General features: G+C 37.4%; 1 protein-coding gene and 2 long non-coding RNA genes across 4 annotated transcripts; 1 reads left to right on the top strand and 2 right to left on the bottom strand.

Moving 5' to 3' along the window:
• Nucleotides 1–6,183: 6,183 nt before the first annotated feature.
• Nucleotides 6,184–8,842, bottom strand: LOC122687077. Its single transcript, XR_006339009.1, has 2 exons — nucleotides 8,462–8,842; nucleotides 6,184–8,109 (listed from the first exon to the last, which is right to left on the bottom strand). It is a non-coding gene; the product is annotated as an uncharacterized LOC122687077 (long non-coding RNA).
• A 22-nt stretch (nucleotides 8,843–8,864) lies between these two features.
• Nucleotides 8,865–213,060, top strand: TDRD3 (tudor domain containing 3). 2 transcript variants are annotated; one of them, XM_043892526.1, is made up of 14 exons: nucleotides 9,597–9,783; nucleotides 68,328–68,412; nucleotides 72,863–72,928; nucleotides 102,084–102,244; nucleotides 107,031–107,172; nucleotides 113,762–113,833; nucleotides 116,477–116,626; nucleotides 134,163–134,303; nucleotides 138,387–138,543; nucleotides 139,303–139,428; nucleotides 160,771–161,621; nucleotides 168,476–168,601; nucleotides 205,477–205,602; nucleotides 212,804–213,060. In XM_043892526.1, exons 1-13 carry the CDS (start codon nucleotides 9,743–9,745, stop codon nucleotides 205,591–205,593), a joined length of 2,235 nt encoding a protein of 744 aa, XP_043748461.1. In that variant the 5' UTR covers nucleotides 9,597–9,742; the 3' UTR covers nucleotides 205,594–205,602; nucleotides 212,804–213,060. The 2 variants fall into 2 exon arrangements, with proteins under 2 accessions (XP_043748462.1, XP_043748461.1); XM_043892527.1 differs by lacking the exons at nucleotides 68,328–68,412; nucleotides 72,863–72,928 and having other exon boundaries at nucleotides 8,865–9,783.
• LOC122687078 lies at nucleotides 49,325–60,689 on the bottom strand. Its single transcript, XR_006339010.1, has 3 exons — nucleotides 60,679–60,689; nucleotides 52,602–52,609; nucleotides 49,325–49,450 (listed from the first exon to the last, which is right to left on the bottom strand). It is a non-coding gene; the product is annotated as an uncharacterized LOC122687078 (long non-coding RNA).
• Nucleotides 213,061–243,793: the final 30,733 nt, after the last annotated feature.

Raw genomic sequence — 243,793 nt, 5'->3', positions numbered from 1 at the left:
CTTCTGCCTCCATTATTCTAGTGTTGGTTCCCGCCAGAGTGTTTGTGATCTCATTCATTGCATGATTCATTACATATTGACTCTCTTTTATTTCTTCTAGGTCCTTGTTAATCATTTCTTGCATCTTCTCAATCCTTCTCTCCAGGCTATTTATCTGTAACTCCACTTTTTTTCAATATTTTGGATCATTTTTATTATCCTTATTCTAAATTCTTTTTCAGGTCGACTCCCTATCTCCTCTTCTTTTGTTTGGTTTGGCGGGCATTCGTCATGTTCCTTTACCTGTTGAGTATTTCTCTGCCTTTTCATCTTGTTTATATTACTGTGCTTGGGGTCGCCTGTCTGTATTCTGGCAGTTTGTGGTTCCTCTTTATTGTGGAGGTTCCTCACTGTGGGTGGGGTTGGATAGGTGGCTTGTCATGGTTTCCTGGTTAGGGAAGCTTGTATCGGTGTTCTGGTGTGTGGAGCTGAATTTCTTCTCTCTGGAGTGCAATGAGGTGTCCAGTAGTGAGTTCTGAGATGTCTATCGGCTTGATGTGACTTTGGGCAGCCTGTATATTGATGCTCAGGGCTATGTTTCTGCATTGCTGGAGAATTTGCATGGTATGTCTTGCTCTGGAACTTATTGGCTGTTGGCCGGTGCTTAGTTTCAGTGTAGGCATGGAGGCTTTTGAATGATCTCTTGTCAGTTAATGTTCCCCAGAGTCAGGAGTTCTGTGTTCTCAGGTTTTCGGCTTACGCCTCCTGCCTCTGGTTTTCAGCCTTATTCTTACAGTAGCCTCAAGACTTCTCCATTCACAGATAACTGATAATAAAACTTCCAGGTTAGTGGTGAAAAGATTCTCCACAGTGAGGGACACCCAGAGAGCTTCACCAGGTTACATGGAGAAGAGAAGAGGGAGGAGGGAGATAGAGGTGACCAGGAGGAGAAGAGGGGGAATCAAAAGGGGAGAGAGCAATCTAGCCAGTAAACAATTTCCTATGTGTTCTCCACAGTCTGGAACCTTCATAGAGGTTCACGGAGTTACATAGAGAAGAGAAGAGGGAGGAAGGAGATAGAGGTGAGCAGGAGGAGAAAAGGGGGAATCAAGAGGAGAGAGACAGATCTAGGCAGTACTCTGTTCCCTAAGTGTTCTCTGCAGCCCAGAACACCCACAGAGATTCACATAATTGGGTTGAGAAGAGAAGAGGGAGGGAGGATATAGAGGTGACCTGGGAGAGAAAAAGGAGATTCAAAAGGGGGAGAGAGTAATCAAGCCAGTAATCACACTCTTGAGTAAAAATGGGTATGACGATTGGATTCTTAAATGCACAAAATTGATATCAAATACTATAAAACAAAGATTAAAAATCTAGGGTAGAGGTTACACTCTTAAAAATACAATATTAAAAAAAAACAAAATCACAAAAAGTATAAGAAATACATAAAGTTTGTTTTAAAAATAGGGTCTTTTTTATTTTTATTTTTGCAGGGTAATAGTGAGTTATAAAAATGAAAATTAGAAGAATTACAGAGGACTTCAAAAAATAAAAAAATTTAAAAAATGATAACAGTAAAAATATATCTAGGAATTTCTCTGGAGCTATTGTGGGCAGTGTGGTGTCCATTCAGTTTCAGATAGTTCCTTGTTCCAGCTTATACTTTGCATATCTATAGGCCCTTTTCTATGTAGTCAGTGCTAACTACAGGGTTTTAATCTGTTGCACTTGTCCCTTCCAAAGCGGTTCCCTTTGTTTATTTGGCTTCTGTTTGCAGGTCCCTTCAGTGTCTAATTTCCGCCCTGACACAAGGGGGTGTGGTGGTCACTTGTTTAGGTTCACTTGTTCAGTCGTGCTGTGGGGAGGGAGGAGCACTGCAAACAAATATCACTGGCCTGTGTGGGGAGCACTCGCAGTGTTCCAGCCACTCTGGGTTTGCCCCTGCTCACGGCATGTGCGCTCTCCCAGTCTACACTGCTCAGGCTCCAAGTTGCTCTGCAGGGAGCGGGCTCTGAGTTGTGTGCACATCCCAGATCTAAGCCGCTCAGGTTCAGGTTCTTGGGTACTCCACAAAGGCGCAGACTTGGTTGGGCTTGCGTTTTGTGCTTTCCCCGGCTCCAGCAGCTCAGGCGACCATCTGCTTGGCGAGCACACTCTCTTCAGGTGCATTGAGTCTTATCACCTCCCTGGTCCCAGCCACTCGGTTTCCTGGTGCACCCGACTCTGGTGTGCCGTGTGTCTCTTCTGGGGAGCTTATCTCTGGCTGTGATCCTCCTGGCGGATGTCAACCATCCAGAATCTCAGGAAGTCTTTGGTTAGAAACTGGAAGCCTGTTTGCAGTTTGGCAGGGGATGCCCTCTATGGGGCCGAGTTTGCCCCTTTCCGGCTCTGGCTGGCACACTCCTGCCCCCTGTGACCGGCAGGGGATGGGCCACTCCACAGCTGGCTAGCTCTTCTCTGGTATTGCTCAGTCCCTTGTTCTGTGAGTGGGCCGGCACTGCCTTAGTTTAGGGCTTTTCGCGGGATAATTCTCTCTCTCTGGCTATCCCACAGTTTAAGTTGTTATTTCACATTAGCTCCCTAAGATTGCCCTCAGGGCATTCAGGTCTGGTCCTTACCTTAAGCAATGTCACCCGCTCGTCTCCATTCAGCCCTCACTTGCTGGTGGCGGATGTGAGCGTCTAGGGCACTTCTCTCCTGGGACTTGCCTTTAGGCACATAATCTGTGGGGTTTATTTATTTATTTTTCCTCCCGGTTATGTTGCCCTCCGAGATTCTAGCACTTCCCCCAGACACGCCGGTGAGACGGTTTCCTGGTGTTTGGAAACTTCTCCTCTATTAAGACTCCCTTCCTGGGATGGATCTCCATCCCTAAATCTTTTGTCTCCTTTTTATCTTTTATATTTTGTCCTACGTCCTTTCGAAGACAATGGGTTGCTTTTCTGGGTGTCTGATGTCCTCTGCCAGCATTCAGGAGTTGTTTTGTGGAGTTTGCTCAGTGTTCAAATGTTCTTTAGATGAATTTGTGGGGTGAAAGTGGTCTCCCCATCCTAGTCCTCCACCATCTTAGGATCACCTCATGAAGATTAAATTATCTAATTTGTTTTTAAAATTGTGCTTGGTTGCCATTATCTATTGCCTAACCCATTGTCGTGAAGATTTGCTTTAACATTTTGAGTATTATATTTTTAGCCTTTGCATTTAGACCTATAATCAGTTTTGAGTTAATTTTTACATATGATGTTAAACGGGGTCCAACTTTTTTCTTCTGCATGGGAATACAGAGTTGTCCCAGCACCATTTGTTGAAAATACATATTCCCTTTTTAAGGGAATGAAATTCCCTTTTTAAGACTGAAAATATTTTTTTCTTGTTTACAGGCATGTAGCACATTTCTTGATGTGCTCAGCAGTTCATCAGAGCTCCCTGGCACTGGCTCATCTAAGTCATTCAGAGGTTATTCTAGTATTCTTTGGAATACAAACCGTTTAAGGTCAAAGATTTAATGTGCCTCAGAGGGGCTATAATATCATTTTTTTTTTTATTGTGGTTTTTACCTCCTTATCCAAAGCCTTCTATCATTTTCAATCTGAGAAACTTTTCTTTCACTGAAATGAAACAGTTGAATGGATTTTCAGTCTTTCTTCTCTTAACTTATCCCATTGACTCCAAATACATTTAATTCCTCCTTTTTGTCTTCTTATACCTAACACCCTCCTCCAACAACACAAGAACAGACTCTACACATGGACATCACCAGATGATCAACACCGAAATCAGATTGATTATATTCTTTGCAGCCAAAGATGGAGAGGCTCTATAGAGTCAGCAAAAAAGACGGGGAGCTGACTATGACTCACATCATGAACTCCTCATTGCCAAATTCAGACTTAAATTTAAGAAAGTGGGGTAAACCACTAGACCATTCAGGTATGACCTAAGTCAATCCCTTATGACTATACAGTGGAAGTGAGAAATAGATTTAAGGGACTAGATCTGATAGACAGAGTGCCTGATGAACTATGGATGGAGGTTCGTGACATTGTACAGGAGACAGGGATCAAGACCATCCCCAAGAAAAAGAAATGCAAAAAGGCAAAGTGGCTGTCTGAGGAGGCCTTACAAATAGCTGTGAAAAGAATAAAAGCAAAAAGCAAAGGAGAAAAGGAAAGATATACCCATGAATGCAGAGTTTCAAAGAATAGCAAGGAGAGAAAAGAAAGCCTTCCTCAGCGATCAATGCAAAGAAATAGAGGAAAACAACAGAATGGGAAAGACTAGAGATCTCTTCAAGAAAATTAGAGATACCAAGGGAATATTTCATGCAGAGATGGGCTCAATAAAGGACAGAAATAGTAGGGACCTAACAGAAGCAGAAGATATTAAGAAGAGGTGGCAAGAATACACAGAAGAACTGTACAAAAAAGATCTTCATGACCCAGATAATCATGATGGTGTGATCACTCACCTAGAGCCAGACATCTTGGAATGTGAAATCAAGTGGGCCTTAGGAAGCATCACTACGAACAAAGCTGGTGGAGGTGATGGAATTCCAGTTGAGCTATTTCAGATCCTAAAAGATGATGCTGTGAAAGGGCTGCACTCAATACGTCAGCAAATTTGGAAAACTCAGCAGTAGCCACAGAACTGGAAAAGGTCAGTTTTTATTCCAATCCCAAAGAAATGCAATGCCAAAGAATGCTCCAACTACCACAAAATTGCACTCATATCACACGCTAGTAAAGCAACGCTCAAAATTCTCTAAGCCAGCATTCAGCAATATGTGAACCGTGAACTTCCAGATGTTCAAGGTGGTTTTAGTAAAGGCAGAGGAACCAGAGATCAAATTGCCAACATCTGCTGGATCATTGAAAAAGCAAGAGAGTTCCAGAGAAACATCTATTTCTACTTTATTGACTATGCCAAAGCCTTTGACTCTGTGGATCACAATAGATTGTGGAAAATTCTGAAAGAGATGGGAATACCAGACCACCTGACCCGCTTCTTGAGAAACCTGTATGCAGGTCAGGGAGCAACAGTTAGAACTGGACACGGAACAACAGACTGGTTCCAAATAGGAAAAGGAGTACGTCAAGGGTGTATTTTGTCAGCCTGCTTATTTAACTTATATACAGAGTACATCATGAAAAACGCTGGGCTGGAAGAAGCACAAGCTGGCATCAAGATTGCCGGGAGAAATACCAATAACCTCAGATATGCAGATGACACCACCCTTATGGCAGAAAGTGAAGAACTAAAGAACCTCCTGAGGAAAGTGAAAGAGAAGAGTGAAAACGTTGGCTTAAAGTTCAGCATTCAGAAAACTAAGATCATGGCACCCGGTCCCATCACTTCATGGCAAATAGATGGGGAAACAGCGGAAACAGTGTCAGACTTTATTTTTTTGGGCTCCAAAATCACTGCAGATGGTGACTGCAGCCATTACATTAAAAGATGCTTACTCCTTGGAAGGAAAGTTATGACCAACCTAGACAGCATATTAAAAAGCAGAGACGTTACTTTGTCAACAAAGGTCCGTCTAGTCAAGGATATGGTTTTTCCAGTGGTCATGTATGGATGTGAGTGTTGGACTATAAAGAAAGCTGAGTGCCGAAGAATTGATGCTTTTGAACTGTGGTGTTGGAGAAGACTCTTGAGAGTCCCTTGGACTGCTAGGAGATCCAAACAGTCCACCCTAAAGGAGATTAGTCCTGAGTGTTCATTGGAATGACTGATGTTGAAGCTGAAACTTCAATACTTTGGCCACCTGATGGGAAAAGTTGACTCATTTGAAAAGACCCTGATGCTGGGAAAGATTGGGGGCAGGAGGAGAAGGGGACCACAGAGGATGAGATGGTTGGATGGCATCACTGACTCAATGGACATGGGTTTGGGTGGACTCTGGGAGCTGGTGATGGACAGGGAGGCCTGGCATGCTGTGGTTCATAGGGTTGCAAAGAGTTGGACCCGACTGAGCGACAGAACTGAACTGATACCTAACACAGCTCTTGTGTGTTCTTTATGCTCTTGCCCAGCTTTCAGCTCATTGTAGACTTTATATTTTCTTTAATTCAATGATTCATCTTATTAAAAATGGTAATCTAATTTTTTGTCTAGTCAGCTCCAACCATATCACATGGCATTAACTTATGTACATACAGCATAATCCTAATTCTTGATGTGAAAGAAATTAGTATATTCCATGCTTTTCCCTTCAATTTTTATTTTGAAAAGTTTTAAACTTAGACAAAAATTTTTAAAAATATATAATGAACACTGGACCCTCCAATTAGATTCCCTGTTAAACATTTTGCCACAGTTACCTTCTTTCATAAGCACACACACACATAGTTATAAACACCACAGCTCTTCAGCCATAAATATTTCACATAAAATTTGTAATATTAAGGACTACTATCACATCTAAGAAAACTATAATTCCATTATACTATCCAATATCTAGTCCATATTGAAATTGGTGCATTTGGCCACAAAAACCTCTCCTTCTGTTCCTTCCCCTATTCTTTTTGAATCCATGATTGCATATTGTTGTCATGTCTTTTTATTACTTTTAACCTGGAAGAATTCTTTTTCAAAAAAATTAATTTTTACAAATGTAAAATTTAAATTACATTTGTACAATCCATGCCAGGTTTTTTGTAGAAAATGCCAGATTCCAGATTTATCTGCCTGTTTCCTTATGTTTTACCTGTTAAATTCCCTATGTATCTCAGGCTTGGCACTACTGACATCTTGGACAGGTAGCTATCTTGTGTGTTGCAGGATGTTTACTATTTCCCCGTTCCCACCAGGTTATAACCAAAACGTCTCCACACATGCCCAAAAGTGCCCAGGGGCCAGGCGTGGTTAGGGTAGGGAACTAGAAGTTCACTCAAATTCAGGGGAAACAACTTTATCAAGAATATTTGTCATATGACGCTTATTTCTAATTGTATCAGTAAGCACATAACATCCGATTGTCCCATTATTGATTAGCCTTGATCACTTATTTAAGGCAGTCCCTTTTTTTATTTTTTAAAGATAAAGGTATGTTGTTCCCTTTTATAATAAGCAAGGGAAAAACAGACTTTTAATACTTTAACATCTTGATACCTTGATACCAAGTGAACATCCTGTACTCCTACTATCTTTCACCCAGTGACTTTTGGCATTCTCTAGTCCGAATCAATTGTGACTGATTTGCAAAATGGTGATTTTCTAATTATATTATTTGTTGTACATTTATTCTCTGGCATTTCTATGAAAGAAAAGTTTTCATCCATCCCTTTATTTATTTCTACTGGCACTTTTAAATTCATGCATTTTCTTTATCCAATTTTTAAATTCAATTATTCCAATTACTCTCTTTGAGGCTTATATTATCCCAAACTCCTCCAGTGGAAATCTTCAATCCATTCTTTAAGCATTTCTTACCATAAGATAATTTAATGTTTCATGGAGAATTTTAATAAAGTTATCGTTAAGTATCGTTAAGTAATAAAGTATCATTAATAATGGTAAATTCTTATTGTATACACTGTATATGAAACCATATGTGTAAGGCCTTATATTTAGCCAGTCAAGAATTCTGATTGGGACAACATATTACTTTCACACTTTGACTACTTGATGGAAGAGCAGACTCAGTGGAAAAGACTCTGATGCTGTGAAAGACTGAGGGCAAAAGAGGGCAAAAGAGGGCAGCAGAGCATGAGATCATTAGACAGCTTCACAAACTCAACAGGACATTAATTTGAGCAAACTCCCCGAGACAGTGAAGGACAGGGAAGCCTGATGTGCTGCAGTCCATAGGGCTGCAAAGAGTTAAGGACAGGACTCAGCGACTGAACAACAGAAAATTCTGTTTCACAACCAACAAAAATTATCAGCCATTTAATTGTGATTCATCTACGTGAAAGTGAAAGTCGCTCAGTTCTGTCCCACTCTTTGCGATCCCATGGACTATACAGTCCGTGGAATTCGCCAGGCCAGAATACTGGAGTGGGTAGCCTTTCCCTTCTCCAGGGTTTCTTCCCAACCCAGGGATCAAACCCAGGTCTCCGGCATTGCAGTTGGATTCTTTACCAGCTGAGCTACGAGGGACGCCATAAGGGATATTTTGAATGGTACCTATAAATAAAAATAAACATATAATACGTATCGCCTAAACATTGTATACAATTCTAAAAGTGCTTCAAAATATGTTTCATTAAAATCAGTAACTAAGCAATGTCCTTGGGCACACATTTCAACAGCACCCCAGTTAAGCAACATATCAATTTTAAAACTATGACTTTTGGGAAGCCCAAACGAAATACGCCAGTTAAAATGAAAACAAAATTAAGGAATTTTAGCTTCACTCTGTAATTATCCCCCTCTTTCTGTGAGAGTCGGTTTCCTCCTCAGTCTCAGGTGCGGCTCTGCCCAGTTTCACAGACTCTGCTCTAAGTCCGTGTTGGTGATGATGAAGCAGATGAGGTACCTCCGGTTATAGTGCTGAAGGTTTTAACAGTCTCCCTGCCGGACTTCGCAGCTTGGACCAGCGCCACTCGGAAGAACCTTTCTCCTCAGCGGCCGCAGGAAAGGACGACGGTGGAGGGTAGGGACAACTCTGAGGGAGTGTCCCCCGGTCTCACTTCCCCTTCCGACTGCTCCTTCGATTGGCTGGTGTGAGTCTCGGCCGCCCAATCCCGTTGGAGCGTCTCCCGCGCCCCTCGGCGCCGCCGCGGCGCATGCGCATTCCGGACCCGCCCCTCTGCTTCAGCCCGAGAGGTGGAGCAGGGCACCTACCCGGTGTGGGCGGGAACTAGGCCTGGCAGTACCCGCGCTAACGTCAGAGGGCAGCGCCGGGGCCTGCCCGGGCCGGGTGGGAAGACGGCGTGAGAGACAAGCACGACATAGCTCCCCGAGTTCCTACATCCCTTAGGTGCAGGTCTTCTTGGGTGGACTCATTCACTTTCATTGTAGCGCGCGGGACCTGGACAGTCCGATTTGACTCTGGGGAGTCGGAAAGATTCGATTATATTCTTTTTTCTGCACCCGGGCAGGTTTAAAAGGGGAAGGAATCGTTACAAGAAAGCAGCTTTTCTCCCGTGTTGAGTGGGCTGGGAACACCGTCCATTTGAGCTTCGCTGTCGGAAACGCGGCCGCCTCAGGGCCTAGCTGGCAGCACCTTCCCGCCGCCAAGCGCCTCAGCTCTGCCCTCGGGAGGCGGCCGCTTGTGCGCGCTGGGAACGCAGGCTTCCTTTCTGCCGCACAGAGGACCGCCCCACGGGTCTCCACGGCTTGAGGCTCGGGAAAGTGACCCCGGCGACGCGCAGCCGGCCCTCAGCCTCCGCCGCTAGGCTGCGCTGACAGACCGGCCCTCAGCTTCAGCCGCGAGGCCGCGCTGACAGACCGGCCCTCAGTCTCAGCCGCGAGGCCGCGCTGACAGACCGACCCTCAGCCTCAGCTGCGAGTCCGCGCTGACAGACCAGCCTCGAGCGGCCGGCCCCGGCCCGTCCTCCTCGCACCGCCGCCCCCGGAGAGCGACTGTCTCGCAGCCGCACGCCGGGCCGGCCCCCGCGGCCGCTCGGAAAACGCGGCGAGCGGAACCCGCACGCGGAAGCGCCCGCCGCACTGAGCATGCCCAGTCGCAGAGCCGACCGGAGGAGTTTTTTTCTTTTCTTTTTCCTTTTTCTTTCTTTTTTTTGGGGGTCTCAAGTGGCAGGCCTCCCCCAGCCCCCTAGCCGAGCCCCCCAGCACCCCGGCCTAAGCAGCTACCATGGCCGAGGCTCCCGGAGCGGCGCTGTCCCGGGCGGGTTGGTAAGTGGCGGGTCTCTCAGCAGCGGGTGCGGGCCGGGCCCGAGGAGGCCGGGGCCGGGCCCGGGGCCGGGGGCTCCTGGTGCGTGTCGGGGTAGGCGGAGGCCGCCGCCCTCCCCGGCCTCTCCCGGGGTCCCCCGGCCGGCTCCGCCCCCGGCGCCGCGCGGAACCGAGCGAGTCCCCCGGCTCCCTGCGAGGCAGCGGCGCGGCCTGGGCCCCGGGAGGCGGGCGGCGGGCCGCAGGGAGGCCGGGGCCGCGGGGCGGGCGGCGGTACAGACCCGGGGGCTCCCACGGCGCCGCCGCGGCGGGACGAGAGGAGGCGAGGGCTGGGGAAACCGAGCGCCGCCGAGTGGGGCGAGCGCCGGGTCCGAGCCCGCGCCCTCTCATTCCCAAGTACAGCACGGAGCAGGGGAAGCCATCCTCTGCGGCGCACACAACTTCTGAGGCGGAGAATGCCCATACTGGAGACTCGGGTGGATGCTCTCTAGAACTTTTCTTGAAAGGATGATGGTGTTCTGATTTTTAAGGAGGCTTCATGTCAATATTTTAGGATGAAAACAAACAAAATAAACGAAAGTAAGCAGTTCCTGGAACTTCGGCCATGAGGGTTATAAACATATAGCTTAATTTCCTAACGCTTTTCCAGGCCTGCATAGGCACAGTCTGGGATGAAAGGTGGCAAGGAGGTTGGAAAAAGATTTGCCCCGATCGCTGTCTTAGCGCTAAGAGAAGAAGGCGTTAAAACAGCGAACACACAAACAGGGGGAATTGTGGTCAACTGTACAGAGGTGCAGGCAAATGTGGTATGGAATTGCAGAGGAAGGAAAGTTAATTTCCTAGAGAAGTGGACTTGGAAGGCTGGTGAGGAAAAGGCTTTCTGGATACAGAACCGCTGGAGATAAGGCAAGGAGGTAGGAAAGAGCTTATTGGCTTACAGTACTGACATTAAATCCCTATGGTTCCTGGAAGTAGAAGGGTGTCCAATGAAGAGTAAGACTTTAAAAGTTTGTGGCCAGATTGTGCAGCCTACGAGTGTCTGAAGGGTGGACTTGATTTTATGAATAAAATTTTTGTTTAGAGTACTGTAACACCTGTGTTTTGAAGACGCTGCTCCTGGCCCCACAGATACCTCATTTTAGAGGTGTACAGATTGAAGCAGAGAATTGTTAAGTAACTTAAAAAAAAAAAAAAATTGACATAACTGGAAAGTGATAGAGTTGAATGCTGAGGACAGGTGTCTGGTTCCAGCTGTGATGCTTTTAACTCTTCCTGTTCTTGCAGCTTTTGCATAAAACACTGTTACCAACAAACTGTAACTTTAAAAAGTCATCTTTTTTTTTTTTCAGTTTTACTTTTTTCTTCTAACTTTATACATTCATATTCTTCACCTCACAGTGTTGTCTTGAATAATCTTGTATCACTCTTCTATTTGAGTTGTCCCCCATTCTTAGTGAGCCTTAGTTCTTCAACTAGTTGAATGGATTCATTTAGTCTTTAGTCTGCTATCCAGCATGATGATTCCACCCGTGTCAGAAAGACTAGTGTCCTTATTTTGGTTCCAAACACACACTAAATTGTTGTTTGGACTCAGAAGATTCTTAAATGTGGTTAAACACCATCTTATGTTTCTGTATGTCTGGAATGGTGGGAAACATTGTAGTTTCTTAGTAAAATCGGGTAAAATTGACCTTGGATGACAGTGCTCCTGCCAATCAAAATTCTCCAACCAGGGTCTCTACCCCAGCTTAGCATTTTTCTTGTCTTTATTATAATTTCTCAGTAATGTTATTTTGTGACATTTGCCACTTTATGTTACAAATTTTTTCTTTACATGTTTCGTAGTCCAAACTGCTGCTTTTGAATGGCAGGGATTCATAAAGGCAGAAGTAATAGGTGAGGCTAATAAGACTATCTTCCTACGAGTTTGGGGGTGATTCCTGATGAGTTTTGAACTCACAGTACTTGTGAAGAAGACAGGAGGATGTCCTAGGCTATAGTTGGCATGTGTTAGATCTTATATTTAAGTAGAGATTTATTATGTTAATATACAGAATCTCAAATGTATATGTAGAGAAGAGTACTGGAAGGAGAATTTCTGACCATAGAGCTGCTTTGACCAACTCATTCCAGTTCTGACATCTTGAGTTTCCTATGACTCTTGGGCTTCTCTGTTATTGTCACTGACAAAACCTTTTTTTTTTTTTTTTAGTACTCAGTCTATTCACTTAATTACTTGTAGGACCTCAAAAGAAGTAGATGCTAAAACACTTCAACTATTATTATCTATTCTGCCAGCCTCATCTGAAATAGTAGGTTTGAGAAGTGTTTAGTGCTGAGTAGTTTATGTTTCTGAAATTGTGATCTTCAGGAGGTGTAGATGGTCTGTATAGACTGGTCTGTTATTCTAGTTTATATTATTTTTTTTAGCACATTTTTTTTAAGCCCTTAATCTTCATTATAATTCCCACAAAAAGCCAGTATTTTAAAATATAATTCCCAATAGTAGCCATTCTGGCAGACTACAGTAATTTTTTTTTCCCCTTAGTGGCCAGTAGCATAGAAAATGCTAGGTTTTGCTGATTTGAACGTAAAAGTTCCAGGAACTACTCCATTATAGTGACTATGTTTAAATATTGCATGAAATTGTAACTTAAGTTGATTTAAGTCACTCAGTCATGTCCGACTCTTTGGGACCCCATGGACTGCAGCACATCAAGCTTCCCTGTCCATCACCAACTCCCAGAGCTTGCTCAAGCTCATGTTCATCCAGTCGGTGATGCTGTACAACGATGTCATCCTCTGCCATCTCCTCCTCCTGTCTTCAGTCTTTCCCAGCATCGGGGTGTTTTCCAGTTAGTCCACTCTTCACATCAGGTGGCCAAAGTACTGGAGTTTCAGCTTCAGCATCAGTCCTTACAATGCATATTCAGGATTGATTTCCTTTAGGATTGACTGGTTGGATCTCCTTGCAGTCCAAGGGACTCTCAAGAGTCTTTTCCAACACCACAGTTCAGAAGCATCAGTTCTTTGGTGCACAGCTTTCTTTATGGTCCAAGTCTCAAATCCATACATTACTACTGGAAAAACCATAGCTTTGCCTAGACGGACCTTTGTTGGTTAAGTAATGTCTCTTCCTTTTAATATGCTGTCTAGTTAGGTCATAGCTTTTCTTCCAAGGAGCAAGTGTCTTTTAATTTCATGACTGCAGTCACCATTTGCAGTCATTTTGGAGCCCCCCAAAATAAAGTCTGTCACTGTTTCCATTGTTTCCCCATCTATTTTCCATGAAGTGATGGGACTGGATGCCATGATCTTAGTTTTTGAGTGTTGAGTTTTAAGCCAGCTTTTTCACTCTCCTCTTTCACTTTCAAAAAGAGGCTGTTTAGTTCTTCTTTGCTTTCTGCCATAGGAGTGGTGTCATCTGCATATCTGAGGTTATTGATACTTCTCCCTGCAATCTTGATTCCAGCTTGTGCTTCATCCAGCCCAGCATTTTGCATGATGTACTCTGCATATAAGTTAAATAAGTGGGGTTACAATATACAGCCTTGACATACTTCTTCCCAGTTTGGAACCTATCTGTTGTTCCATGTCTGGTTCTAACTGTTGTTTCTTGACGAGCATACAGATTTCTCAGGAGGCAGGTAAGGTGGTCTGGTATTCCCATCTCTTTAAGAATTTTCCACAGTTTGTTGTGATCCACACAGCCAAAGGCTTTAGTGTAGGCAAAGAAGTAGAAGTAGATGTTTCCTGGAACTCTCTTGCTTTTTCTATGATCCAGCGGATGTTGGCAATTTGATCTCTGGTTACTCTGCCTTTTCTAAGCCCAGGTTGAACATCTGAAAGTTCATGGCTCACCTGCTGTTGAAGCCTGGCTTGGAGAATTTTGAGCATTACTTTGCTAATATGTAAGATGAGTGCAATTGTGCGGTAGTTTGAACATTCTTTAGCATTGCCTTTCTTTGGGATTGGAGTGAAAACTGACTTTTCCAGTCCTGTGGCCACTGCTGAGTTTTCCAAATTTGCCGGCATATTGAGTGCAGCAGTTTCACAGAATTGTCTTTTAGGATTTGAAATAGCTCAACTGGAATTCCATCACCTCCACCAGCTTTGTTCGTAGTGATGCTTCCTAAGGCCCAATTGACTTCGCATTCCAGGATGTCTGGCTCTAGGTGAGTGATCACATCATCATGATTATCTGGGTCATGAAGATCTTTTTTGTACAGTTCTTCTTTGTATTCTTGCCACCTCTTCTTAATATCTTCTGCTTCTGTTAGGTCCATACCATTTCTGTCATTTATTGTGCCCATCTTTGCATGGAATGTTCCCTTGGTATCTCTAACTTTCTTGAAGAGATGTCTAGTCTTTACCATTCTGTTATTTTCCTCTATTTCTTTGTGTTGATCACTGAGGAAAGCTTTCTTGTCTCTCCTGGCTATTCTTTGGAACTCTACATTCAGATGGGTATGTCTTTCCTTTTCTCCTTGCCTTTAGCTTCTCTTCTTTTCTCAGCTATTTATTTGTAAGGCCTTCTCAGACAACCATTTTGCCTTTTTGCATTTCTTTATATTGGGGATTGTCTTGATCACTGCCTTGGTCCATAGTTGTTCAGGCACTCTATCAGATCTAATCCCTTGAATCTATTTGTCACTTCCACTATATAACCATAAGGGATTTGATTTAGATCATACCTGAATGGTCTAGTGGTTTTCCCTACCTAAGTCTGAAGTTTGCAATAAGGAATTCATGATCTGAGCCACAGTCAGCTTTCGGTCTTGTTTTTGCTGACTCTATAGAGCATCTTCATTTTCGGCTGCAGAGAATATAATCAGTCTGGTTTAGTTATTCACCTTCTGGTCATGTCCACGTGTAGCATAGTCTCTTGTGTTGTTGGAAGGGGGTGTGTGCTATGACCAGTGCATTCCCTTGGCTAACTCTGTTAGGCTTTGCCCTGCTTCATTCTGTATCCAAGGCCAAATTTGCCTGTTACTCCAGGTATGTCTTCCTACTTTAGCATTCCAGTCCCCTATGATGAAAAGGATATCTTTTTTTGTTATTAGTTCAGAAGGTCTTGTAGTTCATCATAGAACTGTTCAGTTTCTTCAGCGTTAGTGGTTGGGGCATAGACTTGCAGTACTGTGAGATTGTACCTTGGTGTTGCGTGATGCTTACTTATATGCATAGAATAAGTACTGAGAGAAGATATTTGACTAACTTTGTCTGAATGGACAGATTTACGTCTCTTTGTTTCTCTTGAGATTTCTTTAAGGGGGAATTATGCACTCCTACCTACCTTTTATGGTAGGTATGTTATGGGCTTCCCTGATAGCTCAGTTGGTGAAGAATCCACCTGCAATGCAGGAGACCCTGGTTCAAGTCCTATGTCGGGAAGATATGCTGGAGAAAGGATAGACTACCCATGCCAGTATTCTTGGGCTTCCCTTGTGACTCAGCTGGTAAAGAATCCACCCACAATGTGGGAGACCTGGGTCCGATCCCTGGGTTGGGAAGATCCCCTGGAGAAGGGAAAGGCTACCCACTCTAGTATTCTTGGGCTTCCCTTGTGGCTCAGTTGGTAAAGAATCTGCCCACAATGTGGGAGACCTGGGTTCGATCCCTGGGTTGGGAAGATCCCCTGGAGAAGGGAAAGGCTACCCACTCCAGTATTCTGGACTGTTAGTTCATGGGTTTGCAAAGAGTCAGTCATGACTTAGCGACTTTCACTTTCACCTAACTTTTGACTTTTTTAAAAGAGAGAATCAGCCTTTCAGATTTTTCTTTCTTTTTTTTTTTTTAAATTAACAGAGTAATGTATTAATTGGGGGCAAAAAAAACAAATTGAACTGTATAAAGTGAGAAAAGTTGAAAAAGTCCACTCAGGATCACAAAGCTAAACCTTAAAGTGAAAACTAGAACCCAAGTCTTCTCATTCGTGAGAACTTTTTTTTTTTTTTTTTTAAATAGAAACATGTTAAGGGAATATAATCATCTGTATTTATTTTGGAAAAAGGTATTTTTTCTTTTTATATAGAATTGGTGATTGTATAGCTTAACTCCCTCAGTGTTCAGATCAGGAAGCTGAAACACTGCCATCAATAATTTGCTCAGAGATATAAGGGACAGAATGAAGAATAGAGCCCAAATATCTTGAATAAATACTCAGTACTGATTTTCATTAAGTCCTGGTGAGCACAATTAATTTAAATTGTTGATCAAATAGAACACATTTTAAAATTGAGAATTGGATTTAGCCATTTTTTGGTATGTAAATTTGCTTTCTTCTCTGGGAAGGATTGATGCTTATTCTGAGGAATGATGCTGTTGAAGTCAAAGAAACCTTTACCTTTTGGTGGTTCACCTAATTACTTAGGTTGGACTTATGTAAAAATATGGTGAATTCTGTATTTTGGAATCTAAGAATATCTGAAAGAGTAAGGCACTATTTTCGTATATTTGACGTATCCAGCAGTTTTTGAGTTCAAAACAAAACCATAAATAATCATTAGAAATAATGTGTTTCCATTTTATTCTTGAAAAAAGTGTATTTTCTTAGAAACCCCAGGTTTCTAACATCTGAAGTTTAACTTGGTTGTGCTTTGAGATGTTTTGTTTGGGTAGGGCAGAGTTGGAGGGAAAAGAGAGGATGAATACAAAGGTCATCTTCTTATCTTTACCCCCTTGAATTTCACTTCCTTTTGGAGTTCTCTCTCCTTGGTTACTGGTGCTACCTCCAAACTGATATCCTCTGGCCCAAGGGTATACCAGACTTCATTCCCTTGATTTCACCTTTGAATAAGAAAGGCTACAAGTATAAATGTCTTTGCCAAGACAGTACTAGAGGAGAGTATTTATGAGTTAACTATTATTTATGGGATAAGTAGAGGAAAAAAAGCACAATGTCAGTATAGATTATAAAGTAAAGGCTCTCTTGTGCTGAGAAGCCTGCTCTATTATTCGTTGTGTTGCTTTGAGATAGCTGCTCCAAAGAGCAAAGAGGTGGGACAATTTCAGGACATTTTGCTGGAATTTGGAATTCCTAGCTTTTGACCTATCCACAGATAGAGAGCTTCCTTTTACATCCTATCACTTAGGAACTTCCTCCAAAGCATATCGAGACCAAAGAAGTCAGATTCTTGTTCAGTAGCCACCCTTGCATTTTTCTCTTGCTTTTTTTTTTTTTCTTCCTGAGAGACACACCTATTTCCCAGGAGATTGCTGGTGAATAAGCTCAATTTTCAAGTCAGGAATGATCTTTGTAGCATCATAAAAATAACTATGCCTGCATATAATATACTCTTGGTAATAGTCAAGCATAAGAGTTGACGCAAAGGGTATCATAAGTTTTGGTCCCTCGTGCTTCCTTGGTGGCTCAGATGGTAAAGAATTCGTCTGCAAAGTGGGAGACCTGGGTTCCATCCCTGGGTTGGGAAGATCCCCTGGAGGAGGGCATGGCAACCCATTCCAGTATTCTTGCCTGGAGAATCCCATGGACAGAGGAGCCTGGCAGGCTACAGTCCATGGGATTGCAAAGAGTTGGACAAGCCTGAGTGACTAAGCACAACACAGCATTGTTCCAGCATAGCTCTTAGACATAGGTGTCTTTGTGAAGAATTTTGATAGTTCTTTATAAGGTTGTATGCTTAGTGCAGGATTTCTTTTATTTTCTAAAATTTTAAAATACTTCATCATTACCATTTTTTAAATCTGTATAAAATGTCTTTTTTTAAAAAGATGAATATTTTTAATGATAGGTACCATTCACATAGGAGGTAGACATCATAAACCATTAGACATCTTAATAATGAAGATACATAAAGCAAAAATCAAATAGATGTAAGGCAGAAAAGTATATAATCATAGACGTATTAGCATTTCTCTGAGGATATTTTGTCAAATACAGAAAAAATAAGAATAGGAGCATCTTGAATGGTGTCATTAATAATTTACATTTAATAGATTTATATCAGTCATATCCTACACAAATATATTCAAAAAATTTCCATCTCATATGTTGTTATTAGAGGTCCATAGGACATTTAGAAAAACTGGCATAAAGATAAACATTACTAAATTTCAAAAGTAGGATTCTTTTTTTTGTGTGTGATTTATTTATACATATACACATGTTACTTTTGCAGTTATTTTCCACTATAAATTTTTTATAAAATATCAACTATAGTTCCCAGAGCTATACAGTAAATCTTTGTTTCTTGTTGAATATCTGTTTTGTTAAATTAGAAATCTAGCATTCTATTCATATTAAGTAAAATAAGTGGAATCAAAATGTACATTTTTTAGTTAGGCAAAAATTCATAAGTTTTCTAAAATATGCATATTATATATATATATATATATATATACACATACACATATATATGTGTGTGTGTGTGTATAGATGTGAGAGTTGGACTGTGAAGAAAGCTGATCACCGAAGAATTGATGCTTTTGAACTGTGGTGTTGGAGAGAACTCTTGAGAGTCCCTTGGACTGCAAGGAGATCCAACCAGTCCATCCTAAAGGAGATTGGTCCTGGGTGTTCATTGGAAGGACTGAGGCTGAAGCTGAAACTCCAATACTTTGGCCACCTCTTGTGAAGAGTTGACTCATTGGAAAAGACCCTGATGCAGGGAGGGATTGGGGGCAGGAGGAGAAGGGGACGACAGAGGATGAGATGGCTGGATGGCATCACTGACTCGATGGACATGGGTTTGAGTAAACTCCAGGAGTTGGTGATGGACAGGGAGGCCTGGTGTGCTGTGATTCATGGGGTTGCAAGGAGTTGGACATGACTGAGCAACTGAACTGAACTGAACTGATGTATATATGCAAAAGCTTTTCTAGTGTGCTTGATAAAGACTTGGGAAAGAACCTCAAAAAAAAAAAAAAGTAGATGGAGAAACTAGAAAATATAAACTGAATGAAATGGAAACACTGAATATGAAATAGATAAAGTGAAACAAACTAGATAAAAGTAAAAGATCCTCATATAGTCCAGTTGTTTTTAAACATGGCTGCTCATTAGAAATATATCTGGAGCTCTGATGGGGAAAAAAATAAAAGCAATATCTGGACATTTGTATTTTTCAAAAAATTCCAAGATAATTCTGATATGCATCTGGATTTTAAAGAGTGATTACAGGTTTTTCTATTAAATGGTAGTTTTGGTGATACAGAATTCTATAATTTTCCTGTTAACCAATCATGATACAGTGGTATTAAGTGAGTAATACTTATGTAATCACAATAGTGAAGTGAAGTGTTAGTTGCTCAGTCATGCCTGACTCTTTGCGACCCCATGGACTGCAGCCCACCAGGGTCCTCTGTCCATGGAATTTTCCAGGCAAGAGTACTGGAGTGGGTTGCCATTTCCTTCTCCAGGAGATCTTTCCGACCCAGGGATCTAATCTGGTTCTTCCATATTGCAGGCAGACACTTTACCATCTGAGCCACCAGGGAAGCCCACAATCAATAGCCAGACAAAAAATAAAAGATTATTACTGTCAGGAGAGTGTATGCTCCTTGGTTCTGTTTCATTACAACAGAGATTTGGAGTGACGGACATTAAAGCCCTCGGTGTGTCACAGCTGTCGGGTCTTGGACAGACCGTGTTATAGCTCTTAGACAAATCAATGTTACAACTCTATCTTATTTCGAAAATAGCAGGAAAATCCATCCTCAAGGTGTGAGGGCATGCCGACCCAAAGACGCGAAGAGAAGAGAGTGGGGGAGCATGGCGGTGCACGGGAGAGAGAGAGAGCTCTTTGGCTCCTCTTTTTATATGTTTTTTTTTTAATGTTTTTTCCTCCCCCTGGGCCTGCTCTAAATGAATTGGGCCAGCCAGGAGTGCTGTTTCTTCTACCTGAGGTCTTCACTCCGGTCCTCGGACCTTCCTTTGACCTTCCTTTATTCTATTTTCGAGGGCTTTTCCCTTCCTTATCTTTTAGCCACTGCCGTTCTGGACTCCTGTTTTCTATTTTAACTACCTAACATTACCATTATTGGAGAAGGAAATGGCAACCCACTCCAGTGTTCTCGCCTGGAGAATCCCAGGGATGGATAGCGGAGCCTGGTGGGCTGCCGTCTATGGGGTCGCACAGAGTCGGACACGACTGAAGCGACTTCGCAGCAGCAGCAGCGATATTACCATTGCAAGCCATAATGGAAATGTGATTAACCTAATGATATAAAATAATTACATACAATTTGGAGGGTTAAGCAGCATACATGCCCATGTTTTCATTTGCTCAGCCAGTCTGTGTTTTTTGGTTGGTGCATTTAATCCATTTACATTTAAGGTAATTATCAATATGTATGATCCTATGTTCCCTGATGCTGGGAAGGATTGAAGGCTGGAGGAGAAGGGAACAACAGAGGATGAGATGGTTGGATGGTATCACCGACTCAATGGACATGAGTTTGAGTAAGCTCTGGCAGTTGGTGATGGACAGGGAGGCCTGGCATGCTGGAGTCCATGGGGTTGCAAAGAGTTGGACATGACTGAGTGACTGAACTGACCTGAACTGATGATCTTATTGCTATTTTCTTAATTGTTTTGGGTTTATTTTCTGTAGGTAGGGCTTTTCTGATAACTCAGTTGGTAAAGAATCTGCCTGCAATACAGGAGACCTTGATTTGATTCCTGGTTTGGGAAGATCTGCTGGAGAAAGGATAGGCTACCCACGCCAATATTCTTGGGCTTCCTGTGTGGCTTAGCTGGTAAAGAATCTGCCTGCAATTCGGGAGCCCTGGGTTTGATCCCTGGGGTTGGGAAAATTCCCTGGAGAAGGGAAAGGCTACCCACTCCATTATCCTGGCCTGGAGAATTCTGTGGACTATATAGTCCATGGGGTCGCAAAGAGTCAGACATGACTTAGTGACTTTCACTTCACTCTGTAGGTTGGGCTTTTCCCTCTCTTGTTTTCTACCTAGAGAAGTTCCTTTAGCATTTGTTATAAAACTGGTTTGGTGGCGCCAAATTCTCTTAAACTTTTGCTTGTCTAGAAAGCTTTTGATTTCTCCATCAAATCTGAAGGAGAGTCTTGCTGGGTAGAGTATTCTTGATTGTAGGTTCTTCCCTCTCATCACTTTAAATATGTCATGCCATTCCCTTCTGACTTGGAGAGAATCCACTGATAGCCTGATGGGAGTTCCCTTGTATGTTATTTGTCATTTTTCCCTTGTTACTTTTAATGTTTTATCCCTGTCTTTAATTTTTATCAGCTTCAATACTCTGTGTCTTGGTGTGTTCTTCCTTGGGTTTATCCTTCCTGGGACTCTTTGTGCTTCCTAGACTTTGTTGATTATTTTCTTTCCCATGTTAGGGAATTTTTCAGCTATTATCTCCTTAAACATTTTCTCAGGTCCTTTCTCTCTCTCTTCTCCTCCTGGGACCCCTATAATGTGAACGTTCATGCATTTAATGTTGTCTGAGAGGTCTCTTAGGCTGTCTTCATCTCTTTTCATTCTTTTTTTCTATATTCTGTTCTGTGGCAGTGATTTTCACCAATCTGTCCTCTGGGTTGTTTATCTGTGCTTCTGCCTCAGTTATTCTGCTGTGAATTCCTTCTAGTGTATTATTCATCTCTGTTCTTTAGTTCTTGTAGGCCTTGGTAAACATTTCTTGCATTGTCTCAATTTTTGCTTTCTTTCTTTTTCGGAGACCATAAATCATATTCACTATCATTATTCTGAATTCTTTTTCTGGAAGGTTGCCTGTCTCCACTTCATTAAGTTGTTTTTCTGGGGTTTTATCTTGTTCTTTCATCTGGGAAGCCCTGATAGCTCTGTTGGTAAAGAATCCGCCTGCAGTGCAGGAGACTCAGGTTTGATTCCTGGATCAGGAAGATGCGCTGGCGAAGGGATAGGCTACCAACTCCAGTATTCTTGGGCTTTCCTTGTGGCTCAGCTGGTAAAGAATCTGCCTGCAATATGGGAGACCTGGGTTCGATACCTGGGGTTTTGAAGATCCCCTGGAGAAGGGAAAGGCTACCCTCTCCAGTATTCTGGCTTGGAGAATTCCATGGACTGTATAGTCCATGGGGTCGCAAACAGTGAAACATGATTGAGTGACTTTGACTTTACATCATCTGGGGTGTAACTTTCTGCTTTTTCATGCTGATTAATTTTCTGTAATGGGGTTTTGTTTCAGTCCCTGTGGGATTGTGGTTCTTCTTGCTTTTTCTGTCTGCTCTCTGATGGAGGAGGCTCAGAGGCTTGTGTAAGCTTCCTGATGGGAGGGACAGGTGGTGGGAAAAACTGGGTCTTGCTTTGATGGATAGGACCTTGATCAGTAAAGCTTTAATCCAGTTATCTCCTGATAGGTGTGGTTGGGCTCCCTCTTTGGTAGTTTTTTGGCCTGAGGTGACCCAGCCTTCAGGTCTCTGGGCTCTATGGTCCGGTTAATTGCGGCCTCCAAGAAATTTTATGCCAAAGGGGAACTTTCCAGACAGCTGCTGTCAGTCCCTCCGTCCCTCCTGTGGTAAGCCCTGCCAATCCACGCCTCCACAGGAGACTGTCTAACACTAGCAGGTAGTTTTGGCTCCTGTGGAGTCACTGCTCCTTTCCTGTGAGTCTTGGTGCATGCAAGGTTTTATTTGTGCCCTCCAAGACTGGAATCTTTGTTTTCCCCAGCCCTGTGGAAGTCTTATGATCAAATTCTGCTGGCCTTCAAGGTCAGATTCCTTGGGGATTCCCAGTTCCTTTGTCAGGTCCCCAGGCCGGGAATCCTGGTGAGGTTCTGAATATTTAGAACAGTGGGAGAACATCTTTGGTATTATTCTACAGTTTGTGGGTCACCCACCTGATGGGTATGAGATTTGATTTTACTGTGATTGTGCCTCTCCATCATCTTGCTTCAGCTTCTTCTTTGTCTTTGGACATGGGCTATATTTTTTCCGGTAGCTTCCAGTGTCCTCCTGTCAATGGTTGTTCAACAGCTTGTTGTGATTTTGGTGCTCTCACAGAAAAAGATGAGCACACATCCTTCTACTCTGCCATCTTGAGCCAGAAGCCGTATCTTACCACTTTGATGTACATGCATTCTTGTACTATATTTTGGAAAGTATCAAAACAATTAAGACACTTTTTAGGTGAAATAGAATAACAGATTATGCTGAAGAACTCTAGTAGAAACCAAATAGTTTATATTTGGTTTTCAGGAGAGCTTATTGGAGACATCTTCCCATTTTGAAATATTTCTTGTTTGTTTAATGCACATTTGTTACTGTGTCTTTGGTTTATGTTGTTTGTTAAATTATAATGTTGAAACGTAATAAGTATTGTTGACCTTCTGTCTCAAAATATGTATTACCATGTATTACCTGGTTGCTTCTGTTGATACTGTAAAGTGCCAAAAATGACTGTGTATTCTGTTAAATTACTTAAGTTTTCAGGTTTGAAGGTGCTACTTGCAGTAATTTTTTTGGTGAATAACCTATAAATCTAGTTTCAACTGCCTGTAGACTTGACTGCCTCAAGCATAAAGGGGGTATAAAAAGAAACTTGCTACCTCAGCAAGTTGAAAATAATTTTCTCCTCATGCAGCAGTATTTGCTAGATCAAGTAAAAATTGCATAGTAACATTTAAGAACCATAAAAATATAACTATATCTTTTTTTGGCTTATGCCTTCTCTTTTTGACAAAAGAAGAATATTGGCATCTTGACTTATCATGTTAAGTCCTGTCTGTCTAGAAATTCTGACTTTTTGAAAGGTATAGGATCTGGAACTAGCTGAAGAACAGTTTACTTCTGTATAATTTTTAGAATAGGCAGACTGCACATTTAGCAATGCAAAATTTTTCACGTAAAGTTTGAGAACATTTGTGAAGTCATAAAATGACAAAAGCAGAGAAGAGAGCAGGAGAAGTGTGTGGTGATAAAATAATAAAGTAAATCAAAGATACTCAGAGCAGAAAAGTAGCACATTGGTCATGTAGAGAAAGAACCACATTATGCTCTAGGGCTGGACAGAGCCTACATGTGCCTTAGTACTGTAACCCCTGCATGGATTACACCTGTGCTCGTGGGTGTGACATATGTGAGCACTGCTCATGCATTTTTCAGTTTTACACCCTTTTATGTGGAGACAGTAGCTACTTTAATCTCAGTATAGTGCTTTTGAAGGTATGACATTTTTATGGAAGTGAAGTCGCTCAGTTGTGTCCTACTCGTTGCAACCTCATGAACTGTAGTCTACCAGGCTCCTCCATCTATGGGATTTTCCAGGCAAGAACACTGGAGTGGGTTGCCATTTCCTTCTGCAGGAGATCTTCCCAACCCAGAGATTGAACCTGGGTCTCCCACATTGTAGATGGATGCTTTGCCATCTGAGCCACCAGGGAAGTCCTGACATCTTTATAACAAGAAGTAAATTTATGCATTAATTCAGGGAGATATGTAACCCTGTAGTATTGTGTTGGAAAAGGAAATGGCAACCCACTCCAGTGTTCTTGCCTGGGAAATCCCATGGACAGAGGAGCCTGGTATGTTGCAGTCCCTGAGGCTGCAAAAGAGTCAGGCATGACTTAGCGACTAAACAACAATACTAATGTGTATACTGAAATACAAGTAGTAAATATTTATGCCTCTTCTACAACAAGGCACTGTGTTTGTTGTTAGAATGATGTACTGGACAGAATTTGAACATGTTATACCCTGGTATTTTGCTTCCAGGGTGTTGTTGAGAACAGTTAACCCGCATTTAGAAAGTCTAGAAGGTTTTCCGGAACTAGTGATGTATAAGGAGGGTATGTTATATATGCCAACTCAATTATGGTATCTAGTCTTTGGGAACACAAAAAGGCAGATTCCTTGATGTACACATTTAACAAATAATTATTGAACATCTTGTTGTGGCAGGCACTTTCCTGTAATAGTATAGTCAGATGTAGTTTTATGGGAAGAAATCCATTAACTGCATATTTAAACATATTGAATCTGTAGAATATACTGGAGAGGAGAAAGGACATGACTCCATAAAAGTGAAATTTGATGTCTTCATGGTGATCAGAGCATGCTTCCCTGAGACCTGATAGGTGGGAATTTGACCAAGTTCACTTCCTGGCAAATAGATGGGCAAACAATGGAAACAGTGACAGACTTTATTTTCTTGGGCTCCAAAATCACTGCAGATAGTGACCACAGCCATGAAATTAAAAGACACTTGCTCCTTGGAAGAAAAGCTATGACCTACCTAGACAGCATATTCAAAAGCAGAGACATTACTTTGCTGACAGAGGTCCATCTAGTCAAAGCTATGGTTTTCCAGTAGTAACGTATGGACGTGAGAGTTTGACCATAAAGAAGGCTGAGCGCTGAGGAATTGATGCTTTTGAACTGTGGTGCTGGAGAAGACTCTAGAGAGTCCCTTGGATAGCAAGGAGATTCAACCAGTCCATCCTAAAGAAGATCAGTCCTGAATATTCATTGGAAGGACTGATGCTGAAGCTGAAACTCCAATACGTTGGCCACCTGATAAGAAGAACTGACTCACTGGAAAAGACCCTGATGCTGGGAAAGACTGAAGGCAGGAGGAGAAGGGGACGACAGAGGATGAGATGGTTGGATGGCATCACCAACTCAATGGACATGAGTTTGAGCAAGCTGTGGGAGTTGGTGATGGACAGGAAGGCCTAGCATGCGGCAGTCGATGGGGTTGCGAAGAGTTGGACACGACTGACTGACTGAACTGAACTGAAAGGGAAAGCAGCATAGGCAAAGATTATATGATAGTAGGGAGTATGATTTAGTACCAAGGAATGAGGTACCGGTATTAGTGGGGGTGAAACAGAGAGGCGGTGTAGTGACATGGGGTGGGAGATACCTAGGGACTAGATCATGTATTTTGGGCCTCATAGGTCACAGTAAGTTCTGTTTTTATTTTTAAGCAACAGAAATCAGTTGAAAAGTTTTATTAGATGAAGGGAAGGTTGAAGTAGGAACCATATCTTCATTATATTTTGAGGTATCCTTGCATTGAAAAAAATGGATTGGAGCTAGGCAGGAGTAAATAGATAGAATGGTGGTGATGACTGAGATAGAGAGCAGTAGATTAATTTGAGAGATATTTACAGGGTAAAATGAATAGAACTTTTTGATGAATTGGATATGGGAGTGAGAGAAAAGGAAGTGTCAAGGGTTTGATTTCTTGATTTCTGGCTTGTATACCTGAGTTGAATACAGTACAGTTAGATAGGAACTGTTAGAAGAGGACCACATTTTTGAGGGATGAATCATGAATTGAAGGTGGACATTATTTGAGTGTGAGGTGCCTTTGAATCATCTAAAATAAGATGCCAGTTGGACATTAGGAAATACTAATCTTGAACTCAGAAGAGAAGACTGAGTTAAAGGTATACATTTGTGGTCATCTGAGTATAGTTCCTGGTGAAGCAGTGCATGGATGGTTCCAGGCTGCACTGTCCAATATAGCAGACACTAGCCATGCGTGGCTGCTGAACACTTGAAATGGGTCTAGTCCAAATTTAGATGTGATGTGAAGATAAAATACACACTGAGTTTGAAAGCCAGTACAAAAATGGAATATAAATATCTCCAATATTTATATTGTTTGCATATTGAAATAATATTTTCAATATATTGTGTTAAATATATTAATATTAATATTAATTTTACCTATTTCTCCTTTTTAAAATGTGGTTACTAGAAAATTTCAAATTACGTATGTGACTTGCATTATATTTCTGTGAGACAGCAGTGATCTATGATTTAAAGACCAATCTTTGAGAAGGAAGAGGCTAGTTTCAAGCAGTGAGGAATTTCAGCATTTTTAGAAAATAAGCCTTTAAGGAACAACCAGAGGGGGGGAAAAGCATATGAAGTCATTGACTTTTCTAAGAAGATAAAACGGATATAATCTCTAAGAGTTCTGTGACAAGATTATTTGACTGGGTTAGCATTAGTTTATTGACTTGCTGATATTATAGTTTTAGAGCAGTTTTTAAGACATACTTTATAAATTGAAGTTATCTGAAGGTCGTTTAAAAAAATTCTTCCCAAATCTCCCAGAACTCATTTAAATATAAGATGCAAATAAAACTCAGTTGCAGCTTTTCAGAAGACAATCTATCATGAATATAAAGTGAAGATGTTAAGGAAAATCATTTTTATTTTGCTAAATTTCTGAGCAGGACCTTGAGAAATTTGAAAAATATCTAATACGAAATAGCAAACTTGAATATTGATGGGAAAAGTTGCTAAATAAATTTACCCAACATTTTATAATGAATATTGGAATTGATTCTGTTCAAGTATTGTTTTGAGAGAGAGATAGTCATGATAAAGTTAATGAAATAATTTTACCTTTTTCTCTTAAATATATTCTGGTTTTAGAGTCAAACTAAATGAATATTTGGCTTTTCTAATCAGTTGAAATAGTTTGAGTTGTTGTTTTGTAAGCTCCTGTGAGGTGAGGATCAAGTCTATTCATATTTCTGTAGTATTCCTAGCACTTAGCAGGGTGTAAGGTATACAGTGGGAGAAGGCAATGGCACCCCACTCCAGTACTCTTGCCTGGAAAATCCCATGGACGGAGGAGCCTGGTAGGCTGCAGTCCATGGGGTCGCTAAGAGTCGGACACGACTGAGTGACTTCGCTTTCACTTCTCACTTTCATGCATTGGAGAAGGAAATGGCAACCCACTCCAGTGTTCTTGCCTGGAGAATCCCAGGGACGGGGGAGCCTGGTGGGCTGTTGTCTATTGGGTTGCACAGAGTCGGACACGATTGAGGCAACTTGGCAGCAGCAGCAAGGTATATAAGTAGGCACTTAAATGCTTGTGGAATGAATGTCAGCACAACCTTAACTATTCTTGATATCTTTCATCATATTATGTTTGTGTTTTCCAGGGACATTAGATTTCTTCAAGCTTTTGTAGAATAGGAAATTGTAATTTCTGAAATGAATGTTGTAAAATGAAAAAAACAGCCCTAGCAGTTTTATGACAAATGTAATCTCCACAGCAATACAGGCAATGATCTGTTACACAAATATTTCTCTATTGATACTTATTTCTAAATGAATATAAAAATGTATACTTACAAGTATGTATTTGTACTTAGTTAGATGTAAAGTTTGAAATATGTTGATAAAATTTCTTTGCTTGGGATGACCAACTTTTTCTGTAGAGGCTTTGAAATCTTCTCTTTCAAAGTAATATTAATAGAAACTGTTTTTAGAAGCTCATTAAGTTAGTATATGTTTATCCTAGGTCCTAATTATTTCCTCATACATTAAATAATTTCTGAGATATGTTACTAATTTTTATTTCTCTTTTTGATATTTTAGAATTAGTTGTTAGCTCCAGGTCCCTGGTTAGCAAGGTGTTAGGATGACGAGATTGTAATTTATTCTAAGGCCTTTGATGAGGCAAAGAAGTATGCATTTAGGCACTTAACCTAATAAGGACTGGCGTAGGCTCCCAGTCCACCAAGCACACGTTGCTCCTTTATTATTTAAATTATGAACATGCAAAAGGACTATGTCTATGTTACTAGTTAGAACGCAAAGCACATAAAATAGGTTCCTTCTCAGTATCCTGTTTCAGTGGCCCTTCCTGCCTGAGCTGGGAGCCTGAGTTGGTATAAAGGGACTCCTAGTTCTTAGCAGCAGCAGCAGCAGTCCTATGGGTTTACCATGATCTTTTTTCCGTTGCCTGCTGATTCCTCAGTCTGTGCCACTCTCAATTATGAGTAATAATGAGATTTCTTCAGGGTTGTGTTTATTTGACTTCTTTGCTCAATTGAGCTTTTGGGGGAGGGTTGGGGTAAGCTTCCCTGGTGGCTCAGACAGTAAAGCGTCTGCCTACAATGCAGGAGACCCGGGTTTGATCCCTGTGTCGGGAAGATCTCCTGGAGGAGGAAATGGCAACCCACTCCAGTATTCCTGCCTGGAAAATCCCTTGGATGGAGGAAGCTACAGTCCATGGGGTTGCACAGAGTCCGACACAACTTCACTTTCACTTTTGGGTAGACTAGTACCCAGGCCTCATCAGAATCCTCTTTCCTTGCTACATTTTGAAGTTTTACAGGATTGGCATGTACTATTTCCTTATTTTGGTTGCCCTGATGAATTTTTTGTCTTGATTTTTCTGGTTGTGGTTATTTTCTTTGTTTTTTACTTTTTTTCCCCCATGTTCATGTAATTAGTTACACATATACCAGCAGTCCTTATGAGCATATATATTAACTAGGTGTTTCTTCAGTAATTAAAAATTGATAAATAATAAAAGTATTATATATATCTAGTTAATTGCTATACCAGTACTGTGAAATTTCAGTGCTCTTGTTTGTCTTTCTTTACATCCTTGTTGTTACAAAGTGATCACCTAATGTAACTCTTAACTTTGTTGGTAAACATACCTAGCTGCTTTTTGCTGCACTTACACTCATTCAGTTTTCTACCAAAGACAAAATTATATTTGCTTATGAAAGGGTATTGTAAGCCTTCCTGGTTTAATCATGTTGCTAATACCTAATGTGGCATGTCAAAGAAGGATGATCATGTTTGTTATGAAATACCTTTCAAATGTATTCTGTAACTTTCTTATACTTTTATTTATCAACTAATATGAACTAATATTAGTTTACAGTTTGTTATGAGACTTACCTATGTCATTATCATATTAGCTAACATTGCTTGACATGGTTTGAATTATTCTTGCCTCAACATGTTTTTATGAAAAATAAAATTGAATTGGACTGTTGGTGTTCTTTTACATTGTTTTACCTTATCACAGTAATGTTCATGTGTAAATTGAATTATATATAGTTATTGGTAATGCTTAATGCTTTAGGCAAGAGTATATTTAAAAAATGTATGAGTGTATATTTTTATGTATTGAAGACGCTTACTGTTAAAGTGGAAAATGGCCTAATGTTTGACTAAATGTTTTGTTATATTCAGCATGCTTGTTGTTGTTTTGACCTGCCTCGTATTGCCCTGTGGCACCAATTTTTCCTCTCTAAGTACCTTAAATTAATAGGTCAACAGAAAGTCTGAATTGTGAAAATACTGCCTAGGTACATGTTTGCAAGCTTGAACCAATTTATGTTTGAAACTGAGATGAATAAATTACATGGTTTTGAATAGTTAAAAGTTTATATTAGAATTATTAGTTACTAGAATTAATTAGAATTACATCACAAAACTGGATTATCATGAGGAATTACAGAGGAAACAAAGTTATAAAAACACTACTGTGTACTCTTGATCTTCAGTTAGATTTAAAATTTTTTTTTGGCTGCACTGCATGGCTCGTGGGATCTTAGTTTCCCAACAAGGGATTGAACTCTCAGTTCCTTGGCAGTGAAGTGGTATGGTTGGTGTTTAAGAGCATGGGTTCTGAAGTCGTAGTCTCTTGAGGCAGGGTGTGTCTTGTTTCTGCCACTGAGTAGCTGTATTCTTGATCAACTGCTTGCTGCCTCAATTTCGTCATCTGTTAAATGGTGCCAGTTGTGGCACTGACCCCATAGCATAATTATGAGGACTGGTGAGTGAATACACACACAGTTTTAAAGAACATTGCTTGTTGTATTATGAATGCTCGATGAATACTTGCAGTTAGGATTGATTCGTTTGCTCTCCTTGCAGTCCAAGGGACTCTCAAGAGTCTTCTCCAGCACCATAGTTCAAAAGTGTTAATTCTTTGGCATTCAGCCTTCTTTATGGTCCAATTTTCACACCTGTTCTTGACTACTGGGAAAACCGTAACTTTTACTAGGTAGACCTTTGTCAGCAAAGTGACGTCTCTGCCTTTTAATATGCTATCTAGGTAGGTCATAGTGTTTCTTCCAAGGAGCAAGCATCTTTTAATTTCATGGCTACAGTTACCATCTGCAGTGATTTTGGAGCTCTAGAAAATAAAATCTGTCACTGTTTCCATTTTTTCCCCATCTGGTTGCCAGGAAGTGATGGGACCAGATGCCATGATTTTAGTTCTTTGAATGTTGAGTTTTAAGCCAGCTTTTTCACTCCTCTTTCGTCTTCATTGAGAAGCTCTTTAGTTCCTCTTCACTTTCTGCCACTAGGGTGCTGTCATCTGCGTATCTGAGGTTATTGATATTTCTCCCTGCAATCTTGATTCCAGTTTGTAATTCATCCAGCCCAGCATTTCACATGATGTTGTGTTACTTTCAGGAAAAATTGTTTTATTTTAGAATACCATACATAATCTCTAAAAGGGTTCCCTTGATAAAGACAAAAATCTTTATGTCTTAAGGATTTTTAATTTCATAATAAAGTATATTTTTATCATTTGGTAATTTTATAATATTAGTGTTTAAAGATAAAAGATACAGTGGTACAGATAGAGTATTTCATGTAATATTAATTATTTCACCTATAAAGGAAGAATAGATGTTTGAGAGAGGAGATTGTCAATATGCAGTCTTTTATTATGGATATGAATTTAGTAGGTGGCTCAGCAGTAAAAAAATCTGCCTGCAATGAAGGAGACAGGGGTGCAATCCTTGGGTTGGGAAGATCCCCTGGAGGAGGAAATGGTAACCCACCCCAGTATTTTTGCCTGGAGAATCCTATGGACAGAGGAGCCTGATGGGCTGGAGTTGGACATCACTGAGTGACTGAACAATAATAGCTCAACAGTAAGTCAGCAATAGCAATTTGCCTTATATTTTTGTAAATAAGGATTTCATTTAAGGGAAAGTGGGAGTCCTCAAAAGTGAAATGTTTGGATCCAGCTATGTAATATGTAAATTTATGGGACAATGTAAGTGCTCAAAATTCTCCAAGCCAGGCTTCGGTCTGTGAACTGTTAACTTCCAGATGTGCAAGTTGGATTTAGAAAAGATAGAGGAACCAGAGATCAAATTGCCAACATCTGTTGGATCATAGAAAAAGCAAGAGAATACCAGAAAAAACATCTACTTCTGCTTTATTATTTACACCAAAACCTTTGACTGTGTAGATTACAGCAAACTGTGGAAAATTCTTCAAGAGATGGGAATACCAGACCACCTGACCTGCCTCCTGAGAAATCTGTATCAAGGTCAAGAAGCAACAGTTAGAACCAGGCATGGAACAACAGACTGGTTCCAAGTCAGAAAAGGAGAATGTCAAGCCTGTATATTGTCACCCTGCTTATTTAACTTATATGCAGAGTACATCATGAGAAACGCTGGGCTGGATGAAGCACAAGCTGGAATCAAGATTGCCGGGAGAAATATCAATAACCTCAGATATGCAGATGACACCAACCTTGTGGCAGAAAGTGAAGAAGAACTAAAGAGCCTCTTAATGAAAGTGAAAGAGGAGAGTGAAAAATTTGGCTTAAAATTCAACATTCAGAAAACTAAGATCATGGCGTCTGATCTCATCACTTCATGGTAAATAGATGGGGAAACAATGGAAACAGTGAGAGACTTTATTTTCTTGGGCTCTAAAATCACTGCAAATGGTGACTGCAGCCATGAAATTAAAAGACACTTGCTCCTTGGAAGAAAAGTCACGACCAACCTAGACAGCATATTTAAAAGCAGAGATGTTATTCTACCAACAAAGGTCCATATAGTCAAAGCTATGTTTTTTCCAGTAGTCATGCATGGATGTGAGAGTTGGACTATAAAGAAAGCTGAGCACTGAAAAATTGATGCTTTTGAACTGTGGTGTTGAAGAAGACTCTTGAGAGTCCCTTGGACTGCAAGGAGATCTGATCAGTCCATCCTAAAGGAGATCAGTCCTAAATATTCATTAGGAGGACTGATGCTGAAGCTGAAACTCCAATACTTTGTTCACCTGATGTGAAGAGCTGACTCACTGGAAAAGACCCTGAAGCTGGGAAAGATTGAAGGTGGGAAAAGAAGGTGACAACAGAGGATGAGATGGTTGAATGGCATCACTGACTTGATGGACATGAGTTTGAGTAAGCTTTGCGAGTGGGTGATGAACAGGGAAGCCTGGTGTGCTGCAGTCCATGGGGTCACAAAGAGTCAAACATGACTGAGTGACTGAACTGAACTGATAATTGTTTAAGATTAAATACATTTTGAGAGAGGTGTCTTCTGAGTCTAGTTTTGAGGAAAGGTTAAAAAACTTTATCCTAAGTAGAAGGTTGGTAAACTATGTCCCACGGGCCAAATTTGACTTGCTGCTTGTTTTTATAAAACTTTTTGAAACACGCCAGACCATGCTTTTATACAATGAGGTAGATTTGAGTAGATATGATAGGGATCATATGGCCTGAGAAACCTACAGTTTTTACTATATGACTTTTCATAGAAAGTTTGCTGATGTCTGCTCTAAGTAATTAGTGAAATAGATTAGTACATTATTAGAAAACACTGAAGTTTAAACAAGTAGTACATATTATCTCCCCAGTATTTGTCAGCAATAACTTTGCAAAACAATGACAGTTGTTCTTGTCCTCACTCCCAATGATTGGTGTGGTTTTTCCAGTAGTCATGCATGGATGTGAGAGTTGAAAGGACTGATGCTGAAGCTGAAACTCCAGTACTTTGTCCACCTGATGTGAAGAACTGACTCATTAGAAAAGTCCCTGATGCTGGGAAAGACTGAAGGTGGGAGGACATGAGTTTGAGTAAGCTCCGGGAGATGGTGATGGACAGGGAAGACTGGTCCATGGGGCTGGGAAGAGCTGGACATGACTGAGTGACTGGACTGAACTGAACTGAACCTATAATAGGCAAATGACATTAATAAGAAAACCAGGCCTTGCATTTTAGCTATGTTGAATAGACCAAGGCAATCTTTATAGCTCATCCACACACTTATATAATATAATAATTTTGAACAATGCATAGTTTTTCTGTAAAAATTATGATTAATTTTGCATATCAAATTGTGAGATTTAAACAAATAAAAATTGCTTCCTTTTTTAAAATACCCAAGCTTTGTATGGATGACTTGATGAATTTCCTGGGAACCACCCTGGCCTAGAGACCCATTGAAAGTTTTAAATCAGGGCAATGAAAAGAACAGATTTGCTGGGTTTAAAAAGATGTCTCTGGATTTTATTTCAAGCATGGCTTAATTGTTACACAGGGACAGTTTAAAGAAAAAGATTTTTTAGAGGTAAATGTCATCAGTGAATTTATTCCTCCTAATTCCCTTAAGAAGGAAATGGAAAACTCTGGTTGACTGTCAGTGTCCTTGGCTTGTCTCTCCACCCTAGTCTGCCCCAGTTAAAAAAATCAGTTAATTCTGTTTAATCTGTAAGTGTTAGTGCAGGTTGTTTCTTGGTGTCCTTTTATAAGAGTTTCATTAGTTTGTTGGATGCTGAAAAATTGTGCTTTGTAACTTCATAAGTAGCGATGTAAGATTTAACATGTTAAATCATAGTAAAAATGACCTGCTTTATTTCAGTTGATCCCTTCAATAAATAAGGTATTTTTCTTAAGTGCAAAGGAAGATGAGGAGGTCCATAATATGGTTTTTAGATCTAAATTTCTGAAAAGAAGTAGGTCCATTATTTTTCTTAACTGGATCAACCACTAATTCCATTCTTACTTTAGTGCTATTTCCAGTTGAATTATGTGAGAGAGACTGTATATAAAACATTCATTTGATAAGTAGATATTTATTAATAAGCAAGACATTTTTCTTTCAAGATCTGAATTGCCTTTTAAAGAAATTATCTTGTGACTGTCTTTTCTGGTATTTTTCTTTGGTTTGAAAGTTGCTATTTTAATGTTGAGCACATGTATGATTGTGTTCATATGTAGAATTCTTTGAATCAGTCTTTATATTACTTTCTACCTCTTTACCTTTACCCCCTGTTGCATTTGTTGTCTGCTGCAGTCTGGCTTGTGCTTCTTCCACGCCACTGAAATGCATTTGCTGAGGTTAAAAATGACCTTCCAGGGAAGTACATTTCAACATGGGATGGTATTGGTCAACCTACTTCTTGAAATTCACTGTTTCTTGTATTCCCTAATGCTACAGAATTCTTGCTCTCTTCATCCATTTCTGATCATCCACTTACTGGCTTTTATGGTATTCTTGTCCTACCCTTCTCTGCCTTTTCTTACCTGTCCTGTTGGTACTACCAAAATTACATTGTTTCACTTTCTCATTCTTTTTACTTCAACTGATAAACCTCATTTGAATTCATATTTAAACTAATTTATATATGTTAATGATTCCTAAATTTGCCTAGACCTTTATTTGAAAAGGCACCCTTGTATAGGAAGAAAGTAGGGAAAACCACTAGACTATTCAGGTATGACCTAAATCAAAACCCTTATGATTATACAGTGGAAGTGACAAATAGATTCAAGGGATTAGATCTGATAGAGTGCCTGAAGAAGAATGGATGGAGGTTCCTGACATTGTAGAGGAGGCAGTGATCAAGACCATTCCCAAGAAAAAGAAATGCAAAAAGGCAAAATGGTTGTCTGAGGAGGCCTTACAAATAGCTGAGAAAAGAAGAAAAGCAAAAGGCAAAGGAGAAAAGGAAAGATATACCCATTTGAATGCAGAGTTCCAAAGAATAGCAAGGAGGGATAGGAAAGTGTTCCTCAGTGATCAATGCAAAGAAACAGAGGAAGACAATAGAATGGGAAAGACTAGAGATCTCTTCAAGAAAATTAGAGATACCAAGGGAATATTTCATGCAAAGTTTGGCACAATAAAGGACAGATATGGTATGGACCTATCAGAAGCATAAGATAATAAGAGGTGGCAAGAATACACAGAACTATACAAAAAAGTTCCCAGATAACCATGATAGTGTGATCACTCATCTAGAGCCAGACATCCTGAAATGCAAAGTCAAGTGGGCATTAGGAAGCATCGCTACTAACAAAGCTAGTGGAGGTGATAGAATTCTAGTTGAGCTACTTCCAATCCTAAAAGACGATGCTGTGAAAGTGCTGCACTCAATATGCCAGCAAATTTGGAAAACTCAGCAGTGGCCACAGGACTGGAAAAGGTCAGTTTTCATTCCAATCCCAAAGAAAGGCAATGCCGAACAATGTTCAAACTAGCACACAATTACACTTATCTCACATGCTCGCAAGGTAGTGCTCAAAATTCTCCAAGCCAGGCTTCAACAGTACGTGAACCGAGAACTTTTCAGATGTACAAGCTGGTTTTAGAAAAGACAGAGGAAACAGAGATCAAATTGCCAACATCCGCTGGATCATTGGAAAAGCAAGAGAATTCCAGAAAAACATCTGCTTTATCGATTTTGCCAAAGCCTTTGACTGTGTGGATCACAACAAACTGTCAGAAATTCTCAAAAAAATGGAATACCAGACCACCTTACCTGCCTCCTGAGAAATCTGTATCAAGTCCAGAAGCAATAGTTAGAACTGGACATGGAACAACAGACTGGTTCCAAATAGGGAAAGGAGTACATGAAGGCTGTATATTGTCACCCTGCTTATTTAACTTATATGCAGAGTACATCATGCAAAATGCCGGGCTGGATGAAGCACAAGCTAGAATCAATTTTGCTGGGAGAAATATCAATAACCTCAGATAGGCAGATGACACAACCCTTATGGTAGAAAGCGAAGAACTAAAGAGCCTCTTGATGGAAGTGAAAGAGGAGAGTGAAAAAGTTGGCTTAAAACTCAACATTCAGAAATCTAAGATTGTGGCATCTGGTCCTATTACTTCATAGTAAATAGATGGGGAAACAATGGAAACAGTGTCAAACTTTATTTTTTGGGGCTCCAAAATCACTGTAAATGGTGACTGCAGCCATGAAATTAAAAGATGCTTGCTCCTTGGAAGAAAAGTTTTGACCAACCTAGACAGCATATTAAAAAGCAGAGACATTTCTTTGCCAACAAAGGTCCATCTAGTAAAAACTGTGGTTTTTCCAGTAGTCATGTATGGTGTGAAAATTGGGCTATAAAGCTGAGTGCCAAAGAATTGATGCTTTTGAACAGTGGTGTTGGAGAAGACTCTTGAGAGTCCCTTGGACTGCAAGGATATCCAACCAGTCCATCCTAAAGGAAATTGGTCCTGAATATTCATTAGAAGGACTGATGCTGAAGCTGAGACTCCAGTACTTTGGCCACTGACTCGTTAGAAAAGAACTGACTCATTAGAAAAGACCCTGATGCTAGGTAAGGTTGAGGGCAGGAGGAGAAGGGGACGATAGAGGATGAGATGGTTGGATGGCATCACTGACTGGATGGACATGAGTTTGAGGAAGCTTTGGGAGTTGGTGATGGACAGGGAGGCCTGGCGTGCTACAGTCCATGGTACAGTTGCAAAGAATTGTACATGACTGAGCGACTGAACTGAACTGTATGTGAAACACTTGCTACATAATTTGAACTAGTTATCACAGAGGCACCTCACATTCCCCATTCCTGAGACAGTGCTTGTCTTTCCCACTTCTCTTTATACTTGGTCTTAGTTGGTGGCATATTCATCAGTCATGTTAGAGTCAGTTTTTGACTTATACCATTTTGTTGTATTTAAATTAGGTGTTGGTCCTGCCAGTCATGCTTGTAACTACTTTTCCACTTCAGTCTTTCATTCTTGGGAACATCATTATTGGGAACATTCTTGGGAACCAGTAGCCTCCTCACTGGTTTTCTTGTATCCTCTTTTAAATTCATCTTTTCCATGGCTATTAGAATGAGTTGTCTAAAATAGTCGTCTAACCTTTAGATCTTTTGTTACCTATGGAATGAACACTGTCTTCCTTACACATGTTTGTATGGCTTCTTATTGTTCTTTCTCTGGCCTTCTTTCTTGCTCCTATCTTCCTATAGTATGTGCTCTAACATCAACCTGCTTGTAAATCTTTTGTGTATGTGGTATATTGTGTCCTTCATTGTACCATTTCTCATAATCCTTTCTTCATTTGAGTCCATTCTTGCCTATAATTTTAAGCTGTCACCTGTTACTGGACTTCTTTTCTGATGGGACGTCCTTCCTCTGAACTCCTGTAACATTCTAGCTCTAGCTCATTGGGTTATAATTGTTTATATGTCTGTCTTTTCAGGTCAACTAAACATCACTGGAACTGAACGTATTTGAGGTCAATGACTGTGTTCCTTTCATCTTTAAATTCCAAGGACTAGCACAGTGTCACAGGATAGGCAGTCAAGAAATGTTTATTGAATAAAGTGACTGGACTTATATCAAGTGATATTGCTTTTATGTGGAATCTAACAAATGGTTCAAATGAACATATTTGCAAAACAGAATTGGAGTCACAGATATAGAAAACAACTTACGGTTAGCAGGGAGGAAAGGGGTGGGGAAGGGTAAATTGAGAGACTGACATTGATACGTATGCACTATGATATGTAAAAGAGATGATATAGGTCTGTAATATAGATAGGTAATCAGGACCCACTGTACAGCATGGGGAACTCTTGTCACTGCTGTGAAGTGACCTCGATGGGAAAGAGTCTAAAACAGAGCAGATATATACATACATGTATACATGCAGTATAGTTTACTGCAGCATATGAACTATACTGCAGTAAAAAATAAAGTGATTGGCTTTTTCTTTTTAAATTTCAGCATGATTAACAAACATTAGGGTATGCAGCTTTTAAGTGTTTAGTGTGGTAGATTTTAATAGTTGTTTACATTTAATGCAACCACCATCCTAAACAACAGACAAAACATTTCCATCACTCAAGAAAGCTTTCTTATGCTCTGTCCCTTCCACTGACCTGTGGCCCCAGGTCATCTTTGACATCTGTCATCCTGAATTAATTTTTTCTGTAATTGCACATCATAAAAATGAAATAATTTTTGTCTGACTTCTTAGAAGCTTAACAATGTTTTTGAGATTCATTCATGTTGTCACCTGTAGCAGTAGTTTATTATTTTTTATTATTGAGTAATATTTTTTACATGGTTGAGTATAGCATAATTTTTAAGTCTTTTTCCTGTTGGTAGACATCCTGGGTTGTTTCTGATTTCCAGTTATGAAGAAGACTTTTCTTGTACAAATTTTTTTTGTGGGCATGTATTTCATTTGTTGTGGATAAAATGTCTAGACGTGGGATTAGTTGGCCATATGGTAGATTTATGTTTACCTTTATTTCTGAAGTGGTTGTGACGTTTATACTCCAGCCAACAATCTGAGAGATTGATTTGTCTAGTTCCTCACCAGCATTTTCAGTCCTTTTAATTTTAGCCCTTCATGCTTGTGTGAGATGGTATTGCATTGCAGTTTTAATGTGCATTTGCTTGGTGACTAAAGATGTTGAGTACCTTTCCATGTGCTTATTGGTCATTTGCATATATTCTTTTAAAAAATTTTATTGAAGTATAATTGATTCATAATGTGTTAATTTCTGCTGTACCAAAGTGATTCAGTTAAACATGTGTATATATTCTTTCACATATTCTTTTCCATTTTGATTTGTGCAGGATATTGAATATAGTTCCCTATCCTATACAATAGGACCTTATTGTTTATCCATCCTGTATATACTAGTTTGCATTTGCTAATCCCAAAGTCTCAATCCTTCCCTCTCCTGTCCACCTCCCCCTTGGCACCTGCAAGTCTATCCTCTGTCTCTGAGTCTGTTTCTTAGATATGTGTTTATCTTCTTTTATGAAGTATCTATTTGAGTCTTTTGCCCGTTTCCTGGATTGCTGAACTTTTTCTATTGATTTATAGAAATTGTTTATATGTTCTGGATACAAATCTTTTGATAGATGCATATACTATGAATACTTTTCCACCTATGGTTTTTCAATTTATTTTACTAATGTTATTTTTTGATATTAGAAATGTTTAGTTTTGGTGAAGATCAACTTTATCAGTTTTTTTTTTTTTAATGAATATTGCTTTTATGTCCTGTCCAAGAATTGTTGCCTATCTCGTCTGTGAAAATGCTCTAATGTTTGCTTCCAGAAGCTTTATGGTTATATTTTGGTATGTGACCAGATTAATTTTTGTGTGTACAGTAGGAAGGAGGCTGAGTTTTATTTAATTTTTTATACACTTATTCAGTTTTTTCAGTAACATTTGTTAAAAAGATTTTGTTTCGCTATTGGATTGACTTAGCATTTTGTTGAAGATCTGTTGACCATATTTTATTCATCTGTATTTAGATTCTTTTCTGTGTCTTTGTTCTGTCTGTCTTCATGCCAGTATCACAGTTTCTTAATTAATGGAACTTTATCAATTAGAGTAAGTACTGATATCAATTAGTGTAAGTTCTCATCTCTCTTTTAAGTATAATCTGTCCTTGTTCCTTTGCATTTCCATATGAATTTTAGAATCAGTTTACCTATTTATTGAACAAAGCATACTGGCATACATGATAGTTAGAAAATGATGGTAGTGTGGTAAACAACCTCCAAAATTGCCTCTCAACCTATATTTATGACAATTCTATGTGAAAACATACTCTCAACTTATATGAAGATGAAGAATGCTAACATTGTCAAATAGCTGGGGGTGGAAAAACGTTAACAAACAATGGTACCATGGTTTCACACACTCCCCCCTCAGACTGTTCCATTATGGGGCTGGATGATTCAGGACCATAGGAAAAGCAGAGGAGAGATGCTTGGGGCTTGAGGGGGAACCAGGAAGGTGAAATCTAGTCTAAAGTTGAAAATTTTAAAGTAGCTTGACGTATCAGAAAGGTATTTCAAATTATGCATATCTTTAAGGGACACTTTCCAAGTCAAGGACCAGGTGGAAGATTTAAAGAGATAGTTGTTGTCCAGTTGGTCAGGCATGAAATTTAAAGAGAGAGATGGTTATATAAAGGAACAAGTATGTGATTTAAAAGGATAGACTTGTACTTCCCTGGTGGTTCATTGGTTAAGAATCTGCCTGCCAATGCAGGGAACACAAGTCCAATCCCTGGTCTGGGAGGATTCCATATGTCTTGGAACAACCAAGCCCATGTACCACAACTACCGAGCGCACACTCCAGAGCCCACAAGCTGCAACTACTGAAGCCTGCACACCCTAGGGTCCATGCTCCACAAGGAGAAGACACCACAGTGAGACCCATGCACTGTGGCTAGAGTGTAGCCCCTACTTGGTGCCATAGAGAAAGCCTGTGTAGCAGCGAAGACCTAGCATAGTAAAAATAAACAAATAAATAGAGCTGATAAAAATAAATAAAGTTATAAAAGAGAGAGACTCTATTTAAAAGATTAAGACTGATTTCAAAGAGCAGGCATTATTTGCAGGCATAAGTTTCCAAATGCATAGCTTCTGGGAGAGAAAAAAGGCAAAAGGGTAGCAAGTAGTTTTCTTTGGCATTTGGCTGTGAAGAGGAAAAAAATGAGAGAAAAGATAGAATCTTACAAGGCAGTTGAATCGCAAGTTGGGGGATTCACAAAACTATTTCTGCTCGTCTGCCTTAAGGGAACAGACCAACCAACCACCCCATTAAAGTACCTGGCTGGTATTGATAAGATAGGGTGACATTAGACTAGAAATACTATAAAATGGATCAACAGCACAAAATAATAAAAAAAGGTTTCTGAATCAGGAAACAATTTCCTGCACAAATTAACTGAGAACCCCCACTCCCACCTTAATACACACTGTGAAGTTAGGACAACTGTAAATTGATACTCCAAACAGAATTAAATTAACAAGAATTTGACAATATGAAAAATCTCTTTAATCAGAAATTAAAAATCTGAACACAGAAATGGACAACAAATGGGGAAATTAAAAAACGAATTGATGAAGTTCATAAAATAGAAGAAAGTGTCAAAATTATCCCAGAAATGAAGACTATATTACAGGGCTCCAAAGGGATAATAGACTAATATGAAAATTTAATAAGAGCATCAAAAAAAAAAAAAAAAAAAAGGGCAAGAGAATAACTATGAGAATTAAAATGACATAGAGAAGTAAAAAATGTCACAGAAAAAAATAGTGGAAATGGAAGACAGTCAAGGAAGGAATAATATTTGTCTTCTTGGAATCTCTGAAGAAGAGAACCAAAACAACTGAAAAGAGCTAATATCTGAAACTGTAGTTGAAGGAAACTTTCCAGATAGAACCTGAATCCACACTGAAAGTATATCAAGAACCTGGAAAAATTAATTCATAATATATATATATATATAATTACTAGTATATATCTTAGTAAAATTTTATTTCAAAGATAATAAAATCCTTAAGACTCCATGCAAAAAACCCAAATAACTTAGAAAGACAAAATAATTATACAGTTAACCTTTGAGCAATGTGGATGTTAAGGGTACTGACTCTACACACAGTTGAAAATCCACAAGTAACTCATAGTACTCTATATCCACAATTTTGGCATCTGCAGATTAAACTAACCACAGATTGTATAGTATTATTGTAGTATTTATTGAAAAAAAAACAAGCAAACAGTGTATACCTGTGTATAAGCAACAACCTGTATTGTTCAAGGGACAACTATACTAGCATCAAACTTTAAAACCAACATGTAAAACAAGGTAAAATGGAACAGCATTTTAAAAACTCAATAAAAAAAAGGATTCTGGATTTTATATACAGTGAAGGTGGTTTTTAAATACGAAGATTATGTAAACATAGTTTTTAGCATACCAGAACTTAGAGGAATGTTTACCTCTCAGTACTTGAGAAATCTAGACGATGAGCTTCATCCAACCAGATGATTGGAAAAACTTCAACAGGAGAACTGATGTTGAACATCTTAAAATTTGTAAGTATACATCTAACACTAAAAAAAGATGGGTGTGAGGATGAAATGCTAATATAAAAGTATTACATATTTTGACAGCACTGGAAAATAGGAGGAGAATGGAGAAGAAAAAGGGAAAATGGTGCATTAGGTATTTAAGAATATCAACAGTACATGGTAAATCATACATTAAAAAGTTAAATGAGAAAACAAGACTCAAGGGGATTTAAAAAGAATTATAAGTACAGAAGGCACCACAGAAACAAAAATACATTTGTAAAACCAAAAAATGCCTTTAAAATATCCTGTGGATAAAGAAACATGCTGAAAATAACAAAATACACAATTTTTAGAATATGATGATGAAATTGAGACCAGTGATCACTGTGAATGGGCTTTCCTCAAAAATGAAAACGAAATTTGGTTGATGTAACAGAACCCAATATGCTATTTACAAAAGACTTAGTTAATGTGATTCAGAATAGCTGAGAATAGAAGGATGGAGAAAAGTATACCAGACAAATGGAAATAGTATGAGAGCAGGGACAGTGATAGATAGAGCATATCTATCAGATATGTTAGAATTCAAGCCCAAGAACATTAAATGTGACAGAGAAGGTTAATGCTAAAACCCACATCCCACAATTAAAATGTTATACTTATGAATATTTATATTTATCAACCACCTTTCAGAAATAAAACCCACAGGAGATACATGGACACATAAATAAGAAGCATACCAATAATAGGAGACTGTAATATACTACTTTCATTATTAGATAGGTGAAGTGGACAAATACTAAAAGGAGATAGATGATATAAATAACAGTAGGATTGCTCTTCAGTGCAAACTGAGTGCTACAGTTTGAAAATAAAGAATACATGTTTCTATTGAGTGCCCGTAACACATTGACAAAGTTGGTTATATATTAAGTCTCAAAGAAAACAATAATTGCCATAAAGTAGACATATTACACAAAACACTGATTACAATGCAGAACATAACTAGGTTTTACTACCAAAAGCAAAAACAGCTTCTTTTGCCTGGAAATTAAAAAATTGATTGAACAGCTTCTTGGTAAAAGGGGAAATAGAAAATCCAGAATTAGACCCCATAACAGTGGAAACATAGTATATGGCAAAGGTAATGTATCAGTCTGGTTCCAATAAGAAGAGAGAACCCAACATAGCAACTTGAACAGAGGAAATTTAGTATAAAAATTATGAACTACAGCAGGAGATCGGAATAATGAGGACTTATAAGGAGCAAAGAGAATTTCAAAATATATAGGATTAGAAGATACAGGGAACAGCTGCTATGCCTAAGGAGAAATTTCCCTTATCCTTAGGTCTGAGTGAGAGTCATTCCTTATTGAAGAGGGTACTGAATAAGAGAGAAATTGCTGTGGTCCTGCTCTGGCAGAACTTGCTGTAAATCACTCCTTTGGAACTTCTAAGTGGAACTTCTAAATCTACCTTCTAAAGTGTCAACGAAGGCTGGTCACAGGAAAAAGTTACTGTGATTCTTACTGGAGTCACTCGACCATGCAACCACTGAGGGATGGTGCTGGGTGATGCTATTGGCCATGGTGCCCTGCTGCTTGGATCCTGTTGAGCAAGTGCACTGGAACCTGGAAGCCAAACTCTATCATCACGGAGTCCCTGATGCCCTCTACTGGCAAAGTTTAACAGGGTACCAGTTGGCAAAGAGAAAAAATTTAAAAGGCTCAGATTGAATATCATAATTCAGCAATCAAAAGGTGGATTTGGAGCTGAAAGACAGTAAACTGATAATGGTCCTAGGCAACATCTCAAAGCACTACAAAGAAGACATATTTTTAAAGGCAGTGATACTGGGACAATTTAGTAGCCATTTGGAGAAAGGTAAAATTACATCCATGTTTTAAACCATCCATTGTATAATCTCTAAATGGATTACTATCTACTTGTTATTCTATCCATGTAGTAGAAGAAACATGGATGACTTCCTCTTCAACCTTAGAGTAGGGAAATGCTTTCTAATTCTGACTCAAATCCAGAGGCAATAAAAGATTGATAAATTTGCCTGCATAAAAATAAAAAGTAGTTTGCACAGTGAAAAATACCATGAACAAAATCAAGGAACAACTGCTAAACTGAAAGACTCAATATATAAAACAGATACAGGGCTACAATTTTTAATACATAAAGAACCCTGGCAAAAGACCAATAGTCTGATAGAAAAATAGAGATTCCCTGGTGGCTCAAACTGTCAAGAATCTGCCTGGAATGCAGGAGAGCCAGGTTCGATCCCTGGGTGAGGAAATCCCCTTGGATTTCCTTGGAGGAGAGAGAGAGTCGATCAGAGGCAATTAGGCTTTCAGGTACAGAATGCTGGGGCCAGAGCAGAGTATCTGAGAGGCACTTTCTGAACACTTTAGGCTTTCAAATGCAAATGATTACTGGCAGGATGCTGGGAAAGAATGAAGGCAGAAGGAGAAGATGGTGTTAGAGGATGAGATGGCTGGATGGCATCACTGATGCAATGGACTTGAACTTGGGCAAACTTTGGGAGATGGTGAGGGACAGGGAGGCCTGGCATGCTGCAGTCGATGGGTCCACAAAGAGTCATACACGACTGGGCGACTGAACAACAATGGGCAGGATAAGAGAGAAGATCTCCCCATACTGTCCTGACTCCTGCATCTTCAGGTACCCTAAGCTTTAAAGTATAGGGGGTGAGTTCGGAGAGCTGAAAGAAACTAATAGAGGCTCTCCAGGCTTTAACAGAAAAAATGGGCATGGCAACCCATCCAGTACTCTTGCCTGGAGAAATCCCGTAGACGGGAACCTGGTGGGCTACAGTCCATGGGGTTGGGAAGAGTCGGACATGACTGAATGACTAACGCTTTCACTTTCTGATGAAAACCCGGGGAAAAACACATGCAAAAAACATAAAAAATGGCCTGCAAACATGCCTTTCTCAGCTGTAATGGTGGCAAAAAATTAAAAAATATATGACAGCACTTTTTGTTGGCAAGGTTGTGATAAAATCAGTTCAGTCAGTTGCTCAGTCACGTCTGACTGTTTGTGACCTCATGGACTGTAGCACGCCAGGTTTCCCTGTCCATCTCCAAATCCTGAAGCTGGTTCAGACTCATGTCCATTGAGTTGGTGATGCCATCCAACCATCTCATCCTCTGTCGTCCCCTTCTCTTGACTTCAATCTTTCCCACCATTAGGGTCTTTTCCAATGAGTTGGTTCTTCGCATTAGGTGGCCAAAGTATTGCAGTTTCAGCTTCAGCATCAGTCCTTCAATGAATATTCAGGACTGATTTCCTTTAGGATTGACTGGTTTGATATCCTTGCAGTCCAAGGGACTCTCAAGAGTCTTCTTCAATACCACAGTTCAAAAGCGTCCATTCTCTGGTGCTCAGCTTTCTTTATACTCCAGCTCTCACACCATGCATGACTACTGGAAAAACCATAGCTTTGACTAGATGGACCTTTGTTCGCAAAGTAATGTCTCTGCTTTTTAATAAGTTGTCTAGGTAGGCCATAGCTTTTCTTCCAGGGAGCAAGCATCTTTTAATTTCATGGCTGCAGTCACTATCTGCTGTGATTTTGGAGCCCAAGCAAAGAAAATTTGTCACTGTTTCCACTGTTTCTCCATCTGTTTACCATGAAGTGATGGGACCGGATGCCATGATCTTAGTTTTTTGCGTTGCTGAGTTTTAAGTCAACATTTTCACTCTCCTCTTTCACTTTCATCAAGAGGCTCCTCAGTTCCTCTTCACTTTCTTCTGTAAAGGTGGTGTCATCTGCATCTCTAGGTTATTAATATTTCTCCCGGCAATCTTGATTCTAGCTTGTGCTTTATATAGCCCGGCATTTCGCATGATGTACTCTGCATAGAAGTTCAATAAGCAGGGTGACAGTATACAGCCTTGACGTACTACTTTCCCTATTTGGAACTAGTCCTTTGTTCCATGTCTGGTTCTAATTGTTGCTTCTTGACCTGCATACAGATTTCTCAGGAGGCAGGTCAGATGGTCTGGTATTTCCATCTCTTTAAGAATCCACACAAAGGCTTTTACTGTGATCCACATAGTCAAAGGCTTTAGTGTAGCCAATAAAGCCAAAGTAGATGTTTTTTGGAACTCTCTTGCTTTTTCTGTTATCCAACAGATGTTGGCAATTTGATCTCTGGTTCCTCTGTTTTTTCTAAATCCAGCTTGAACATCTGGAAGTTCTCAGTTCATGTACTGTTGAAGTCTGGCTTGGAGAATTTTGAGCATTACTTTGCTAGTGTATGAGATGAATGTAATTGTGCGGTAGTTTGAACATTGTTAGGCATTTTGGCATTGCCTTTCTTTTGGACTGGAGTGTAAACTGAACTCTTCCAGTCCTTTAGCCACTGGTGAGTTTTCCAAATTTGCTGGCGTATTGAGTGTAGCACTTTCACAGCATCATCTTTTAAGATTTGAATTAGCTCAGCTGGAATTCCATCACTTCCACTAGTGATGCTTCTTAGGGCCCACTTGACTTCACATTTCAGGATGTCTGGCTCTAGGTGAATGATCACAGTATTGTGGTTTTCTGGGTCATGAAGGTCTTTTTTTTTTTTTTTTTTTTTTTATAGTTCTTCTGTGTATTCTTGCCACCTCTTCTCAATATCTTCTGCTTCTGTTAAGTCCATACCATTTGTGTCCTTTATTGAGCCCATCTTTGCATGACATGTTCCTTTGGTATCTCTAATTTTCTTGAAGAGATCTCTAGTCTTTCCCATTCTATTGTTTTCCTCTGTTTCTTTCGTTGATCCCTGAGGAAGGCTTTCTTATCTTTCCTTGCTATTCTTTGGAACTCTACATTCAGATGGATATATCTTTCCTTTTCTGTTTTGCCTTTAGCTTCGCTTCTTTTCTCAGTTATTTGTAAGGCCTCCTCAGACAACTATTTTGCCTTTTTGCTTTTCTTTTTCATGGAGATGGTCTTGATCACTGCCTCTGTACAATGTCATGAACCTCCGTCCATAGTTATTCAGGCACTCTGTCTATCAGATCTAGTCCCTTGAACCTGTGCCACTTGTGATGAAATAGACACTCCCATAAGTGGATGCAAATTGCTCTTCTGGCCCTGCTGCCTCTCCTGATTCTGCACTGAAGAGGTGGAATGCCTTGGAATGCATTCTCTAGTTTTCTGAGAGCCTTAAGCCTTTGGTGACTGAATGACTTGAGCATTTTAGGGACTCTCTCTCAATTCTCTTGCCTCACTCCCTACTTTTAGTAGTTGACAGCCTAGACAAAAAGAACATTACATAATGATAAAGGGATCAATCCAACAGGAACATACACATTTATAAATATGTATGTAAGCCACATAGATGCATCTGAATAGATAAAACAAATACTAACAAAATAAAAGAAGAAATTGACAGTAACACAATGATTGTAAGGAACTTTAATGCCTCCACTTGCATCAGTAGACAGAGAATCCAGACAAAATTAATAAAGAAACACTAGCTTTAAACAATACATTAGAGAAGATGGGATAAATATTAATGTATAAAATACTTGACCCAAAGGCAGCAGAATAAACATTCTTCTCAGTGCACATGGAACATTTTCCATGATATATCACGTTAGACCACAAAACAAGTCTCAGTAAATTTAAAAATCGTTTTAAGTGTTGTTGTTTTTTTTTTCCCTAACCAATCATATGAGACTACAGATCAACTATAGGAAAAAAAGAATACTTCTAAAAACAGAAACGTGGATTTGATCCCTGGTCAGGGAACTAAGATCTCACATGCCACTTGGCATGGCCAAAAACAAAAGAAAAAACATAAACACGGAGGCTGAACAATATGGTACTAAACAATCAGTGGGTCACTGAAAAAAATCAGAGATGAAATTATAAAAAATACCTTGAAATAAAACAGAAGCACAGCAATCCAAACTCTAGGGGACACAGCAAAAGCAATTCTAAGAGCGAAGTTTATAATGATACAAACCTACCTCAGGAAACAAGAGAAAAAAAAGTCTCAAATAAACAACCTAAATTTACATCTAAAGGAAGTAGAAAAAGAACAACAAAGCGCAAAGTTAATAGAAGGAAAGAAATCCTGAAGATTTCTCCTAAATAAGTAAAATAATTAAAATAAAGACCAAACAACAGAAAAGATCAAGGAAACTAAGCGCTGGTTCTTTGAAAAAATAAAATTGATAAACCTTTAGCCAGACTCATCAAGAGATAAAGGAGGTGGCCCAAGTAAATAAAATCAGAAATGAAAGGACAGTGACAACTGGCATGACAGAAATATAATGGATCATTAGAGATTTTTATGAACAATGTTGCAACAATAAAATGGACAACCTTGAAGAACTGGATAAATTCCTAGAAATGTGTGATCTTCCAAAACTGAATCAGGAAGAGTAAAAAAATGAACCAGTTACCAGTAATGAAATTGAGTCAGTAATTAGAAAATGCCCAGCAAATGTACAGAGCCAATTGACCTCACAAATGCATTTTACCAAACATTTTAAGAAGATTTAACATTTATCTTCCTCAAACTATTCCACAAAATTGCAGAGGAAGAATACTTTTGAAGTCATTCTGTGAGGCTCACATTATCCTGATACTTTCAAAACCAGTGAAAGATACCACACACAAAAAATTGCAGGTCAGTGTCACTGATGAATGTAGCTGCAAAAATCCTCAACAAAATATTAGCAAACTGAATCAACAATACAATAAAAAGATCATAAACAATGATCAAGTATGATTTATCCCAGGGATGCAAAGATGTTTTAATATCTGCAAATCAAGTAATGTGATATATCACCTTAGCAAATTGAACAATAAAAGTTATATATCATCTCAATAAATGCAGGAAAAGTTTTTTGACAAAATTCAACATCTACTTATTAATAAAAACTCTCAAAAAGTGTATGTAGAGAGAACATATCTCGACATAATAAAGGCTATATGTGACAAGCTCACAGCTAATGTCACACTCAATGGTGAAAAGCTAAAAATGTTTCCTCTAAAGTCAGGAACAAGACAAGGATGCCCACTCTTGTCATTTACTTTTGTTATAGTATTGCAAGTCCTGCAAGTGCTGCAAGTCACAGCAGTTAGAGAAGAAAAGAAAATAAAGGAATTAATATTGGAAAGGAAGAAATAAAATTATCACTACAGATGACATGATAATGTGTATAGAAAATTCTAAAGATATCACCAGAAAACTATTAGAACTCAGTAATAGTGTAGGTTACAAAATTAATATACAAAAATTGGTTGTGCTTCTATACACCAACAACAAACTCTCAGAAAAATTAAGAAAACAATCCCATGCATAATTACATGAGAAAGAATGAAATACCTGGGACTAAATCTAAGTCTAACCAAGGAGGTAAAAGACCTGTACTTGGAAATTTATAAGACATTGATGAAAGAAATTGGAGATGACACAAACAAATGGAAAGATACACCATGCTCATGGGTTGGAAGAATTATTGTTATTAAAATGACTGCCCCAAAGCAATTCATATTCAGTGCATTCCCTATGCATACTACTAATGGCATTTTTTTCTTGTTACAAAAATGAAGGAAATAATTTCTAAGGTTTGTATGGAAAAGAAAAGATCCTAAATAGCCAAATCAATCCTGAGCCTGGAGAATAAAACACTAGGTATTACATGCACTGATTTCAAACTATACTTTAAGCTATAGTCACTAAAACAGTATGGTACTGGCACAAAACAAGACACATGGGTCAATGGAACAGAATAAAGGAGCCCAGAAATGAACTCATAGTTATATGGTCAATTAATCTCTGACACAGGATGCAAGAATTGATAGAATGGAGGGAAAAAACTGCCTCTTCAACAGATGATTTTGGGAAAACTGCTTCATGCAGAAGATTCTAACTGGACTACTTTCTCAAAGCATATACAGAAATAAACTCAAAATGAGTTAGAGACATAAATGTAAGACCTGAAACCATAAAACTCCTAGAAGAAAACATAGGCATTATGCTCTTTGACATCAATCTTAACAGTTTTTTTCAGACCAGTCTTCTTAGGCAAGGGAAACAAAACCAGAAATGAAGAAATGGGGCTGCATCAAACTAAATAATTTTTGCACTGTGAAGCAAACTGTCAACAAAATACAAAGCTAGCATACTAAATGGGAGAATGTATTTACAGACATTATATCCAAAACATACAAAGAATTCATACAACTCAACATCCAAAATACAACCTGATTAAAAAAATGAGCAGAGGATCTGAATAGACTTTTTTCCATGGAAGACATCAAGTGGTCAATGGACACATGAAAAGATGCTTAACATCATTAGTCAGGAAATTGCAGATCAAACTGCAATGAGATGTCACCTTACATATTTCAGAATGACTGTTATCCAAAACAGCATTTAAGTATTGCCAAGAATATGGAGATAAGTGTCACCTCATTCACTGTTATTGGGAATGTAAATTGGTACAGCTCCTCTGGAAAAAATATGGAGGTGTCTCAAAAAATTAAAAATAGAACTACCATATGATCCAGCAATTCTACTTATGGGTATTTTTCTGAAGAATAAAAAACACTAATTTGAAAGATATATGCACTCATATGTTCATTGCAGCATTATTTATAGTAGCCACTAGGGAAGGATCCTAAGTGTCCAGCAGTAGATGGGTGAGTAAAGAAGATGTGGTTTATAGGATCAATGGAATATTATTCAACCATAAAAATGAAGAAAGTCTTGTCTTTTGTGATAACATGGATGGACCCAGTTGGTATTAGGCTAAGTGAAATAATAAGAGAAAGACAAATACCATATGATTTCACTTGTGTAGAATCTAAAAAACAAAACAAATGATGCAAGAGAGAAACATACTCTTAGGTACAGAAAAGAAGCTGGTGGTTGCCGGAGGAGAAGTGTGTAGGTGTTTGGGTAAAGTAGAAGAAATGGGTTGGTAGGTAAAAAACTATAGTTACACAATAAATGAGTGATGCACATGAAATATACAGCATAGGGAATATAGTCAATAATATTGTGATAACTGTGGTGATAGATGGCAACTAGACTTACTTTGTAATGTGTAGAAATAGCAAATCACTGCATTGTGCACTCGGAACCAACATAAAGTAATAGGGGAATTATACCTCAATTAAAAATATAAAGAACACATACAACTCAGTTAAAAAAACAACCTGAGTAAAATACTGGAGTGGGTAGCCTTTTCCTTCTCCAGGGGATCTTCTGAACCCAGGGATTGAACCCAGGTCTCCCACATTGCAGATGGATTCTTTACCAGCTGAGCCTCAAGGGAAGTCCCCAAACTGGGCAGGACAGCTAAATAGACATTTTTCCAAAGAAGGTATACATATGGCTAACAGACATGTGAAAAGGTACTCAATATCACTAATCCAGCTTTCCCACTTTAGGCTATCCAAAGACTATGAAAACAGTAGTTTGAAAAGATATAAGTACACCTCTGTTCCCCATGGCATTATTTACCAAGATAATGGAAATAGCAGAAGTACCCTTCAGTGGGTAGATTGATGGATAAAGAAGGTATGGTATGTTTATACAATGTAATTCTACTCATCCATTAACAAGATGAAATCTTGTGATTTCTGACAATATATGTGGACCTGGAGGATATTATGTTAAGTGAAATATGTCAGATGAAGAAAGACAAGCATCATATAGATTTTATTTCAATGTGGAATATAAAACAACCAAACAAACCCCCCAAATAAAAAAACCAAACCAAAGAAAAACATGAAGATTTAGAGAATAGATTTGTATTTACTGGAGAGGAAGGAGATGAAGGAATAGATGGTATCAAGTTTATGGTGAAGGAAGGAAACTAAATTTTTGGTGGTGAGTATGCTGTAGGGTATACAAAAATGGAAATGTATGTATGAAACGTGTGATGTTATAAGTCAGTGTTATCTCAGTTATTTAAAATTGAGATGTATTAATCTGTAACAGTTCCTAATTTGTATATGTTAGATATTATGAAAAAATGCCTTATTGCTCTTTTAAAATTAAAAGTCATACCAAGGCTTCTTTATGATTAGATTTATGAAGATGCAACTATTAGGTGAGTCATGTGTAATTTCTGGGCCAGTTCACAAGCATCAGAATGAATAAACTGATATAAGTATAAAATCATGAGTTTATACTGACAGTTATATTTGTAAACATTTTATATAAGAGACTTGAACATCTGCTGACTTTGGTTTCTGCAGAGATCTTGGAAACAATCCCCCTCAGATACTAAGGGACAAGCAGCCATTGAATAGAATGGGACTGGGAAATCTATGTTTGAAACGGAAGTTGACTGTGATCTGTTCTTAAATGAAAAGATCTATTGCAGAAACTTTTATGTACCTGAGTCTACTTCTATAAACAAATATTTCCTTCTAAAATCTACCCCAGTTTATGTGTATGTGTATTACAGGGATATACCTAACATTGTTAATAATTTATATTTTTTGGAATAATTGGGAAGGGGCCACTTTCACTTATTATTTATCTGTAAAATTGTATTTTATTATTTATTGACTTAAACTGATCAAGTTCACTGAAGTTGATCATTCAGGGAGAGTTAATGAATCAGGACATTTTAAATTGAATAGAGGTTGTTCTTCATAGATTCTATTGTAAAGGATGACCTTTCAAAAGATAGATTTTTATTTAGTTGAATCAGTACTTTCAAGTGGCTTAAATTTGTAATAGGTGCATCATTTTCCTGTGAATGCTGTACCAAATAACCACAAGCAGAGGGATTAAAACCATAAAAATGTACTCTCTTACAGTTCTGGAGGCTAAAAATCTGAAATCAAGGTGTGTGCAGACAGTCTAGGGGAAAATCAGTTATTTGCTGTGTCCAACTTTTTGGTGGTTGCTGGCATTCCTTGGCTTGAGACCTCATCACTCCAGTTTCTGTGTCCATCTGTGTCTTTTCTGTATGTATGTTTCAAAATTCCCTGGGCCTTTTTCTTATAAGGACACTTGTCATTAGATTTAGGATGCACCTGGATAATTGTTTCATGTCTTTAAGAGATCATTTTTTCCAAATAAAGTAACATTCACTGGTCCCAGAGATTAGTACATGAACATATCTTTTGGGGTACCACCATTCAGACTACTACAAAGAAATGGGTATTTAAATTACATTTTCTAAGCTGGAAAAAGAAAATTCTTAATTTATTTGCAACACTTCAATTTCAAAAACTTCAATACCAAGCATTTTCTATTTAAGGTGTATCTTAAAGAAATGACAATTAGAATTATTAATTCATATTTATCGACTGAGGGGGTATTTTACTCTTTTGCGAAAACTTCATTTTTATTTACTTATTTCATTTAGTATTTCATTCACATGCTAGGAAGATAATGCTCAAAATCTTTCAAGCTAGTCTAAAGTATGTGAACCGAGAACTTCCAGATGTACAAGCTGGATTTAGAAAAAGCAGAGGGACCAAAGATCAAATTGCTAACATCTGTTGGATCGTAGAAAAAGCAAGAGAATTCCAGAAAAACATCTACTTCTGCTTCATTGACTACACTAAAGCCTTTGATTATGTGGATCACAAGAGACTGGAAAATTCTTAAAGAGATGGAAATACCAGACAACCTTACTTACCTCCTGAGAAACCTGTATGCAGGTCAGGAAGCAACAGTTAGAACTGGACATGGAACAACAGACTGGTTCAAATTTGGAAAAGGAGAACATTAAGGCTGTATATTGTCACCCTGCTTATTTAACTTCTGTGCAGAGTATATCATGAGAAATGCCAAGCTGGATGAATCACAAGCTGGAATCAAGATTGCAGGGAGAAATATCAGCAACCTCAGATATGCAAATGACACCATCCTTATGGCAGAAACTGAAGAGGAACTAAAGAGCCTCTTGATGAGGGTGAAAGAGGAGAGTGAAAAAGCTGGCTTAAAACTCAACACTTAAAAAAGGGAGATCATGGCATCTGGTCCCATCACGTCATAGCAAGTAGATGGGGAAGCAATGGAAACAGTGAGAGACTGTTTTCTTGGGCTCCAAAATCACTGTGGATGGTAACTGCAGCCACGAAATTAAAAGATGCTTGCTCCTTGGAAGAAAAGCAATGACAAACCTAGACGATGTATTAAGAAACAGAGACACTTTACCAACAGAAGTCTGAATAGTCAAAGCTATGGTTTTCCCACAGTAGTCATGTACAGATGTGAAAGTTGGACCATAAGGAAGGCTGAGCTCTGAAGAATTGATGCCTTCTAATTGTGGTGCTGGAGAAGACTCTTGAGAGTCCCTAGGGCAGCAAGGAGATCCAACCAGTCAATCCTAAAGGAAATCAGTTCTGAATACTCATTGGAAGGACAGAGGCTGAAGCTCCAATACTTTGGCCACCTGATGCAAAGAGCTGTCTTGTTGGAAAAGACCCTGATGCTGGTAAAAACTGAAGGCAGGAGGAGAAAGGGACTGCATGGTTGGATGGCATCACTGACTGATGAACATGAGTTTGAGCAAACTCCGGGAGATGGTAAAGAGCAGGGAAACCTGGCCTGTTGCAGTCTGTGAGGTCACAAAGAGTTGGACACGCCTTAGCAACTGAGCAGCAGCAGCTTAATTTAGTAGCGTATTTTAAGTGACTGCCAGTTTTTATTTTAGGCCTCTTCTATTTTCATTTTAATTTTTGGAGAATTGTTAGGCTGTTAAATGGTAACATGTATGCTTACAGGTGCTAGAAACAAATAGGTATTTGTCATAATGGCCTGTGATAATCGAAGTAGGTTTTCATTTTTAAAGTTTTGAATAAGTGGTATTAATTTAAATAAATTGTGAGTGTAAATCATAAAATATCATTTTAAAACATATTAAAATTGTCATTTTTATTTTTTAAAATTTTGAATTCATTTTTTAACTGAAGGATAGTTGATTTACAGAATTGTGTTGGTTTCTGCCAAACATCAGCATGAATCAGCCATAGGCATACATATGTCCCCTCCCTCTTCTTGCTCTTGAACCTCTCTCCCACCTCCCTCCCCATCCCACCCCTCTAGTTGTTACAGAGCCCTGGTTGAGTTCCCTGAGTCATAGAGCAAATTCCCATTGGCTAATTTTAATACAATATAGAATATTAAACTTATTACTTCCCAAGTGTTTCTTGACATCATTATTTTAAATTTTGACATAAAATGATGGCAATAAAAAAAAAAGAAAAATGATGGCAATGTATTTTGCATTGAAAATTCTCTTTGGGCATAAATAGTTGCACAGTCTTAGGGAGTAAGTTTTTTTCTTATTGTTAAAAACTGTGTTTCCAATTGGAAAATGTCAACAAATTAAATAATACAAATCTTTTCATCTTGCCGACATCTTCCTTCATTTCTCAGTGAGCTCCATGTGAGGAGCATGTTGGGAATATGTATCTTAGGGTATTTTGGCTATTAGCTGCAACCTTTGAGGAAATTCCCTTTATTGATTGGTGAATTTCATTCTTTTCTTCTCTTCTCATAACCCTGAAGACTTTTTTTAAAAAAGTTGAACTATAGTAGATTCACTCATTGTATTAGTTTCAGAAGAAGGCATTTTTAAGGATCATTATCTTTTGGAGATATTTTCCAGAATAGACACAAAGGTTACAGTGTTTTAGAAGGAAAGAATCTAGTATTTATTTAGCATCTAACTTCATACCAAGCACATGATGGGTATTTCATTTATTCTTAGAACAACTCTAAAGATCAGCATTTTGTTAGAACAACTCTGTAGACCTTTTTTTTTTTTTTTTTAATTTATTTTAAGTAGGGAAGGCAACTGAGGCACAGGTAGATTGAATTAATCGCTTTGGATCCCACATTGATTAAATGGTGAGGCTGAGATATGCATCTAGTTCTGTCTCACTATGAAGTACTGATCAGACAGCCCAAGCTATTCATAAAATGCCTTCTAGTAGTTGTTACCATAGCTCACATTTTAAAGTAACATTTCTCATGTAAACTTAGAATTCAGTCCCTGGTCTGGTGTTGATCCTGGGAGGCCTGTGGCATGGCCTCTGCCAGCTCTGATGCTGTATCACAATAGTCAGTACATGGGACAGTAGTAGGCTTGCAGTGAGTCTTTCCTACTGATGTATGGTTTCATAGCTATCACCTTTGTGCTGAAGTAGAGATGACAGAAATATCAAATAAACTCATTTATGAGTTATTAAAAACTACTTCAGCTCTGCTTCAGAATTTAAAAATGAAAATGTTGAATTAGAGGAAGGACATAAATTATAACCTTCAATGAAAGTAAAAATATCCAGGCTTTCATTTTATACTTTAAAAATACGTAAGGGCTTGGTTTACAAAAATGAATGATAACATAGTTAGATTTCTTTGCTACTATTCCTTGTAATATATCAATTATGGAATTTCAAAGGAATATTTACAAATTTTTACTTGCTAGGGTGTTATAATAATTGGTGGTGGTTTAGTTGCTAAGTCATGTCTGACTCTTGTATCCCCATGGACTATAAGCCTGCCAGGCCTGTCTGTCTGTGGGATCTCTAGGCAAGAATGCTGGAGTGGGTTGCCAACCCACTTACTTATTAAGTAAGTATAATAATTACTTAATACCAAATAAGCCTTCCAGGACTAATGTCTTCATGGATTGGATTATATATAGGAAAAATATTTAAGATATCTGAAAATGGATCATAAAAAATAGAAGTTTGTGTTTTGTTATCACCTTTCTTCTTATGGTTATTATCTTAAAATACCATGTTTATTTGTTTTGATGTCAGAGAAAAGCAACAGTTGAAATGATGTTGAAAGTACTCTGTAATTATTCCACAACAAAAAAGTATTAGTCTCTAGTAATTTATATGTACTATATATAAATCTGTATTTCCAAAGGATGGACATAGGAGGGCATAAGAGAGAAAATTGTCTTTTGATATGCTTCAGTTTTGTTGTGTGTGTGTAAGAAATCTCTTGAGTGTCTGCTAAATGAGTTTCTTTTTTAAATCCTGAGTGATCTTTATAGCAAGCACAAATTTAGCACTTATAAATAGCTCATTTTATTTTTGATATATCTACTCTCCACCAGAAAAACCCAGTAAATGTTGGAAACATTTATTTTAAAGCCAGTTTAGTACATCTTTGGAGTCTTAGATTTTCCAGTAATAGGCTGATAATATTGTACTTGTAAAGCAAGGTTGTCATCTAGTGGTGTTTTCAAGTAGCACATCCTTCAGAATTAGCTCTCTAATACATCTTAAGCATTTTAAAGGAAATGCTTAACGAAACAATTCTAGGTTTCAATTTTTCAGAATTTAAGCACTTTTAAATATTTTACATTATTTATGACTTTACAAAGGCTTATTCCTAGAAACTTTTTAAAAATCTATATTTTAATCTTTAGTCTTGGGCCAAAAATTTCTTGTCTGGCCACTAAAATGTTGGTTTTTCTTTTTGAGTTTTTTTTTTTTTGAAAGTCCCTCAGTCACGTCCGACTCTTTGCTACCCCATGGACTGTAGCATGCCAGGCTCCTCTATCCATGGAATTCTCCAGGCCAGAATACTGGAGTAGGTAGCTGTTCCCTTCTCCAGGGGATCTTCCCACCCCAGGCTTTGAACCCAGGTCTCCCACATTGCAGGCAGATTCTTTACTGTCTAAGCCACCAGGGAAGCCCAAGAACACTAGAGTGCATAGCATAACCCTTTTACAGGGGATCTTCCTGACCCAGGAATCGAACCGGGGTCTCCTGCGTTATAGGTGGATTCTTTACCAGCTGAGCTACCAGGGAAGCTTGAGTAGTACAGATCTTAATCATGATGTATCAAGGCATTTCATAATGCTTCACATCTCTATGGAAATTACTTATTTAGGAAAAAAGATCCTTATGGAGTACTAAGTAGTTTCTTTTTTTTTTTTACCTTTTACATAGCTGTCCTTTCAATTTTTGTGCAGGTTAATTTTATGAAATGTTTGCAAATAAAATTTTAAGGTTGTAACGATGATTCTTTGCTTTTGGTGTTTTTATTTTTGTAATATAAAAATTTTAAAACGTAGCATAGAAGAAATTAAGATAGATTTTCCTGTGTGTAGAAAAAATTTAATGTCACGTATTAGCTAAATGATCGAAATCATATACATTTGTGCATCAAAAGAAATCATACAAACAAAAAACGAATGCATTTTTTTTTTTTTTAAAGAAAGGAAAGAAAACATTTATTTTCCAACAGGGCAAGAAAGTCAGACTTTGGAAGAACTGGCTGGCCAAGATATTTAAATTTAAAAGCTGCAAATTACCTAGGCTGCCAAGTTTACATTAGTCTGTCCATGAAAGAAAAAACAGTAGCTTTCTCATATGATTCTTGTTTTCCAGAGGTCACACTGTATCTTCAGACACCAACATGGCAAATGCCAAGTATAAAATAGTTTACAGGAAATGTTCAAGGTTTTCCTCAGCAGAGGCCAAACCCAGTCAAAGTGACCTTGTTATTTTTGGTGTATATCAGAGTTACATGTTTTCTTTGACTGTCATGTATGAAGTGCTTAATCATATTGGAAGTGGGGCAGAATGTCACTTTTTGCTTCTTCAGGATCAACATGGAATTTGCAGCCAATGAATTTGACACTGGTATTCAGTCAGTTGGTTGAAATGAGCAGAAGCCTCTGTAGATCTGAGCTGCTCGTGTTTTCCAGCTTCACCATGAAGAAGCTAAGGCAGAGGTGTCCACTGAGAGGCTCAATAGCATATCCCGCTGGGCCACAGTGTGCAGTTGACAGCATGGTTGTCCACTTCTCCAGCCCTTCTGATCGAGATGCATTTTTCAAGATAGTTTATATTTGAATAAAGTCAACCTTGTATTGGAAATAGTTTTCTGCATTGATTAAGATGAACACTAATGACTTATTTCTTAGAGCTACTTTTTTTTTTATGTTTTTATTCATCTGCCCATTTATAGATATATAACTCATAGAGAAAGTTAAATTTAAGCTAGTGTTGACTCAGGTCCTTATCATAATTATTGGAATAAAGATTGTGGTATTCATTTTGGCAGAGTAGATGGCCACTTTATCTAAAGAAGTATAAAGAAACTGGAAGTGACAGAAGGTGGTACTTGTTTTTTAGGGAAGTAAAATGGAAGACTGGTTTTTTGATTTTCTGCCATTTGGTGTCATAGGATTCCCTATTCTGAATTACTTGTAGTAGGATTCTGACCCTTCTTTATGCTGTGCTTACAGATTTAGTTGTGGAATCCCATAAAGTCATTGACCTTAATGCTGATGTGTCAAGTTATCTCTTGTGATTGGTGACTTCCCCCACCCCACTCCCTTAATGTATTTATAAATTGTATTAAGTGTATTGTTTAGTCTACACTGGGTTATTTGAAACAAATTGTGCACAAATTTTTATTAGGTTGACTAATCGGGGTCACGGAGAGTTGGACAACTTGGTGACTGAGAAAACAAATCATTACTCAGTGTGGTGTGGTTCATAAGTAGATGTTCATAAGCCATTTTCCTATGCCATAGAAAAGGGAAACTAATTTATTACTTCAGTGTTTTTGACTATGTACAGCAAAAGCCTATAAGAATAAGCAAAAACAATAATTTTCAGGAGGCATGTTTTATTCCACTTACACTATAGGCCTAGAAACAGGATAAGCAGAGTGAATACAGAGACCTTTACTTGGGTAGTTTTTATAAAAAATATAAATATGAAAAATATTTTTTAATGTTCTGGGAGAATGCAGTAGATTGGCCAAGTCTGTATTTGCTAAGATGAAAGATACCCTTTAATATAAGTATTTTAAAAATTACCTGTTATGTTTTATTCTTTCCTGACTCTGTGTTAGCTTGAGTAATTGGGAGTTATTCAAGCTAATATAGAGACAGAATGGGAATGTATTAGAGATCAATAGAATGGGAAAGATTAGAGATCACTTCAAGGAAGTTAGAGATACCAGGGGAACATTTCACGCAAAGATGAGTACAATAAAAGGCAGAAATGGTATGGACCCAACAGAAGCAGAAGATATTAAGAAGAGGTGGCAAGAATACACAGAAGAACTATATCAAAAAGATCTTCATGACCCAGACAACCACGATGGTGTGATCACTCACCTAGAGCCAGACATCTAGGAGTATGAAGTCAAGTGGGCCTTATTTAGGAAGCATCACTATGAACAAAGCCAATGGAGGTAATGGAATGCCAGCAGAGCGATTTCAAATCCTACAAGATGATGCTGTGAAAGTGCTGCACTTAATGTGCCAGCAAATTTGGAAAACTCAGCAGTGGCCACAGGACTGGAAAAGGTCAGTTTTCATTCCAATCTCAAAGAAAGGCAATGGCAAAGAATGTTCATACCATCGTACAGTTGCACTGATTTCACACTCTAGCAAAGTAATGCTCAAAATTCTTCAAGCTAGGCCTCAGCAGTATGTGAACGAAGAACTGAAATCTTGGTGCCTCGGCAAAGGGACCAGAGATCAAATTGAAAACATTTGTTGGATCATAGAAAAAGCAAGAGAATTCAAGAAAAACATCTGCTTCATTGACAGATAAAGGCTTTGACTGTGTGAATCACCAAAAACTGTGGAAAATTCTTAAAGACTGAAATACCAGACTGCCTTACCTGCCTCCTGATAAATCTGTTTGCAGGTCAAGAAGCAACAGTACAGCCAGACATAGAACAACAGACTGGTTCCAAATTGGGAAAGGAGCACATCAGGGCTGTATATTATCACCTTGCTTATTTGACTTATATGCAGAGTACATCATGCAAAATGCTAGATTGGGGAATGTAGAAGCTGGAATCAAGATTTCAGGGAGAAATATCAATAATAGCATACATGCAGATGACACCACCCTTACGGCAGAAAGTGAAGAGCAGCTAAAGAGCCTCTTGATGAAAGAGAAGAGTGAAAAAGCTGGCTTAAAGCTCAACGTTCAAAAAACGAAGATCATGGCATCCAGTCCCATCATTTCATGGCAAATAGATGGGGAAACAATGGAAACAGTGACAGACTTAATTTTCTTGGACTCCAAAATCACTGCAGACGGTGACTGTAGCTCCTTGAAAGAAAAGCTATGACCAACCTAGATAGCATATTAAAAAGCTGAGACATTGTCAACAAAGGTCTGCATAGTCAAAGCTATGGTTTTTTCAGTAGTCATGTATGGATGTTAGAGTTGATTATAAAGAAAGCTGACTGCTGAAAAATTGATGCTTTTGAACTTTGTTGTTGGAGAAGACTCTCGAGAGTCCCTTGGACTGCCAAAAGATCAAAGCAGTCAATCCTAAAGGAAATCAGTCCTGAATATTCTTTGGAAGGACTGATGCTGAAGCTCCAATGCTTTGTTCAGTTGATGTGAAGAACTGACTCATTGGAAAAGACCTTGATGCTGGGAAAGATTGAAGGCAAAAGGAGAAGGGGATGACAGAGGTTGAGATGGTTGGATGGCATTACCTACTTGATGGACATGAGTTTGAGTAAGTTCTGGGAATTGGTGATGGACAGGGAAGCCTGGTGTGCTGCAGTCCATGGGATCAAAAAGAGTTGGACATTACTTAGTGACTGAACTGAATTGATGTGGACTGGTAGTCTTAATGTGATAGCAAGTAATCATGTATAGATGTATAGATCAGAGACTCCCAAAACCACATGTGGCCATGTAATTTGGATTTTATTCAGAGACAGTTAATACTGTTCTGTATCACTCATTGTGCAGATATGTCCTTTATTTTTGATTGAGTCCCTATCCATTTGGGAATAATATTTTCATTCTTGATTTTTTTTCATTGCCATTTTAAAGAATTTTCATGCATCATCAGCCTAGTTTGTGTTTATGTGCAATAATAGATTCTCTTTTGGATTATCTTACAAATTCAATTCTCAGTTCAGACTTGAATGGGCATTCATTGCTTGGAATGGTAGAGGTAGGTAGAGGGGAAGAAAACTTCAGTGCACTTTTTCAATTATTTTGGACAATTCAAACATTTTTCCCCTAAGAAATATATGTAAAACATGGAAATAATGAGGTAAAGATGAGTTCTTACATGTGCAGTTTGTAAAGTATTTAGGCCAAAGTAAATGATTTGACGATGGCTCTAGTAAGAACATTGTTTCCATGCATAATTATGTTTATTGCTCTCTAAGAGTCATACAAAGTGACCTAAAATACACAATTGTTTTCCTCGTTTGCTTGAAAAGTGTGTCAGCCATGGGTGATATATCATTTGAGAGACACCTATAGCACAACCCTGCATGTCAAAGACAACTTGAAAGTGTATAGGAGCAAACAGGCAGATATAATTAATATAAACTAATATGATTAGTACAAAATATGTGTGTCACATGCAGACTGAAGTCTGTTTTGTTTGGCTAGACATTTCTTTGCAAAAAACTGAAAGCTAAAAATGAGAATATCTGACAGTAGCTGCTTAACCTGTCTTCATACAGATAGTCACTAATCTGCCGCCTTTCATTCAGTTCAGTTGCTCAGTTGTGTCCGACTCTGCGACCCCATGGACTGCAGCACACCAGGCTTCCCTGTCCATCACCTACTCCTGGAGCTTACTCAAACTCATGTCCATGGAGTCAGTGATGCCATCCAACCATGTCATCCTCTGTTGTTCCCGTCTCCTCCCACCTTCAGTCTTTCCCAGCATCAGGGTCTTTTCCAATGAGTCAGTTCTTTGCATCAGGTGGCCAAAATATTGGAGTTTCAGCTTCACCATCAGTCCTTCCAATGAATATTCAGGACTGATTTCCTTTAGGATGGACTGGTTGGATCTCCTTGCAGTCCAAGGGACTTTGAAGACTCTTCTCCAACACCACAGTTCAAAAGCATCAATTCTCCAATACCTCAGTTCAAAAACATCACGTAGCTTTCTTTATAGTCCAACTCTCACATTCATATGTGACTACTGGAAAAACTATAGCTTTGGCTAGATGGACCTTTGTTGGCAAAGTAATGTCTCTGCTTTGCTATCTAGGTTGGTTTTAACTTTTCTTCCAAGGAGCAAGCGTCTTTTAATTTCATGGCTACAATCACCATCTGCAGTGATTTTGGAGCCCCCCAAAATAAAGTCCCTCACTGTTTCCACTGTTTCCCCATCCATTTACCATGAATTGATGGGACCAAAAGCCATGATTTTAGTTTTCTGAATGTTGAGTTTTAAGCCAACTTTTTGACTCTTCTTTTTCACTTTCATCAAGAGGCTCTTTAGTTCTTTGCTTTCTGCCATAAGGGTGGTGTCATCTACATATCTGAGGTTATTGATATTTCTCCTGGCAATCTTGATTCTAGTGTGTGCTTCATCCATCCGTGTTTCTCATAATGTACTCTTCATATAAGTTAAATAAGCAGGGTGACAATATACAGCCTTGACAGATTCCTTTTCCTATTTGTAACAAGTCTGTTATTCCATGTCCAGTTCTAACTGTTGCTTCCTGACCTGCATAGAGATTTCCCAAGAGGTAGGTGAGGTGGTCTGGTATCCCCATCTCTTAAGAATTTTTCACAGTTTGTTGTGATCCACACAGTCAAAGGCTTTGGCGTAGTCAATAAAGCAGAAATAGATGTTTTTCTGGAACTCTGTTGCTTTTTTGATGACCCAGTGGATGTTGGCAACTTGATCTCTGGTTCCTCTGCCTTTTCTGAATCCAGCTTGAACATCTGGAAGTTCACAGTTCTCGTACTGTTGAAGCCTGGCTTGGAGAAATTTGAGCATTATTTTACTAGTGTGTGAGATGAGTGCAATTGTGTGGTAGTTTGAGCATTCTTTGGCATTGCCTTTCTTTGGGATTGGAATAAAAACTGTCTTCATAGAGATAGTCACTGGAGCTGCCCCCTTTAGATGGACATATACTGTTCAGCTTGTTGCTGCTCTCATTACATGTACATCATAGTCAGCAGTTAAGTTAAACTCAAGGATTTTACCTACTTTCATAGGAATGGATCAAAGGAAAATTGGTGCTCTTTTCCCTTGCAGTTAGGAATCCACTTACTGGTAATGGTGGCCCACTGTCTGGATCTAATAAGTGATATTAAACAGTAGTATTTGTTCTTATCACACTTTTCTGTCAGTTGAGATTCTTGAACTGTAGTTTGGGCATGTCTGTTTTATATGTCCAGGTAACTTCAGAACATGAGGTGAAGATAGTTTTAGTAGTGAGACCAAACTTATTTAAATATATATTCAGTACTTGTAATAGGAAACCACCTCTGCCGCAAATTGGTGGATAATAATTAGTTTTAAAGCTTTTACTTCTGAAGTAACAAGAGTTGCTCAGGATTACAAATTAAATGACTGTGAGAAAGACAGGATTTTACCATCTATTTATGGAAACAAGAAACACTTTCTGAAATCTTTTTAAAAAACTTGAGTGTGTATTAAGCTGTGATTTAAAATGGAATTATTTGAAGGTAAAATTAAGGAGAAATCTTAGTATATTTTGTATTATGCAGAAATTTAGCCCTTTACTGCCTTGCTTGTCAATAAAATTTATTTCGGTGTGTTTTTAGTTCAGAATGGTAATGAGTGGTTTTGCACTAAAATCTCCACCAGAGAAGAAAAAAATATGCTTCTGGGCTGGTTTAGTAAACAGGAGCTCTCCACGGTTTGTTTCATCTTTAAGGTTTTGCCCTTCGGTGACTTTAGTGTCAGAGATCGCCTATGGAAACTGATGATGAGTCTCTTTCCTTAAGGTCCATGTACAGATGTGCCCAGGGATCAGATCTGGCGTGCCTGCTCTGATTTTCAGTGCCCTTTTCCCTCCCAGTGACCACATTAAGGCTGGTGGTTTTTTTTGTTGTTTTACTCTTCTTTCAGTTACTGTGGTATTGTGGTGCATCTTGAATCTGATTTGGGCCTTACACTTTGCTTTTATCACTTGTTTTATTCACTGATGATACTGGAATCTTTAAATGTTTACAAAAACAAAAAAAGATTAATTTTCCAATCTCAAGTTATGTGAAAATGGCTCATTATTGACAGAAGGATCACCAAGATGTTACTAGGTAGACCTGTGAAAGGGGTCTCCTGTTTCTTGATATTTATAGAGTAAAGATGTAAGGCTCAAATCCTCTTATTTTTGAAAAATATTAAGGGTGAGGAAGGGAGACTTGTAAAACTTGGAAATTGAGACTGAGCTATATTTTATAATTTCTTACATTCAGAAAGTCTACAGCCTTCCCTTTTCATATTTTATAGGATAGGTTATTTTTTCATTGTTGTAACAATTTTTTAACTGTTAGTATTAGATAATATTAGTTTCCTGATTTTTTACCATGAAACTAGATCTATTCTTGTTTAATAAATCAATTCTTTGGAGGCACTGATTTAATTTGCCTAGTTGTGCTTTTTTGTGTGTGTTGATAAAGTGCCTAGTTGATTATGAAATTGGTATGTATAGATGTTGGCTTTTATTTATGAGAACAAAGTTATATTTCTGATATTAGCATTGTTTGTTGATAAATAAAAGCAGTATGATTCCCCTGGAGGAGGAAATGGCAAACTACTCCAGTATTCTCTGGAATATCCCATGGACAGAGGAGCCTGGTGGGCTATATAGTCCATGGGGGTCACAAAGAGTCAGATAAGACTTAGCATGCTCACACAATGAGAAGACTGCTACACTGAGAATCTAGAGGCATTTTTAACTTTACCTTACTTAGAAGTTAGACGTGTTGGTCACTCAGTCATGTCTGACTCTGTCCATGGGGTTCTCCAGGCATGAATACTGGAGTGGGTTGTAATGCCCTTCTCCAGGGGATCTTCCCGACCCAAGGAGCAAACCTGGGTCTCCAACTTTGCAGGCAGATTCTTTACCATCTGAGACATCAGGGTATTTTAGGGTAAAGTTTAGATTAACATCTTTGAGAAAAGAGGTGTCTTTTCTTAATTTAAGCTAAAGAGTTAAACTTTGAATATTTTTTTAAGATTATTTCCAGTTTATCTGACATCCTGTAGTCTTTTAATTCTAAAGAGTTGCCTTTTTAGAAGATGAAGTATTTTATTAGTCATTGTATTTTATTTCCCCACTGTAGGAATTTTGAAAGCTGTGTTTTTTTAACTACTCAGTCAGCATTTAATATAGCACCCATATCCCTCTATATACTTTTGCTTCCTAAAATTGGTCTCAACCTATAGTGACCTCTCATCTCTTCCCCATTTTTCCAATGAGAATGTCCCAGAATGTGTTTTATACTTTTTACTTCGTGGAGGTGCCCTTTCCCTGCATTCTTTTCTATTCCCCAGCCACTTTGAGCTCCTATAACATTTTGTTTATAGTTATTTTGGCCTTGTATGGTAGCTATTTATGTGTTATGTTATGCTTTATATGAGACTGTAAATGCCTTAAAGGAGGATATTTATTTTTCTTCATCTTACTTATTACTGGTTCACACGCATAGTTCTTTTCATATAAATCAGGGGTTAATTAATATTTGTAGAACTAAATTTGTAAGATGGTTAGTGCCAGATACAGTCAGTGGCTGTGGATGGTGAAAAATTATCAGGGTAATCAGGAGTGAACTTACTCATTCTGAATTAAAGCAGTGTTTCAGCCATCTACGCTGCCAGCAAACATTTGTATCCCATAGTCACTCATGTACAGTTTATCCCAGCTTCCTAACCACTTATTCTTAGTGACACATCTAAATACTTAGTGCTTTTTTTCCTGTCTCTGTAACCCACTTAACTCCTGGCCTTCATCCATCATTGTAGTTTAGCACTGCCTTAAGCTTTTAATAGTATCTAATTTTTTAAAACACATTCTTGCTTTGAATTTTATATACTTCCCTTTCTTTTACCTCCTTGATCTTATTCACAGGCTTATCAGCTTTAATTTTCTATTGCTTTTTGTACTCTCCTATTTATATTTCTTTTTGCTTGCTCTTTTATTTTTGAGAAATTCATCCTTTATTTCTTAAAGGCAAGTGTTCTTTGATTACTGTCTTCAGGTAAAGGTGTCTTAGAATCAGCCTAAGGTTGGGAGTTGATGGTGGAAGTGCTGACCATCAACTCTGCAAGAGCCAAAGCTAGCTCCCTCAGACTCTCACTCCTGTGTCTTTTCAGTGGGAGGGTATCTGGTGGCAGCGCCAGCACCAGGGTATCTGATACTGGTTACGGAAGGTGCCAGATGTTAATGGGCATCTTTACAGGTGGACTTTTGTGGGGAGATGATGCGTGGATTGTAGAGTTATCAAAGAATTTCAAAATGGTTGTGTTGGGTGTGGGTGAATTAATTGGTAGAGATGATTCCCACCCAGCCTTTGGATTCAATAAATTTTCACCCTTCAGTTAATTATTGCTACAGATGAATGGTTGGTTTGGACTTAATAAAAGAACAAAGGGCAATAAGACAATGAATAAAAAACTGAAAAGAGACAGGAAAAGTAAAAGATGTAAGGTAAAAAGTTGCCTAACTTTGTGCCACTTGGAATCAATAGTGTTTATTAAAAGATTCTTAGGAACATTATGTTAGACAAAGGGGAGTTGAAAAGATAATGTGAGAAAATATCCGAGAGCAAAGTTTTGTTGGATTAAATTTAAAACTATGCTGTTTTTAGTTCTATTTTTATAGCACATCTCTTAAGAGTTTACTCTGTAACTAAATATTTAAGTTGGATATTGTATTTGTGTAATAGCGTAGAGGAGCTCTTTGATTCCTTAAGAAGCATATTGATGTTTAAATAGCTTTTCTTAGAAAGCATATGGATACTTTTATTAACACAATATCCCTTTAAAGATGTAAAAGAGGAAAAATATGCATTCTCCATCCTGTTCTATCAGAGATGGTAAACAGGGAGTATCCAGGACTCTCTGGTATTTGTAGTAGAAACATTTCATAGTAGAGAACAAAACTACTTGTAGACTTAAGAAAATAATTTTGGTTAACTTTGATTTTAGAAAATATTAAGCCATTTATTTTATTTTAACAGGTATCTTTCAGATGAAGGCATTGAAGCTTGCACAAGTTCTCCTGACAAAGTCAGTGTAAATGACATCATCCTGATTGCTCTCAATGTAGGTTTTACTTATTAACTTATAAACATTTAAAATCTGGAAGCTATATTTATGAAAAATATGTCATAGAATAAACTGGATTTTATAAAGTGGAGAACATCTTTCATTTTTATTGTGCATTTTAAGTTGCAGCGATGTTTGTTGAATTTGGTAATCTCATATAAGCCAATTATTAGAAATATATATTTCTTTAATGTCTATTATATGGAATCAGTGAAAAAGGGGAAAGTGCAATTAAAACTTTTTCACCTTGTGATCAATTACAGAATTTCATTACATTTATAGTAGCTATATAATAGCAGTAAAAACTGATCATATTTATAGAAACAAATTGACATTTAATTTACATAGAAACCAGCTAGGTTACAGCTTCTTGACAGTTGTATTTTTTATTTTGAAGTAACTTTTCCTGTTGATAAAAGTAGGATATACTGTGCAGTATGACTACTTCAGAAAATACAGAAAAATAAAATAAGAAAGCCCAATAATTACTGTTAATGTTTTGATGCATTTTTTCCCCCTACTTCTCTCCCTTTACCCATCTGTATAGCATTGTCTTTTTTATAATTGAGATTGACGTTTAGATTTTTTTTGAAGAGTTATAAAAATTGTTTGAAGAACAGATGTGACTAAATGAATATTCTCTTTTCAGTCTTGTGGTTACCCCAGTGGGAACTTTTTTCTTATACCTTTACAATCATAGTCTATTAAACAATGAAATTTACATGCTATGATGTATAATCAATGAAATTCAGAAGAGAATTACTGTCTGACAAATCCATTATGTCACTGCAAAGTAGGTTTAGCATAAAACAGAAAGGGAGGGCAACTGATAACAACATATGAAATATAAATAAATATATAACTTTTTCTTTTTTGATTACTTAAATTTATATTTATATAATTAAATGAATTTAAAATTTATATTTTGAAATTTATCATTTTTTTAGCTGTTTGCAATTTTGTTCAGTAAGACAAACAAGTTTTTTAGAAATTATGTGTGTTATCCATGACTACAAATGGTATTATTTGCTAGACATTTTATCTTTCCTTGACTCGCACCCAAATTAGTGAATTTTATTTTCAAGAAATGTTACAAAGAATCCCAGTTCCTTTCTTTGTTCACTAAAAGCAAAAGACCTAAATAGGAAAAAGGCTTTGTGACAATCTTCTCTTCTTATTGATATTTATATATGTAGGTAAATAGCATTGAACTATCTACAAATTGGGTAAGAAACTAAATAAAATAAGTCAACACAAGATATTTGACCTGGTATACATAAGAGGTACATGATGATTATTATCTTAGTGAATTAACTTGTCTTTATAATTTTCTTTAAAATATATAAATACTCCAGTCCAAAGCTATCATGCCATGTAATAGAATTAAATAAATACTTTTAGAAGGATGAAGTCTATACCAGACAAGTAGTCTAATTTTCAAGTTCGTAAACTTTAAGTAAAATCAGGCACATACAGTATTCCTGTTGAAATTTTTTAGCTTTTGAGTGATTGCAGGATGTTAATTCCTAATTGAGAAAGACTTGCATTATTAATTCTTATATATAACTTATTACATATTGGGAGAATAATCCATGCACAAGCTTTCTTACATTCTCTTCCTCTTGTGGGGAACACACTAAGTTTGTTCTTGTATCTAGCAGTGAACAAAGCAAAATAGTATGTATGTAGAGTGTTTCCTGCCCAGGAAAGTCCAATAGGCTTTTATTGGGCAGTTCAAAAAGGTACTCTTTGCCTAGAATGAAATAAAATTCTAGACTTCTCCCCTCAAGCAGGTGTTTACCATAAATCACATTGTTAATACAAATAATTTAGGCAGTGAACCACATTTTCAGTTAGGGAATGGTTCTGGTACCAAGTTCCCAGATGCCAGCTTAGGGCCAACTTTGTAAGTGGGCCCTTCTAAAGGTAGCAGCCTTAGAGCTGCTATGTAACTCTTTTTAGGATTTTTATGTTGAAAGGAGGGAGGTTTCTTAATTTTTACTCTGTAAAATGAGGAGTAAGGATTTTAAGAATAATACAGAAATTCAGCATGTAGTTTTGAATTCCTGCATTAGTCAGAGCAAAATTAAGTGATAGTCTAGTCTTAAATTACTAAATAATGTGTAATAGTAAAAATTTTTAAAGAGTATTTAAAATTTTTCTTTAATATTCTGTATAGTATAAAATGCTTTGCCAAATAGATATTCTGCTGAACTTATTTGAAGAAATATGTCAGGAATGTTGTTTTGTGTGTGCACACATGCATCTTATGGGTTAAATATTTCTCCTGAATAATTAGTTACTCACTATAAATGTATTTTTGGACCCAGTTTTTCTAGTGATCCTGATATAATGGCATCAGAATCATAGAATTCACTTTGATTTTAGGATGTTTAAAGATTTTGTAGGTCATTTTCATCTTGCTAAAAGAAACAGTGAAATAATCATCCTTATATGGGTGTATGATACTTTAAAAGTTCTATGAACTTTGAATACATTGTTCCTTTCTGCATGACAACAATTTTGGAAGATAGAATTGTTAATATATTTTTGATCTTACAGAGGAATAAATTACCGGGATTTAGAGAATTTCTGACATGTCATATTAGTTAGTTATAGTATACAGTAAGTTGAAGTTTAGAATTTTAGTCTAGGGTTCATTTCTACAGTACTTTATATAAATGCCTCATTTTATTTTACATTTTATAATTAGTGATAAAACCGGAAATGAAGGACCATGATGTATCATAAAACGTGTATATATTCTTTTTCCTATATGTGTTTAAATATTTCAGCTTTTCTGTGACTTTCAAAATAATGACTTTTTATGAACTGTTAGTTGTATTATTCACTTGTTACATGTATTCAGATAATAACAGTATGCGTGTTTTATACTTACTAAACATTGTAGCTAACATTCATTAAATGCTTATTCTTTGTAAGTCATTGTGTTTAGTGCTTCACATGTATTATTTAAGCTTCAAAACAATGAAATGCCAGTATATGAATTTTCCCCCCATATATTGTTTAGTATTTTCAAAGTAAAAATGTGTGCAACTTGAGGTTTGGTTTATAATTCTTTCAGTCTGTTATTGGGTGGAGACTATACAAAGGATAAATCTGGAACATTGTTACACAAGTATTTGGATATGGGACTTAGTTTGCCTGGCAGTTCCATTCAGTGAATTGTACTTTAGGAATGATCCTTGCATTACATTGAGAAATAAATTAAAAGTCATGGTAGTAAAAAGACTGGAAAGGATCTATGAGGGTTGTATAACATGTATGCTTGTTTCTTTAACTGACTATATATGGATATTTCAAGTGAAATTGTATTATTGTAGGTGTTCAAAGAAGACTATCTTGTTTCTCTATGTGTTATCCTTTTATAAATAATACAGTAATTGTAATCATCTATTGATAACATTTTTGCCTTAAGTCTAACATAAATTTCTCCCTTATAATTTTTGTGATTAAATGCATTCTGATTCTCTTTTCTCCTGCTCTTGAGGCAATGAAGAGCTCTGTTTACTATTATTTAAGGAATTTTTAAAAAGTACAAATTTAGTTATTAAACTAACCTCACTGTCTCAAGCATCAAGATAATTTCTTAGCTTAAATAATTAGGCCTTTTTCATGAGTAGTATTTAGTTTTCTTCTGAATAAATTTCTTACCATTCCTTTAGTTTTCACTTCTTAAAGAAGACAGAATCCTTAAAAATTTTATGTAGACTGTGTGTGTAGTTGAAGTTTTGTTTTTGCATCAGAAATGCTACAGCTTTGTTTATCTTAGTCCTTTTTATGTTTTGCTTTGCTTTGCTGAGTAATATGTACATCTGGATTTTTGTGTAGTAAGTCATTTGTTCATCAGCTTCTATTTCTGAAATTTGTTCAATAAGCAAATGAAATATTTTTACTACAGTACAGTCTTATTGTGACTTCTTGCTTTTGTAGTAAAGAGTATTCTCTGGGATATTTGTATGTTATGTAGCTTTATTTTAGGAGTATCACAGCCTATAGAGTAATGTACTTTCATGTCTCTGCATATCAAAGTTATATAGAATTTAGTTGTCAAAAATATGCTATTTATTTGTTCAAAGTAGTCATTTGGTTTTGGATTGTGACATGAATTTCTTATAGTATACATAAAATCAAATTTTAGATTTTAATAAAAGGGTACCCAGAGAACTATGACCAGATGTAAGTAAGGCCTTATATATTACTGTTCAGTTTACTGGTATACTTTAAACAGTGTATATATGGGACTGAACATGGTTGATTTTTACATATATAGATCTCATAATCAGTTGAAATACAAACTATATTTAACATATAGTTAAATTCAGTTACTCAGACCTTAACTAATTTTATCTTTTGTTTGTGAGTGAGATTAGATTTAGAGTCATTTTTCTCTAATTTTATTTTAATAATAATATTTTTATTTTAGACAGACTTGAGAACAATTGGCAAGAAATTCCTCCCCAGTGACATCAATGGTGGAAAGGTAGAAAAGGTAAAGAAAAATGTTAACTTCCTAAATTTTGTTAAGTACAATAAATATGAACATATACTAAATTACTAGAATTATTTTTTGTCAAGGAAGACTGCAACTTCAAAATATTTTGGAGGGAACAAGTCACAAAGTTTTCATTTTAGTGACTTCCTATACACATGGAAAATTGTTAAAACAAACTTTTAAACTTTTGGTGACTTTTCAACATTTAAAAAATACTTTTGTTTTAGGAATTATAACTGTGACACACTTATTTACATGTTAGACTTATCAGATATTATTGGAACTCAAAGAGGACCTTTTTGTATCTTTTTATTTTAGTATCTGTTACCATGTTTATTTAATGAACTTATTGATATAGGAGTATAAGATTGTGAGAGAATGTTAGCAACAGTTTGGCAAAGCTGTGTATTTGGTTACTGCTGTCATTTTGCATAACATGTGTATTTATGTTATGAATTTTTTCAGTGATTTTTTGAAATACAAGGATACAGTTTTTGGATTTTAGACACCAACTAGTCAGTCTTTTACTTCTTATTCATTTATATTCAATTTCTTCTTTTTATTTGAAAATAATGCAAACTATGTCAATCAAAAATTTTATATATGCTGTTGCTCACTTTTTGAATTATTAATGAACATCTTTATAATTTGAAATACTTTGAATGTGTAATGTTTTGAGTTTGAGGAAGTATTCTTATCATTTTAATACTCATGTATTTAAGATAGTTGCTATACCTTAGATATTTTAAATTTTAGATAATTTCAAAAGATCTATAATGTTATAACATTTTTCACATTTTCTAAATGTTGGTCCTCATATGCAATAGGTGGTAATCATTTAGCTGGAAAGAGAACAAGAGTTTATAATCTGCTCTAGCTTTTGAAGCAGATACTCAGAGAAGAGAGTTCTACAGACTCCTCAGCAATTCATTTTAATGTTTAACAATACTCTGTGTCAGCAAATTTAATTGTGTTTTAATCTAAATTTCTTATGGTGCAACTTCAGTCTGTAATATCCTCTTTATCTTCCCTCAGGGAGATGGAGAGCATCTGGTTACCTTCCCTTGTGAATAATTGCTCATATACTTGAAGTCTTGTAAATGTCACTGCTACAGGTTTCTTTTTGCTAAAACCATCTATCTTGATTCCTCTGTTTATTGTGTCTCCGGCATTCTATTCATCTTCATTGCTCTCCTCAGAGTCCTCTCCAGTTCCTTACATTTCGTTTTCTGGTTGTGGTAGTAGTTCTGACTTGAGTGTGCATCTGAATCAACCTGAGGCCTGGCTACAGCATAGAGTGCCAGCCTCCCACCTCGCCCACTCCCATGTTTCTGACTCCATTGAACTGGGAAAGAGCCTGAGAATTTGTACTTTGAACAGGTTTCTGTGGGATGCTGATTCAGCTAATCTGGGAAACATACTTAGAAAACCTCTAGGGTGTAGAACTCTAAATTAGGCAGCAGTCTTGGACAGGTCTGATGAATGCAACAATTCCTCACAGAAAAAGTAACTAGTATCAAAGCAGTGCCTGCATATCCTTATACTAGTTTATTTAAGAAAACTGGCATTCTGGATTATTGATTTTCCATTTTTTCTTTTTATGTCTTTAAGGATTCTCAGAACCTACCACTGTTAAAAGCTCACAGGGAAAGGTACTGATGAGAGTTTTCTCTGCTTTCTCCAACTTCTCAGAGTATTTTTGCTTCAGAAAATTTTATAAGTAGTCTCTTTAGAATTTCCTTTGAATATAGCTAACAACAATATGATATAACTTATAATATTTGAATCTAGAATTTTCTATACCAAATTTTATCCTTTGAATTATTCTTAATGCTCATGTGGCTTTAGTTTGTACATAAAATGAGAAGATATAAAATAAGCCTTTTTCACATGAAACAGAAATTGAGTGAGCCCTTTTCACATGAAACAAACCTCTGCTCCTCAGATTTGATTATATTTTCCCTTTCATTACCTGCTTCTGATACCAAATATAATTCTCTTCACAGTATTAGTGAAGATGTTTTGAAAATTAATTTTAATAGAAATTTTAGAAGCCAACCCACTGGAGTTACTCATTTGTCTTTGGTTAAAATTTCATATATAAAAATGTAACTCCAATGCTTTGGCCACCTGATGTGAAGAACTGGCTCATTAGAAAAGACCCTGATGCTGGGAAGGATTGAAGGCAGGAAGAGAAGGGGACAGCAGAGGATGAGTTGGTTGGATGGCATCACCGACTGAATGGACATGAGTTTGAGCAAGCTCCGGGAGTTGGTGATGGACAGGGAAGCCTGGCGTGCTGCAGTCCATGGGGTCACAGAGTCGGACACAACTGAGTAACTGAACTGAACTGCTTTTAGACAATAATAAATGTTTAAGTAATATATATTTTCGACATGAATTACTTGTGCTCTTTCTCTGTAAAGTAAGACTAATACAGTAAAAGTTACTTTATTTGTGCCTTTATCAGAATGCTTTATTACCCAGCGCTTTAGCATGTTATTGGTGACAGAATCATTAAGACATGGCTCTAGACACTAAATTATGTATAACTGTTGTTTAAAATAAATTTTAAATAAAAATTTTAAAATAAATTTTAATCTGTGTATAAGATAAGCAGAGTATTTGAATAAGTAATTTGCCTGTTCCTTGAGCATGTCAGATTTTGGTATTAAATAATAATATTTTCTAATTTTCTTTTAATAATAATAAAAAAATGAATGAAAGAACTGAATTACCTAGTGATCTTCCAAATAGAATATGCTGGAAACTAATTTTGCAAATACTAATATGAAAATTTAAAGTGTGAGATAGATTAGCTATCTCAGGAAGCAGAGAGAGTTTTGATGAGCTTCAGATACAATGTGGAGAGGGAGAATAAAAAAATTCTGGTAACATACTGAACAGATACAGATTTTAGAATTTTTCAGCTGGACTTAAATCCTTATTCTTCCACTTATTATATTTTTGTGACTTCTGGCAAGTTATTTAATCTTGCCAGATTTTAATTTTCTTATCATTCAAATGTTATCTCCCTTATGACATTGACGTATTAAATGAAAACCTGTGTGACTACATTGTAAATGTAGTGCAATGTGTATGACGAATATTGAGCATTATGAGACATTTAGGATGGTGTTTTTGTCCTGGACATCTAAGAATGCATGAATATTTATTACGTGACTTGGGTATCTTGTTACTGAGAGATCTCCAAGTGAAAGTGAAAGTCGCTCAGTTGTGTCCAGCTCTTTGTGACCCCCATGGACTATACAGTCCATAGAATTCTCCAGGCCAGAATACTGGAGTGGGTAGCCTTTCCCTTCTCCAGGGGATCTTCCCAACCCAGGAATCAAACTGGGGTCTCCTGCATTGCAGGCAGACAACTGAGCTGTCAGGGAAAAAGGGAATCCAGTAAATGAGGTGAGGTGAGTGGATGCTTCATTATTGACTGTGTTTTGGCCCCAATCCCTAATGCAGAACTTCATTGCTTGAGCTAAGTTGATCTTAGTACAATGGAATCAAAGTAGGCCAAAGTCCTTCTCTGACTATTTCCACTAAGTTTCATGCCTGCCTGTGATATTACTACTTATAAGAGTGAGGAAGCCAAAGGAAAAAGAATTGGAGAGCATTTGCCCCAGCTTTAAGAAGCTAACACTTAATGAGCAAAAGAAGAGAGAAGGCTGTCTTTTTACGAGCTACTTCCATTAGTCAGTTGTGGGCCCTTTTAAAGGGCTATAGTCCTGTGTCTTCCAGCCCTCTTGGAAGTGTATTTATTAGGTCCAGGGCTCCATACAGTGTACTAGAGATTCCCCAAGACAGAGGAACAGTAATGCTTTTTAGAGGTAAATTAAAGGAATGTAGAGAAGAGTCTTCAATCTTCCTCTCCTGAGAAGTCAAAAGTAAATGCTTATGATGATGCTGTGTATTGTTATTATCATAATTAATAAGACTTAGATATGGCATTTTCAGCATTTGGAAAGGAGGCATGGAGAAGGCTATGGTTTGATAAGAGAGATGGCAGGACTATAGTAAGGAGAAGAAAGTTAATCCTGGAACAATGAATCGACATCTTTTTTTGCACTTAAACTGGGACCTTCAGAAGGGCATTGTTACCTAGAGTTTGAAACTGAAGTTTTAATTCTGTTAGTTATTACTGATTATTTGGGGAGGAAGTAAGATGGCAAAAATTGCAAGTTAACTTTGTTTTTAATTAATGTAATAGTTTTGTGCACATTCTTTTGTCTTCCCTCCCATTCACTTCTTAATAGTATTTTGCAGTTCACATGTTTTCTCAGTAAGGTTGCTTATAACCTTGATGCAGGGGTTTCAGATAAATTTAGAAAGTGGTGAGAGTGAGAAGATGAAACTTTTCTCCAGGCTTCTAAGTCTACGCTAGATTTTCCTGTAGGCAGTTTGTGTTTAATTTTTAGGCCATAAAATTTTTTTAGCATGGAGCAATATGTGCCAGGGACGCCATATACTGCAATTTTTGAATTTTTCAGGAGAGGCTTTCTAGATATGACAGGGCCCTAGAATATTTAGCTTCTGAGCTAAAAATCATGGAAAAAAGTCATGACAGAAAGGAAGTAAAGCATACACTTCCTATAAAACTGTTTAATATTTTTTGTATTCTTTTCCAAGTTTAATATTTTGCTTGTAGTTATTTTCATAGCTTTGCCTTTGAACCAAGGTGTAGAAGTTAATTTTAAAATATAGGTTAATGTAAAAATGCTTTATCACCAGTTCAGGTATGTGAGGACTTTTATGCTTTATTGTGGAACCCTAACAGGAAAGACTTTTCAGATCTGTGGGGTTTTTTTTCATCTAGGTTCTAGGACTGACAGTTTCTATGTGCATTTTTAAAGACCTAATTTTGGGGGTAAAAGTGACCTTCTTGAAGCCTCAGCAACACCAACATCAACCACAAGATGGCTTCACTGGTTTAAAATTCAAACTGAACGCCCTCTCACTGTCAGTATAGAACTTTGATGTTTTTATAAAGAAAAATAATTGAAAAATGTTTTTAAGTTTTCATTTAAATAAATTGCATCATGTTTCATATGTTAATCTATTATGTGCTAAATAATATGATTTACCAGTGTTTCTTTTAGTGAGTTATTAAAATTAAACATGCATTTTTAATTTGAGAAAAAATGATTACTGAAACTGATTTTACCACGCTTTATTTACAAGTGCTTGTTGGTAATTATTAGCAGGACTTCTGTGGAGTTTAAAAACAATGTACAAAGGTATATGTATAGAATATATATTAGACCGATACTCTGATAATTGAAAAACAAACTGTTCACTTTTTTTTAATTCTCTCAGAGAACAAACAGCTGTAGAGGCGAAGGATGGAAATGGGAAAATGACACATTGGGAAGAGTGTTACTTTTGACTGGAGTCCCACAGTGTTTTTCTTGTAATTGATTGGCTGCAATTACTTTGATTGAATAAGAGCAAATTCTGTGTTGTGCTGTTACTTTGATGTATAAATTAATGCTTTTTCAGGCAATCTCAAGGGAAAAACCTATTCAAGATTATGTTGCCTTTTTGTCAGTTACTAGGCATTTAAAATGCCTTGTTTTTAAAATTTCTAAGGGGTAGAAACTTTTAGATCTAGTATATAGCATATTTATGATTCAGAAAGTTTTTCTTTTATTATTATTTATTTGTTTAAACTCTTGATGTGTATGAATATCCCTTGAAAAATTTGAAATCAGTATTAAGGACTACCTTTCCAAAGCTATTTCTTTCAATTCCTTTTGCTTTTAACCTGTTTTCTTCTTGACCTTTTTTGGTACAAGCCCCTAACTTACCTTGGAGAACCCTGGTTTTTGGTAAACACGTCTTCTCCTCTTTCTCTTTATTGAGAATCTATTTTATGACAGGTCCCATGTTAAATAATTTATCTGTAATTTTCAGAACAGCACTGAAAAGTAGAAATTATTATCAACTTCTGTTTTACTTTAGAGATGAGGGAATCACAGCTGTCTAAAATCATAGTTTTTTGTTACTATAGGACTTTAATAATTTCTATGTAAGTGGGATGTTCTCTCAAATGCCTTGCAAACTGCTGTTTAGTCTTCAAATTCCAACTTGAATGCCATTCTCTTCTAATTTTCTTGGCCTCCTTTGAACAGAGTGAAATTTTAAGAATTAATATTCCCATTGCCCTTTTTACCTTCATGTTTTTAGTATGTAATACATTTTATCATAGTTTTAGAATGTGTATAGAAAGAAGACAGACTTTGGTGTTAGGCATATCTTAGTTTGAATTCTAATTCTGCCTCTTCTGGCTGAGTAACCTCTGTTAAAATACTTGGCTTTCAATTTTCTCATTTAAGACATGCAAATGATCCTAATATACTTTTCAGTTCTGCAGGTAAATTAACTTATGTAAAAATACTGCCACATTTTCTGGTGTATCTGCTAAGTGCTAAATAAATTAGAGTAAAAAACTATAGTAAAAAAAAAAACCAGGAAATTTATTTATCAAGCAGCTTTTGAATGTATATTTATGCTAAGTGCAGAGGCTTTGAGATCAACAGGGCAATCCCTGCCTCCTAATAAGAAATCAAGAAGCCAACAATTACCAGTATAGTGGAACAAATGCCGTGCATGTATAAGGAAGGGATGGCCATCTCAGCTTGACGAGCTTAGTGTGATGAGGTAGAGAGGTTGCTTTTCTTGCTAGATTGTTAGTTTTTAGGCTTGTAATTCTCAGTAAGAGAATAATAGGCAGATTCCTAATTGAGGTTATATTTAATATCTTACAATGGGAAGGTATATTTGGTGTGTGTTTAAAGATTATATATGTATACACATTCATACACCCATTATTTCTATTTCAATAATAAAGCTACCAAAAATAAGATTTTTTTTTTGGATACAAACTATAGAAAATAACATTTGACAAAATCTTCTTGGCTGATAAAAATACATGCAAGATAAATATAGATAACATTTATGATTCCTAGAACCTGAATCTCTTCCTTTGTTTGGGGGAGTTTCCCATTTTCAGAGTCTTCTTGGTGTAGAAGAAAATGCCAGTTGCTTCTCCCCAGCATCCTTTGCACCTATGCTGTGGACGTGGACCTCAGCTCTACTAGTCAGGTATAGCTGCAAGGATATGGGTTAGTTGGACAGAAAAGCAGGAACTGTGGTGAATTTCCTCTGGTAGTAGTAGAAGCTACAGCAAGATTGATGGCTGAAGCAGTGCTGGGGTCAGTGTCCAGGGCTAATGAGATTGATAGCACAAGGAATAGAGCTAGATGCTTGAGTGTGCTGAATCTAGCTTATTCCATCTCATGAATGTTGACTGTCAGCATCTTCTCCCTGATTAGAGGTCAGTAGTTGAAATCAGCTGTGGTGGTGTTGTTCAGTCGCTCAGTCATGTCCATCTCTTTGTGACCCCATGGACTGCAGCACACCAGGCTTCCCTGTCCTTCACCACCTCCTGGAGTTTGCTCAAACTCATGTCCATTGTGATGCCATCCAACCATCTCATCCTCTGTCGTCTGCTTCTCCTCCTGCCTTCAGTTTTTCCCAGCATCAGGGTCTTTTCCAATGAGTCAGCTCTTTGCATCAGGTGGACAAAGTATTGGAGCTTCAGCTTCAGCATCAGTCCTTCCAATGAATATTCAGGCTTGATTTCCTTTAGGATGGACTAATTTGAATTTAGCTATGGAAACTGACAAATGCTACAAATTAGAGCTTCTTCTCTATTCTTCATATCCCAAACTGTTTCATCACCATACCACTGCCATCAAACCAGTTCTGTGGTTTGACTTTCAGTTTTTCTTGCTGCGAAACCTACAGACCTAGTTCTCTAATTTTCTTGCCACTTCTGTAAACTACACAATGTCTTACTTTCAATATGTTATGTAAATTATTTGAGCAATTTAAATATAATATTTGATATATGCCAACATATATACTGCTATATATACTAGTAAAAGCCTTTAACTATGTAGATCGCAAGAAACTGTGGAAAATTCTTCAGGAGATGGGGATACCAGACCACCTGACCTGCCTCCTAAGAAATTTGTATGCAGGTCAAGAAGCAACAGTTAGAACCAGACATGGAACAACAGACTGGTTCCAAATTGGAAAAGAATACGTCAAGGCTATATATTGTCACCCTGCTTATTTAACTTGTATGCAAAGTACATCATGCAGAATGCTGGGCTGGATGAAGCACAAGCTGGAATCAAGGTTGCCGGGAGAGATACCAATAACCTCAGATACGCAAATGGTACCACCCTTATGGCAGAAAGCGAAGAAGAACTAAAGAGCCTCTTGATGAAAGCGAAAGAGGAGAGTAAAAAATTTGGCTTAAAATTGAGCATTCAGAAAACTAAGTTCATGGCATCCTGTCCCATCACTTCATGGCAAACAGATGAAACAATGGAAACAGTGACAGACTTTATTTCAGGGGGCTCTAAAATCACTGCAGATGGTGACTGCAGCCATGAAATTAAAAGACGCTTGCTCCTTTTGACTAACCTAGACAGCATATTAAAAAGCAGAGACGTTACTTAACCAACAAATTTTCATGTAGTTAAAGCTATGGTTTTTTCAGTAGTCGTGTATGTATGTGAGAGTTGGACTATAAAGAAAGCTGAGTGCAGAAGAACTGATGCTTTTGGATTGTGGTGTTGGAGAAGACTCTTGAGAGTCCCTTGGACTGCAAGAAGATCCAACCAGTCCATCCTAAAGGAGATCAGTCTTGGGTGTTCATTGGAAGGACTGATGCTGAAGCTGAAACTCCAATACGTTGTCCACCTGATGTGAAGAACTGACTCCTTGGAAAAGACCCTGATGCTGGGAAAGATTGAAGGTAGGAGGAGAGAGCATGACGGAGGGTGAGATGGTTGGATGGCATCACCAACTCGATGGACATGAGTTTGAGCAAACTTCAGGAGTTGGTGATGGACAGGGAAGCCTAGTGTGCTGCAGTCCATGGGGTGGCAAAGAGTGGGATATAACTTAGTGACTGAACAGTTTATCTGTTGTAACTTGCTTCAGATAGCTCTAACATATGTCTGTTTGTAAGTACCTGATATTCATTGATTTTTCTCTTTTGTATAACAGTAAACGATTCCCTGGTGGCTCAGACGTTAAAGGGTCTGCCTCATGCTGGAGACCCAAGTTTGATCCCTGGGTCAGGAGGATCCCCTGGAGAAGGAAATGTCAACCTGCTCCAGTATTCTTGCCTGGAGAATCCCATGGACTGAGGAGCCTGGCAGGCTACAGTCCATGGGATCCCAAAGAATCAGACACGGCTGAGTGAATTTACTTTCCTTTCCTTCAAACTATTTAAACACACATAGTTTATTCGTTTTCCTGTTGATGGATATTTAAATGTGTTTCTTTTTTTCCTCTTTTTTTTCTTTAAATAATAGATGCACTACTACTGATTCTAGGAACAAACATATATTTTTCCTGATGCATGTTCCCTTATAGTCTTAAGGAAATACAATGAGGAATTGAGGCATTGTATGCTAGAATAAGCCAGCATTCAACTTTACCAGATAATGCCAAATTATTTTTCAAAGTGGTTGTACTAATTTGTATTACCATCAGTAGTGTATGCAGGTCCCATTGATCTGTGTCTCTTGTGGCCCTTGATATTATGACATTTTCATAATTTTGGGGTTGTAAAATATGTTATTCTTCTTCAGGCTATTCTGTCCCTAATGACCCCCTTCCCCAAGAAAGATTTTACAATCAAATGATGAAGTTTGTTAAAATGGGTCAGAGTTTTGATTGAAATTGCGTTGAATCTGCGTGTGAGCTTAGAGACAGTTGACATCTTTATGATTACTGCTAATAATTATTAGTGAAATGCTGGTTAGCTGCCTTTCTAAAGAGGAAAAAATAAAGCCCATATATGTAGTATTTGCCACTATTTTTAATATAAAAATTCCTGCAATGGATGATTATAAGCTCTACCAGCCAACCTTTCTGACACCAGGGGTCGGTTTAGTGGAGGAGACGGTTTCAGGATGATTCTCTCACAGCCTAGATCCGTCACATGCACAGTTCACAGCTGGTTTCTTGCTTGTGTGAGAATCTCAGGCCCCTGCCAGTCTGGCAGGAGGTGGAGCTCAGTTGGTAATGCCAGTGTGGAGAGGCGCCTCCTGGGTGCATGGAGTCACTGCAGCGCTGGACACCGCGTGGTGACTAAGCAGCATGACTCTCGTTGTGGAGCGCGGGCTCTGGGCGCGTGGGCTTCAGCACTTCAGTACACAGCCTTAGTAGCAGTGGCTCGTTGGTCTGGGTGGGCTCTAGAGTGCAGGCATCTTCCCAGACCAGGGATCGAACCCGAGTCCCCTGCATTGCCAGGTAGATTCTTACCCACTGTACCATGAGGGAAGCCCTTCACAATTTATTGAAAGTATATAGGTTGTGTATCTTTAGCAAGCTTTATAACTGGAACTTCCTATTTTTGTTGTTGTAAATGTTATTTTTAAAAAAATACTGGTTTTTTCTCTGTTATTAGTACACAGAAAGGTAACTGATAGTTGGATGTTAATTTTAAATTTGCTACCTTGTACTTATTATTCTTCAATGAACATGAGTTTGAGCAAACTCTGGAAGATGGTGAAGAACAGGGAAGCCTGAGTTGGACATAAGTTAGCTACTGAGTAACAACAACTTATTGTTCTTGATAATACATCTATATTCTTTTATGTTTTCTCTATAAACATGCCTTTTGACACTTCACATGAATGGAATCACATAATATATACTTTGTTGTATTTGGCTTCTTTGACTTGGTGGTGGTTTAGTCACTAAGTTGTGTCTGACTCTTGAGACCTCATGGACTGTAGCCTGCCAGGCTCCTCTGTCCATGGGATTCTCCAGGCAAGAATACTGGAGTGGGTTGCCATTTCCTTCTCAAGGGGATCTTCCTGACCCAGGAATTAAACCTGGGTCTCCTGCATTGCAGGCAATTCTTTACCAACTGAGCTGTGTGAATCCATGATGTAAGCATGTGTCAGTAGTTTGTTACCATTTATTGCTCAATAGCATTCTGCTGTGTGGGCTTACTACTTCTTTCTTTCCATTTTGAGTTGATGGACTTTGAGACTGGTGTGCATAGGTCTCTTACTGTTTTTTCATTTCTACTGAAAGTATGTTTGTGTTTTTATTATTATTACTCCATAAATTGTTTAATTGCATCTTTACTCTTTGCTTCTTGGTCAGTCTTGTTCAGTATCAATTTCATTAGACTTTGTAAAGAATCAGTACTAGACTTTGTTAACCCTTTTTATTATATTTTTAGTTTGCTATTTCATTAATTTATCTTTATTTTCTTCTTTCTTGTACCTTATTTGAATTCATTCTGTTCTCTTTGCATCTGGTTAGTTTAACTCATTATTTTCCTTTACTTTCTAATATAAACATCTGGAGGCTATTAATTTTTCTTCTACCACTGCTTTAACTATCTTAATGGTTTTATACATGTTATTTTCAATATCAATAAGTCCTAAATATTTTCCAGTTTATATTAAGATTTCTTCTTTAATTGTAGAACATTACCTTTTTTTCTTTCTGTTATAGATTTCTATTCAGTTGTATTGTGACCAGAGAATTTTGACTGAAAGATAGCTTTATTTGCAGTTTATGGCTTGATATATGTTTATGAATTTCATATGCTTGCTTCAGCAAAATGTTTTATTTCCTAGTTCTTAGCTTCACAGTTCTATGTAAATTCTCTAGATTAGGCTTACTGTTTTGTAGTGTGTGTTTTATAATTCTAAATTCTCAACTCGTTGTTAGAGTCTTGAGTTTTTGAAAAAATAACCTTTTTGTGATTCTCAGGTTTCATGGATTATTTCCTTGTGTCACGATATTTTCTTATAATTTTATGTTTCTTTATCTTTCTGCATGGAAATCTTAGGCATTTGAATCATGAAAGCTGGTAGAAGGGATTATGGAGTTACTGTGGTACTATTAATTTACAATGAATTGAGATTCTGGCTAGGGTTAACTTTGTTACTTTTCCACTAGCCCAAAGCTGAGGCTCTCAACTGCAATGTTGTTACTACAAGAAGCAAATATAGATCTTCTCTGGAGGAAAATGTCTTCCAGATTGAGACTTACTGTAGATGCCTACATGGGTGACATGAGGAAAGTTATAAAATTTCTAACATTGTAATAAACAGTTCTTTTTTGTTCCAGGTTTATTGAGTCTGATACCATCCTTAGGATGGTAGAGGGTATGACAGATAATACTATTTTTTCCTGATCGTTTCCTGTCTTACCTCTATTTTATTATCAAATTTATAAAAATGATACTCAGTTATTTTGACAGAGCAAAGAAGTAGGTAAGAAGGAGGGCATCATAGAAATATATCCTCCAGGCTTTTAAAGCAGCTAAAGGGAGAACCAATATTTCATATTTCAAGGCAACTTGAATGATTACCCAGATGCTTGGATCCTCAGGTAGGGATGTAAATAGTCTAGCAAAAACTTCTCTTGATACAAATATAAGCCTATGAAAAAATGAGCCTCTCAAAATCTCCACTGAAACCACAGGAAATGCTTTCAGAAGTAGTGACAGAGTAAAGAAAAATAAATTGTGATTTTAACTACTTAAAAAGGACTGTGGAGGATAAAACTTTTTTATTCTCTTAATTTTTGCAATAATGATGCAGTTTGCAATAATGATGGAAGATTTATAAGAACTTAATCACACCGTCTTCAAGAAAATTAGAGATACCAAGGAAACATTTCATGCAAAGATAGGTACAATAAAGGACAGAAATAGTATGGACCTAACAGAAGCAGAAGATATTAAGAAGAGGTGGCAAGATTATGAAGAAGAACTATACAAAAAAGATCTTCATGACCCAGATAACCATGATGGTATGATCACTCACCTAGAGCCAGACATCCTGGAATGCGAAGTCAAGTGAGCCTTAGGAAGCATCACTACGAACAAATCTAGTGGAGGTGATGGAATTCCAGTTGAACTATTTCAAATCCTGAAAGATGATGCCATGAAAGTGCTGCACTTGATATACCAGCAAATTTGGAAAACTCAGCAGTGGCCACAGGACTGGAAAAGGTGAGTTTTCATTCCAGTCCCAAAGAAAGGCAGTGCCAAAGAATGTTCGAACTACCGCACAATTGCACTCATCTCACATGCTAGCAAAGTGAGGCTCAAAATTCTCCAAGCCAGGCTTCAACAGTGCGTGAACTGAGAACTTCCAGATGTTCAAGCTGGATTTAGAAAAGGCAGAGGAACCAGAGATCAAATTGCCAACATCCATTGGATCATTGAAAAAGCAAGAGAGTTCCAGAAAAGCATCTACTTCCACTTCATTGACTGTTAAGGCCTTTGACTGTGTGGATCACAACAAATTGTTGAAAATTCTTCAAGAGTTGGTAATACCAGACCACCTGACCTACCTCTTGAGAAATCTGTATACAGGTCAGGAAGCAACAGATAGGATTGGACATGGAACAACGGACTGGTTCCAAATTGGGAAAGGAGTACATTAAGGCTGTATATTGTCACTCTGCTTATATGACTTATATGCAGAGTACATCATGCGAAATGCCGGGCTGGATGAAGGACAAGCTGGAATCAAGATTGCTGGGAGATACCTCAGATATGCAGATGAAACCACCCTTATGGCAGAAAGTGAAGAAGAACTAAAGAGCCTCTTGATGAAAGTGAAAGAGGAGAGTGAAAAAGTTGGCTTAAAACTCAGCGTTCAAAAAACTAAGATCATCGCATCTGGTCCCATCACTTCATGGCAAATAGATGGGGAAACAATGGAAACAGTGACCAACTTTATTTTTTCAGGCTCCAGAATCATTGCTGATGGTGACTGCACCTATGAAATTAAAAGACCCTCCCTCCTTGGAAGAACAGCCATGACCAGCCTCGACAGCATGTTGAAAAGCAGAGACATTACTTTGCCGACAAAGGTCCATCTAGTCGGAGTTATGGTTTTTCCAGCAGTCATATATGGATGTGAGAGTTGGACCATAAAGAAAACTGAGCGCCGAAGAATTGATGCTTTTGAACTGTGGTGTTGGAGAAGACTCTTGAGAGTCCCTTGGACAGCAAGGAGATCCAACCAGTCAATCCTAAAGGAAATCAGTCTTGACTATTCATTGGAAGGACTGATGCTGAAGCTGAAACTCTAATACTTTGTCCACCTGAAAAGAAGAACTGACTCATTAGAAAAGACCCTATCACTGAGAAAGATTGAAGGTGGGAGTAGAAGGGGATGACAGAGGATGAGATGGTTGGATGGCATCACAGACTTGATGGACTTGAGTTTGAGCAAGCTCCAGGAGTTGGTGATGGACATGGAAGCCTGGCGTGCTGCAGTCCCTTAGGATTACAAAGGATCGAACACACCTGAGCGAATGAACTGAGCTGAATCATACTCAGGAAGTTCTTCTTTGTTTACAACCCTATTTTAGGGTTGACAGAAATTGTGATGCTTGTGCTGTTAGGTATTGATAAATTCATTCCTCAAGGAAGTTGATAAAATTATAAAAATAAATGGCTAGCAGATTTTTCATAGTATCATAGAATGTTTAAATTTAAATAATTTCCTGATCGCTGTGTTCAGACTATAGGTATGTGGTTCTATGTCATCCAAATTTTGGAGAGTCTGATTGTAAATAAGAATATTATTTAACATGATCAATAAATTAATAAATGAATACAGTCATTTAAATCTGATATTCCATATCAATTGACATGTTAGAGTTCAGATGACATAGATGACAAAGACACAGATGTCTATCAACCAAAGGAAAGAAAAGAATGAAGCCTAGATCATTTCTTTTTGGTCTCAGAGAATATTTCCAGTATATACCTCATATTGTTTATTAAAATTAGAGCTCTTCCTTCTTAACTATTGAAATTTTTGCAATAATTTCTTTTACTTGCTCCTTATTGCTCATGTAAAAGTGAATATCAAACGTTAAAGAAATCTTGGGGAAAAAGTAGTCCTTGTTTTTTATTACTTTCATTTAAATTGGATATCTTTTTTTACTTCAGGGTTGCTCTTGACACTAATTGAAGAAGGAGTTGCAAGTTAGTACTCATACAGTTTTGTGGATGCTTTTAGATACAGGGTTAAAGTTAGGATTTAGGATCTTTGCATTTTATTCTTTGTTTTATTAAGATCTAGTACTTCCCTATTTTTTGACTGCTTTGTATAATTAATTGCATATTATAAACATTATACTGAAAAAATCATTTTATCTGATCTTTTATTTATATTTTGGAATCTTTCTGAATTGTGTGGAATTAGTCTTAAGACCTGTTGTTTCAAATTGAGAATGGACTATAAAAGACTGTGTAATTCAGGAGTTTCTCAGGAGAGTCTGATCGACAGTTCCTCCTGTTTTACTTTGGTTTTGAATTGACTGAGAAGGAAAGAAGTGGCAAATGTGGGCCAGAATGTGCTGTGCATAGATGCTTAGTCGTCTGAGTCTATGCGGCCCCTTGGTGGGTTGCCATTCTCTACTCCAGGGGTCTTCCCGATCAACTTTACCATTGACAAAAATTAATTTGGAACATATAGCTTCTAGGAGAGACAAATGGATGCATTAATTGAAGCACAAACCTGGCAGATTTATACATTTACTATGGCAATGCCAGTACAGTGAAGAGGCTGAGTAGGTACCTCCTCTTCAGGGTCCCTACTTAGATCCCAAGAAATGAAGGGTAAAGATGAGCCCAACATTTACAGTATATTCTTCCCAATCAGATAAGTAATTCCATAAATGGGTATGTTAGTCTCCTGAAGCTTTTGTATCAAATTCCCACAAACTTGGTGGCATACAATAACAGAGATTTATTCTTTCATGGTCTGTGAGCCAGAAGTCTGAACTCAAGGTGTCAGAAGGGTTGGCTCCTTTTGGAGGCTCTGAAGGAGAGTCTGTTTTATGCCCCTCTCATAGCTTCCAGTAGCTGTGGGCAGTCTTCAGTGTTCTTTGGCTCCTAGATGTGTAACTCCAACTTCTGCCTCCATTTTTTTTCTTCAATGGCCTTTGTACCCAGTGTCTTTGTGTTTATTTCTCCTTCTCTTCTAAAGACACTCATCATTGTGTTTCTCCTAATCCAGGATCATCTCATCTTTAGATACTGATCTTAATTAGATATATCAAGTCCCTTTTTCCAAATCGGACTTTGTTTACAGGTTTCATGTGGACCCATCTTTTGGCAGGGCCACTATTTAATTCATTAGAAGAGATGAAGAGACTGAGAGTTGGAGTGAAAGTGAAAGTTGCTCATTTGTGTCTGACTCTTTGTGACCCCATGGACTAAACAGTCTGTGGAATTCTCCAGGCCAGAATACTGGAGTGGGTAGCTGTTCCCTTCTCTAGGAGATCTTCTCTACCCAGGGATCGAACCCAGGTCTCCTGAATTGCAGGTGGATTCTTTACCAGCTGAGCCACCAGGGAAGCCAAGAGTTGGAGTAATGAAATAAACGTGCTGCTTGCTAGGAAACATGGAGTTGGGAGCAAGTGTTCTTCCCTAGCACTCCTAGCTTTTTGTTCTCATGGTCAGTCACTTGTAGGAGATGAGCAAAACAGTCCTGCTTTGCGTGGTTGTCGTTGTCTTCAATTTGTGTTTCTTTGGCAGAATCTTTTAAAACCACTTTTCATTTTTGTGATCATTAATGGTTAAAACTAGGTCACATTATCAGTATATTCATTTAACTGCGTGCAAACAAATGTCAGTTTGTCAGAGTACATTGGAAACAAACAGACCACTCAAGGTGCCACGTCAATGCCCCTGTGATGGAGATTTTCCCAAATTCTGTTAAGATGCCTTGTGCCTGCAATTCATATGGACTGAGTGAGGGTGCCTTTGTTGCTCCAATTATGAAGTATTAATAGTATTTAATTTCTTTGTTAACTAAGAATTAAATAGAAACAGTTGTTTTCATCCCACACTTAAGTGAATGTACACTCCGTAGAATCATTTTTGTTCACATAGGTCTAGATCTTCACTGATTGTCTAATAGACCTTTTTGCAGTGATGTAGGGTAGTCTGTATTTGTGTTATGCAGGTATAGAATACTCAAAATGAGGCCTGTGTGACTGAAGAATTAAACTTTTAATTTCATTAAATGTTAGTTAATTTAAATGGAAATTGTAAAAGTTTTATATGGTTAGTGGACTCTGTTGGACAGCAAAGGCTAAACATATGTCACTCTCTAGGCTAAAATATTGGGAGTAGTAGAATACAGAAAATGATGAACATTATAAGAACCATAATATGCCTTTGGTTTAAATAACTTTATTTTAATGGCATTAACAAAAATAAAAGAAAAAGCTTATTCTGAATCAGTAGCTTATTGTTGTTAAAGGTTGGCTTATTTCAACTTAGAATTTTATTTCATAACAGAAACTTAGATGTAATTTTTGTCTCTTTTCTCTAATTATATTCTTGAAAGATCCTAGCCCTTCTTCTTTTGTTGTTGTTTTTAGTTGGTAAGTCATATCCCACTCCTTTGTGACCCGATGGACTGTAGCCTGCCAGGCTCCTCTGTCCATGGGATTTTCCAGGCAAGAATACTGGAGTGGGTTGCCATTTCCTTTTCCAGAGGATCTTCCTGACCCAGGGATCCAACTCATATCTCCTGCATTGGCAGGTGAATTCTTTACCACTGAGCCACCAGGGAAGCCCAGTTATATTCTCTAAGGCTCAATTTATAACAGAATTATTTCTTTGTGGGCAAAATACTAGTAAATATAGGGTAGAAATTTGTCAACTTGGGAACATGTATACTCAAGAAATTAAGTGTAAATGTCTTTTCATATTTCTTTTTCTCTTTGTTAAAAATACATATTGAACTAATATTACAATTTACAATTACTAATAAACCAAAAGATATTACATAAAAGTCTTTTTATAACAAAGAAGCTTTTTTTCTTTGTCAGAATGATAGTACTTAAAGGTATAATATTTTATAATGTAGAAAATATCAGCTTGTTAAATTTATTTTTCATACATATAAGCAGATTTTTCTCTCATTCTCCAATTATGCCATAGCATTTTATTATATTTGATTGCTAAGGAAGGCTTTCTTGTCTCTCCTTGCTATTCTTTGGAACTCTGCGTTGAAATGGGTATATCTTTCCTTTTCTCCTTTGCTTTTTGCTTCCCTTCTTTTCACAGCTATTTGTAAGGCCTCCTCAGACAGCCATTTTGCTTTTTTTGTATTTCTTTTTCTTGGGGATGGTCTTGATTCCTGTCTCCTGTACAGTGTCACGAACCTCCATCCATAGTTCATCAGGCACTCTGTCCATCAGATCTAGTCCCTTAAATCTATTTCTCACTTCCACTGTATAGTCCTAAGGGATTTGATTTAGGTCATACCTGAATGGTCTAGTGTTTTTCTCCACTTTCTTAGATTTCAGTCTGAATTTGGCAATAAGGAGTTCATGATCTGAGCCACAGTAAGCTCCCCATCTTGTTTTTGTTGACTGTATACAGCTTCTCCATCTTTGGCTGCAAAGAATATAATCAATCTGATTTCAGTGTCGACCATCTCATGATGTCCATGTGTAGAGTCTTCTCTTGTGTTGTTGGAAGAGGCTGTTTGCTATGACCTGTGCATTCTCTTGGCAGAACTCTATTAGCCTTTGCCCTGTTTCATTCTGTACTCCAAGGCCAAATTTGCCTGTTACTCCAGGTGTTTCTTGACTTCCTACTTTTGCATTCCAGTTCCCTATAATGAAAAGGACATCTTTTTTGGGTGTTAGTTCTAGAAGATCTTGTAGGTCTTCATAGAACTGTTCAACTTCAGCTTCTTCAGCATTACTGGTTAGGACATAGGCTTGGATTACCGTGATACTGAATGGTTTGCCTTGGAAACGAACAGAGATCATTCTGTCGTTTTTGAGATTTCATCCAAATACTGCATTTCGGACTCTTTTGTTGACCATGATGGCTACTCCATTTCTTCTAAGAGATTCCTGCCCACAGTAGTAGATATAATGGTCATCTGAGTTAAATTCACCCATTCCAGTCCATCTTAGTTTGCGAATTCCTAGAATGTTGATGTTCACTCTTGCCATCTCCTGTTTGACCACTTCCAACTTGCCTTGATTCATGGACCTAACATTCCAGGTTCCTATGCAATATTGCTCTTTACAGCATCCGACCTTGCTTCTGTCACCAGTCCGATCCACAACTGAGTGTTGTTTTTGCTTGGCTCCATCCCTTCATTCTTTCTGGAGTTATTTCTCCGCTGATTTCCAGTAGCATATTGGGTACCTACTGACATGGGGAGTTCATCTTTCAGTGTCCTATCTTTTTGCCTTTTCATACTGTTCATGGGTTTCTCAAGGCAAGAATACTGAAGCGATTTGCTATTCCCTTCTCCAGTCAGACCTCTCCACCATGATCCATCCGTCTTGGGTGGTCCCACAAGGCATGGCTAACCCTTATGGCAGAAAGTGAAGAAGAACTAAAGAGCCTCTTGATGAAAGTGAAAGAGGAGAGTGAAAAAGTTGGCTTAAAGCTCAACATTCAGCAAACTAAGATCATGGCATCTGGTCCCAACACTTCATGTCAAATAGATGGGGAAACAGTGGAAACAGTGCGGCTGACTTTATTTTTCTGGGCTCCAAAATCACTGCAGATGGTGATTGCAGCCATGAAATTAAAAGACGCTTACTCTTTGGAAGGAAAGTTATGACCAACCTAGACAGCATATTAAAAAGCAGAGACATTACTTTGTCAATAAAGGTTCGTCTAGTCAAGGCTATGGTTTTTCCAGCGGTCATGTATGGATGTGAGTTGGACTGTAAAGAAAGCTGAGTGCCGAAGAATTGATGCTTTTGAACTGTGGTGTTGGAGAAGACTCTCGAGAGTCCCTTGGACTGCAAGGAGGTCCAACCAGTCCATCCTAAAGGAGATCAGTCCTGGGTGTTCATTGGAAGGACTGATGCTGAAGCTGAAACTCCAATATTTTGGCTACCTGATGCGAAGAGCTGACTCATTGGAAAAGACCCTGATGCTGGGAAAGATTGAGGGCAGGAGGAGAAGGGGATGACAGAGGATGAGATTGTTGGATGGCGTCAGCGACTCAATGGACATGGGTTTGGGTGGACCCTGGGAGTTGGTGAGCGACAGGGAGGCCTGGTGTGCTGCGGTTCATGGGGTCACAAAGAGTCGGACATGACTGAGCGACTGAACTGTGCTGAACTGACTGATTTTATTATATTAAAACTTTTGAGTTAATAGCCTATCAATTTTCTTTTTGTCTTTGATTAAAATATGGCTAGAGAGAACATTTCTTCTCCTTATTGTCAATGCATATAATATTGCATTAGATTTAAACTCACTTGAGGAAAATATGAAAATAAATATAGTTCACACTTCTTAGATTTTATGTAGTTTAAATTTTGGAATTTTTTAACTTCCACAAGAGGGTGTACTTTATTTATTTTTAAATTTTTTTTAGTAAAGAGATTTTATTTAAAAGAATTATTACACGTTGGGGAAATGTCTCTTGTAATACAGGGAAGGGGGCTTTTGTAATAGGGAGAACACTTTGACTACAGATCTGCAAGTATCTCTAAATTCAATTTTAGAACTTACCTTTGAGGATACTGAAAGAGAAGGCATTAGGGGAAGTCAGAGGTCATGACTTCCTGTTGACCCTAGAACTGGACCTGGACAATCAGAGACTCTTCACTCTTTTCCTGTACTTGGAATGTATGTGCTGCCCACCATTACCACAGTGTGAGCTGGGTTTAAGGATGTAGCCCTGAGAGAACAAAGTGCTGTTGAGGCCATCTGGACAGTATATGTGACTGAACCCAGTTGAAACCTTCATATGCACTTTTAAGATTGTGATGGATGGCCACAGAGATCTGCTCACCTTGTAGCCACACAAAACAAACTTCCTGTGTACAGAATTCTCTTACTTATAAACCTTCCACTTACCTATCTGAAGTGAACGGCCTCTTTTTTTTTTTTTCTTTTAAATATTTTTAATGAGTGCATTTTTGCTATCTGGAAATCACAAAATTTTTTAAATTAAATTAACCAATTGCATTAAATAATTAAAAAGAAATAAACCTGCTACATCAAAGAAAGTCACAGCTGGCATTCAGTAATAATCTTGTGTATAATATGATCTATGCTTGAGGCCAACTTATTACCCTCCTCCATACAAATTTTTTAAATTAGTTTATTTTAATTGAAGGATAATTACTTTAAAATCTTTTGGTGATTTTTGCCATACATCAACATGAATCCCCCGTGGGTACCCATGTGTCCCCGCATCCTGAACCCCACTCCCACCTTCCTCCCCACCCTACCCCTTGGGTTGTCCCAGCGCACCGGCTTTGAGTGCCCTGCTTCATGCATCGAACTTGCACTGGTCATCTGTTTTACATACGGTAATATGCATGTTTCAATGTTATTCTCTCAAATCATCCCCCCCACCCCGCCTTCTCCCACATAGTCCAAAAATCTGTTCTTTACATCTGTATCTCTTTTGGTGCCTTTCATAAAGGATCATCGTTACCATCTTTCTAAATTCTATATATATTTGTTAATATATGGTATTGCTGTTTCTCTTTCTGACTTACTTTACTCTGTCTAATATGCTCCAGTTTCATCCACCTCTTTAGAACTGCCTCAAATGTGTTCTGTTTTTATAGCTGAGTAATGAGTTGACTCATTGGAAAAGGCCCTGATGCTGGGAGGGATTGGGGGCAGGAGGAGAAGGGGACAACAGAGGATGAGATGGTTGGATGACATCACCAACTTGATGGACATGGATTTGAGTAAACTCTGGGAGTTGGTGATGGACAGGTGGCCGGCGTGCTGCGATTCATGGGGTCTCAAAGAGTTGGACACAACTGAGCAACTGAAATGAACTGAACTGAACTGAATATTCCATTGTGTATATGTACCACAACTTCCTTATCCATTCATCTGTCCGTGGACATCTAGGTTGCTTCCATGTCCTGGCTATTGTAAACAGTGCTGCGATGATCATTGGGGTCACTTTCAATTCTGGTTTCCTCAGTATGGATGCCCAGCAGAGCGATTGCTAGGTCATATGGCAGTTCTTTACCAGATTCCAAGTTTTTAAGGAATCTCCACACTGTTCTCCATAGTGACTGTACCAGTTTGCATTCCTACCAACAGTGTAAGAGGGTTCCCTTTTTTCCACTTCCTCTTCAGCATTTATTGTTTGTCAACTTTTTGATGGTGGCCATTTTGACTGGTGTGAAATGATACCTCATGGTTTTGGTTTGCATTTCTCTAATAATGAGTGATGTTGAGCATCTTTTCATGTGTTTATCAGCCATCTGTACGTCTTCTTTGGAGAAATGTCTGTTTAGTTCTTTGGCCCACATTCTGACTGGGTTATTTGTTTTTCTGGTATTGAGCTACATGAGGTGCTTATTTATTTTGGAGATTAATTTTTGTCAGTTGTTTCATTTGCTATTATTTTCTCCCATTCTTAAGCCTGCCTTTTCACCTTGCTTATAGTTTCCTTCATTGTGCAAAAGCTTTTAAGTTTATTTAGGTCCCATTTCTTTGTTTTTTCCTAAGTATTTTATTCTTTTCATCACAATGGTTAATGGGATTGTTTCCTTAATTTCTCTTTCTGTTTTTTCATTCTTAGTGTATAGGAATGCAAGGGATTTCTGTGTATTAATTTTATATCCTGCTACTTTACTCTATTCATTGATTGCTGCTGCTGCTGCTAAGTTGCTTCAGTCATGTCCCACGCTGTGTGACCCTATGGACAACAGCCCATCAGGCTCTTCTGTCCACAGGATTCTCTAGGCAGGAATACTGGAGTGGGTTGTTATTTCCTTCTCCATATTCATTGATTAGCTCTAGCAGTTTTCTGGCTATACCTTTAGGGTTTACTATGTAGAGGATCATGTCATCTGCAAACAGTGAGAGTTTTACTTCTTTTCCAACCTGAATTCCTTTTATTTCTTTTTCTTCTCTGATTGCTGTGGCTTCCACAACTATGTTGAATAGTAGTGGTGAGAGTGGCGCCCTTGTCTTTTTCCTGATTTTAGAGGAAATGCTTTCAATTTTTCACCATTGAGGATAATGTTTGCTGTGGGTTTGTCATATATGGCTTTTATTAGGTTGAGGTATGTTCCTTCTGTGCCTGCTTTCTGGAGAATTTTTATCATAAATGGGAGTTGAATTTTGTCAAAGGCTTCCTCTGTATCTATTCAGATAATATAATGGCTTTTATCTTTCAATTTGTTAATATGGTATATCACATTGATTGATTTGTGAATATTGAAGAATCCTTGCATCCCTGGAATAAAGCCCACTTGTTCATGATATATGATCTTTTTAATATGTTGCTGAATTCTGTTTGCTAGAATTTTGTTGAGGATTTTTGCATCTATGTTCATCAGTGATATTGGCCTGTAATTTTCTTTTTTTTTAATCTCGCCTTTGGTATTTATTTATTTATTTTTTATTTTTTTTTCCATTTGTTTTTATTAGTTGGAGGCTAATTACTTTACAATATTGTAGTGGCTTTTGTTATACATTGACATGAATCAGCCATGGATTTCCATGTATTCCCCATCCTGATCCCCCCTCCCACCTCCCTCTCCACTTTTTTTGTGGCATCTTTGTCTGGTTTTGGTATTAGGGTGATGGTGGCCTCATAGAATGAGTTTTGGAGTTTACCATCCTCTGCAAATTTCTGGAAGAGTTTGAGTAGGATAGGTGTTAGCTGTTGTCCAAATTTTTGGTGGAATTCAGCTGTGAAGCCATCTGGTCCTGGGCTTTTGTTTGTTGGAATATTTTTGATTACAGTTTCGGTTTCCGTGCTTCTGATTTGTCTGTTCAGATTTTCTATTTCTTCCTGGTTCAGTTTTGGAAGGTTATTCTTTTCTAAGAATTTGTCCATTTCTTCCAAGTTATCAATTTTATCAGCATATAGTAGCTCATAGTAGTCTCATGATATTTTGTATTTCTGTGTTGTCTGTTGTGATTTCTCCATTTTCATGTCTAATTTTATTGATTTGATTCTTCTCCCTTTTTTTCTTGATGAGTCTGGCTAATGGTTTGTCTATATTATTTATCTTCTCAAAGAACCATCTTTTAGTTTTGTTGATCTTTGCTAGAGTCTCTTTCATTTCATTTTTTCCTGCTTTAATTTTTATGATTTGTTTCCTTCTCCTAACTTTGGTGTTTTTGTGTTCTTTCTTTTCTAGTTATTTTAGGTGTAAAGTTAGGTTGTTTATTTGATGTTTCTCTTGTTTCTTGAGGTAGGCTTGTGTTGCTATGAATATCCCTCTTAGCACTGGTTTTACTGAATCCCATAGGTTTTAGATTGTTGTGTTTTCATTTTTATTTCTTTCTATGCATATTTTGATTTACTTTTTTATTTCTACCGTGATCTGTTGCTCAGACATGTGTTGTTTAGCCTCAGTGTGTTTTTTGTTTTTTTAATAGTTTTTTTCATGTAGTTGATATCTAATCTTACTGCATTGTGATCAGAAAAGATGCTTGAAATGATTTCAAGTTTTAAAAATTTACCACAGCTTGATTTGTGGCCTAGAATGTGATCTATCCTGGAGAATGTTCCATGTGCTCTTGAGAAAAAGGTGAAATCCATTGTTTTTGGTTGAAATGCCCTGTGGATATCAATGAGGTCTAACTGGTCTATTGTATCATTTAAAGCTTGTGTTTCCTTGCTAATTTTCTGTTTTGTTGATCTACTCATGGGTGTGAGTGGGGTATTAAAGTCCCCATTATTACTGTTGCTGTTAATTTCCCATTGCATACTTGTTAGCATTTGCCTTATGTATTGAGGTGCTCCTATGTTGGGTGCATATATATTTATAATTGTTATATTTTCTTCTTGGATTGATCCTTTGATCATTATGTAGTGTCCTTTGTCTCTCATCATGGTCTTTATTTCAAAGTCTATTTTATCTGATATGAGTATTGTTTCTTCTGCTTTCTTTTGGTCTCCATTTGCATGAAATATCTTTTCCAGCTCTTCACTTTCAGTCTGTATGTGTCCCTAGGTTTGAGGTGGTCTCTTGTAGACAGCATATATAGGGGTCCTGTGTTTGTATCTACTTGGCCAGTCTGTCTTTTGGTTGGTGCGTTTAACCCCAAAATTTTCTTTTCATTTAAGGTAATTATTTTAGGTAACTTTCTTTACATTTAGGGTAATTATTGATAAGTATGATCCCTTTACCCTTTCCTTTGTTGTTTTGGGTTCGTTTTTGTAAACCCTTTCTGTGTTTCCTCTCTAGAGAGGATCCTTTAGCATTTGTTGAAGAGCTGGTTTGGTGTGCTGAATTCTGTCAGCTTTTGCTTGTCTGTAACACTTTTGATTTCTGCTTCATATCTGAATGAGATCCTTATTGGGTAGAGTAATCTTGGTTGTAGGTTTTTCTCTTTCATCACTTTAAGTATGTCCTGCTATTCCTTTCTGGTCTGAAGAGTTTCTATTGAAAGATCAGCTTTTATCCTTATCCCCTTGTGTGTTATTTGTTGCTTGTCCCTTGCTGCTTTTAATATTTGCTCTTTGTGTTTAATTTTTGTTAGTTTGTTTAATATGTGTCTTCGGGCATTTCACCTTGGGTTTATCCTGTTTGAGTCTCTCTGGGTTTCTTGTACTTGGATGACTTTTCCTTCCCCATTTTAGCGAAGTTTTTGACTACTATCTCCTAAAGTTTTTTCTTATCCCTTTCTTTTTGTCTTCTTCTTCTGCGACACCTATGATTTGAACATAGTGATGTTTAACATCATCCCAGAGGTCTCTGAGGTTGTCCTCATTTCTTTTTTTCTTTTCTCTTTTTTAACTCTCTGCTTCATTTATTTCCACCATTGTGTCTTCCACCTCACCTGTCCTCTCTTCTACCTCAGTTTTTCTACTGTTGGTTCCCTGCAGAGTGTTTTTAATCTCAGTTATTGCATTGTCCATTATTGATTGACCCTTCTTAATTTCTTCTAGGTCCTGGTTAAACATTTCTTCGTCTCAATCCTTGTCTCTAGTCTGTTTATCTGTAACTCCATTGTGTTTTCAAGATTTTGGACCATCTTAACTATCATTATCCTGAAATTTTTTTCAGGTAGACCCCCATTTCCTCTTTTGTTTTGGTTTGATGGGTTTTTGTCACATTCCTTCACCTGATGAATATTTCTCTGCCTTTTCATTTTGTTTAGATTGCTGTGTTTGGGGTTTCCTTTCTGCAGGCTAGAAGGTTGTGGTTCCTCTTAATTTTGAAGTCTGCTCCCTGTGGGTGGGGTTGGACCAGTGGCTTTTCCGGGTTTCCTTGGGGGAACTTGTGTCTGTGTTCTGATGGGTGGAACTGGATCTCTTCTCCCTGGACTGCAATCAAGTGTCCAGTAGTGAGTTTGGGCATGTCTGTGGGTTTGGTATGGCTTTGGGCAGCCCATCTTTTAATGTTCAGGGTTGTGTTTTTCTGGAGAATTAGTGTGGTGCTAATTAGCTTAGTTAGCTTGTTGGCTCTTGGGTGGAGCTTGGTTTCAGTGTAGTTATGGAGACTTTTGGTGGGCTCTTGTCTATTAATGTTCCCTGGAGTCAAGAGTTTTCTGATATTCTAAAGTTCTGGAGTTGAGCCTCCTGCCTTAGGGTTTCTTTCCTGCTCCTACAGGAGTGTCAAGGCTTCTCCATCCATACAGCACAGAAGATAGAACCACTAGGTTAATGGTGAAGCAACTCTGCACAGCCAGGAACACCCGGAGAGATTCACAGAGTTTTATAAACAAAAGAAGAGGGAGAAAGGGGATAGACGTGACCGGGAGGAGAAAAGGAAGAGTTAAAAGGGGAGAGAGCAGTCAAGCCAGTAATCAAGTCCCTTAGTGAAAATGGATAATGAAGATTAGATTTCTAAAGGTACAAAATTGATAACAAATATAAAAAAGCAAAGATTAAAAATGAGAGTAGAGATTTGACTCTCAAAAATTCAATATAAAAATACGAAAGAAAATCAGTCAGAAAAATGAAAAAAAATATATATATATGGAATTTGTTTTAAAAAATAGGTCTTTCTTTTTATCCAGAAAGGTAATAGTAGGCTATAAAAATGAAAGTTAAAGGAGCAATAAATAATTTTTTTTTTAAATTACAAAGTGATAATAGTAAAAATATATCTGGGGATTTCTCTGGCACTGTTGTGGGCAGTGGGGTCAGTTCAGGGTCAGATAGCCCCTTGTTCCGGCTTGTACTTCTTCTCAAGGTCTACAGGTGCCCCTCAGATGTGCAGTCCCAGCATTTACTGCAGGGTTTTAGTCTGTTGACCTTGTCCCCTCCAGGGCGTTTCCCCCTTCTTTGTTTATTTTGGCTTCTTCTTTCGCAAGTCTCTTCAGGGTATAAGTTCCGCCCTGGTTCGAGGGGATGAAGGTGGCCACTTTTTAGGCTCACTTGTTTAGCTGTCCTGTGGAGAGGGAGGGACATTGCAAACAAATACCTCAGCGTGTGTGGGGAGTGCTCGCAGTGGAGGGACCACACTTGGTTTGCCACAGGCCAGGGCGGCATGTACTTTCCAGTCTGCACTGCCCAGGCTCCAGGGTGCTCTGCAAGGGCACTGTCCCAAGTGGACCTTGTGTTTCGTACACTTCCCGGGTCTAAGCCGTTGAGGTTCTCGGGCGCTCTGCAAGGGCACAGACGCAGCTGAGCTGTACTTTTTGTGCCCTTTCCAGGTCCAGGCAGCTCAGGTGGCTGGTTGCTTGGCAAGAGCACTGTCCCACGTTAGCTGTGTATCTTATGTACCTCCCTGGGCCCGGCCGCTCGGTTTGCCGGGTGTACCACTGAAGTGCAGTCCCAGGTGTGCCGTGTGTCTCCTCTGGGGAGCTGATCTCAGGCTGCGACCCTCCTGGCAGATGTCAACCATCCAGGATCCCAGGAAGATGTGGTTAGCAACTGGCAGCCTGCTAACCGTTTGGTGGAAGAGTTTGGTGCAGTCTCAACTGGAGCTGAGATTGCAGTGGCCCCTTGCCTTCTGGCTCTGGCTGTCACACACTTGCATCTCTGCCTCCCGGGAGGGAGGACCCTAAACAGCAGCTGGCTTGTTCTCCTTTGGTATTTGCTAGGGCAGAAGCCTTTGTTCTATGAGTGTGCCAGGGGTCACCATGAGGCGTCAGAACCTTTAGAGGGAAAGGTCCTTTTTCTTTTTTTCTGTTTCCCTGGCAGTGCCGCGGTTTGCGTTGCTTTGTCACATTAGCCCCCCTCAGATTGTCCTCAGGGCATTCAAGCCCGGTTCTCACCCTAAGGACTGACAGTGCAGCCCACACCTCCCTGCCCGGCCTCCACTCACTGCTGGCTAACGCGAGTGTCTGAGCTGCTTCTCCACTGGTAGTGCGGTTAGGCGCATATTCTGTGTTTTTTTTTCTTCCTGTTACATTGCCCTCAGATTCCAAAGCTCCCCACTGACCTGCCTGTGAGAGGGTTTCCTGTTGTGTGGAAACTTCTTCACGACTTTCTCCCCAGGACAGATCTCTTTCCCTAAATCCTTTGTCTCTGTTTTGCCTTTTATTTTTTGTCCTACCTCCTTTCGAAGAGATTGGGCTGCCTTTCTGGGTGTCTGGTGTCCTCCACGAGCATTCACAAGTTGTTTTGTGGAAATTGTTCAACATTCAAATGATCTTTTGATGAATTTATAGTGGAGAAAGTGGTCTCCCTGTCCTATTTGTCTGCTGTCTTGGGACCCCCCCGAGGGTATACTTTAAACTTGATACTTTTGAACAGAAAACAGTCCTTTCCACTGTTGTTGTAAAGTTGATATCCCTTAAAAAATTGCCAACGTCTTTAATTCCAGAATGTCTGTAAATGTACATGGGTGGAAAAGGGAGGCTGTATGTGAACACATAAGATGAAAAACATCTTTTAATATAACATTAATTCAGAAAATAACTTTTTTCCTAACATTTTTTTCCTTTGTTTTCTGAAAATTAATTCAGAATTATATTTTAAAAAATCCTTCAAAAGACCTTTTTGAAGTTTTATCTAAATAAAAAACCCCTAATGTATGTAAAATTTGAGCTTATTTAATTGAAATATTATTATAAATAATAAATTATAACCATTAAGGAAAAGAGAATGATTAAAATGAAAACAGTGATGTGGCTAAAGGTGATACTTATTCCTTTGTCTTCTGACAGCTTGAAGGTCCATGTGTTTTGCAAATTCAAAAAATTCGCAATGTTGCTGCACCAAAGGATAATGAAGAATCTCAGGCTGCACCAAGAATGTTGCGTTTACAGATGACTGATGGTCATATAAGTTGCACAGCAGTAGAATTTAGTTACTTGTCAAAAATAAGGTAATTGGCTCTTTATTGTGTATATTTGTTGTGTTTAAAAGTACAATTCACAATGGATTTTGTTTCTAAGACCTTTGAAAAGAAGGAATGAACTGTTAAGTACATGTTACAGTTTTTCAGGATTGATTAGAGAGTTTGTACTATATCTATAAAGAGAAATAGTTTAAATTGGATTTAATTGCTTTAATATTAATAACAAACAGAAATTTAAGGTGGTCTTACATGGAAAGTAATCCTGTCAATTTTATCACTAAATTTTAGATCGTTAAAAATTTTCAGAACAGAAAGTGAAAGTGAAGTCGCTTAGTCGTGTCCAACTCTTTGCGACCCCATGGACTGTAGCTTACCAGGCTCCTCTGTCCATGGGATTTTCCAGGCAAGAGTAGTGGAGTGGGTTGCCATTTCCTTCTCCAGAGGATCTTCCCAGCCCAAGAATCTAACCCGGGTCTGCCGCATTGTAGGCAGACACTTTACCGTCTGAGCCAAATTTCTTTAAATATGTTACAATTTCTTCCTTGACAGTTGTGTCCATCACACTGTTTAGTGTTTTAGAAAAGTTATAGGCAAATGAGTTTTCTTGGGGGAAATGATTGAAGCTAGAGAGGTTTGTATGTTACTCCACTGTCTAAAAGGAGGAATAACTCTTTAAGGAAAAATTTCCAAATCCTTTTGCCTGTTTTTATAATAGGCTTTTAGAGTCATGCCTGTTGGAATGGAAAAAAGCAATGAGAAGCAAGGGAAAGTGTCTCCATTATTCTCAGTGTCTCCATTAGATCTGTTTGAACTCTTTTTTCTGAGATGGTAATTTTCAATGGACATTTGCAAACAGTCCCACTCCCATTTTTATTTTCTTAGTCATTTTATTTGCTTATGTTTGCTGCTCAGGGTCTTTTGAGCTTTTTCCATTTCATATTAATACTGAGACCATACTTCTTTCCTGCCCAAGCATTTGTTCTAACATTTTTATCTGGTGCTGGAGGGTCAAAGATAAAAAGAATTTAGATTTTGCCCCCAAGTAGCTTATGCGGCAATGAGATAAGCACACAGCATACAGATTATAATATACATATAATTTGAAATGAATAGAGGTTCAGGAAATTGCCTGTACCTAGGGGAGCCAGGAATGGGACTTAAAATATGAATAGGTGTTTTGAGAGAGATAGGGGGTGGAATAGCACATGCAAAGACAGGGTACCCTGACAACAGATGAGTGAAAAGTTATACTTAGCGGAGCTTAGGTGATTGGCATGGTGGTATATGGGAGGAAATACGGTAGATTGAGGCCTTGTATTCCACATTCAGCAATCTCATTCTTTCTTTCTTCCTTCAGCTAGTGTCTGCCTTTGGTGAGGGAGGCTCCTTCCTTAGAAGATAATATGTATGTTCGTCTAAAATGCCGATTTTCATATACAAAGCGGGGTGTATTGACTTTGTGATTATGTTGTCTTTTCTTTGAAGAGTAGAATGATTCCTACTTTTATGGAGAAATAGTCCTCCTTTGACACATTTAGTGAAAAGTGACTGAGAAGGAAAACTTGCTATGTAATGGCTCATTCTCTCATTTTACTGCTGTATATTTTTCTGCGGTAAATGAAAGCACAGATCGGCCCAGAGAAGAGAGTCTCTTATGCTGTTCACCATTTTCTTTTGTTGAATTTATTACATTTTGACAATTGATAAAAAATGTTGCTTCTTTCTCATTTGCATATCATTGAAACAGCATGACTACTTTTGGTTCTATAGAAACAACAGCTTACAGAAGTGTTCTCCCATGTGAACAACTTGGGAAGCTATTTTCAAATAAGTTTGGTGGTTAGTGGTTGTCTTAGAAGGGAGGTGTAAGAGCTCACTAGGGAGGATAAACCAGGAGTTGGTATAGAACGTGTTTTCTCCACTGGGCATTGCATTTCTCTGGGGTGCTTCTTTCCACTCATCTATTGTACCTCCAGCCCCACTTTACACCCTGGTTTTTTTGTTTTTTTTTTTAAATTTCAATGAAGAGAGAGAATAAAGGAACTTTGGAGTGCCAATCAAGTATTAGTTAAATTGCAATATGCTCTCTGAGTAAGTTATGACCCTGAAGGTGATATAATAAAAATTACATTAAAATTTTGGCACCTGTTTATTCTTTTGTGGGAATAGAATTGTAATTCAGTGACTATAACTCTTTGTCAATTATCCTAGTGAGATTGTATGTTTGACTTAAAATAATTCACTATCTTTTCCCTCTTAACCTATTAGAGAAAGAGTTTGGAAAGGTACAGTCATTTTACATAAAGATAACTCATTATCTGCTTTCACATTAGCTTTTGGTTTTAAAAATATATTATCATAATGGAAATGCCCCTGTAATTTACTTCCTACTTTTTAAGGTCTTATATAGGTTCTCATATTGCTAGTTTGTGATTTTTACATTTCATTACACTGTGCAATTTTATCAATATGTTAGAAATTATTGGCTAAAAATGGCTCTAAAGAACACATTGGTTTTCTGCAAATATTGTAATTCATTAATAATTTCTTTAGAGGTTAAGAGTAGGGCAGCCTGGTATTCTTGGTGCTTATTTTTTTTTAATTTATCCCTAAATGATGACTATAGAGTTAGAAAATCTGTATCTGCTGTTTACCTGGAACTGGGAAAAACTTCACTTAGTGTGTCTATATTCAGTTGTTGCTGATTTTGAAGTTTGATAGGCATTGTGCAATTTCCTACATTTATCACCATATAGCGCTCTACTTAAGAGTTAAGCTAGGCAAGACTGTCCATGACTATTTGTTTTGTTAAGTTACATAAAATGACTGAGAATGATTAAGCATGGGGTCCTCAGGATAATTTTTACCAAATAATGTTTTACTCCACATGGGATCTTTGAAACCTTAAAAATAGGCACATTCTGTTTCTTCTTGTTAATGACCATTTTATCAACCATTTTTCTTCAAAATAAGCCAGAGATACCAATGCTTTCATTGATTTGCTTTTTTAAAAAGTTAATTTATTTATTTTAATTGGATGATAATTACTTTACAATATTGTGGTGGTTTTTTGCCATACATTGACGTGAATCAGCCAAGGGTGCTCCCCATCTTGGGGAGTAACATGTGTCTCCCCATCCTGAATCACCCCCCACCCTCCCCCCATCCCCCCCACCAATTGGGTTTGCTTTTGCACTATCACCCACTCCAGTATTCTTGCCTGGAGCATCCCATGGACAGAGGAGCCTGTCAGGCTACAGTCTATAGGGTTGCAAAGCGTCAGACATGACTGAAGTGACTTAGTACACACACACATGCCACATGGTGAATTTTATAAATTTTTTAAAATGTGAGTGTGAAAGCCTTTCATCATGATTTTCTAATTTATCGTAAGTGCTTTAGGACTGTCTTTATTCCTCTTTGCAGTTCTTTACCCCTTGCTGCTATGTTTGAAGAGATGCAGTGGGGCTTAGTATATATGCTTTTACTTTAGGATAAACCTGTGTGATGAAATTGATTTCTTCCATTTCTTCCTTTACTGAAAGACTGGTAGGAGGATAAAGAATATTTTCTCTGGTTTTTGTAAAAGGGGTCATGGTGTGATAATGTTTGTCCCAAATCAGATAATGTTAACCTGTTATGGAAAAGTCCTTTTGAAGTCAGTATGCTTTAGAGTAAATAACTCTCATTTGATCTTTAACTGGATGGTTAACAAAAAGACCATTGTTTTATGTGGATTACAGTAGCTTATATAGATGTTAAAGGTCTCAGTTTCTTACGGATTTGTTATCTCTTTTGTATTGTAATTTAATTTTTTAACATAGTATAAAATGAGGTTTGGAAAAATGGGAAATTCTTTCCATTACACATTTCTCTCCACATGTTAACACCTTGTAATTATCGAGGCAGAATTGGTTAACATCCTTTGAGATCATAGACTCCAAGTATCCTAAAAGAAGGAGCTGTAAACATTGCACTGAAAACTTGCTTTAAAGCTTTACCTGACCTGTTAGTTAGGGTAACTCCAGGAGTTGGTGATGGACAGGGAGGCCTGGTATGCTGCAGTTCATGGGGTCGCAAAGAGTAGGACATGACTGAATGACTGAACTGAACTGAATTGAACTGACCTGTTAGTTTGTAGATGAACAACTGATAATAAGCTTTGAATGGTGCTAATAAGAGTTTAGAAATTCTCTCTATAAAAAATGGTTGCCCCTCCTCCCCAGGTGATGTAGTAAATTTAGACTATAGTTCAACTGTTATTAGTAAATGACAGTGGTGTCCGCAAAATTTTGCTTTGTACGTCTCCTTCAAATTTGATTATTTTTGTTGTGTCAGTATGAAGGAAAAACTTTAGATTTTTGATATACCATATTCATTAAAAGACATTTTCCTATTTGTATTGGTAATGTATTAAAAATTGTGCTTAATAAAAGGCTTCTTTTAAACACCTTAAAAAATGAGGTTTGTAAAGCTCAGGGGAAAAAAGAGCAAATCTTACATTTATACAATATGATAGAGTCGAGGAAGTACTTTCACATCTTTTGTTCTCTTTAAGTTTATGAGCTGTGATTTCTATTATCCGTATATTTTTACATGTAGAAAAAATTAAGGTAGAAAATGATAGTCTTGTACCTGGTCTTCTACTTCCTCCCTGATGACCTGTTCACACTATATAGCTCATCACCCGAAAAATAGTTTTCACATTAGTACATTTTGAAGAATTTTACTAGGTTGTAGTATGGGACTGAATTCCAATTTGGGGAAGGAGCTTAAATGTGTTTTAACTCTTTTTTTTTTCCCTTTGCTTTAGCCTAAACACACCACCTGGAACTAAAGTTAAACTTTCAGGCACTGTGGACATAAAAAATGGATTCCTGCTCTTGAATGACTCTAACACCACAGTTCTTGGCGGTGAGGTAGAACACCTTATCGAGAAATGGGAGTTACAGAGAGTAAGTGTAGACTAAGAAGAATGGTTTGAACTTTTAAAATATTACACTCTTTTTATTATAGTCTCTCTTTTAAAGGATCATCCTATAATGAATAGTAAAATTAGTTCTTTATGCTAGAGTTGAATAGAGTGGAATACAGTGATCTGTATAGAAATTATCTACCTTTGTTTAAGCATATTGTTCTTCTAAAACAGATGCCTTTTTTCAATATTTGTTATATTTTATTACATGTTTTATAAGTCAGTCTTTACTGACAAGTTTTTACAACTGCCAGGATACTAGTTATAAGCTATGTATAATATTGCTTTTGTCTAGTCACCAAGTCATGTTCAACTCTTTTGTGACCCCCATGGACCATAGCTTGCCAGACTCCTCTGTCCATGAGATTTCCCAGGCAAGAATACTGGTGTGGGTTGCCATTTTCTTCTCTGCGGGATCTTCCCGACCTAGGGAACAAACCCATGTATTCTGCATTGGTGGGCGGATTCTTTACCACTGAATCACCAGGGAAGTCCTATGTATAATATACCTGTTATTAATTCTTTCTGCAGAAAACAAGTGTTTGTGCATATGTATGAATAACGTCTACTTCTCTTATCTGTAAACACACACAGATGCAAATGAAAGCAAATTAGAATTTCACTATAATGAAAGGATTCTTGTTGCATTTAACTTTCTAGTCACATTAGTTGATGTTTTCACCATTTTTGTTAACAGTATCTTCATCCTCCTAGTCATCTATGTTATCTAATAATTATCCTTCTACTTTGCTTCTAGCCACCAGTTCTGTTGGTCAGCTGCAGTCAGATCTCTCATCAATGTCTTGCTCTCAGGTTCCATTGATATTACTGTAGTTTAAGTCTCTGGCCTGGACTATTTGTAGTAGCCTTTTAACTGGTTTTGCTACATAACCTTTTTCTATTTTCTAATTTACTGTACTCTGTATCTTAACATAACTCAGACCAATGCTACACCCTACTTTTATTTCACATACCTTAGTCGGGGATTCAGGGTCATTTATAGTCTAGTCCTAGTTCTAGTTTATCTTTTCAGCTTTCTTAATTTTTTTCACATGGGTTTTGTTTTAGCTAAATGGAACTATTTACTCTTCCTTTGATTCTCTAGGCTTTTCTCAGTTGTTCTTTTGGAAAAGAAGAAAGATTTTCCCAATTTTAAGATAATTTGTCTTAGTTTCTCTTTTATTTTTAAAATTATTTTATTATTCTTATTGTTATTTTATTTATTTTTATTTTTTGACTGTAATGTGTGGCATGTGAGATCTTAGTTTCTCAACCAGGGGTTGAACCCTTGGCCCCTGAATTGGAATGGCAGTCTTAAACACTGGAAGCAGGGTAGTCCCAGTTTCTCTCCTAATTCATGCGTGACCATATTGTCCCCATGCTTTTTTTATTTTGGTTTTATTTATTTATTTTTTAAAATTATTTTAATTGGGGGATAATTACTTTACAATATTGTGATGGTTTTTGCCATACATCAACATGAATCGACCATAATTTTAAACTCAAAATGCTTGTTTTTTCACATAGTGAAATATCTATTCCTTTATTGAATTCTTAGAATACTTTTTTTGTGATATGAAGCATATTATTTTTTTTACCTAGCAATAAAGTTATATTTACTTCTTTTTTTTTTTTTTTTTTTATATTTACTTCTTATATCCTTTGATTGTAAGCTTTTTGAGGTCAAAATTCCTGTTTTTGTTATTTTTATTCAGTTCTACAAATATCTGTTGAACAGTGTGTATGCCTTGTGCTGGACTCTTATATCTGTATATCATGTAATCCACCTAGCAGTCTTATAAGAGAGTGTTATGTCCATATGGATCAGGAAATAGGCTTTGAGAACTGTTAAACTTATTTTATGATTATAGCTAATAGGAGATGGATCTGAGCCTTCCTGTATCTCCAGAGTGATGGCCCTGAGTCTTACATGTAATAAATAAAGCGATTTGATAGTTTCATATAAATAGCCAAGTTTATGAACTGTGAATTTCCTAGAGAAATCTCACCCATTTCTTGTGATCTTTTCCTTTTATAAGTTGATATATTGTATCCTTAGAGATTTTTTTTAAAGTGTGTTAATATGTTCTCAAGTCACACAAACATATTATACATAATTTTTCCAACCCAGCCAAAACTATTAATAATTAAGCATGTATTCCAATATCAAATGGCAAAAGTTGATCAGTGGAAAACTGCAGTTACTTTTGCACCAACCTACTTCACTAATTGTAAAGTAGATCAAACATTCCTCAGAAATTGCTCATCTCCAACATGCAAACATACACATACAAACACATATACTCACACACACACACACATACACACACACATACACATGCATGGATCAGTGATAGTTTGACAGTTATCCTTGTAATGTTTTATTATATGTTTTTGCACTTTGTTTTCTCAGAGCCATGCTAGTATTTCTTTTTGTGCTGTGCTTAGTCACTTAGTCATATCCAACTCTTTGTGACCATGTGGACTGCAGTCCACCAGGCTTCTCTGTCCGTGGGGATTCTCTAGGCAAGAACTGGAGTGGATTGCCACGCTTTCCTCCAGGGGATCTTCCCAACCCAGAAATTGAACTGGGATTTCCTTCATTCTAGGTGGAGTCTTTACCAACCGAGCTACCAGGGAAGCCCTATTATTTCTTTCTAAAGCCTTTTGAACAACAACAACAAAAAAAGCTCTAGTATTTCTTCTTAGAGGGCAGTAAAAATTTACATGAAAAAGTTTTAAAATGTCTTAATATGATAATAGTTCTCTTTGGTTTTATAGTTTTTTGATTTTGGTAACCATAGTGATGGAGAAATCATGGAGAGTTCAAATTACTTGAACACCTGGCAGGTGATACCCACAGAAGTCAAATGTACACATAAAAATCCTAAACCATAGAGTAGATTTTGGAAGCAGTGGGGTTTTCTTGTGAAAGTTTTATGGGTTTAGCTCTTTGGCTCTTAAATTTGAGTGTTTGATCCATTTTTAACTAATTCTTAAACATGGTGTAAGTAAAGGGTAAAACTTCATTCTTTTCCATGTGGATATCCAATTTTCCCAGCACCATTTGTTGAAGAGACTCTCCTTTCCCTATTGAATGCCCTTATCACCTTCATCAAAAATCCCTTGACTTGAACAGCATGGAGATCAAACCAGTCAATCCTAAAGGAAATCAGCCCTGAATATTCATTGGAAGGACTGATCATGAAGCTGAAGCTCCAATACTTTGGCCACCTGATGCGAAGAGCCAACTCCTTGGAAAAGACCCTGATGCTGGGAAAGATTGAAGGCAGGAGGAGAAGGGGGCAACAGAGGATGAGATGGTTGGATGGCATCATCAACTCAATGAACATGAGTTTGCGCAAACTCCAGGAGATAGTGAAGGACAGGGAAGCCTGGCGTGCTGCAGTCCATGGGGTCGCAAATAGTTGGACACAACTGAGCAACTGAACAACAACAAAGTGCATGCAAGAATCTGTTTCTGGGTTCTTTATTCGGTTAGTCTGTCTTATTGCCACTGTTTTGATTACTATAACTTTGTAGTAAGTTTTGTAATCGAAAAGTATGAGCTTTTCACAGGATTATTTTGACTATTCAGGGTCCCTTGAGATCCCATATGAATTTTAGTGTGGATTTTTCCATTTCTGTGAAAAATATTCTTAGGATTTTGATAGGAATTGCGGTGAATCTCTAGACCTATTTGAGTAGTACTGATATCTTTACATTAAATCTTCCAAGTCATGACCCTCTCATGTCTTTTCATTTATTGATATCTTCTTTAATTTCTTTTAGCAATCTTTTGTAATTTTAATTGCATAGAACTTCTGCCTCTTTGTTTAGTTTATCCCTAAATGTTTTATTCTGTTTAATTCTAGTATAAATGGAAACCTGTAACTTGCTGTTGTTTTTTGCTTAGCCTAGTTCTCAGCAGTGACTTAACGGGAGATCCTGTGCAGGTTTCTGGAGCATCTTTTCTGTACGGGACTCTTCTTTTTCAAGCCTCTGCCCCAGGGCTTCCAATTATTTCAGTCCGCCTTGAGCTATGAGACTGATTTTCTCAACGTAGGTTTCTGTGCTCTCTGTCTGCATCATGTCTCAGAAAGGCAGAACTCATCTGTCATTTTTTCTCTCTTTGGACTTAGATTCCTGCATTACTTCTTGCCATGTGTCATAAAACATTTGTTTCATATGTGTTGTCCATATTCCTAGTTGTAGAGGGAGATTCAAGTCTTAACTCTTATACGTTCATCAGGATGGAAAGTAGAAATCCTGTAATATGCTTTTTACTATATAATGTGTATTGGAAAATGGTATTATTGGCAGCTTATGTGAACTATAAGAAAGTCATAGCATAAAATGACCTTGATTTTTTTGCTTTGGCTGGTCTTTTTTTTTTAATGTCTAAATTAAAACTAGGGAAAGGACCTCTCAATTATTTTACACATTTGTGTGTGTTTTTTTAAAAATAGATTAACATCTTAAATACAGCTTATCAAGAAATATGATATTCATATACAGTTTAAATTGTTCTTTAATTAAACTGAATATTATTGTTGTTTTTAGTCTTAGTGCTTTTTAATATAATGATATAAAATGCAAAATATACTATATATAATGCAGGGACTCTTGTTGTTCAGTCCCTAAATCCTGTCTGATTATTTGTGACACCGTTGACTATAATACACCTGCCTCCCCTATCCTTCACTGTCTCCTGGAGTTTGCTCAAACTCATGTCCATTGAGTCAGTGATGCCATCCAACCATCTCATTCTATGCTGCCCCCTTTTCCATTTTGCCTTCAATCTTTCCCAGCATCAGAGTCTTTTCCATTGAGTTGGCTCTTCACATCAGGTGGCCAACATATTGGAGTTTCAGCTTAAGTATCAGTCCTTCCAATGAATATTCAGGGTTGATTTTCTTTAGGATTGTCTGGTTTGATCTCATTGCAGTCCAAGGGACTCTCAAAAGTCTTCTCTAGCCCCACAGTTCAAAAGATCAGTTCTTTCGTGCTCAGCTTTCTTTTATGGTCCAACTTTCACATCCATACATGACTACTGGAAAAACCGTAGCTTTGACTCTTTGGACCTTTGTTGGCAAAATGATGCCTCTGCTTTTCAATACAATGTCTAGGTTTGCCATAGCTTTCTTTCTAAGGAACAGCATCTTTTAATTTGATGGCTGCAGTCACCATCTGCAGTGATTTAAGAGCCCAAGAAATGAAATAAAACAAATAAAATCTGTCACTTCTTCTACTTTCTCCCTTTCTGTTTGCCATGAAGTGATGGGACTGAATATCATCATCTTAGTTTTTTTTTAAATGTTGAATTTTAAGCCAGCTTTTTCACTCTCTCACCCTCATCAAGAAGCTCTCTAGTTCCTCTTCAGTTGCTGCCATTAGGGTGGTATTATCTGCATACCTGAGGTTGCTATATTTCTCCTGGAAATCTTGATTCCAGCTTGTGATTCATCCAGCCCAGCATTTTTGATGATGTACTTTGCATAGAAGTTAAATAAGCAGGGTGATAGTATACAGCTGTATTGTACTCCTTTCCCAACTTTGAACCAGTCTGTTGCTCCATGTCGGGTTCTAACTGTTGCTTCTTGACCTGCATACAGGTTTCTCAGGAGACAGGTAGAATGGTCTGGTATTCCCATCTTTTAAGAATTTTCCACAGTTTGTTCTGATCTACACAGTCAAAGGCATAGTCAATGAAGCAATTATTTTTCTGGAATTCTCTTGCTTTTTTTATGATCCAGCAGATGTTGGCACTTTGATCTCTGATTCCTCTGCCTTTTCTAAATCCAGCTTGAACATCTTGAAGTTCTCAGTTTACATATTGTTGAAGTCTAGCTTAGAGAATTTTCATCATTAGTTTGCTAGCATGTGAAATGAGTGCAATTGTGTGTTAGTTTGAATATTCTTTGGCATCGCCTTTCTTTGGGATTGGAATGAAAACTGACCTTTTCCAGTTCTGTGGCTACTGCTGAGTTTTCCACATTTGCTGACATATTGATACTTTAACAGCATCATCTTTTAGAATTATAAATATCTCAGCTATAATTCTATCACCTCCTCTAGCTCTGTTCATAGTAATGCTTCCTCTGGCCCACTTGACTTCACACACAGGATGTCTGGCTCTAGATGAGTGATCACACCATTGTCTTTATCCAGATCATTAATACCTTTTTTGTATAGTTTTTCTGTGTATTCTTGCCACCTCTTCTTAATCTCTTCTGCTTCTGTTAGGTCCTTATGGTTTCTGTTCTTTATTGTGCTCATCCTTACATGAAATGTTCCTTTGATAGCTCCAGTTTTCTTGAAGAGATCTGTAGTCTTTCCCATTCTGTTGTTTTCCTCTATTTCTTTGCATTGTTCACTGAAGAAGGCCTTCTCATCTCTCCTTGCTATTTTCTTGAACTCTGCATATGTTTTATATAGTTTAAAATAATTAATAGGCTTTTTTTTTTCTGTTTTAGCAATCTACTAAAATAATTGGATTTCTTGTGCATAAGTGTTGTTAAATATATTTTTAATGTATAAATCTATTTTATAACTCACTTTTCTCACAGAGTTTGTCAAAACACAATAGAAGCAATATTGGAACCGAAGGTGGACCACCTCCTTTTGTGCCTTTTGGACAGGTAATGACTTTCATTTTGGCAGATGCATTTTAATCAGCAAAAAGTATTTTTCATTTATATTCACGTTGTGCTCAGTTTTGTGCTGACCTCTTCACTCAGCAGTCATAGGAGTTAGGTGGAAATATATTAATTATACAAAATTGATAATTGTGTTTTTTTCCCTTTATTTTAATTAAAGTTTTGGTGTAGATTCTTTTCTTAAAAGCCGTTAACCCAAAGATTCAAAGAGTTAAGAGACACACCCGATGTTAATTTAAGACTAAGATAAGATGGTGGTGGGGGCTTTTGTTTTTTGAGAGAGAGAAATGCAAATGTAAGAAGACAAAAGTATGCTATGATTTCTCACTTTGTTCATTAAAAACAAAAGAGGGAGGAAAAATAAAAGCATCAACAGAAGAATTGATAGGAGACAAAAAAGTTGGAACAAGGAAGGGCATCATTGCACTTTAGGAGGACCTACTCTCCCAGCTGTCCCTTCCGAGACTCTATTCATCTGCCTTCATCCAAAGACTCATCTTAGTCAAAGACTTAATTTTATTTCCAGTTGGTATTTTCCTTTTCCACTACAGCAGCCCTGATCTTTCTCTCACATAAGCGAAACATTTTTATTTCCTAATTATTTCCTAATTTTCAACCACCTTGCTGCAGAATGTTACCTCAAGGTAGCTCCTCAGCTGGCCAGTATCTTGTCTTTCTGGTTGTGCTAAACATCAGATTGCATTCAAAAAAATCTCCTTTAGCTTGTCCCTGCTTTATACCTGAAGAATCCGAGAGTAATCCCTCTGACTGCTTGTTCTTTGTCATATGATGCTACTAAAATTTAGCACTTGGTAACCTGCCTTGCATTTGAGCTTTATTTCCTTCAAGAGTGCTGACTCAAAAGTGAAGATAAGTTGCGAACACAGCAGCTAGGAAATTGAGATGTACATCTCAGTAACAATTTTAAAAAAATTTGGTATGAGAATCATATTTAGTTGATCAGGAAATAAATGAACAGAATAAGTTGAATGGCATCCTCTTCAAAACCCTTTTTTGGAGGATCTACTCAAAATTAAATAATTCATTGTTGCATCATGGCTATTTTGAAAGTATTTAAAAACATATGCCATTTTTTATTGTGCTTAAGAACATGTGAAATTCAGTATAAAAGGAGGCATGATCTATGCTGATGATATTCTCATTTCTATAGTGAAAAATCCCAAGAATGAAAAGATTCTATTAACTTATATTTGAAAATAATAAGTGCTATTTTTAAAAATGTTCTTTCCTCATAAACATTTTGGGGATAATATTTCTTTCATAAATTGCTAACAGAGACTTTTAATTATTTTCAAGAATTTAAAGTATATATAGCTCTTTTTTTTTTTTTTTGGAATTCAGTTCAGCCTCTCAGTTGTGACCGATGCTTTGCGACCCCATGTTCTGCAGCATGGCAGGCTTCCCTGTCCATCACCAACTCCTGGAGCTTGCTCAGACTCATGTCCATCGAGTCGATGATGCCATCCAATCATCTCATCCTCTGTTGTCCTCTTCTTCTCCCGCCTTCAATCTTTCTCAGCATCAGGGTCTTTTCCAATGAGTCAGTCCTTTGCATCAGGTGGCCAAAGTATTGGGATTTCAGCTTCAGCATCAGTCCTTCCAATGAATATTTAGGACTGATTTTCTTTAGGATTTACTGGAATTTGTCTCAAGAGACTAAAATCCCACAACTTTGCAGCCTGACTGAGGGAGAAAGTATGTTTTTAGCTTTTGATTTGGTTTATAAGTTCAAAGACATCTTTCTATATGTAAAAGTAGCTATACTTTTTGGAATTAGGAAGTATGTTAAAAGTTACAGTTTCAATAATGTTATTTGTTTATGAAGTCCATTGTGAAAATCTCTTATTCAGCATCTTAGCCTTGTACATTGGTTAAAGACAGAGTATGCTGGCTGTGTGTTGGAATCAGCTATGTTATATGTATATTATTGAACATCTGTATTTATTTGAATTTATTTGAAAGCATATTTTTCTTTTTAAAATTATTGAGTTGAAAAAGGTTCATTTTATAGGAGTTTTGCTGCTAGGATTAAAAGGGAGCATTGAATTCAGGGCTTATTTTAATCATTGAGGGCTTTCGTCATTTGTCTCAAGAGACTAAAATCCCACAACTTTGCAGCCTGATTGGGGGAGAGAGTATGTTTTTAGCTTTTGATTTGGTTTATAAGTTGAAAGACATCATTCTATATGTAAAAGTAACTATACTACTTAACCCTCATGGATATTGTGACATAATGTGGAAATCAGCTCTTAAAAAAAAAACAAATTTTCTTCTTGTGCAATAGTCTAGACTGTTTGAAATTTTAAATTATTTTAAATCATTACCCTAAAATGAAGCTTAGAACTTTTGGTTTAATGAAGGTTTTAAATATGCTCCCCCCTTTTAGATGGCTATATTTAGTGTAGCTTTCATTTACTAGTTACAGTTAAAGTTACTTCAGTTAGTTTTCTACCTTTATTTTAAAATCTGGGGATAGAGTTATATTTTTATGGGCTCTTACTTGTTGTGATTCAGATACTTCTTTTGAAGATATACACTTTCTTACAAACAGTTGAATCCCTTCTGATATTACTGAAGCATTTTGTTTTTATTTGTTACTACCAGAAGTGTGTGTCTCATATCCAAGTGGATAGCAGAGAACTTGATCGAAGAAAGACATTACAAGTGACAATGCCTGTCAAACCTCCAAATGATAATGATGAGTTTGAAAAGCAAAGGACCGCTGCCATTGCAGAAGTTGCAAAGAGCAAAGAAGTAAGAAGCTAAATCATCGCAAATTTCTCTTATTCCTTGCCTTTATGTTCTATTTAGATTACTCACAATCATTATTGTCTTTTCGCATAAAGTAACTAATTGAACAAACTTTTGACATTCTTTTTCCATATTCTATCAGTAGAGAATATCCTGGTACCTTTTGGAGTCTTAAGCTTACACCATTTTACTTGTAAACATTCCTTTTCCAAGTCTCCTTAACAATTCCATTAAGTTGCTTTTGCTGACAAACCACCCTTCTTTTCTCCCTCTGTCTTTTCTTCTTAACTTAACAGTATACAACTGAACACAGTGAACACAGTAACCTTTTTTTTTTTTTTTTAAATGGTAGAGGGGTTCCTATTATTAGTTGGGATAGATGATACTTTCTGAGGAAAGTTTTCTCCTACAGTAGAAACCTTGGAGGGGTTCAGGTAAAAACTAGAAGGTAAATCAATGGCTCAGGATTAACAATTTTGTCAGTTTTCATTCTTAAACCTAATGTATAGTAAAAAACAATTTTTATCTTTGGATTAAATGTGCATTTATACATACCCTCTCTTATTTATCATTATTAGACAAAAGGTTTTCTTTTCATTATTTTTAATTTCTTACTTATTTGAAATAGGTTGTTTCTCTAGTTATTTATTGATTTGTAGCTTTTGATAAGAAATTTTAGTTCATGAATTAGTTGGTTGCTTAGACAGTATTTTCTTAACCAGTGATATTGAAATAAATTTCTTTATTTAAAACCAGCAATAAACTTTAGCTAAAAAATTTTTTCCTATTTAAATTCAAAATTTAAGAGGGGACTTCTTAAGTTTTGGTAGTTCTTCCCACAGTGTCATTCTACTATCTGTTTATGATAGGCGGACAAGAGCACAAATTCTGGAATCAGGCAGCCTAGGAGAATACACTACTGAGAACTTGGGTAGATGACTTACATTGTTTGCCGTGCTCTTTATCTGTGAGAAGGTGATAGCAGTGGGACAAGAGCACAAGCTCTGGAATCAGGCAGCCTCGAAGCATATGCTTCTGAGAACTTGGATAGATCACTTACATTTTGTACCATGTTTTATTTATCTATGAAAGACAATAGCAGTAGTACCTACTTCATATGTTTACTGTAAGAATTAAAATTGCTAATATTTAAAACACTTAGGATACTACATGGCACAGGTCATGATGTTGTTACCGAATTCCTGTTCAGCTGCTTATCATTCAAGAATCCAATACTGAGAGTGTTGGTTAAAAGGAAATATGGCTTTATTGAGGAGGCTGAAAATTCTGAAGAGAAAGGTGGGAGTATGTTCCAAAAAGCCAGCTCCCAACTTGCCAGGTTTTGCTTGGAGATTACATAGGGGAAAGAGGAAAGGGCTACGGTGCTCATAGGGAGGGGGCTGTCTTCTATTTTCAGAGATGATTGTCTTGATCACACAATTCCAAGTAGCTATCAAGTCTCACTTGTGATTGGAACATTATCTAAGTCATAAATCTTTGGTTAACTATTTCTGGAGAATAAGGAACAAGGGTGAGGTTTATAGAACAGCTAACTAATCTTTAGTCTCAGTGAGCACCAACAGTTTTCTTCATTCAGCAAGCTAAGCTAATGTTGAACTAGGGTAGAAGTCAGGCATCGCAAGCATAAGGTCACAGCCATATCCTAACTAAGGAACAGTGCTGGAATGATGCAGAGGAGCTGAGATCCCTAGTTGTAGCTTCACAGCCTCAGTTACAGTGTTAGGTTGTTACGTCACTTCTGTGCGACCCTGTAGACGGCAGCTCCAGGCTCAGGATTCCTTTGCTGTGCTGTGCTTCGTCCCTCAGTCGTGTCTGACTCTGTGACGCCAGGGACCATGGGGTTCTCCAGGCAAGAACACTGGAGTGGTTGCCATGCTCTCCTCACTCTTTTCCTAAAAGCCTTCGATAAATGTGACTATTGCTATTCCTCAGTGTTTTCTCTAAGGCATGTTTAAAAATCATTTTAATATCTCTGAAATTAATTCATTTTATCCAGTTAGCATAAAATGTATTTCTTCCTTTCCCCAAAACTGTTAAAATTATGGAGTTTCAGAAGAGGATATTGGGAATATATCAGTTTCTTAATGATTGTAGCAAAGGTATTATTTTGATTTACATATTTCTCAGACAAACTTTCTTTCCAAAATTTTGTTTGATGTCTATTTACTGGACTCTAGCTAATATATGGTAATAGGCTTCATTTTTTAAAGTCATAATTGATCACATTTTATTTTCCCATAAGTATTTGTAAGTAAAGAATCATAGTTTTCTAAAGCAGAATTTCAACTTTTCAGTTTATATGTAAGAGTTGATTGGAGGCTCAAAACTATAAGAACATGCCCAAGGTTACCCAGTGACAATTCTGGGGCTAACCTACATGTATTACAGTAGAAGATTATATCTGTGTCTATATATCTTTCTATACAGATGACTATACACATACAAATTCATATTTAATGAGTGTCTAAAAAGCAAAATTATATAACAGTGTAATTTACCTGGAAAGATATTTTATGTTCATCTATTTAACTACTTAATGTGGATTTGGTGAAATCTACTGCAGATGATCAAGTGATGTTTTTCATTCCTTTCTTCCTTTAGTCCTTCATTCAACAAATATTTTTTTGAGAACTTGTAATATGCCAGGAAGTATCTTAAATGCCTTGGTTTAAACAATGACTAAATATACAAAAGATTTCTGCCTTTATCAAGCTTACCTTTTAGTAAGTTAAACAGACTGGCATAGTAATAAGTATGTAAATTATATGGTAGGTTAAAAGTTGATAAGTGCCATGGGCAAAAGTAAAGTAGGATGGGCAGTTAGGAAGGTGTTGGTTGGTGAGGGGAGTTGGGGGGGGCGTGCAGTTGAAAATAGGATGGTCAGAGGAGGAGTACAAGACGGCAGAGGAATGGGTGGACGTGGAGTACATCTCTCTCCGTGGACACATCAGGAACACACCTTCAGACACAGAAGTGCACACAGAGCGCCAGCTGAGAGCAGACAGGAGCACCTGACCAGCGGAAAAGAATATATAGGACCACACAAAACTCGGTAGGACGAAGGAACCAGGGGGAAAAACAGGAGTGTTAGTAGGACTGGACCTGCCCTCGGCAGGAGGGGGAACTGAAGCAGGGGTCCGATCCCCACATCAGGGCAATTGTCTGAGGCAGAGGAGAAACATTTAGGGCTGAGAGTGAGGAAGCTGATCTGTGGCAGCCTAAGTGGAATGAGAATCAGACAGTCCTTGCCGCAGCCACACATACCCCAGACAGGGATGCAGGTCCCCTGGAAGGCTCAGCTGCTGGGAGATGGAGTCTAGGGATAGTGGAGCAGCCAGGGTAAGGGTTGCTGTTGACTGCAGAGAGACGGATTGAGGAGATAGGAGGGAGGAGATTGTGGTGGGACATGCCTGTGGAGGAAAGCCAGGCAGCCATGGAAGCAAGGGATACGGCTGAGTCATGCGTAGGGGCTGCAGCCATCACCATAGCCTCTCTCTCCACACTCCACCATTGGCAGCTGAACAATGGAGAGGCTGGCCCATCAAATACCTGATGCCCTGAACTACAGAGTAGGACCCCATCCAGGGTGCCCTTTAAGTGCCTGATGTGCCAAACTATAGAGTAGTGCCTGACCCAGGGTGCCACTTGAAGTGCCTGGCACACTGATTTACAGAGTAAGACCCCAGCCCGGGAGGCCCCTCTATGTGCCTGACATGCCGAGTGACAGAGAAGAACCCCAGGCAAGGGAGCCCTCTAGGTGCCTGAACAGGTGGAGCTACAGAAAAAGACTGGCCAAAGAGGCCTACTGATCACCAGCTACAAGAGGCTCGAAAAAAGACTCTGATCGGGCCATACCTCCTGCGGCAGAGGCAGTCCGTGTCCCTGCACACTTAGCGCCGCCAGGGTCCCTGAAAGCCAAGCAGCTGAGCCACCTTCACGCCCACCTGTCACGGGCAGAGCTGCCACAGGCAAAAAACATCTTGCGTCTGTGCATGCAGGGTCGCTTCAGTCGTGTCTGGGCTCTTTGTGACCCTGTAGACTGGCCTGCCAGGCTTCTCTGTCAGGGAGTGGGGGGGTTCTCCAGCCAAGAATACTGGAGCGTATTGGCCAATACTGGTTGCCATATCCTTCTAGAGTACTGTATTTCCTGCTGCCCTAGCTGCCAGCTCTCCTAAATACCTGGTGCTGCCAGACCCCTGCGACCCAAGCAGCTGCATCATCTCCACACTTGACCCTCATAGGGGCAAACCCAAGTCCTCTGAAGCAAACCCCAGTGGATGACCCACATGTACGGATGAAAATAAAACCACAGTTGAAACCCAGGGGCAGTGTGGTTAAGGAAAAAGACCCAAAACCTTCCCACCAGCTGTACAAGCTGTGCATTAAATCCACACGATTAGCTAGGCAGACTCTGTGTCTTTATAAAAGCTCATTGAGAGCTCCCACAAAAGAAATCACTAGTTCTGATAGCTGTGCATTGCAAGCAAGAACATACAGGAGTAGGACCAGATTAGAATCTGAGCTGCCCCCACAGTAGGTCCAGAGATCAGCAGAGTGTTGGAAGGCATGCTAGGGAGGTGAGGTGGACTGCGACTCCCAGCAAGGGAAAGAACTCTTGAGCAGTGATTCAAGACAAATATTTATTTTTCTTGTGTTTTGACTTGTTTTGTAGATTCTTTTGGATTTTTTTCTCTTTTTTTCCCTTCTTTTTGCCCCTCTGTTGCAGTTGTCAATTTTATGGGCACTGTGAAATCTAATTAAGCTTTTGAGCTTTTTTTTTCCCCTCAGTCACATTTTTTACTGTTGTGATAAACCTCTGCCTCTTTATTGGACTTTTGCAGTTCTATGGAATTTTCCTCTTTTTTCCCCCCCTTTTTCTTTCTTCTTCTGTTTTTTTTTTTCTCTTTTTTATAATTTTAATTTTTTTAAACCTATTATATTCTTTCTACATTTATTCCTTTGTTTGCCTTTCCTACTGTTCTTTTTGCCTTGCAGTTAGTCTTTAATATATATAAATCTTCTTAATCTACCTTTATTTAACTTTGCATATCTATTCTTTCTTTCTTTTCTTTCTTTCCTTTCCTCTCAACATATTTGTTAGTTTTGTTTTCATTGCTTTATTCCCCACTTGGTGCCTTGCTTTAGTTTTGTTTTCCAGTTTGTGCTTTAGTTAGTTTTGTTCTTACCTGGTAAATATAATTTTTATTTCCTTTGTTCACTAGGTCAACAGTTGTACTTTATTTTTGTTGGACTGTATTGACTTTGCTCATGGGTGTATATGTATATGAGTATATTCCATTTTTTAAATTATTATTTGTCTGATTTTGTAATTGCCATTTGTCTGGGATTCATATTTGGTTTCTCGTTTTTGGATATTTGTTTTAATCTCACTTAATGCCATAACAAACCACTTGTAGAATCTTCGTTCCTGACCAGAGATCAAGCCTTGAGACTTTGGAGTGGGAGCACTGACTCCAAAACCCTAGACTACCAGAGAACTAACCCTAGGGAGTATCAAACAGTGAGAACTCACACAAAGGAAACCACTTGAATACAAGACCTGGCATCACCCAAACACCGGTAGCACCTGTGCAGGATGCCTAATCTAAACAACAAATAAAACAAAAATACAAACCCAATCATCAGCAGACAGAATTACCACCTCACTCAGCTTTGCCCATCAGAGGAAAAACAAACAAACAAAAACTCACCACAAATATCACCCTATAGGAAGCTTTCACAAATACTGGACCAGCCGTAGGAGGGCAGAAACCAAAAGGAAGAAAGAATTCAACCTTGAAGCCTGGGAAAAGGAGATCTCAAACACAATAAGTTAAAAAAATAAAAATAAAAAGGCAGAGAAATACTACACAAATGAAGTAACAAACTAGAAACACAGAAGTCCAAATAAATGAAGAGGAAATAGGCAAACTACCTGAAAAAGAATTCAGAATAATGATAGTAAAGATGATCAAAAACCTTGAAAACAAAATGGAGAAAATGCAAGAATTAATTAACAAAGACCTAGAAGTATTAAAGAATTAGCATACAGAGACAAACAACACAATTACTGAAATTAAAAATACTCTAGAAGGAATCAGTACCAGAATATCTGAAGCAGAAGACCAAATCAGTGAACTGGATGATAAAGTGTTGGAAATAACTTCTGAAGAGCAGAATAAAGTAAAAAGAATGAAAAGAACTGAGGATGGTCTAGAGACCTCTGAAACAATATCAAATGCACCAATATTTGAGTTACAAGGGTCCCAGAATAAGAAGAGAAAAAGAAAGGGTATGAGAAAATTTTTGAAGAGATTGTAGTTGAAAGTTTCCCAAACATGGTAAAGGAGATGGTCAATTAAGTCCAAGAGGCACAAAGAGTCCAATAGAGGATAAAACCAAGGAGAAACACACCAAGACACATACGAATCAAACTAGCAAAGATAAACACAAAATATTAAAAGCAACAAGGGAGAAGCAACAAGTAACATACAAGGGAAACACCTACGCTGATCTCTCAGTAGAAACTCTACAGGCCAGAAGGGAATGGCAGGATATATTTAAAGTACTGAAAGGAAAAAATCTACAACCATGATTACTGTACCCAGAAAGGGTCTCATTCAAAATTAATGGAGCAATAAAAAACTTTTCAGACAAGCAGAAGTTAAGAGAATTCAGTACCACCAAACCAGCTTTACAACAAATGTTAAACCGACTTATATAGTCAAGAAATACAAGAGAAGAAAAAAGATCTACAAAACCAACCCCAAACAATTGAGAAAATGGCAATAGGAACATATATATCAATAATTACTTTGAATGTAAATGGATTAAATGCGCCAACCAAGAGACTCAGACTGGCTGAACAGATACAGAAATAAGACCCATATATATGCTGTTTACAAGAAACGCACTTCAGACCTAAGGACACATAAAGACTGAAAGTAAGAGGATTGAAAAATATATTCCATGCAAATGGGAAGCAAAAGAAAGCTGGAGTAGCAATCCTCATATCAGACAAAACAGACCTTAAAATAAAGGATATTACAAGACATAAGGAAGGACACTACGTAATGATCAAGGTATCAGTCCAAGAGTAAGACATAACAATTGCAAATATCTATGCACCCATCATAGGAGCACCTCAATACATAAGACAAACACTAACAGACATAAAAGGAGAAACTGACGGTAACACAATAATAATAGGAGACGTTAACACCCCACTGACACCAATGGGCAGATCATCTTAACAAAATAAGGAAACACAAGTCTTAAATGATACATTAGATGAGATGAATCTCATTGATATCTTCAGGACATTCCATTCCAATGCAGAATACATCTTCTTCTCAAGTGCACATGGAACATTCTCCAGGATATACCACTTCTTGGGTCACAAATCAAACCTCAGTAAATTTAAGAAAATTGAATTTGTATCAAGCATCTTTTCTGACCACAACACTATGAGACTAGTTATCAATTACAAGGCAAAAAACTGTAAGAAACACAAACACATGGAGATTAAACAACACGTTTCTAATTAACCAACAGGTTACTGAAGAAATCAAAAGGGAAATCAAAAAATTTCTAGAAACAAATGACAATGAAAACATGACAACTCAAACCTATGATATGCAGCTAAAGCAGTTCTAAGAGGGAAGTTTATAGCAATACAATCCTACCTCAAGAAATAAGAAAGACATCGAAAAGACAACCTAAATTTATACCTAAAACAACTGGAAAAAGAAGAACAACCCCCGCCCCCCAAAATTAGTAGAAGGAAAGAAATCATAAAGATCTGAGCAGAAATAAATGAAAAAGAAATGAAAGAAACAGTAGTAAAGATTAATAAAACTAAAAGCTGGTTCTTTGAGAAGATAAACAAAATTGACAAGTCTTTAGCCAGACTCATCAAGAAAAAAAAGAGAGAAGAACCAAATCAACAAAATTAGAAATGAAAAAGGAGCGGTTACAACAATCCAGAAATGTTAGACAATGTAGAAATACAAAGGATTATAAGAGACTATTTTGAACAACTATATGGCAATAAAATGGATAATCTGGAAGAAATGGACAGATTCTTAGAAAAGTTCAATCTTCCAAGACTGAACCAAGAAGAAATAAAAATTATGAACAACCCAATTATAAGCACTGAAATTAAAGCTGTGATCAAAAATCTCCCAAGAAGCAAAAGCCCAGGACCAGATGGCTTCACAGGACAATTGTGTCAAACATTTCAAGAAGACCTAATGCCTATCCTTCTAAAACTCTTTCAAAAAATTGCAGAGGAAGGAACATTTCCAAACTCATTCTACAAGGCCACCATCACCCTGGTACCAACAAGGACGACATAAAAAAAGAAAACTACAGGCCAATATCACTGATGAACATACATGCAAAATTCCTTGGCAAAATTTTAGCAAACAGAATTCAGCAACACATTAAAAAGCTCATATACCATGATCAAGTTGGATTTATTCCAGGGATGCAAAGATTGTTCAATATATGCAAATCAATCAATGTGATACACCATATTAACAAACTGAAAGATAAAAACCATATGATAATCTCAGTGGATGCAGAAAAAGCCTTTGACAAAATTCAGCACCCATTTATGATTAAAACTCTTCAAAAAATGGGCATAGAAGGAACCTACCTCAACATAGTAAAGGCCATACATGATAAGCCTACAGCTAACATTGTTTTCAATTGTGAAAAACTGAAAGCATTCCCCCTAAGATCAGGAACAAGACAAGGGTGCCCACTTTCCCCACTATTATTCAACATGGTTCTGGAAGTCCTACCTATAGCAGTCAGAGAAGAAAAAGAAATAAAAGGAATCTAGATCGGAAAAGAAGTAAAGCTCTCACTGTTTGCAGATGACATGATACTGTACACAGAAAACCCTAAAGATAGTATCAGAAAATTACTAGGGCTAATCAGTGAATTGAGCAGTGTTGCAGGATACAAAATCAATACACAAAAATCACTTGCATTTCTATATACTAACAATGAAAAATCAGAAAGAGAAATTAAGGAATCAATCCCATTCACCATTGCAACAAAAGGAATTAAATATCTAGGAATAAACTTACCTAAGGAGACAAAAGAGCTGTACACAGAAAATTATAAGACACTGATGAAAGAAATCAAAGACAAACAGAGAGAGTCCACGTTCCTGGGTAGAAAGAATCATCAGTTCCTGATGAAAGAAATCAAAGACAAAATAAACAGATAAGGAGAGATTCCATGTTCCTGGGTAGAAAGAATGACTATACTACCAAACACAATCTACAGATTCAGTGCAATCCCTATCAAATTGCCAATGGCATTTTTCACAGAACTAGAACAAAAAATTCCACAATTCATATGGAAACACAAAAGACCCTGAATTGCCAAAGCAGTCTTGAAAAAGAAGAATGGAGTTGGAGGAATCAACCTTCACAACTTCAGACTATACTACAAAGCTACAGTCATTAAGACAGCATGGTACTGGCACAAAAACAGAAATATTGACCAATGGAACAAGATAGGAAGCCCAGAAATAAACCCATGCACCTATGGGTACCTTAATTTCAACAAAGGAGGCAAGAATATACAATGGGGCAAAGACAACCTCTTCAATAAATGGTGCTCTGAAGACTGTACAGCTCCATGTAAAAGAATGAAATTAAAACACTTCCTAACACCATGCACAAAGATAAACTCAAAATGAATTAAAGACCTAAATATAAGACCAGAAACTATAAAACTCTCAGAGGAAAACATAGGCAGAACACTTGATGACATAAATCAAAACAAGATCCTCTATGACCCACTTCCCTAGAGTAATGGAAGTAAAAACAAAAGTATACAAGTGGGACCTGATTAAACTTAAAAGCTTTTGCACAGCAAAGGAAACTATAAGCCAGGTGAAAAGACAACCCTCAGAATGGGAGAAAATAATAGCAACTGAAACAACTGACAAAGGATTAATTTCAAAGATATACAAGCAGCTCATACAACTCAATAGAAAAAACAAGCCAATCAAAAAGTGGGGAAAAGACCTAAACAGACATTTTTCCAAGGAAGACATACAGATGGCTAACAAACACATGAAAAGATGCTTAGCATCACTCATTAGAGAAATGCAAATCAAACTACCTCTCACCAGCCAGAATCACCATCATCAAAAAGTCTACAAACAATAAATGCTAGAGAGGGTGTGGAGAAAAGGGAGCCCTCTTGCACTGCTGGTGGGACTGTAAATTGATATAGCCACTATGGAAGATGGTATGGATATTCCTTTAAAAACTAGGAATAAAACCACCATATGACCCAGCAATCCTACTCCTAGGCATATACCCTGAGGAAACCAAAATTGAAAAGGACAAATGTATCCCATTGTTCATTGCAGCACTATTTACAATAGCTGGAAAATGGAAGCAACCTGGATGTCCATCGACGGATGAATGGATAAAGAAGTTTTGGTACATATCCACAATGGAATATTACTCAGCCATCAAAAGGAACAGATTTGAGTCAGTTCTGATGAGGTGGATGAATCTAGAGCCTATAATACAGAGTGAAGTAGGTCAGAAAGAGAAAGATAAATATTATATTCTAACACATATAAACGGCTTCTAGAAAAATGGTACTGAAGAATTTATTTACAGGGCAGTAATGGAAAAGCAGACAGAGAGACTTGTGAGCATGGGGAGAGGAGAGGAGAGGGGCAGCATTTGGAAAAGCATGAAGTCACTGAGTTCAGAAGGATCGCTGCTTACCTCTTCAAAGGCAATAATCGCTGGAAACAGCGTGGAGCTGTGTGAGAAAGATAGCCTGTACACGGACACAATGCAGTATGCCTCTGAATCTGAAGATACTGAATTGGCTGAAGAGCTCCTACAGTGGGTTTTGCAGGAAGAAAGAAGAGAGTGCTCTGGAGTGTGTCTCTTTGCTGGTTTTGATCTTTTAAGGCCAGATGTTATCCTGGAAATTGCATGGAGGCACAATATTATGGCTTTTGCCATGCTGTATTTCATCCAAGTCATGAAGGAATACTTGACAAAGAGTTAGATGCTTCAGAATCACTGAGAAAAGGAAGAACAAGCTACAGCAACGCAACCTATTGTTTATGGTCAGCCCCAGTTGATGCTGACAGCAGGACGCAGTGTTGCAATCCCTCCACAGGCAGCTTTCGCTTGTGGTTACTCTGCACCACCCTACGGGCAGCCACAGCCTGGCTTTGGGTACGGCATGTGAGATGGAAAGCTGATCTGTAGTCACCTGTTTTCGTACCGAAACATCGTCTCTACCCACTTCTCAGTTTATAACGGGAAAAACAGGCGCATGTTCTCTTAACCTTTATTTCATGAAGGACTACTTTTTGTTTCTAACTATAAACTCAGATCACTTATGTTAAAAGCTTATTTCACATTCTGCATCATTGTAGAATTTATTTTCAACGGGGAATAGTTTCAATGTTTTATTCACTTGGGCTTTTCTTCTTCCTACCTCATTCCTTGAAGAACTACTTAATACTCAATCTGTTGTGAAGAACCTGATTTGCAGTCTGTAGTGTTTAAAGGAAAAAAAAACTCAAATTAATCGAATCTCCTAAATTTAGTGTATGTGAACAGCTTGCAATATGTATTGTTTAAGTGCATTTAAATCTCTTTTATTCAAAGAAAAGCTGAAGCCAAAACACTCGTATATGACCATGCAAGATTTTCAGTGTCAACAAAGACAACACAAATGAGCATGTACTACATGGGATCGCAGTGCTGTCCAAATTGTTTGAAAAATGCATTACAGACAACTTGGCTGACTTTTAAGTGAGCATAAAAGGCCCTCTAACCTATGCAGGTTTCCTCATGATGCACATAGAAGACACTAGTGTGTTTCTGCTCACTTCATATGTAACAGGCGCCCTTATGTTGTGCTGTATCCAGTGCTTTTTCTGTGGGACCATTCCATTCAGGAGCAGAGCACTGTGATTCCAATCTGTGTGTATTTACTAACCCTTCCCTGAGGTTTGTGTATGTTGGATATTGTGGTGTTTTGGATCACTGAGTGTACAGAAGAAAGAATTCAAGCAAAATATTGCTGTTCTTCAGTAGTTTTGTTTGTGGAATTAGAAATTATTCAAATTTAAAATAAATTACTGGTCTGTGGAAATAAAAAAGATAAAAATAAAATAGGATGGTCAGAAATTGAGAATTCTTTGAAATTCTTATATAGTTTATATTCTAGTAAGGACAATAAATAATAGAAACATACTAAATAAGTAAATTGCAAATTTCAGCCTTAAATAGAGAAATTTGATTAGGCTTCAAGATGGTGAAATTTGTGTCAAAAATTGAAGGAGGTAAGAATTAGTGACATGGTTATCTGAGAAGAGTGTTCCAGGGAGAAGGAAAAGCCGCTGCAAAGGCTCTAAAGCAGGAGTTTATGTTGAAGGAATAGCACTGTGACCAGTAGAAGCAGAGAAGACAGAGGGACAAATTCTAGAATATAAAATCAGGAGTGATAATGGAGGTTAGCTTATGTAGGGCCCTGTAAGCCATCTTAAAGACAGTCAGAAGGAAATGAGGAGCCTTTGGAGGGTTGTCAGCACATCAATACATCAGCTGACCTACATTTAGAAAGCCTAATTCTGGCTGTTGTGTTCAGAAAGGGAAGATGGGAATCATACAAGTTAGGGAATTATTGAAATAGTCCAGGGGGAGAAAAAGTTTTGGTAGTGATGGCAGCTGTAATAGGTAGCGTGAACTGTTCAGATTCAGCTATTTTGAAAAATACAACCATCAGAGTTTCTGAGAGATTAAATACAGAGCTTGCGAGAAGAGGTGTTACAAAAGACTTCAAGGATTTTGCACTGAAAAATTAGCAGGTTAAAGTTGCTTACTTTGAATTGGAAATGACAGGGTTTGAACAGGGTGTTTTGTTTTGAACGTGTTAACACTGAGGTGCCTTTCAGGCATCCACCTGGCAATGTCTAATAGGCAGTGAGACAGTAAGGTAAAGGGTGAGGTTTGGGATGGATGTATGCATTTGAGAGTGAAATGCATATGAATGATATTTAAAATCATGAGGTCACATGTGATCCTCAAGGGAATGGGAGCTGAAGGGAAGGGAAGAGGATAAGGAATAAACCCTTTAGCATTTTAACCTTACCAGTTGAATGAAAGAAGTTGAACCAGCCAAGGTGTGACCAGTAAGATAGGAATTAAACAAGAGAATACAGAAATCATATCATGGAGTGTGATGTATTGAATTTATCAAGGTCTGTTAAACATTCTGTAAGATGTGGCTTGAAAATTAATGTAGAGTTAGGGAAGTCGTTCATTCTCTTCACATTCTGTATAGATGGTGGTAAGATAAACTATAGATGTACAGATATCAGTGAGTGGGTTGATGTGGTAAAAATCTATGTAAGTTCTTTAATGATTATTTTAGTTTTTCCAGTGAGGTAGTAAGCATGGTCATACAGTCACAATGAGGGAGAAGATGTTTGAAGTTTGAGGAGCTAGGAGACATGTGAAATAGTGGTTGGGAAGATTGGGAGGTGAATGGCCTAGGAGAATGTACTACGATTGCTAGGCCGCATGAAGGCCCACTTAGGTTTCATGGTCATGATGGTCTCACAGATGCCTGATTCACATCAGTTACCTTATGGGTAATGTTTATGTTGTGATGTCTTTAGATAGTTGTATGTTTAGTGAGGAACAACTATTTTACAGCAATGAAAAGCAGTTCTGAAAATGCTGTTTATCTTGTTCCTTAATCCATAAAATGGAAAGAAAATAATAAAGAAATGTCTCCAGAAGATGGAACTATTTCACTGGCACCAAAAGAAAAGGCACTTTTGGAGTTACAGAATTTAAATTCTGGAAATACATTTAATTTGGAACAGGTCAGGCTTCAGACTTTTCAGGTAACTCTGTTCTATTATATTAAAACAGTAATGTTGCCATCTTTCTGTTATGAGTGTTTACCATGTGCCAGTTACTGAATTCATTACTTGATGTGATGATGTTATTTAACCCTCCCATTATCCCAATGAGGTTGGTTTTTTGTTGACAGTGCAGTGTGACATGTGGGATCTTAGTTCCTGACAAGGAATCAGATCTGTACTTTGTGGAGTGGAAGCGTGCAGACTTAACCACTGGACCAGCAGGAAATTCTCTTATTCCTGTTTTAAGGATGAGAAACCCAGAGCTTATGGAAAGTAGAAGTTAAGTGACTTGCCTGAGGGCTGGAACTAGGAAGTGGCTCAGCAGAGATTTAAATAGAGGAAAACAATAGAATGGCAGAGACTAGAGGTCTCTTCAAGAAAATTAGAGATACCAAGGGAACATTTCATTCAAAGATGGGCAGATAAAAGACAGAAATGGTATGGACCTAACAGAAGCAGAAGATATTAAGAAGAGGTGGCAAGAGTACAAAGAAGAATACAAAAAAGATCTTCATGACCCAGGTAACCACGATGGTGTGATCACTCACTAGAGCCAGACATCCTGGAATATGAAGTCAAGTGGGCCTTAGGAAGCATCACTACGAACAAGCTAGTGGAGGCGATGGAATTCCATTTGAGCTATTTCAAATCCTAAAAGATGATGTTGTGAAAGTGCTGCATTCAACATGCCAGCAAATTTGGAAAACTCAGCAGTGGCCACAGGACTGGAAAAGGTCAGTTTTCATTACACTCCCAAAGAAGGGCAATGCCAAAGAATGTTCAAACTTCTGCACAATTGCACTCATCTCACACGCTAGCAAAGTAATGCTCAAAATTCTCCAAGCCAGGCTTCAACAGTACGTGAACTGTGAACTTCCAGATGTTCAAGATGGATTTTAAAAAGGCAGAGGAACCAGAGATCAAATTACCAACATCCTCTGGATCATAGAAAAAGCAAGACAATTACAGAAAAACATCTACTTCTGCTTTATTGATTATACCAAAGTCTATGACTCTAGATCACAACAAACTGCTGAAAATTCTGAAAGAAATAGAATATCAGACCACCTTCCCTGCTTCTTGAGAAACCTGTATGCAGGTCAAGAAGCAACAGTTAAAACCGAACATGGAACAATGAACTGCTTCCAAATTGGGAAAGGAGTACGTTAAGGCTATATATTGTCGCCCTGCTTATTTAACTTATATGCAGAGTACATCAAGCAAAATGCCAGGCTGGATGAAGCACAAGCTGGAATCAAGATTGCTGGGAGAAATATCAATAACTTCAGATATGCAGATGACACCACCCTTATGGCAGAAAGTGAAGAGCAACTGAAGAGCCTCTTAATGAAAGTGAAAGAGGAGAGTGAAAAAGTTGGCTTAAAACTCAATATTCAAAAAACGAAGATCATGGCATCTGGTCCCATCACTTCATGGCAAATGGATGGGGAAACAGTGGAAACAATGAGAGACTTTATTTTGGGGGGCTCCAAAATCACTGCAGATGGTGATTGCAGCCATGAAATTAAAAGACACTTGCTCCCTGGAAGAAAAGCTATGACCAACCTAGACAGCATGTTAAAAGCAGAGACATTACTTTGCCGACAAAGGTCCATCTAGTCAGCGCTATGGTTTTTCCATTAGTCGTGTATGGATGTGAGAGTTGGACTATAAAGAAAGCTGAGTGCCGAAGAATTGATGCTTTTGAACTGTGGTGTTGGAGAAGACTCTTGAGAGTCCCTTGGACTACAAGGAGGTCCAACTCGTCCATCCTAAAGGAAATCAGTCCTGAATGTTCATTGGAAGGACTGATGCTGAAGCTGAAACTCCAGTACTTTGGCCACGTGATGCAATGACCTGACTCATTGGAAAAGACCCTGATGCTGGGAAAGATTGAAGGCAGGAGGAGAAGGGGCGACAGAGGATGAGATGGTTGGATGGCATCACCAACTCAATGGACATGAGTTTGAGCAAGCTCTGGGGGTTAATGATGGACATGGAAGCCTGGTGTCCTGCAGTCCATGGGGTTGCAAAGAGTCGGACACAACTGAGCAACTGAACTGAACTGAAGCCTCTATTCTTACATATACTACATTGTTTCTCAGTCTGATAAACTTTGTATCACATTAATATAAACTCATATTTTTCCTTATCGTTGCATAAATAATGACTATCAAGACATTTCAAATGTTTTTTTTTTTTTTTTGCTGGATTGCAGGTAACAAAATTTGAATGAATCCAATAATGAATCTCTGAAGATGTGGTTTTAATTTTGATTTGAGTTAAATTTAAATATTGTGATGTATCAACTACCTTATAGAGATATTTAACGTGTTGTCCATTGATGATCATATTACATCATTTTTCTGTTTTTCAGGTTCTGTTTCTTTATATTTTCATATGATTCAAATAAATTTCTCAGTCTTATTTAAATGTATATCTGAAATGTTTTCTTATTGTAGTCATTGTAAGACACTTTAAGACTATTACTAGTTACCCTAATAATAATCAAGTGTTGGCTTCTGCTTTTATTAGGTTTTTTAGAAAACTATAAAGATATTATATAACCAGAAGCATAATTTGATATTGTACAAATAACAACCATGAGGTGCTTTTCAATCATGAATTTGTATCTTTCTAAACCAGTGTTCTAATGTTTCCACAGTGGTTTTGATAAAACAGAAATGAGATCAGATTTCATTACACAAAGAAATATTCAAATAAGTCAGACAAAATAAGAACTAGGACTACAAAAGTTTTATACATGGTTGATAAGGTGTAGCATGGCGCAGTGTATGCATGCTCAGTCATGTCTGTCTCTTTGTAACCCCATGAACTGTGGCCTGCCAGGCTCCTCTGTCCATGGGATTTCCCAGGCAAGAAATACTGGAGTGGGTTGCCGTTTCCTCCTCCAGGGGGTCCTCCCGACCCAGGGGTTTTCCCTGCCTCTCCTGCACTGGCAAGCTGATTCTTTGCCACTTGTGTCATCTGGGAAGCCCCCAAGATACAGCATACTATGCAATTAATATAGATAATAAATCAGTAATTAGACTTTTAATCCAGTATTAAAATTTGTATTATTTGTTTACATTCTTCGATTATAGAATATAGAATATTATTCCTGTTACTGGATCATGGGTGTAATGTAACTGATTCCTAAATAGGTTTGGTGCCTTGCTAAAGAAAGCCTTGACATGTAGCTGGACTTGTAACATGTGTATCATTATATCAGTCAAGTATTTTACTGGAATAATTTTTGACATCTCATCTCCATAATACTTGTATTATTTTCTATATTGCTGTCTACTTAAGTTTATTCTAATGATTTTCCTTGAAGATATAAAAATTATAATCATATAATTTTTTTAATTCCCTCACCTGGACTTGTGGAAAGAGGAGGTTATGACTAGTAGATGTTTAGAAAGAATTAGTTAGCATTTCACTTTTTTCCTGTTAAACATAATTAGGAAACTTAAGTACTTCAGTTTTACTAGATGTTTTTAGTCATAACTTAGACTTTAAAGCTTTTTAAAATTCTGTTTATTTATATTTATTTTGTCTTTTTCTTATCTGAAGACCAAGACATTTGGAGGCGGCGGTGGTGGTGCTAGAAGTAATCTCAACATGAGTGCTGCTGGTAACCGAAATAGGGAAATTTTACAGAAAGAAAAGGCAAACAAATCAGAGGGAAAACATGAAGGTGTCTATAGAGAACTGGTAAGACTGAAGAACCAACCACAAAGTTTGCATCTTTTTTTCTTCAATAGTGTTGTTTTTAAATTCTCAGAACCACCACTAACTTTTTGAGTATATTATAGACAGTGTCACAAGTCTAAGAAGACTTTCATTAAGGATTCCATTTAATTCATGGAAAATTTGGATTATTTGAAAAATAATTTACTTAAGTAAAATTTACTTAACTTTCTAATGTGTGAATGATGTCTTTTGGAGTGGACTGATAAAAAGTCATCAAATTACACAAAAAACATTCAATGGAAATTATTTTCTAAAAGATGATGCATCAAAAACATAGTTATCTGTCCTTTCGTCTCCTTTCCCACATCTTTTCTCAGATTTTGTCTGAAGTCATTTTGTTTTGTTATTTGTGGAAAATATTGAAACAGTAGATGTATATTATAGACTCAATTGCAAAATATTACTAGATTTTTAAGATAAATGGGAAGTCAGATGTTGCTGGGTATGCCACAGTGTCTTCAGATATAAGGGAACTGACAGGAATTCATTTTCCTCTACCTTTCGAGCTTGAATGACTTTGGGTGATTTTGTCTAGAGAGTTCTAAGATTAGCTTAAATAAGAGGGTTTGTCATCTCATACAACAAGAAATCTGGAGCTGGATGGTTGTAAAGATTGGCAAATTAAGCAATATAACAATGTTGGAACTCTGGTACGCATCGCTCTAGTTTCTTGGCTTTCTTCTCTGGGTTATAGGGTTCTCTGTGTGTTAATCTTCATGAAGAAAGTTCAAAGGCAGGAATGAAAGGGGACATTTCTCTGTGTGTGGGTGTTTTATCAGATAAGAAAATAATTTTGGAAATCTCTGGTAAATTCCATCTATGATTCATTGACTAGAACTAGGTTATGTGTCCATTCCTAAATCAATCACTAGCTAAGGAGAATGGGTTTATAACAGAGGTAGACTATTGCTTCCTTGAATACATGACCATCTCATTGTAAAAAAAAGTCAGTTTTCAGGTTCGAGTGGATATAGCAAGTTGAAAAAGACACTGTCTCTTACTCAAGAAGTGCTTTAACTTAAGTGCATTGAGAACCGTTTTCTGGGAATGTCTTGCCATAGAACACTAAAGACCAACAGTTTGGGATTGTTTTGAGGATTAAAAGCATAAGAAGGGAGTGATATCACAAAGATGGCAAAATGGAAAGTTCCAGGAATTGTCTCCTCCACCAAAACAGCTATTAAGCTGACAAACGTCTGAAACAACTATTTTACAACTTTGGAGTCAAGTCAAACTCTTGCAGCATACAGAGTGGTGATGGATGAAGAAAGAGGCTGGTCACTGGCTGATTACGGAGATAATGGAACAAAGACTCCAGTGATCACAGATCACAAAGAATATAATCCTTACCAAAAAGGTTTGGAACAGTTACTAAACAAACTTAAAACTGCAGTCTTCATCAAGTAACACCACCAATCTCTGAGGAGGAGGGAGAATTTGATTTCCAAAATTGCCACCAGTACAGTATTCAGAATTTTCAGTTCTCAGCAGAAAATTATAGAGCATACCAAAAAACAGAAAGTATGACCCATTCATAGGGAAAAGAAAGAAATTGAAAGAAACTATCCCTGAAGAAACCCAGGCATTGAACTTATTAAAAAAAAAGACCTTAAATTAACTGTCTTAGAAATACAGGTCTGAAGGGAACCATTGGCAAAGAGCTAAAAGAAATCAAGAGAACAATATATGGACGATATATAAGGATATATCAATAAAGGTAAATTATAAAAAAAGAAAATAGGATTTCTTGAACTAGAAAGTACAGTAGTGGAAATAAAAATTTTTCTTAGGTTCAGCATCAGACAAGAGCAAGCAGAAGAAAGAATTACTGAGCTTTAATAGAGGGCAATTGAAATTACCCAGTCTAAGATGAGAAAGAGGGAAGAATGAAGAAAAATAGAGCCTACGGGATCAATGAGGCACCATGAAATATACCAGTATATACATTACAGGAGTCTCAGTTGAAAAGAAAAAGGGATAGAAAAAATATTTGAAGAACTAATGCCCCCCCCCCTCATTACCAAATTTGATGACATCTACAAATCTGAGAAGCTCAATGGTCTCCTATAGGCTAAATGCAGAGACACACCAAGACACATAATCTAGTTGTTGAAAGGTAGAGACAGGATATCTTGAAAGCGATGAGAGAGAAGTAACTCATCAAATAGAAGGGATCCTCAATAAATGGCCAATTTTTCATTAAAAACTATGAAGGCAAGGAAGCAGTGGGGTGAGACATTGAATGTACTGAAAGGAATACTCTTCATCTATAATTCTATTCATAAAAACTGTCATTTAAGAATGAAGGAGACTAATCAAAAGGACAGTTTGAAATTCTGATGACCAGGTACCTAGTGCTTTTGCCTGTTGTATGGTTTTCAGTTCTTTATTTTCAGCAACTGAAAAAAAGACTTGATTGGGATGTCAGTGGATAGTTTCTTTAAAATATTTTTGACAATAAATGATTTTATAGGTTGAATTGTGTCCCATCCATCATCCCAACCCAACCTACCACCTAACAAGATAGATTGAAGTCTTGAGCACCAGTACCTTAAAATGTGACTGCTTTTCTTTGTAAATAGAATCTTTACAGAGATACCAAGTTAAAAAGAGGTCGTTAGGATGGGCCCTAAGCCAAGATGACACTAGTTTAACCTGTAAAGAGGGGAGATTTAGACACAGAGAAAAGTTGACATGAAGATGCACAGTGAGAAGATGGCTGTGTGACTGGAATGATGCATCTATAAACTAATGAAAGCCAAAGATTGCCAGTAAACAACACAGACTAGAAGAGGCAAGGAAGGTTTTTTCCTAAAGCTGTCAGAGCATGGACCTGCCAGCACTTTGAATGAGAATTTGGTTAACTGCAATTCAGGTTAACAAGAAAGGTAGAATAAGTTATACCAAGGTTGGATATGAATTGATTCTTAAGAGTGTTTTTTGGTTAAATTCTATATAAGAGACAGTATTCTTAATTAGATATTTACTTGTGAAATAATTGGGAGAGGGAAAGCCTTTGGAAGGATTTTTTTTTCACATTTAGATAAGTTTTGAATAAGAAGGGTGGATTATAGTTTTAATGTCCAGGCCTTTTTACATTTACTTTAGGATATCTACAGCAGGGATGTAAAATTTCTCTTATATGTAACTCTGACCTATTAATAGCTATTACTATGTTTAAAAAGGATTTTGTGTTTTGAATTCACAAAATCAGAGTTTTTAAAGAAGTCAGAGTTTTAAAAACAGGTTTTTTGTTTTTTTTTTTTTTTTAAAGTCCTGTGCTTTTATCAATGCCTACGTGGGTATGAGTGTAGATGTCAGCAACATGCATGCTGTCTTAAATACTATCTTAAAGCCTATCCATCTCAACTCATAAAAGTACAAAAGTTAGTTGTGTATTTCTCAGCTGGTTATGGTTTGATAAATGTCTTCATGGGATATGTTTATGTTACTTAAACAGTCCTTTAATTCTACTCAGGTCCAGATTTTTCAAGATATGGGATTCTGACACTTGTAAAGTAGATTTTTTAAATTTGAGGTGTAGGCTGTCAAAGCTTCATAGATAGTATTGCTTATAAATATAAAGCAGAATATTGAAACAATAGAGAGTAGGAAAAAAAACCAAGCTACTGAGATGGTACCATTTTGTTAGCTTCTTTTTATACTTTGTATTTTTTGAGAGGTGCTATATAAACTGTATTTCCTTAGGACAGAGAAGTATTAACCATGACAATTTTTCATTAGGTAGTTTTCACTGCCTGTTTTTTTTTAAAAGCTTTATAGTGACATATCATAAAGTTTCTTTTTTTGTTTGTTTGTTTTGCATTTGTAATGGTTCAAAGAAAGTACTCAAGGCACAGCCTTGCATATCACAGATCTTTTCTTGACTATTGGTATGAAAAAACAGCAAGCAAATAATATATTAATATCACATTTTCCCATAAACATCAGATGTAATTTTTGGTTAAAAAACAGTATATATTTAAGAACTTATACTTTGCTTGTTTATTGGCTGTTGGCATAACTTTACTTTGTTGCTTATAGGTGGATGAGAAGGCTCTGAGACATATAACAGAAATGGGCTTTAGTAAAGAAGCATCAAGGCAAGCTCTCATGGATAATGGCAACAACTTAGAAGCAGCACTGAATGTACTTCTTAACAGCAATAAACAGAAACCTGTTACAGGTCCACCTTTGAGAGGTATAATTCTTTAATCAATATGCCAGACAATATTGTTTGCTTTTCAGAGAAATGTATGTTGTTGACAAAAACTGGGTTTTGTTGCTGTGAAGTCTGTAACTTCATTTAGCTTTATGGTAAGTGGAGGTAGCAACCGTTTTGGAACCAGAGACATATAGGTTATTCTTAGTCTCATAGTCTTCATCTTTATATAAAATAAAGTAGGTCTAATAAAACAAGGTCTTGAGTAATAAAATATAAAATAACTGGCTCTACTTAATCTATTTCTACCACTAGGCCACTTTTATAACTGACTAAATAGTCTACAAACATTTAATAATTAACAGGAACATGACTTTTATTTAGTGTTATTTTTAAATTACTGTATGGTCAAGCATATCATGTGATTTTTCAAGTCCTAACCATATCTTCTTTTAAAAAAATAAGTATTTGCTGTATAGCAGAGATTACCACAACATTGTAAAGCAACTGTATTTCAACTAAAAAAAGTGGTTAAAGAAAAATCATAAAAATGATTTATTTCCTTCAAACACAATTTACATGAACAAATTTCCAGATAGGCCATTTAGAAGATTAAAGGTGCTAGTTAGTATAGTCATTTAAAAACATTTTTGCTATAAAGGATATAGGTCATACAGAAAAATATGAAAAGAAATACGTGTATGAGGTTTTACTTAAGATGTCTGCTGATCATATTTCAGTGTATATTCCCCTTTTGTTTTGCATGTATACTGTATGTGTCTTATTTCACGTCTTCAGGTAAAGGGAAAGGCCGGGGCCGAATACGACCTGAAGATGAAGAAGAGCTAGGAAATGCAAGGCCATCAGCGCCAAGCACGTTATTCGACTTCTTGGAGTCTAAAATGGGGACTTTGAGTGTGGAAGGTAGGCTAAACTTAAAGTAGATTTCTGTTTAAAGCACCAAACTTTGTTTGGAATTATATAAAAAAAGTATAATATACTGACAATATAAACATATATTCTGAGTTTTGTAAATTTATTTAATCACAAACTTCCTGTTTGACAAAAGCACAGAATAAAATTTTAATTGTTGCATTCTGATATCATTGAAGCTTATTTTGCCCTTTATCTGTATGGTGGACAATATCATCAAATTCTTTATCCCAGTTTACTAACTGACAAGATTAGCTATGAAAACAGATTGTTATTTTGGATAAATTATTAATATCATTATTATGTAATTTCATATGACTTTTTTGATTCTGAAATTAGCCTCTTTTTTCTCTACATATTAACACACTGTATGAAAATGTGTGATTGGGGTTAGGATTAAATGAGCACAGTGAGTGAGTATGTTCTCACATTGTGGTATATTTCTTAGTATGATGTATTTTAGTGATTAACATAATACTGGAAGAGATATAATTATGTTAAATGTTTATTTTTAAGCATGGAATATGATAAAGATTTACTAGAATTAAAAGATTTTAATATATGATCCCAAAGATTTAGAGAAATTATTTTTAGGGTTAATTTTCTCTTTCAGATATATTTTGAATTAAATTTAAGCTCAAAGATAAAATGCTTTTATAATAAATTTTTAATGTACAAATTTCATGAAAATGGAATTTCTCATTAGGGTGCAAAGAAAAGATAATGCATTGTCTGAAAAACAAATGTTGGATGTAGAATGTAGATGATTTGTAAGTAGACACATGTAAGATCAGTATTTCCTTTTTTCTTTTTGCTTCCTTTTTAAAGCATGATGAATTCATTTTCTAATGCTATTTCACAAAATACCAAAAGTTTAATAGCTTAAAACATTGCAAATATGTTATCTCATAGTTTCTATGGTTCAGGAGTCTAAGTGTAGCTTAGTTGAAATCTCTGATCAAGGTCTCACATACTGAAATCAAGATTTTAGCTGAGCCTGTGATCTTCTCTGAGGTTTGCGGTCCTCTTACAGGCTCATGGTAGTTAGCAAAATTCACTTACTTGTGGATATAGGATTGACATATATTGCTTTCTCATTTAATACTGCTTTTTCATTTAATATTTCCTGGATAGTGCTTTCAGCTCCTAGAGATCCTCAGGTCCTTGCCACTTGACCCCATCTCTAGCAGTTCACATGTTTGTGTCTACAAGGTTAGCAGGAGAGCCTCTGTTGCTTCTTAAAATCTCTCTGACTTATAGATATTTTTGTCCCAAATTCCCTTTATACTATCCCAATCAGAGCTTCTTTGATTTCCTTTTATCCTTCTGTTTCCCTACATTTTGGGCTTTCCTTGTAGCTCAGTCGGTAAATAATCTGCCTGCAGTGCAGGAGATCCAGGTTTGATCCCTGGGTTGGTAAGATCCCCTGGAGAAGGAAATGGCAATCCACTCCAGTACCCTTGCCTGGAAAATCTCATGGACAGAGGAGCCTGGTGGGCTGCAGTCCATGGGGTCGCGGAGTCGGACACGACTGAGTGACTAACACTTCCCTACATTTATTTGCTTCTGACTCCTAGAGTCTCTTCTAACTCATAATGAAGTTGAGACTGAGAATAGTAATTCAACTGTGATCTGTGTGTCTGTTATCCTTCAGTTCTCACAGAATACATCCTATACCAACAAAATTTAGTAATGTAAGCATTCCACTTGGGAAAAGGTATTGAAGTTAATTAAGATACTTGACATGAATAATACACTGAAAACTGAGCATCAGTGTTAGACTTATTTCTGAGGGGACAGATATTTATGAACATATGTTAATATTGGATATTGTTATAGTGGACTGTTTTGTATTTGCTTTGTTGTTATTAACATGTTACAGAGGAATGTGGAATGTGAGAAAGAAATGGACATTATAATGGTATTTCATACCCTTGATTTTCACAATGAATATAACCTATAACCTTTATAAATCCCCAAATTCAAAAATTAGGTATTTCCAATATTTGTACAGATTCTTAAATTTTATCAAAATTCACATTTTCCGTTGATCATCCTAATGCTGGAAATTACCCCCTCCAACTTACATTAGAGTTGTCTGTCCTACTTGATAACCACTATTCTCAGCGAAGCAAATTTTTATTCTTTCCTAGAATATTGTATGGAGAGGCCAGCAAACCAAGATGAGAGATGGGCAGAGGCTTCCTAGAGTGGGTGGCATATAGACAGGTTAAAGAGGGAGTATTGAGGGAAGGATATCCTAAATGTAGGGAACGCTGAATGGTCAGGCTTGGCAGCATCAAGAACGTTGGTTCCTATGATTCGGAGGTTATGGGAGAGGTGGAAACAGAAGGCTACAGATAGAAGTGGTAGGCTGCAGACAGACCAGGAGGACTTTGTCCTAAAAGATTTTTGTTTGTTTGTTTGTTTTTTAAGTTTATTTATTTTTAATTGGAGGATAATTGCTTTATAATATTCTATTGGTTTCCACCATATCAAATCCCTTACAGTTATACAGTGGAAGTGACAAATAGATTCAAAGGATTAGATCTGGTAGAGTGCCTGAAGAACTATGGATGGAGGTTCATGACATTGTACAGGAGGCAGTGATCAAGAAAACCCCAATAAAAAGAAATGCAAAAAGGCAAAATGATTGTCTGAGGAGGCCTTAAAAATAGCTGAGAAAAGAAGAGAAGCTAAAGGCAAGGGAGAAAAGGAAAGATATACCCATTTGAATATAGAATTCCAAAGAATAGCAAGGAGAGATAAGAAAACATTTCTCAGTGATCAATGCAAAAAAATAGAGGAAAAGCAATAGAATGGGAAAGACTAGAGATCTCTTCAAAAAAATTAGAGATACCAAAGGAACATTTCATGCAAAGATGGGCACAATAAAGGACAGAAATGGTATGGACCTAACAGAAGCACAAGATATTAAGAAGAGGTGGCAAGATTATGGACGAACTATACAAAAAAGATCTTCATGACCCAGATAACCACAATGGTGTGATCACCCATCTAGAGCCAGACATTATGGAATGTGAAGTCAAGTGGGCCTTTGTTCATCACTGTGAACAAAGCTAGTGGAGGTGATGGAATTCCATTTGAGCTATTTCAAATCCTAAAAGATAATGCTGTGAAAGTGCTGCACTCAATATGCCAGCAAATTTGGAAAACTCAGCAGTGGCCACAGGACTGGAAAATGTCAGTTTTCATTCCAACCGCAAAGAAAGGCAATGTCAGAAGAATGTTCAAACTGCTACACAATTCCACTCACCTCACATGCTAGTAAAGTAGTGCTCAAAATTCTCCAAGTATGTGAACTGTGAACTTCCAGATGTTCAAGCTGGATATGGAAAAGGCAGAGGAACCAGAGATCAAATTGTCAACATCAGTTGGATCATCAAAAAAGCAAGAGAGTTTCAGAAAAACATCTACTTCTGCTTTATTGACTATGCCAAAACCTTTGACTATGTGGAGCACACAAACTGTGAAAAGTTCTTAAAGAGTTGGAAATACCAGACCACCTGACCTGCCTCCTGAGAAATCTGTATGCAGGTCAGATATTGAACAACAGTTAGAACTGGACATGGAACAATAGACTGGTTCCAAATAGGGAAAGGAGTATGTCAAGGCTATATATTGTCACCCTGCTTATTTAACTTATATGCAGAGTACATCATGAGAAACACTGTACTGGATGAGGCACAAACTGACATCAAGATTGCCAGGAGAAATATCAATAACCTCAGATATGCAGATGACACCACACTTATGGCAGAAAGTGAAGAAGAACTGAAGAGTCTCTTGATGAAAGTGAAAGAGGAGAGTGAAAAAGTTGGCTTAAAGCTCAACATTCAGAAAACTAAGATCATGGCATCCAGTCCTATCACTTGATGGCACATAGATGGGGGAACAATGGAAACTGTGACTGACTTTATTTTTTGGGCTCCAAAATCACTGTAGATGGTGATTGCAGACACGAAATTGAAAGACACTTGTTCCTCAGAAGAAAAGCTATGACCAACCTAGACAGCATATTAAAAGCAGAAACATTACTTTGTCAGCAAAGGTCCCTCTACTCAAGGCTATGATTTTTCCAGTAGTCGTGGATGGATGTGAGAGTTGGGCTATGAAGAAAGCTGAGCACTGAAGAATTGATGCTTTTGAACTTTGGTATTGGAGAAGACTCTTGAGAATCCCTTGAACTTCAAGGAGATCAAACCAGTCAATCTCAAAAGATATCAGTCCTGAATATTCACAGAAGGACTGATGCTGAAGTTGAAGCTCCAATACTTGGCCACCTCATGTGAACAGCTGACTCACTGGAAAAGACCCTGATGCTGGTAAAGATTGAAGGCGGGAGGAAAAGGGGAAGACAGAGAATGAGATAGTTGGATGGCGTCACCGGCTTGATGAACATGAGTTTGAGTAAGCTCCGTGAGTTGGGGATGGACAGGGAGACCTGACATGCTGTAGTCCATGGGGTTGCAAAGAGCCAGACATGACTGAGTGATTGAACTGAACTTCCACCTTATATCAACATGAATCAGCCATAGGTAGATATATGTCCCCTTCCTCTTGAACCTCCCTTGTTTTCCTCCCCATCTCTCTAGGTTGTCACAGAGCACTGGGTTTAAGCTTCCTGCATCATACAGCAAATTCCCACTGGCTATCTATTTTACATATGATAATGTATATGTTTCTATGCTACTCTCTTAGTTCATCCCAAGCCCACCTTCCTCACTGTGTCCATCAGTCTTTCTCTATATCTGTGTCTCCATTGGTGCCCTGCAGATAGGTTCATTGGTACCATCTTTCTAGTTTTCATGTATATGCATTAATATACAATATTTGTTTTTCTCTTTATGACTTTGGTACTGATGCTGTAAAGAACAGTATTGCACAGGAATCTGAAATCTTAGGTCCATGAATTAAGGTAAATTGGAAGTGGTCAAATAGGAGATGGCAATAGTGAACATTAACATTTTAGGCATCGGCGAACTAAAATGGACTGGAATGGGTGAATTTAACTCAGATGACCGTTATATCCACTACTGTGGGCAAGAATCCCTAAAAAGAAATGGAGTAGCCTTCATAGTCAACACAAGAGGCCAAAATGCAGTACTTGGGTGCAATCTCAAAAACAACAGAATGATCTCAATTTTTTTTGGATGCAAACCTTTCAGTATCACAGTAATCGAAATCTGTGCCCCAACACTAATGCCAAAGAAACTAAAGTTGAACGGTTCTATGAAGACCCACAAGACCTTCTAGAATTGACACCAAAAAAAGATGTCCTTTTCATTATGGGGAGTAGAATGCAAATAGAGAGTCAAGAGATACCTGGAGTAACAGGTGAGTTTGGCCTTGGAGTACAAAATGAAACAGGGCAAAGCCTAACAAGAGTTTTGCCAAGAGAACACACTGGTCATAGCAGACACCCTCTTCCAACAACCCAAGAGATCACTCTACACATGGACATTACCAGATGGTCACTAGCAAAATCAGATTGATTATGTTCTTTGTAGCGAAAGATTGAGAAGCTCTATACAGTCAGCAAAAACAAGACCAGGAACTTGGATCATGAAGAACTCATTACAAAACTAACTGGAGCCCATTATACAGAGTGAAGTAAGCCAGAAAGATAAAGAACATTACAGCATACTAACACATATTATGGAATTTAGAAAGATGGTAACGACAACCCTATATGCAAAACAGAAAAAGAGACACAGAAGTACAGAACAGACTTTTGAACTCTGTGGGAGAAGGTGAGGGTGGGATGTTTCGAAAGAACAGCATGTATATTATCTATGGTGAAACAGGTCACCAGCCCAAGGTGGGATGCATGAGACAAGTGCTCGAACCTGGTGCACTGGGAAGACCCAGAGGAATCGGGTGGAGAGGGAGGTGGGAGGGGGGATCGGGATGGGGAATACGTGTAAATCTATTGCTGATTCATGTCAATGTATGACAAAACCCACTGAAAAAATAAATAAATTAATTAAAAAAAAAAAAAGAAAGTACATCTAGAATTTCAGAAACTGAAAAAAAAAAAAAAAAAACTAAGACTTAAATTGAAGACTTTGGGAAAACCACTCGGCTATTCAGGAATAGATCATATCCTTTATGATTATACAGTGGAAGTGACAAATTCAAGGGATTAGATCTAAGAGAGTGCCTAAAGAGCCATGGATGGAGGAAAACATTGTGCAGGAGGCGGTGACCAAGACCAACCACAAGATTTCACAAAGAGGCAAACTGATTGTTGAGTAGGCCTTACAAATAGCTGAGAAATGAGGAGAAGCAAAAGGCAAGGGAGCAAAGGAAAGATGTAACCATCTGAATAGTAAGGAGAAATAAGAAAGCCTTCTTAAGTCAGCAATGCAAAGAAATAGAGGAAAACAATAGAATGGAAAGACCAGCGATCTCTTCAAGAAAATTAGAGATATCAAGGGAGATGAAGATACTATGCAGAGACGGGCACAATAAAGGACAGAAATGGTGTGGACCTAACAGCAGCAGAAGAGATTAAGAAGAGGTGGCAAGAATGTAGAGAAAAGCTATATAAAACTGTACAAAAAAGTCTGAATGACCTGGATAACCATGATGGTGTGATCACTCACTTAGAGCCAGACATCCTGGAGTGTGAAGTCACGTAGGCTGTAGGAAGCATCACTATGAACAAAACTGGTGGAGGTGATAGAATTACAGCTGAGATATTTATTATCCTAAAAGTTGATGCTGTGAAATTGCTGCACTCCAAATTTGGAAATCAGAGATCACAGGACTGGGAAGGGTCAGTTTTCATTCCAATCCCAAAGAAAGTCAATGCCAAGAATGTTCGAACTACCTCACAGTTGTTCTCATTTCACATGCTAGCAAGGTAATGCTCAAACTCCTTCAAGCTAGGTTTCAACAATATGTGAACTGAAAAATTCCAGATGTACAAGCTGGATTTAGAAAAGGCAGAGGAACCAGAGATCAAACTGTCAGCAGTTGGATCATAGAAAAACCAATAGAATTTCAGAAAAACATCTGCTTCATTGACTATGCTAATATCTTTGACTATGTGGATCACAACAAACTGGAAAAATCTTAAAAGGTGGTCTGGATGAGAATACCAGACCACCTGATCTGCCTCCTGAGAAACCTGTATCAAGGTCAAGAAGCAACAGTTAGAACCAGACAGGGAACATCAGACTGGTTCCAAATTGGAAAAGGAGTACGTCACCCTGCTTATTTAACTTACATGCAGAGTACATCATAAGAAATGCTGGGCTGGATGAATAACAAACTGGAATCAAGATTGCCGGGAGAAATATCAATAACCTCTGACATGCTGATGACACCACCCTTATGGCAGAAAGTGAAGAAGAACTGAAGAGCCTCTTGATGAAAGTGAAAGAGGAGAGTGAAAAAGCTGGCTTAAAACTCAAAATTCAAAAAGCAAAAATCATGGCATCTGGTCCCATCACTTCATGGAAATAGATGAGGAAACAATGGAAACAGTGAGACACTTTATTTTCTAGGGCTCCAAAATCACTGCAGATGGTGATTGCAGCCATGATATAAAAGACACTTGCTCCTTGGAGGAAAAGCTATGACAGACCTAAACAGCATATTAAAAAACAGAGACATCACTTTGCTGACAAAGTCCAGTCTAGTCAAAGCTATGGTTTTTCCAGTAGTCGTGTACAGATGTGAAGGTTGGACCATAAATAAGACTGAGCGATGAAGAATTGATGCTTTCGAGCTGTGGTGCTGGAGGAGACCCTTGAGAGTCCTTTGGACTGCAAGGAGATGAAACCAGTTAATCTTAAAGAAAATCAACCCTGAATATTCCTTGTAAGGACTGCTGCTGATGCTGCAGCTCCACTACTGAAAGGTTGTTGCTGAGCCACTAAAGATGCCGGGATTCTTGGCCTCCAGAGGAGAGGAATTCAATCTGGGGCCAGAGACGAGGCTTGATCACTCAGAGCTTTTGTGTAATTAAGTTTTATTTAAGTGTAGAAGAGATAGAGAAAGCTTCTGACATAGACTTCCAAAGGGGGCAGAAAGAGTGGTGCCCTGCTAGCCTTTAACAGTATGTTTTATACCTATCAGCAAGCTGCTAATTAGAGAATGGAGATGTTTCAAAACTCAGAGTGGCGTCAGGCCCCTCACCTACAACATGCGTTTTGAGATAACATTGGCATCAGGTGAGTCATCCCGGGTCATAAAACTATTGACATGAATGTTAAAGAAAGGCAGGTTTCCAAGTAAATATATAGTTTCATTAACATAGATTAGGAGAGAAGTTCAGTTCACTTCAGTCGCTCAGTCTATCTATCTGCCATCATAGCTTTAGGAGAACAATGTGTGAGTAAAAGATACTGGTTTGTTGAGCCCTTATGGGTTCTGAGTCTTAAGCAGAACTGATGTGAAGAAAGAATCTAGGGTAAATACATAGCTCATTAACATAGCTTAAGAAAAACATTTCCATAAGAAAAATGCATTGGTTAGATCAAGGTCTGAGAAAAGTTAAGTTCAAGTGGAACTGGGTGTTGTCATGGCAAGACAGAATTTTAAGAGAAACCTCCTTTTAAATTTGCATGGAGAGGGGAAAGAAATCTGACACTTGTAGCTTGTTTCCTCCTGCCACTTAGAGATAAAAAAATGTCTAACACTCGCAGCCTATTTCCTCCATTTGGAGACCCCTGGCTTTCCTGCCTGTTACCCTCTCACTACTTCAGCCACCTGACGCAAAGAGCCGACTCATTTGAAAAGACCCTGGGAAAGATTGAAGGCAGGAGGAAAAGTGGGCAACAGTGGATGAGTTGTTTGGATGACATCATTGACTCAGTGGACGTGAATTTGAGCAAACTCGGGGAGATGGTGAAGGACAGGGAAGCATGGCTTGCTGCAGTCCATGGGGTCAGAAACAGTCCATCACAGCTGAGTGACTGAACAACAGCGATACAGTATTTGTTTTTCTGACGTCACTCTATACCACACTCTAGTTTCATCTACCTTGCTAGAACTGAATCAAATGTGTTTATTTTTATGGCTGAGTAAAATTCCATCATATGTACCACAACTTCCTTATCCTTTCATCTTTCAATGAACATCTAGGACATGCTTACGTGTCCTAGTTATAAAGCCACTATTTGGAACCATATGAAGATTCCTTAAAAAGCTATTAGTAGGAATAAAACTCTCATGTAACCCAATAATCCTACTACTGAGACAACCATAATTGAAATATACACATGTACCCCAATGTTCATTGCAGTACTATTTCCAGTAGCTAAATGAGTTATTATTTTATCCAACTGCCAGTATAGAGCCGATGAGAGTAACAAGTTTGGTGCTTTCAGAAAAATAATTTGTCCATTGGCAAGGTGGAAAATGGGATTGAGACTGAAGTGAGGCTACAATTGAATGCATTGTAAGAAACTATTCATTTTCAATAGAATTTTGTTTGTATCTGATCTATCGTACAAATAAGTGGTAGGGATACAAAATTTATTAAAATGTCTCATTCAGAAAATTCAGGGAAATAAATGGATTATGTAGCTCTTACCCCAAATAAACTTACTGTTCATTTATGAGACCAAAGAATGCCCAAACTTAAAACGTCATAGGAATACTTATTAATAGGAATATTATTATTTATTTAGTGTAAACTTTTTTATCATTTAGTCTAAATGATGTACTTTTTATCATCTCTTTAGTATAAGCAACACTGAACAAAATACAAAGACTTAGCAGGAGGTATTCTGAATACAATAATCAATATATGATCTGGCATTTTTGTAATCCATAATAACATTATAGTCTTTATTTCAAAGATTTATTTCCAAAATAAGACTAACTAGTTGTTTTGAGTGGCTGAGAAATCCTTGAAACAGACAAACTTGAAAATATGGCTTGGTTTGTTGTTTCATTGTTTTAAATGTTTGACCGGAGAAATGTACCATTTCTGTAGATGCTCTTCTCACCTTAAATTCTTTCTTTGGTGATGTTGACAACATATCAGAGGAGATTGATGATAATGCACATGAGCACAAACACCTGGACAATAAATTGATACATAAATGGACTGAAGATTCTCGTACTTGTAGATGTCTCATTCAGGCATACCTGGAAGATATTTCAGGTTTGGTTCCAGACCACCACAATAAAGTGAATCTCGCAGCAAAACAAGTCGCACGAAATTCTTTGGTTTCTCAACGCATTTAAAAGTTATGCTTATCCTATACTACAGTCTGTTAAGTGTGCCATAGTATTATGTCTGGAAAAGTACATACTTTTATTAAAAATACTTAATTGTTAAAAAATACTAACCATCATATGAGCCTTCAGCAAGTCATAGTATAACATTAAAGATCACGGATCACACATCACTATAACAAATAAGATACTAATGAAAAAGTTCAAAATAGTGCCTGAATTTCCAAAGTGTGACACAGAGAATTTTGTTGTTGTCCAGTCACTCAGTCATGCCCAACTCTTTTCGGCCCTATAGACTGCAACACGCCAGGCTTCCCTGTCCTTCACTATCTCCCAGAGTTTGCTCAAACTCATGTCTGTTGAATTGATGGTGCCATCTAACCTTCTCATCCTCTGTTGCCCACTTCTCTTCCTGCCCTCAGTCTTTCCCAGGGTCTTTTCTAATGAGTCGGCTCTTTGTATCAGGTGGCCAAAGAATTGGAGCTTCAGCTTCAGCTTCAACCTCAGTCCTCCAGTGAATATTCAGGGTTGGTTTCCTTTAGGATGGACTGCGTGGATCTCCTTGCAGTCCAAGGGACTCTCAACAGTCTTCTCCAACACCACAGTTCAAAAGCATCAGTTCTTCAGCACTCAGCCTTCTTTGTGGTCTAACTCTCACAGCCATAAATGACTACCAGGAAAACCATAGCTTTGAGTATACGGATCTTTGTCAACACAGAGAATGGAAGTAAGCAAATGGGAGTAAGCAAATGCTAGTACCAGTAGGCTTGCTCAATGTAGGGTTGCCACAAACCTTCAGTTCTTCTTTAAAAAATGAAAAATCTGCAAAGTGCAGTAAAATGAAGTACGCCTGTATTCTCTTGGCTCTGTCTTCACATAACCCCGTTGCAGTAAAGGTGACAGGATTAATATGTGTGGTCATCCTCAGGTCTCCTTCAGAGATCTTTCTGTTACTCCTTCTCTTGTTAACCCTCATACTGTTGGTATGCTCCTGGAGGAGTTGAGGCTCATAATAAAACAAACAGTTGAAGCAAACTACTGAATTGTTTTTCTTTTTAGTTTATGACTTCATATTTCTTTTTAACTGAAAATAAAGCTCAGAATAAATTTTTACTTTTGTAAAATTGAATCTCCACTTTGGGTTTCCTTCAAAATTTGTCCTTGTTCTATAAATCTTATATTGTAAAATCAACTCTTCATTGATGGGTAACTCTTTATTTAAGAAAAACGTAGAAAGCTTTTCAGGATCGAGTCTCCATAAATTTTATTGGTTAAATGGGAAGAATTATGGGCTTTTAATTTTATTCACATTCATATCATCAGTATCATTATTTGGGTCTGTTACAGACCTAAGTTGATTATAAGTAATCATGATTCAGTGATGTGTATGTTTGTTTGTTTGTTTGTTTTTTAATGTTTGTTTCTAATTTAGTTGAGTCACCAAACCTCTCCTGCGTCCGAGTTTTGTGTCATTTAAGCTCTCTGAGGATTTTGTTTAGTTTGGGCATCCCTGGAAGCCGTGTTTAATTTAATAAGCCCAGGCCTGGACACACTTGTTATGTCATATCAAATTCTGTGTAATATGTTAGGTTTGTTGGGAAAAAATAATACATCCTCTAAGAATGTGTTACTGACAGATTTAATGCAGGTAAGTAACACATTTACTCTCACATTGTATTATATAATTTTCTGTAAAAGAATAAAACTATCATTCTTTTATTCTGATTTTTAAAAACTCCCATCAGATGTACAGATATGCATTGGAGATGATGTGAGTTTGGCTCAAGCCACTAGAATAAAGCAAACATGTCAATAAAGCAAGCCACTTTTTTTTTTTTTTTTAGTTCCTAGGGCATGTAAAAGTTAGGTGTACCTTATACAGTAGTCTATTAAGTATGCAATAACACTGTCTAAAAAACAATGTATATACCTACCTTAATTAAAAATTACCTTATTACTCAAAAGGGCTAAGCATCATCTAGCAATTCAGAGTTGTTTCAGATCTTTAATTTGTAGTAAATGCATATTGGCAAAGTACAAGGAAGCAAAATGCAATAAAATAAGTAGTGCCTGTAGCTGTTCATCACATGTACTTTTCCTAGAGATTTTCCCATATCAACTTTTTTGTTGTGCCTTTTGAGTCAAATGTAATTCTAGCTGACATTATTATCAGTATTATGAAAAAAATGAGGTTAGATTACACTGTTATCTGAGAGTAATCACTAAAGTGTCTGTGATATCTAACAGTTTGATGTCAAGTTGGTAATATTTAGTTGATCAATTTGTGATAGGCTTGTGTTCAGAAAGGCTTTTATATATAGGCTTTTAAATTTTTTTTTTTTGGTTTTTATAGACTAGATATAGTTCCTGGCTAAATTATTAGGCCAGCTCTCAACTTTACAAACCTTAAGTTTATCAATATATTACTTCAGTAATATGTAATTACCATTTAAAACAATGCCCACTAGAAATATGTATTTTAAGTATCAGCTTGGGACAGAAAAAGTAGGTTTTATTCTTTCTGTTATCATGGAAGATATCTATGTTGGCCAGAGATAGAGGGAAGGGATGCCTTAAGATAATAACTTTACTGTTTTAACTTTCTACATCTTAAATAAGACCAAATAAACCTTAATTTTTCTGAATAGGGAACAAGGGACATTGAGAAAAGTGGACAGGGTAACTTTCTTAAATTTATACTCCTCTGTTTCCTTGTTTATGTAGCTTATTTTGCAAGGTAAATATGTGTTACAAGTTTTATTTATTTTTCTCCGTATTTTTTGTCAAGAAGCATAATTATCTGAGTCTCAGTCCTTTAGGCTTACTGGTATAATTTGAAAAGAACACCTCATAGCTAGTGGCATCAACTTCAAGCTTACCTTTCTACTTTCAAGCTTGCCAGCTTGTTACTTTCTTATAAGAGTTACTGAAGGCAGTAAGAAGTAACCAGCACCTTTCATCACCCTTGCATTTTCATACCAAGTTCTCTAAATCATTGGCCTCATTAGTTAGGTGCTCCCAGTTTCAAGACAATAGACTGTAGTTTAACCATTCAGTGAGGAGTGCCAACTTCTTTTAGCGGATGCAACATCTTTCACTACCCTGTACCCTTCCTTTACTAAACGAGTTTTACATTTTAGGTTCTGTCACTCTTTTTCCTGGCACTGATTTCTAAATTGGGGCTTCCTAGGTGACTCAGTGGTAAAGAATCTACCTGCCAATGCAGGAGACGTGGGTTTGATCCCTGGATCAGGAAGAACCACTGGAGAAGAAAATGGCAACCCACTCCAGTATTCTTGCCTGGAAAATTCCATGTACAGAGAAGCCTGGCAGGCTACAGTCCTACAGTCTACGGGGTCGCAAAAGTGTCAGACAACTTAGTGACTAAACAATAATTTCTAAGTTAGTTTGCTTTAAGCTGTGAGCCACAGAGATCCAAACAAGTAAAAAGGTATTATATTGGCTCATTTAACTAGAGTCTTTCTCTGTCTTTAAATTTTGTATTGACAGACTATGTCATGTGGTAGCAAAGAATGGCCCACGAAGCACCAAGTATAGCATATGGCCAACATTTATAAGGGTGTATAAGGGGGCATAATGACATGTATAGATAGACAGGTAAAAAAGCTCATCTTAATTTTGCAAGCACATTTTTTTTTTGAAAAAAATACCTTTCATCATATAATTATTGATTCACCAAGCTCAACTGAGTTCCACTGGTGATTTTGGCATTGGTGTGTGTGAAGCAGCTGGAACAGGAGTACAGAGAGACTTGGATAAAACAGCACTACAGGTGTTGGTGTCAAATCTCCATTCATAATGTGAAAAGGTAATTAAAAAAATATTTCTCAGAAACAGACAAATGGACCTGGAAGATCTGGCAGAAAAAGACCTTCATCTTCTAATGTCTGTATCTGCCACCTTCTTAGGAGAGCTAAGACATCTTAATTGATTCTGGATTATATGTAAAAGGAGGGAGTAGTTCCCATCACTCAAAGCAGAGTTCTGTTACCAAAGTAAGAGGAGAACTAAATAGGTGCTGCAGCAGGTATATACAACTGATTCTACCACTAACTTAACTGACAGCTCTTGTATTTGCTCGTTGTATGTCTTTGGGCAAGTTATATAATCTCTCAAATCTTTATTTCTTTATTGGGAAATGGGAAAACAGTAGCACCGCCTAAGTGTGCAGCTGTTGGGAAGATCGAGTTAGATTATGCATGCTCAGTGCTAAGCACAGCGTTTGGCACACATAGGCCTCCACACAATGGCCGTTCTGCCACACCACTACCACTATCACCATCATTATCATTTTTTAAATTTATTAATTTTTTAATTGAAGGATAATTGCTTTACAGAACTTTGTTGTTTTCTGTCAAACCTCAACACATTATCGTCATTTTGATTAACAGTAGTAGCAACAGCATCCTCCACTCACTGTCTCTTCATATCCTCCCTTATCCTACTTTGGGCCCTCATCAGTTCTCCACTGACTCTTCACAGACTCTTTGCAGAACTTTATCATCTCATCTTCCGTACTGCAAACAGTGATGTTTCAGAATACAAATTTGATCCCACTACCCCCTTGCTTAAAATGTTCCATTGACTTCTTGTTGACAGAATAAAATTCAGACTATAATACATATACTATTTTTGTGCAGTTCCAGTTCTTTATTTTCTGTGGATTTTGTGAGAATTTATCTTAGCATTTATCTTGGTTAATATACTGCATAATTTCAAATTCTACATGATATTCAGATATAAATAATTAGATATTAGCAGATATAGTATTAATGGTTGATGGTTAATGCACATGAAGTTTCAGGCTTCTAATGGTTGGTAGGTGTCTTTTTGTTTTATTTTCATTTAATCAAGTTTCAAGTCAGTTTAAATAGTTTGACTTATAGCTTGAATTTTGATGACTCGAAAGTAGGGATACAGGAAGGAAATGTGATAGAATGGTAGTAGTTGGAAAGTCAGGAAACTAGGTCATGAAGAGAGAGAGAATATATTTGTGTTAGACTGGATGTTCTTGTACAGGGTTTCCTCAAGAAAGGATTGCCCATATTATGCATGTTTATATCTGATTACACCAAACAACATTCCTCCTCATTTCCCCATGCAATTGATTGATTAAAATTGATGGTGGAATTCTTCCTTGGAAGCCAGGAGTGAAGGGTTGCTATGTGAATAGTCATAAGCTGTTAGCAAAATGTGTCATTTTCAACCCACTACTTTTCACTTTCTCTCTGTCCCTAGCCACCAGTATGACTTTCCCAGTCCTTGACTTTTTCTTATAGGATTGATTCCTTTCAGACCATTCCATTTTTTTAAGCTGCACATTTACCTCACATTTTTAGATAGTGGTTTGCTGTTAAACTTGAATTAACTGTTTCTAATTCTGTCATGTGGACTTGTTACCTTAACAGTGAATACTCTATACCAATGTTACTGTAGTCTATAGTTCTTGTGTCTGATCTCATAAGTACAGATAAATACTGAAATTGTAAGTTTTATTCAGAAGGTCTTTTAGTAGTTTGTCAAAGCCTCAACATTTGTTACTGCATTTTAGACAAGTGACAGTCAACAGTTGATTGGAAATTAAAACTAGAGCCAATAACTGGAACAAAAATCCTGGTCATTGGTTAGAGTTCTTTGAAGTGCTCTGGTCTCTGTTGTTATATGACATTACGGTCCCTAGATTTGCAAGCATTCTGACAGCATAGGATCTGACATTATCCTTTTGTCAGGGCAAGGAACCAGGAAGTTTAAGGTGTTAGATAAATACCAGGTAGGAAGTAAAAATATTCCACAGTGCTGCACAGGTAATATCCTGCTTATTAAAGTTAGTAGTTATTTGAATTTAATAATTACTAGTATATAGACATTTACATATGGATTCAGGGATAACTTCAGTAAAAATTTTAAAGATAATATATAGAAAGTTGGTGAAAATTAGCTTATCATAAATTTGAAATACATTTTATGTTGAGTTTTTTAAAAATCAAGGAGATATACTAAACAGGCAATTGAAGTTAGAGATCAAATGGAGATGGAAGAGCCAATGAAAGAAACTGATAAAACAGCTACCAAAGAAGCAGGAGGAGTAGAAACAGAGAGAAGGAAGTGAAGTGTCCATTGGGTTACACGGCATTAATAGCGCACACGCCGGTGAGTGTTTAACGCTGACCCTGGAGAAGAGGGGGGAGGCAGGGCAACGATGCTCTACTTTTTAGCTTTTCCTCATTTCTGTGGTATAAATATTCCACTATGGCTAATTTCAGATTATCAGCAACTACTTTCAAGTTAGTTTAAATTTGCAACCAGGTTGCAGATTTTCTGAAAATTTGATAATCAGTTTTTATGCAATATTCAGACTGGCTCCAACACATCACTGATTGGAGACCTTGACAAAAATAGTGTCAGCGAAGTAGTGGGGTTAGAAGAAAGCTGAAGGATATCCTGTAGATAAATGATCAATGGACATTAAAATGATTATTTTGAAGAAAGTGGTAAGAAAGAACATCTTTAATATAGCATAAAAAAGTTATACTTTAAGCTTGGAGTGATGAGCAGTATCTCTTCATATCACATAATATTTTTAAAAGACTACATTTTATTTTTTACTATGTGGAGAATATTATCATTTAATAACCAGTTGTGTTTATATGTACCTGCTAAGAATGAGATATATTTCCTTATTTTAACCTTTGTAATCAGAGTCAGAATTCATACAAAATAAATTTATAGAGGAAGTAATTTTTTACAAGAGGAACCAAAGCATATAAATTTTGAGCTGATAGATAAACTTTTATAGCCAAAGAGTTTTGTCATCATAAGAGAATATCTAAAGATATTTGGATAAAAAATATGCAAAGATATTTTACACATAAGCCCTTATTTGTATAATTGGGAAAATTAGTTGAAAATTTTGATGTAAAAAAAATGTAACCTGGTCTGTATATAGACACAGAAATATTAGAAAGTGTTATGCTTCTGTTTTAATCTGATTTCATGTACTAATCAGTTAATACCATCTTTTTGTAACAAATATCTTGGATGATTTGTTTTTATTTTGCTTTACTTGTTGAAAGATTACTCAGCAGTGATTTTAACTACTCTACTTGAATTAATATAAGCATTAGTTGGTAATCTGTTTTACTGTGGTACTATGACATTTTAAAAATAATATCTAGCTGATAAATAGGTATTCCTTTTGTTTTGCATTAATGGAAAGAGGTTATTAGTTTCAGGTCAGAATTTTGGCATTCCTAGTATCCAAATTTATATTTTTAGTTCATCAGAGATTGTGAAAGAACTTTTGCTACTTCTGCATCATATCAGAAATGAACAGATGTAGGTGATAAAATTGTAGCTAACACATGTTTTGTTATATTCTGCTTTGTTTCTCCGGGCAGGCAGCTTGCTAGGGAGAAAATTATGGTCTTTTTCTTCAGTTAGACCTGAGTTCAGCTCTGACGCTAATATTTTCTAGCTGTTAACTCAGCTTTTTGTTAATTCACTTATAAAGTGGGGATAATAATATTGCCTTTCAAGGTGGTTGGGAGAATTACATGAAGTAGTATAGTCAGAAAACCTTTAAAGTAGAGTCAGGTACATAGTAAAATATTAATTAAGCCATGTCTTCAAGTAGGTGTCTCAGAATAAAATGAAGGATCATCTTGGGAAACAAAATGTACCTGTTTTTCTACTATAAAAAGCAGGTACAGCTGCAACTGGAGAATGAATACTCTGCAAAGAAGTATTAATATTTTAATACATTTTATTAAAGCACATTATAATGTACAAACCCAAATAAGTTATGCCAATTAATAAATTCGCTCTTAATGATCCTTGCATTTCAGAACATGGGGCTGTAAAACATTGTAATCAATTATTTTGCAAACTTGCATTTTGAAACTCATGAGCTGATATAACAGGTACATTTTATTACAAGTCAAAATGTACCTGTTATATCAAACTCTTGTAGTATCCTTTGATTAATTTTATCATATAAACTTTTATCATTTTGATCTTTTAGATGTTTTTACAATTTTATCTATTTTGTGATGAATTTTTGTCATTTCTTTGCTAATTTTCTTTTTCCATTTTTTCTCCTATTTAATATATAATGTTACCGATTTCTGTTTATGCTTTTCTTTCACCTTTCTCCTTCAGTTCATTTTAAAAAAGAAGAAAAAAAAGCAATGCATTTTATTCTTCTTCCTGTACAGAAAAACTGTCTCAGTGTATTCAGTTAGTGACTGTAGACCTGGCCTGTGTTGTCAGTTACTATTTTGGTGGTTTGGAATCATCCATGCCTCCTCAGGAAGAGCAACAGAGAGCAACTAGTTTCCATCTGCAGAAAGAGGCTTTCTATTTGACTTTGGGCTATTTCTATATTTAAAATCACCTTTCCACAATTTAGTGATTTACTATATTCTATTATTTAATAGATTAATTCAGTTTAAAAATACTTACTTTACTTCTGACTTCATTACTTAACTGTCTATTCTAAGATAAAATGTCTAAGGAAATACAGGAGTGGTGAAACCTTTGAGGACCTTCCTTGGCTTACTGTTGTTTTGATTTGTATGTATATGAACACTGTGTTCTTTTAAAAGCACAATTTTATCTTCTGCTTCATTGAGTTTATTTTTTTAAGTGTAGTTCTTATTTTAAAATCAGTTTTCTTTATAGATTCTTCTCTCACTGTATTGTCTCAGCATAATAATGGGGATGAAGTATATTTATTAATAGTAAAAATTACTTGTTTTATTCTGTAATGTACATCATCAGTTAAGTAGATTAGGAAATCTTTACCTTTTGTCTTCTTTTAGAAGAGCTGTAATCAAATTCTCCCACACCTACCAAGCCTAATTGAAACCTTCATCCTGTATGTATGGTTATTCAAACTGCCGTTTGAGGTCCAGGATACTGACTGATAACTTAGTTATTCCCATGATGACTTAAGTTGTTTGTACTTTCTGATCATCATAGATTTTGTTGTCCCTAGCTGGAATAATTTTGAAAAATTGATCTCTAAACACAGGAGATCTAAAAAGCTTTAACTTCACAAATATCTTAAATATCCCTGCTGGCTCAGACAGTAAAGCGTCTGCCTACAATGCGGGAGACCTGGGTTCAATCCCTGGGTCAGGAAGATCTCCTGGAGAAGGAAATGGCAACCCACTCCAGTATTCTTGCCTGGAAAACCCCATGGACGGAGGAGCCTGGTAGGCTACAGTCCTGGGGTCACAAAGAGTCGGACTCGACTGAGCGACTTCACTTCACTTCCCAAGTATCTATTCAGACTTTGTTGTCAGCAAATACCTTCATATTTGACTTACTTTGGAAACTGAAAATTTTCTTCAATTCAGCATATATTACATCTCTCTATTAAATAAACCCTGTAACACTTGTATGTTAAGCCAGCTGTAGGGACTATAGATAATGTGTATAAAGGGCTAGTATGGGGTTCCTAACACATAGCAGATAGTCAGCAAGAGGCGGCTGCTACCTTTGTTAACAAGTGCCAGAGCATGCGTACTGCTGAAAATGCTCATTTCTGTCTATTTTTCTTCTTTCTAAAGAAAAAAATTAATATTGACTATAGTGATCTAAAATAAGATACTATTTTTTTGTGTGTTATATTGGTAAAGCAGATCTTGGGAAAAAAGTGATTTTGTAAAAGTATCTCTGTGGATGGTCTTGGCTAGTATATGAGATCTTGCATATTTGAAAAATCTTTGTTCTTTGTTGCGATCAGTGGGTGGTTTGGCTAAATGTAGAGTGCTTAGAAAATAATTTTCCTTTAATTTCAAAGTGATTTAAAGTCTATTAGGTAAACTTCTAGCTTCCAGTGGCTCTGCTGAGAAGTTTCTTTTCATTTTGAGCCTTGATCTTTAGTCTTGACTTGCTTTGTCACTTGGGACCTTTTAAAGACCTTCTCTTTATTTCTGCTGATCTGAACATTTTACTTGATACCTTTTCTTTTCCAGTGGGTGTTTGGAAATGTATGGAGACAATTTAGGTAGTCACAGTGACTAGGAGTGCTAAGGGAGAATGCTTTGGCATTTAGTAGCTAGAGGTCAAAGAAGTTAATTTACTTGCAAATACAGGAAGCATTCTCACCCAGAATTTAGTAATATTAAGAAGTATTGTGACCTCAGGAAAATGTAAGAATAATCCTAATGTGCATATTGATTATAGTGTTTGGCAAGAGAAACAAGATGTGTGCACCAGGACCAGTCAACTTGATTGGTAATTGTGTTATAGACATGCTATGAGAAACAGTGGAGGAAGAAAGAGTAAGTGACACAGTACAAATTGAAGGAGAATAAAGATCGCTATGTGAAATATAACCGTCAGATTATTTGTGAGGTATATGCATATATGCTATGTTACTGATTTGATTCCTGGTTGGACATTTTCTACACTATTTTGCTTAATCAGATTTTGACACTTTTCCCCCTGTATTTCCAAGTAGTACCTGTTCTTGATAGGTTTATGTTGTTATTCAGTCACTCAGTTGTGTCCACGTCTTTGTGATCACATGGACTGCAGCACACCAGGCTTCCCTGTCCTTCACCAGGGAAGGTTTATAATAGATATCTAATTGTAATCCAAACACTTAGCAATTCCAGATCCAGAAAGAACTGAGAATTTTTTTTTTCTGCTAAGACTAGAACTTGACTGACAGTGAATGAAACATTTTAAATGGGGTGGGGATTCATAAAAGAACTGACTTAGAGGTATACTTGCACAGTTTCATAGCAGCTTCTGTGGTTTCAGTTTGTAGTTCTGTTTCACCAGTCTTGGGAAATGAATTACCAGAACAGCATGTATAGATAGCTACAACAATGCAACTATTCAGTAACAAATACAACTTGCTTTTGAATTATCCACAATTTTTTCATGGTTCATATCATTGCTTTACTTCACTAATGTGGCTAACCAGGCAAACTGTACATTAGAAACATGAGTCTAACCAAGCAAAGAGGGATTAAGATAATGAGGTAGGAAGATAGTAGAATATGTTAAATGAGTAGTTTTATAATTAAGTATTAATGCAGTCTTCATTTTAATATGCATATGATTACTTTTACTTTTCAGAACCTAAATCACAGCCGCAGCAGCTTCATCAAGGACAAAACAGAATGTCAAATACTGAGCAAAATGGAGTAAAAGATAATAATCAACCACGATATCTTCCTCGAAATGATACCAGACAGCCAAGAAATGAAAAACCTCCTCGTTTTCAAAGAGACACCCAAAATTCAAAGGCAGTTTTAGAAGGCAGTGGATTACCTAGAAACAGAGGTTCTGAAAGACCAAGTACTTCTTCAGGATCTGAAGTATGGCCTGAAGAGAGAATCAAAGCTGATAGACCATATTCTAGATATGATAGAACTAAAGATACTTCTTACCTTTTAAGTTCCCAACACAATGATACTGTATTTAAAAAAAGGGATAACTCTATGCAAAGCCGATCAGGAAAAGGTCCATCTTATGCAGAGGCAAAAGAAAATCCATTTCCTCAAGAATTCATAGATTATAATAATCACAAACGTGGGAAAAGAGAAAACCAAACAGCAAATTCGGATCATTTTTATGACAGGAAGCCACGAACAATAAATAATGAAGCTTTTAGTGGTGTAAAAATTGAAAAACATTTTAATGTAAATAGTGATTACCAGAATCCTGTCCGAACGAATAGTTTCATTGGTGTTCCAAATGGAGAGACAGAAATGCCACTGAAGGGAAGGCGAATGGGACCTATTAAGCCAGCAGGACCCATCACAGCTTCATCCTATGATGATAAAATATTTTACAGTAGTGGTCCCAAAAGAAGATCTGGGCCAATTAAACCCGAAAAAGTACTAGAATCATCTATTCCTATGGAGTATGCAAAGCTATGGAAATCTGGAGATGAATGTTTAGCACTTTATTGGGAAGACAACAAGGTATGCATGCTGTAAAGTTATTAAATACTGATATTACTGAGTGGAACAGTCTAGTGAGACCATGGAAAGCCATTGCTTTGGGACAGAGTTGCAGTCTCTGGTTATACTTGTTTATAGTCTTTGAACAGATGTATGCGTATGTAACTTATCAAAGGAAGAGCAAAATATTTAATATTTTTTATGGATGATTAGGAGTCCCATAATATTTGATTGTTAGGTTTGATTTTCACTTGCATATCAGAAAAGTATTGTAAAAGTGAATAAATGAGGTTGATAAGTTACTTTAGTTATCATCTACTGAGCTATTAATATTTGCTTTTCTTTCTAGTAAAATTGTACTGATTCACAAGGAAGCAAATCAGTTGAATGGCACACAGTTAAGTTCTGCAGATGTCATTTAATTTAAAGATAATATACATAATTAGCCTACTTTAAAAAAATTATGAGCAGGAAGGTTAATTATTTAGCTAATAATAAATAACTTAAGAATTATTAAACCAATAATTTAAACAGCCTTGTGTTCTACATTATATACTGGCTAAAAGGAAAAGAGTGGGGAAAATGGAAAGGGAAAGACACAAGATGAGATTGAGAAGGAATACAGTTAATCAGATAAAAGAGCCTGACAAAAGGGAGAAGACCGACACGGTGAGAACAGGGGGGGAAGAGGCCAGAGGGACCCTCAGACAGGAGGGCCTTTGTTCGTGTCTCCATTGCTGCCCAGCATGCTCCTGCACTAACTGCTCTTCTGATCCTTGAAGACTTGGCTCAGAGACTTCCTAGAGGAAGCCTTCTCTGTCTGCATCCTCCTCCCTTCTACATTATTGTCTTTCTCAGTCAGTGCCTTGTTCACTTTCTAAAGCTCATCACAGTTTGTAAGTATTTCTGGTTTTGGTTCCTGTATTGATAACTCTTTCCCCTGCCATGATTTTAAGTTCCTTGAAGATAGGACCACACCTCTCTCGTTTTCCTCTATTGCCGTGTTCCTCTCACAGTGTAGGAGTTTCATAATTATTTGTTAACTTTGTTAACTAGTTCATTCTCCAGGAGGCACTGCGTAGGAAAAAAGTTGAGTGGTCAGGGGACTGGAGATTTTGTTGTTATTGTTCAGGCACACAGTCATGTCCCACTCTTTGCGACCCCACGGACTGCAGTCCTCCAGGCCTCGCTGACCTTCCCCATCTCCCGAAGTTTGCCCCACTTCATGTCCACTGCATCAGTGATGCCATCCAGCCATCTCTTCTCTGACGCCCTCTTCTCTTTCTGCCTTCGATCTTTTCCAGCTTCAGGGACTCTTTCAGTGAGTCAGCTGGAGATATTCGCAAGGTAATAAAAACCAGAGGTAGTCATACTAGGAAAACTATTGTGAAGGACCTAGGTGAATGTGAAGATCAAGTAAAAAAAAAAATATTTGAAACAAATATTTAATATATAGAGTAGATTCAGTTGAGATGGATGTGCCCATATGTGTGACTGGAAGGAATAGTGGAGATAAGGTTACCTGAAGATTTCAAGGAATGAAATTTAGGCTGGGAAGTGTGGTTGGATGTTTTAAAAGATGCTATAGGGCTTGGGATCAGGAAACAGGCCCCATTGTGTTCAATGAATGATGAGGAATAAACAGGGTGTTAGGTGTTACCTAATGATAGCAGCAGGAAGGGGTCCAGGTACAACTAGATGGCGTAGTCTTTTAAGGTTTTTGTGTGAACGTGGCTAGTAACAGCTTCTCTGCTGTCAAGTTTTTATTCAAGGCTGAAAGCAGAGGAGGAGACTGCACTAACTGTGTCTTTTCTTTTTTTCAAGGAAAGTAATAGCCTTCCCAGAAATACCAACAGACAATCTCATTGGTTGGAACTGTTTTACATGGCTACTCCTTGGCTCTTATGGAGACTTGGAAAGCAAGTACAGGTGTTCATCACTATCGGGACTCTTACTCTTGCATCTGAGACCACTCACTTTCCAAAACACAAGAACTATTTGATTTGGCTAGTGGGGGGATTACTTACGCTTCGCCATTTCTCCATTAAGATAGAGCCAAGAAGTAGTTGGAAATTAGAGTTAGTTTATAGAACTAACATTGTCTGCCTTGGAGGGTTCACTTCTGTAGGGGGCTTCCCTGATGGCTCAGTTGGTAAAGAGTCCACCTACGATGCAGGAGACCCCAGTTGGATCCCTGGGTCAGGAAGATCCACTGGAGAAGGGACAGGCTACCCACTCCAGTATTCTTGGGCTTCCCTTGTGGCTCAACTGGTAAAGAATCCGCCTGCAATGCAGGAGACCTGGGTTCGACCCTGGGTTGGGAAGATCCCCTGGAGAAGGGAAAGGCTACCCGCTCCAGTATTCTGGCCTGGAGAATTCCATGGACCGCATATGTATAGTCCATGAGGTCACAGAGTCAGACACGACTGAGCGACTTTGACTTTGCCTTTGTCTTTTTGTCACTTCTATAAGATACTTCTGTGAATGGTAAAGATGAAGGTGGAAAAAAATTTTTTTTCGCATTGAACAATGTGGAGTTGGTGACCCTGACAAACAGAGGAAGTGAATAATTTGAATTCAAGTCCAGTAATGTTTGAAAGGCTTGGTAAGAAGACTCAGGCTTTCCATTCAAATCCTGTAAGGATCATATCCTAGTACTAAGTGCAAAATACAAGCAAGCCAGTATAGAGCCTAAAATCACCCCTGCACATGATCAAGGATATCTACTTGTACTCTGTCTGCCAGCTTCCCAAAATATAATCCTCTTTGAGGGGAAAGTAATATTTTTTAGAACCTCCTCATGGCATTTCATCTATTAATACAGTGTCTGGCATCCTAAAAAAATTATGAGGCATGGTTAAAAATATAGAGAGAATATGAATGACTAGAAACAAAGCAACAGAGAATAATGACAGTCCTAAGATATTCAGATATTTAAACTTAGATGAATTCTTTAACAAATATTGAGTATTCAACAAACCATAATTGAGTAGCTGCTAAGTGTTAGGTGCTTGGGATATATCAGATAATTTTGCCTGTGCTATGAACCAAGTATCTTCAAATACCTGATCAGATTGTTATTAAAGCTTTACTTTCAACTCTAATTTTCTCAGAAAATAAAAAATACTAAATTCATATATTGTCTCTACTGAATATACTCAAAATAATCTCATATAGCTTCTGAAAGGTGGTGCCTCATATTTCCCAAAATATTTTGAGCTTTTAGAGGATTGTTAGAATAATTGAATGATCTCCTAAGGGGACTATTTTGATTTTATGTGGATGTTTTTCAGTTTAGAATGAAGGATTTTAGGCTCTGTATAGATATACCATTAAGCAAATAAATAATACTTTGTGAAAGAGATGGCATTAGTTATCTTATAAAACCACCTAATTTAAGAGAGAACTTTTCAGTGTCTTGTCAAGAACAGGCAACTTTCCAATTTTCTAACCAGAGACTAGGGTAATGGCTTAAGAACAGCGTTATCTATAACTCCTTAAGAAACCATAATGTTAATTGCATTATAAATGATGTTCTGGAAGCAGTCAGTTAGTACCATTTAAAACATTCCTCCTGATATCTTGCCTTCTCTCCAGCTTCACTTTCATAGAAAGACTGAGAGTTCGGAACAGTCCCTCTTCTCCCGGTACATCTGCCATGACTAGTTTAGCTCTTCCAGCCCTATCAGCTGGGGTATTGTAGCAGCCTCTAAAGTGGTCTCCTTGCCTTCTGTCTTATTCCTCTTAACATTGTCACTGGAACTGCCATCACTGTGATCTTGTCATTCTTCCTAGTTAAAATATTTCTCTTGTAGTCTAGCATGCCTATGGATCCTCTATCAGCTGACCCTTACTATCTTGCCCTATTGGCTGACCCTTCTCACATCATGCCATAGTTAATTTAAAACTATTTGTTGTATCCTGTACTCTTCTCCATGCTTTGTGTCTCTGTAACTCTTACTGGAACACCTTCCTCAGTTCTTAGCTTGGCTAAATACTCTTCATCCTTGAAGACTGTACCCACTGTCATTTGCCCCAGGAAGCTTTTTCTGCACTCCTAGCCTCATCAAGTGCCATATCACTATACCTTTACTTCCATGGTATGTAAAGTCATTTTTACACAGGCTATTTTTAGTAAGTTCCTAAAAGAATGTCAGTTGTTTTCCTAGGGTATATATTATGATTGTTTGTCATTGTTGAACTTACCTGAACTGACAAAATTGTCCAAAAAGCTTACAGTTGAAGTATGCCAGAAATACAGCAATTTACAGAACATGGAAGTGTAAGGCTAAGAGATAAAGGAGGAAAGGAGAGATGTGGATGTATAACTAGATCTCTAAGATAAGGAAAAATTCTGGCATGGTATCTCTAATCTTCTTGCATCCAGATCTGGAAAAGAAATACCATGGATTAACTTAGTAACTTTTATACTGTGGCGTATAGTTGGGCTTCCCGGATTGTGCTAGTGGTAAAGAACCTGCCTGCCAATGCAGGAAGCATAAAGGACGCAGGTTAGATCCCTGGGTCAGGAAGATCCTCTGGAGGAGGGTATGGCAACCCACTCCATTATTTTCGCCTGGAGAATCCCATGAACAGAGGAATGTGGCAGACTACAGTCCATAGGGTCACATAGAGTCGGGACACAACTGAAGCGACTTGGCAAGCACACAAGCATACTAGTAAAAGCAGGTTCTTTCCTGGTACACCCACAGTAACAGCTATTTTAGAAGGTTGTCAAGAATAAGAATTTTTGTTGTCTTTAGCATTTTTTGATTCTGGTGAACCCATGAAGGTTACTGAACTCAGGCTTGGCTGCTTGCTGTTTGAAAGCCAATTTTTGAGAACCAAGTGTTGGGTAAAAGGAAAGACGGCTTTGTCGAGGAAATTGGTGCTGTTCTGGGAAGAAGATGGACTCATGGCCCAAAAAACTAGCTCCTCTAACCAGCTCCCTGTTGCTGATCAGGGGCAAGAGCTTTTAAAGGAGATATTTAGGAATGTACAGGTAAATGGAGGGGTTGGTGGAGGGAGGCTACATGCAGAACAGCTCCACAAAGATCTTGAAATTGGTCATGTTATGGTCTGATGAGCATCATATAATTGTTTTAAGTACAAGTATTGTTCCCATTTCCTTGAGGCCGGTTCTTGAAATTGTGTAAGATGGAAGAGCTTATGTCATAACTACAGTCTGGTCATCACATGGTTAACTTCTGTCTACTGGGGGTTTCAGTATCTGCAAAACAGCTCAAAGGATTTGACTCAGAATATGTATCTGTAGCTCTTGAGGAGAAACTGAAGGTCCTTAACTTTGCTTAATGGCTAAACCATTATTATTTTTTCTTGCTTGACTGTTTTCCTTTGTTTCCATGGTTTTTCACTTCTCTGATTACATTTATTCCTTGGCTGAGCTTTTCTGTAGACCAGCAGCAGATGGAGGACATGAGGGAGAAGGAGCGTCTGTCCCAGCAAGGTCTTGGGGGGTCCCGTTACACTGAGTCACTGTCAGAGCAGACATTAGGCAAGAGCATCCAACTGCCCTTGTTTGAAGAAAAGTTTCCTTGAGAGTAAATTAGAATTTTAAGAGTTTTTTGTTTCTATTTCATGTTCATTAAGCAACATTCAGACCTATAATTTGAGTCCTAAATGGGTTGACCTATAGTGAAGGGAATACTCCACAATCAATTGATCTACTCCAAGTTGCCTTAACAGATAAATTAAACATTGAAGTTGTCATGTGAATTCAGTTCCTGGTGACTTTGTGCATTGGTTCCCAGAGCCAAGTGATACTAGATAAACTGAAGAGATAAAAGGGTTTGGTCTTACAGTGTCTTAAATCCTATAAATCCTGGATATAACTAGTGTGCTTACTTCTTGCCTGGGAACTCTGCTTCACCACAGCTGCCTGTATGACTATAGCCATGACAATGAGCCTTTGAGGATTTTTTTTTTTTGTCATATATTTCTGTTTTTTAAATAAATTGCTTTATACCTATGTACTGTAATTAGTACCTAAGAACCGTTTTACTAATGTCAGAGGGCTTCAGTGGCTAACAAGGAGACATTGAAGAGCACTAGTTCTTTTTGCATCCATTAGCATGTGAATATTCTCTACTGATCCTCTTGGTTCTGAAATCTTACCGCTGCTAAGTGTATGTCAGAGCTCACATGGATAAGAGAATCTCTCTTTTTCTTAGCCAATTTATGATTATCCAGAGGTAAATTTTGGACTCTGTGGGAGAAGGTGAGGGTGGGATGATTTGAGAGAATGACACTGAAGCATGTGCATTACCATATGTAAAATAGATGACCAGTGCAAGTTCCATGCATGACGCGGGCCACTGAGAGCCAGTGCTCTGGGACAACCCAAGGCATGGAGTGGGGAGGGAAGTGGGAGGCGGGGGCTCAGGGTGGGGAGACACATGTGCCCCTGTGGCTGATTCATGTCGATGTATGGCAAAAACCATAACAATACTGTAAAGTAATTATCCTCCAATTAAAATAAATAAATTAAAAATGCATTATCTTAAAAATCATTTTCTTTAAAATATTATATATATCAAAGTTGCTAAGAGAATTTATATCTTAGCTAAGAGATTTATATCTTTAAAGTTTTCATCCTAAGGAAAAAATATAGCCATGTGTGGTGATGGACACTAACTAGACTTATTGTGGTGGTCATTTCACAATATATACATATATAAGATTATTATGTTTCCCACTTAAAACTAATACAATGATATGGCAATAAAATTGATTTAAAAATTAGCTTTCAAAAAATACTAACATTGTAACATTTCGAGTATTTATATTTCCATCATGTATCACCTTATCTAGACAATGTTGATTATATCATTTAAAACTCCTTTTTGTCTCCTCAGTTTTACCGAGCAGAAGTTGAAGCTCTTCATTCTTCAGGTATGACAGCAGTTGTTAAATTCATTGATTATGGAAACTATGAAGAGGTGCTACTAAGCAACATCAGGCCCGTTCAGTCAGAGGCATGGGTATGTGATCCAAATTATGTACAGACATAAGCTGTTTTGAAGGAAATACATAGCTCTGAAAGATTAGTCATAGTAATACTAAATTTTCCAGTGGAAAAATGTTTTGTTTAAAACTGGCTACTCCTAAAGTAAGATTTTAGTTAATAATTACCTTAAACTACAGTAAGAATGAGTGCATTGCAATTGCTTCTCTTATATAATGCTTTGTTATATTATGTTTGGCAATAAGTGCCTTTATTTATATGTTTGCCAAAAATGTGTATGTGTTTTTATGAGTCTATGCATATTTTATTCTTTCCAAGTTTGTTACTATTTAAATTTGACCAAATGATGTTCAGCAGTTGTCAAATTTAAATCTCTTTTGAAAACATGTACATTCTTTATTATTTTAGTTAAATGTAAAGTTAAGAAAAACACTTTAAATTATATATAAATACATCTGCATTTACTACACATATATATGTATGTGCAGATTAAATTTAAATATCTTTGTTTAATAATATTTAATTTTGTTGCCAAATGTTATGTCAAAATTGACAGTTTTGTTGATACAATTTAGACAGTATTGACCTCATGGAATCTATTGTATACAAGATCTATGTAACTTTACATATTTAGGCAAAAACAAGAGGAGAAAGCATGTTAGAATTTGTTTTATAGAGATTTTTTTTTACAAATTTCTTTCTCTAATTTATGGGTAGCTATTGGTAAACTTATTACTAGAAACCTGATTTGTTGCTGTTTCCCTAAAATATAAAGATATACTAGAAAATTATATCATTTAGACAGTAGCCTTCATCATTGAAGCATTCTTGTTTTCCCATGAACTGCTTTTGATTTAGTTTTGATGCTTCTAGATTTTCCTGTCATGACCTCAGTGTCATTGTCCGCTTCACCCCCCCAGAAAAGAAGATAAATAAAGCTACAACAGAAATCTAGTAGCAGTAATCATATTTGGGCCCATGGATATTTTTTCTTGACCTTTTTATTCTAGAAAATTGATGATTTTCTAGGTAGCTTATTGTTTCATATTTTACAATGTAACATTCATATCTTATACTGTATAATTAAGTAAGAGATCCTTTCTCTCATTCTCTAAAGTTTAGCTGCTTATTCCCTAAAAGATTGAAATACCATTAATGTCTAATTTATATCTTTTCTTGGAGAAACTTGGTATAACTATATCTTTTGCCCTTTTGATTCCCATATGATGGCTATTTTTATTCTCTTTTTTAAAGTTAATACTCAACGTCTTAATGTAGTTATAATGGTAAAAGTATTTATTGAGTTTGTATTTCTAGAAGATGAGCCCAGGTTTGTTATTCATCATGTGATCCCAGTGTTAGCCATTACAGAGTCAAAATAAAATTTTTACATTTAGTTTTTTTAGGAGATTTAATAAGAGATTAATTTTATTCTTTTCTCCCTAAAAAAATTTTAAGTTTCCTTACTTTGTTTCCTCTCTACTACCTTTTTCTGTTCCAGAGTGGACATAACTGTTGAGCACCTTTCTTATTCCTCACTGTAGCTCTTCTACTCAGAGGTGTTTGGTGCCAAGTGATCTTTTTCTTTCTAAGTCAGTGACATTTCCTTTTTCCCCTTTAATGGTCCTCATTGCTTTATTGATTTTAGGCCATTGTAAACTTGGCTGAACAATAAATGTATCACATGTGACAGCCCATGTCGTGATTCTGAACCACAGCAGTACTTTCATGTTCTCTGTACCTCATCTAGGCTTTACTATGCTGTTTTTTTTTGTTTGTTTTTTACCTATTTACTTTTTCTGCAGTTAACTTAAAAATCTTTCATGCTGTGCTAAGCCACTTCAGTCATGTCTAAGTCTTTGCAACCCCATGGACTGATAGCCCGCCAGGCTCCTCTGTCCACAGGATTCTCCAGACAAGAATACTGTAGTGAGTTGGCAAGCCCTCCTCCAGGGGTTCTTCCCAAAAAGCTCCATGAAATATTTTACAGGAAGAGGCAGGATAGTATTATTAACTCTTTTGGAGATTCTGGTATTTCTTTTTTCCTAATTACAAATAATCAGGTGATTATTGATGTTTTATGCTTTTGCATAAATTAATATAACAAATATTTTTGGATCATGAACAGTTTTATTGAGGATAAGATCATCCTTTCTTCTTCATCTATGTGAATTGACTTAGTTGTAGATGCAGCTCCTGTTCTCACTCATCTCCATTAAAAAAAAAAAAGTATGTGTCCATATACATAAAAAGCCTCTGAAGAAAAACAATCAGTGTGATTGTCAAGTACATTTAACATAGAATTAGTGTATAGTTCTGTTATCCTCTGAGAGTACTAATATTGGGTTCTGTGAGTACTTTTTCTTTTGTAACTTTGGAATTGTAACAAGCTTTAAGTTAATCAAAGTAAAACATTCACTTTACCAATAAGAAGGTAACTCTAATTAATGTCATACTAGAAAAATTTAAGGTCTGCAAAGGTAAGGTGAGGCTGATAGAAGCCTTAGTAGAGTTATTTACTCACACTGTGGATTGTGTAGTTTTTTATTTTTTTAACTCTTGTGCTACATATGTACATTACTGTTTTTAGTTGTGAAATGATTTCATGTATTTAATTAAGGTTTATATTTGTTATTACCATAAGATTTTGGAAAACCTCTTGTCTTTCTAAGTATAGCAATGAGCATTCATTGAGATTTTTTTAATAGTTTGCAGGAAAAATAATACAACCAAGAATCCTGCATATGCACCAAAAATCTTTATAGAAATCAGTTGCCTGTATTTTCTTAAAGGTGTAAGGATGAATTATTAAATAAAAGCATGAAATATTAGGAGACTCAATGACTAAGTTAATAGTCTCTTATGTGGAAAATTAAGACAAAAATAAAATTAATAGCTTAATGTTAATTTTTTTCTTCATGAAGTTTAAGAACTATTTGCCTTAAATCTGTGTGTAGACAAATTTCTAGTTTCCCCGTCTATTTGTATATTTTCAGAACATACTCAGTGATGATATATTAGGTGATGAAAGTATACGTTCTGATTATGATTAAATACTTTATTTCCTCCAAACTGATCTACTGAACTTTCTGTTCTGTCATCCTTGATTTTTTTCTCCTAGCTCAATTTAACCTGTTTTTTTTTTTTTTTTAACTATGGTAAAATAGTCTATCTTAATTTTAGTGTCTTTATTATAGTAGTAAATTATCAACATAATGTGAGATCACAGCTCATTCTTAACTGGATAAATTCTATAATTTTTAATTTAATGTTCTTTGTATGTTGCAGGATTTTCCTTATTTTACCAAAGGAAATGAATCATTATGCAATCTCATATTTGTAAAACTATATAGGGAGAAAACTATAATGCCGTTTTATTTTCCTGACCACTGTATATGAAACATTAGGGGCAAAGGAAACCTATTTATGTTTCTTGCAGCCATTTCCAAATTTACTCCTTTTAACTCTAAAACTAATACAGGAAAACAGTAAAAAGATGCCACAGGCCACTTGGAATTACTCTTTAAAATACCCTGGTGCTGCTGCTCAGACAAATCTTTTGTGCTTTTGGAGTGTTGTTCCTTATGAGTTACTTATCTAAATCTGGAAAGATAGTGTCAAGTCCTGATTTTCCAAGAATATTTATGACTTTTATGCCACTGAGACTTTTATATCCCAAGAAATATTTTAGAACATGCTGATTTCTAAACTTTTTGAAGTTTCATAGTGTTTTACTATGAGGAAATGATCTTTGTTCAGCTATTCTTCCAACTAGAAAATTTATTGTATAGATTAGTTTTATTCAATAAACACTTACTGCATATCTGTTTAGGTGCTAGGCAGTGTTCTGTGTGAGGGGTATATGTTAGTACTCAGAACACACAAAAGTCCTGTGTACTACACAAAGTTAGTGAAAGTTGTATTTCCAATTGTGTGAAACAAACTTAAATATCTTGTGGGAGTCTTCATTTACCTCTTGAAGCTTTAAAACAAGATATAAGTGGGAAAAATCTTGTTTATTGATGTTTTAATTTTAATAATGTTTAAGGTCTATATTTTAGTTCTCCTTATTTGAAAATAAATTATGGAAGAAGAAAGTGTGATTTAATGAATTTTATGTGTTTAAAATTTCTTATTGATTTTATCTGTTTAAAAAGTCAATTTCCTTTTAGGTGAGTTTGGATTTCTTTTTAAAATAATTATATTTTTTCAATTTTAGCATACTTTACAAAAAGAACTATTAATCTCAAGTTTTACTTTTGAAGTAACTTTGTGCAAAGTTTATATTATAATGTCATCCTGGGAAGCAAATTTGAAAATTACCTTTCCAAATTCAAATAATGTTCATAAAAAGCCATAAAGTATTCTTCCACTAATAAAAATATTAAAGAGAAACATTTAACCCCCCATTCCTAACCTATTTAATGAGGAAGGAGATAGAGAATTGTGATATGCAAATTAATGAGTTAAACATGAATCTTAAATGTATTATAACAAGGTCATGTTAGAAATTTTAAAGATATAGGGATAAAGTTAGGCTATATCTCATTTGTATTTGATATCAAAAGATCATAATAAATATTAAAAAGGGGACAATTGTTATAGAAACCATTAACTTCAAAGAGAAATTAGAATTATGTAACAGTGAGATTTTGCCAGTTAGTATCCAGTAAAAAGTACAGGCACGTATTTGATCATAGTCCAGAAGGTTTTTCATTTCTGCTAATAAATTCTTAAATAAATTAATGGGTATAATTTACCATGCTTAAATTTCTGCATAATTTGAGTAAGGTCAGTGAAATACTGTAATACATTTTCTTCCACTATACATATTTTTGGGATACTTTCCTTTCAAAAATTTCCATGTAAGCAGTGCTCATTCTCTTTTGCAATATAAACACAGAGTAAATCAAAAAGAGTGTAGCTGTCTTAGCTGCATTTAAGAACATAATTTTCAGATTATAGGTGGTAGAATTTGGACATTTCCATGCAATGTCTTTTAGCTCTGTTTTAATAAAATTTGGTTGTATTAGATATGCTTTATTTATTTCTTAATCTACCATTCAGCTTTTCACAGTTCCCACAGGAGATTGTGGATCATACAAAAGGACTTTACTGGAGATATGAAAACTTCTGCATAGAGGGAGAGATGATTCATTCATAAATGCATGCCATATACATTGATATATCATATATATACATTGATATATATATATATCAACTTAGATATAAATTGATGTCTATTTCCTGAATCCCAAATTCAGTTTGTGAATTTGAGGTTATTATGAAACGTAAGAGATTATTATGAAAATCTTCAGAATCTAGTTTTGACTGGGCTACATTATTCAAGAGATACTTTATTTCACCATTTTAATTACTACTCAGAAAATAGTATGCTATCTGAAGAACATGTACTAAAGTACCACTTGAATTTTGCTATCTGATAATTTAATTTAATATATTATAATCTATTCAAGATTAAAGATGCTATATAAAGCATCTTTAAAAAGTTTCTGGGTGATTTGAGTTTTCCTTTATTAAGCAATGAAAGTACCTCATGTGATTATTTCATGTTCCTTTTTACTGAAAGTAAAAATAACAAAGTAAAATAACATGGTAGGGGATTACCTAAGATGTGCTATTTTGTTTCTAACTTTAATTATAATTCATAAAGCACTTTAAACCTTGTATTATTTAAATATTAAGAATCAAGTTAGCATAATTGAAAAATCAACAGCATTTTTTTTGTATACAAGAATAGTATCAGTAGATATGTTAATTTTTTATCTGCTAAGTCTCCCCTTTATTAATAGCAACTTAAAGTATGGTAGTATGGCACTGGTCAATGGAGAAGTAAATTTAAGGTGCTTTAGATTTATGCTAAATAATGTGTAACTTTGATTTTTCTTCAAAGTAATCTTAAGGAGGCATCATGGAAGTAATCTACAGCCTAAGAGGGCTAGCTAGGATTGTCAGATGAACTTATCTTTTCCTTTGACATTTTTATTTCGATTGGCCCAAAATTTGTTCTCTTTCAAGCACAAATGTTAATTGTTTCATTTACTTTATCAGGACTTTTAAAACTGTAATTTCAAACTGCACTCAATTTTACCATTCCTTAATGTATATATGCAGAAGATTTACTAATACACTGGTAATAAAGTAGTAAAATAAATGAATTTGAGGAATATTTTTGTTTTGTTTTATTTCTTATTCCCAAACATGTTATTTTTATATTGGGCATGTGCCTTGACTTGGCACTCATGTCAGGATATTTTAAAGATTTTTATAAATCTGAAGAGGCATCGATATTGAATTAAAAAAAAAAAGAAACTGGACACAGTTTTGTTTTTGATTCTTCCCTCTATACCTAAAAGGCACAAAAATATGTTGCTCATTGCAATACAGAATTTATTCCCTTTCAATTGGAGCTCCTGCAGGGTATCTTTTCAGTTCTAAAATCAGTAGTTGTGATCCTTGATTGGTGATGGGCTAAAAGGGGACTTAGGATATATGTTTGATTGCACACCATAATGAGTCATCAGTTGTCCATTTTCTTTTTTTAACCTTACATAGTCATTTGTGTTCTTTTATACCCTTCCTTTTTCACCTCATTTATTAGTTATCTCTATGTGTTTTAATTCTATTTCTTAAACATCATTGTATTTTTGACTTTGTTTTTTAAACTTTATTTTCTTTTTACCTTTAGTGGGTGGTATCTCTTGATGTATTTGGTCACCCTTCCTACTGATCCTGATTTCCTGAACTTTATTGGACCTATACTGTTTATTATAGAATCATGTGCAGTAGGCTTCACTATCACACCTCTAGGAAAGGAGTAGAGTTGATCTGCCTTGTGAGAAGCTCTCTGGTGTGGTAGCTTCCAGTTCCATTAAATTTGGAAACTACTGGCAAGAGTTTTATATGTTGGCTTGAAATAACTCCCTTAGTAGTGGCCTATCATTGGCTAAGAGCCCCATTCGGAAGGGACAGGAAGTACTACAATAGTTAGAATTTGCCTTAAAAAAATGTAGTTTGTTAGGAGTAAACATAATGATGATGTTCTAGTTGAGCAGCTCAGATCATCATAAGGATTAAAAAGTTATTGTATTTTTGTACATACGTCTTCATGCCTAGTCCATCTAGCTCAGGGTTAGTTCTGCTTCCTGGTTAAATAAATTTAGAAAATGCTGGGTTAAAAAAATTTAAGTACATTTTTGATTATAGAGTGTCTTTGAGCCTGTAGCAGGTTAATAGGTATTTTAAATTTCCAAGAGAGAGACATATGTAGTGTCTATTGCGTCACAAACTTATTTGGTCATGGAGCCCCCCTATTTTTTTCCTGTATAAAATCTGTTATATAAAGTCTACAAGAGGTACTTTGAAAAACATCATAGCTCTTCTTTCTAGTTTTCAGATTTTCTATATAAAATAGATTGAAGACTTATCTTAAGAAACGTTGTTTTGGATGTTCCAGACTTCTTAATAACATAATAGTATATTTTTATATTACAGATAGAATAAAAGGCAATTTCTCTTCAACCTTACTATGAATAGAGGACAAAATATACTTCTGAAATTTTATGTCCCTTCTAAGCACATATGCTTTTAGTAGTAGTGTTTTATTACATAATGATAAAATTGAGATCCTTTTTTACTTGTCATTATACACAACTCACTGGTCTTTTAATTTTAAAATAAAACTTAATTCTAATTCTAGAAGCTTTCATGTGCTAAGTTAAAGACTGTTTAAAATTATCATTTATGAAGACTCACATTGTAGCTTTTATAATGTTGCTGGGTTTTCTTTTTCTATAATTTTTGCCTAATAACCCACATGATATTTATATGTTCCAGCAGTAAGGCAATTTCATCATTTGTTAATTTGTTATTCTCCAGTAAGCTAAAGCAAAATCTGAAATCCCTGTTTTTGTTAAGCTGACAATTGACTACTGAATCAAAAGAAAGTATCAAAGCAAGTTAATTTCACTGAGCATGTAGACATTAAGTGACAAAGAAGACTCCTAAAAGATAAAAAATTCTGTTTTGTTTCAACGTTTATATTGCTCCTTTACTAATAGGCTTAAAATAATGTGGAGAAGGGTATTCTCGTGTATTTTTTCCTCATAAATGATCAGGTAATATAAATCTTATTAAAAAAATTCCTGGATTTGATCATCAGTAGTCAAATGAATTACAGATCAAGAACTTGTATTAGTTCAGAAAGGCTCTAAAAGCTTTGGTCACAAATAAATATATCCGTGATCTTTTTATGTGCCCTTATTAGTATTAATGCTTACTAAGAACTTGGCCTTACTGATAGTTGTTCTCATAAATAGAAAGCCTATTAGAGACTGAGATGTAGTGGAGCTAATTACAAAATGATCTAGAAATGATAAAACATTGGTCACATACACGGTCCATTTAAATCATATGCTTGCATTCTTAGGAAATAAGCAAAACAAATAAAAAACTTTTCACTGTGTTTTAAACTTAAATGTAAACAGTCCAGATGAGAAGTTAAAATATATAATTCCCTAAGAAAAATTAAAGAAAAACATAAGAAACTTGAGACTGAGAACTCTAAATTTTGTTATTGAAGATTTCTTATAAAAGGCTACAATAAAATAATTTTAGATATAATTTAGAAGTGAATGTAAGATTTATATTTCAAGATATGCACATTTTCCCATTGATTCGTTGAAAACACTTAAAATTGGCTGTGAAAAGGCTGAATATTCTTTTAATTCTAATGAGTAGAATTGATTTAATGAAAGTAATGACTGAAAAAAAAAAAGAAAGTAATGACTGAAGGAAGATATTTAAGGTGGAAAAACAGTGACCATAGAGAAGGTAAAATGTAGATTTGGTATCTTGGTTCTCAAACATTTTTCAAAGTACTTTTCCTAATAGTTTCAAAGGTTTGACTGAAACTGTTAAACAAAAAAATTTGAACAAAACAACTTTAAACAATTTCAGTTATATAAGTTTTGCTTTCTGAAATGAGAATTGCTATGCTTTGAAGTTCTAATAAATTTCACATAAATGGCAAACTTCAGCCAAAAGTACTTCTGACATTGCTTACTGCCGATTGCCATTCTTGGACCCAAGGTTGAGAAACATTTTCAGATTCTGTGTGCTTTATCCTGAAATAATTTTATGTGAAGGGGTCCCTGAGAGAGTCAAATGTCTCAGCGTGGCTTTTGAAAGAAGGGGAGAGGGCAGGGCTGGTCTCGGGCAGATTACTCCCACCTCCCTTTTTGCCCTGCTTCAGCTCCAGGGGAGCTGGAGATGCACAGGAGAAGTCAGAAGACCTGGGTCACCTCCCGGCTCTGCCACTTAACTTCCTGTGACTGACTTTGGGTAAGTTGTTTACTGTCTCTGGGTCTCAGTTTTAGTACAGTTATAGTGAGGATTAGGTAATATGATCATTGGACGTGTGCTTTGTAAACTACATAGGTCTATAGAAACTGAAAATTTTATTGTCATAACCTGGCCTCCTTCTTCCCAGTTCTTCTGTAGTCTAGTATCCTTGCCTCTGCATTTTTAAAGCAGCCAAAAGTGACAGCTCCTTTTGCTTTCCCCTATGTCCTCTACATATTGGAACTCTCATTCCTATCCTCTGCATTCTTCAGAGTTAAGTATGCTAAGGCTATAAAACCAGACTGGTTAAATTAATTTTCACTGTAGAGTATGGGTTATGTTACCCCTTTTCACTGTTCCCACTCTCACCTTTCTTCTTTAATCTCAGAATTATGTGCTTAGAAATGTCAAAGAATCTCCAGTGCATGGAATTTTGGAGATAGTGTTGGCAGAAGGAAGTCCCTTAAATCACGTTACCCAGATCACTTCTCCATTAGTAATGTTGATTGAGTACATGAGAGTATGACTGTGCCTCTTGTCCTCTTTTTCTCTATGGGAAAGGAGATGGAAACAGTTCAAAGATCTTCAGAAATGTCTTTGAATGCCTAGATCCTAACTTGAAGAGTAATCATAGGGAAGAGACAACGGATATAGTGGCCTTTTCTTTGGTCAGCTCTTTGAGTTCGCATCATCTTTGGTTCTCAGTAACCTCTAGCCTCCCTCAGCCAAACTAAACTGATAACACCTGTTATCTTTACTGGGTGCTCAGTTGATAGAGGCTGCATGGAGCTAAGAGGAAAGAGAATCTGCCTTCTGTGTGACATCTGATTTCAGATCAAGGGATCTTTAAGAGGGCATGAGAGCTTCTAATATGATCTAACCTTCCCCATAATCTCAGAATGCTTGACTTGGCTATGTGTCAATAATAGTAATAATAGCCCCTTATGTGAACTGCTTGCCGTTAATACCTAATTACAATGGAGCACAATAACCATTACTCCTATTGTGATTAGATTAACTGTCTTAAAAGTTGTATTCATTTTATTTTTATAGTCTTGAACCATTGACTTGTGCTTAACGTGGTTTCTTGCTGAAGTAGCAGTGTCATCTTTCATGACTAAAAATTAGAAATATTGAATTCTGGTAGTAATCAAATGCAAATTGGAACAGTTAACAGTGTTAAATGTGTGAATTAATGGGGAAAAAAATCAAATGATAGTGTTCATGCTGGCAAAGATGAAGTGACATGAGTACTCTTACATATTGCTAATAGCAGTGTAAATTGATGTAATCATTCTGATTTTTTGCAGTCTTAAAAGTGTTTATGCTCTTTAAACTAATAATCTCACAGTTGTTAATCTCTGCTAGGACAAGAGAAAAGGAACAAGTGCATTTTTGAGAGATGATCATTGTAGCAATATGATAATAGGAGAAACTAGAGTCTTCCTAAAGGACTTGAAAATACACTCAAAGTAGTGTTAGTGTATGTAGTAGAATTATGTACAGACTCTGGATATGTGTATATACTTATTTTTCAGCTTTATAGCCTTTCCATAATTTTGTAGTACATTTTTTTATTTGAAAAAGTAACAGCAAGCAAAATAAAATTAGCATGAAGAAAGTTGATCATGAGTAGGAAATTTTAGTCTAAAATTGTTAAACTTTGCAAAAAGGATCTGAAAATAATGGGAGTTAAAAGAGTAGGATAAATAAAAACATAAATTCTTTCTAATTTTGCCTTCATTGAGGTTAACAGCAACATGATTATGGTTTTCCATGATAAATTACCATGATCTTTGAGCTTGTTTCTGTCTATAATTAATACATGAAATACTCCTACAAGTAAACTAGTGCAAATTACCACCTTCATTCAGTTTGTCCTTACAGCCTACTTTGCAATTCATTTCAAAATTCTCTATTGATGACACTGTTCCCAGAACACTTAAACACCTTCAGAATTCTGTCTCTCCCACATGCTTTCAAATACTTAGAAAAATACATTTCTTCTATGAAATGTTTATTTAATTGATACAGGCATACCTTTTATTGCACTTCACTTTATTACACTTTGCAGATACTACATTTTCCCCCCCACAAATTGAAGGTTTGTGACAACCCTGTTCAAACAAGTCTGTTGTTGTTCTGTTGCCAAGTTGTGTCTGACTCTTTGTGACCCCAGGGACTTCAGCATGCCAGGCTTCCCTGTCCCTCACCATCTCCTGGAGTTTGCCCAAGTTCATGTCCAGTGAATCAGTGATGCCATCCAACCATCTCATCCTCTGTCGCCCACTTCTCCTTCTGCCTTTAATCTTTCCCAGCATCAGGGTCTTTTCCAGTGAGTCAGCTGTTCCCATCAGGTGGCTGAAGTATTGGAGCTTCAGCTTCAGCATCAGTCATTCCAAAGAGGATTCAGGGTTGATTTCCTTTTAAGATTGACTGGTTTGATCACCTTCTTTTCCTCAGGACTCTGAAGAGTATTCTCCAACACCACAGTTCGAAAGCATCAATTCTTCAGCACTGCCTTCTCTATTGTCCAGCTCTCACATCTGTACATGACTACTGGAAAGACCATAGCCTTGACTATATGGACCTTTGTTGGCAAAGTGATGTCTTTGCTGTCTAACATTGTCTAGGTTTGTCATAGCTTTCCTGCCAAGAAGCAGTCGTCTTCTAATTTCATGGCTGCAGTCACCATGGCTGCAGTGATTTTAGAACCTTAGAAGAGGAAATCTGTCACTACTTCTACCTTTTCCCCTTCTGTTTACCAGGAAGTGACGGGACCAGATGCCATGATCTTAGTTTTTTTAATACTCAGGTTTTAAGCCAGCTTTTTCACTCTCCTCCTTCACCCTCATCAAGAGGTTCTTTAGTTCCTCTTCACTTTCTGCCACTAGAGTGGTATCATCTGCAACCTCAGATGTGTGGATGATGCAAAATTTCTCCCAGCAATTAAATGATTGCTTAAAATGATTCTAAGTTGTAACTCACCCAGCCCAGCATTTCCCATGATGTGCTCGGCATATAAGTTAAATAAACAGGGTGACAATAATCAGCCTTGTTGTACTCCTTTCTCAATCCTGAACCAGTCGTTCCATACAGGGTTCTGTCTCTTGCTCTTGATCTGCATACAAGTTTCTCAGGAGACAGGTAAGGTAGTCTGGTATTCCCATCTATCCAAGAGTGTTCCACAGTTTACTATAATCCATACAGTCAAAGGCTTTAGGGTAGTCAGTGAAACAGAGGTAGATGTTTTTCTTTGATTACCTTGCTTTCTCTATGATCTAGCAAATGTTGGCAATTTGATCTCTGATTCCTCTGCCTTTCCTCAACCCAGCTTGAACATCTGGGTTGTTCTCTGTTCATGTGATGCTAAAGCCTAGCTTGAAGGATTTTGAGCATAACCTTACTGGTATGGGAGATGAGTGCAATTGTCTGGTGGTTTGAACATTCTTTAGTACTGCCCTTCTTGGGAATTGGGATGAAGACTGACCTTTTCCAGTCGTGAGGCTGCTGCTGATTTTTCCAAGTTTGCTGACCTACTGAGTGCAACACTTTAATAGAGTCATCTTTTAGGATTTTAAATGACTCTGCTGGAATTCCATCACCTCCACTAGCTTCATAGACAGCAGTGCCCTCTAAGGCCCACTTGACTTCACACTCCAGGATGTCTGGCTCTAGGTGAGTGACCACACCATTGTGGTTATCCAGGTTGTTAAGATCTTTCTTGTGCAGTTCTTCTGTGAATTCTTTCCATCTCTTCTTGATCTCTTTTGCTTCTATTAGGTCTTTATGGTTTCTGTCCTTTGTATTGCCTATGTTTGGATGAAATATTTCTTTGATATTTCTAATTTTCTTTTTTTTCTTTTTTCCAAACTGATGCAAAATATTTATTCCAAGTTAGTTATTTTATGCAGTAGTTTTCCCCCTCAACAGACTTGGAATAACCACATCTTTTAAGTCTGTAAATAATGTTGTCAAAATAATCTTAATCTTTGAAATCTCACAAAAACTTATATTTTCTTGATAGATCTCTAGTCTTACCCTTTCTGAATTTTTTCACTGTATTTCTTTTTGTTGTTAAATGAAGAAGGGCTTCTTGTCTGTCCTTGCTGTTCTCTGGAACTCCTCATTCAGTTGGGTGTACCTTTCCTTTTCTCCCTTGCTTTTCACTTCTCTTCTTTCCTCTGCTATTTGTAAAGCCTCCTCAGACAACCACTTTCTCTTCTTACATTTCTTTTTCTTTGGGATGATTTTATTCGCTTCCCTGTATAATATTATGGACCTCTGTCCATAGTTCTTCAGGCACTCTGTTTACTACATCTAATCCCTTGAATATATTCATCACTTCCACTGTATATTCATAAGGGATTTGATTTAAGTCAAACCTGACTGGCCTAGTGGTTTTCGCTGCTTTCTTTGGTTTAACCCTGAATTTAGCTGTGAGGAACTGATGATCTGAGCCACAGTCAGCTCCAGATCTTGTTTTTTCTGACTGTATACAGCTTTTCCATCGTCAGCTATAAAGAATGTAATCAATCTGATTTCACTGTTGACCATTTGGTGATGTCCATGTGTAAAGTTATCTCTTGTGTTGTTGAAAAGGTGTTTGCTATGACCAGTGCAGTCTCTTGGCAGAATTCTGTTAGCCTTTGCCCTGCTTCGTTTTGTACTCCAAGGCCAAACTTGCCTGTTACTCCAGATATCTCTTGACTTCCTACTTTTGCATTCCAGTCCCCTGTGATGAAAAGGACATCTTTTTTTTTCTTTTTTGGTATTAGTTCTAGAAGGTCTTGTTGGAGAAGGCAACGGCAACCCACTCCAGTACTCTCGCATGGAAAATCCCATGGACAGAGGAGCCTGGTAGGCTGCAATCCATGGGGTCGAGAAGAGTTGGACACGACTGAGCGACTTCACTTTCACTTTTCACTTTCATGCCTTTGAGAAGGAAATGGCAACCCACTCCAGTGTTCTTACCTGGAGAGTCCCAGGGGCGGCGAAGCCTGTTGGGCTGCCATCTATGGGGTCGCACAGAGTCAGAAACGACTGAAGTGACTTAGCAGCAGCAGCAGCTAGAAGGTCTTATAGGTCTTCATAGGACTGATCAGCTTCAGCTTCTTGCATCAGTGGTTGGGGCATAAACTTGAACTACTGTGATGTTGAATGGTTTGCCTTGGAAATGAACCGAAATCATTCTGTCATTTTGAAGATTGCACCCAAGTACTGCATTTCAGACTCTTGTTGACTATGAGGGCTACTTCACTTCTTCTAAAGGACTCTTACCCACAGTAGTAGATATAATGGTCATCTGAGTTAAATTCACCCATTCCAGTCCATTTTAGTTTATTGATTCCTAAGATGTTGACTCTTGCCATCTCCTGCTTGACCACATCCGATTTATCTTGATTCATGGACCTAATATTTCAGGTTCCTATGCAATACTGTTCTTTACAGCATCGGATTTTACTTTCATCAGCAGACACATCCACAAATGAGCATCGTTTCTGCTTTGGCCCAGCCGCTTCATTCTTTTTGAAGCTATTAGTAGTTGTCCTCCGCTCTTCCCCAGTAGCACTTTGGACACCTTCTGACCTGGGGATTCATCTTTCGGTGTCACATCTTTTGCCTTTTTATACAGTTCATGGAGTTCTCACCGCTAGTATACTGGAATGATTTGCCATTCCCTCCTCCAGTGGATCACCTTTTGTCCGAACTTTGCACTATCCTGTCTGTCTTGGTGTCCCTGCATGGCATAGCTCATAGCTTCATTGAGTTACGCAAACCCCTTTGCCTTGACAAGACAGTGACCCATGAAGGGGTGAGCAAGTCTACTAGCACCATTTTCCACTAGCATTGCTCACTTTTTGTCTCTGTGTCACATTTTGATAATTCTCAAAATAATTCAAACTTTACTAATATTATTATATTTGCTGTGGTGATCTTTGATGTTGCTATTGCAAAAAGATTTCAACTCACTGAAGGCTCAGATAATAGCATATTTTAGCAACAAAGTAAGGTATGTGCTTTGTTTTTTTTAGACATAATGCTATTGCACGTTTAAAGACTGCAATATATGTATAAATATAAGTTTTAATTGCACTGGGAAAGCAAAAGTTATGTGACTCTTTATTGTGATATTCACTTTATTGCAGTGGTCTGGAACCAAACCTGCAGTACCTCAGAGGTCTGCCAGTGCTTACTTAGCATTCTTCATTTTGGAAATATGTAATAATGATACTCTGACTCTTTGTCTCTCTTTTAGTTTCTGATACATTAAGTGTAAAACAAAATTTTTATATTGGAGATTTTTTATTAACTTACAATTCCAAATATGTATTAATCTATTTCAAAGAGCTTTTTGAGCACTTATTATATGACTTTATCTCTCCACCCAGAACAGTGACCAGCACAGCACACTTCCTTAGAATGATTATGTGTTAAACAATGGGAATGCATAGATGAGCAGCCCACACTAAGAGAGTCAGACTAGCAAAGGAGCCCAGCAAGTAAAGCACCATCAGTTCACTGTAAACAGAGCAGAAATAAGTGGAAAGTGCTTAACTCGGTCAGAAACTGACCCATAGAAGAGGCCAGGCCTTCCCCAAGTGTTGTATTATAAAACAGCAGTGAACCATCACACAGCCCCTCTGTCCCCTTTGCCCTGTTTTATTTTCGGTATATCCTGCCCCTGCCTCCAACTCCTAAGTGAAATCTCTGTGAGAACAGGGACTTTGTGTCAGCTAGTACTTCAGCATTCCAAACAGTCCCTGAAACATAAGGCTTTCAATAAATGCTTGTTAAATCTGAATGAATGAAGTTTAATGTAAAAGTTGAAAGTTTTGAAGGACTTAGCTGGGGGAAGAAATGGAATCAAGTGTGAGAGAACAGCAAAGAGTGTAGGAGAACATGGGAGGGTGGGGTATTTTGGCAGCAGTATGGGCTGGGTGTAGCAAGTGTCAGTAGATAAGGCTGAGTACAGAGGCAGGTAAGGTTGAAGGATGAAGAGTCAGGTGGGTTATAGTAAGTATCTGGAATATTATGTCTCAGGATAGGGACCAGTGAAGAATTTTAGGTAGAGTGTCATGATGTTATTTTACTTTAAGAGATTATTTCCTGTGGTGTAGAAAATGGACATCAGTGAAAGCAGAGAGCATGGAAACTCGTTATTGCAATAATTAAGGCACGAGATGGGGACTTTGGAGTTATCAGAGTTAGGCAAAAGTGAAGAGTATTGGTGAGATTGCCTAAGAAAGTGTGTGAAAAGAGAAAAGGCAAGGACAGGGGTCAGCTTTGGAGGAACCTTGCAGTTGAGGGGTGGGAAGGACATTGAGAAGCAGGGGTAGCCTGCGAGCACGGGGCTTGGGTGATGAGGAGGGGCGCCTGATCCGCAGGGTAGAACACTAGGGAGGCCGAGGCGGGTGGGGTTGGAAAGTGCTGTTGGATTTGGATAGTCAGCAGGTACGGATGACTGTTGGAATGCACTTTCAGTGGAATGCTAGATGTGCAAGGCAATTTGTGGTTTTTTGAGAGTAAGTGGGAAATAAGAAAATGAGGTATAAGCTTCTTATAAGAGCTCGGTTATGAAGATAAAGAGGATAGAAGATGAGAAGAAGAAGTAAAGGAACTTACAGTAAAAATCCAAACATGTTTATATCAAAGGCAAAGTGAAGAAAAGAAAGTAGGAAAATTGGTACAATAGGGGTAAGGATTAAAGAAAGTCCAGGCTGTGATGAGAAGGTGGGGCACGACCGCTTTAGGTTACTCTGGGTATGTTGAGGAGCGCTAAGGAGAGGAGAGGTAGGTAGTAAATACAGGTGCGGGTGACGTCATCAGCTGGGTTTCCAGGAAGGAAAGTGAGTAATTCTTCACTGATACACTCTTCTCTCTCAAGTAAAAGCAAGTCATCTATTCAAAGTAAGACGGTCAGAATAGAAGAATTTTGAAGAGAGATGTAAAGATATATTTTTTAATTTTTATTTGAGTATAGTTGCTTTACAAAGTTGTGTTAGTTTCTACTGCACAGCATATTGAATGAGCTATACATATGTATATATCTCTCCTCCTTTTGGGATTTCCCTTCATTTAAGTCACCACAGAACATCGAGTTCCCTGTACTATACAGTATGTTCTCGTTGGTTATCTGTTTTATAGATAGTATCGATAGTGTGCAGGCTTCCCTGGTGGCTTAGTGGTTAAGAATCTGCCTGCCAGTGCAAGGGATGAGGGTCTGACCCCTGGGTTGAGAAGATCCCCTGGAGAAGGAAATGGCAACCCACTTCAGTGTTCTTGCCTGGGAAATCCCATGGACAGAGGAGCCTAGCTGGCTATGGTCCACGGGGTCGCAAAAGTGACTAAACAACAATAACAACAATCTATAGTGTATATATGTCAATTCCAATCTCCCAGTTCCTCTTACACTCCCCTCCCCCCTTGGAATCCATGCAGTTGTTCTCTGTATCTGTGTGAAAGAGATATAAAAATTTAGACACCACCCAGGAGAATGGGAGAAGCTAACCAAGAATGTTTTTATTTTCACAGCAGGAGTTTTCTGTAACAGTTCATCCTCAGTATCTAGTCTTAGTAGCTACAAGAAAAGTTTGTTAAGTTGGTGTACAAATGAGAAAAACTTTACATGTTTATTAAGCAGAAACTAACAAGTTAACCACTCAGTCGATTTTCAGTAGAGGTTCTCATTAGAAATCTGATATTTGAAATTCTGTACAGTCATTGTGATTACATTATTGCCTCAGGACCTCAGCAGAATTCAGCATTGGAAAGTGCCCCGAGAAGATGATTGTAAGCTCTTGCTAGTAACATTAGTATAATCCTAGGAATGTTAACAAAGTTTCAGCTCTTCTTGACTTTGTCTTCATGCCAGGTAGTAATACATTAAATAGATAAGAATGTTAATTGGGTATTTGAGCATTCTAAGACACACTGATTCTGTGTGTGTTTGGGTGTGAACACATGCAAGCATGTGAGAGATATTGTTTTAAAAACCATGATAGTTACTAAAACATTCATTTAGAGTGGGTTATCTATGTAAGGAGAGAAGAAAATAAGATAGAAAGTTTTAAAACTGCTGCTCAGTCTCTCAAAACTTAATCTATTGACTGTTCTATCTCTTAACAGACCTATTTACAGAGAGAGACCTAACATGACCAGTTTTAAATAAGGAAAATATTTTCTAGATGCTCATCATAATTTTTGCATGACAGAGAGTTGTCTAGCTATGGAATTATAAAACAAAATTCAAATATGAAACCAGTTAAGAACATATGCTGTTCACAATCAGAGTTAATTTCTAAGCTGCCATGAAATATTCTTGTTCTGCCATTGAAGTGAACAGCCCTTTTTCGTTGCTTCTATCCCAAAATATTGATAAAGGTTTCTGAAAAAAAGAGCATCAACTACTTATTTTCAACTTTTCCTAAGAGAGCTTAGGAATCTGTCTCTGTGTTTATGCCATGGAATGTGATGGCACTCATTAAACAGAAACGATACTGTGAGATTTACCAAATTATGAAATTGATGAACATCGCTTATTTAAAATGTATTATAGTCATAAGTTCTTATGTAAATTTAGGAACTTGCCAATTATATATACAAAACAAAATTATTTATATTCATCTAAGCCTCTGAGGAGAAATGTCTTGAAACATGCAGTAGTTAATGTGAAGAGTCTTGTATGGAAATATTTGTATTTTTACAAATATTATTTGTAAAATATTATTTATAATATTTATTTGTATTCTTAAATTTGTGAATTTTACTGCATTATTATATTTTCCTTCTCATTAGTAATATTTTCAGGAGAGTATCCATGTCTCTAGATACCAACTGGGGGGAACATTAAGTTGAATGAATTTTATAAAGATAATTACAATGAGCCTTCTGTATCCACAGGTTTCACCAACTGTGGATCAAAACTATTTGAAGAAACTTACAGAAAGTTCCTAAAAGCAAAACTTAACTTTGCTACATGCAGGCAACTATTCACATAGCATTTATATTGTAGTAGATAGTATAAGTACTCTAGAGTTGATTTAAGGTCTACAGAAGGGTGTGTCAGTTTTATAAGGGACTTGAGCACTCATAGATTTTTATATGAAGAGGCAGTCCTGAACCAGTCCCCCATGGGTACTGAAGAACAAATGTACTGTATTTGGTAAGCTAGTAGGCTTTGTCTCAGTAGAGAAGATTGCCTCTGGGTGCATTTTATTCTACAAAGGGAAAATGAACATGTTGCTAATTGATCAGATTCTCAGCCTCACTTTTGTCTTACATTGGTATTAATGCCAATAATTGTAAAATCACTTTGTAAATGTAAAGTGCCACATAAAGTCTCATTTAGGCTTATGTGTTTTCAGTGTCTATAACTCACTAGGATAATACAGTCAAATCACTTGACTCAAACCAGTAAAAGAAAAGCTGTGTTGTATATGGCATTATAAAGAATACACTTTATACTTATGAAGGAGTAATCAGAGCTAACTTTCAGTTCAGTTCAGTTGCTTAGTCATGTCCGACTCTTTGCAGCCCCATGGATGCCAGGCTTCCCTGTCCATCACCAACTCCTGGAGCTTGCTCAGACTCATGTCCATCGAGTTGGTGATGCCATCCAACGATCTCATCCTCTGTCATCTCCTTCTCCTCCTGCCTTCAGTCTTTCCTAGCTGCAGGGTCTTTTCTAATGAGTCAGTTCTTTGCAAAGTATTGGAGCTTCAGCTTCAGCATCAGTCCTTCAGTGAATATTGGGACTGATTTCCTTTAGGACTATCTGGTTTGATCTTCTTGCAGTCCAAGGGACTCTCAAGAGTCTTCTCCAACACTACAGTTCAAAAACATCAATTCTTCAGCCCTCAGCTTTCTTTATGGTCCAAATCTCACATTCATGCATGCCTACTGGAAAAACCACAGCTTTGACTATAAGCACCTTTGTCAGCAAAGTAATGTCTCTGCTTTTTAATATGCTGTCTAGGTTGGTCATAGCTTTTCTTCAAAGGAGCAAGCATTTTTTAATCTCATGGCTGCAGTCAGCATCTGCTGTGATTTTGGAGCCCCCAAAATAAAGTCTGTCACTGTTTCCATTGTTTACTCATCTATTTGCCATGACGTGATGGGACTGGATGCCATGATCTTCTTTTTTTGAATGTTGAGTTTTAAGCCAGCTTTTTCACTCTCTTCTTTCACTTTCATCAAGAGGCTCTTTAGTTCCTCTTGGCTTTCTGCCATAAGGGTGGTGTCATCTGCATGTCTCAGGTTATTGATATTTCTCCCTAACTTTATGGAGTTAACTTTAATGAACTAACTTTATTGAACACTTATGTTGTACCCAGCATTATTCTAAGTTCTTTACTTAACACTTATTCGTTTAAAGTATAGTAGCTGCTTATTCATAGTGTAGCCATTACAAAGTAGTTCATTCTCTCACTGAGTCATTCATAGTAGGTAGGTAGTGCTCAGAGTAGATAGCATTGTGGATAATTTATGTTTTACAGTAAGAACTATAGCACCTAAATGATGTACATTCCTTTTGTTTTATTAATTTCATGATGTATTTAAAATGTAAATGAGACTTGATTTTGATCTATTTATATAAGCCTTTAAAAGTTTAACACACTCTCTCCTTTGTCCTCTGTGTCCACTGGGATATGTGGAAAGAGCATGGATTTTAGAGTACAGCCTAACTTGGGCAAGATACATAATCTTTTGATTGTCATAAAGAACAGAGTAGGTGCTCAATAAACATTTTGTTCATTGATTGATTGAAATGCCTGACATATAGGTTCTTAATTACTGTTGTTCCATTTCTCTCATTTTTCTTCAAGAATTTAGAACTAGCAGCCTCCCTTATTGTTCACATCCTCAAAGTGATGAATTACTGACTGCAGCAGCAATTACTTACTGATCAGAACTTCCAAATCAGGAGTTGCATTTCTGTCCCAAGCTGTTAAAAGGAAATTCACACTGCTTCCTTGCACCATATTTTTCTTCAAATTAATTTTTTTCCTTTTATGTTTTCTGTTAAAATTTTCTGTTTGAATATTAGTAGTATAATGAACTTTTGTCTTAAGAATCTTACCATGTAGCCCTAATATAAAAATCCACATGTCTTTTAAAGTAAACTTGTTTTCCTTATAAAGTATAAGAATTCAATCTTTTAAGCCAGTAGTGTTGACTGCAAAGTTATAAAAATTTCCATCATTTTCTTTCACACTTTTGAAATCCGGTGGTTTGTAACTGCCTTCATAAATCGGCAACTTGTGTCCCAGCAATGACACAGAGCTTTTCAGCCTGTCCTGACGTTGGTGTACCTGCTGCTTGACATTGACAAGATTCTTATCAAAACTGGGGTTTTGCATAAATTAGTGTTTAACCCTGGACAGGTTTTTCTCCTCATTTCAGTGCAGCTTTTAAGAGACCATCTTGCTCTTATCCATAGATGATGAAAGTGAAATTTGACTGTTATATCATACATTTTATACTCTTGAGGGAGTACCATAAACTTTTTACTAGTCTCATTGATTTTTTATTAAGTCTTAATTAGTAATCCTCAGTTTTACCAATTCTTGTACAATATATTAATAGACATCATCACTGATACCCTACTATTCTTTCCTTCTCATCCAGAGGATCTATTTGCCTTACTCTTTTACTTTAATAGGCAGCTTACGTTGTATGTGGGGAAGAACATGAGAGGAAGGGGAAGGAGTTTCAAGTTGCCTAAAGGAGTACACTTTAAATAATCTTATGAATTTAGCATTTTAAAAAAAATTATTTTAAATTTAGGATTTTTTGATTGTTTTACCTTAATGCTTTCCAGAAGGTACATACTAAGCTTTATGGGTAATTTGTGTTTTACAGGAAGAACTGAAGCACCTAAGTGATACTACATCAATTTTGCTTATGATATATTTAAAATGTAAATAAGATGGAAAGCACTTGATTTGGTCTGTTTGTATCAGCACTTGATTTTGATCTATTTCTTGGTATTTAAAATATGCAAAAAGATCTTTTGACTCTGTAATGTGGAGACTTTATACCTACCTAATTTGTTCTTACCATCATTGTTTCAGCCATGGTTGAATAGAGGAGGAGAAACAACTTCATTCTTGAACTAGAGGGATATTTTCATATTTGGTAGAAACAAACATTTATTATGCTTTTAATTTGGGTCTAATGATGTGCAGATTACCCTCCAAGGGTATATTATCAGTTCCCCTAGCCTCTGTTGAACATCTCAAATGTTTCGGGTGTGAAATGACATGTGACTAGAAACATGGTTTCCAAATTTCAATAAACCTAGAAATAGTATTATTATAGCAAAACAGGGCTATGACAGTAGAATCCACCTGCAATGCAGGAGACTAGGGTTTGATCCCTGGGTCGGGAAGATCCCCTGGAGAAGGGAATGACTACCCACTTCAGTATTCTTGCCTGGAGAATTCCGTGAACAAAGGAGCCTAGTGGGCTACAATCCATGGGGTCTCAAAAAGTCAGATACGACTGAGCAACTAACACTTTTCACTTTCATGATATGTTTAGTAGCCTTAATTAAATCAGGTGATACATACTGACTAATTTTACTTTACCTAAGTTCATGGAAATGTTTGCCACTGAATTATTCTTGGAAAATATCTTTGTGATGCCTTTTTCTTTCTTCAACAATCAAAATAATGGTTCATCCAAAATGATTGAGAAAAGAAGCTAGGCTTGGACGGAAAATGATTTCTTTTTTTTTCTTTTTTTTAAAAAAAAGCTGACTTTTTAAAAAAGCTGACTCTCATTTACTGAACATTTTGAAATCTTAACATGAGGGGGAAAAGCTCACAAATTCAAGCACACTAAGAGTAATTTATACTTAGTTATAGCAAGGTTATTATGTCTTATTTTACCAACTTAATGAAATAGAATGAATGATAAGAGAATGTGAAGATTGAAGTCCCTTCTATACGAAACCTGCATATAATTGGAATTATACACCAGGTACTATATATAAGCCTAGACTTGTGTTAGCTGATTTAATAACTACAGGGACCCTATGATATAATTATTCAGATCAGTTCAGTTCAGTCGCTCAGTCGTGTCTGACTCCTTGCGACCCTATGAATCATAGCACGCCAGGCCTCCCTGTCCATCACCAACTCCCGGAGTTAACTCAAACTCATGTCCATCAAGTCAGTGATACCATCCAGCCATCTCATCCTCTGTCGTCCCCGTCTCCTCCTGCCCCCAATCCCTCCCAGCATCAAGGTCTTTTCCAGTGAATCAACTCTTCGCATGAGGTGGCCAAAGTATTGGAGTTTCAGCTTCAGCATCAGTCCTTGCAATGAACACCCAGGACTGATTTTCTTTAGGATGGACTGGGTGGATCTCCTTGCAGTCCAAGGGACTCTCAAGAGTCTTCTCCAACACCACAGTTCAAAACCATCAATTTTTCAGCGCTCAGCTTTCTTCACAGTCCAACTCTTACATCCATACGTGACCACTGGAAAAACCATAGCTTTGACTAGATGAACCTTTGTTAGCAAAGTAGTGTCTCTGCTTTTTAATATGCTATCTAGGTTGGTCATAACTTCCCTTCCAAGGAGTAAGTGTCTTAATTTCATGGCTGCAATCACCATCTGCAGTGATTTTGGAGCCCAAAAAATAAAGTCAGCCACTGTTTCCACTGTTTCCCCATCTATTTCCCATAAAGTGATGGGACCAGATGCCATGATCTTAGTTTTCTGAATGTGGAGCTTTAAGCCAACTTTTTCACTCTCCTCTTTCACTTTCATCAAGAGGCTTTTTAGTTCCTCTTCACTTTCTGCCATAAGGGTGGTGTCATCTGCATATCTGAGGTTGTTGATATTTCTCCCGGTAATCTTGATTCCAGCCTGTGCTTCTTCCAGCCCAGTGTTTCTCATGATGTACTCTGCATATAAGTGAAATAAGCAGGGTGACAATATACAGCCTTGATGGACTCCTTTCCTATTTGGAACCAGTCCAACCATGGACTGTTGTTCCATGTCCAGTTCTAACTGTTGCTTCCTGACCTGCATACAGGTTTCTCAAGAGGAAGGTCAGGTGGTCTGGTATTCCCATCTCTTTCAGAGTTTTCCAGTTTATTGTGATCCACACAGTCAAAGGCTTTGGCATAGTCAATAAAGCAGAAATAGATATTTTTCTGGAACTCTTTTGCTTTTTTGATGATCCAGCAGATGTTGGCAATTTGATCTCTGGTTCCTTTGCCTTTTCTAAAACCAGCTTGAACATCTGGAAGTTCGCAGTTCACGTATTGCTGAAGCCCAGCTTGGAGAATTTTGAGCATTACTTTACTAGCGTGTGAGATGAGTGCAATTGTGCGGTAGTTTGAGCATTCTTTGGAATTGCCTTTCTTTGGGATTGAATGAAAACTGACCTTTTCCAGTCCTGTGGCCACTGCCGAGTTTCCTAAATTTGCTGGCATATTGAGTGCAGCACTTTCCAGCATCATCTTTCAGGATTTGAAATAGCTCAACTGGAATTCCATCACCTCCACTAGCTTTGTTTGTAGTAATGCTTCCTAAGGCCCACTTGACTTCACATTCCAGGATGTCTGGCTCTAGGTGAGTGATCACACCATCGTGATTATCTGGGTCATGAAGATCTTTTTTGTATAGTTCTTCTGTGTATTCTTGCCACCTCTTCTTAATATCTTCTGCTTCTGTTAGGTCCCTGCCATTTCTGTCCTTTATTGAACCCAACTTTGCATGAAATGTTCCCTTGGTATCTCTAATTTTCTTGAAGCGATCTCTAGTCTTTCCCATTCTGTTGTTTTCCTCTATTTCTTTGCACTGATCACTGAGGAAGGCTTTCTTAGTATTCCCATTTTACACACATGAAAAACTACAAATCCAAGTTCAGAGCTATTAAGAAACTTGTGTAAAATCTTTGGGCTGGTTGACATTGTAGCACATGATTTATGCTTTACCTGTAAAAGGAGATAAATGATACGAACCTACTTGAAGGTTTTTGTATAATGTATGCAAAAATTTATCATAGCAGTGTTTGTACTCAATAAAGTTTGATAAAGTATCTTTCAGTCATTTAGTTCATTCAGTCTTTTTTTTTCATTTATTTTTATTAGGTGGAGGCTAGTTACTTTACACTATTGTAGTGGTTTTTGCCATACATTGACATGAATCAGCCATGGATTTACATGTGTTCCCCATCCCGATCCCCCTCCGGCCTTCCTCTCCATCCCATCCCCCTGGGTCTTCCCAGTGCACCAGCCCTGAGCACTTGTCTCATGCATCCAACCTGGGCTGGTGATCTGTTTCACCCTTGATAGTATACATGTTTCAGTGCTGTTTTCTCAGAACATCCCACCCTCGCCTTCTCCCACAGAGTCCAAAAGTCTGTTCTGTACATCTGTGTCTCTTTTTCTGTTTTGCATATAGGGGTATCGTTACCGTTCTTTTAAATTCCATATATATGCGTTAGTATACTATATTGGTGTTTATCTTTCTGGCTTACTTCACTCTGTATAATGGGCTTCAGTTTCATCCATCTCATTAGAGCTGATTCAAATGAATTCTTTTTAATGGCTGAGTAATATTCCATAGTGTATATGTACCATAGCTCCTTTATCTATTCGTCTGCTGATGGGCATCTAGGTTGCTTTCATGTCCTGGCTATTATAAACAGTGCTGCAATGAACATTGGGGTACACGTGTCTCTTTCAGATCTGGTTTCCTCAGTGTGTATGCCCAGGAGTGGGATTGCTGGGTCATGTGTCTTAATTCTCACAAATTTAGAAAATTTTAAATTGTGAAGCAAAGATGTATACGGAAGACGTATCAGCTAGTATCTCTCAAGGGGCTAGAAAATATTTTACAAAGGGTATTAAAAGAAAAAGAACCAACCTATTCCTTTAACCCACATTTCTATTCCAGAAAGAGCTTAATCTTGTAATGTGATTCTCTTTTTAGCTTCTAAAATTCACTGGAATCTAGTTTCAGGCTTAAAATGTATTTTAGCCACCCATGTACCTTTTAGGTGGTAGTCCTCCAGTTTCCACTATGTAAAGGAAGAAAAAGAAACACTGGCAAATTACCAAGGTAACTTTTCAGAGAAACGGACTTAATATTAGATAGTCATTCAGAACACACCAGTGATAACACTGGGTCAAAGCAGTATCTTTCAGTAGTGCATAGGCTTCAGTTCCAGTCAAATTTAAAGAAAATAGTTCCCTTCAAATATATGACGAAATAGACCTGGGCGTGGGTTGTAGACATTTTGCTTGATGACAAATGCAGTATGAGCAAGCAGTAATCAAGTAGCCGCAAAAAACATTGAAGCAGGGTCAGATTGCACTAATGATTTTTTGGAGTTAGCTCTTCATGGGAAATAGTATTATGTTCCAAGCAGACCTTACTTGCAATATTATTCTGAATACTAAGTTATATAGAATAGTAAATATTAAAATGTATAAAGATGATCAAGATGATGGGAAATTCAGGAAATAATGGCATTTGACAAATAATTCCAAGAACTTAGTCTTTTGATTTTAGAAAATAGAAAGGTATAGTACTTGTTTTAAAATAATTTTAAATCTTTCATGCAGCAAAGGAAATAGACTTAACTAGAAAGCCCAGGTAGTTTATACTTTCTAGAGAAGGAAACAGGCTGTTTGAGAATGCCTGAGCATCCTTCACCAGCTGTTTGAAGGAGACAGGACCATCTCACCATCTGCGTGTGATATGAGGGGATGAATTTTGTACCTCAAAGATGAGCTCATTGACTCCTGGGGCACCTCACATTGCTAAAGCTATGGCTTTTATTAACTAGCCTGATAACTGGTAAGGACTCTTAAGCATCTGTTATCTTTATGCTCACTGAAAAAAAGTAATTTTAGTTCGTTATGTAAATATTGTTAATATGGGTTGCTGGGTATGTATGGATTTAAATGTAAACATGATGTTTGTTACTTTGTAATCTTACAGATAACTGGTGTAAGTTTCAAATTTTTTATTCTTTTCCTATCAATCTTACATTCCGTAACTTTCACTTAGAGGGTGAAAGCACTGGCAAATGATTTTATTTTTATACTGTTTGGTATTGCAACTTTTTTCCACACATAAAGCATGTCAAATCATCTTCCTTTCCTACTCCAACACAATATTTTTTAATGGCAAAGATCTGGCCTGTATTTTATCAATTTGACATGGAGATTTTTTTCCCCTATTTCTGTTTCTTTAGTCTGTATTACAGGTCATTGAAGCACACCATAACTTTTTGTCTTGAGTAGTCAGTTACCTAGAAGGTACTGGGCTGACTGCTGTGGGATAAAAGGGAGTCTGGCATTATGATGTAGTAATTACAGGCTTCTCTGCTAGTTCAGATGATAAAGGATATGCCTGCAATCCAGGAGACCCAGATTTGATCCCTCGATTGGGGTGATCCCCTGGAGAAGGGCATGGCAATCCACTCCAGTATTTTTGCCTGGAGAACTCCATGGACAGAGGAGCCTGGGAGGCTACAGTCCATGGGCTCACAAAGAGTTGGACATGACTGAGCGACTGACACTATCAATTAATTACTGTAGAAAAAGAATCAGTTAATCCATTCTTAAAGTATGTTATATTAGCTGCCACTTTAAGATGTAAAAATGATAAATTCTGAGGGACTGAAATGATTAACCATTTGTGATTAGTGCTCATAAGTTTTAACTATAAAATATTCTAAAACATATTTGCTCAATTAGCATATTTGGAAAAGGACTTACTTTTGCAAGAATAATTTATAGGCATTGTCTTGAAAACATATCACCAGAAATAGGCATTTTTCATTATTAATCATCATTGCTATACTTCTACTTTTTAAATAGTGTTCTAACTGGTTTCTTTTTATGGCATTTGATAAAATTTTAAGGATATGGTATTGATATTTAAGGCAAGATGTTCAAAGAAGTTAATCATGTTAGTTTATTTCTAGCTTTTTTTAAAGCACTCATATTTTATGTGAATAGTGTCTTTAACTTTTAATTGATCATTTTTAGCAATGTGTCTTTGCTAATTTCCTCCTTCTCTTTGTTCTGTTTGCCCTTTTAATCTATAATTAAGAAAGAAAAAGACCTCTTCCTAAAAGAAAAAACACAGTTAACAATGGAATGATTTATACTGTGAAAACACTACTATAGATATTTTGTAAATCTCTGAAGAAATGAAACGCAGGCAGGTGACAGGAGTCTCCCTGCATTGGCACTTTCATTTTCTACAATGACTTCACTTCCCTTATCTGACCAAAGCAATTTTAGAAATACTTTTACAAAAATCTTTCTGATTTTTAGCAAAATCTGTGTCTTGATTGTTTAATTGAAGTGGGCATGTATATATAATTGTCAATGAATTACTTAATTCCAAATAATAGATAACATAGATGGTTTACTTGCTAAACTCTTTATAGGTATTATATCATGTAATTCTCCTTGTAAACCTGTAAGTTGATTACTGTTGTCTGTGTGGGAAAACTGAGATATAGAGAAATAGAGTAATATAGGTGCTGGAGTCTAAACTCAGATCTGACCTAAAAGCCTGAGGTCTTAAATACCAAAGCCAAAGTTAAAGTATCTCTTAAGGAAATCTGGATAGATGGGCATCTTTTGAAGCAGAAATAGGCTTCCTACCCTGACTTCTGGACAAGCTTTTGGAGTCTATTTAACCTTTAGCTTTAGAAGAGGAAATGCATTGGAGAGAGGTATACTGCTGCTGCTGCTGCTAAGTCGCTTCAGTCATGTCTGACTCTATGCGACCCCATAGATGGCAGCCCACCAGGCTCCCCCATCCCTGGGATTCTCCAGGCAAGAACACTGGAGTAGGTTGCCATTTCCTTCTCCAATGCATGAAAGTGAAAAGTGAAAGTGAAGTTGCTCAGTTGTGTCTGACTCTTAGCGACCCCATGGACTGCAGCCCACCAGGCTTCTCTGGGATTTTCCAGGCAAGAGTACTGGAGTGGGGTGCCATTGCCTTCTCCGGAGAGAGGTATACATTTATACCAATTATATATTCATTCTTTGGATTTCACTATAGCATTTTAACAAAAATGCTGGCCATTAAGTGATGTTTATACTAGCCTAAGGGCAGAAGCCATCTATTTATTTTAAATTAATCTTAAGCTAGCTATTAGGAAAAAATAAGCAAAACTATATGAAGCAGTGTAAAACAAACACTATGTGATGCCGTGGCAAGAGCTTTGCAGCAGACAGCCCAGGGATCTTACTGAAGCATGGCCACTTACGTGACTTTGGGTAAGTTACTTCTAAGCCTTAGTGTTTTCATCTGTAGAGAGATTGTTGTTGTTCAGTTGCTAAGTCGTGTCTGACTCTTTGTGACCCCATGGACTGCAGCATGCCAGGCTTCCATGTCCTTCACCATCTCCTGGCGTTTGCTCAAACTCATGTCCATTGAATTGTTGATGCCATCCAACCACCTTGTCCTCTGTCGTCCCCTTCTTCTCCCGCCTTCAATCTTTCCCAGCACCAGGGTCTTTTCCAATGAGTTAGCTCTTTGCATCAGGTGGCCAAAGTATTGGAGCTTCAGATGGGATTAAGTATTTCAAAGCATTGTTGCAAGGATAAAATGAGATAAAATGCCAGGCATATAGTAGAACAATCATTCATTCCCCTTTTTCTATTCCAAGTTTTAAATAAAATTGGATGTATTTTTGAATGGAAGAGTATCTATATTTCTGTATCGAACTTGAAGTTTGCTAAGGGGTAACATGTTTCCTCCTCTCTTTTTGGTACTATATTCTCCTAGTTGAAATATGGATGCAGCCTTCTGATATTGAGTTGCATTTTCTTGAGTGTGTAAGCAGCCAGAAATAGCTTGTCTACTTTGTATTAAAAGGTAGAAGATCTTAATGATGTTAGAAGAAAAACAATAGTGATTAGTATTATACTTGCTTTGCATGCATGTATGCACAATCATGTCCAACTCTTTGCGACCTCACGGACTGTAGCCCGCCAGGCTCCTCTGTCCATAGAATGCGCTAGGCAAAAATATTGGAGTGGGTTGCCGTTTTCTCCTCCAGAGGATCTTTCTATTATCATTTAAACATCCAGTTTTCTTCCATGTTGAAATTTAATTGCCTTATTTAGGTAGTACTTTAGTTGGCAGAATATAGAATAAAACCCTTAAGCTAAATAATCAGATGATTTCCTGATATCTAATAGAATCATCAATAGTTCTTATATAATTCTTATGTATCTTTAGAGAATATACTCGTTTCTAAAAAGAGAATGTCAGAACACAGTGAAATGTCTTGGCGTTATCCTGAAATTCTACATGATATAGGAATGAAAACATTATATTATGTCAGCCATGTATCTAAGACCAGTTGGTTAGTTAACTAGGCTTTGAATCAGATTTTGGGTTTTGTTTGAATGAGTGTGCTTTTTTTTCCTGCCATGAAATGTTTGGTTAAAATAAATTATTACTGGACATGGTATGTTAAAGAGGTGATCTTAGAACTGCTCTGAGGGAAAAAGAGATTTATGATTCTGCATTATACTTTATTCTAAAATGTTTTCTTATTTCACTCAAAGCTTCAAAAACAAATAAATTAGTTTATTATAAAATTTGCTTATTTTGCTTTTATATAATGAAGACTGAGATTGTTTTTTTCCATTTAGGTATAGAAGGTGAGTTTGTATTGTCAAATGAGAAATTTGATTCATGGACATTTAGATTTTCTCTGTGATAACATCCTAAGGACTCTGAAGTGAGTCGGAGACTGATGTTCCCCTTCCTTTTCTTTCACTAGCTCATTTTCTTATACTAATCAAGTTGTTCAACCTAGTGTACAACAGAAGGTGAAGTTGGGTTTTTAGTTTTTGTGCTTTAGTTTTACAGAACTTGAAAGGACTAAAGAAGAGAAAGCCAGGGAGATACTGCTTGCATACATGTTTTAAAAGACCTACTGTAACCTGATCCATCAATCTTTTTGGAATTCATATGAAATTTCACTTGAAAGTAGAGTGCCCTATTTACCCCAGAAATGATGATGGCAAAAAATGGCAGTTTTTAAAATTTAAATCTGCTCAACTAGATTATCCCTAAATCCTCTTCCAATTCTGACATTGGCTGTCTGTGTTTCTTGCCCTCATTGCAGGACTATAAATCAGAAGACCCACATTTTAACTCAGGTTATCTAATCAGGTTATGCTAATTATTTGAGCAAATAATAGCTCCTTAGTTATTTGGACTAACTGTCCTTTACATAAACTCTCTGTTTTGTAGTCTGTGGTTCCAGACTACTACAGACCCAGTTTATTTTGTGCTGGAGTTATAAATATTGAATTGGAATATATTTTTTAAACAAGAATAATTGGTAAATAAGGGTCATTGTAAATGATGATATAAGGCTTCTGTAGGCACAACTGTTATCCATAATCTTTAGTCACTATTCAATTTTAAGTTACTCTAATAGAATATTAGTATAATTGATCTAAAATAGATTACTTAAAATAGTTTAAGTTCTACTTTTGGAATCCATTACGTGATTTTTTTGTTTTTGTTTTTGAATGGGGCAGAAGTACTTTATTTAAATACTAGGACTAAAAAGTAAAATCAAAGGTCAAAATTTTCCAGTGGAAACCAAGAAGAAATGTTATGAATACCCAAGGTATAGTCAAAATTAAACACAACCTTGAGCCAATTCAGAAAGCTCAGTAATCTTCAAAGTGATTTTCATACATTAATTAATCCTCATGGCATCCCAAGGATGAAAGAAATTTAATTCTCATATTCTAGTTACTGATAACCACAGGAAGAGTCTGAATGGATTTAGATGAGCTGTTTTAATAAGGCAGGTCAACAAATATTTCATCAAATATTAAGGATCTACCACATCAGCTATGTATGAGTCACAAAGTATCCCACTGAGGCGGCCTACTTTAAAGCTTTTTTTTTTTTTTTAAATTTTAAAGACTTTATTTTTTAGAGGAGTTTTAGACTCCCAACACAACTGTGAGAAGGTACAGGATTTGCCATATATTTTTCATCTCCACACATGCTTTGCCTTTCCCAGTTATCAACATCCCCCACTAGAGGAGTACATTTGGTACAACTGATAGACCTACATTGACTCAATAGTTTCCAGAGTCTTTAGTTTACCTTGGGATTCATTCATGGTGTACACTGTATGGGTTTGCACAAATGTATAGTGACTTGTATCTACCATCACATTATCATAAAGAATAGTTTCACTGCCCAGAAAATCTGTGCTGTGTGTATTCATCCCTCCATCCCCACAACCCTTGGCAACCAGTGATCTTTTTACTGTCTCTTTTAATTTTGCCTTTATTACGTGATGTTTTGGGAAAGCAGGTTTGTCTTTAAAATTACTGTTTGATTAGGTTTTTTATTGAAATTAGTTTCTAAAAACTAACTACATAAGCTAACTAGACAGGTAAAGGTAGTCTAGAAATTCATAAAGTAGTTCATATGTGAATCACTCAAGGAGACATGTACTTATTAATATTTCAGTTCGAAAGACAAAACCAAATGTCTATATATTTTTAAAATAAATTTCTTATTAAAGAAAAAAATATTTCAGTGTTCAAGATGCTCAGAGTCCAGGGATTATTTTTGAGGCTACCTGGTATATATTTCATAAGCTGACTTGTGTTTTTGTGAATGCTGTACAAATTGTTAAAATGAACAGACTAGAAAATTTTTTATTAAATTACACACAAAATAGCTATTAGAGGTGACTATTAGTTAAGTTTTTTTTTGTGAAGAGAATTGCTATCCCTGTTCCTTACCCCCACCATTAATCAAGAATCATTTTCTCATAATAAAGTCATGGCTGTGTGAAAATGCTGAATAAATGGTAATCTAAGATAAGGCAATTCAGTAAGTTAATATGAACATGTTGCTGAAGCAAAAGAAAACAAAGTATTGTCAGCAAATAGAGCTCTCATCACAGAAGTTCCATAAGGGCAGCTTTTAGGCATTAGAGACAGAGGCAGAAGAAATATCAAAAAGAAAAAGGGAAAGGGTGGCAAACCCAAACTTCCTGAGTTTCATAGTTATTTTCCAGGCTACCCTGGCACTTAGGAGTAGGAAGTTTCCTCCTTCTTTGCCTAGCCCAGGGTTTCTCAACTGTTGATGTTAGGACTGGTGGATTCTTTGTTGCATGGGCTGTCCCATGCATTACAGGGTATTTAGAATAGCCTCTACCTATTAGACCTAGTAACAGCTCCCCCAGCCCTACCCTTTCAGCTTGTAACAACCAAAAATGCCTCTAGAGCCTCTAACTGCCATTAGCGCCCCTCAGGTACAGCAACCAAAAGTGTTTCTAGACATTGGCTTCCCACCCCCACTCCCCTGGTGGAGTAGGGTAATCACTGCCAGTCGAGATCTGAGAGTTCAGGACCACCACCTTCTGGAGAATACTGGTTTATATGCTTAGCTGCACAGACCTTAATTTGTGGCACAGAGAACCTGACCTGTATTTACTTGTGTTTCACATCGCCTACTGAAGTATGTTCCAGGTTCCAAGTAACTGATTTATAACGAACTTTTCTAACCCAGCTCATTTATAAACGAGGAAATAATGTATTTGCCTATATTCTCACTTGAGATGTAGTTTGTGCTAGTAAAAGACTAAAAATGATACACAGGAAGGATGTAGTTGTGACCCATCAAGCATGTTTTATAGGTGAAGTTGTGTATCTCATTTTTGCATTGGTGCTCTGACTCTTTTTTTCCTTTCAGAATATCAGTTCATTCATGTTGGTGTCACAATGACTATTGCATTATGTATCTTTTCATTAAAAGGAGTAATCTTTAGCAGTTTAAATATTGGCATAAGAAGAGGGTACATTTTGAATATTAAATATTTTAAGACCAGGTAAATCTGATAGCATGGCTCAGGTGAGCAAAAATGTGAGCCCCAATAAAATGGCTCTAAATCTCAAAAGCTTCAGTGAGGATGACAATTTTTATGAAAATTGTCGCCAGTCTTTTAAAGACCTTGTCTGAGTCAGAAATAAAATGGTCCTGCTCTGGGCTCTTCCTCTAGTGAGCTCTGTGACTTGGCAGAATCACCTCTCTGAGTTTTGAGATTTTCATGTCTGTCAAGTCTAGGGGGACAGACCAGATAGCTTTCCAAGAATGTACCAGCTCAAAACAGTGTCAGATTTTTTTTTCAAATATTCATGAACTATGAAATTAAATTTTTTTTTTTAGTTTTAAAGCTGTACAGACTAGTGAAACTAAAATAAAAGAAGATAAAGTTATAAATTTCATCCAAAGAAACTGATCTATTAAATTTATCTGTGTGTTATATGGAAACAATTGCTCATTAAGTGCTAAAAATTACTAGCTCTAGACTATATGAAGTGATTTTTGTGGGTAACCAGGTTTTCCCCAACTGCTCTGTGGGAGGAATATTTAAAAGTTATAAAAGCAAGATTGTGCCTTTGATGAAAACTGAGAACCAAGCTATCAGAATCTAGTTTATTTTTTGCTTCCTTTTTATATAAAATGATTGTGAAGACATCAAATAATATGAAAGAAATCCCATGGTTGGCCATCTCTATAAAATCATTTAATTGACTCTGGCTAGTATAGTCTGAGAATCTTTTAAACAATAGAGACAGTTTTTCAAATAGCAGCGCCATATTTATTACATAAATCTGGCTCACTCTGCAAATGTAGTGTCCTACCTTTAGCACTGTATTTTACTGATAAACTATATACATTTTTAGACCTAACCAGTTCTACAGTTCTGGATGTGGAGAATAATAATATTCCATTCTAATTCCTGAAACAATTACTTTACCTTCTACAGCAGCAAATATATTTTCATCCTTCTCAGTTAGTATGCAGAGCTTCACATGTCATATGTCATAAAAATAAATAGTTTCTTTTCAAATTTAGCTATAATATTTGAAAATAATCATTCAGAGCAGTGACCATATTAATAAAAAATAATTCTCCCATGAACACTTTAATTTTCCTAACTGTATTTTAATTGCTTTACTAAATTATAAATGTTTATCTAATGCTTCTAGCCATTTTGAGGTTGATTATTAATGAAAGGGGCATAGAGGATGGAAAACTAATCTGGAAGTTTGTCTGTAAAATGTTGTTATTGAGTTAGTTATGCCAGATATATTGTCAGATTTATTTATTCTCTTATTTAGATGATGATAGCGCCTTAAGGGTGATCATTAATTTTTGGCTCTTGGTTTATTTCTTTTACGTGCAGACCAAGACTTAAAGTAGCCGTGTCTGAATCAAAACTCAGATTTACCTTTGAAATATTAGGGCAAAATTACAAAGCTTTCCAGGACTTCAGTGTCCTATATATAAAATGGAAAAATGGTTCTTAAGAATACTGTGGAGAATGCCTATTAATGAGGGATTTGTTCATGCCAAATATTAAATATCATTTATAAATAATAGGATTTGGTCAAATTATCTTAGCATCTTCCTACTTGCATCAAGTAAAATTACAATAGTTTGATCTGTAAAAATTAAAGAATAGAACTCAGTCTTTCATGTAACTCCATTTGGTTTTAGCGTCAAAGGCAAGTTATCCTTGGGGATGGACGATTCAGTGATAAAGTAAGGAGGAGGAGGAAGTAATAGCATAAATTTCCTAAATCATGCAAATTATTGTGCTCAGATAATTCAGAGAGCCATTTTTTCTGTCTCTCTCCAAAAGGAACATACTTTATAGTTGCATTAATTTAAAACACTAAAATAACAGGGTGGCAGCACTCAGTAAGAAACCAGTGTGACTTTTGGCTACATTTCTGTCGCTGCTAAGTCCTTTTCAAATATTGTAATTAACTTTACTGCTTCTGCTGTTTATTTTGCCTATCTTTATTTATCCATGCTATTCCTTGAGCTGCTAGTTCTCTACCCTTAGTAAGAAAGAAGAGGAGAAGAAAACAGTTTGTGTCTTATTGTGGTGATTGCTATGTCTCACATGACGCTTTCTTTCTACATAAATTATATTTCTCTCTTCATTCCAATCCATTATTTTTTCCTGTCTCTAGATATAAGGTTCTTAATGATGTTGAACCTTTCATCAGATGAAGACTAACAGCTGGTGAATGTTCTCTGGCTCCTCAATCCCTTTTCCATATCTTGCCAAAATCCCCTTCCATGATAAATGCCCAGAAGCCCAAATATTCAATTAAAATTGTGTTATAATGTTGCTTTTCTGTGTTTTCACCACATCATGTCAAGTCATTTGAGGAGATAACCATAATATTATGTGGAAATAGTTTCCTTTTCTAGATTAAATTTGATTCTGATGTTACCACTATAAATTTCATTCTTCTATTAACAACAACCAAAAGTTTTTACAGTGTCCTTGCCTTCTTTTTCCTCTTTCCCCTGCCGCCCTTTATTATAAAAGTTGACAAATGTAAATCCCAGGGCAGCTTAATAGGGTATAGCAAAATGGAGACCGTAAAATGTATTTAATGTAGGAAACATGGAACTGTTTTGAACATGTTAAATCACTACTCTTTGCAAACAGGAGGAAGAAGGCACCTATGACCAGACTCTTGAGTTCCGTAGAGGAGGTGACGGCCAGCCAAGACGATCCACTCGACCAACTCAGCAGTTCTACCAGCCTCCCCGAGCTCGGAACTAATGCGACAAGGTACACTTGACGTTGTGAGAAGCTTTCCACTTACAGAAAGATGCTATTTGTGTTAAATATATAAGCACAGTTATTAATATTTCATGATAACATACTGTCATGCTTCATTTTATTGTGCTTCTCCTGATTACACTTCACAGATATTTGCATTTTTTACAAATTGGAAGTTTCTGGCAACACAGTGTCAGGGAAGTCTACCAGTGCCATTTTTTCTAACAGCATTTGCTCCCTTTCTTTCTGTCTTTGTGTCACATTTTGATAATCCTTACAATATTTCAAACTTCATCATTGTTATATTTGTTATGGTGATCTGTGATCAGTCATCTTTGATGTTAGTATTGCAAAATGAGTATGATTCACTGAAGGTTCAGATGATGGTTAATAGTTTTTAACAATAAAGTATTTTTAATTAAGGTATGTACATTGGTTCTTAGACATAATGCTATTGCACACTCAGTAGACAGCAGTTTAGTGTGAATAAAACTTTTATATGCACTGGGAAACCAAAAACTTAGTGTGACTTGCTTTGGTACAATATTCACTTTATTGTGGTAGTCTGGAACCAAACCCTCAATATCTTGAGGTTTGTCTGTAATAGAAGAAAACTGATATTTTAAAACTACTTTCAGTTATAAAGTATTTAAGATAATACCACAGTTACAAACTACTTTTCCTCCAGACCTTTCCCCACAAACGCTATCCTTAATCCCCTTTTTTCTCTATACCTACTCTTTTCTATTGAAGGTGATGACAATCAGTGAAATGACTATAGGTTTGAAAGCAGGAAAAAGATAAAAGAAAACAAAGAACCAGATAATTATCAACCTAGATAACTGAGTTTATTTTTTGTTGTTTAATTAATTTCCATCCTTTTTAAGAAAGAGAAGGTGTTTCATATATATCTTTAGGAATTCAGTGAAGACAACCTTACTGCTTATTGAGATGTAATTTAGGAGCCTTATGCTATCGATCCAGATTCTTTCATCCTAGAGTTTCAGAAAGAAGGTTACTATCTGAAAATCATCTTCAGTAAGAAGGAAGATATAACAAAGAAGTCAGCAAATTATGGGACCAATCTAAGGCATTTCATTTTGATGAACAGAGACCTTGTTTCTTAGTATGTTCTTAGAAAGAATACTTTTGTCATCTTTGATAACATTTCTATTTTTTCCTCATGCCAGGACTTTTGAATATTTCTTTTAATACTTAGAGTTTTCACATTACAGCTTTTGCTATATATCAAATACCCTCTTTTAGACTTTATATCTTTTTTCTTAGTCTCTTCTCAGTAGCAAGACTACTGAGAATTTTTAAGAAATTGTTCCCAATGCCTTCTTTCAGCTGTTCATTCTGACAAAGCTGTTATCCACCTTGTGTGTGTCCCCTACTCAGTGACTCTCTCAGTTCCTCACAGCAGCCAAGACTGTTTAGCACTGGAAATGCAGCTAGCCTGAATTGAGATGTGCTGTAAATAAAGAATGGATACCATATTTCAAAGACTTAGTTTGAAAAAAACTCAGTAACTTGTATTGATTATATGTCAGAATGATAATATTTTAATAGATTAGGCTAAATAAAAAGTTACTACAATCAATTTCACCTGTTTAATTTTACTTTTTAATGTGGCTACTAGAAAATTAAAAATCACATATGTCTCACATTATATTTCTGGACACCATTGTTCCAGGATCTTTTGCAGCTTCCCAAAGCTCTTTCTTTGGTTCAAAATTAGTTGTGTCATCCTAAGTGAAGAAATGTTTTCTTATACTTTCTAACCCTTTCCTCCTTATGTAATAGTTTGCCTGGAGCAGAAGCCTAATGCTGTTTAACTTCTGATTTACCCCAGTGAGCCAGGATAGGACCTTTTCCCTTTTATTATTGGTTTTTCTTTGCACTTATTAAAAGACTGTCAAGTAGACAGACGTGTCCATGGTATCACAGAAGAGCTGCTTCTTGACTTTGGGCATTTTTCTGTAGCGTGTGAGAACTGACCAAAGCAGAATCAAAGTATACGTAAGGACTTCAGCAACTTTACATTGTGCACAGTCAAGCATCCACTTTTAAAATAAGCTCAATGTGCTTATAATTAAATCTTATTTAAGGTAAATGAAAACTGAGACTTCCCTGTTGGCTTTCCAGTGTCTTCTGAACTGTTTAAAACAGGTTTTAAAATGCGGCCAAAGGTTTTCAACACCCTCCCCCCAATTGCTGTAGGACAGGAGATGCAGGACTCCAGGACACTTCAAGGATGCCTGGGGCTGTTGAAAGCAGGGCGGAGTAGAGAGATGTGAGAGTGAGGAAGGGTGCAGCCAGATGGTAGAACTCTTAAGTCCTCTGGGCCCTTCTTTAGTGTCTTTCATGTTTTCTACATTCAGTTCAGTTCAGTTCAGTTGCTCAATCGTGTCCAAGACTCCAGCCAAGACTCTTTGTGACCCCATGGACTGTAGCACGCCAGCCCTCCCTGTCCATCACCATCTCCCAGAGTTTACTCAAACTCATGTCCACTGAGTCAGTAATGCCATCCAACCATCTCATCCTCTGTCATCCCCTTCTCCGCCTGCCTTCAATCTTTCCTAGCATCAGGATCTTTTCCAATGAGTCACCTCTTCCCATCAGGTGGCCAGATTACTGGAGTTTCAGCTTTAGCATCAGTCCTTCCAGTGAATATTCAGGACTGATCTCCCTTAGGATGGACTGGTTGGATCTCCTTGCAGTCCAAGAGACTCTCAAGAGTCTTCTCCAACACCACAGTTCAAAAGCATCAATTCTTCAGCTCTCAGCTTTCTTTATAGTCCAACTCTCACATCCATACATGACCACTGGAAAAACCATAGCTTTGACTCGATGGACCTTTATTGGCAAAATAACGTCTCTACTTTTTAATATGCTAAGTTGGTCATAACTTTTCTTCCAAGGAGCAAGCGTCTTTTAATTTCATGGCTGCAGTCATCATCTGCAGTGATTTTGGAGCCCCCCAAAATAAAGTATGTCACTGTTTCCACTGTTTCCCCATCTATTATCTATGAAGTGATGGGACCAGATGCCATGACCTTAGTTTTCTAAATGTTGAGTTTTAAGCCAACTTTTTTACTTTCCTCTTTCACTTTCATCAAGAGGCTCTTTAGTTCCTCTTCACTTTCTGCCATAAGGGTGGTGTCATCTGCATATCTGAGGTTATTGATATTTCTCCCTGCAGTCTTGATTCCAGCTTGTGCTTCCTCCAGCCCAGCATTTCTCATGATGTACTCTGCATATAAGTGAAATAAGCAGGGTGACAATATACAGCCTTGACGTACTCCTTTTCCTATTTGGAACCAGTCATTGTTCCATGTCCAGTTCTAACTGTTGCTTCCTGACCTGCATACAGATTTCTCAAGAGGCAGGTCAGGTGGTCTGGTATTCCCATCTCTTTAAGAATTTTCCAGAGTTTGTTGTGGTCCACACAGTGAAAGGCTTTCACATAGTCAATAAAGCAGAAGTAGATGTTTTTCTGGAACTCTCTTGCTTTTTTGATGATCCTATGAATGTTGGCAATTTGATCTCTGGTTCCTCTGCCTTTTCTAAATTCAGCTCGAACATCTGGAAGTTCACAGTTCACATACTGTTGAAGCCTGGTTTGGAGGATTTTAATCATTACTTTATTAGTGTGTGACATGAGTGCAATTGTGTGGTAGTTTGAGCATTCTTTGGCATTGCCTTTCTTTGGGATTGGCATGAAAACTGACCTTTTCCATTACCTTTTCCTAATGTTTTCTACATTAGGGCTCCATCAAAAATTTCCTTTGAAAAAGAGTACACTGCTTAAAAGTAAATTATGAATGGTAGCCCTGTGGTAATCATGGCTTATTTGTATCAGAATATACAATGCAGACTGTTCCTAGTCAACTAAAGCATTACAATCTTAGTGGTTCTTTATGTACCCTGAGTTAAAACTCCAATCTTTCCCAGATGCTTGTTTTGGATTGTACTGTTGACATGGAAAGTCCTCACAGTAAGAAAGTTAATTTTGGCAGAGAACAGTCTCATAATGATATCACTAAAAAAACCTTAGTGCAAAATGTATCCTAAAAATTAATTAATTAAGCAGGACACATGTGATCTTAGTTGAAAAACTTTATTCATTCATTTTTTTTAATTTATTTTTCTTTATTGAAGGATAATTACTTTACAGAATTTTGTTGTTTTCTGTCAAACCTCAGCATGTATTGGCCATAGGTATACATACATCCCCTCCCTTTTGAACCCCCCTCCCATCTCCCTCCCCATCCCACCCCTCTAGGTTGATACAAAGCCCCTGTTTGAGTTCCCTGAGACACACAGCAGATTCCCATTGGCTATATTTACATGTGGTAATGTCAGTTTTCATGTTGCACTTTGTTCAGACATATGTTGTAAAAGATTATGAAGTAGAATTAAGTATACTCTCTTTGAATGGGAAGTTCAGTGACAAGGATTATACTTTTTGCTTTTGTCACACAACTGAATATATTATTTTCTTCTGCAGTGAAAAGATACTTTATTATTTCCTCATTCCTAGTTTCCATTTAACTTAACCATTTAAAAACAAGATATATATTGTATCCAACCATTTGACTGGACTTCCAGCAAATATAAACATGAACTTTTTATCACTTTTTTTTTTTAAGTTCATAGTTGTTTTTCTTTTTATGTTTTGAGAACTTTGCCAAATGATGAATGACATAGTAGCTGCTCAGTAAATGTTTTTTAAGTCAGTATATTTTGATAAAGTTGTTTATGTGTAATTTACATATTCTTCGGTTGTCCTAAGGAGTTTTTTTACAAGTCTTCTACACCAGCCCCCACCCCCAACACATTCACATACTTCCCCAGAGGTGGAAAGGGAGTTGGATTCTGTTTGAGCCTGGTACTGACAATATCAGTGATTAGCAAAAGCACGAGATAACCTGTGAGTTAAGACTCAGTGAGAGGAGGAGGTCTCAAGAGAGCAATATGGGAAATAGGCCTAGGTCTGAGAAAAAGTGATGACAAGTTAGATACAAGCCCTGAGGGAGGAGAGGGCCCAAACCTCTATTATCTGGACTTGTCATTATTACAGACAACTTAGAAGTAAGAGCAGTTATGGATAAGGTGTCCATAGTTCTTTAACCAGTGAGAGGGACTAATCTATGTGCATTTGAAAAGGTTTCTGACATGATTGGTGCTTAGAAATTAGATACCAGTTAGTAGGGGCAGGGCTTATAGATTTTTTTTTTTAAGTAGAGTTGGTTTAGTTTTCTTTTGCAATACTTTGGCCACCTGGTGCAAAGAGCTGACTCATTTGAAAAGACCCTGATGCTGGGAAAGATTGAAGGTGGGAGGAGAAGGGGATGACAGAGGATGAGATGGTTAGATGGCATCACTTACTTGATGGACATGAGTTTGGGTAAACTCTGGGAGTTGGTGATGGACAGGGAGGCCTGGCATGCTGCAGTCCATGGGGTGGCAAAAGAGTTGGACACAACTGAGCAACTGAACTGAACTGATTTAGTTTTATAGATGAATTTTAAAGCTTCACTTTCATGGTGGGGTAGAGACCTCTGAAGATAATCTAAAAGCTGAGGAAGATTTGAAGAAGGGAAGAGGCAGTGGCTACAAGAGAGTGCGTGAACCAAAACAGCGTTGCTGGTGGTGGCAGAAGAGTATCACTTTAGACTCATGGAGAGTTTGACCTTGATGTGTTCAGTGCTATCATGAACTTCTAAATAAGAATGATATGATCAAAATTAAGCTTAAGAAATACTGCTGTTGAATATAGGGTGGATTAAGCGCCAGAAGGGAAAGAATCTAGGAAGCTATTGCATTGGTCTAGCTGAAGAGTGGTTACAGCTTCGAGTTCCACTGTGAAAAGAGAGAAATGGCAGACCTGTGTAGACTTTGTTTGACACATCAGAGGAGGTTCCTTACTGCCATGGAGGTTAAGGCTCAGTATGTAGAGTGGTTTAGTAAATGGTGACTCACTTTTAATTTCACTTCTGGTTCCTTTGATGAAAGAATAGTCTTCATAGTTTTACATATTAACCAAAACCTTGAAACTGATCACTAAGCATAGTTGTTTAGTCGTCCGACTCTTTTGTGACCCCATAGACTGTAGCCCTCGAGGCACCTCTGTCCATGAGATTCTGGAGTTGGTTGCCACTTCCCTCTGCATGGGATCTTCCTGACCCAGGGATTGAACCCATGTCTCCTGCATTGCAGGTGGATTCTTTAGTGCTGAGCCACCAGGGAAGCCCCTTTGAAACCAATAGCTAAGCATGCATTACTATATAAATATCATGACCTTGTTTATTTTCTAAGGTCCAGGTTTTAACACCATTTTTAGCTAGTAAAAGATGTATTTTTAGATGGCTTTCTGTGTGTTTGTTTTTTTTTTTTTTTTTTTGGACAGTCTAGACCAGCATCCTTTTGCAAATTTTTTCAAATCAAGGTCAGGGAAGTGATCACTATAAAGATAGATGTTATAGAACCCCATGAAGCCAGCAGGATAGGCATCATGTGAGGATAATAGTACCCAAATCTCTATTTTCTAATCAGGAGACTGTTTACCTCAGAGGATTTTTGAGCTGTTTGCATGCAGCCATGGGAATGCTTCCTGTCCCGGCCCACCCAGTTTCTTTCATTCATGAGGCTGAAACAGGATTGGAGCAAACAGGGCTTCTCTCACCACCTCACTCAGCCTTTTCTGTTGTCACTACCCAGAGCGTTTCTGCTAGAGTGGTGTCTGATAAGGTGGGGAGCTGACGGGAGGCAACAGGCGTAGGTGAATTACCTGTGAGACTGAACCAGCTCAGAGGGGTTCATAGGGGAAGTGGAGGTGGGCAGGGTGGGGGTAGATGCGATTCAGTGGCAGACTGCATCTTTTTTAGGTCACCCTCTGTTAAACTCTTCTCAGTTAATCCAGATTCCTGAAGCAACGTGCTAGCAATAAAGGAACTAACAGTGACAGAGATGTACTTTAAAAATTTCTAGAAGGAAAAATTATTTTTAAAGACTTTGCTTGTTGTTTACGTACTGATTTATAGATTATGTTTATGTTTATAAATTAGCAGTGTCCAGTTTTCTCTGCTGTGATCTATTGATACTTGTATAAACACTTCACAGTTACAGGTAAGTTTCAGCACTGTATGTATGAGGAAGCCAAGTTGAGGTGCCAATTTCACTCTCTTCTTCTCTTCTTAAATAGAGTCTTTATGAAGAAAGGAGCTGTTGACTGAACCATCCTGGTCAGAACCTGTTGATAGACCTCCTGCTTTCCCTTCGGAGTAAGATGCAGACATGATGGATATTATTATTTGGAGAACTAAAAGGCAGATTTTAGGGGAAAAAAATTCAACCCACATAAAGAATGGGGAAAAAAATACAAAGTTAAATAAAGCAAATAACTTTTACAAGTGGAAGAATTTTTTCTTCTGCCATCAATAAAACCAATGCACTATTAAATACATTGTTTTGCTATATGTTTTATTTGCTGAATGTTATTTTTCTTGTTCATCTGGTATTAACCCCATACTAATTGCCTTGTGTAGAATGGCAATTACAGCATACTGAAGCCCCACTGTAATTACAGAATAAACTGACTGACACAGTTTGCCACATTTCTTAACAAAATAACCTGAAGCCAAATAGCAGTTCTTAGTATGTTAACACTGCTAAATATGACAGCAAAAAAATATGCAAAACTTGGATATGTTGTTTTAGCACTCTATTAATGTAATTCAATCAAAAAACAGACATTCCCTTCCTTATAAAATGTGTAGTGGATCTTTTAAGATGCATCTGGTTGCAGATTACAGAAAACCCAGCTCAAACTGGTTAAACACTAAAGTGCTGGCTTATTTCACTTACCAGAAGCGCATTAAGTTTCCGTTGGTTTAATTCAGTGACTCAGAGTTGTCATGAAAGATCCTGATCCTTATTCTTTTCATCTCATTTCTGCTTTCTGTGACATAAGCTTCATTCTTCAGCTCCGTATGACCCCAGGACGGCTACGACTTCCTGAGCTGTTCAGTGCAGGAATGGGGTCCCTTCCAGAAGTGCACTCAGAAGAGAAAACAAGCTTTCCCTCTTAGGCTGCATTTACCTGTGTTGTGTGACTTTTCAGCCTTTGAACCAGAAACTTCAGCAAGGGTCCGTGGGTGAGTTTAGGCCTGATTCAAGTGGGGGCAATCTGCTTTCCTGAAAGCATATTCAATCTGAGGCAGAGGATATATATGTGAAAGTCAGGGTGCTTGCCAAAATGAAAGTGAGACGGATTGGCAGAAGCAATCAATCTTCATTATAGAGAACCAATATATCTGAGCTATAGATTCTTAATAGGACAAAAATAATAGCCTCATAGTCTCAGTCTTATGAAGTCAGAAGTGAATGGTTAAAAAATAAGGAGAAAGAGGAATGAAGGGAGGGAGGGAGGAAGGGAAGGAGGAAGGAAGGAAGGGGAAAATAGAATTCTCTGGTCAAAATAATTGACAAAATTAGTACTTTGATAGAGAAGGCCTTAGGCATTTTCTCAGGGCCTATTAACTCTAAGTTTTGTTTATTTGTTAGCCCAGTCAATTGTTTGTTTTTATAGTATCTTAATAAGTGAAAGAGTACAGGTGAGAAAAATATGGCTGATAGCATGGGGTTTTTTTTGTTTCTTATTTTTTACCATCGCTATGCTTCATAACAAGAAGTGGAGTGACCCAGGCATTGGTTGCTTTTTTAAGAAAGATCTCCAAGTAATTCTAATGCATATCCTGGGTTGAAAACCAGAGGAAGGGCCATGATAACTTTGACAACTAATAAGTTAGCCAGTAAAGGAAGAGGCAGAAGAACGTAAACTGAGGTCTGAGAGTAGCTTAAAGGACTGGTTCTCTCCACTTTCTTGTTGGTAGATGAGGACAGTAGTCCCTAGGACAGTGATAAGCATAGAGGAGTCTCTAAAGTGGATGGCACTAGTGTTGCCTAGTGATTGTCATGGTAACAATCCCTGAGGATAGTTCTGTGCAATAGTATGAGACACACATGATTTGACCTGAAGACATCAAGGAAAAGTTTAGGTTGGAAGGCAAGTGAGGCCAACCTATCTGCCCGGGTGGCTGCTGGGGCACTGAAGGTGACAGCAAGATGTATTTGACCAAGTAAAAGCTAAGCTCCACCATGAGTTTCTTTACTAAGGGCAGCTGCAGGCCTGGATGTACAATAATAAAATAATTACTAGTTTGGTGAAGTTTTTCTAAGAGCATGGTGGTAAGTATTTTGCATTCATTATCTTTGTCACCTTCACAACTCTAGGACTTTCTTCCCCCTTTTCCCTTCTTACTCTTTGTTTTTGTTTTTGTTTGGTTTTTGTTATGGTTATATTCTGTCAAGTTGATCAGCCCCTTAGGTTTGTTTCACAGTTTGCCATTGCCATGATGTGTGACGTTTGTTTGTGTTGTTTGCTCCCAGTTCTATGGCAGATCCATCCCTTCCTGCTTGTGGCCTCTTCCTCTCCCCACCTCACTCCTTCCTCTCCCTTTTCTCTCTTCCTTTTGTTTCAAACCTTACTTTTCTTTTACTTTTCATATTTATACTCTTAGCTCAAGTTCTTACATTTTTTTTTCCCCTTTCAAAAAGTGGTTCTATTTATCATTCAAAAATTATTCAGTAAATATGTACAGAGTACTAACTGTATTCTAGGTGCTGTGCTGTGAATAAGGCCAGCAGGATCTCGAGTCTCCCCAGGCTGTAGGTGTGGCTCCTTTTATCATTTTGTTTCAGTGTCTAATATATTATCCTCTTCATGTTCCTTTTCTTTATTATCAACTTCATTTCTTAAATGTATTTCATTGACTTTTTCTAGACTTCTAATATCAATTTTTAGTCTTAATATTTTACCTTCAATTCTGCTTTTCAAAATGTTGTTAATGTTAAAAATGTTTTTCACCTCTGAGCCATGGACATGGACATGGACATGAAGAAAGTCCTCAAGATACAGGAAAGCACCTGAAGTTGTCTCCAAACTTTGGCCACTTCTCCAGAGCAGGCCTGACCTGAAGGTCGGTTAGCACTGATAACCACTTTTCCCTACCCTATACCCACTCCACTTATTAAGATACTACAGAAATAACTGTGGCCTAACTGAAGAAAACTAAGAGGTAACAGGCTCCAAGAGAATTCCTAAGACACACTCCTTCAAAGCAAAGTAGTAAATTTTGTCAGTTGTTTTGGCCAAAGGATTCCCCCTTTCCTCCCTCCAACATTTCCTCCCTCCTTCTCGCTTTCTTTTTTTCTCTCTTTCTTTCTTTTCACTTCTAGCTTCACAGGACTAAGATTGAAGACACTGTTTCTGTCATATTAAATGGTTTGTCGTTCACTGGACCATCCAGGTTTAGGCCATGGGCAACCCCTACCCCCCTCCCTGGCATTATGTGATTGTCTACTATTTTTATATAGATTTCATCTCTCAAAGGCCTTTCTTTGTGACTCTACTCATCATAGCTAACCCCACTGACTGCAAGGAGTAAACACAGATGGAGCAAACAAGGGAAATATGACTGACGGGTGCTAAGAGGGGTGCTTCCACTGTGACCAGGCTGGAGCGGCCATCAGACTTACCAGCACTGACCCTTCACTGGAACATACAGGAAAACAAGACCTTGTCCCATGTGTGAACAAGCTGGGGTGTCAGTGCATGACATACAGGACCTTTAGTAGGCCCTGTCTGTAGTCCCATTTTAGGTAGATAGATATATTATGCTATTTTTTCAAGAGTAAAAAGTGTGTAAAAATGTTTTTCACTCTTTTCTATCTCATGTTTTATCTTTCCAAAGCAACTGAAAGGATGGTAATATCATTTACTAATATGGAAAATACTGCAAGAAACCAGGTTTTGTGTTAGGGGGCAGAAATCTTACTATTATCCTAGCTTTGTCACCTGGATAACCACATGGGTAGTTTAATCTGTGGAAGTCACATTTATTTATGTGTTTTTTCGAAATATCAAAAAATTCTTGAGGTGAAATGCTATAGAAAGTTATCTTCAATAAAATAGCAAACTTAGGGCATGTGATACAAAAAAAAGGCCCTTATGACCCCTTAGAAAAAGACCCTGATGCTGGGAAAGATTGAAGGCAGGAGGAGAAGGGGACCACAGATGATAGCTTATGGCGAACGATGTTGGATTCGTGATCTCCACAGAAGATTTAGCTTCAGGACCAGGGACCAGGCTTGATCACTCAAGAGCTTTTGTGTAGCAGAGTTTTATTAAAGTGAAAAGGGACAGATAAAGCTTCTGACACAGACATCAGAAGGGGACTGAGAGTGCCCCCTCGCTAGTGTTAGCAAGGGAGCAGTATAGTTTTTTAATTGGTTATTACAGTAAATCAAAAGAATGGCTCAAGGTTGTCAAGATATAACTAGACTCACTCTCACAATTTACGTTTTAAAATAACAGGATTAGTCAGAAGGTTCTCAAGAAGGAGAAACATGTCCTCAAGCAGGATACATTGTTGTTACATAATCATTAGTACAGAGTTTAAGCTGAGTTGTTTTGTTGTGTAATTATCAGCTCTGGGCTTAAAGAAAAAAAGTTTGTCCTTTTCTCCTCCTTGAGAACCCAAGACCCCTATCTACTCCTTGAGAGCCCCAGACCCCATTCTCCTCCTTAGGGACCCTGGACTTATCAACCTGTTTAGGAATTGACTCTCTCACAGAGGATGAGATAGTTGGATGGCATCACCGACTCGATGGACATGAGTTTGAACAAGCTCCGGGAGTTGGTGATAGACAGGGAAGCCTGGCATCCTGCAGTCCATAGAGTTGCAGAGAGACACAACTGATTGAGTGAACTGAACTGAAGATAGCATAATATGCTTGCATAAAGGATAAGACAGGGCCAGAGACATCAGAAATGATTTTATAGGAATAGGAAAGAGAACACATCTATGGTTAAAATTGTTTTCACTGGAGAAGGAAAATCTTGAATTTGGTGAATAATTTACATAAAATACCAGATCACCTGGCCTGCCTCCTGAGAAATCTGTATGCAGGTCAGGAAGCAACAGTTAGGACTGGACATGGAACAACAGACTGGTTCCAAATCAGGAAAGGAGTAAGTCAAGGCTGTATATTGTCACCCTGCTCATTAAACTTATATGCAGAGTACATCAGGAGAAACGCTGGGCTGGATGAAGCACAAGCTGAAATCAAGATTGCAGGGAGACATATCAATAACCTCAGATATGCAGATGGCACCACCCTTAAGGCTGAAAGTGAAGAAGAACTAAAGAGCCTCTTGATGAAAGTGAAAGAGGAGAGTGAAAAAGTTGGCTTAAAACTCAACATTCAGAAAACCAAGATCACGGCATCCAGTCCCATCACTTCATAGAGAATAGATGTGGAAACAGTGGCTGACTTTATTTTTGGGGGGCTTCAAAATCACTGCAGATCGTGACTGAAGCCATGAAATTAAAAGATGCTTGCTCCTTGGAAGAAAAGTTATGACCAACCTAGACAGCAGAGGTTTACTTTGCCGACAAAAGGTCCGTCTAGTCAAAGCTATGGTTTTTCCAGTAGTCATGTATGAATGTGAGAGTTGGACTATAAAGAAAGCTGAGCGCCAAAGAAATGCTTTTGAACTGTGGTGTTGGAGAAGACTCTTGAGAGTCCCTTAGCTGGCAAGGAGATCCAACCAGTCCATCCTAAAGGAAATCAGTCCTAAATATTCACTGGAAGGACTGATGCTAAAGCTGAAACTCCAGTAATCTGACCACCTGATGTGAAGAACTGACTCATATGAAAAGACCCCAGTACTGGGAAAGATTGAAGGTGGGAAGAGAAGGGAGCAACAGAGGATGAGATCACTGGATGGCATCACCAACTCGATGGACATGAGTCTGAGCAAACTCTGGGAGTTGGTGATGGACAGAGAGGCCCAGTGTGCTACAGTCCATGGGTTGCAAAGAGTTGGACACGACTGAGCAACTGAACTGACTGCCTTACATACAATGGGAAGAAGAAAGTACAATCAAGCGGATCAGGTGTTCAGCCTATGGAATAGATTACATATGCCGAGATATGTCCTTCTCTCTGGGATTCAAACATACTCAGGACTGTCTGTTGTTTAGTGCCAGTGAGTGCCTGGCAGACAGCAGGTGGGTGGCAGCACAGGGCTAGTTCCAAGAAAGATGTGGACAGGAAGTCTCACACAGCACCCACAGTCCAACACTGGGAGAAAGGCAGGGCTCAAGATGCAGGCTTGAGTCAGGCACAAGAACTCAGTCCTCTAGGATCCCCCTTTTGCCACATTTGACAATCAGTGCATAGAGAGGCCCTGACACATTACTTAAAATAACGTCACTAATAAATATTTCAAGGTGATGGTCATAAAGATGTTCAAAGAATGAAGACTAAGAATGGATATACAAGTGAAAAATATAAAGAAGAATTTAAACAGAGTTGAAGATACAATACCTGAAATAAAAAATACACTGCAGAAAAATCAACAGTAGATTAGATGGTATAGAGGAATGGCTCAGTGAACTGGAAAAGTAGTAACAATTATCCAAGTTGAATAGAAAAAAAGAATTTTCTAAAATAAGGGAAGTAGACTGTCAGAAGAAGATGGCAGAGGAGTAAGACAGGGAGATGGCCAGCCTCCCCACAAATACATAAAAAACTTATCAAGATGTGGAACAACTCCTACAAAGCAACCTCTTAAATGACAGCAGAAGACCTGAGGCTTCCAAAGAAGCAAGCTAAACTTCCTAGAATGAGGTAGGAGAAAAGATAAAGACATTAAAAAGTGTGCGCGAGAGAGAACTTCAGGAAAGGAGCTTGTGCCCCAAGGGAGGGAGAGAGTTGTGAAGGAGGAAAAGTTTTCATGCACTGGGAAATCCTTCACAGGCAAGGAAATCCTTGTTCCTACAAGGGAAAACTGCAGAACCTCAGAGAGCCATGCAAATCAGGGACCCAGAAGGCAAAATACAGAGAGCGCTGCATTTCTCAACCCATGAGCAGCTCACAAGTCTTAGCCCTGCCCAGAGGGTTGGAGCGGGGAGCTGAGACACATGCACACAAGCCTCCACTGAGCAGAAGGCGGACTCTGTGCTAAGAGAAGTACACAGGAGCCTCCACCAGACAGCGTGGGCCAGGGGAGCCAAGAGATCCACATAGAAGCCTCCAGCTAGCAAGCTTTGGCCTGCAGCACAGGGTGAGACCAGGGGACAGAGGCTCTGGGAAAGACCCCGGGGAGACGTAGGGGGCTGGCAACAGTGAGGATGTGCTGAGGGGCTACTTTGACGTGGCTGTGGAAATAGATGTGTCCATCACTGCCAAAGCTGAGAGGGCTGCCCAAAGCCATACCGAACCTATAGACACCCCAAACGAAACCTTCTACTGGACACTGTGTTGCCCTTCAAAGAGACAGGATCAGCTCCATTGACCAGAACACAGGCACAAGTCCCTCTAACGAGGAAACCATCACAGAACACTAGTCCAACCCCACTCACAGAGGGCAGACGCCTAAACTAAGAACTATGATCTAGGAACTGGAGAAACTTTTTTTTTTCTTTTAAATCACACTTTTATTCCCCCTACATACTTCTACCTTTGTATTGGCCTTTTGCAATGCTGTGGGGTTTTCCTTTTCTCTCTCTCTCTTTTGTAAAACTTTTTTTTAAAGATTATTTTTCTTCCTTTTTTGTGATTTTTAAAAATTTTGTTTTTGTTCTGTTTGACCGTTTTTCTTATTGTTCTTTTCCTACTGTTTGTGTTCTTAGTTGTTCAGTTGTACACGACTCTTTGTAAACCCACGGACTGTAGGCTGCCAGGCTCCTCTGTCCATGGAATTCTCCAGGCAAGAATACTGGAGTGGGTTGCCATGCAGCTTCTCCAGGGGGATCTTCCCAACCCAGGGATTGAACTCAGGTCTCCCACATTACAGGCGGATTCTGAGCTATGGCTCAGTTGGTAAAGAATTCCTTAGTATATAAAAATCTGTTTACCTTTGCTTTTTTTTCTTTTCTCCCACTTTTTTCACCATATATGTTAGTTTATTATATTTTCTTTGCTATATTCCGCAGTTGGAACTCTGCTCTGGCTCAGTTTTCTGGTCCGTAAAGCCTGGGAAAAGAAGACCTCAAATGGAGTAAGTGGGTGGGGGGGTGGGTGGGGGAGATGAAAAGGCAGAGAAATATACCACAAATGAAGGAACAAAGTAGAAAATCACTAGGCCAAATAAACGAAGAGGAAATTACATGCAAAAGAATTCAGAATAATGGCAGTATAGATGTTCCAAAGCCTTGAAAATAGAATGGAGAAAATGCAAGAACCAATTAACACAGTTAATAAAATTAACAAGGACATAGAAGAAATTAAAAAATAAATGGATGAATAACACAATACTGAAATTAAAAATACTCTAGAAGGAACCAATAGTAGAATAACCGAGGCAGAAGAATGGATAAATGAACTGGAAGAGAGAATGATGGAAATAAATGGCGAAGAGCAGAATAAAGGAAAAAAGAATGAAAAGAATTGAGGATAGCTCAGAGACCTCTGGGACAATATTAAATGCAGCAACATAGGTGTTATAGCTGTCCCAGAGGAAGAAGAGAAAAAGAAAGGCACTGAGAAAATTTTTGAAGAGATTATAGTTGAAAACATCCCCAATGTGGGAAAGGAAATAATCAAGTCCAAGAAGTTCAAAGAGTTCCATACAGGATAAACCCAAGGAGAAACATGTTCAGACACATACTAATCAAGCTAACAGAGATTAAACACAAGGAAAGAATATTAAAAGCAACAAGGGAAAAGCAACAAGTACATGGGCAGAGAAGACAACGGCACCCCACTCCAGTACTCTTGCCTGGAAAATCCCATGGACGGAGGAGCCTGGTGGGCTGCAGTCCATGGGGTCGCTAAGAGTCGGACACGACTGAGCGACTTCAATTTTCACTTTCATGCATTGGAGAAGGAAATGGCAACCCACTCCAGTGTTCTTGCCTGGAGAATCCCAGGAATGGGGGAGCCTGGTGGGCTGCCATCTATGGGGTCACATAGAGTCTGACACGACTGAAGCAACTTAGCAGCAGCAGCAACATACATGGGAAAACCCGTATGATTAACAGCTGATCTTTCAGCAGAAATTCTGCAGGCCAGAAGAGAATGGCAGGATATATTTAAAGTACTGAAAGAAAAAAAATCTACAACCAAGATTACTCTACCCGGCAAGGATCTCAATCAAAATAGATGGACAAATCAAAAGATTTACAGATATGCAAAAGTTAAGAGAATTTAGCACCACCAAACTAGCTTTACAGCAAATATTAAAAGGAGTTATAAAGGCAGTAAACACAAGAGAAAGGAAAGACCTACAAAAACAAACCCAAAACAATTAATAAAATGCCAATAGGAACATATATATCAAAAATTACTTTAAATGTAAATGGATTAAATGCTCCAACCAAAAGACACAGACAGGTTGAATGGATAAAAAATAAGACCTACATATATGCTGTCTACTAAGAGACCCACTTCAGACCTAGAGACATATACAGACTGAAAGTAAAAGGGTGGAAAAAGATATTCCATGCAAATGGAAATCAAAAGAAAGCTAGAGTGGCAATTCTCATTTCAGACAAAACAGACTTTAAAATAAAGAATATTACAAGAGATAAAGATACTACATAATAATCAAGGGATCAAGCCAAGAAGAAGATATAAAAACTGTAGATATGTATACACCCAACACAGGATCACCTCAATACATAAATAATAACAGACATAAAAGGGGAGATCGCCAGTATCACAATAATAGTAGGGGACTTTAACACCCAACTTACACCAATGGGCTGATCATCAAAACAGAAAATCAATAAAGAAACACAACCTTAAATGAAACATTAGACCAAATGGACCTAATTGATATCTTCAGGACTTTCTATTCCAATGCAAAACAATACACTTTCTTCTCAACTGCACATGGAGCATTCTCCAGAATAGACCACATCTTGGGTCACAAGTCAAGCCTTAGTAAATTTAAGAAAATTGAAATTGTATCAAACATCTTCTCTGACCACAATGCTGTGAGACTAGGAAAAAAACTGCAAAAAACACAGACACTTGGAGACTATATTTCTAAGTTATGAAGAGGTTACTAAAGAAATAAGGGAAATCAAAAGATCCCCCCAAAACAAATGACAATGAAAACAATATGACCCAAAACCTATTGCATGAAGCAAAAGCAGTTCTAAGAGGGAAGTTTATAGCAATACAGTCCTACCTCAAGAAACAACCATCAAACAGACAACCTGACTCTACACCTAAAGCATCTGGAAAAAGAAAAATAAAAAACAGATAGTAGAAGGAAAGAAAAATCAGAGCAGAAATAAATGAAAAAGAAATGAAGGAAACAATGAAGATTCATAAAACTCAAAGTTGGTTCTTTGAGAAGATAAACAAAATTGACAAACTATTAGCCAGACTCATCAAGAAAAAATGGGAGAAAAATGAAAACAACAAAATTAGGAATGAAATAGGAGAGGTTACAACAGAAATACAAAGGATCATAAGAGTATACAAACAAGTCTATGCTAATAAAATGGACAACCTAGAGGAAATGGACAACCTCGAGGAAATGGACAGATTCTTAGAAAAGTTCAACCTTCCAAGACTGGTGATTTAGTCGCTAAGCCATGTCTGACTCTTGCAACTCCATGGACTGTAGCCTGAAAGACTCCTCTGTCCATGCGATTCTCAATGCAAGAATACTGGAGTGGGTTGCCATTTCTTTCTCCAGGGGATCTTCCTGACCCAGGGATTGAACCCGGGCTTCCTGCATTGCAGGCAGATCCTTTACCAACTGAGCTATGAGGGAAGCCCAATTATGAATAAGACAGTTACAGACACTGAAATCAAAACTCTGATAAAAAAAATATCTCCCTAAAAACAAAAGCCCAGGACCAGAGGGCTTCAAAGGTGAATTCTATCAAATTTAGAGAAGAGCTAATGCCTATCCTTCTAAAACTCTTCCAAATAATTTCAGAGAAGGTACACTTCCAAAGTCATTCTATGAGGCCACAATCACCATGATATCCAAATCAGACAAAAATATCATGAAGAAAGAAAATTACAGACCAATATCACTGATGAACATAGATGCAAAAATCCTCAGCAAAATTCTATCAAACAGAATTCAAGAACACATTAAAAAGATCATACCATGATCAAGTTCAGTTTATCCCAGGGTTGCAAGGATTCTTCAATATTTGCAGTTGAATCAATGTGATACACCATATTAACAAGTTGAAAGATAAAAAGCATATGATAACTTCAATAGATGCATGAAAGGCTTTTGATAAAATTCAGGACCCATTTATGATAAGAACTCTTAAAAATGGGCATAGAAGGACCCTACTTTAACATAATACAGGCCATATACAACAGACACACAGCAAACATTATTTTCAATGGTGAAAACTGAAAACATTCCCTCTTAGATGAGGAACAAGACAAGGGTACCCATTCTCACCACTATTATTCAACATAGTTTTGGAAGTCCTAGCTGCAGCAATCAGAAGAGAAATAGAAGGAATCCAGATTGGAAAGGAAGAAGTAAAACTTTCACTCTTTGCAGATGACATGGTACTGTACATAGAAAACCCTAAAGAAACTATCAGAAAGTTACTAGAACTAATCAGTGAATTTAGTAAAGTCAGGCAGGATACAAAATCAATACACAGAAAGCACTTTCATTCCTTTATACTAATAGTGAAAAGTCAGAGAAATTAAGGAACAATCCCATTTACCATTGCAGCAAAAAGAGTAAAAATACCTAGGAATAAACTTACCTAAGGAGACAAAAGAGCTGTATACAGAAAACAATAAGACACTGATGAAAGAAATCAAAGATGACATAAACAGATGGAGGGATAGTTCACGCTCCTGAGTTGGAAGAATAAATATTGTGAAACTGACGTACTACCAAACACGATCTACAGATTCAATGTGATCCCTATCAAATTACCAATGGCATTTTTCACAGAACTAGAACAAAAAATTTCACAGTTAGTATGGAAACACAAAAGACCCCAAGTAGCCAAAGCAATCTTGAGAAAGAAGAATGGAGCTGCAGAAATCAATTTACCTAATTTCAGACTATACTACAAAGCTACAGTCATCAAGACAGTATGGTACTGGCACAAAAACAGAACTATAGACCAATGGAACAAGGTAGAAAGCCCAGAGATAAACCCACACACCTATGCACATCTTATCTTTGAGAAAGGAGGCAAGAACTTACAATGGGAAAAAGATAGTCTCTTCAATAAGTAGTGCTAGGAGAACTAGACTGCTACCTGTAAAAAAATGAAATTAGAACACTTCCTAACACCATACACAAAGATAAACTCAAAATGGATTAAAGACGTAAGTGTAAGACCAGAAACTATAAAACTCTTAGAGGAAAACATAGGCAGAACACTTGATGACATAAATCATAGTAAGGTTCTCTGACCCACCTCCTAGAATAATGGAAATAAAAACAAAAATAAATATGTGGGATCTAATGATACTTGAAAGCTTTTGCACAGCAAAGGAAACTAAAACAAGGTGAAAAGACAACCCTTAGAATGGGAGAAAATAACAGCAAATAAAACAACTGACAAAGGATTAATTTCCAAAATATACAAGCAGTTCATATGACTCAATATTAGAAAAAGAAACAACAAAATCAAAAAGTGGGCAATAGACCTAAACAGACATTCTTCAAAGAAGACATATGAATGGCTAATAAACACATAAAGATGTGTTCAACATCACTCATTATTAGAGCAATGCAAATCAAAACTACAATGAGATATCACATCATACCAGTCAGAATGGCCATCATCAAAAAAAATCCACAAAGAACAAGTGCTGCAGAAGGTGTGGCGAAAAGGGAACACTCTTGTATTGCTGGTGGGAATGTAAATTGATACAGCCACTATGGAAGACAGTATGGAGATTCCTTTAAAAACTAGGAATAAAACCACCATACCACACAGCAATACCACTTCTAGGTATATACCCTAAAGAAACCAAAACTGAGAAAGGCATGTGTACCCCAATGTTCTTTGCAGCACTATTCACAATAGCTTGGACATGAAAGCAACATAGGTGTCCATCAACAGTTGAATGGATAAAGAAGCTATGGTACATATATGTGATGGAATAATACTCAGACATTAAAAGCAACACATTTGAGACAGTTCTAATGAAGGAGATGAACCTAGAGCCTATTACAAAGAGTGAAGTAAGTCAAAAAGAGAGAAAAAAATATAGTATATTAACAAATATATGTGGAATCTAGAAAATGGTACTGATGAACCTATTCACAGCATAGAACATGTAAGTAGATAACCAATGGAAATTTGCTGTATTACTTGGGGAAATCAGACTGGGGATCTGTAATAACCTAGTCAGGTGGGAAAGAGCAAGAGGTCGGAGGGAGATTTAAGAAGGAGGGGACACATGTACACCTATGGTTAATTCGTGTTGATGTATGACAAATCAAACCAATGTTGTAAAGCAATCATCAATCACTTAAAAAAATAAATATATTTTTTAAAAAGTGTAGAAGTAAAACTGACAAATATGTCAGAACAATTAAATTCCAACAGTGTTCAAAATTTTAGACAAATATTCACAACCAATTTCTCTTGCATATGTACACCAAAAAAAGAACTCAAAATAGGTGGGAAAGAATAAATTTTTGAATCATTTTAACATCACAAAAAAAAAAAAAAGAGGGAGGTTTGACTTCTAGGGTAACATTCACATTATAAGGGATGGACAGATACAGCCTGCTCATGGAATGGAGGAATTAATACTGTTAAAATGACCGTACTACTCAAAGCAATCTACAGGTTCAGTGCAGTCTCTGTCAAAATACCAACGACATTTCTCACAGAACTAGAACAGATAATTCTAAAATTTTTATGAAAACACAAAAGATCTCGTAGTCAAAACAATATTCAGAAACAAGAACAAAGCTAGAGATATCCTGCTTCTCGATTTCAACCTAGACACAAAGCTAATCCAATCAAAACAGTATGGAATTGACTCATAACAGGCACATAGATCAGTGCAACAGAATAGAGAGCCCAGAGATTAATGCACATCTGTGACAAGAGAGGTAAGAGTATGCATTGGGTAAGACAGCCTCATCAATAAATGGTGTTGGGAAAACTAGATAGCTACATGCAGAAGAATCAAAGTGGACTACTTTCTCATGCTGTATAAAAAAAGAAGTGAATTAAAAATAAACGAATGGGTTAAAGACAAGTATGAGACCTTAAACCATATGAAACTTCTAGATGAAAACAGGCAATACATTCTTTGATATATATATAAAACAATTTTGGAATTTTTTTTTGGATCTGTTTTCTCATGCAAGGAGAAAAAAGCAAAAATAAACAAGTGGGACTACATCAAACTAAAGAGTTTTTACATGGGACTTCTCTGGTGGTCCAGTGACAAGTCACATGGTGAGGCCAAAAAAATAAATAAAAACTTAAAAAACAAAGAGCTTTTGCACAGTGAAGGAAACTATCAATAAAATGAGAAACTATCTTCTACTGAATAGGAGAAGATACTTGCAAGTGATACAATATATATACATATATACAATATATATACATGTGTATATATTATATATATATACATACATATATATATGTGTATATATTATATATATATACATACATATATATATGTGTATATATTATATATATATACATACATATATATATAATATACACATTATAATGTGTATATACATTATATATATATAAGAGTTAAGATCCAAAATATACCAAAAATTCATATAACTCAGCATCAGTAATCAAGCAACCCAATTAAAAAATGGTTAGAAGATTTGACATTTTTTTCCAAAGATGGTATGCAAAATGGCCAAGAGGCACATGAAAAGATGCTCAACATCACAAAGCAACAGGGAAATGCATATTAAAATCACCTTACATTTGTCAGCATTATTATCAAAAAGTCAATAACAAGTATTGACAAGGATGTGGAAGAAAGGGAACCATCATGTACTGTTAGTGGGAATGTAAGGTGGTACATGTACTATGGGAAATAGTATGGAGATTCCTCAAAAATCAAAAATAGAAATACCATATGATCCAGCAATTCCACTCTCAGGGATGTTTATCCAAAGGATAAAAAAAATAGTTTCTAAAAGATGTATGCCCTTCTATGATCATTGCAGCATTATTTATAATAGCCAAGTTATGGAGGTAACACAAGTGTCCATCAATAGATAAATAGATTTAAAATGTGGTTTATAGACTCAATGGAATATTACTCGGCCATAGAAAAGAGTGAAATCTTGCCATTTGCAACAATACAGGTGGATCTAAAGAGTATTATGCTAAGGGAAATAATCCAGACAGAGAAAGACAAATGCCATATGATTTCACTCATATGTGGAATCTAAAAAGCACAACAAATGGATAAATATAGCAAAAGAGACTCATAGATATAGAGAAAAAACAGGTACTTGCCAGAGGGATATGAATCAGGGGAGAAAGAAATAGGTGAAGGAGATGAAGAGGTATAGACTTTCAGTTACAAAATAAATCAGTCATGGATATGAAATGTACAGTGTGGAGAATATAATCAATAATTATGTAATATCTTTGTATGGTGACAAATGGCAACTAGACTTATTATGATGATCATTTTAAAATGTACGGAAACATCAAATTACTATGCTGTGTACCAGGAACAAACACAGAGTAGTAGGTCAATTATACTTTGAAAACAAACTAATAAGAAAAGAGATCAGATTTGTAGTTACCAGAAGGTTGGCAGGCTTCTCTCATAGCTCAGATGGTAAAGAATCCACCTGCAATGCAGGAGACCCCAGTTAGATTCCTGGGTTGAGAAGATCCCCTGGAGAAGGAATAGGCTATCCACTCCAGTGTTCTTGGGCTTCCCTTGTGGCTCAGCTGGTAAAGAATCTGCCTGCAATATGGGAGATCTGAGTTTGAGCCCTGGGTTGGGAATATCCCCTGGAGAAAGGAAAGGCTACCCCCTCCTATATTCTGGCCTGGAGAATTCCAAACCCATGGGGTCACAAAGAGTGGGACACGACTGAGTTATTTTCACTTCACTTGGGGTAGGTGAGGGAGGTTGGGGTAATTGGATGAAGGTGGTCAAAAGGTACAAACTTCCAGTTATAAAATAAATATGTACTAGGGATATTATGTACAACATGATAAATATAATTGATACTGCTGTATGTTATTTGTGAAAGCTATTAAGAGAGCAAATCCTAAGTGTTCTCATTAGAAAGAAAAAATTTTTCTATTTCTTAAATATTGTATCTGTATGAGATGATTGACGTTCACTAAACTTACTGTGGAAATAATTTCATGATGCATATAAGTCAAATCACTACACCTGAAACTTACACAGTGCTTGCCAATTATATCTCAATAATAATTTAATTAAAAAAAATAGGGTTATAATCAACAGCTTCAGTAAGACAGGCCTCTGAAAGGCCTCTTGCATTCACAAAGCAAAGCTAATAAATCAAAGATCAGTTTTCATTCTAATCCCAAAGAAGAAAAATGTCAAAGAATGTTCCAACTACCATATAATTGCACTCATTTCACAAGCAGGCAAGCAAGATTTTTATCCTAAAAGCTAGACTTCAGCGGTACTTGAACCGAGAACTTCCAGATGTACAGTCTGGGTTTTAAAAAGGCAGAGGAACCAGAAATCAAATTGCCAACATTCATTGGATCACAGAGAAAGCAAAGGAATTCCAGAAAAGCATCTACTTCTGCTTCATTGGCTAGGCTAATGCCTTTGAAAATGTGGATCACAACGAATGGTAGAAAATTCTTAAATAGATAAGAAAACCAGACCACCTTACCTGTCTTCTCAGAAACTTGTGTACAGGCCAAGATGCAATAGTTAGAACTGAACATGGAACCATTAACTGGTTCAAAATTGGGAAAGGAGTATGACAAGGCTGTATATGGTCACCCTGCTTATTTAACTTATATGCAGAGTATATCATTCAAAATGCCAGGCTGGATGAATCACAAGCTGGAATCAAGATTGCTGGAAGAAATACCAACAACCTCAGATAAGCAGGTGATACCACTCTAATGGCAGAAAGTGAAGAGGAACTAAAGAGCCTCTGATGGGGCTGAAAGAGGAGTGTGAAAAGGCTGGCTTAAAACTCAACATTCAAAAAAACTAAGATCACGGCATCCAGTCCCAACACTTCATGGCAAATAGAAGGGGAAAAAGTGGAAACAGTGACAGATTTTCTTTTCTTGGGCTCCAAAATCACTGCAGACAGTGACTCTAGGCATGAAATTAAAAGACGCTTGCTCCTTGGAAAAAAGCTATGGTCAACCTAGACTACAGAGACATCGCTTCACTGACAGAAGTCCATATAGTCAAAGCTATGATTTTTCCAGTAATCATAGATGGATATGAGAGTTGGACCATAAAGAAGGCTGGGCGCCAAAGAATTGATGCCTTCGAATAGTGCTGGAGAAGATGCTTGAGAGTCCCTTGGACTGCAAGGATATCAAATCAATCAATCCTAAAGGAAGTCAACCCTGAATACTCTTTGGAAGGACTGATCCTGAAGCTGAAATTCCAATACTTTGGCCACCTGATGCGAAGATTCAACTCATTGGAAAAGACCCTGATGCTGGGAAAGATTGAAGGCAAAAGGAGAAGTGGGTGATGGAAGATGAGATGGTTGGATGGCATCACTGACTCAAAGGATATAAATTTGAGCAAACTCCAGGAGATAGTGAAGGACAGGGAAACTTGGCATGCTGCAGTCCATGGGGTCGCCAAGAGTCGGATACAACTCAGTGACTGAAAAACGAAACCAAATATGAGAAATGACAAGATTGAGAAACAGACATATTTGGGAAACACTTGTTTTCCTCTCATTCAGTTTCTCTTCTTTGACAACGTAGACATGAAACACACTGGTAGCATAGTGATTGCTCTGAAAGATTTGGGATCCTTCTGGGATAGAAAAATACCAACAAAAACTGGGCTGTTATTTAGAGAATACGGAGCTGACAAAGGTGCTATTAGTTTGTTTATATTAGAGATTCTGTCCACAAGAGGGTGAAACAGCAGTCAAAGGGAAAATGGAAAGCTAAAAATAAGGATATCAAATAAAGCTCTTAGGGAAATACTTGGAATTGAAGAGAGGCTCTTTCAGCCTCCATTCTCTAAGATGAGGTCATCTGCATGATGGAGAACTCCCACTCCCACTCAGAACACATAAATTCTATATTAGAGCTTCTTGAGTTATGAGGTTTTTTCTGAGTGATCTGAGGGTGGTCTCTGGGCATTAGCATGGATTCTCCTGGCACATGGTAAGGCCTTTTTCTTCCTTGCTAATTTTTCCATTTGCCTTCTTTCCAGATAATATAAAGTCAATTTTATGTTGATGGTTAGACTGACCGAGTAGGTTAAAAATATCAAGAAATTTTTTGCTGGTATTGTCAGGTCCACATTATATAATCCAGGGTCGTAGACATTATAACTTGAGAGAATTTTGGTTGCATTATGTTTAGATTCACATTGGGATGATCTTAACTGAAGTTACATAATGAGTCAATTCAGAGATTGTAGGAACCAACCTCAAAAAAACTTTTATAAAAGGCTTTGAGAGACTAGCTGCCCATCCTTCAGGGTCTAGGTAGTGTTTTTAAAAACAACAACTTTTGAATAGTAATAGTAAGGAAACTGTAACTTCTGCCTCATTAAAGAGTAGCCAGAACTCTTTTTTGGATACCTCTTCTTATGTAATCTGGTTTGAGGGGTACAGAAATATCCACAATTTGCACAGACTATTAAATGTTTTGAGATTTACTGGAAAAGTACAAATTTAGAGGAAGGTGGTGACATATTCCAACTTCAGGTGGTATACTCTTGCCTTTCATCACTAAAGAAAGGCAATTTTGTTCAAGTTTACAAGATTTCTTTTTGTGTCAGGATAGTATAACAGAGGATGATTTTACCTTCCTGCCTGAAACACATAAATAACTGGACCAGACACATGACACACTGGACCTTAAGACATTGGACATGGGCAACAAGGTATAGTGACCTTGAAAGATGGAGAAGCAACTGGGTAAGTCTTATAATTGCTTCAGCGTATTGCCTGGAGGATGTCTTGACACATGGTGAAGGAAAGGGGAACCCAGGCTGTTCCTGTCGGTCTCCATTAGTTGAAAGATGAAGGTGGGGAGTTTAGGGCAGACAATGTGGTAGATTTTGCAGGACAGAGTATCTAGAGAAATGGCTGATTGACATAAATCTAATACCTAAAACTATAAAAGATCTGGGAGAAGACAGGAAATCTTCATGACCTTGTGTTTAGACAAGAGCTCTTATGTGTAACACTGCTCGTGAGAACATAAGTGATACAAAGTGTTTGGAAAACAGTTTTTCAGCTTCTCAAAAAGTTAAACATATATATATGCCCATTATATGACCCAGTCATTCCACTCCTAATTATTTGCACAAGACAAATGAAAGCGTATACTCAGACTTGTAGTCACCCCAAACTGGAGACAACCCAAATGTCCTTTAACATGTGAATATATAAATAAGTTGTATCATATTTGTAAATAAAATACCACTCAGAAATAAAAGGGAATAAGTTGATGAATAGTTCATTCATCAACAGTAAATGAATCTCAAAATAATTATGCTAATTGAAAGAGATTAGACCCCTCCTCCTGAGAGGGAGAGACAGGGAGAGGGGAAAAGGAATTTCTATACTTCAGTTATACCTCAATAAAGCCACTTTTAAAAAAACTGTGAACCCAACATGGATGTTTTCTTGCTTGTTACCTAACTCATTGAAATAATACTGGACAAAACTACTGCTGCATTCAATGAAAAGATCACATTATAACTTTTCACTCTTCACTCTGTTGTGGTGACAATGTTCTGACATTTTTCTTCATTAGAAAATATTTAACCTCAAAAATATTCTTTTTGATCATTTTAGAAATGTGGAAGTTTTAAATCACTGCTGTCACTTTTAAAGCTCTAAATTCTCAGAGGGAAGATTTTTTAGCATGTGTGCTTAGTCATGTCCGACTCTTTGTGACCCCATGGACTGTAGCCCACCAGGCTCCTCTGTCCACGGAACTCTCCAGGCAAGAATACTGGTGTGGGTAGCCATTCCCTTCTGTAGAGGATCATCCCAACTCAGGGATCAAATCTGGGTCTCCTGCATTGCAGGCAGGTTCTTTACTGTCTGAGCCACTGGAAGGAAGATATGTCATCATAATTACTGTTATTTTTGTTATGTTGTTACTACTAAGACTTTTAAACTAGCTCTTTTTGGGTTCTGGGCTTTATATACGTGTTGTGTGCCTAAATTTTCTATTTTCAGATTGATATCTTTCAGAAGCCTCAGGCGTTTTTTTAAAAGGACTAGGATTTTGTTAGGAAACATTTGCACATCTCGGCCCTTTTGTATGTGTCCTCTTATTTATTATACAGTTTTTAAGTACTGACCAAAGTATCTCTAGTACCTGAGGCCTAATTTGCTACTTAACAGGTTCAGTTCAGTTCAGTTCAGTCGTTCAGTCATGTCTGACTCTTTGCGACCCCATGAACAACAGCACGCCAGGCCTCCCTGTCCATCACCAACTCCCGGACTCCACCCAAGCCCTGGATGGCTGGATGGCATCACCATTGAGTTGGTGATGCCATCCAGCCATCTCATCCTCTGTTGGCCCCTTCTCCTCCCACCCTCAATCTTTCCCAGCATCAGGGTCTTTTCAAATGAGTCAGCTCTTTGCATCAGGTGGCCAAAGTATTGGAGTTTCAGCTTCAACATCAGTCCCTCCAATGAACACCCAGGACTGATCTCCTTTAGGATGGACTGGTTGGATCTCCTTGCAGTCCAAGAGACTCTCAAGAGTCTTCTCCAACACCACAGTTCAAAAGCATCAATTCTCTGGTTACTTGTTTTAGTTTCATAAATCCTTGAGATCTTTGTGTGTGCTTAATCTTCAGTTGTGTCCAACTCTTTGTGGCCCCATGGACAGTCGCCCTCCAGGCTCTTCTGTTCATGGGGTTCTCCAGGCAAGAATACTGGATTGGGTAGCCATTCCTTTCTGCAAGAGATCTTCCTGACTCAGAGATCTAATCGGGTCTCCTGTATTGCAGATGGATTCTTTACTGTCTGATTCAACAGGGAAGGTAAAGAATCTTCCTGAAATGCAGGAGATCCAGGTTCAATTCCTGGGTCAGGAACACCCCCTGGATAAGGGAATGGCTACCCACTCCAGTATACTTGCCTGGAGAACCCCATGAACAGAGGAGTCTGGTGGATTATAGTCCATAGGGTTGCAAAGAATCTGATATTACTGAGTGACTAACAATTTAGATCTTTAAGGAAAATACATAAGTGAATAACTCTGGCATTTTTACATACATTGAATTCTTCTAAACTTTATATGGCATTTTTCAACTTGAAGTAGGTTTTCCTCAACCTATTTCATATTGGATCTGTATGACATATGCATGCTAAAATAAATACACTTACATGGTAAAATTTACACATTATTGTAACTTTTCCATTCTTGGTACTCAGCAGTGTTTACCTGCACTGAATAAATAACTTTCACATTTTGTCTTAACCTGTTGCTTTGGATGTGTAACATGCAAAACTTGTAAACTCAGATGCATATGATAACCACAAGATAGAAGATTTTTATAACAATTTTATAGGAAACGCTGTATTTCGAGATGGAACATCGTAATTGTTCCATGTCTTCATGGTATTTGCAAAACAGTATGCTTTATATACAATTGCTTCCATGTAGGTATTATATACAATTCTTCATGTAACTTAAAACATCTTTGAGAATTAATTTCTTTGTCCTGCTGAATAACAATGTGCAGGGAATTCAGGCCATTTACTATTTTCTTGTTCATGAACAACATGAACAACATGGGTGGAAACAGATTCTAAGTAGGCCAGATTATGGTTTAGTCATCTCCTAATGTAATTTCCACTATGAATTAATTTGATCAACATAATTCAAGAAAATTGTAGTGTATGCTGTATGTAAATAATCTGCTTATATGAAACCAGCTTTCCCCAACAGGAATTATTCCTTCCAAGTACCATTTCCACCACTTCTTGGAACTTAATTCTTGGACTCCTCATGGTGAGTAGGTCCTACTTAAGTATCATGGTCATGTCCAATTGCTCTATTAGTATTTCCTGGGTTCAAATATCTCTACTGCAACCTCTGAATCTGATTCTTTCCTTAGATTTTAGATACCAATAAAAGGAAGCTACTTACATTATCAGAGTAATACTAAAACTTTGATGTACCAGTGGAATTACTTACTAATCCACATGTGTATGAAAGTGGACAGCTTTTAGATTGTTTGTCTAGCCACATTCTCTCAGCATTGCTTTTTCCTTTTTCATATTTTCAGAAAGAACCACTATGTTTACATATTATTTACAGCAGAGAGTAAGTAGAATCATGAACTAGCAGGGATCAAAGTCTCTGCTGATTCTCGATCTTGTGAATGTAATCAAGTAGCTTGACCTTTCCAAGGTTAAGTCTTGGCTTCCCCATTTGGAAATGAGTAGGACTTACTTTGTGGGATTATTGTGGGGCAGAGAGAAGCAGTTTCTGGCAGCCAGGTGCTCTCCTGGAACTCCGTTCAACTCTCTTGTTGCTTGTAAACAATTTCACAGAACATCAACATCAAACGAAGTCACTATGAACATGATGAAACATGAAAATAACAAAAGCACTCTATATAATCATGTCTGAGTACCAAAACAAAAACAGAGGGGAAAAAAAAAAAAAAAAAAAACAGAGAATGAATTTAAAAAGCCAAAACCAAGACGAGAATTTGTCCAAACAACAAAAATGACTGAACACCTCCCTTTCTGGCAAATTTGAAAGACTGCTGCTCCTTTACCAAGTAGAGTATCAGCCCTGCTTACTTCAACCCACCACCAAGATAACAAGTATGAATATATCCAGTCATTGAATTTTCCTGCTTCTTGACAACATCCAACGTGGAGCAAAGCCCACTCTTCTTGTACTGTTCCGTAAGTCCCCTAATACAAGGTTGAATCTTAGTGGGTTAACCACATTTTCTGTATGTTCTGATCTCTGGCACCTTGCTTTCACATGAAAACTAACCAATCCAAAGCCCACTTACCCTCATGAGACATTACTCCCCTATCCTTATCTTCCCAGGGCTAGGCATCAGTCAAATAGGGGTGGCCTCTCATGTGAAGAGTTGACTCATTGGAAAAGACCCTGATGCTGGGAGGGATTGGGGGCAGAAGGAGAAGGGGACGACAGAGGATGAGATGGCTGAATGGCATCACCAACTCTATGGGGATGAGTTTGAGTAAACTCCAGGAGTTGGTGATCAACAGGGAGGCCTGGCGTGCTGCGGTTCATGGGGTCGCAAAGAGTCGGACACGACTGAGCGACTGAACTGAGCTGAACTGAACTACACCCCAGAGTCCACTGAAATTATTTAAACTGTCCTATCCTTGTCAGCCTGTTCCTTCCTTGGTAAGCCACATTAAAGGCCCTTTCCAGTTTCCCTCACTCTCTCTCTCTCTTTTGCTGTTGTTGTTCAGTTGCTAAGTCATGCCTCTTTGAGACCGCATGGATTGCAGCATGCCAGTCTTCCTTGTCTTCCGCTATCTTCCAGAGTTTGCTCAAACTCATGTCCATTAAGTCAGTGATGCCATTCAACTATCTCATGCTCTGTCACCTACTCTCTTCCTGCCCTTAATCTTTTCCAGCATCAGGGTCTTTCCAATGAGTCAACTCTTCACATCAGGTAGCCCAAGTTTTGGAGCTTCAGCTTTAGCATCAGTCATTCCAGTGAATATTCAGGGTTAATTTCCTTTAGGACTGACTGGTTTGATCTCCTTTCAGTCCAAGGGACTCTCATAGAGAGCACCACAATTCCAGAGCATCAGTTCTTCATCACTCAGTCTTCTTTACGGTCCAACTCTCACATGTGTACATGCCTACTGGAAAAATCACAGCTTTGACTGTATGAACCTTTGTCAGCCAAGTGATGTCTCTGCTTTTTAATATGCTGCCTAGATTGTTTTCTTCCAAGGAGCAAGCATCTTTTAATTTCATGGCTGCAGTCACCATCCATAGTGATTTTGGAGCCCAAAGAAGTAAAACAAAATAAATAAAATAAAATCTGTCACTGCTTCCACTTTTCCCCTTCTACTTGCCATGAACTGATAGGAGCAGAAGCCATGATCTAAGTTTTCTTTTTTTTTTTTAAACTTGCAAACAATGTATATTAACATATCCCACCAGGCTCCTCTGTCCATGGGATTTCCCAGGCAAGAATACTGGGGTGGATTGCCATTCCCTTTTACATTAGTTTTTTGAATGTTGAATTTTAAGCCAGCTTTTTCACTTTCCTCTTTCACCCTTATCAAGAGGCTCTTTAGTTTCTCCTCAATTTCTACCATTAGAGTGGTGTCATCTGCATGTCCGAGGTTGCTGATATTTCTCCTGGCAATCTTGATTCCAGTGGGTGATTCATCCAGCCCAGAGTTCCTCATGATGTACTCTACAGATAAGTTAAATAAGCAGGGTGACAATATACAGCCTTGACATACTCCTTTCCCAATTTTGAATCAGTCTGTTGCTCCATGTCTGGTTCTAATCGTTGCTTTGTGACCTACATACAGGTTTCTTAGGAGACAGGTAATGTGACCTGGTATTCCTATCTCTGTAAGAATTTTCTACAGTTTGTTGTGATCCACACTTTGATGCTCTCTCCTGTGGTGTGTCCCCTACTCCTGCACACTGTGCATAATAGGCTATCTTTTCAGTGGCACTTGTATTCTGGTCTGCTGTTCATGGAAAAAATTTTGTAAAACCAAAATCCCAGGTACATATTAAAATATCTATAGTAAGTCCTTTCTAGCATCTTCCTACTTAGACATAACAGTTCTCCATGGCATGTGGTCTCTTTAATTGCAGTAAGCCAATAAACCATGTTTGTTCTGGCAGTCTTTGACTGGTCCTTAGTTGATCATCCAAAGAAAGATCTCAATCAAAGGGAGAAATGTGAAAGAAAAATCAAATTGAAGTTGGTATTGCTAAGGATGGTATTTCTCTAAAATAAAGCTGGGAGGCCACTGAACATCTCCACCTGGATAGAATTTGAACTTTCCACTTATCATCTTAACAAGGGCATCTAGAACATCTGTCCAAATTTCCATAAACTAAAGATACTTATTGGATCCTTACCCCAAATAACTCGTGGTAGCCTATCCTTTAAGGGCAAATATTTCCTTTTTGCATCACAGCCAATAATAGTTCTTGCAAAGCAACTTTAACAATCTTGTGGATTTGCTTTTATAAGCCCTTGACTCTTTCTCTTCTCCAGAACACTCTTGGTTTTGCCCAAGTCTGTGTCTCCCAAACTGCAATTTCTAAGACTCCAAGTAAAACTCTTTGTTCTTTGCAACCTTGGTTCTAACTGCTGTTTGATAATACACGACATCAGAAGTGGTGTCCTAATTGACTCATCTCTACCTCTGATGCTGCAGTGACTTGCGTGAGGTACCAAGAGTCCCTTGCACTTGGTTATCATTCAGGCGGCCTTGGGTTGTGGAAATAAGTCCTTTCACTTTGGAAACTCCCATTTTTGTAGAAGTTCTGAGCCTTTATTTGAGTGTCCTCTGTTGCTGGGTTTATATGGGGAAAGAATACCTCATTTGGGTGAGTACTCAGTCATGAGGAATTTGGATTCTAAAGGCACTGGCAACAGGCGGTGCTGTCCAGAATGCCAGTTCATTTTTTGTTTAAGGCTTATGGAACCTCCCCTTATCAATTTCTGCCCATTCAATTTGTATTAAAATCACCCATGATGACGAGGAACTCTCTTTGCTCACTTGGAGCTGGAGATTACTCAGTTAGTTTCTTTAAACATTTGGTATTCTGTGGCTTCCAAATGTAACAAAGAATCTACTACTGCTTCCCTCAGACAAACTAACTCACATTATTTCAAAAGATTTTCAGATTGGGAAAATCCTCTGAGGATTCTGAGACCTCTTTCTCCCACTGGCTCCTTCTGCTCCTTCCTTTCCCTCCAAACATCCTCCACAATTCTCATTCCTTTGCATCCATCTCTCTCTGAACTTCCACTTTACAACAATGAGACTGATCCCCTGCAGAAAGCTAGCCATACTGTTCCTCCTATAATGGCAGGCCCTTTGAAAACCTGGCCCAATGAAGATGGCACCAAAACCATCACATATGGCCCTTGGACTAAGGTAGAATTGCATACCCTAGTTGCCTTTCCCAATGTTAAAAAGGATTCAATGGAGTTTGCCAAACAATTTGACCTCACTGAAACACATCAGCCTAACTTCTCAGATTTATGTCAATTAATGCATGTGCTTTTGGGAAAGATTATGGCTAAAGAATGGATGGAAGCTGTTGATTGGAAAGAGCCTACTGATGATTTTTCTGGAGTAGGCACAAGAGGACAAGAGGATACTCAAAATTTGGCTAAAGAGCTCTGCAAATTCCCATTCTATTTCCTAAATGCAGTGACTGGCATGTTAGGCAACGACGCATCCAATGGCCTGATGAAAATGTCTATGATTATTATAGCCATTAAAAAAAAAAGTGTTTCCAAATTCTGGGAACAAAGACCTGACATGAAAATGCCTGTTTACTTAACTCTACCTTTATGGAAGGATTGCAGGTTGACTTAGTTAAACCACTTTCCTCAACACGGATTACTCTAAGGCCCCATGTGCTGGTTACTGTAGAATAGCTTTCTTGTACTCTCCTCCATGAAACTAGACAGAAACCTACGAGATCTATGGATTCTCAGATCCAAGTTGCTCAATTTATGAATCTTTAAATGAATAATTGTCCAGTCCTCTGAATTGGTAGGATATACTAATGGAAAAATTTAGACTCAGAAAAATTTAGACTCAAATTTAAGCTGATTTGGCTCAAAGTACTACCTTTGGTTTTACTTAATCTCAGATTCACCCCATCAGAAAAAAATAGACTATCACCATTTGAAATTTATATTGGCAGGCCCTTGCAACTAGATTAAGAAATATATGGATCTGCTATCATTAAAGGAGAGCTCCTTACCTACAGCAAAGAACTAACTAAAGCCCTTGAAATTAATGCAAAAATCTTAGAGCAATATTTTCACAGCATGCTCCCAGGAGAGGAAGACTTACCACATCATGACCTCCAACTGGTCACTCTGTTTATTGGAAATGACACCTTCACAAAGATATCAAACTTTGTTGGGGGAACCTTACCACATGTTGTTAACTAACCACCACACCTATAAACCTAAGGGCATTGACTTATGGATTCATGTTTCTCATTTAAAGAAGGCATACATCCTGCCTGGACTTCACAACCATCTACAAACCTGACGCTAAAATTAACAGATCAAAGGCCAGGATAATTAAGCAGACTGCTGTTGTGAAGAGCTTTCCCAAGAGTCAGTACCAGGCCTATGAAATCTTCCTTTTTATTGGTTTTTCCACATGTCAATTATTTTGATTAGAATGTTTTTCCCCTTATGGGCACAGCTGTATGCTGATTTTAAAAATGAATCCAATTGGATTTGTGGACAACTTCTGGGTTACCTTGTGGCTATTTCCTCTATAAAGATCCAACTGGTTGGCTTTAAGAAATTTCATTTTAGAAGAAAGAAAAACCAGCAGTACTCTGGAAACCACATATTCAACAATTGGAATCCACATGAATGGCCCATCAAATAAAACTTTAATGACCTTAGACATTAGCATTTGTTTTCTCTTAATGCCCAATCTCAAGAAAGTACTAGATCAGATCCAAAGAATGTCACTTCTTATCTTTTGTGGGTATTGTTCACCAATTATGGCATGGATTTATATAATTAACACTGGGTTAAGGACAGAGTCCCTTGTACAGCAAGTAGGTCAAGCCAGTTAATCCTAAAGGAAATCAACTCTGAATATTCACTGGAAGGACTAATGGTGAAGCTCCAATACTTTGGTCACCTGATGTGAAGAACTGACTCATTGGAAAGGACCCTGATGCGGGGAAAGATTGAGGGCAGGAGGGGAAGGGGGTGACAGAGGATGAGATGGTTGAATGGCATCACCGACTCAATGGACATGAGTTTGAGCAAATGCCGGGAGATAGTGAAGGACAGGAAGCCTGATGTGCTGCAGTTCATGCGGTTGTAAAGAGTCAGACATGACTTAATGACTGAATAAGAACAACAAGGACATCTAAGTACCAAAGCCCCTTTATGTTGGGAACGGCTTATCCATACAAAGATAAAGTGAAAGTAAATGTGAAAGTGTTAGTCGCTCAGCTGTGTTTGACCCTTTGTGACCCCATGGGGTGTAGTCTGCCAGGCTCCTTTATCCATAGAATTCTCTAAGCAAGAATATTGAGATATCCATTCTCTTCTTCAGGGGATCTTCCTGGCTCAGAGATCGAACCTGGGTCTCCTGTTTTACAGGTGGGTTTTTTACCATCTGAGCCACATAATAATAATCTAACACCTTGGCTGGGGCATCACATGATTATTGTACTGCAGCTATCACTTTGAAAGCTAGTGACAGGTTTAAAACTGATTGGGAATGATGACCTTGTATTTATTGGGCCCAAATGGAACCCAATGGCTTTATGGAACTAATCTCTGACCTTGGCTCCCTCCTCAGTGGATAAGATGTTGTGCTTTAATATTTCCTTGGATTCTAGGGCATATTCACACAACCCTCAAAATGATCCTTGCAATTATCCTTTGTTGAAAGCAAGATGGATTAGGTCAGTCCTTCACTGGTGTGATCATTTGGCAGCTGTTTTATTCCCTGACTGGGACTTGAAGATGCCATTACTCATACAAAAGCTTTAACCAAATTTACACAACAAGCCCTGAATGACAGCCAACAAGCTGTAAGTTTTTTAAATTCTGAAGTATCTTTAATGAGAGAGGCAGTCTTACAAAATCAGATGGCTTGACTTTATAGCCTCTGAAGGTGGTACCTGTGATATATTAGTCAATTGTGTTTTCAAACCAGATGAAACATCTAATGTCATCTACTTAATAAGTCACATGAGAAAGTAAATAAGTGCTACGAATGATCCAACACCCAGTTGGTTTGGTTCAGGTGAAAGATGGCTAAAATCTTTGCTATAAGATGAGTATTAATGCTGGTCATATAATCATTGGCTGTGTATTCTGTAAGTTTTAAAAAATGCTTTGTATCTCTTACTGCTGTATTATTACCCCTTCCATAGGAATTATGATAACTCAACATCTGGAGATGATTAACCACTCATATAAGACTCATCCTAGGGCTTCCCTGGTGGCTCGGTGGTAAAGAATCTGCCTGCAATGTAGGAGACTCAGGTTCAATCCCTGAGTCAGGAATACCCCCTGGAGAAGGGAATGACTGCCCACTCCAGTATTCTAGCCTGGAGAATCCCATGAATAGAGGACCCTGGTGGGCTACAGTCCATGGGGTTGCAAAGAGTTGGACATGACTGAGTGACTAAGACACCCATTAGGAGGATCTCCTCCTAATGGAGATCCATGAACTTTTCCTATTTTGAACTGCCTAAGACTCACTTGCTAGATGGCTTCTTGTTTCTCAAGTGTGGCTATAAGCTCTACGAAGCATACCTCTCATACAAACACCTTTTACCCTCTTCTGTCTTACCTTACTTCCTAGGAATGAGCCTTCCCAGAACTGAGGGAGTCCAGGCTGATGCCAAATAACCAAATGGTTGATCATCGATACTTTCCAAAGAAAGATGTCAATGAACAGGGGGAGGTGTGAAAGGAAAATCAAATTGAAGTTGGTATTTTTAAGAGAAACACCTTCACTGACTATGCTAAAAGCCTTTGACTCTGTGGATCACAACAAACTGTGGAAAATTCTTAAAGAGATGGAAATACCAGAACACCTTACCTGCCTCCTGAGAAATCTGTATGCAGGTCAAGAAGCAACAGTTAGAACCAGACATGGGACAACAGACTGGTTCCAAATTGAGAAAGGAGTACATCAAGTCTATATATTGTCACCTTGCATATTTAACTTATATGCAGAGCACATCATGCGAAATGTTGGGTTGGATGAAGCACAAGCTGGAATCAAGATTGCCTGGAGAAATATCAATAACCTCAGTTATGCAGATGACACCACACTTATGGCAGAAATTGAAGAGGAACTAAAGAGTTTCTTGATAAATGTGAAAGAGGAGAGTGAAAAAAGCTGGCTTAAAACTCAACATTCAAAAAACTAAGATCATGGCATCTAGTCCCATCACTTCATGGTAAATAGATGGGGAAACAATGGAAACAGTGACAGGCTTTATTTTCTTGGGCTCCAAAATCACTGCAGATGGTGACTGTAGCCTTGGAATTAAAAGATGCTTGCTCCTAGGAAGAAAAAACTGTGACAAACTTAGACAGCAGATTAAAAAGCAGAGACATTACTTTGCTGACAAAGATCTGAGGGAGTCAAGTCCTAGGTAGATTGATAAGAAGTCCAGGGGTCCCCAAGGAGAGAGGGGTCTGGAATTCTTAAGGAGGAAGAAAGGACAAACTTTTTTGTCCCTCTACATTCCTTAGGATTATATAACAATAATGTATCCTGCTTGAGGACAGTCTCTGGAAAAAACCTTCTGGCTAATTCTGTTATTTTAAGGTGTAAATTATGGGAGTGGGTTTAGTGAGGTCTTTACAACCTCCAGACTTTCTTTTGATTCACTGTAATAACTAATTAGAGAGTATATAACTCCATGGCTAACACTAGCAAGGGGGTACTCTTTCTGCCCCCTTCTGATGTCTATGTCAGAAGCTTTCTCTATCACCTTTATACTTTTTTTTTTTTTTTTCATTAGTTGGAGGCTAATTACTTCACAACATTTCAGTGGGTTTTGTCATACATTGATATGAATCAGCCATAGATTTACACGTATTCCCCATCCCGATCCCCCCTCCCACCTCCCTCTCTACCCGATTCCTCTAGGTCTTCCCAGTGCACCAGGCCCGAGCACTTGTCTCATGCATCCCACCTGGGCTGGTGATCTGTTTCACCATAGATAGTATACATGCTGTTCTT

Source organism: Cervus elaphus, chromosome 30, assembly GCF_910594005.1.
Source record: "Cervus elaphus chromosome 30, mCerEla1.1, whole genome shotgun sequence".
NCBI classification, from domain to species: Eukaryota; Metazoa; Chordata; class Mammalia; order Artiodactyla; family Cervidae; genus Cervus; species Cervus elaphus.
The sequence above is the reverse complement of the archived record's forward strand: the minus strand, read 5'-3'. Positions and strand labels throughout refer to the sequence as shown.

What these genes read in the sequence shown, in the direction of transcription:
- TDRD3 (XM_043892526.1), top strand. Translation starts at nt 9,743, where the DNA reads ATGGCCGAGGCTCCCGGAGCGGCGCTGTCCCGGGCGGGTTG. An exon ending in CTTTTGTGCCTTTTGGACAG is followed by an intron (nt 113,834 to 116,476) that starts GTAATGACTTTC and finishes TGTTACTACCAG; the next exon opens with AAGTGTGTGTCTCATATCCA. An exon ending in GGGGACTTTGAGTGTGGAAG is followed by an intron (nt 139,429 to 160,770) that starts GTAGGCTAAACT and finishes TTTACTTTTCAG; the next exon opens with AACCTAAATCACAGCCGCAG.